Raw genomic sequence first — 204,331 nt, forward strand, 5'->3', positions numbered from 1 at the left:
GACTCATATAGAAAATATATCAAGAACTTTAGGAACTCAACAGAAAAATTCCAATTAAATGGGCAAAAAATACAGATAACACTGAAAAGAAGTATGAATGACAAGCATATGAAAAGAATGTGCACTACTCACTAGGGAAGTGTTAAATTTAGACCACAGTGAATACTACATATCTGTTGGAACAGCTAAAATGAGAAAAATAGTGGCAATACCAATACTGGCAAATACGTGAACGAACTAGATCCCACATATTGCTGCTATCATGTTAAATGGAACAATTGTTCTGGAAAATTGACAGTTTCTTCAAAAGCAGTGTAAGGGACTTCTGCTTTCCAGATTGACATATAAGAATCTTAGAAGTTCTTACTCCCCTCCTAACAACTACAACAGAAAGCTAAAAAGGTAAACATCAATTCTCCTTTGGCCCATCAGAATTGAGGTCACAGGACAAGCCACCAACCTAAAACTGGAGACAGGCAGAGAATTAATTTTCCTGGAGGAGAATCTGCCCAGAAACTACTGGTGGAGCTAGCACTAAGTAGGAGTACTCAAAGAGGAATTGACTAATTGCTGGAAACAAGCATGGCCAACTTAAGAGATAAAAACAATTGGAGGCCAATTTGGGGAGAAAGGCACAATTAACATGAGTTTTACCTTCAGGAGTCCTACCAGATTCTCACAGTGAATATCAGAGGAAAATCCTCTTATGCTTCCAGAAGTAGGGGAAAGTAACCATTTTGAAACATGACCAGATAATTTGGTTTCCCATAACAAAATCCTGGTCTTAATGGAAACTTTTGCTAAAGACTAATTACATTGGATTTCATAAGAACCTAACCAACTGGGAGAAAAGAAATACTCAACCCTGGCCCTCTTCAGCCTTCCTGTTTCACTTAAAAGGGAGCTGGGAAATAGGGAGAAAGCGTGAGAAGTGCTTGCAAAGGTGAGAGCCCAAGGGCCTAGTTTCAATTTTAAAAAACTAGTCATAGGACTGTAGAATGCTCCTTATCCCCATTATCACTGCATCACTAAATGCCTAGTCACTGGAGCTCCTTTTGCCCAGTACGTCATTTAAAATATTCAGCAAAAAGGAAAGACAACACATTTTGAACAGACAAGCATCAGACCCAGACTCAGATATGGCAGTGATATTGGAATTACCAGATTGGGAGTTTGAAACAACTATGATTAGGCTTGGGTTGTGGCTCAGTGGTAGAGTGCTCACTTTGCATGTGTGAGGCTCTGGGCCCATAAAAATAAAGTCATTGGCACCACATACAAATAAAATAAAGGTATTGTGTCCACCTACAACTGAAACAAAAATTTTTAAAAAGCCTTCAGAAATCACTATGATTAATATGCTAAGATCTCTAATGGAGAAACTATACAATGTGCAAGAACAAATTGATATTAGAGAAATAGAACTAATCAAAATTCTAAAACTATACACTGAACAAATGGAAGAATGCCTTTGAAGGGATTATCAATAGAGTGAACATGACTGAGGAAAGAGGGGAGGAGAGGAAGAGAAATAGATATTCAATGCTAATACAAATCAAAAGAAAGTTGGAATCACTGTATTAATTTCAGACAAAGCTTACTTAGGAGCAAGAAAAGGGGCATTAGTTAAAAGGGGTTCATTCTCCAAGAAGACATAATCCTTAATGTATATGTGTCTAAAAGTGAAGCTGCAAAATACATGAGGCAAAAACTGATATAACTACAAAAAGAAATAGGTAAAATAGACAATTATAGTAGATTTATATAATCTATCCAAAAATGACACGCAGCAGGCAGAAAAATCATTGACATAGATGAAATGAAGAGCACCATTAGTCAACTGGATTTAACTGACATCTATAGTGAACACCTCATATTCCCCCCCCCAAAAAAATACATATTCTCTTTAAACTCACAATGAACATTAACCACAGTAGGCAATCATAAAACACAGCTTCGAAAAATTTAAAAGACTGGAACTCCAAGTATGCCTTTAGAACACTGGAATTAAACTAGAAACCAATGAGATCGAAAGTTCCAAAATACTTGGAGATTAAACAATACTACTCTTCTAAATAGCACATAGGTAAAAGGAGAAGTCTAAAGAGAAATGTAAGATATTTTGTACAAAATGAAATTGAAAATACAACTTATCACAGTTTGGTAAGGCAAAAAGTTTCTTTGAAGGAAGTTAATAGAATGAGTACATGTGTAAGAAAAAAAAAGGAAAATTAAAATTACTGGTCTAAGTTTTTCTACCTTAGGAAAGCTAAAAAAAAAAAAAAGGCTAATTAAATTCCAAGAAACCAGGAAAAAATGGGTGAGAAGGAGGGCTAATAAAAACCAGCAGAAATCAGTACAAATGAAAACAGAAAATAATAGAAAATTTCAAGTTAACCAAAAGCTGGTTCTTTGAAAAGATAAAACTGATAAACTTTTAGCCAGACAAAGAAAAAGACAAATTACTAGTATATAATAGGGGGCCATCACTCCAGACCCCATAGACATTAAAGTGATAAAGGAATATTATGCAAAATATTATGTTTAAAATTTGATGACCTACACGAAGAGGATATATATTTCTTAAAAGACACAATATACCAAAACTTACACAGAAGGAAATAACAATCTGACTAGCCCCAAAGCTATTGAGTTGAATCAATAAGTAGTAACCTTTTAAAACACAAAGCACCGGCCCAGGTGGGTTCTCTGGTAAAGTCTACCAAACATTTAAAGAAGAAATTATGCCAATTTCTACAATCTCTTCCAGAAGATAGAAGTAGATAATTTCCTACTTCATTCTGAGGCCCCATCCTAATGGCCAAGGGAAAAAAAATATTACAAGGAAATAAAACTGTAGACAATTATCTCTCATGCATATAGATGCAAAAATACTCAACAAAATATTAAATCAAATCCCAACAATGTATAAAAATACACATCTTTCCCAAGTGAGATTTCATCCAAGTTTGCAAGACTGGTTCAACATTCAAAAACCATTATGATCTATCACTTTAGGCTCAATAAGAAAAATTATATGATCATATTAATATATGCAGAAAAAACACTTGAAGATTCCAGCACCCATTCATGAGTCAAAACTTTCAGTAAAGTAGGAATGGAGAACTGCCTCAACTTAAAGAACGTCTATCAAAAAAATCTCCAGCTAACATCCTTAATGGTGTGTAACTGAATGCTTTCCCAATAAGATCAGGAACAATGCATGAATTTTCCCTTTCACCTCTCCTGTTTAGTAAGACTATCTTTTTTTCACATGTGACATAATTGTCTATGTGAAATAGACATGTGAAAAATCCTAAAAACAACAATGACAAAAACTGGAACAAATAAGCAATTATATAATGGGTGCAGGATATAAGGTTAATATACAAGAACCAGTTGTCTTTTCTGTATACAAGCAATGAACAGTGGCAATTTGAAATTTTAAAATACAATTTGCATTAGCACACTAAAAACCTTTGGTATAAATAACAAAATACAAAATTTAGATGAGTAACCTACATACCTCTGATGAATGTAATCAAGAGAGAGCGAGGGAAATTGAGAGATGTTCCATGTTCATGGAAGACTAATATTATTAAGATTTAATTCTTCCCAGCTTGACCTATACATTCTATACAATCCCAATAAAATCCTAGCAAGTTATTTTGTGGATATCCACACATTGATATTTAAGATAGTGTATTTATTCTCCAAATAGTATTTTTCTATTTCACTGGCAGAGCAATTCAGGAGGGCATCTTGGAAGAGAGAGTGGGTCACTCATAACTTCTTATTCCCCTGTAATACACTGGCAGTATCTGCTTATTGATAGGCTTGAAGGCCCTGGAGTTCTCACTGTGCAGATCACAAAGGGTTTCAATTTGTAACCTGCAGCATTGTTCCCCAACAAGTCTTTTATTCCATCCTTAAAAACCTTGCAGCCTGGCCTTGACTTGGCCTCCTTAGGATGAAACTCTTTCAGCCATCTGTTTCCAGAATTACCAAGTTTCATCCATATTGAAGATTTGCTCTGGCAAGTAATTTTCCTTCACTATCAGCATATGTAGAGTTTACAAAGATTTTTCCACTGCCTTCATATCAGCACTTGCAGACTCACCGCTTGCTTTGACATTATGTAGTGTATAATGATGTTTGAATCATTTAAACTTCCCATAGCTAGGAGTAAATTCAACGTTGTAGTTGGTTCCAGCCTTTTCTTTGAACATTGCAAACTTTTGACTTGGCTGTGATGACTGTGATCCTGAGAGCATGCTTCTGTGTCTGGTCTTCAATACAGGTCATTAGAAGTTACTTGATATCCGTTATAATCCCTCTTCAAGTTTTTGTTACTCTCATTGCCTTCAATGAAGTCAATCCTTTAACAGCTTCTGTCTCTTTGTACTAGTTCTTCATGATTGTATGCGTGGTGAAATGGAACATGCCTGACTGGCAAGCAGTAACCATCACTGGTTTTCCCTTTCATAGTTCTTCATTCATTTACATTCATTTCATTTCATTTCCAGGTAAAATATAGTTTCTTTTTTTCTCCTCCCCCCTCCTCACCCTTCCCCCTCCCTCACTTTCCTCCTCCCCCTCCCCCCCCCCCCCGCCTCCTCCTATTGCTCTATTGCTGTACTTTTACGTGACTGGCAGTGCAGTAGGTTTACACCAGCATCACAACAAACATAAATAATGCATCGCATTATGACACTGCAATGGCTCCAGTGCCACTAGGCAATAGGATCCATTATAATTTTATGGGAACATTATATATGTAGTCTGTCATTGACTCCAGTGTTATTTTGTGGTGCATGACTATTTAGTCTAAATGTCAATATTTAAATGTTAAATTTCATTTAATGTTTAAAAATATATAAATGTATATATAAAATTTTAAGCAAAAGTGATATATTAATATCCTTTTAACTTGCCTTTTTAAATGCAGTTATAACTTTATAAGAGGCTTTCCCATCAGTGGTCTCTTGGCTTCAGAGTAGAAATGCCTCTATATAAGAAAGTATCTGCAGAAAAATTTATGTATATTGTTGTTCAACAAACATGTTATTCAGTTTATTTCTGTTTTCAACGTATTCTGTGAGACTCTTGGAGCTAACATCCTGGTTTCCAGGATACAAATGAGGAAAAGAGATCAGAGAAGGTACTGACTTGTTAAATCATCATACAGGTAGAATCTTGGCCAAAACCCAAAGTGTGGAAATACATTGGCATTTTCTTTATTTATAGCAGGACCGTCCCAATCATTCTATAGCAAAGAGTTGGGGTTAGGAGAAATCAGACTGCAACCCACCAGCCAGTGTCATAAGCAGCATCAGGCTAGGATTGGTTGTTAGCTGGGGTGTAAAGGGTAGGGGCGAGTGTTAGCACATTGTTTGATACAATGAGGCCCAAATAGCAAAGCAGTTGGGAGTTGACCTGGGTGTAGCCAAGTTCTTGCCACCTTTTGGACTTTGTTTTCTCTCTAGAATGGAAAGTGGGATCCTAGACATAGTGGTGACATTAGGCTCTCCTAAGACTAAGCCTCAGGCAGGGAATTTTTCTTTTAAGTGTTGCCTCCCATTTCTCCTCTCCCCTCTTTCTACTAAAGACAGTGGTTTCTGAGCTAACTTTACCTTTTTCCTGGTTTTTCTAAGAACTGGTGAGGAATTACTATATACATTTAAGCTGTTGACATTTTTGTCTCCAAGAGTTGTTTGCTTGTATTCTACCAGTGTTTTATGAACTCCCTGCCCTAACAGAAATTTAGCTCCAACAGAAGTATTAATAATCAATGTAAAACTTACTGAAGATTTCATAGGGAAAAGAGAGGAGACAGTTTACATTGCATCATGTAACTATTGACTCTACAAATGCCCTTACCAAATTTCTTTTTTCCACCAAGTCCATTATATGCTGTACCTCTCATGGGTACCATGTTCTCTTCTCACTTGGCCATTTCCCTATGCAGGGCTCTTGATGGGTCCTACTTTTTTTCTGTTTCTGGATCTTTACCCATTGTAACCTGTACTCTCCCATGTTCTCCTCTCTCCCACACCCTTCCCCCAAACTCATCAATAAGTTGAAAACTTTAGATTTTCTTCAGCTCCTATAAACTAGCATACTCATCCCCAGATCACCTGAAAATAAGCTTATTTCTATTACAGGGAATTACCCTATTCCATAGTGAGGAAAGTTATCTTCTACAAACCGAGTATAAATGGGACTAGTTATCTTGGGAAAATTATTTAACTACTTGATGCCTCAGTTTCCTTATGTGAAAATAGGAATAGAAGTAATAGCAACATCATAAGGTGGATATGAGTTAATTTTATAAAGTTCTTAGAACAATGACTGGCATGGAGAAAGCACTTGACAGATGTTAGCTATTGTTAATACAAAATAGGAAAGGATTATTAGTAACAAGTAGTCAAAATGTCACACTTAGCAGGCTATTCAACTTGTAGCAGTTGATCCTATGTGGAGAGCTCTATCTGAACTATCTTGAATGTCTCTTTTCTGTAAACATCAAAATTCAGTGGAAAACCAAACTGGTAAAATTGGTAAACCTGATTTGGATTTTTTTTTTTTTTTTTTTTTGAGAAAGAGCGGGAGAGAGAGAGAGAGAGCAAGCCAGGGAGAGAAAGAATCGGACTCAACCCTGTCATTTACAAACTTTGTAATATCAGATCAACTATATAACCCTTTTGAATCCTGTCTCGTCTGTGGATTTGACTTGTGTGGTTGTACATATATCAGTTCACCTAGGTATGGTGTGCATAAAACTCTGAGGAGGCAGTAAAGAAGGGACAACTAGTAATGAGAGGCTACTGCTATTAATTAGTACAATACAAATCTGCTGACAGATATTCTGATATATAGGATAATAATTGCTCATATGTATAAAAATAATTGCTTATATAGAGAGAATAATAATTGCTTCAAATAATTCAGTCGTTAAAAAATGTCTCTACTGTTTTGGACTTTAAACTGTGAGTAGCCTGTTAGAAGCATCACTAGAGCTATAGGAGAATGGGCAGGTGGTTTCTGAAATCCACTGGATGGATGATGTTTGTGTGTGCTCCTTTAGATGGAGAATGGAGACCAGGCTTTGAGAGTGTCCTTTAATATGTAATGCTCCCAACAGAAGTCATTCTCGTCTGGGAAGGCCTTGAAGTCACTGCTCCTAACCACCAGATGGCATGCTAACACCACACAATACAGTACTGTTTTTCAGCTAGAACTCTTGGGTGAAGTCCAGCTTTTACTAGGACAGTACCCCTGACAGGGAGTCTCAGAATCATGAATCTTCAGTTTTTCTCTCTGAAGACAGCTTTAGACACAGTGTAGCCAAGAAATACATGGCTGTATGAATTGCATTGGCTACTACACCCTCTTTGTGTGAAGCCTCCTCCCCAAAGAACACCTAATGCCTGCAACCCATCAGAGTCTCACAAACCCTGGTCTCCAAAAAAAGAGACCAAGGAACCACAGACTGAATGTTTTCTCTCTTATGTGAAAATGAAAAGCAAAATTTTTTAGTGACCTGAAAGTAAAAGAGGGACTATTAGGGGTTAGGAAAGAGGCCAAAGTTTGGAGAAGGTTGGGGGAGAGAGAGGGTAGGACATGATTGATGCACAGTATATGCATGTATGAAAATATCACAGCGAATCCCACTAGTTTTTACAATTAATATGTGTTAATAATAATAACTAAGTCTTTCACATCTGATGCTTTGAGGAACTACTAGTATATGTCTGAGCTGGGCTCTAATATCTTTTTTTCAGCTATTTCGTCTTCCTTTATGTTTCTTGCCCAGCTTTCTTCTGTTCCTTCTCAGCTCCCTTTTCCTTGTCCAGGTATATTGATCACAAGAAAGCAGGGCTCCTTTCCATCAGATGCCTCTAGGCAGTAAGAATCCTCCTGCTGATCCCTTGGACCACCAGCTCCAGAACCATACTGACACATGGACATGTGTATGCACGTGCATGCACACACACACACACACACACACACACACACACACACACACCAGAGAGAGAGAGAGAGCGAGAGACAGAGACAGAGAGAGAGAGAGACACCAACCAATACCTAATTGATGCATAGGAAAGTGCCATTTGGCACAGCAGTCCTGGGAGACAGCCCTGAGCCTGCCTTCAGCCTGAGTCAACAGTATGTCGCACTTGAACAGGGCATATTTACTCCCATACACAGAAGTTACTATGAGTTTAGAAAATAATGTTTCCTTTGACCTAGGGAGTCTTCTGAGCAAATCAAAATTTGGGAGATGTTGGAAGAACAAGGTAAAAAATTTGTAAAGCCTACACTGGATACTGTGTGAGAACATGTCTGACACTCACAGTTCCCAGCACTCTGCTATCATGGTCAAATCTGGCAGAGAAGAGTTGGCAAGGATTAATTAACCCAATAATATTTACTAAGTGGCTTCTGTGAGCCAAACAACAACCTCCCATCTGAAATGCAACAATGTTAAAAACAGAATAAGATCCCTACCCACACAGAAATAATATTCTTATAGATATATAGCTATATAAATAAATATATAACATGTTAGAAAGTGATCAATTTTACAGGCAAATAAGAAAGTAAAGATAATGGAAATTGGGAGTGTAAGGAGAGGGGACAGTAGGTTGCCATTTCAAATAAGGTGCTAAGGGTTGACTTTATTGAGATAATATTTGAGCAAACACCTCAAGAAAGTAAGGTAAAGAAGATAAGAAAGTGCGTATATGGAACACGTGGGCTTCAGGCATCTTTGGTACAAAGGTCCTGAGGTAGGTGTGACTGGAGGAACACAGGAGGCAAGTAGGGTTGAAGACAAGTGAGTGTGGAGAGTAACAGGAGAGAAGCAGTGAGAGGTAAAGGGAGGAGGGGAGGTGCAGATTGAAGGCTTTGGAGACCACATTAAGATTTTTGGTTTTCTCTAAAGGGAATAGTGGGACACTGGAAGGTTTTGAACAAAGCATGACATGATCTAACTTACATCATACAAGAAACTCTGGTTTCCGGGTTGAGGCTTGTTTTTTACTTGAACCAAAGGCCTCCTTAAGATGATCTTACATGTCACATTAAAGAAGTAGCTGATAAAATATGGAGGTGTGGCACAGGGCAGCCAAAAAAGTAAAGTCAGTTATGGAGTCAGCTATGGAGAGGTTTGCTTTGAATAATCCTGTGCTGAAATTCCATAAACACTTCCCAACATTCAATAAGCCTTTTTTTTGCAGGGATTGCCCATGTTTGTGCCTTAGAAAGAATGCCTACTCCAAGTATGCTTGTCCAAGGATGTTAGATAGGCCCCACTTGGTACAGTGTGGGCTTCTTTGTAATGGGCAACAAGGACCAGAAGCCCTGAAACCTCAAGGTGCCACCTTCGGCTGACTCCCACTGTTTTTCCCTAAACAGAGAAGCAGCAGCTTCAAAGCAAGTAAAGTACTTCACAGAATCATGTTGATTAAGGCAACCAGAGATTACTCTTATTAAAATCATTTACACCATTCAATGAATATTCATCTAGTATTTATCATAGCTTAGGGCCTTTCCTAAATGCTAGGAAGTCAGAGAGCAAGATTCTCTCCTGTTTTCATACTGATTACACTCTAGTTGAGGCACTGATTTATACATTAAAAATGATAATAGAATATAAATACTTTGTGATATGTGAGTCAAAGGCCCTGAGGCGGTAAGGGTTTACATTGCCTGCAGAGTAGGTAAGGCTTCATGAACCTGATTTCCCTGAACCTGCATTTTCCATGAAAACTCAGGCAATGCTGTCTCTAGAATGTAGAATAAAGTGAATGGGAGACAGTGGTAGGCAAGTCAAAGTCACATTACAAAGGGCCTTAAGTCACTTGCTGAGGAAATCAGGAAACATTGTAGGCAAAAAGAAGGAGAACTCCATCAACTTTATATCTCTTAGGTAACTTTCAGCAGTGTCACCATAGACTTGAGAATCACAATGAAGTTTGTTTTTCTTTCCCTCTGTATGTTACCTGCAGTGGATAGTGTAGAGATCAGGAATTTCTCCTCTAGAAAGTCATAGGAAGCTACTTTGTCAAGTGGAAAGACAAGAGATTAAAACAAAGGTTTCAGAGAGTCAGGGAGAAGTTGAAAGACTTCAGGAATAAAGCATGAGGGATGAGTGGGGTTTTGGCTCAGTGGCAGAGCTCTCGTCTAGCATGTGTGAGACATTCGATTCTCAGCACCGCATATAAGTAAATAAAGGCCCATTGCCAACTAAAAAAATAATTTAAAAAAACATGAGATATTACTCTATGTTCCCTGCACCTATATGACCATATCAGATCAAATAGGGTTCGATAGGTGACACTCATCCTGACAAGTTGCATATGTATCTGTTTCTTAACCTAACATTATACTTCATTTGTGTGCTTGTTAGATGCCAGATTCTTCAAGACAGGGGTCATATCCTTTCCTCTCAAGTGTTCCTAGAGCCTTCCAATGACAGCACAAAAGGAAGGGCTGCTTCGTGGTTAAATGAGTGAAAAATAAGTACCTCCAAATGACTGAAGATGACAGGCTATCTCACAGTGTAAGTATTTGCATTAACGGTTCACTGATGGCAAGACACTATCCGATTACCATTGAGCCTAATCTTTCGTAGAATGAGAAAAGTTTTTCTTTTTAATTAATTTGGAAATTTTCCTATCCCTCAAGTAGATTTTGTAAGAGGTTAGAGTACTAGTTTCAAAACACTTTTTTTCTCCTGAGCTGATTTTATCGAGTGGCTGTGCCAGGGAGCATTCTAAGAAGACAGTAGTCAAGACCCAGAATGTGGGAGGTACAGGTTTCCATATCAATTTGATAGTGATCTCGAAACAGTTTCGTGCCCCTCAACACCAATCGAGCACCTCGTCCGGAACCAGAGAGCTCACGCCCCAATTCCCCTCGGACGCAGGAGTGTGTTACGATGAATCGATTGCTTTTGCCTGGTGGAGGCGTATCAGAAGAGGACTGGGCAGCGATTGGCCCAGAAAAGGCAGTAGGCCTTTGACTTCTTTGTCCCGGAGCAAGCTTGAATGGCCGAGGTTGGGGAGGCCGCGCTGATCCTCTTAGGCAGGTGTCCAGCCAGCCGGAGATTTAGTCACGTTTGCTCCCAGGGTAATGCGTGCCTTGCGCTAGACCAAGGTCCTGCGCTACAGAGGCCCCATAAATGTGGCCGATTTGAGGAGGTGAGGGCAAAAGCAGGCTTAAGAAGCGTGGGGCAGCGACTCCGGAAGGGGCGGGGCCGCCTGCTCGGCCGGATGGGGAGGTGGGGAACCTGTGATGTGTAAGGCCAACGTCGGGGACGTTGCCTCGATGAATTTGGAGTGTTTAGATAGTTCCTTTTCTCCTCGAGGGTGAGAGACTTGTAGGAGGTTAAAGTCTCCTTTTTTCTTGTCACATCATGTCGCCTCTCTGATCGCTGGACCGAATGTAGTTCCTTAACTATACATATCAGACATCAGTGCGTCCGTTTCTTAGTTTGTGAAATGGGCTTAATTTGTATTTCACATTTGAAAGTACACATGAAGTGTTTAGCCGAGTGTCTATCAAATGGTAGAGACTCCCAAAGTGAAATGTTATTGTTTATTTGTACTTGTAGTGTATTACTGTTCATATGATCTTAGATTTTGTTCTTTGTGTGTTGTGCCTTGTTGTATACTGAGTTCCCCAAAGATAGGAACTCTGTCCCTTTGTTAATTAAGGGCATGCAGGTTGATACTGGCATAATGATGAAAAAATAAGCCTTGGAATCAGCCAGTTCTGAGTTGGACTATAGATAACTTTGTGTATTTGCTCAGTGAACTTAAGCAAGTTGTTTGCTTTTGCAATCCTCAGTTTTCTACATTTTTAATTTAGCTTTGGAACATACGCTAGGCCTTACAGTCTAAGTTAATTGTACTAACTAGGCCAAGTATAAAGGCCACTTCATTTCAAACACAAAACAGTGCTACTTTCAGAAGGGTTGTAAGCTTTATCTTAATGTGTCTTGTCAAATACACTAATTAACTTGCTGCACAACTGGAGTTAAGGTAGACAAAGTGTTCCATTCAATGCTATCAAACTCCTCAGAACTTCTTGTTAGAATGAACTCAAGTAATAAGTCTTTTCCCATGTAGGAATCTTAGGTAAAAAAAAAAAAACAGCATATTATTATACATAACATAATTACAGTGACATCTTCATGGCAGACTATTTCCTCTGGTAAATATTAGTAATCTTTATGCAATAAAGGTATATGCTAATAATTTTCTTCTTTCTTTCTCTGATAAACCTATTTGGGAAAAAATGGATTTTCTAATTGTTTCTTTCTACTCATTTCCTCAATTTCCCCTGTTAATATTATCAGAGACTCACCACTTTCTAAGTATTTGCTCATGTTCCACCTGATTGTATTATAGTATGTGCTACCAGTGTCCCTTTGGCCTACAAAAACTATTGTGCATCTATTGTTTTGCTAGCTTGCAGCTATTTCTCATTTTCGTTTATTATTTTCTTTGTCCATTAACTTGTATTTTTCAGTTCTCCATCCTAGTTGCTTGTGATTCCAACATGTCTAAAACCAAATTTGATTTCTTTGCCAAGTCCTTTATTCTTATATCTTGCAGACACCACTGCCAGAGTTCACCAAAGTCTTAATCTGTGTCTTAAATGTCTCTTTAATGCCTATTTATTTACCCCTTTGACTTAGTCATGTCATATAGCTCTACTCAGACCTTCACATTTCCTACTCAGTGGGTAGGAGTATTCTAATAGCCAGGGGCCAGAAGTGTCTTGAGGCAAATTCATGCCCATATTTAGTTCCTAGGCTGGCACCTAATCATGGTGTCTCCAAGTGGCTTAGACTCCTTATAATGTTCTGAGTTCCCAAAGGGGGCAATCTGGGAAGTAATGTCTGGAGACCGAGTTCTATATGAACCAGGCGAAAGCTTCATTTTATTTTTATTTATTTATTTAAAAATTTTTACTTGGTCTCAGAAGTAACCAAGTTCATTTCTGCTGTGTTCTTTTATAAGCAAACCGTTAAACCCAGATTTGGAAGGAAATTAAGACTCTATCTCTTAGCCTCGTGTGGTGGTGCATGCCTGTAGCCCCGGTGACTTGGGAGACTGAGGCAGGAGGATCACAAGTTTGAGGCCAGCCTCAGCAACTTAGCAAGGCCCTAAGCAACTTAATGAGACCATTTTAAAATTAAAAATAAAAAGGACTGGGGTTATAGCTACTGGTAAAGCATCCCCCTGCCCTCGTCTCTTGATGGAAGAATGGCACAGTCACCTAGCATAAGAGAAAATGGAATAGAAGATAATTTTGGCAAATGCTATCTGCCATATGTGTGCATATGTACATATATAAGGATATATTTGCATGTGTACTTGTGTGTTGTGTTTACACACAGTGTTTTTCCAAAAACCAACAGTATTTTTAAATTAGTTTGAACTTCATATCTCTGTTCTCCTGCAGGAAGCAAGGTTTTCTCATATCAATACTATTTCCTTTTCTTCTTCCCATTTTTTTATAGTAGCCTGCCTATGTGCTACACCCCAAAACAGAGACAGAGCAAACCACTGAAGGCAAAATAACTACTTTAAATACTTGTAATAGTGGGTCTGCTCAGCTCTTTACCCTAGCAAGTGACTCTTTGTAAAAAGAAAAGTAATCTGGCTTTTTAGCCTTAACTACTAATTTAGAAGAAAGAACACAGTGTGTCTCCTTCCTTTCTGTTATTTGAATGATACATGTAATATCAATTTATTGGCGTTTCTCTGGTGTCCATTAACAGATTGCCAATCCTTCATAAAAAGTACCCTGTTTCCTGAATTTCAACTAATAACTTTACCACACCTGTGTTGCTTTTTACCCTTGGAAGAACATTACTGTCACATGGTTGAATTTATACTGATAGCCAGATGAGTTTTTAAAAATATTTTTATTAGTTGTTGATGGACCTTTATTTTATTTATTTATAAGATTTTTTTTAATGTAACAAAGATTTTGGAATTGCTCTGATGGTCTCCTAGTTTAGAATGTAGGACCAGAGAGAGAAGGTGCCTCATATTCTAGTTATCCTGAGTTTGCTATAAAATAATTAAGAGAAAGTGTGAACTAAGAGTGGAATCCTGATTCTTTCCACCTCTTCCCCTACTTTCCACTGGCAACTACAACCTAAGACATACAAGTGTACCTGATTATCCCTACAGCCCCCAGTGCTTCTCAAATTCTGTGTCCTTTTGTTTTGCAGTATCTATGTACTACCTCACTATCTGTGTTTATTTTCTGTTGCTACATCAACAAGTTACCACAAACTTAGTGGTTTGAAACAACACATTCATTATTTTACATTACGGAAGTCAGAAGTTGGACGTGGGTGTTGCTGGGCTAGTCAAGGTGTTGGAATGCCTGTGCTCCTCTCTGGAGGACCTATGAGAGAATCCATTGTCTTTGCCTTTTCCAGCTTCTCCTTCATTACCTCTTGGCTCTCTTCTGTCTCCAAAGGCATCAAGGCAGGTTGAATCTTTCTCACATCACATCCTCTGCTCTCCACTTCTGTCTCCTTTTTCTACTTTTGAGGACCCTTGTGATTACCTGGGGCCCACCTAGATAGTCCAGGATAATTTTCCTAAGGTAGGTCATTAAGAACCTTGATTCCACTGTGTGTGGTGGCTTAGGCATGCAATCACAGTGGCTTGGGAGGCCCAGGCAGTAGGATAACAAGTTCAAAGCCAGCCTCAGCGATTTAGCGAAGCCCTAGAGGTAGTGAGATTCTACCTCTAAATAAAAAATAAAAATGGCCTTGGGGGTGTTGTTCAGTGGCTAAACACCCCTGGGTTTAATCCCCAGTACGAAAAACAAACAAACGAACAAAAACCTTAATTCCATCTTCAGGCTTAATTCCTTTAGGCCATGTAAAATAACATGTTTATTTTCCAGAGATATTTGTTATATTATATAGTATATGTTTAATAAATAATACATACTACATATTTTATATATTTGCATGAGTAGTATATATTATATATTTTATATTATATATATCTACTCACTAAATACATGAATAACAACGTAAAACCACCTACAAGTTACCGCTTAAACCTTATAATCTCTTCAAATTCAGTAATATCCAAAGCAATACAGATTAAAGAAATCTTCATATATATAAATATATACATGTGTGTATATAGTCGTAGATGGACAAAATACCTTTATTTTATTTTTTTATTTTTATGTGGTGCTGAGGATCGAACCCAGTGCCTCACATGTGGTAGGGAAGCACTCTACCACTGAGTTACAACCCTGGCCCAATTAATGACATTAAATAATATTATCTATAAATCATGTTGTAAAAGATTAAAGTATTTGATAATGTGTAGTGTTAATGAAAATGTGCAAAAATATGCACACTTATTCACTGTTGGTATTAATTTGATATCAATTTAATAAATATCAAAATGTGAAGACTATCCCTTTGACCTAATATTTTCACCTCTGTAAATATTGAGATATTCTTTATAATACTGTTTGTAATTTTGAAGAAAAAATAAGATAGTCTGTGCATGCCTATAAAAATAACTCGAGTATATAAATTGTGATATGTCTCTATGTTAGAAGAATACCCATTCCCTTAAAAAATGTATAAGCAGCCAGGTGTGGTGGCACACACCTATAATCCCAGCAGCTCAGAAGACCAAGGCAGGAGTATTACAGGTTTAAAGCTAAACCCCAGCAACTTACCAAGGCTGTAAGCAACCTACTGAGGCCCTGTCTCAGAATAAAAAATAAAAAGGGCTGGGAATGTGGCTCAGTGGTTATGAGTTTCTGGGTTCAATTCCTGGTACCAAAAAAAGAAAGAGAGAGAGAGAGAGGAAAAGAGAAAAGAAGAGAAGAGAAGAGAGAGAGAGAGAAAGAAAGAAAAATGTATAATCAGAAGACTTCTAGTCCTGGACAAAATGAAATATCCCCATTTCTACTTACTGTTTCCTCTTACAACTAAAAAAACCCTAGACATAATATAATAGACAAATGTAAGAAGACTCTAGAAGGTTCAAAGAAGGAGGACTGCTTAGGGACTTCATAAAATGGACTGGCCTCTGGATAATAAATATTTTATTTGCTTCTTGTTGTATGTAGATCTTTAGGTAAATATCAAAGTGTGTTTTCATAAAAGAAAAAAATTCTCAGGGACAAATGGTAAAATCAGTCATCCTCAAGCCTCTTTAGATTTACTCCTTAATTTTGGAGTTGATGGATTTGCGAACAGGTTAAAAACCTGGCTGTCAACCTAGCTGAAAAACCAGATGACAGCCTTTGGGGAATTCCAGGCTTCTGAAGAAACATTCTTATTATAAAACTATCTGTGAAATTAGATGAGAAATGTAATCATTTTAATTAATAATGCTGTGGTTCTACTTGAAAGGCATTGATAGGATGGTTGGTGGGACACTTGGCCCACATGGCAGCTATTGAAAAACTCCTTTTGTAAGGAGTAGAATTCAAATGGCTCAGCAGATAATGACAGAGCAGGAACATGGAGATTTCTGAAAAGAAAGCTATGTGGAATGGATCATGGTTTTCTTAAGCAGGGAATCTAGGGCAAGGAAAAAATAGGCCCACAGTAGAATGTCTTCCTGGATCATTTCATTTTCTTTTATCATCTGTTTATTCCTCGGACATGTTAAGATTCACTTTGTAATGAATCTAAAACCTACTTTCTAGTTCTACAGTATTTCTACTTTACACTTTTAACATTGAGAATAGATTGAATTCTTATCATCAATTCCTTCACAGAACCAGCTTTCTCCAAAATTTATTATACCCTCATCCTGCTCTCCCTTTCCTAGATTTCCTGGTTCTTCCTTACTTCCATTTCTTTTCCTTTTAGTTCTTCTGTTCAGCAGCTCAGTATTTCCACTTTATTCAGGAGCAGATTTAGCATAGATGCTTACAATCTCACTTTGGTGATATGAGCTGCTGTGTCTGGGCCTACTGCCCATGGGTATCCTTGTCTGCCCATGACCACCTGTGGAACTTGGACTACTTCTGGATTTACAGTCCCCTTAATTGACTCTTGAGCTTCCCAGATTCTGTGAGCAACTTAATGATTCCCTCTTGAAAGTAAGAAATTAGACAATAAAAACATTTATAAAGCATCTTACTGGTGTTACAGAAATGAACAAGACACAGTCCTTTCCACCTAGGGATTCATGGTAGAGCTGGAGAACTGGCAGCTGCAGAAATGACTGTAGGATTTCCACTATCAAGAGGAGACCAGGTAATGCTAATCAGACTCTGAGAAAACTAAAAAATCAGGTAAAATTGTATTAAAAATCTGCTTGAAGGCTAAAGATATAACAAGCTACAGAATAAATAATCAGATTGAAAATGTAGAAAAGAAACAGAATCCCAAGAATTGTGTGTGGGGTTTGGTATTAACCTGCCCTGAATGTGTGATCAGTTTTGGAAGGGGTAGCTGACAGTTTAAGAGACTGAGCAGCATATATGACTTTGTTGCAGATGTAAGTGGGGGCGGAGTTGAAATCCGGGGCCCACCACAAGGAGAACCTAGTAAACTATCAGGGCTTTTGATTGGAATGCCAGAGGACTGCACATTCCTTCATGTATAGTGTTGTGCCACATAATGACATTTCAGTCAGTGACCAACTACATACGTGATGGTGTTCTCATCGGATTATAATGGAGCTGAAAAGTTCCTTCCTCCTGGTGAAATCATATCTGTCAAATATGATGCAGTACACTATGCACATGTCTGTGGTGATACTAGTGTAAGCAAACCTGGCCAGTCATATAAAAGCATAGCATATGTGGTTATGTATACTACATAATACTTGATAATTAAAATAAATGGCCAAGTTACTAGCTTGTGTTTTTGCTATCCTATACTTTTTTTTTATCATTAGAGTGTACTCCTGCTTATAAAAAAATAGTTTTATATTGTTCTATGCCGACAGCGGCCTCATAGATCTTGTGTCTTCCCGGTCTTTTGTTTGTATCCAAAGGCCATGTTGAGTGGTTGACTTATGTCATCTACGTTTGTATAAGTGCACTCTGAAGCTTCCACAATGATGAAACCACCTAGTGATGCATTTCCCTGAATATGTCACATCTTTAAGGCCCACATGACTGTATTTCCTATGTATTCATTAGGTGGTTACTAAGTTTTGGGCATTGAGCTGGGTATCAGAACCACAAAAAAATCAGACACATTTCATGCCTTCAAGGAACTATCTTGTAGGTAAAAGCAGACGTATAAAGCAGTCAGTGAAATTGAACATTGTAGGGCTTTGAAAGACATTAATTAGGACATGACTTAGGGAGCCCCGAGGAGGAAGTAGTTGATTCTCCTGGGAGTTAATTTTGAAAAGGAGTACTATTGCTTTTAAAGGGTATTTAAACAGACATTCAGGAAAGGCAGCAGCATGAACTAAGCTTCAGTGACTAGCTCTTTGCTAGTCTTATGTGGTGTATTAGTAAATGGCAGACTGTAGATACAAAGTACGAAATCTATTCCTAAGATGACAACCTGGTCTGAGGGTTAGTTTGGTGGTAAAATGCAGGGCACTGCAAAATAAATTTAAAAAAAATAAACAAGGTGACAGCCTGAAGGAGATATAAAACAAATGAATATATGCTACAAAGGAGGCCTAAGTAAAAAAATCAGGATAAAAACAAAAACTCCCACACAAAGTTTATCATGGAATGACATCAAGCATGCATGACAAGGACATGAGTTTTTTCAAGGGGCGTGTGTCCACCTGTCCCATGCTTCTGAGATTGTGTGAGAAGAGACATTATTTGGCAACACGGAGTTCATTAGGAACCTTCCTGGTCATGTCAAAGAAGGATCATGAGTTCAAAATCAGCCTCAGCAATTTAATCAGACCTTAAGCAACTTAGTGAGACCCTGTGTCAGAATAAAAAATAAAAAGAGATGGGGATGTGGCTCAGTGGTTAAGCACCCCTGGGTTCAAACCCTGGTACCAAAAAAAATAAATAAATAAATAGAATTATTAAATAAATTACTATAAAGCACTTCAATATCTTAGTATACGTAAAGCACTTAGAATATCTCTTGACACAGTGATTATTAATAAGTAATTACTACTTACTTTATAATAAGTAATTATGACTATGCTAACCTGATTATTATGCATTAAACCAGATGCTGAGCTCAGCCTCTTTTCTTCTTTCTTTCCATTCAAAACAGCCCTACTCTATAGGGTGTGTGTGTCTAAAAGACTTTTACTAGGATTAGGGAAATGAAGGAGTTTTCATTTCATTTGTGCCAACAGAGTATAATTTCAGGGCATATAATTCTGTTCCTAAAAGCTCCTCAGACATTTCCAAATTGAATTTACCCTCCTCTTATTCTCCATTCATTCTCCATTTTTAATCTTTATGAATGCAAAATAATTTATCTTTTTCTTTGCCTTTAGCTCCATTAATCTATGTTCCCAGTCATGTCATATATTTGTTGTGTGACCAGAATCCCCAGCACGAACAACCTAGAGGATAAAAACTTTGTCTTGGCTCACAATTTCAGAGGTTTGGTCCATGATAAATCAACTCCACAGCTCTAGGCCCAAGGTGAGGAAAAACATCATGGTGGAAGGGTGTTGCAAAGGAAAGAAGCTCAGGACATGACAATCAGAAAGCAGGGGAGCTCCACTTACCAGGAACAAAATAACCCCAGTGTCACCAGTGACCTACTTCCTCCAGCCACACCCTACCTATAGTTAGTATCAGTGCATTAATCCACTGATTAGGTTAATGATCTCATAACCTAATGAATTCACCTCTGAACATTCTTGTATTGTTTCACACATGAACTTTTGAAGGATACTTCATATCTAAACCATAATATACTTATTTTTCAAGAAATTTCTTAAGGCTAGGTATTTGCTCCTGCATATATCACGCAGTAAATGGATAGTTTCTAATAGATCTTTTGAATTCTTGAGTATAGAAAGTGTGTTGGAAGCAATCTGATTATTTTATCATTTGAACCATCATGACTGGTTTTTATGTAAATCCACATTTTCACATCTCAGATTGCAAAAGTAATGCAAAAGACTGTGAACCCTTAAAGAGCAGAAATTGAATCTTTTATATTTTTATGTCCACAGTGGTAGCTAGCAAGTGCCTCAAAAGTTGATGGGGGCCGAATACAGTGGCACATGCCTATTATCCCAGTGGATCGGGGGGCTGAAGCAGGAGGATTTCAGGTTCAAAGCCAGCCTCAACAATGGCAAGGCACTAAGGAACTCAGTAAGATCCTGTCTCTTAAAAAAAAAAAAAATCTGATGGATTGATGGACTCAGGAGACTGAGGCAGGAGGATCACAAGTTCAAGGTCAGCCTCAGCTACTTAGTGAGACCCTAAGTAACTTAGCAAGATCCTGTCTCAAAATAAAAAGGGCTGGGAATGTGGCTCAGTGGTAAAGTGCCCCTGGGTTCATTCCCTAGTACCAAAAATATTTAAAAATTGGGTCAAATGGTGGTTCTATTCCTAGTTCTTTGAGGAATCTCCATACCACTTTCCAGAATGGTTGCACCAATTTGCAGTTCCGCCAACAATGTAAGAGTGTATCCTCACCAACATGTATTGTTACTTGTACTCTTGATAATTGCCATTCTGACTGGAGTGAGATGAAATCTCAGTATAGTTTTAATTTACATTTCTCTAATTGCTGGAGATATTGAATGGTTTTTTTTTTTATATGTTTGTTGACCATTTGTATTTCTTCTTTTGAGAAGTATCTGTTCTGTTCCTTTGCCCATTTATTGATCGGTTTATTTGTGTCTTTGATGTTAAGTTTTTTGAGTTATTCGTATATCCTGGAAATCAACACCCTATCTGAGGTACTGGTGGCAAACATTTTCTCCCATTCTGTAGACTCTCTCCTCACTCTCCTGATTGTTTCCTTTTCTATGAAAAAGCTTTTTAGTTTGATGCCATCCCATTTATTGATTTTTAAATTTTACCTCTTGCACTTTAGGAGTCTTGTTAAGGAAGTCAGTTCCTGAGCTGGCATCTTGGAGGGTTGGGCCTACATTTTCTTCTAGTAGGTGCAGGGTTTCTGGTCTAATTCCTAGGTCTTTGATCCACTTCAAGTTGACTTTTGTGCAGGGTGAGAGATAGGGGTTAAATTTCTTTCTACTACATAAGAATTTTCAGTTTTCCCAGCACCATTTGTTGAAGAGGCTGTCTCACTCCTTAGTATATATCCAAAGAACTTAAAATCGGCATACAACAGTGACACAGCCAAATCAATGTTCATAGCAGCTCAATTCACAAGATAAGCTATAGAGCCAAACTAGGTGCCCTTCAACAAATGAATGAATAAAGAAAATGTGGTGTATAGATACATCATGGAGTATTGCTCAGCCATTAAGAAGATGACTTTATGACATTTGCCAGTAAATGGATGGATCTGGAGACTATCATGCCAAGTGAAATAAGCCAGTCCCAAAAAGCCGAAGGTCAGATGTTTTTGCTGATACATAGATGTTAACCCACAATAAGGGCAGGGGGGTTGAAATTCAGTAGATTAGTCAAAGGGGAATGAAGTGAAGAGGGGAGGACAGGAAAAGGACAGACAGTGGAATGAATCTGACGTATTTTCTTGTGCACATACATGAATATACCACAGTGAATCCCACCCATTGTGTATCCACAAGAATCATGTCCTAATTAGAATAATAATTATTCCATGTTTGTATAAATCTATCAGTGGATTCTATCGTCATGAATAACTAAAAGAACCAATAAAAAAGTTGGTGGATGCTTGTAATTCATTGTCACTGTCTTTTCAGTAGGAATGAAAACCCCACCTTCTGGAAGAAGGCTTCAAACCTGGTGTTCATTTATAATTAGTGATTTTATAGATGCAGAATTTCTTCATTGTCATGATGGTAAAGCATGGGCTCAGCTGGATAATAGTGTGGCCTGAACGATATCTATTCCATTGCTTAATCCCAGAAAATTTCAGAATCACAAGTAATTCTCATTTGTTTCCCTCCACAGGACTCCATATCTAACTTCATGTTGTTATAATAATCCCTATTGACATTTGATTTCTTGTGTGTAGTAGTATATTCAATTTTGTATCATATTTAACAATTTCACTGCAGTTATTCCTCTAGTGGGTGTTCCTGGAAGAAAAAAAAAAAATGAGTGAGTGGTTTCTAAAAGGGAAAGGTGACATTCTTTTCTTGGCAGACATTTCCAAAATGGCAGATGTCCCCTTTGTTTCTGACACAATTTAAAAATACAATTTTTGTAATAATGGATCTCTTTATTTATTTAGTGCTGGGCATTGAACCCAGGGCATTGAACTTTACTACTGAGCTATCTCCTTAGCATTTTTATTTTTTATTTTGAGACAGGATCTCACTGAGTTGCATAGGGCCTGGCTGATTTGATGAGGCTGGCTTTCAACTTGGGATCCTCCTTCCTCAGGCTTGCAAGTGGCTGCTGCATCTGGCTTGGTTTTATTTTTTGATGTTTGATTCTGGTATCTTTTAAACCTCACCTTTTCTTCTTCCTCTTCTGACCCACATACAGGCAAGCTGGTAAGAAAACCCAGATGATCTCTTTTTTGGTACTAACCTGGAAATTCAAACTGTGCATGGGAACCCTGACCCTACTCCCACTTCCTAGTCACCATAAAAACCCTGAGCCAGTTTTCTTTCTGAGCTTTCTCAAGCCATTTTTTAGCCTTCTTGGGAGATATTCTGTTCTCAAAAAGCTTCATTTTGCACATAATAAATCTGTATGTGTGTGTGTGTGTGTGTGTTGTGAGAGAGTGCACATCAAAACCAAATTTTGAGATGGGGGTCTATCCTGACTCTACAGTGTCCCCAACAATTTTATTAAATATTTAATGAATACAAAGGAATGTTTGTATGTTTTAAGATAATGAAGTAGTTGTTTTAGTCTGTTCCTTCTGCTACAACAAAATACCTTAGGCTAGGTAATTTATAAACAACAAATTTATTTTGCACAGTTATGGAGTCTGGAGAGTCCAGGATTAAGTTGCTGTCCAATGAAGAAAGCTCCCTGCTTCCCAGATGGCTCTTTGTTGCTGCATTCTTACATGGTGGACAGGACAAAAGCTGTGTCTTATCACAGATGGCAGAAGAGATGGAAGGGCCAGCCAGCTCTCTAAAGTTTCTTTTTATAAGGGCATTAATCCCATTCATGAGGACAGAGCCCTTAACACTTCCCAAAACACTTTCCAAAAGGCCCTACCTCTTAATACTACCACAATGGGAATTCAACTTCAACATGTGAACTTTGAAGGGACATAAACAGGAGCAATAAGAAAGTAAGCTCAGACCTATCACCTGGACTAGGAAATAGAATGTTAAATATATTTTTGAAGTGCTTACCCTACCTAAATTAATCTTCCATCCCAGCTTGTCAAAATACTAATTTGTTCGAAGTTTTATTATTTACTTAATAATCACTCCTCATGACTTATATTTTAACCATAGATGTAAGCATTTCTAAATTCTATATTACTTTCTTTTACACGTTTATAAACTTGATATAAAATGAAATCATACTGTATATGATATTTTGGGGGGGGGGACTCTTTCTTCCCAGCATTAGATTTGAAAGTCATTCATATTGATTCATGCGGGTTCATGTAGTCATTTACTATATTGTATGTCCATTGTCCCCAAGTAATTTATAGATTCTCCTTTCAGCTGGACATTTGGGGTTTCCTTTCCTTTTGATCTTACATGTAACATCATCACAAACAACATTCTGCTACATGAGCTCTGATGAAGACCGCACACGTTCCTCCAGCGTGCGTCCAGGAGTACACTTGAGAGACCACACAGTGAGCGTAGCTAACCATCTGATCAGATAGGTGTTCAAGGAGCTGTAAAGACTTACATTCCAGTTACGTATCACACTATTTGGGTAATCAGTTTTCCCAGTATCAATTACTGAAGGATTCTTAACTCCCTGCTCCTCCATATCACCTTTGCCATAAGTCCAGTTTGCAGGTGTATGTGATCTGTTTCTGAGTTCTCTGTTCTGATCTGTTTATTAGCCTGTTTTCCTCTGTCTCTCCAAGTACAGAGCAGGCTTATGCTATAGCTTAGTTATAGGTCTTGACTCTGATAGACTAAGACTCCCAGTTTATTCTTTTTCTTTAGGGGTATCCTATCTTGACCTTTGTTCTTCTATAACAATTTTAGAACAGCTTGTTGAGCCACTTACTGAAAAGAATAATGGTTAATGTTTCATTAGGATTGGATTAAATCTAGACATCAATTTGAGAACTGCTATCTTTGCAGTATGGCGTATTCCCATGAAACGTAGCATAACTCCATACTTAGAGAAATCTTTATTAAGTATCCCAGTTTTCTCTAGGAGAGACTTGTACATTTTTTGTTCGATTTTTTTTCCTAGCTACCTGTTTTAGTCAGCTTTTTCATTGCTGTGACTAAAGGACCTGACCAGAACAATTTTAGAGGAGAAAAGTTTTTTTGAGGGCCTACAGGTTCAGAGACCTTAACACATAGAAGGCTGGCTCCATTCCTAGGGGCTCAAGGTGAGGCAGAACAGCATGGCTGAAGAGTGTGGCACAGGGAAGCAGCTCACATGATGATCAAAAAGCAGAGAGAGAGGTCTCTACTTGCCAGATACAAATATGTACACCAAAGCCACATTCTCAGTGCCCACCCGCTCCAGCCACACCCTACCCACCTTCAGTTACCATTGTGTGAATCCCTATCAGGATTCATTCACTGATTGGGTTAAAATTCTCACAACCCAGTCATTTCTCCTCTGAACCTTCTTGCAACATGAGCTTTGGTGGAGACCTCACATCCAAAACATAACACTACCTTATTCTTATATGCTATTGTAAATATAATCTTGTTTTTGAGATTTTATGTTATTAATGCACTACAGTTTTACATAATATGGGGATTTACTTTTTATGTAAACATACATACATGAAATATAATTGACTCCAATTAAGTCCCCAGTACTTTCTCTTTTTCTCCCTTCCCTTTTCCCATACCTATACTCTATTGCTCTTCCTTCTGTTTATTTACAGTTTTTTTAAATTATTGCTTTATAGATGTGTAAAGGTGAAGCTCGCTGTAGTATATTCACATGTGTTTACAGCATACATTGATCAATTTTGTCCCATCACTCCTCCTGCTCCTTCAGTCCCCTTCTGCTTCACTGGTCTCCCTTCTATTTTCCTGGGATTTCCCCAACACCCACCTTTTCTCCCCCCTTATTTTGTTCTAGCTTCTACATATGAGAAAACCTTCAACCCTTGACTTCCTGAGTCTGGGCAATTTCACTTGGTATGATGTTCTCCATTTCCACCTATTTACCAGCAAGTGTCATAATGTCATTCTTTATGACTGAGTAATATTCCACATTTTCTTTATCCATTCATCTGTTGAAGGGCACTGAGGTTGGTTCCATAACTTGTCTAATGTGCATTGCACTGCCTTAAGAGATTTTTTGAAAAGAATTAAAATAATTTAACTGAATACAACATGAGATTATTAACCAAACATTTAAGAACCAAAAAGCATGAACATTTTTTTAATGAAATGTCATGCAGGTAAAAATAACTCCAAATCAAACCTGAATGGATGAATTATCATATCAGAAAGAAGACTATCTGCTACCATTATAAAGAACCACATGAGGGGACTTTAGAACATCAGCCATGGCCCCCTTCTTCCTCCCAGGAGAAGTCTGTATTATTACCTTTAAATAAAACCTCCTTAATATGAAAAAAAAAAAAAAAGAACCACATGACTAATGTACTTTGATTATATTCACCATCATCATTACTCTCTTGCTTCCTCCTCCTTCCACTGATCCCCTTTCTCAGTGGTGATCTGTCTGTTCTTAAGTTGCGCCCCATAACAATCTCTTTGGCTAGATTTATTCTTAGGTATTTTATATTTCTTGTGACTATTGTGAATGAGATGGTTTTTCTGACTTCTTTCTCAGCAAGTTCATTCTTGGGATGTAGAAAAGCTACTGATTTTTGTATGTTGGTTTTATATCCTGCTACTTTGCTAAATTTATCATTTCTAAGAGATCTTTAGTGGACTCTTTAGGATTTTCTGGTTATCACATCATATCATCTGCAAACAGGGATACATTTACTTCCTTCTTTCCTATTTGTATCCCTTTTATTTCTTTCTCTTGCCTGATTGCTGTGGCTAACGTCTCCAGGACTATATTAAATAACAGTGGTGAGAGTGGACACCTTTGAATCATTCCTGATTTTAGAGGCTATGGGTTTGTTGTGTCTAGCCCCTAAAATGTTGACGTGTGATCCTAGTTTACCTAGTTTATTCATGGTTTCTGTCATAAAGCAATGTTGAATTTCATCAAAGGATTTTTTTCTATCTGTTGAGATGATCATGTGGTTTTTATCCCTGATTCTATGATAAAGTGATTTACGTTTATTGATTAATATATATTGACCCAACCTTGCATCCATAGAATGAAACCAACTTGATTGTGTTGTATGATATTTTTAATGTGATGTTGAATTTGATTTTCAGGTATTTTATTTAGGATTTTGCCTCTATGTTCATCAAGGATATTGGTGCTTTGTTTTCTTTTGTTTTTGATGTATCCTTATCAGGTTTTGGTGGCAGGGTTAATATTGGCCTGGTAGAAGTTTGGAAGACTTTCCTTCCTTTGTTTTGTGGAATAGTTTGAGAATCATTGGCATTAGCTGTTCTTTAAAAATCTGGCAGAATTCAGTAGTGAATCTTTCCAGTCCTGGGCTTTTTTATTTGGGAGACTTCTTATTACTCCTTTAATCTCAATGCTTGTTATTCATCTACTTAGATTTTTATTTCTTCTTGGCTCAATTTTGGTAGGCCAGAAATCTATCTATTTCTTGTAGATTTTCTAGTTTATTGGCATAGAATTTTTCAAAATATTTCCTAAATTGTCCTCTAGATTTCAGTGGTATCTGTGGTAATATCATCCCTTTTCATCTCTAATTTTATTTATTTGAATCTTATCTCTTCTTTTGATTAGGTTGGCTAAGGGCTTGTCAATTTCGTTGCTCTTTACAAAGAACCAACTTTTAGTTTCATTGATCCCTGGTTTGCTCCCCCGTATTGCATAAATAAATAAAATTTGAAAAACTTCTTTGGAATTTTAAATTGTTTCGCTGCATATGTAATTTATTATCATACCAAAAATAAAAGTCTAGTTTTCTATTTCTTGTCATTTATTGTGTTATTTTTAAACAGACACACTAGATGGACCCCTAAGGAGGTGATATTTATTCCATAGAGTTTTAATTACACTAGCCTAAAAGAATCGCTGGTTTTGATTCTATAAATAAAATCTTTAGTACTTCCAATTCCAGGCAGTTACCTTGACCCTCTCTTACTTTGTCCATTTCCTTCCAGAATCCTACTTGAATCCAGATTATACTCTGTATCTGACCTTTGCCTTTATTTCTCATTTGAGACCCAAATTTACCACTTGGATTTGAACGCAAATTTGGCTTTCGAAGTTTTTGTATATGGATATTAATATTTGCCTTTGCTCCTGTCACTGATCTTTCTGCTTTTTATTGTCACAACTGAGCACACCACCTGATCAGATCCTACACCAAGCATCCTGTTGTTTTTAGCCCCCTGACTTTTGCCGTGAAAAAGCCTGTCCCACTGAAAAAATGAAGGGAAATCAGAAAAATGATTTCTACCCATTTCACCTTATAATAATCAAAATTTGGCGTTCAGAGCACAATATATTCTAAAAATGCTTGTGTTTTACCATTAGCAATATTGGTATTAATGTTAAGGCATCTGTTACTATGTGCCAGGTATTGATCTTTTGGTATCACATTCAACAAGGTTCTCTACTACTCGATGGCTTCTTCATAGGTTTTTATTTGCACAAACTGTCCATGCTTTTAGAGTTGCAGCATGTGACAGAGCTCCACGCAGGGTGCCTGGTTCCAAGGAAACACATTTTCATCTCCAAAATAATACCATGGAGAGAGGAATGCAGTGCTCTTATTGGCCGGGCTTATGCCATGTGACAACTGCTGAGGCCAGGAAAGAGTTTAGCTTAATGCAAGTCAAAAGAAAAAAGAATTTAGCTTAGTAAGTAGAGCAGGTCATGGTGCCCTTATCAGAATACAAAGGCACAGGATAAACAAAAACAAATGTTCACTGCAACTTCTCACTGCCCTTTAGACAAAGTCCCAAGTGTTTAGTATAAAATGTGTCCTCACCCTAAAGGCCACCACTCTTTGAACTTTCTTTTCTTAGACCTTTATATGATGGATTAAATCTCCCAATGCCCTCCTCTCCTTTGCAGTGTAGACAGCCTGATCCCTGTTAACCTGGAAGAATTCCCACCTTTCCCCAGGCATGATCCCATTCCTTGGGATTTGCCATTCTCCGGCCTGCCACAGAGTTCTGGAGGCCTGGACAGCTGTGAGTGAAAAGGAGAGGCAGCTGATCCTGGGATTACTCGTGTAGCCCGAGGGGCCCTGACTGGTTTTACCAGTCTTACCACACGGGGGCAGCAGGAAGCCAGAGAGGGGAGCCACATAGGGCTTGTGAACTGGATCCCAGGATTTGACAAGACCTCTTAAGATTGATAAATAGGGGGGAGTAAAAAGGGAGAGTGAAGGAAGGGGACCGAGGTTTTCTTTTTACTTCAAAATGCATCTTTCTAAGCACAGGGGTAACTGTGATGCATAGTCATTATGTTTTACTTGAGTATATTTCCCATATCTTTACTTATTTCACAGCACAGAATTTTTTAATCACTGGATAGATTTCTCATCAAAGGATCTACTATCTCTCATCAAAACACTGCATTTGGACAATCAAGTTATTTCCAGATTTTCTATACTGTAATTATCTTACATAGAGTTTTATCTTTACCCAAAACCATAGTTATTGCTTCTGAAAAAATTGCTATAGGTGGAAATTCTGGATTAAAATCTATATTTCGTACCCATGTGTGTGTGTGTGTGTGTGTGTGTGTGTGGTGCTGGGGATTTAACCCAGGGCCTTGCACATGCTAAGCAGGTGTTCTACCATTGAGCCATATCCCTAACCCGTGAATATAAGTTTTTAAGGAGAAATATTACTAGATTCTCCAAGATGTGCAATTTTCACTCCACAAGCAACACATTAGTTGCTTATTTCTTTATCTGACTGTGCCAACACATGGTGATTTTTAACCTTTGACAATTTGACTCTTAAACTGTAATGAGGTTGAATATTTTATTCATATAATTGTCTGTTTCTTATTTCTTCTTTAAATTTTCTACTAGTAGCCTTCATCCAGAAACATTTTTTTCTGAGGCATTGGAGTTTGTGTACATAGCATCCTGCTCACCCCAGGATAGGAAAGCACTAGCAAAGAAGAATTAGTATCATTGTGTTTTTAAAAAAGTACTTCTGTTTCTTAAAGTACATTTTGTTTAAGTTGTTTTTTCTCCCCTCCTCATAATCTCCCCGGCTTTCTCTTTATTTTCCCCTTCACACAACTGCGCCTGGAAAGAGTTTGTGCAGACATTTAGGTCAGGCCCATTGAGAGTTCTCACAACAGGAAATTGAGCCCAGCACTCCATTACCACCTGACAAAGCATCCTTTTCTAACCATTCCACATTTGTGATGAACAGACTTTCACTCACTTTCCTATTCAATCTGTTTTGATGAATTTCACTTCCAATCAATTTTACTATCATTGTATCCATCATATTAAAATGGCACTTAGGAACTGAGTGAGTTAGTGAGGAGGAGAGAAATAGAAGAGTAAGCAGAAAGAACAGAAGGTAAGGTAGGAACTCTGACGCTCAGGAGAACAATGACCTGGCCTGCCTTAGGCTGAACTCTATTGTTTGGGGGATCAAACCCCAGTGTTCCATCTAGAGTGTTTAACACTAGAGTTGATTCTATTTTAATAGTCCTTCCTTTATATTCTAGTGCCCTCAGGCAACTAGTGAAAACCAAGGCCAATCTTTTTTGCAGGAATGTAACATCAACCAAGCCCCAAAGTTTCTAAGTAAAATAAACAGCTCAAGATAAACAAATTATAGGGCAGAAATAAGGCAACATGAAAACCAAAAAAAAAAAAAAAAAAAAAAAAAAAAAAAAGCAGCATCAGATACAAGACTTGAAATATTCAAACTGTCAAATATTCATATTGATAGGTTATTAAATAAATATGCTTATGTTTAAAAACATTTTTGAAAGCTTAGAATAAAGAACTTAAAGAGATCACTAAGGTTTAGAAAACAGCCAGCTAAAACTTCTAGAAATAAAAATATATATAATACTCAGACTTAAAACCTCAATGGAACAAATAAGAACAGTTGAGAGAGAATTAGTGAACTGAAAGGTCTATTCAGAGAAATTATCTAGAATGCAAATGATCTAGAATGCAATTATTTTTCATTTTCCCATAGGAAAATATCAAATGGGAAAATGAAAAATATTAAGAGACAAGGAGGTTGGAGTGACAAAGTCTAAAGACAAATTAATAAACTAAGTATACAACTTAAGAAGTTACAAAAAGAATTGCAAAGCAAACCCAAAGAAAGAACAGGGGAAATTAATAAATCCATATGAAATTTAGAAACTCATCAAAGGTAAAAATAGTTCTTCAAGAAGACAAATGAAATTGGTAACTCCAGCAAAGATTAGCAAGGGTTCAGGGAGAAAAAAACAAAACAATATGAGAAATAAGAATCATAATCACAGAGATCAGAAAACAATAAAATGAAAGCTACATTAGGAGAAATAAGTTCTAATGGTCTGATGCTCAATAGGGTGACTATAATTTACAATAATTTATTAGACATTTTATAAAGAAGTATAAGAGAGGAGTTCAAAGGCTCCCAACACAAAGAAATGGTGTTTAAGGACATGAAAGTGCTAATTACCCTGATTTGATCATTACATACTGTGTACATGTATGGGATTGTCATAGTCTGCCCTATAAATATGTACGATTATGTGTCAATTTAAAAATTTTTAAAAAACAACAAGTTTGAAAACCTGGATGAATTTAATAAACTCCTAGAAAATTTAATTTGCCCAAACTGACTGAAAATTAAACAGAAAACATAAGTAATTTTTTCAAATGATAATAAAACAACAGGTAGATAACTCCTGGTTCAGGCAAAATGATAAAAACTTGGAAGCAACCAAAGGAGAACTCAAAAAAGGCAGTAGAAAGAAAGCAAAATGGTTTGGGATCCCAGTATATGATGGCAGGGTATTTTACATGCCCTTCACCCAAGAGAAGGTGGCAACCCAGGTCCAGTGTTTCCCAACCCCCAATCTAGCAAGAGAAGGCAGCCCAGATAGGCTTATTCCCTGAGTCCCATCACACCCTCACCCCATCTGAATCAAAGACAGAAATAGCACCAGCTGAACCTGGCACCATTAACAAAAGTCCTGCTAACCATTAGTGGCAAGAAAAGCACTTTTGTTCATCTTTGGACCTGGGATCCACTTCCCTCATTAAGGAGTGGACAGGAAGCACTGACTCGCTGGACCCCACACCACAAGCATCCCATGCAAGGAAGCCCTCTGTCTGCAGAGGCCTGAGATTTTTCTCGCCCACCCAGAGACAATGAGTGGCTGGAGCCCAGCAGGTGATCAACAAGAGGGACCCCACCACACAAGCTGCACAGCCCAGGAAACTCCTTTGTTCCTGTGGAACTGAGACTCCTGTATCTCCACTGGGGGACTTGATGGCCCAACTGGAAGAAATCCATTTTGCTCCCTTTAGCAAAGACAAGTGAGAGCCCCAGTGGAAACAGTAACAAAGCCTCTGAAAACTAATCTGCCATAAAAATTGCAGCCCACAAAAGTAGTCTAAGACTTGCATGCCAGATATAAATAAGAAATGATCAAGCTTCAGGGACTCAGGGGACTGTGGAACAATACTAACATTCATAATATCAGAATCTTGGAATAACCAGGGAGAAGGTGGGAATGCAATAAATAGCCAAAAAGTCCCCAAATTTGGAGAAACACAAACCTACAAATTCAAGAAGGTGAGCAAATCCTAAACAGGAAAACAAATCCAAAGAAGTCTAACACACTACATAACTAATTTCCAGAAACTAAATTAAAAGACAAAAATCTTGAAAATAACTAGTGAGGAGTAATGCATTTCTGCAAGGGAACACTAATTTAAACGACAATAGATTTTTCACCAGTAAACATGAAGTCCAGAAGGAAGTGGCACATTTTTCAAGTAATGAAAGAAAAGAACTGTGCATGAGTTTTATATCCTGTGAAGCTATCCTTCAGTACATCCTTCAGGAGTGGAGAAAACATAAAGACAAAGGAAGAAAAACTACAAGAGTTTGTAGCCAGCAAACTTAAATACTGGCTAAAAGAAATTCTTGAAGGAAAGAATAAAAGGAATCTCAGAGCAACCACTATGAAAACTGTACAAAGAGATACATTAAAAAACACTGTAACTAAATCAACATGAAATCCTAAAGAATCTTCAAGTAACCCACCCAAAAGCAAGAAAAGAGAAACAAAGAAATGAGAACTAAAGGAACAAACAGAAGCAAACAATAAAATGGCATTAATTTAAGCGGCAATAATAATTTCTTCCAATGTAAAGGATCTAAATATTCCAATCAAAAGAGAGATAAACAGAGTGGATAAATAAGCATGACTCAACAATATGCTGTATACAAGAAACTCACTTCAAGTCAAATGAAATCGGTAGACTGAATACAAAAGAACTGAAAAAGATTTACCAAAGTTTATTAAAAAAAAAAAAGCAGAATGGCATCATTCATAGCTGACAAAGTAGATTTCAGACCAAAGAATATTACTAGAGACAAAGAGGGACATTACATGATTATAAAGAATAAATCTACTAGGAAGACATCAGTTTCCTGGGCCAGCTGTAACAAAGTTAGTACAAGCAATAGAAATTTATTGTCTCTTACTTTTGGAGACTAGAAATCTAAAACAAAGGTGTCAGCAAGGCCATACTTCCCCAGAAACCTGTAGGAAAGAGTCCTTCCTTTTTTGTTCTAGTTTCTGGTGCTTGCTAACAGATCTTGGTATTCCTTAGATTGTGGATGTGTCATTCCAGTCTTTCTCTGTCGTCACATGACTGTCTACTCCTGTGTCTGTCTGTGTCTAAAACTTCTCTTCTTTTAAGTCCATCATAATTTATAGGACCTCATCATAATCTGATTACATGTATTTCCAAATAAAGTTACTTTCACAAATTCGAGGAGTTAAGATTTCAACATACCATTTGGGTCAGGTGCGGGGACACAATTCAATCCTTAACAGAATATAAAATTATCCTAAATATGTATGTATTGGATAACAGAACTTCAAAGTATATGAAAAGAAAACTGATCTAACTGAAAGGAGAAGTACACAAACCACGATTATAGTTGGGGGCTTCAACACCTCCCCTTCAGAAGGAGATAGAACTACTAGGCAGAAAATCAACAAGAATATAGTAAACCTGATACACACACATATATATATATATGCACCTAGGGCTGTGGCACATGCCTGTAATTCCAGCGACTCAGGAGGCTGAGGCAGGAGGATGGTGAGTTCAATACCAGCCTTTGCAACACCGAGGCTAAGCAACTCAGTGAGACCCTTTCTCTATATAAAATACAAAATAGGGTTGGGGATGTGGCTCAGTGGTTGAGTGCCTCTGAGTTCAATCTCTGGTACCACCTCCCCCCTCAAAAAAGAAAATTTTATTCAAAAGGGACAGAATATAGATGTAAAAAGGAGAGGCAACTACATTTCTTTCAAAACCAAAATGGAACTTCCGCCATGACTGATCATATCATGTGCCATAGCATCAATATTAGCACATTTTAAAAAATTATAATTACACAGTATATTCTCTGACCATCTGTAATTACAGTAGGAATCAAAATAAAAACAGGAAAATCTCTAAAAATGTGAAAATTAAATAATGCACTTCTGTGAATAATCTGATTAAGGAGAAAGACTGAAGGGAGATAAAAAATACACATAGAACTAAATGAAAATACAACATCAAAATGTGCATGATGCAGTTAAAGCAGTGTAAAGAGGGAAATTTATAGTAATAAATGTTTACATTATCAATGGAGAAAAGTTGTAAATTAGTATTCTAATTTTGTATCTCAAGAAAATAGAAAAATAAAAGAAAAACACTCAAAACAACAGAAGTAATATCAGAAATCCATGAAATTGAAAATAATGGAGAAAAATCAATGTTATTTTTTGAAAAATCAACAACATTGCTAAGCCTCTAGTAATACTGATGAATAAAAAGAAGGAAGAAACAGATCACCAATTTTATAAATGAAATTGTGACGTTACTAAAGATCTTGTGCCATTAAATAGACAGAAAAAAAAAAACCTACAAACAACTTTATGGTCAAAACTTAGTAACTTAGACTAATTCTATAAAAACCATAAACTACCACAGCTCAACCAAAATAAAACAGATCATTCTTAAGTGTCATAGCAATCAGAAAATTTGAATATGTAATTAAGAAGATCCCTTGCAAAATAAATATCCAGGTTTATGTAGTCTGAAATGGGAATTCTACCAAACATTTAAAGAATAATTAACATTAGTTTAACAGTCTCTTAGAAGAGAAGGAGCACTTCATAACTCATTTTATGAGGTCATTAGTATCCTGAGACCAAAACCAAACAAAGACAACACAAAATGAGAAAAGTACAGACATGAGAAAAATTCCAAAATTTACATGCAAACATCCTTTACAAAATATTAACAAATAAATCCCACAAATGCATGAAAGTAATTATAACCATACCGCGTGGGATTTATTCCAAATACTCGAGGCTAGATCAACATTTGAAAGTAATAAATGTAATCCCCCATATCATCAGAATAAAGAACAAAATTTATGTGACCATATGAGTTGACAGGAAAAATTATGACAGACTCCAACACCAATTCATGATAAACAGCCTCAGTGAGGTAATTTTGCAGTTAGGGCCAGGCAAAGAGTAACTAGACGTGACCCCAAAAGCATGATCTCTAAAGTATCCCACTAAAATTTAAAATTTTGCTCTGCCAAAGACCATATGAAGAGTATAAGTTATAGACTGGGAGAAACTATTCACAAACCACATATCCATCAAGACCTAGTATCTAGAAGATAAAACGTACTTTCAAAACTAAAAAGAAAAAATGTCAAACCGTCCAATCAGAAAATAGGTGAAAGACACGAAAAGACATTAATTGATGAGGATAAACATATGGCAAATAAGCACATAAAAAGATGTTCAACGTTATCAGCCATCAGGGAAGTGCAAATAAAAGCCACAATAAGATACCACTATGTACCTATTAGTATAGCAAAATAAAAAAAGTAGTTACATAACAAGTACTGGCAAGGACAGAGAGAAATTGAATCATTCATGTGTTGCTGATGGAAACGTAAATGGTGAAGCTGCTCTGGTAGACAGTTTGGCTGTTTCTTTAAAAATCAAATGTGCAACTGCTATACAACTCAATAATCATACTTTTTCTCCATTGGGGAAACTGGGCAAAGTCTACATGGTATCTTTCTGTATTATTTTCTGTAGCTACTTACGAATCTATAATTAATCTCAATGAACGTTTCAGTTAAAAATTTGAATAAGTAGTTAAAAATCACCCTAAAGAGAAAATAAGCTTAGATGATTTTGTAAGATAATTACCTACCAATCAAGAAATAGATCATTCCAATCATACACAGATTCTTCCAGACATTTTTAAAGAGAAAACACTCTCAACTTATTTTAAGAGACTGGTCTAATCATGATACTTAAACCCAAGAAAGAGAATACAAGAAAGAAAATTATTGTCACTTTCAATAATGAACATGTATTTTAAAACTGTAAACAAAATATTAGCATGCTGAATTTAGCAATGAATAAAAAAGATAGTACATTTTAACTGAATTGAATTTATTCCAGTAATGCAGTGTTTTATCAACATTTGAAAATCAACTGTTATAATTCACTAATTAACAAATTAAAGAATAAAGACCATAAAATTAGGTGAGGTAAAAAACAGATGAATAAGGGTTGGAAAGAAATAAATAAAACTGTCTAATTTACAAGTGACGATTTTCTTTGTAGAAAATACAAAATATAAATTATTGGGTTAAGAGCATTTAAGAAGACAAAATTCTGTTAGATAAAAATGCACAAAATAATTGTATTTTTATATGACAGCAAGAAACAGTAAAAATAATATTTACAGGAATATAAAAATTTAGAAAAAGCCAACAAAAGGCACACAAGACCTTGACTGAGGAAATTATAAATCTTCAATGAATAAGTTATACCATGTTCATGGATTAAAAGAAGAGATATACCACGTTCATGGATTAAAAGCCAGTATTGTAAAGATACCAGTTCCCTCCCAAATTAATGTTATTATTTAATGCAATTCCTAGTAATATCCAAACAAATGTCTAGTTGACATTAAAAGATAATTCTAAAATGTCTAAAAGAGAACAAAGTCCCAAGAATAGCCAAGACACTCTTAAGAAAAAGAAAAAAAGGAAAAAAACCTAGATGTGAGGAATAGCTACCAGACTAGAAGAGTCTTTGTGCACCTCTTGTACTTAAGGGTGGGGCGGCATGTTGGTGAAGGTGTAAACAAGTAGTTGAATGGAGGAGAACAAAGGCTCACACAAACATTGAAACAGCATAGTAGGTCAATGGGAAAAGGATCATTTTTTTTTTTTTTTTTTTGATAAATGATACTGGGACAATTGATAATCTATATGGAGAAAAGGAAATGAAATTATACCCATACCTTACATTATAAGCAAAGTGAATACTTAGTGGGTGGATAAAAAACCTAAATGTCAGGGTAACTCTATAAAAGCTTTTCAAGCCAGTCTCAAGTGCCTTACTCACTCCGTGATCTTTATACTTGCTGTCCTTACATCCAGCATGGTCTGCTGTCCCCCTCTATGCTTCTCTCAATTCATACTTCAGATTTCAGCTCACCCGGTACTTCCTCAGAAAAGTCTTCTTTGATTACTCAGGCTTACTCAGATTCCTCTCCTATCAATGTCCAAAGGTCCTCCTTTTTCCCTGTTTTTAAGGCTTCGTTTGAGGTATACTTTACATGAAGTGAACAGATCTGAAGTGTGCAGATTCTCCCAGGTTGGGGCATGTGCTTTTTCTCCTTATTGCCAAGTAAAGGAGCGGCAGTGGGACTAGGTGCAAGTGTTTGTGAATTGGTCCTGGAAGGAAAAAAAGAGTCCACTTCTACAACTCAAAGCAACTTCTAATTCATAAATCATGTCACTTTCTGAACTCTATTTTCTGAGCGAGTGTGTGTGTGTGTGTGTGTGTGTGTGTGTGTGTGTATTTTTTATATGAGTTTCATTTTTGTGACCTTTTAGTATATTCTCATATGTGATTGTTTTCACCAATATTTCTCCTTCTAGATGACTTTCAAAATAACTTTATCAAGTAGCCATAAAGTCATGAAACATTCTACGACAGTGCCATACTTGTCACTGGTTGATTCAAGTTTTTCATTTGCATCTTTGGTGGCAGAAACTGCTATGTGATGTGGTTACTGGAATGTGGATTAAGTCGATGTGTGTAATTGATTCTTTAATTAACAGTGTTTTGATTGTGGTCTATAAAATCTTTCCATTCAGTGTCCTTCAATTTAAAATCTTTTGTGCTCATTTTTCCATTTGCTGCAACTGAAATGGAGATTAAAAAGAAAAAGAAAAAAAAAAACCCAGCAACTTTGGAAGTCATGTATTAAAGATGGAGAAGGCAAAAGATGGAAATAATCTGAGTGAGTCCTTGAATCCCATTTGAAAAGGAGAGCTGCCAACTGATCTGACACACTCATTTTAACTGTATGTGAGGAAGAAATAAACTTTCTTTAGGTAAAACCACTAAAATTTTGAGGCTCTTTATTATAATGTCCATTGGATTATGACTAAAGCATCCTTTAGGAGATTCTCTAGTTTTCTTCTTTATCAAAACTATGCAATTTTTAAAAGTTGGTTTTAAAAGAATACTAAAAAAACTATGCAATTTTAATTTATTTTAAATTATATGTTAATTTTAATTTATTGATTATAGTAACATAATGTGGAAAAACTACGAAATTAGGAAAAGTGAAATTACTATAATCCTTCTATTTAACAATAACCATGTTTAATATTCAATTTCTTTCTTTTCAGCTGTCCATCAATTGACCACTTAATCTCTGAGATTTGCCATATTGTGATTAAAAAATTAGTTTAAGGGAAAAAATCAATAGAGTTAAAAGACAACCTACAGAGTAGGAGAAAGTATTTGCAGAGTATTCATCTAACAAGGGATTGATATTCAGTGTGTTAGTCATCTTTCCATCACTATGACCACAATACCTGACAGGAACAACTTAGAAGAGGAAAAGTATATTTTGGGCCTACAGTTTAAAGGTCTCAGTCCATGATCAGCTGACTCCATTGCTCTGGGCCTGATGTTAGGCAGAACCTCATGGCATAAGGGTTTGGCACAGGAACACTGCTCAACTCATGGAATCCAGGAAGCAAAGAGAGCAAGAGAGGAGCTGGGACAAGATATAGTCCAAGGGCATGACCCCAGGAAATTACTCCAGTCATGTACTACCTTCCTACAGTTACTACCCAGTAATCCATTCAACTTATTAATCCATCCAATGGGTCAATTCACTGATGAGGTTGCAGACCTCATCTAAACATTTACCTCTGAACATTGCCACATTAACACACAAGATTTTGGGGGGACATTAAGGGTCCAAATCATAACATCCAGAATATATAATGAACTCAAAAAACTTAACACAAAAAACATTCTAACTAAAAATGCGCTGAATATTTGAGTAGAAATTTCTCAAAAATAATACATATGGCCAATGATTATATTTAAAAAAAGCTTAATGTCACTAATCAATAGAGAAATGGAAATCAAAAAACAATAGTGATCACCTCAGCCCAGTTAGAAAGGCTATCCTCAAAACAGCAAATGCTGGTGAGGATGTGGAGAAAGGGAAACTCTTAGACACTGCTGGTGGAAATGTAAATTAGTACAGTCATTATTGAAAAATGTATGAAGATAACTAAAAATATAACTACTATCTGATCTGGTAATCCCATTACTGGGTATATATCCAAAGGAATCGTATCAGAGATACCTGCCCTCCCATGCTTATTGCTGACTACTCATAACATCCAAGACAATGAATTAACCAAGGTGTCCAGCAACAGATGAATGGTTTAGGAAAATATCACACACACATTCATATACACACAATAAAATACTCTTTAGCCATAAAAGAATGACATCTTGCAGGGTGTGGTAACACAGTCCCGTAATCCCAGCAGCTCAGGAGGCTGAAGCAGAAGATCACAAGTTCAAAGCCAGCCTTAGCAACTTAGCAAGACCCTGTCTCTAAATAAAATATTTAGAAGGGCTGGGAATGTGACTTGATGTTTATGCACCCCTGTGTTCAATCCCTGGTACAAAAAAAGAAAAAAAAAAAAAAGACATCTTGTCATTTGCAGTAATATAGACAGCACTGGAGGTCATTCTATTAAAATGAAATAAGCCAGATGCAGAAAGACAAATACCACATGTTCTCACTCATTTGTAGAAACTAAAAAGTCAATCTCATAAATGAATGGAGCTGAATAGTGGTCACCAGAGACTGGAAAGGGAACAGGAGGAAGAAGAAAGAAGTCAGATAAGGATCACCAAACTACATGGGAATCAATCCAATAAAAGAGGTAAAGGACTTCTATAATGAAAACTACAGAAACTAAAGAATTGAAGAAGACCTTAGAAGATGGAAAGATCTCCCATGTTCTTCGATAGGTAGAATTAATATTGTCAAAATGGACATACTACCAAAAGCACTATACAGATTTAATACAGTTCCCATTAAAATTCCAATGATGTTCCTCATAGAAATAGAAAAAGCAGTCATGAAATTCATCTGGAAAATAAGAGTCCCAGAATAGCTAAGGCAATCCTTAGTGAGAAGAGCAAAGCAGGAGGCATCACAATACCAGACTTTCAATTATATGACAGAGCTACTGTAGCAAAAATAGCCTGGTATTGGCACCAAAAACAGGCATGAAGATGAATGGAATAGAATAGAAGTCACAGAGACAAACCCATATGCATACAGTTATCTGATGTTAGACAAAGGCACCGTAAGCATACGTTGGAGAAAAGGTAGCCTCTTTAACAAATGGTGCTGGGAAAATTGAAAATCCTTATGTAGTAAAATGAAATTTAACCCCTATTTCTCACCATGCACAAAAGTCACTCAGTGTGTATCAAAGACCTAGGAATTAGACCAGAAACCCTGTACCTACTAGAAGAAAATGTACTCCAACATGCCAGCTCAGGAACTGACTTCCTTAACAAGACTTCTAAAGTGCAAGAAGTAAATTTAAAAATCAATAAAATGGGATGGAGTCAAACTAAAAAGATTTTTCACAGCAAAGGGAACAATCAGAAGCATGAGGAGAGAGCCTACAGAATGGGAGAAAATCTTTGCCACTTACATCTCAGATAGGATATAATTTCCAGGATATACAAAGAACTCTAAAAGCTTAATACCAAAAACAAACAAACAAACAAAAACTAACAACCCAATCAATAAATAGGCAAAGGAACTAAATAGACACTTCCAAATGAAGAAATATGAATGGTCAACAACTATATGAAAAAAATGGTCAGTATCTCTAGCAATTAGAGAAATGCAAATTAAAAGTACCCTGAGACTTCATCTCACTCCAATCAGAATGGCAATTATCAAGAATACAAGTAACAATAAGTATTGGCAAGAATATGGGGAAAAGGGCACACTCATACATTGTTGGTGGGACTGCAAATTGATGCAACCACTCTGGAAAGCAGTATGGAGATTCCTCAAAAAGCTAGGAATGGAACCACCATTTGACCCATTTATCTCACTCCTCAGTTTATATCCAAAGGCTTTAAAAATCAGCATACTACAGTGAGGCAGCCACATCCATGTTTATAGCTATACAATTCACAATAGCTAAGCTATGGAATCAACCTAGATGCCCTTCAACAGATGAATGGATGAATAAATAGTGGAATATTACTCAGCCATAAAATGACTTTATGACATTTGCCAGGAAATGAATGGATCAGGAGACTATCATGCTAAGTGAAATAAGACAATCCCAAAAAGCTGAAGTCAAGTGTTTTCCCTGATAATGTGGAAGCTAACCCACAGTAAGGGGTGGGTGGTCAGGGGAAGAGTGGAGGTTCATTGGATTAGACATAGAGGAAGAAGGGAGGGAGGGGGATAGGAATAGGAAAGACAGTGGAAGAAACCTGACCTAACTTCCCTATGTACAAGTATGAACACACCACAGTGAATCTCACCATCGTGTGCATCCACAAAACTGGGATCCTAATTAGAATACCATATAGTCCATGCTTATACAATTATATCAAAATGGATTCTACTGTCATGCATAACTGAAAAGAACCAGTAAAAAATTAATTAAAAAGAGAAGAAAGATTAGCAGAGTAGACAAAGGGGATTGAAGGAGAGGAAGAAGGGACAGGATAGGGGAAGAACAGTGGAATGAATCTGACCGAAGTTTTTCATGTAAATACATGGAAATGCCACAATAAATCTTAACTCAGTGAATTTGAACACTTTTATAAGATGATTATAGATTATAAATTGAAGCACTACCAAAAAATACAGTTAGAGAAATTAGTTCCGGGTTTCTGTAGCACAGAGAATAACTATCGTCTTCAACAATCTGTGATACATTTCAAAATAACTAAAAGGGTAGGAAATGGCCCAACACTTAGAAATGATTAGTGGTTGAGATTTGAAGAGATAAAAAATGCGTATTACCCTGATTTGATCATTACATATTATATACAGGTATAAATCAGTTAACATTTGTTAAGTTCCCACTTTCCTATGCAGTTGAGTTGCCAAATTTAGTAAATAAAAATAGAGGATTCTCAGGTCAACTTGAACTTCAAATAATTATTGAATACTTTAAATATAGATATATATGTCTCACACTGTATTTGAGATGCACTAATATTTTAAAATTGTATCAACAATTAGCATTGTTGTTTATTTGAAATGGAAATCTAACTGGATCTCCTGAATTTTATTTGTCGACCTTATCATGAGGGGCTGAGGCGGCCTGACTCTGCCTCGGTTATTCTTCTAAGTTTCATGAGTTAGGAAACAGGTCCTGCCACATGTGGCCCAAGCCTGTAATCCCAGCTACTCAGGAGACTGAGGCAGGAGGATGGCACATTCGAGGCCAGCCTGGGCAACTTAGTGAGACCCTCTTTCAAAATAGAAAACTAAAAAGGGGAGAGGTAGCTCCGTAGTAGAGTGCCCCTGGGTTCAATTCTCAGGAACACAAAGAAAGAAGAAAAATAGGTCCAGCATGGTCTTTCCCTGCAGCCTGTCTGCCCACTCCTATCTGCCTTGCTAATGATCCTCCTGAAAAAGCCCAGCTAAACCCTTTTACGTAGCTTGTTAGAGAATCCTAGACAATAACTAAAACAGGGCTAAAAGCTCTCCCAAACTCTTAACCTGCCTCCATGTGGTTAAATGAGTTCATTCCCCTCACTGGGAGAATGCTGGGCATCTCTGTGCCCCTAAGTCCAGATTCAACTTCCCCAAGACCCTGCTGGACACTTGTGTGCTCTAGGCATCACACTAAATGCTTTATATGCACTCTCTCAGTTTATTGGCCAAAGTGACCAACCATCCTGGTTTGTCCAATACCGTCCAATTTCTGGTTCTAGGAAAATCTTCCCTACGGAAAAAAAGTCCAAGTTTTCAGTTTTCAGTGAGAATACAAAATTCATACAGTGTCCCCAAAAATAAAGGAAATAAACAATGTAGCTTTTTTTCTTTTTTCTTTTTTTTTTTTTTTTTTTTTGGTACCAGGGATTGAACTCAGGGCACTTAACCACTGAGTCACATCCCCAGCCTTTTTAAAATATTTTATTTAGAGACAGGGTCTCACTAAGCTACTCAGGCCTCTCTACGATGCTGAGGCTGGCTTTGAACTCAAGATCCTTCTGCCTCCGCCTCCCAAGTCACTGGGATTACAAGCGTGAGCCATCACACCCAGCACAACCTCGCTTTTAATGTCAGATGGACACAGCATGAATCATCCTTCACACCCCCTGTCACCGATTCCCCTGGTCCATTATTTTAGCAACCACAATGGATCATCCATTGTTGCCCTGCTCCAAGTGACACAGCTGGACGGTACTGCTTTAGAAGTGGAGAGCGGAGAAGCTACCCAGAGAAGGCAGTCCCATGGGTATGGCAGCGCTGGGTCAGCCTTCCTCCAGCACAGCAACGTGCATTTCCAGTTTACCCAGCTCCCCTTCTCCCTTTCACTTGCACCACACAAGCTTCACTCAAGGACGTCAGACGTAGTTTAAGGAGGTGGCTGCCGAGTTTCCGGAGCCTGACTAAATTCAAATCCCAGCTCTATTACTTAGTGGCTGTATAATATTGGACAAGTTACTTAACCTCTCCATGCATGGATATCTTCATTTTGTGAAACTGAGCTAAAAGTAGTAACTTTTTTTTTTGTAGGATCTTTCCGAGGATTTAAAGGAATAATTCAGGTAAGCCCTTATTACACTCCTTGGTATTTAAAAGTTTTTCGTATTATTAGAATTACTTCCTGCCACAGTTACAGTCCCTTCCATTTGCATCGCTTGCTATAAAGGAAACTCCATTCCTCCCTCCTCAGAGATATGGCCTCAGCTAGCCAGATCAGATCCCAATGACCCAGCAGCTGTGCCTTCTGCTATACTCTGTCCTAAATAATTTCACACGTGGTCATCAATCACACAACCCATGTTGAGCTAAAGCCATGGCCAGTCCAATTACTTTTATAGTCTGTATTCATAAGGGAAGATCCTGCCTATGTCTTTCCTACAGTTTTCAGCTTCTCAGGTCCAGATATCCTGTGCATAATCAATCATAAAGAAACACCAATAGCTTCACATGAACAAGAAACACTTGGCAATGTGGTCCTCTTTAAATTCTTGCAAGTGGCAAGATTCTGAAACTGAATGTTGGTTTGTACTGCATTTACTACAAGGTTAAGGCTGCCCTTCAGAAAGTTGGATCTTCCACTTTTATTGGTCACTCTAGCTATGTATCCTTCAGGACATAGTACCTGCAAGAAAGAGTACTTCAAACTGTCAGAAATATTTTTCCCCCCAAGGAAGTTTCCGGAAGTAGGCTGTTCCAGAGTTCATTGGCAACTTTGAAAAGTGATCAAGAGTCTAGATACTTTTCACCCTTCAACTCCAGCATGCTTAGCTTGCCGACTTTCCTGCATATGCTTGTTACCTCATTGTCACAAGATGGCTGCCACATTTCTAGGCCTTAGGTCTTCACACTACCTTCAAAGTTGAGAAAAGGGAAACAAAAGAAAAAACACTTTCCTGCTCATCAGGAAGAAAAAAAATTTCCCAGGTTTTCTCCTATCCCCTTGGTGGGAGCTGAATCATACAGTCATCTCTAACTATAAGGCCTAAACGTGAGTATCTGGCAAGGGGGATTAAGATTTCTACAACTGGTTTAGTCCAGTCACAATTTACGTATGCAGCCTTTTCATCTCTTCCTTTTTGGTGCCTTTTGTGGATGTTGGCTGTTGCTGTGGTCAAGGCAAAAGAAAGGGAAAATGGCTGTTAGGCAGTTAGTTAACAGAGCCTGCTGCTCATGTGATGTATCTCTTACTACCCTCTGAGCTCGAGTAAGCAATAAGGGGCAGTAAAGTTACGTGTGTGCTGTGATTAGGGCGAGTCAGTGAGTGAGTTAGGTCTACATATAGCTCCTGCTTTAGTCTTGGCCACAGAATGGAAAAGATAACAAAGACACCAAAATTGTGGGAATGTGAAAACTTTTAAAGTCTGTAAGTTGACTCGCTACAAACTCCATTAAGAAATTTGCCCTGGGCAAAAATAAGGAGGCAACTGAAGTTGTGGTTCCAATCAGGGGGAGAATAATAAATCTCTGATAGTATCTTTGCTGAAGATAGCTGCCTTATCTCTAAAGGCAAAGAATCAGTCAATTCCCTGGTTAGAAAGACCAGCTTAGTAGGTTGAAAGTCAGAATGCAAAGCAGTATGGAGATTCCTCAGAAAACCTGGAAGGGAACCACCATTTGACCCAGCTATCCCACTCCTCCGTTTATACCCAAAGGACTTAAAATCAGCAAACTACAGTATTTATAGCAGCTCAATTCACCTTAGCTAACTAAAGTAGGGAACCAACTAGATGCCCTTCAACAGATGAATGGATAAAGAAAATGTGATACACACACACACACACACACTCACACATTATGGAATTATTACTCATCTTTAAAGAAGAATGGAATCATGGCATTTGCTGGTAAATGGAGTTAGAGAACATCATGGTAAGTGAAATAAGCCAAACCCAAAAAACCAAAGGCCGAGTGTTTGATATGTGAGTGCTAATTCACAATGAGGTGGGGAGGGGACAGGGAAGAATAGTTACTTTATATTAGGTAGAGGGGAGTGAAGGGAGGGAAGGGGCGTGGGGTAGGAATGGGAGTGGAGTGAACCGGACATTATTTCCTCACGTACACGTATGACTGGGTGACCCGAGTGACCCTGCCATATGTACAATCAGAAAAATGAGAGATTGCACTCCACTTATGTATGATCTACCAGAATGTACAAATGCATTCTGTCATGTACAACAAACCAGAACAAATACAAAAATAAAAAATGTCAGAATGCCTGTGCCATGACGGAAGCCAGAATGAATTTCTAAGTGCCATTCATGGGGTTGTGTATGTTCTTCAGAGTGAATCCTGCATGGAAACAAGTCTGACTGACATCTCCATGCCAAATACAATGACTTGATCTAAAACCCAGTCCCCAGGTGTCTGCAGGCCCCTTATCCTCTTTGGCTGAGGCCTTATAAATTGGGGGGATGGCCATGGCTATAACACAGTGGTGTTTACCTCACAACATAGCCACGTGGGACAGAATGCCGGCCTTTTTTGCCAACTCCAGCCTCTCCCTGCACTCTTTCCCTTGGTGCCACTAGAGCCCAGAGGCCAGTCTATGGGATTAAAAGGTAATGTCCATAAGAAAGGGAATACTATGTGTATTATTCAGCTTTTATCACCACAGGGAAACATCTGACAGTCTACTTAGGAAGGAAAGAGTTTACTTATCTCAGGGCTCTGGAGGCTGAAAGTCCAAGGACCACAGTGCAGGCTTGGTGAAGGCTAGGCCTCATCTGTGTAGCCTTATGGCAAAGACAAACATGGCAAGACCCGTGTGGGAGTGAGGAAAAGATGACATCTAGAAAGGGGGTGGGGCGGGCTTGCCCCTTTAATAACTCCCTCAGGAGAATTCAAGGGGTCTCACTTGAGAACTACTGATCTAAGGACCTCTCCCTAGGCCCCACCTCTCAAAGATTCCACAGCTCCACCCAGTTGTGCCGCCCTGGGGACCAAACCTCCAACACATGAACCTTTGAGAGATGCAAACCATATCCAAACCACAGCTCCATATAATCCAGGGACCAAATGATATCAGGTATATGCAAAAGTATGTGTATAATTAAGTAAAATTAGAAATCTTAATAATAGGTATCTCCAGGTGGTGGTATTTGGATGATTCTTCTTTCTAATTTTCTACATGTCTAATTTCCCAACAACAAATATGCACTGGTTTAGTGATTAGTTAAAAATCATTAGGTTTTTTTTTGTTCTTCTTTTTTAAATCAGTGTCATGGAAGCAGATGCTGTTATAACAGCTGGCCTGTGCCCCATCTTGGGAAGGAGCAAACCTTTCAAGAGCTGTTTTCTTTTCATCAAGTAGTGCATTTCTCACTAGGTGAAAGGGAGAGTAATCAATAGATCAACACCAGAAGTTTCGTGATGATTTCCTCGGGGAGAGACTGCCTAGGAGCCTGAAGTCTGTTCTGTCTGGCCTGATGCTGCTCTTGGGCCTCTGGGGACTTAAGCAGATTAATCACTGTGCTCCTTAACATAATGTCCTCCAGGTTCATTGACAATCATTATGTGTCAAGCAAAAAGAAAATAAAAATTTTTTAAAAATCACCATGTCATTAGAGACTTTGCTTTTTGGGTTCTGCAAGCAAACAAGCTGCAGGTAGACAAGCAAGCCCCCATGAAGGGAAGCAGCCTTCCGTCAGGAAGAGGACCACTTAAACCAGGAGGGAGGACGTACTATCTTAAAGAAGAAGCTAGAGAAGATGAAAGCAAGTTAAGAATCTCAGGATTGCAGGCTGTCTGGCTTCACCAGCAGCTATCCCTCCCTTACCCTCACCCCACTCTCCATGGTTACTGAGGCTCCAATCAAGACGGCTGATTCTTGTACCCAGGACGGAGTCCCTCCCTGCTCCTCTGCCCCCACACCTGCTCACTCTCTTTTCTTTCAAGTCACCGCTCAAACGTCACCTCCTGTGAGAGACTTTCTGTCTTAGGGCTGCTATACCAAAAGGACCACAGACTGGTTGGCTTCAACTACAGATAATTACTCCTCATCATTCTGAAGGCTGGGAAGTCCAAAATCGAAGTGCTGGCCTATTGGGTTCCTGGTGAGGGCGCTCTTCCTGGTTTTCAGAGGATGGCCTTCTTGCTGTGTCCTCACAAGAAGAGCAGAAGAGAGGAAGCGTGGTTTCTTCATTTCCTTAATAAAGTCACCGATTCTGTCTTGGAGGCTCTGCCCGGCATCCTCATCCATACCTGATTACCTCTCAAAGGTCAAACCTAGAGGATGAGGATGAAATCTTTAATAAATTTGCCCCTGGTTGGGGGAGGGATGGGGGGGTACATATTCCACAGAAATTCCCCAACATTCCAACTAAAATGCCACCAAAACATTTCCCACCACAGCCGCTCTCTAACCCCTCACCTGGCTTATTTTCTTCATACCAATTATTTTCATCTGAAGTTTTCTGAAAATATACCCTAGTTCACTCGCCTTCTCCATTACAATGGAAACACAATGAGAACAGAAACTTTCCCGGGTGTGCTGATGTGTCCCAGCACCTGCCATGCGGCAATGTTCAGCTGGCTTTTGATAAATAATCGAGCAATCAACCCACAGATGAATGACCACCCCCCCGCCCATCTCACTGGTGAAGAGGATGTTGCTCAGGTGGATCAAGGTGGTCAGAGTGAACCTGGAATTCTGGATTCTTCCCTTTGCCTCTCTCCCTTCTGCCAAACAACATGGTCTCTCTTCACCTCACTTTTATTCTTGCCCAGTTCCTATCTTTCAGTGTGTCCTCTGGGGATTCATTCCCTTAGAGCCTCAACCTTTTCCTGAGTGTCTCTGAGGGCTGCTTTCTGAGTTCTTCATCACAACCAACCTGTGCGCTCCAGCGTGGACCTGGCCCCTGGGCCTGAGAGACAGACACTGGTGTCCGAGGGCACTTCTGTGGGCTTTATTCATGCCTAACACTTCACATGGTTCTACGGCGACTTTTTCTCCCTAAAAAAGGGAAATGCTCTCCTGCATTAAGACCTCTTATCACTGGGGATTTCTTTTTCAACAAGAAAATGCTACCAGAGACAGCCAAACTCCTCTACGCAAAGGACTGTACAGTGGAAGAAATAGCCCTGAGCTGGAACTCGCAGTCATGAGTTCTGCGCTGGACACTTCCACTAGCCACAGGCCTCTAAGTAAATCACTTAATTACCTGTGGATCCCTGTTACATCTGTCAAATTGGAGAATATCTATCTTTGGGGATCATTATTCGTTTTTAAGGAAATTCTATCTACAGATATAATTTAATAATGTGCTATATAAACTTTAGACACATGTATTTTTTGAGTAAAATTTCATGCAAGATCAGGAAGCAATTTGCCTCCTTCTGCTATATTCCGAGGACTTAAGAGTCAGAAGAGGTAATCCCAGCTTCAGAGGCTGTCGGGCAGACACTAGGCCAGCAGAGCCTTAGCACATGGAAAGGGACTCTGCTGAACTGGTTAGAGACAATCTAAGGAGATCATCTATTTCCCACTGGCACCTCACAGACATCGATGGTGGTGCGGGGTCTGTGATCCCAATGCTACTGCTTTCCCTTGCTTCTGCCACTCTTCCTCCTCAACCTAAATGAGGTCCACTGGGGTCCTGTAGAGAGAGAGGTGGCTGCCTATCTGTTCATCAGCCCAGAACCAGAATCAGAGGCCACTGCTCGAAACAGGGGCCACTTGGGACCACCAGGAGCTTGTCCAGTATCCAAAGAGAGAGGAAAAATCCAATTTCGGCCTTAGAAATTTAAATGATTTTAAGCACTTGACTTCAACAAAAAAAAAAAAAAGAGAGAAAAGAAGTAAAGAAGTAGGGAAGGGACTGATGACCCTGGGGGAAGCGCCTCCTGGAAACAATTCTTCCTCCTCTTTCCCCCCCTTTTTTTTTTTCCTACCAGGAATTGAACTCACAGGGCTGATTAACCACTGAGCCACATCCCCAGCCCTTTTTATTATTATTATTTTTTGAGACACTAAGTTGCTTAGGGACTCACTAAATTGCTAAAGTTGGCTTTGGACTTGTGATCCTCCTGCCTCAGTCTCTCAATTTTCTGGGAATTACAGGTGTGTGCCACAGTGACCAACCCTCTTCCTCTTAACTAGCAGAGACAGAAACTAAAAAAGGCAGCTGAAAGTCCAAAAGAAAAGAAAAGACCTGTCCAAAGTAGGATGGAGAGGAGAAAAATATTAAATACCAAGCAAAGATCAGGTCTAGAAAACATGCTTGCTCTAGATTTCTTACTGATTTATAGATAAAACCCTAAACACAGGGGAGAAAACTTTAATTAAATAAATTATATTTATGTATATATTTTAATATAGATTAAATAAATTATGTACATGTATGTATATATGATAGTATTAAAGTGAATTTCTATAATTTGATTCAATTAGAAATCCAAAATGTATATACTAAAGAATTTATATAACAAAAGGATTTTTAAAAGGATCCTTATAGACTTTTGTGTCTCTACAACATAGATGCACTTAATTTCAACATTTGCTAAAATGCACTCATTGACAAATTTCATGGACACAAAATGGGGCTCAAAGGATACTTACACCTAATGATCTTGCTAAATTTAAACCTTTTGCTCCTATAATCTTGAGGTGGTAACTAAATTATAAGCTAGGAAAAAGGTTTATAGGTCTCACATTAACTGTGGCCTTGCTAGAATTTTTTGTGGTCCCATTACCCATTGCTATAACCAATGGGTTAACCAAAAGTAACTCTTTAGGTTTTTACAAACTGGCTTGATAAAGTGGGATCCCAGGAGCCTCCAATTAAAATAGTTAGTATGGCTTAAAGAAAATTAAAATAGGGCCTTGAAGTATTAAAACTTATACAAAGCCTAATTAACAAAAGGGTGATCATTCCCATGCTTCTTCGTTCAACAATTTGTATTTTGCTTGTTCTCAAATCTGGATAAAAATAAAGGGCACCTCATCATGGATCACTACAACCTTCACTGTGTTCCCATTCAGTAAGGCCACCATGCCCCACACCCAACATTATTAAAATTAGTTATTCTAGCCGACAACTGGTAAACGTCTTGCTCTTATAGATTCGGCGAATATGTTCTGTTCAGTGTCAAACTCAGCAGACTCTCAGGGGCGGTGTGCCTCTACCTTTGAAGGGGACACAAGACACTATTCTCTTACGGCCTTAAAAAGAAAGAAAGAAGAAAGGGGAGAGAGACAGAGAGAGAGAGAGGAGAAAAGGAAAAGCTCTTTCATGGTGAAGCCTTTGACAGCCTCTTCCATGCCTCTTGGCATTCTGACCACTTCTGAGGGCTTTTAGTAGCCCCAGGGCATCTAGTGCAAAGAGCTGCCCTTTTCAGCCTCTTGCTCTATACAGTTATAACAACAGGTGGCTGACTGACTCCTGGGCTCTCTTGGAAGTAAAGACTCGCATGTCCCTGAGCCTGTGACCTTCCATACCCAGTTGCCCATTATTCATTGGGTCAGGAAATGACATTGACCTGGCCCACAATCTCACTGCTGGAGATGATATTGCCTCATGGCCCCCAACCAAAGACCTTGCCCTTGGAGATGACTTCACCTCTGGTGCTGAACGCAACTGCACTCACAGCAGCAGAAGTGTCCCTAAGACAGGACGGAGCCCAGTCTGGCCCTTTGGTATGTACCACCTACTGGAGGAGGGGATTTTCCCATTCTCAATCCCTTGCCAGAAGTCAGCATGCCGGAGGAGGTCGGCCCTTCACCACCTGGGGAGCCCATTGGGATTAACCAAGTGCACAGTAATAGAAGTTCATGGACTACACAAACGGCACTGCTGACCATAAGGGAGGGTGCTTAATGTGATGTTGTTGCTTTCAATCCTTTAGCCAGAATATTCTAAATAAAGGACCAGACCCCCAAAACAACACAGGGCCAAACTTCAGGCATTCATCCTAACCCTGGATGCCCTGGTCAACAAACGGTCCTTCTTCATGTTTATTATAAACTATTGGGTCATTACCTAAACCTGTCCCCTTCAACTTAAAAACACTGGGACTCTCTTGACTCATGAATGCCCAAAATATAAATCAAAATCATTCATGTCTCCACATATACTAAGGACAAAATACAAGACTTGGCTAGGACACTCCTAATTTCCTTCAGAGTTACAAATGTTCCTGGTTGTAACCAAGACACACATTTCACTTCTTAAAATACTTAATGATGGTCTCTTGAAAAAGGCATTCGATGAAACTTTCACATCTCTAATAGGCCCCAGACGATTGGTTTAATTAAAGACATAATGGTCTCTTCAAACAACTTTTTCTCAAATTCCAGTCCAGCAAACAAGCCCCTAAATAAGTTTCTGTTTTGTCCCAGGTCTTAACCTATATTTTTGTAAATTTTCCATCTTGTCCCCATCCCACAAGGACTGGAGGCCAAATCCAGGGCACATACCCTCTTGGGACTGACTAATCATAGATTGTACTATAGACCAGGCAGTTGTTCATGTGATACAGGACCCATTTAAAATTAAAAGTCCACCAGAAAAAAACAAAAAACAAAAGCCCTGTCAGATGCAGCCATACTGCATTCTGTTGACTGTTGGTCTTCCTAGTGGTTCGGGTACTTCCACTGGTTTACATCCGGAAGCCCATTGGCAGCTCAAGTGGATACCCACTTAAAAAGGCTACCCTGGTCTCACATCCCATACAAACTCAATCTAGCCAGCTGGAGATGACCTTGCCTCAGAGGACACTGGCCAAGCCAAGACTTCACCGTTGGAGATGACGTCACCTCCAGTGCTGAAGACCCTCCACTCCTTACACTAAAGCCTCCTCCCATTGATGCCCAGAGACTGCCTCTCCTAAGGTACAAAAGGGACACAAGACATTTTTTGCTTTTCTTCCTGAATTTGTCATCTGCTCTGCCCATGTTCCTGGCATATTTCTTCTCTGCTCAGATGTGCACCCCTACATTTCCATACCTCCATACCTAGAGGAAATTCTGATGCAAGGGACTACAAGTAATGGAGATTACTGCTTTCCCAAGGAGGCATCTGTCCCGTGTCCATCAACCTCTTGACACTCTTGGGACCACTTATGCCCTGATGCCTTCTCCTATTACTCTGTTCCAGCTTTCTATCCTGACGTCCTGCCGTGCATCTCTGAACATGACTGCCATGACTACTCAAACTAGAGCTGCCTTACAATTGAAGTATAATGCTGAAGCACCAAGGGCTGAACTGTAGTGAATTCTTATAATTTATGTCGCCTTGGCATCCAAGCTGGACTGTCTTCATACCAGAAGCAGGACGCAATTACACTTGACAGTTTCCGGTTTACTTCCTCCCAATTCCTCAGTGTGGTTGATCCATTTATCTGCCTTTACAACAGACTCCTGGTAACACCTGACCCTGCTGTGGGACGTGTAGACGCAACCTTCTTGCCTTAGCCCACTAACACCCCCACAGTGGACAGACTACACAAATGCTGCAGTGACCACCTCTCAGTCAGCGTGACCCCATGCAACACATCTTCTTGGTTCAAACCCATCCATTAGAACTCTTTGCCTGAAAGTCACTTGGGTGACACCCGAGACTCCAATAAAGTGAGTCCTTAAGTTCATCCCCACCTCTCTCTCACACATTCTCCATCTGCTGGTTGAGTACACTGCATTCTCTGGCCTTCTATTGGTCTCAGTAGGCACCCCTCTTCTCTCCTGGACCTATGAGTAATGAAAGGCTTCAGTTACTTTATGCATTTTGTGGCACTGCCTTTTGTGTCCCACCTGACTGGCACACCTGAAGCTAACTCTCCTCCCAGTCTGGATTGGCCTGGAGAATGCCTATCTCAGTTTATGGCCACTATCGAGAGAGACCTCAAGATTTGTTTAGAAAGAAATCACAACACAGTTCTATTAAAATCAGGCCAAGAAAAATATTATTTCTTCTATTACTCAACATTGTTTTATGAGTTTTAGTCCAAATAATAAAAAAGTAACAATCTGTGTAAATACCGGTAAATAGAAGTTTTCAGATATTTAGATTGGAGGATTGTTTTCCCAAAATGATTAAGAAATTCTGCTTTAGACCTTTTTCTTCATCCATAGAGTTGATATCACAGTATTTGCTTCTTGGAAATTTTACAAGGATAATAATAATACATGTAAGATACTTAAAATAGTGCCTGTCTCATTGATGGTCTCGCACAAATGTTAAAGATGATTGTTAAAAGAATTGGTTGAAGTGAGTGGATATGAGATAAAAATATAAAATTGATCGTTTTTCATAAACAATTAGAAACTTAAATGTCAAGGGGAGAAAATATCATTTTTAGTGAAAACCAAAACTTTTAAATACCTAGAAATAAAATTCATAAGGAGGGCAAAATACATACTTAAGCAAACCTAGAACTCTTGTAGAGACATGAAGAAAATAAGATACCTAGATGGGGTGACAATTTTCTGTAATAGAATGTTATATCATGAAAATGGCTTCCCTTCCTAAATTAGTTTTATTTATTTGATAAAATTTCATCCAGAAGCCTAGTTTGGTGTTTTTACATGGTATATAATAATTTTAAGGATCAATAGGAGAATAGCTGGGAGTAGTCAGTAAATTTTTACAAAAAGATGAAAGATAAAAAATAAATGATTTCCATTTCTAGCTATGGTTTGGAAATAACAAAAGCTTCAGAGAGAACTTGAGGGATCAAACACATGACGGACAGGAGGCACTTAGATGTGAGCTAAAAGCCTTTAGTGCTTTTCTTCTTGAGACATCTGCAGATTCACAATCTCTGGGCTACTGAAAAAGTAGGCACAATGTGTCAACTAAGAAATTGAAAAATTAAACCTGGGCGCAGTGGCATAAATCTGTAATTACAGAGCTTGGAAGGCTGAGGCAGCAGTATCCCCAGTTCAAAGCCAGGCTCAGCAACTTAGCTTGACCCTAAGAAACTTAGATCCTGTCTGTAAATAAAATATTTTAAAAAGGCTGGGGACGTGTCTCAGTGGTTAGGTGCTCCTGGGTTCAATCCCTGGTACGAAAAAAACGAAAGGAAGGAAGGAAGGAAGGAAGGAGGAAGGAAGAAATTGAGAAATTAAATAGAATTTGAAGTACTCTAATTCATGTGGAGACAATAATAACAAAAAAGGAGTTCCTGACTCAGTATGGAAGAAAGTCTTGGGACATAAGGGAAAAATAGACCAGTCCTCACTAAGTCTGGAACACAGTCTCCAATAAGTTTTAATACATATTGAATTAGAATAATTTATCTCTGTCCTAACAGTCTACTTAAGAAAAGTCCTCTCTAGAAAAGCTAACTTTATCCAAAGACTCAAATTAATTATAGAATTTTTCTCAGATAATGTTAGCATTCCATTAAAAAATTACCAGGCACTCCAGGAAACCAGAAAAATTTATATATATAATATATAAATAATAATATATAAATATTAGACTATATAAATAATATATAATATATAGAGAGAGATAAGAATGGTAAATCAAACCCCACGAAATAATGACAGCAATAATAGAATATAAGAAATAATAAGATAGGCAACAATCATACATTTCATAAAAATCATCAGAACAAAAAGTTGTTCCTTTGAATTTCTTAAAAAGATAGTTTTAAATCTTAGCAAGATTGATCAAAAAAGAAAAAAATGGCATAAATTATTCATGTAAAAATCTAAATAAAGAAAAAATATAATTCTGAAAATGCTGATTTTATAGAAATTAAGAACATTAAATGAGTCTATCATAATATTGTACCAATAAAGTTGACAGTGTACATGAAGTGAATAAATTCCTTGAAAAGTACAATCTACCATACTGAAACATGAAAAAAATAGAAAAACTGCATGTGTTTTAAGATTAATTTAAACGTCAATGTGGTAACCAGAATAATCGTTCCCTAAAGATGTCCATAACCTGATCCCTTGAACCTGTGGCTATTGTCACTTTACATGGCAAAAGACTCTGCAGAGGTGATTAGGGACCTCAAGATGGGAGATTGTCTTGGATTATCTAGGCAGGTCCACTCTACTCACGTGGGTCTTAAAAGTGGAGAACCTTTCCCACTCTGTACTCAGAAGATGTGACTAGAGAAGAATGGTCAGAGACATGCAATGTTGCTGGAGGAACGGGACCATCAGTCAAGTGCCTTTAGAAACCAAGAAAGACAAAGAAAAGGATTTGCCCTACAGCCTCCAAATTGAAACATATTCTTGCTAATACCTTGGTTTTAGCCCAGTGAGATCTGTGCTGGATTTCCAACCTACCGAACAGATCATGAATTTGTATTGTTTTAAACCACTATAGTTGTGGTAATTTGTTGCAGTCACCCCTGAAAACTAAAACTAATATAATTGATTAAATAAATCTTATCCCTACTTAAAAAATCTTTTCGTACAGCCAGGTATGTGGCTCACGTCTGTAATTCCAGCAGCTCTGGAGGCTGAGCAAGAGGATCGCCAGTTCAAACCCAGCCTCAGCAACTTACCAAGACCCTGTCTCTAAATAAAGTACAAAAGAGGGCTGGGGATGTGGCTTAGTGGTCGAGTGCCCTGAATTCAATCTCCTGTACCCACCTCCAAAATAAATCTTTTCATACAGAATCTCTAATTCCGGATTGGCTTCCTCCAGAAAATAAAGGTATGCAAATTCCTCCAGAAAATAAAGAAACATGTTTCAACTCTCTTGATAAAGCCAGAAAACCCTGACACCAAAGTCTGACAAGAACATTTTAAGAACAGAAAATTATAGACCAACCTCTATCATGAATCTGTACACAGAAATTCTTAACCAAGAACACACAAACAAAATTCAGTATATACATCAAAGGATAATACAACACAACAAACATGACTTTGTTCCAGGAATGTAAAATTTCTAACATTAGAAAATGAGTTCTCATAATGTCACTTTAACAGATTAAGAAAAAAATTCATACAATCATCTCAATGGATACAAAGAAATTGCTAATATTCAACACACAATTACAATTAAAAACAAAGAAATCTTAAGAAATTAGGAAGAGAAGGGAATTTCCTTAATCTGATAAGATATTGTACAAAGGCATAAAGCTCACTTTTTTTTTTTTGTACCAGGGATTGAACCCACAGGCGCTTAATCCCTGAACCATATCCTTAGCCCTTTTCATTTTTATTTTTGAAACAGAGTCTCACTAGCTTCCTTAGGGCCTTGCTAAATTGCAAAGACTGATTTTGAACTCCTCAGCCTCCCAAGCCACTGGGATTATAGGCATGCACCACTGCATCTGATTTACATATTTAATGAGAAGAATTGGAAGGGTTTCCACTGAGATCAAGAGAGGAACAGAGATTCCTGCTATGCCCACTTCTACTCCTTACTGTATTTGAATCCTAGCCAATGCAAAAATAAAAGATTTGAAAGGAAAAAACCTGTAAGCATAGTTATATGGGAGGGGGGGAAATCTACAAACGAACTTTCAGAATTAAAAGCAAATTTAATAATGTTACCATATACAAAATCATTATTCAAAAGTCAATTTTAGTTTTACCATAAGAAAAACAGTTTAACATAAAATTTTGTATAACCAGAACAAAAAAGGAAAAAGGACTCATTTACTTGGCATCATTCAACTCAAATACAGAAATGAGACTAAAGTAATATGTGCAAGAATTGAACATTGAAAATTTTAGGACACCACTGGGAGACATGAAAGATCTAAACAAATAGACATTCCATGTTCATGGGTCAGAAGACTTGATATTGTAAAGATTGACACTGACAATTCTCTCCAAGTTGACTATAAATGTAACACAATCTTAATTAAATTCTCAGCAGGAATTTTTGTGAAAACTGAATAAATTCTAAAATTTATGAATAATTGCAAAAGGCTAAAAATAACCAAAATACTTGTAAAGAACAAAGCAAAGCATTCATAGATATCAAGATTTTTTGTTATAATCATTAAAATAGTATGATATAGATACAAAAGTAGGAAAATAGCTGACAAAATAGAGTTCAAAATAGATATATACATATATGAACACTTGATTTATATCAAAGGTGATATTGCAGGTGAAATGATCTCATTTCAACAAATCATACCTATCTTCAATTATTTGTATATTAATATGGAAAAAGCAAAATTCCACTCCTGCTTCACATTAAATAAAAAACTCAAGTTCAGAAGATATGTACATTTAATTTAAATTTTTTTTTTTAAATAAGAATTCTAAAAGATAACGCAGAACAAATATCTTCATGACCTTGGGTAGACAAAGGAAAAGGAACTAGAAAGCACTTAGGATGAAAAAGAAAATCAGTTAAATGGATCACATTAAAAGTAAGACATCCAAAGACAATACAGAGAATGAGAAAGCAAGTAGTCACAGACCCAGATATTTGCAATGCATAGAAGACTCCTCCAGAATATGTGTAAGTCCCAACACATCAATAAGAAAAAGAGACGGTCTCACAGAAAAATGAAGCTGCGTCCAGGAACGAAGGAGGGTATCCAAAAACCAATATATGCATCAAAAAATTTCCACTTCAATAGTTATTAGGAAAATGCAAAGTAAAGTTCAATAAAGACCATTGAAATGGCTAAAATTAAGTAGACTGACATTAACAGGAATGTGACAAATAATGTTGGGGAGCAGGGACATAAGTAAGTACAAACAACAGGAAACTGTCATTACCAATTAATGATGCATATTCAAACCCTATAAACCAGCCCGGTCTATTCCTAGGTATGTAGCCCAAAGAAGTCAGTACATGCATGAACCAAAAGACATGTATACAAGTGTGCATGGCAGCATATGGCAAATAATAAAAAACTGGGAACAGTTTAAATATCAATACAGAGCAGAATTAAAATTTACAAAGTTTCAGTTAGATAGCAAGAATATGTTCTAGTGTTTTATTGCACAGCATGGTGCCTGCAGTAGATAATAATAATGTATTGCAGATCTCAAAATAGCTTACAAGGAGGAGTTTTAAATGTTATCACCGAAAAGAAATGATATAAATGTTTGCGATGACGGATATGTTAATTAACCTAATTTGATCTCTCCATAATGTATACATGTACTGAAACATCATATTATACCCTGTAAATATAAAATTATTTGCCAATTAAGAATAAAATTTTAAAAATATAAAAAAATTTTAGAAAGAATAAAATAAAATTTAAAAAATTTTCAAGTTGTGTGTTCTTTTAAGAGAAACTAGAGTAATGAAGAATAAACAATTGCTGCTATACACAAAAATATGAAAGAATCCCACAAAAATCACATGCAGAAAGAATCCAGACACAATAGTTTATGCTACATGCTTCCATTTATATAAACTTAAAAATCACATGAGACTAATGTCGGATTTTAGAAATCAGGAGAGCAGTTCCCTTTGGAAAGGAGAAAGAATGGGGAGGGGCATGAGGGAGCCCTGAGCCCTGGTAATATTTATTGTATACTAGACATTTACTTTGTGAAAAAGTCTTACACTTAGGATTTGAGCACATTTCTGTATGAAACAATTTTACGAAAAGCAAAAATAATTGACAAGAGTGTGAAGTACAATTATAACAAAGTTAAAAAATAATATAACCCATAGGAAAGAATCATGCCCCAATACACTACCCCGTTATCAACAGTGCTTATTAAACTTTTATCTCCCTGGACAGAGCTATCCAGGACTTACTTTAAGGATGAACTTGATTTTCTGCTCTTGACTCTTCTTAACTGCAGTCAGATTGCACAATTCAAGGGCTGTGGAATGCTGACCCCTTAGACTGCCTGGGCCCTGGCTTGTGCCAGTGGAGGTTGGGGTAGGCAGGTCTATTCCTTGGGAAGTGCCCAAGTTCCCACTTTTGAAGAGGTAGCAACGTGTGGAGTTCAGGGCATGATAGCAAATAATGGGGCATAACCAAGAAGCTTCATGGCCCTTTCCTACAATCCATCCCATCTGCCCTATTTGTCTCTGGAGAAAGAAGGGAGTTTGATGGCCCAAAACTACTCACCTCATAGCCAGTAAGTGAAGGAGGAGAGAGAGAGAGAGAGAGAGAGAGAGAGAGAGAGAGAGAGAGAGAGAGAGAGAGAGAGAGAGAGAGAGAGAGGAGGGTCCCACAATCCCCTTCAAGGACGTGTTCTCAATGATCTACAGAGTTTGCATTAGACACCCCCTCTTATGTTCTCAATGATCTACAGAGTTTGCATTAGACACCCCCTCTTAAAGGTTAAGGTTCTACCCACTTCCCAATAGTGCCTTCTTGGAGAGCAAGTTTTTACCACACAGACCTTTAAGGGACACTTCAGATCCAAAGTATAGCACTTACCAATAAATACATTTAAAATAGGTGTGGTCTGGGACTGTAGTTCAGTGGTAGAGTGCTTGCCAACATGTGTGAGGCCCTGCATCCAATCCCCATTACTGAAAATAAGAATGGTAAATTTTATTGCATGTAAATTATGCCTCAATAAAGTTGATCTAAAGAGAAAAAGAAAATCACCAGAAATCACACCACCCATTGCCATTGCAGTGTTTTTATACTGACAGGGCATAAAAGCGCGTGCACACACACACACACACACACACACACACACACACAATAGCACACTCCATGTTCTATTTTTTTTTCTCTTTCTCTTGATAATATATCGGAAAAACCTTTCCACGTTAATACATAGAATGCTGAATCAGCATATTTATAGTAGTAGACTACACCATTTTGCCAATGTAACATGATTTACTCCACCAGTTTTCTCTGTTGGAAAATTAAGATGTTTCTAATTTTTCACTATTAGGAACACTACCAGGAGCATCCTTATAACTAAATATTTACACTTATCCTTAATATTGCCACCAAACAAATTTCTGCCAGTAAAATTAAGGAGTTACAGGGACTCTCATGTTTTTAAAGGAATGATTTATCTTTCAAAATTGCCCTCCCATACCAGTCCGCATGCTCACCAGCCATCTCGTGGCCTTGATTATAGTTCCCCGAGTGCTGCATGGGAAGAGACACAAGGTAAATCCCACTAAGAAATACATATTGAAATTCCACAGTGTCAGGAGTTACTGAAATCTTCCTCAGTTGGTGTCTCAGTCCTAACTTAACTGAATGCAAGGCCCATAAAGTTTCAGGGGTCTGAAAGTACTGCTAACTGGCCACATCCAAGACCTACACTTGGGACAAAAGCTACCGTATAACTTGCTAACAGAACATTGAGTCAAGGAGTCAGAAAAGAACTCATTTCATCCCAAGTCCAGGTACTCTGTAGTCCTATACCCACGGTACCGCTTTGGATCAAACTTTGTTGGAAAGCAGCCCCTCTGGGGAGCCAGGGATCCTGGAAGTTGTGTAGTTTGTGGTTTCACAACTGTTGTGTGTCAGCACAGTTCCAGTTAGTTCCAGCTTCTTCCCATCCTGGTTCTGCTGCATGTGGCTTTGGGATGCTTACTTAACCTCTCTAAGCCTAACTTCCTCAACCAAAAAATGGAAACAGAAATTGTACCTATCTCATCGTCTTCAGAGGATGGCATGAGATAATAAACCAAATTTACTAACACCACCCTTGGCTCCAAGGAGGGGCTTATATTGGGTAAGTATTATTATTGTTTATTGGCTCTGTCATTCTTGTCTTCAGGCAGCAGAAACCTGCAAAAACCACTACTGGCCTTTATATTAATATCTGTCCCCACCACACTGGTGTCGATACAAAAGGCAACCCACTGTGCTCATTTTAGAGCTGCCTAATGCCACGATTAAGCTCAGGACATGAAACTCCATTCTTGGGAGAGGCCTGCCCACGCCCCCTGCCTCCAGGACCACGCCTGACAAATATAGCAGAAATTACAGGCATCTGATTTGAGACTATGTGTGTACACTTCGCCCTAGCCAAGCCCCAAACCTTACTTCTGAGGCTGCATCAAAGAATCATCTCTCCTCCAGTCTCCAGGCCCCGAGCAAGCCGCAATTTGGGAGGCAGCCCCCTCTTATTTTTAGCTTTAAAAAAAAAAAAAAAAAAAAAACCCAAAAGCCAACATACCAGCGCTCACTCAAGCGTCTCTCACAAGCTGTTGTTTGACTTGGGTTGAGAAAATGACAGGCTGAGTTCTGCACCAACAAGAAAAAAAAAAAAAAAAAAAAAAAAAAAACGGGGGGAGAAAGGAGTTTTATTTTCCCTCCACTGCTAACCTCCGTCCCCCTCAACTCCTCCCCTAGGCCTGGGTGGACCCTGCCTGGGTAATCTTCCCCTGCTATATTTAAAAACCACAGATGTGTTCGGTGGAGACTTAATTTCGGAATTGCAGGCGGCGTCTCCTGAGGACAAGGGGAAAGCCAGTGCCGCGCGCCCTCCCGCTGCCTGGAGCTCCCAACTCCCGGGAATCCAGGTCAGGACGCGCCGACGTCTTGGAAGCGCGGCTGGCCGGGAGGCGCTGGACGCCAGGCTCCAATGGTTGGATGGGTGGGCGGGGTGGGGGTTCCGTCTGCGTTCGGTATTCCGGGGCTCTCTGGACGCGAGTGCAGGCTCGATGTCCCCAGTGCTGGCCGGGAAGTGATCTGAAAGTCTCCCCTCGGCGCACCAGGCTGAATATGCGCGGCTTGTCATTCGGTGCGGCTCTCTCTCCCAGCTGATAGGGTGACGTTCGCTTTGGAGGCTTGGAGATTGGCTTTTTGATTTGGCTTCTTGCGGCAGCTTAATGGGCAAAGCTCTTGGCTCGCCCAGAAACCAGCCCCTCCGCTCGTCCCCTCTGCGCTCAGCGAGGCCGAGACGTCTCCCGCGGTGACGGCGTGAGAGGCGGAGAGCCGGCGCGCTCCAGTCCCGGGAAAGCCCCGGCGACGCGACCGAGAGCCCGAGCCGGGTCCCTCTGAGCCGCCAGGGCGCGCCGGGTTGCTTGCCTTGCAGCCCCTCCCGGCAGGGATCCCCCGCCGCCGGCGGCCGGGACTCCGGGCCTCTCCCGCGCTGGGCGACCCGCGCTCCGCGTCGGGGTTTTCCTGGTACCTTGGTTCGGCGTGGAGCGCCCCCTCCCCTGTCCCCTCGCTCTGGCCTCAGCTCCCCTCCCTCCCAGACCTCGCGCTCCAGATGCGCTGCCCTGCAGCTCCCTGACAGCTGCGAGTCCTCGAGCCCCGGCGGGCGGGCGACGGAGGTGGCGGCGGACTGACATGCCCCGGACGCGGCTGCGGCCGGCGGGCAGCCCGCGGGGGCGATGAGCCGCTGCGGCCCGTAAGGAGCCCAGCGGCGGGGGCATCGCGCATCTTCCTTACCCTGTTCACTTGCCCACTCGGCTCTAGAGGCCGAGAGGAAACGGTGAGTAATGGGGTGAGCCTCCTGCCCTTCCCCCTCAGCGGGCGACCGAGGCAGGGGAGACCGAGGCTGGGAGGCTTGGGATGTCCCCAAGAAGGTCCCTGGCCGTGAATAATGATGTTGATTAAGTTATTTCTAACGATCATTCATAGGCACTGCCTTCTTGTGGGTTGCTGCCAGTAGAAGTCCGTGTGTGGATGGTGTGTGTGTGTGTGTGTGTGTGTGTGTGTGTGTGTGTGGTGGTGGGGGTGCCCTGGAAAGTGTACGTCGTGTATGCGGTGTTGGAGAGGGAGGTCTATCAGAGTGAGTGTCTAGCGGGGTGCTGGGAGGAACGCCTGGGAATGTGTGTACGGTCAGTCGTGGGCTTGCTGGGTAGTGGCGGGTGCTCAGCTCAATGGGGAGATCGCTGTGTTGCGTGCTGCATGCATGTGTGCATGTGTGTATCGCTTGTGCCAGGGCGTGTTGTGCTCTTGGGGCCGAGTGCCCACCGGGTTTGGGGGCTAGGAGGAGAGCGCATTATTCTCTCGGCGCGCGCCCGCGTGCACACAGGCACGCACGCGCGCATCCCAACCTCGGGACTCCACCGCCGCGGGTCGGGAACTGCAGCCCCAGCGCACCCTCCCACCGCCAAAGGGGCGGGCGACAAGGAGGGGTTCTCCAGTCCTTGACTATCCAGACCGGGGTGGTCCGGGCGATCCTGGGCTGTGTGGAGAGAAACGAAGTATATAATAACTAAGCCTCCTCCCCATATTCATTTTCATATTCTCTCTCTCTCGCTCTCTCTCTCTCTCTCTCTCTCTCTCTCTCTCTCTCTCTCTCTCACACACACACACACACACACACACACACACACACACACACACACACACACACACACACACACACCAGCCACAGGCCCTCATTTAGAGGTTAGCGTGGCTCTTGCAGACCCAGGCTTACCTGCCCCGAGGACCCGAGCCACTGGGGGAGATGATGAAAGCTATTTGCTCCAGGAAAAACGCAGTTTTTCGTCTGTATTCATTGTGTTTTATTTTTAACCGTGCAGGGAGGGGGGTTAAATAAAACAAACGCCTTTAATGCAGTGCCATAAATTTACCCGCTCGCCTCTGCCCGCCTTCTCTCCCCCGTCCCTCTCTTTTTCCTTTCTCTTTTGGCGATTAAAACACAAACACGTTCTGGTTAAAGCACCAGAACGTGGTGCTAAGGTTTCCCAGGCAGAAAGATTGAAATTGAGTGCAATTTATCAGAAACGCAGGCTGCAGCTGGGAGCCAGGTGCTGAGCTCCTGGGTGGTCAAGAAACCCCTGAAGCGGGGGAGGGTGTGGGTACGTGATAGGAACACATCCGGCCTTCTGGTGCGGGCACCGAAAGGGAAGCCTCCGGGGCCTCCGGCGACCTGGTGACTTGCAGCCGCGTGTGATTAATCTTCCACAGCTGTTGTGCCCCGTCCACTTGAGCTCAGGGCTTGTTTACCTCGGGTTTTCAAATATAGCTGCTGCGCCATGCTCTTCCTGAAATAGGGGATCAGTTCGCTGTGTATGGGCGCTTGGCCTCCCGCCGGCCCTTTCTTTTGCTGGCTTTTCTAACTGCATCCAACTTTGAGAGGAAGCTGGCCTTTCGCTCCTCGCAGTTCTCCCAATAAAGATGGTTAATGTTCTGAGCTTGTGGTGACCAGATGCGGGCTCATCACCCTAGTCCTTCATTCCAATCCACAGTTTCCATATAGTCACTTTTAACACTAGTCCGCTCCCTAGTCTTTTTCTTTAAATAAATATAGATACTTGGTTGAGAAGAAGCAGATGGAACCTACAGACCTGGAATTAGTTGCGGTGGTCTTTCTATAACTTGGTGAAGATGGGAAGGCCATTCATTCAATTTCCTCTACCTGGAATGCTTACTTAAGTACTTCCCACACCCCTAATGTGCTCCTACTCACCCTCCAGCTCTCAGCTACTTATCCAAGGAAAGTTTCTATACCTTCCCTGACTAGGCCGGGTTCCCTTATTTCATACACCCATAACCTATTAATTGGAAGTAACTTAAAGATGTACATTAAATTTATTTATAATTGAGTAATGTTGGGCACAGCTCTATACAGGAAAGATGGCTGGTGTTTTTGCACATTGTATCCCCAGGGCCTACCGCTGTGCCTAACATACAGTAGACACTCAGTAAATGTTGGTTGAATTAATAAAATTGGAAAGACAAGTTACAGCTTCCTCTCTCTTTCCTGCTCCTCTGATCTCCACTTAGTTCTGCCCTCCACAGCTTCCTGGTCAGAGAAGGGAGTTGAGTGGTATCAAACTGATCCCGTTTTTAAAAAAAAAATCCCTTCTCCTGTGCGTCTCCATGGGCTGGGACCTCAAAGCATTTGCCCTGACCCCACTCTGCTCCTGTGTAAGGTAATTCCTTATATAGTTTCTGGACACAATTATTGGTATTGACCATGAGCATTGATTGTGGGTATTGTCCCCTGACCTGCATGGTCCATCCAGTCATTGCCCACAACCTGGATTTGAAGAAGGTGCCACACATCTTGACTTCTCTTCGAACCGTAAGAAGAGAGGAATAACTCTCCTTCACTCAAACCTAGTTGCTTTCAATATTTGGGGAGCTTCAGAAATACACTGGACTCCAAAAGAAAAAGCTTTCATTTATTTGTTTAGTCAGCCATTTATTCAATAAATATTCAACAGTCACCTACCTGCCAGCATGTGTTAGTTAGACGCAGAGGCAAGTAAAATAGAATGGCCCGTTCCTCGTCCACACAGATTCCAGCAGGGATAACCAACCTGTGAACGGGCAGGTGCCATATAAAGTTATTTGTCATTGGAGTTAAATCACAGGTCAGTGGAGGTGTGCAGGAAGAGTCCCCTTCCATAAGGCTTTAAAGACTTCAAGGACTTGTAGGAACAGCTGAGCCCAGAAAGGAAGGAAGGAGGTAAAAGCAGGAGGGGGAGGGTAGGGAAAGCAAGAAAGTGCTGTGAGTGAAAAAAGAAATATGCAAAGGCCTAGAGTAGAGAAGAACTTTCCCAAATGACCACAGACAGAGCAATATGTGCATGCGACTGTGTGTGTGTGTGTGTGTGTGTGTGTGTGTGTGTGTACTTGCAAGCATGGGGTTGAGTCTGGAGAAGCCATAGGTCAAACTTGAAGGGCTTTTACTCCATGCTAAGGATTTTCACATAGTTTCCAGTGGGAAGGGTCAGATTTGCATTTTAGATAGTATGCTGACATTGGCTGAAACAAGTGTAGGAGGAAAGGGAGGCAGAGGAGTAGGAGGCTGTTTTAGACCCGCATGTGGTCCTGGCAGCCTGTGAGGGAGTGGGTAGGGCATTTCTCTGTTTTAGTATGTGAACCAGAGATGCCCTTTTAGGAAGTTCCATTAATTTTCTTTAATGAGATTGGTTTATGTTTGGTTGCTCATTTGCTTTTTGAATGGGCACTCTAAACCTAACCCCGGTCAGGGCCGCTTAGGGAAAAGGAGAAAGTCTGTAGGAGGCATACTATACACTAAGCAGCAGAGCAAAGCAAACTCCTCAAGACTGGAGATGGAGAATTTCTGAGGTCTGGGAAAGACCCCAAGAAGGTGCCTGGAAGGGTAAGAAAGGTTTGGATCCATTGTTACATTCATAGAAGAATCACATGTGTATGTAAATGGATTTTAAAAAATAATATGGAGAGAGAATGAAGGAATTCCAGAATCGCATACTCAGGTAGGGTATAGAGGGTCCTATCTACTAGGAAAACACCTCTGTTTTGTCCTAGATATAGCTTGGAACAAGCCAAGTTGCATTTATCGCCTCGATATTTGGATCGACCCATAGGGCTTCCCTGGTTGTGTGCAGGAATGCTGGGTCATGTAGGGACTGGATCTGGAAGTGGGACTGGAAACTGTAATCCTGCTGTGGCTCCCATGTGCTACTTTCCAAGTCCCTCAAGAGGAGAGGATCGCAAAGTCCTAGAGAATGAAGCAGACAGTGCTGGGCTTGATCAGTACTCTTTCTTTGCACCGTGATCTTCCCACTTGATTCCTTATTCTTCTCTGTCACTAACAGAGTAGAAAATTCCTCCCCTCCTGCCCAGTGGCCAGGAGCCACCCTTGCCTTCCCAAATTGCTTCATCCTCTCTTTTCTGAAGTCTCTTGCTCCGTCAACACAGCATAGCAACGTTATTGTGTGTTCACCACTTGTCAGCTGCTCTGTTGAAAAGCGCTGCACATGGTTTTCCCCCATTCCGTCCTTACTATAGCTATATGAAGTAGTTACTCTCATTAGTACACTGCACAAAATAGCTTCCTACCATCTTCCCAACTTCAGCCTCTCCCTCCTTCAAGTCATTTTGGTCACTGCTGCAAGACTCCCCTCCTAAAACACCATCCTAAGTGTGTCAATTTCCAAAACAAAAAACTTAGAAGAACCCACCACCCCGCCACCATTTTTCCATTTCCTCGTATTCAAGGTCCTGTGGCCTGGCTCCCCACTTCATGTGCAGCCATGTGGTCCCCTGTGTAAAGTGGCCCTTTCTTCTCCTATACTTTGGTTCATAGTTTACCTGCCCCTGAGGATCACACCTGTCCTCAACATTCTATTCAATTGCCCTTCCTGTTGGAGAGGCTTCACCAAGAAATAGTCCCTCCTCCTTTGAATCTTGAGAACACAGCATTTATTTTTCATGAGTTCCTTCCTTCCTTATACTTTCTGAAATGTAGGGGTTTTGTTCTGGTTTTTCTGCATGCATCTTGCCTCCCGCTCCTGGGTCAGGCACTTCTCTCTCCCCTTCTAGGTCCCATGCGGCCTGAAACACAGTGGGTGGTCAATAAAAGTGAAGGAGTGAACAAATTAACCTGCCTTGCTCTCAAGGCAGGTGTAACAAGGTCAAGGAAGGGGATCCCTGTTATTTATCATAAAAGAAGCAAATAGTGGAGTTAAAACAAATATCAAACCAGGGACAGCCAACACGTCATAATAGCAGAAGCACGGAGCTGGTGGTAAGGTTAGGTTCTAGTTGTTATTGCTTCTAACAACCATGGGGAAGAGCTATCTTTGTCCTCTGGGCCTTGGATTCCTTATCCATTAAAAGAGTTTGGATTCGATGTGCTTGCTGGCTGTTAAGCTCCTCCCTGACCTGACAGCTTTGTATTCTTGAATTCTATTCCACAGCATATAGATGGCCTCCTGCTAAGAATACCTTAAGTGCTGTAAAACCTTCTAGCTTTAACTTGAAGCCCCAGGGTGTCTATCTTCATGCTGGTCAAGTCACAGTTCAGCTGCCAGTCAACTTGGCTATCTGATTGTCTGGGCTTCTAGTCCCTCCTGAGCTGGGTTAAGTGCTCCGATGCCCTAGATTGGCACCAGTGTCCCTGGTCACCTCCTATTCAATATTCCAGGTATTTACAGAATGGCTAGTAGTACTTTGGGTCCCCAAATGCTCCAGCCATCCCGTCTCATATAGTCCATTGATCTAGTGCAACCACTCTGCTCAATGTCCTTCCAGAGACTCTGCCCATCCCAGACCACACCACCAGACTCCCTCCCTAGTGAGACAGGAAGAACCCTCTGGAGCCTGTGCCTTTCAGCCCCTCAGAAGGAACTAACAGGGAAATCAGCTTTAAGGGGAATCCTGAGGTGTTGGGGACTAAGCACAGCTGCATCAGGGATCATCAGGGAGTCTGAGAATCCACTCCTAGCTCCCTCTTGTGAAAGGGGAGCCCAGAGCACCCCTAGAGTTGATTGTACGAGAGAACCCTCCAGCCATGTCTGATAGAGATGACTTTGACTGCTTGCCAGACTCCTTTGTTCTTCATTCGAGCAATGAAATGATTTAGTTCTGTATTTTGACATTTAAAAAATTAAGATAAATTAAATGGCATTAAAATAAATCAAGTTTCTGGAGAATGGTCTGGGGAGAATGGACATAAAGGAGGCTGATCACCAGCTTCACTCTACAGCTTAGCAGCAAGGCAGAAGGATGTCGGCTCTCTCTCCATGAGTAACCTCAAAAAATAGAGTCCAGGTGATTGTCTCTGGGAAACAAAAAAGGTCAGGAATGAAGGCTGCCCCACGTGCCCTGGGCTTCTCACTTCTCTGATCCCAGTCCTGGGGTCCGTTTAGTTGCAGAAGTCCTTGGTCCTTCCTGACTTAATACACTCCTGCAGCCCTGGTGCTTGAAGGAGGCGTCTGGCAGCCAGAGGACCAAAGTTTGGTTCTGGCTGCATACTTCACTGGCAGAGAAACCCTTGGTCATCAACAGAGCCTCAGTTTCTCTGTACGATTGCCCTCACCAGGCCATCTGTCCAGCCTGTAGCTGAATGATCATCCTTACAAGGACTCGATGAGATCAGGTGTGCGAGGAGGGCTTTGTAAACTCTTGGTGCATAGTAGTGCTTAATCCCTGTTGAACAAATGATGCAGTGTAAATGCTGATTATCACTGTGGTGTACTCTGGAGGAGGAGGCAGGTACCGATGAGAGGGCTGAGGTCAAGGAAAGAACTGTTGACAAACAGACTCAAGGCTTTTGCTCTAATACCATGTGCTTATGTTGGTTCTTCTGAATGAACAAAACTGCCTGTTCTCTGAGGTCTTTAACTATACTCACGTACTTGTCTACCCCATTGCCTGCCAGGAAGTTTGAAGTCTCCCCACATACATGCCTTTTTCCAGAATCACTTAATCTTGCAGAATAATTCATTCATTCGTTCAGCAAATACCTATTGAGCACTCAGTCTGCCAGGTTTTAGTCAAAGCTCTGAGAATGCTGCAGTGAACAGGAAGAGCAAGTTTCCTCTAGGGTGGAGTTGATTTTCCTTGGTAAACTAGCAAACAAGTAAACAAGTGCAATGATGATTTCAACAAGCAAAGAAATGAAATAAAAAATGATTTTTCATAGCACATAAAGAAAATGAAAAGTGATGTGACAGAGAATATGAGGGGGTCACCTTTAGATAAGATAAATGGCCTAAGAGCTTCTCAGAGAAGGTGGCAGCTGAGACCTGAATGAAATTAAAAAGTGACTTATGTGGATATTTAGGGTAAGGCTATTTCAAGCAGAGGAACTAATAAATGCAAAGGCCCTAAGGCAAGCTCCTGCTATGCCTCTTCTAGAAACTTCAGAGAACTTTTTTTTCTAGCTGGACAGGAGTGTGGATGAAGCCAAACAAAGTGGTAGGATGGCAGGGCACGGTGGCACCCTCCTGTAATCCCAGCAGCTGGGGAGGCTGAGGCAGAAGGATTGCGAGTTCAAAGCCAGCCTCGGCAATTTAGTGAGGCCCAAGCAACTTAGTGAGACCCTGTCTCTATATAAAATATAAAAAGGGCCGGGGATATGACTTGGTGACTAAGCACCCCTGGGTTCACTCCCCAGTACCTGCCCCCCACAAACAAAAGCAAAAAACAAAACAACAACAACAAAACAAAGAGGTAGGACATAAAGTCATCAAATGAGAAGTTAGAAGTTAGAAAGGGGTGGGAAGGGCTTTAGGAAGAGAGGAGATACAAATGGTGGCATGAGCTACCTGGTTTATATTTTAAAAAGACATTTCTGGCAGTTTTGTGGGTGTGGGGGTGTAGATTATAAGGAATGGTACTATAGAAGTAGTCTAGGCGAGAGAAATAATATTGAAACTCCAGTAGCTAGAACCGAGGGTGACACTCAATAAACTGCAGAGCACATCCAGGTAGAACCGATCTTCAGTGAACTCACGGCTCTGATGGGCACATGGTAAGTGCTCAACAAATACTTATTTTTTCCATGAATCTATGAACAGAATAGGCTTTCTTGTGGCCACTCTAGGTTTTGAGTTAACATCAACACTCTGGATATTTTAAAGGTAGTTTCTAATTTTTCCAGCTGGCTCTTTTTCGCAGAAGCAATGTGTTCCAAGGGTCCATTTCCCTTCTGCATGAAACTACATTCCTAATTTGAGACAAGAGGTGCTCCTCTCCACCCTTCCCTTGTCTTCTCAGTCAGGGTTGGTAAGGCCCCCACACTGTGGGTTCACCTTTAGATACTGACCCGGTGATCTCTTTTGTGTGCATCCAGGGTGGGGACAGACCTGCATTGTCAGTGCGTCTCCAGAGCTTATCACAGTCTGGGTTATTGAAACAGCAAATGGCCACTACTGGAGCTAGACAGAAGTGCTCTGGTGCCTCAGTTGAATTCCAGGGACTTCCTAGAGAAGGTGCCTCACCTCCTAGAGAGCGCGCCGGTCTGTCTTATTTAGCCCACAGTTTAAGAAAGTCCTCAGGCTAAGCAGGTGTGTAAGTTGCATGGCTTTGTGTTGATTTCTCCCACACTTGTTTGTTCGAGCCTTCGGATCTCTGAATCAGGAGGAACTTGGCAGGGCCCGAGGGACGGAGAAGGTGCCCCCTGTGTTTTGGTGCTTGCTAGGCCTCTTCATTCCGCTTCTGTTTTCATCTCCTGTGGGCACTGGTCTTCAGATTGGAGCGACTGACTTTTGGTAGCTCTGAACTTCACCTCTTCCTCAGCGGCCCTGCCCACACTATTCAGGGTCTTCCTTCCTCTACCCCATGTGCAAGCCTGAACCAGTCCTCCTGCCTCCAGTTGGCCCTGATTTTGTCCACCCATCCAGTTTCCACACGGCCGTCACTGTGGTTTGCCTTTCCAAAAGAAGAAATGTTGATCCTGGCCCTCCCGTGATTAAAAATTTTCAGCAGTATTGTCCCTTATTCCCTCTGAGATTGCCTCAGATTCTTTGGTCAGGCACACAGGCCTTTATCAGCAATTCCTACTCATCTTCGCTGCTCTGGTCAGGTGCCCCGTCCTGTGGCACATGGCTTCCTGAACACACGCTGCTTGTTCAGGCGTCCACACCCTCTGGCGCAGGTTCCTGCTGCACTGTTCGGGATGCGCTGGCTCCGTTCTGTGAAGTCCTGTTCATTCTTCAAGTCTTGGATCCAGTATTACCTGGTTCACGGAGCTGGTCCTGATGATCCCAGGCTGTGCTAAACCTTCCTTCCTGAAGTTCTCTTGGGACACTACATGTGCTTCCAAATCTAATACTTGTTTTGTCCTAATTATTCAGTTTTCTGTCACCATTCCCCAGTGAAATGTGTGTTCTTCAGGGCAGATTATATTTTGTTCATATTACTCAAATTCAAAAAACCTGCTCACAGCATCCCTGACAGATGGTTCTCCAACCTCCGTTTGAACACTGCCAAGGGTGGAAGAAATCACTGGATAGTATCCCTTCTATTTTTGCACATTCATTCAATCTATCCATTCATTCAATAAATATATACTGAGTCTCTACTATATGCCAGACACTCATTTAGGCACGGGGGATACAGAAATATCAGATAAAAATTCCTACCCTCTTGGAACTTATACTTATTGAGCATGTGGGGGAAAAAAAATGAGTTTAGAACAAATCAGAGTAACTGTCTCATGATAATTCAGTGAGAGTCGGCCTGGACACAAAGCTGAGTTTTAAACAAATGCATGCAGGTCTCAATGAATGAGTGAGTGACCAAAGAGACCATAAGAAAATGTGGGGAAGTTGACCTAAGTCGACATCACTGAAAGGGAAAACAACTAGGAACATATCTTGCTGAAATTGAATGAGTAGCATCACTTTCCTATGAAGATAAGAGAACTCTGTCTTTTATGTCTCTTCGGTAGCAGTATAAGTGAAGCAGGCAGCAAATTTAGGGAGAGGCAAAGGGAAAACCTGATTTTGTGGGTGAGGAATCGATGCTACTGTATTTTGCACTGTATGAAGTAAGCCAGAGTCCGGGAGAGGGGGTCATTTGTCTAGTACATAGGAAGACCTTGTGGTATTTGCTTGTGGGTCAACTCATAATTCTCCAAAAGTCCTTCTCCCAGTCCAGAAAAGTCCCTAATGGTTGGAATCCCTGAGATGCAGATGCTCAGGCTATGCTTCTTATTCTCTCTTTACCCAGGATTCTCAACCCTGGATATACCTCAGAATCAAGGATTAAGGAATTTTTAAAAACATAAATATCTTGCTGGAAGTGGTGGTACTTGCCTATAATCCCTGTGATGTGGGAGGATGAGGCAAGAGGAGTGGAAGCTCAAGGTCAGCCTCAGCCACTTAGTGACACTCTGTCTCAAAACAAAAAAATAAATAAATAAATAAAAAGGGCTGGAGATGTAGCACAGTGGTGAAGGGTCCCTGGGTTCAATCTCCAGTATCAACAAGCAAACAAACAAACAAGCCATAAATGTCTAGGCTTCACTCCCAGAGATTCTAAAACTTAGATCTAAAGTAGAATTCAGGTGATTGCAGTTTTTAAAACTCCAGAGTTATTCTGATATACAGCCCTCTCTATGTTTTTAGTTCCATCAGTCAGGGGATGACTAAGATATAGACCCATCAGCAGGAAAAACAGAACTTAAGCCGAGGAAAGCCTTCGTTCTTCCTCTTCATAGGCCTTAGCTCACTCAGTGTTTATGATGCCCCAGATGTGTCAAGGCCTTGCAGAGGTCAAAATCCTCCTTCTTCTACAAGTCTGGCAAACTTCAGAGCATCTTTGAATCATAGAATTTTTGAGACAGAAAGGAGATTAGAGTTCAAGTTCAACTTTGAACCTTATGAATAGGGTTTCAGTGAGTGTGACTAGTCATTGTTACAAAACAAAAAATTCTTCCCTACATTGAGTTGAAATCCTTCTTGGAGTTTCTGGAAGAGTGATAAAGATGGACTTGTAAACAGATAAAACCAGCATATTGTGACAAGTGCTTCCGTGGTGGTCAGAGTCTTAGAGGAATCCAAAGGAAGAAATGACTCATTCTCAAAGTACAGGAGGGGACATTGCCAGGGAAGCCTTCCTAGAAGAGGTAGAACTTTCTGGGGCCCTAGATTCCTACCCTAATCATCCACCATCCCTTTCATCCCCTGGGACTTAGAAGCTGACTTTGACATTTGACATACCAAGCTATGACCCAGCAACACCACTTGCTCAGTTGGTAGACCGCAGGTGAAATATCAATCTTGGAGCCCTCATTCTAGAACAGATAACAATATCCGTCTCATTGTGACAGCAGGAGGTATTAAATAGCAGACACAACAGCGACCAGTGCAGTGCTGGCCACAGACTAGGAACTTCAGGATGCATGTGATCACTATTTTGGTCATCCTTCTGTTAAGTCCTTGATTCACGGAAAGCATAAGGAGACTAAGCCTGCTGGTGCCCTGGTCTGTTTAGGAGGCTGCATTGCAGGGGAGGCAAAATGTGTCAGATGCATGTAATCAGAGAAGCAGGGACAGTGCAATATCACTTCGCATACCGTAAGATCCTCCACATTACAAAGCCCTCCTGCACTGAAGCCACTCACTCATGTGGTCTGAAAAAGCTCTAGAGCCACCAACTTGAGTGCTTAGAGAAGAACAAGAAAAAGGTATTAATTACTTCTCAGAGCATAATTGTAATTGATCATTCCTGTAATTACTTGTTTGCCTTCATCCCTCATCAGAAGATAAGCTCTACTTAATAAGGTTGAGGATGAGGTATAACTCATTCATGGTGGTACCCCCAATTGCTAGCATAATGTTTGGCCCAAACATGGGCAAAGAGCCATTGCTTAAGAACTGGATTTGATTCAAGAGGTTTTTGGTAAATACAGAATGTAGGCCATCCTTGACCTTTTCTAGGCCCCTACTTCCTACCACCCTCTCTTAGCTTACTTATTGAGACACAACTAGGAAGAAAGTTCTTGCTTCCTGCTTTCAGATCCAGGGCTTTATAATAGTTCGATGCTGCCTTAGAGCCACTTAGAGTCTAGAGTCTCCAAGCTTTGTGGGAAGGTCTCTACCTCCAGAAAGACTCACCCTGCTCTCCTGAGTCCTCACTTAAATGGGTCTCCAAGCCCAAGGCACATACCCAGCACAGTGGTTAACTCCATGTGTTCAGGACACAGACTGTTGGAATTCCAGTGCTTCCCTTTCTACTTGACTCTACTTGGCATCTACTTGTGATCTTGGGCTCTAATCCACCATTTGTAAAATGGGTATGATATGATCAGGCATGGTGGTGCACGCCTATAATCCCAGCTTCTTGGGAGGCTGAGGCCAGATTCCAGCCTCAGCAATTTAGCAAGACCCTGTCTCAAACTAAAAAATAAAAAGAGTCAGGGATATAGCTCAGAGGTAGAGCACTCCTTGGTTCAATCCCCATTACTGCCAAAAAAAAAAAAAAAAAAAAAAAAAAAAAGGTACGAGGATAATTCCTCCTTCCCTGGGGAGGTTCAGAACAATAATAATGCAGGAAAAACATTTAGCATCGTTACATCTTTCTTGAATCCAAGTTCAGTTGTGACAATCAAACTACCTAAGTTTCGGTAATCACATCTTTCCTATTCTTGAGAGTGTAGGGAGTTGACTCCCTGTGTGCTTCTTGGGGAGTATGCCCCGGGGAGAAGGACTCTGCCCTGGCTCTCCCCCCCGGTAGGCAGAGAAAGTACCGCAGTGTGCTTGGATCTGGCTGACATGTCAGAGCCAGCACAGCTTGGCTGCTGCACCTAAAACTTTAATGTAAATCGGCGGTGACGCCTGTGCAGGGGCCCAGATTTAGAAGCAGAGAAGGACGACTCTACCCAGGCTGGTGACAGGCCTGGAGCAGTGTTCCCATTGGAGAAAGTGGAGGGCGTAGCAGTAGGGAGAATTTCTCAGTCTGGCCTGGTGGCACTGTTTTATTAATGATCTGGAAGAGCAGAGGAACAGTGACTTTAATTAAATTTGCCAGTGATATTAAAAGATGTCAGGAGCCACTGCTGAGGACACAGACACCTTGCAGATGGTCCTGGGGGGCGTCAGGAAAATAATCTAGGAAAGAGACAAGAGGTCACGGGCTCAGTCAGGGCATCTGTTTGGCTAAGGGAGAGGAATGTGATATGGGGGCAGAGGGTTGTCCTATGCAGAATATACCCTGGGCCTCCTTATCTGCATCTGCTCTGTTTGCAGCAGGTTTCTAACTGATCTCCTGTTCCAGTCTTGTCCTCCTTATAGCCGTCCTGAGTCTTTAGTGAAATTGGTTTTTCTGAAATACAAATCGGACCATGTCATTCTCCTGTTTAAAATCCCATCATTGGCTTTTCTCTGCCCTTGAGATCAAATCCCATCCTCTCAGCCTGGCGTAGAAGACCTGCCACGGTGCAGCCTCATCTTCTGACCCCCGCCTCACACTGAGTTCCCTGTAAGCCTATGCACATGGGGGCTCTTTCGTGTCCCTGTGTCTTTGTTCCGGCTGTTCTCTTTGACTTGAATGCCCTTCCCACTTGCCTTTTTTCTTTGCTGACTAAAGCTCACTCAAGCTTGAAGACTCATTTCAGGGATCACCTCCTTCAGAACGCCTTCCCGAATCCCCGCACGAGCTCAGCCTTCTGTCTGCCTCCACTTTTTCTGGTAAAAGTGTCTCCACCCCTGCTCAATGATAGCTTTGTGGGCAAACACTGTATCTCATTTTTATTTTTACCCATGGCATCTAGGACCAGGCCTGGCAAATCACAGGCTTTTGTCAATATTTGTCAAACTGAGCTGATGAAAAGGATATTCAGGTGGGAGACGGCAGCAGGCAGCCAGGACAGCCCCAGGAAGCTTGGAGACTATGCAACCCCATCAAATGGCTAGTCTCTCCTATTGGGAGCGTGGGACAGTCACATTGCTACTAAGCCCACATCAGGCTGGAGGCTGATGGATGTTCTATAACAAAATGAGATATTTTGGGGTGATGGAGTGATCAGATCCATGTGTTTTATGTCAACTGTGTGTGAATTTGGCTCTACTACTTCCTGGTCTTATATTTTGAGTAAATGACTTAACTAAGACTCACTCTCCCAAAGTGGGAACATAGGGATAAAGATATTGATAATCTCACAGGGTCATGATGAAAATTAAAATTTGCACTGTGCACACAATAAATGCTTATGCGTGTTAATTGCTATTGTTAATATCTGTTATTTGGAGGAGACTAAAGTTGAGTCATATCCCTGAGTCTGAGTCCTGGAGAAGCTGATGAGACCCTCAGGAGTTTGTCTCAATTGGTAGGCAAGGATACACACAGAAAAAAGACCAAAGGTGCTCCTCAGAGCTGTCCGCTCCCCCTCTGACATCTCACCCAGAAGCCACTCCCTGGCAGCGCTGGAAAGTACAATGAGGATATCACAGAGCATTTTCCAAACGCCACCACAAGTATTTACTAGCCACCTTACTTCTTGCCTCGTTTTCTTTCCCTCCTTCCTTTGGTTCAGCTGTTTTCCCAGGGAACTGGCCTCTGATTCTGACCACAGGATCGCATACACCCTTATAAACACCTGTCACCACAGAGTGTCTGCCAAGTTGAGGAAGAACAAGGGCCACCATCCTTCTTCCTGCTCCTGGAGTGTAAGATAAATAGGAGTCCATGCCCCCTATTTCTCAGGACGACTCTATCACCACATGTCCTGTGTCCTTTTTCTCCAGAAGGGCAGCCTACCTCCCTCACCTGGGGGTACCCCAACCCCTTGGGCTACCACCTCCTGTCACCACATTGGCCCTTGGTGAGAGAGCTGCTCCAGTGGTGCCCTTCAGAGTCTTCTATGAAGACCTTCTGTCTCCTCCTGCAAGGGGCTTATCAGAATCCAGAGTGTCAGGGCTTGCCAGGGTCAAGGCAGGAAGCCCAGATCTTGTTTGTCCACATTTGCCCAGTGTGAATGGGTGTCGGACTCTGAGCTGGGCCTGTGTGTGGAGTCCCTGGCTCCTCACAGGTGGTGAGAGTTCACTGGATGGATGCTGAACATCTTCATCCAACTGCTCTTCCACAGCCCTCGTGACCTCCTGTCCTCTGAGTGAGGCAAAGGCAGAGGCCCCATCACATGTTGTGATGACCCCCAGGACCTGAACTAAGGAGGACTGTGATCCTCAGCACTTGGATGCCATCTGGGGAATATGAAACCAAGTTAATCCGAAGCCCTTTGGACGGAAGCCTTTATGGTTGCAGGATAAGCCCTGGTGAACTATGTCCCAAAGGGAATTTCTCTCTGACATAAGCTTTGGGAATTTATAGATGTCCAACACAGCCTTTACACTCTAGTTAGGATTTGTCTCTGAGCTCTCTCTTTATTTCCAAAGCAAATGATTCTAATTGAATCATAAAATGTCTGTAAAGAAGATGATGTCTTAGGAAGCTTCCTTGATGGCTACATTGATTAATTCCTAAGGTGTATATTTATTGAGCACCTCCTAAATACTTAGGACACTATGGTAAATCAAAGAGATGCAGCCTTATGTATTGCTCTCTTTCACAGCTTTATGAATGAGTAAGACACTGATCATCTAAATACTACAAATAAACATGTAATCCAACATTTTAAAAGTGCTGTAGAGACAAAGAGTGCAATGAAAGAAAAGGAGTTGACCATTTTTAGGGGTGAGGGAGAGTTTTGTTTTGTTTTGTTTTTTAAGAAAGTGACTTAAGCTGAGATCTTATGCATTATTAAGAGTTGAGGGTGCAAAGAAGAAACACTCAAAGATACTGAGGTGGATAGTAACAAGGGGGTAGAAACCAAGGGCACCGTTGAAATGCAGTAAGAGGCAGAGGAGGGAGAGAGAGAAGAAAGGAGGTAGTTTCTGCAAGCCTTTGCAAATCATGGCCAGGAACCTGGTCTTTCTATCAAGAGCAAGAGAAAACTGTGAAAGAACCTCAAATAAAGGAGGTATACGTATAAGTTTGGATTCTTTTTTTTTTTTTTTTTTTTTCTTGGTACTAGGGATTGAACTCAGGGGTGCTTAACCACTGAACCACATCTCTATTTTATTATATTTTATTTAGAGGCAGGGTCTTGCTGAGTAGCGTAGGGTCACACTAAGTTGCTGAGGCTGGGTTTGAACTCACAATCCTCCTGCCTCAGCCTCTCAAGTCACTGGGATTAGAGGCATGTGCCACTGTGCCTGGTGATTCTTTTTTTTTTTTTTTTTTTTTTAAAAGATTGTTGTGGTTGTATGGGGGACAGGAGAATCAAGATCTATTCTCTAGCAAGAGCTGGAATGCTGACTTCTTTTGGGAGGCTACTAGAGTAGATTCATCCCATGAGGAGGGATAGTGACTTGAGCTATAATGGTGGCCGGAGAGTTGGAGGGAGAGAGATGACAGGATTTAGTCCTAGTTGGGTAAGGAGCAGGAGGGAGAGGAAGGCTTTCATAATAACACCTGTTTTCTGGCATGTGTAACTGGGTATATGGAGGTGCTGTTTTCAGAAATGGGAAACAGTGGCCAAAGGAGCATATTTGGAAGACAAGGACTTTGAATCCCTTAAGCTGCTGCACAAATGGAAATCAGCATTTCTCTGTTACTAGAAGTATCCCTACATGAATGCAGCAGAGGGGAAAAATGAACAGGTTGCTTTATTATTTTTTAAGCTGGTGCATAGTTATTTTCATTCTTATTCTATCCTAATGAGGCAATGAGTGGAAAGACTAAGAGGAGTTTCAATTGGGTTTCTTTCTGTTCTTCAGGAAGAAACTTACACTCACCTTTTAGGGGTTTGAGGTCAGCAGATGAGGTTGCATTTCACCCCAAAATCTTTTCTCAGTTTTTTAAAGAAGACCTACTTGAGAGCCATTTGCATGTTTCATTAATAATAATTTCTACCACTGGACTCTTTCCATCTTTGGCTTGGATCTTGAATGGCTGGTTGACCTTTCCCTTCCTGTAACAGGCTGCCTTTACCTGTCCTTAAGTGTGTTATACTAGAAGGTCAAGAGCTGCTGTGAACTCTGTCTGGGCACACTTGACACCGCCTCAGTTTAGTGTAGTGCAGGTAGCATTCGCGAGTATCGACTTTCTTGGTTTCACAAGAAATCTCAGAATTATAGCTTGCCTCCAGAAGTTTTGCATTTGTGGAAGGGTTTTTTTTGTTTTGTTTTGTTTTGTTTTGTTTTTTTTACTGAAGAAGGCTCAGTTATACTCAGAGCAAGGCATTACATGTTGGAAGGCTAGCCCATGAAAATTCAGTTCAGCATTTACTCTTGCAAACCCATGTTAAGCACGATTCTTCAGTACGATGACGGCTAAGAAAAGAAGGCTGAAAACTCTAGAAGTACAAGTGGGGACAAAGATTCAGGTCATATGCACCCTATTTTAAATGGAGTCTAGATAACCAGGGAGTCAGGATTAGAAGATTACTGCTTGGGTTTCCGTCACCAGTATTCCCAGCTATTTCCAGCCATTCTTCAACTGAGTCTCCCACCAGATGGTTCTGAGGACAGAGCAGCAATTTGTGCCTCCCATTGACATGTATTTTTCCAAGTGAGAGACTGCCCCATATGTCAGTGCAATATGTCGCTGGAGGTGAAGCATCCGTTTGTGTTGGTGGGAGCCTGCCACTTGCTGCCCCCTTTTCCTCATGCCTTTTCGTGCCTCTCTGATCTTTCCTAGGTCTCTGGCCCGTCAGGAGGACCATTGGTGCTGCGGTGGAAGCCAGCCTCTAAGTCTCGTGTATGGCGTGGTTAAGGTTACAGCCTCTCACCTCTGCCTTCCTCCATTTTGGGCTAGTTACTTTTGTGCTCTTCCTGAATGGTCTTCGGGCAGAGGCTGGTGGCTCAGGAGATGTGCCCAGCACAGGGCAGAACAATGAGTCCTGTTCAGGGTCGTCGGACTGCAAGGAAGGTGTCATCCTCCCAATCTGGTATCCGGAGAACCCTTCTCTTGGGGACAAGATTGCCAGGGTCATTGTCTATTTCGTGGCCCTGATATACATGTTCCTTGGGGTGTCCATCATTGCCGATCGCTTCATGGCATCTATTGAAGTCATCACCTCCCAAGAGAGGGAAGTGACCATTAAGAAGCCCAATGGGGAGACCAGCACCACTACCATCCGGGTCTGGAATGAAACTGTCTCCAACTTGACCCTTATGGCCCTCGGTTCTTCTGCTCCTGAGATTCTCCTCTCTTTAATTGAGGTGTGTGGTCATGGGTTCATTGCTGGTGACCTGGGACCTTCTACCATCGTAGGCAGCGCAGCCTTCAACATGTTCATCATCATTGGCATCTGCGTCTACGTGATCCCTGATGGAGAGACTCGCAAGATCAAGCACCTGCGGGTCTTCTTCGTCACTGCTGCCTGGAGTATCTTTGCCTACATCTGGCTCTATATGATCCTGGCAGTCTTCTCTCCTGGTGTGGTCCAGGTTTGGGAAGGCCTCCTCACCCTCTTCTTCTTTCCAGTCTGTGTCCTTCTGGCCTGGGTGGCAGATAAACGACTGCTTTTCTATAAATACATGCACAAAAAGTACCGCACAGATAAACACCGAGGCATTATCATAGAGACCGAGGGTGACCACCCCAAGGGCATCGAAATGGATGGGAAAATGATGAATTCCCATTTCCTAGACGGGAACCTGGTGCCCCTGGAAGGGAAGGAAGTGGATGAGTCCCGCCGGGAGATGATCCGGATTCTCAAGGATCTGAAACAAAAACACCCGGAGAAGGACTTAGATCAGCTGGTGGAGATGGCCAATTACTATGCTCTTTCCCATCAACAGAAGAGCCGCGCCTTCTACCGGATCCAAGCCACCCGCATGATGACCGGTGCGGGCAACATCCTGAAGAAGCACGCAGCCGAGCAGGCCAAGAAGACCTCCAGCATGAGCGAGGTGCACTCCGACGAGCCCGAGGACTTTGTCTCCAAGGTCTTCTTTGACCCGTGTTCCTACCAGTGCTTGGAGAACTGCGGGGCTGTGCTCCTGACAGTGGTGAGGAAAGGAGGGGACATGTCCAAGACCATGTACGTGGACTACAAAACCGAGGACGGCTCTGCCAACGCAGGGGCTGACTATGAGTTCACGGAGGGCACGGTGGTTCTGAAACCGGGAGAGACCCAGAAGGAGTTCTCCGTGGGCATCATCGACGATGACATTTTTGAGGAGGATGAACACTTCTTTGTGAGGCTGAGCAATGTCCGCATAGAAGAGGAGCAGCCGGAGGAGGGGATGCCGCCAGCCATCCTCAACAGCCTTCCCTTGCCTCGGGCGGTCCTGGCGTCCCCTTGTGTGGCCACGGTTACTATCTTAGATGACGATCACGCAGGCATCTTCACTTTTGAATGCGATACCATTCATGTCAGTGAAAGTATTGGTGTTATGGAGGTCAAGGTTCTGCGGACATCAGGGGCCCGGGGCACAGTCATCGTCCCCTTTAGGACAGTAGAAGGGACAGCCAAGGGTGGTGGTGAGGACTTTGAAGACACATATGGGGAGCTGGAGTTCAAGAATGATGAAACAGTGTAAGTAGTTTTTTTTTTTTGGTTTGGTTTGGTCTTAGTTTTCCAGCCCTCCCCAGCCCTCTCTGCCATCTCTCTCTGCCCTTCTGCACCCTTCAAAACTCTTCCTTGTATTCATGTTAATGTCACACTTTGGTTTCACCACAGGTGTGCAGGAGCAGCAGACACTACTGGGACAGGTCCTGCTTCCAAATCCTCCTTCGGTTTCTCACTTTGTTTCTGGGCAAGGAAGCCTGTGATGGGATCTAAGGACACAGAAAGTTTGGTCTGTTGAAAGTCAAAATGATGGTTGATGGAGGAACGGGATGAAAGGAGTCTTGTAATATCCGACTTTAGAGAATTCCTGTGACTACGAGAGCTAGGAAACTGCTTGGGCCTCCCCTTCCTCCTCTTTTCATACAAAGGACTTAGGCGCTTTGAAGCCAGTCCTCTCCATTCTGTGGGAGCAATAGCCCAGTCAGAATATGCTCAAGGTTAGGAGGTTGAGAAACAGCGATGGCTGTTGTATTGCATAGCCAGATCTCAGGCACTTCTCCTTCAACTTGGAACTTGAGAGGTTGATTAGAACTTGGCAGTCTCTTTGAATGTCCATAGCCATTTTTATGGAGCAAGGCTGGCCGGCCCAGGTGGGATGAATCAGTATGGCTTGGGTGCTGGTGGTATCTTGGAGAAGCAGAACTCCCATGGCAGCAAATGCCTGTCTCTAGTCTCAGGTCTAAGCCCCAAATTCTGGCTATGCAGTGAAGGAGAAGCCTTGTAACACTTGTGGGAGAAAGTACATCTTCTGTGCAGTCGCCTCTTTTCAAGGTCTAGGACTCTCCTGTAGCAATCCCCTGGTTATTGCCCCACCAGTCCTTCAGAAGCCTTAGGTACTGTGCTCCCATTGCCTTGATTACCCTAAGGCCCTTTCCCAATGAACCTTCCTGACAAATTGGTCATTCTGTCCTTTTCTCAGATGGATATCTTTGAAAAAGAAAGCAGAGTGGCTTTCCCTAGGATTTTGCAGCTTTATGACTGGGTTAGACTTTCAGGGGAGGCCTAGAAGGATGGAGATGAGAACAGGAAACCTGTCTCTGAATTTTGGCTCCTGTCCACAAACAATAAGCAAGAGCAGGAGATGATGTCAAGAATAAAAGGGGAGATGTCAGGCTGCTTCAGGAACCTGTGAATTATACTTTCAGTGGGAAAGAAACCCTACAACAGTTAGAAGAGAGAGGGAAAGAGCTCATGGAAAAGGGGATCCATAAGCCCCAGGGAAAAGTGTCTGTAGAGCTGCTTCTTCCCAGGTCCAGTCTTGGGACAGTGCTCCAAAAGGGTTGAGTTCTGCTCAAAAATGAGCTGAATGACCAGGGAACTCTACCCCAGTCCTTACTTAATCTTTTCCTAATAATGTGATTTTGGGCAAATCCTTTAGTAACCCTGGAACTAAACCTTCTCCTATGCAAAGTGGGAATAAAGATACTTTCCTTGCCTGGAGGAAGGATCAGATCCTTTTGCAGTTCCTTCCAGCTTGAAGATTTTCTGAACCCTGGACACATATGCTCTGTGTAGGTCATAGTTGTATGAGCCAAAAATGGAGCAGGGGATATTGTCTCCTGAAGGGAAATAGCCATTGACAAATTGATTTATTAGAGCTCTGTTTAGTCATTTTGCTGGGAAGGATAATCATTTGTTAGCATAAGTAAAAACCTGTGCCTTCCAGAGAATACTATCCATTTATATATGCTCTGGGGAGAGTGTTCATACATATAAATGAAGCCCAGGCCCTTGCTGGGAAGACAAACTCCATGAAATTTCACACATTTATGGCAATGTTGGTATGTAAGAACTTATTGTCAAGTGTCCAATAACATCAAGACTACAAAATTTGCCCTAATTCGATAAACTCATACTTTCTCTGATTCAGTACTTATCTCCCAATGGCATGGAAGGGTAGTTTATGGGAGATCACAGGGTTAACTCCCAATTTCTTCATTCTAAAAATAATAAATTATTTACCTAGGATCTCTGGATATGACTAAACCTTCCTCCAACTTATTTATGTTTGATTGTATAATATTTTGGGGTAAATGAGTTTGTGAATATCACTTCTGGGTGACATTTGTTCCAAATGATGTCATCCTCTCATGCACAAAGTCCAGGTTTAGGGGAACAAATCTATGCTCTGATCTATTCATTTCATTATTTTAAAAAATTTCTCTGTGGTTTGATCTTTTTAGGTTTCTTGCAGCAAAATGAGTCCCAAACCGGCTAGTCACTACCCAGGAGACTTTCAAGTGTAATTTTACCACTAGAGATAATATTATGTAGCAAAAGAACCACAGGCTCTAAGTACTCTGGGTTAGAATTCTGGCTCTACTGCTGACTTAACCATGTGGTTTGGGGAAATTGTATTAACCTATGAGGTCATTTCCTCATGGGTAAAATGGGGATAATGATCTCTCTCTTGCAGGGCTATTAAAATGATTCAAGATATTATGTGCAGTGTACCTGGTACATGTATGTGCTCAGTAAACACAGGCCTTAATAGTAACATTGATGAATTAGCAATATTCTTCAGAAGACATCCTGAGGTGATCAGGTTATTTGTATCTCTGTGTGACCCTAATTAATAAGAATGCTAATCTTCTGGTTACCATGAAGAGTCCTCACCTAAACTCATAAATAGTGAGAGCCCGAAAGGACCTTAGAAGATCTTCTAGAGTTGTGTTTCTCAAATGCTAATGTGCTTATCAACCACCCAGGGATCTTGATAAAATACTGATTATAATTCAGAAGGCCTAGGGTAGGGCTTAAGATTGTGCTTTTCTAACAAGTTCCTGATACTGCTGGTTCCAATTTAGAATGAAAAGACTATAAAGCTCCTGACCAAACCATGAGACCCAGAGAAGAAAGTAGTTTTTCAAATGGCTTGCTTAATTGAGTCATGAATGCTTTCTATCCAATTCCAACTTTCAACCCCAGATTTGCAAGAACCCAGCTCTTACTAAGACCCTGCTAATTGCAACACCAATCTGGGAGCTGAAATTGAACCCTTCAGGGTACTTGTAAAGAAGCTGCGTGATACTTGGAACAACCTTGCTTTCTAACCCCTCCCTCTTTCTGAGGATTTATTTGCCTTCCAAGCTTGGTAGTATTGTAACTTTTGTCTTTATCCTGGTCTTCCAGACAGAATCAAGTTATAGGTGGGCCAATGCTCTATCAATAATACTAGATCCATCAATAGTATTGAATTCATTTGCCTGGTTAAAGGTTTTACTTCTTCAAAGTTGTTCTTGGCAGCATGATAGAACAGAAAAGAATCAACTTTGGAATCTGACAAACAGATGTAAATCCATCACTCACCAGTTGTGTTAACTTTGAACTAGGTTCACTTCACTTGCCTGATTCCCAGACTTTTTTGCTGGAATGATAGAATAATATCTATCCTGGCAGGGAGTGATAACTAAATCCTGAGCTGGGGACGTAGCTCACTGGTAGAGTGCTTGCATAGTGTACACAAGGCTCTAAAAAAAAGAAAATTAAATAGAAATATGAAAAAAATTCCCCTCGAGCACAGTGGCTCCCCATAGAAGGTGCTCAGTCATTCAACAAACACTTACTAAATGTTTGCTATGTACTGGATACATGACTTGGCACAGGGATAAATTAATGAATAAGACAAGCTAGCTCTTTATCTCTCAAGGATCTTATTCGCAGGAGAAGGGGATCCAGGTTTCTGCACCCATCTAAACATGGAAGAAGGATACAGTTGAGAGAGATTCAATAAAGGAGCATCAAGAGCTCAGCTATGTGTGTGACAGCACTGTAGAGTTAAAGGAACCTTCATTAAGGATGTAGAAGCCGTGAAGGAGGAGCAGGGGTAGGAACATGATTAACCTACACCCAGGTTACAATAAGCCCTTGACATTTGCAAGTGACACTGTTGACATCTTCACAGTCTAGATGAATCCCCACATTTGTGACTGTCATACAGTACTTCACGAAGAGTTGAGGCTTGAAAGACTACAGTCTAGGGTAACAAAGAAGAGAACTCAATAACTCGTGGAGATATGAGTTTTGCTTGCATGATAATTTCACTCATTAAGCAAGTGACTGGCTCCTATATCCCAGGCTCACAGCACGCTTCTGCAAAATAACAGATTATTGCAGCTCATGGACCTTTGGGGTCTCTGGGAATAGTTGAAGGCACAGATGTCAACTATGCAAATGCCAAGATCTACTATAATTAAATCGCATGGGCTTCCTTCAAAGAAGCAGTCAGTATTGGCTGTGCTGCACATTTTCCAACCGAATCAAGAAAAGCTGGCAGGTATCTGACCTCCCATTTGACAAATTATGAGGCTGAGATTTAGAAAGGGAAAGTGACTTGTCCAATATTACACAGCTAGATATGAGAGGAAGTTAAATTTGGAAAGGATTTTAGCATTTGCCACACACATACCCTTTACTGGTTTGGACTTTTCCATTTTATCTTTTTATTTTTTTAATATTTTTAGTTGTAAATGGACGCAATACCTTTATCTTATTTATTTATTTCATGTGGTGCTGAGGATTGAACCCAGAGCCTCACGCGTGCTAGGCGAGTGCTCTGCCACTGAGCTACAGCCCCAGTCCTCCATTTTATCTTTATTCACCGGTAAAGTGTTAATTTCAGAAAGACTTGCAATTCAGGGAAAAAAAGGAAAAATACATACTCTAGAAGAGCAAATCTAGGAGTATCATATGACTAGTATTTTAACTAAGAATAATAATACATTACAGACTTTTTAAAGTCTTTGTGTACTTTGAGACTGTTCAGGATGGAAGATACTGAGTCCACAGAATTTTTTTTTTTTTTTTTAAGTTTTAATTTTCTCTTGACTCTTCTGGCTCTGAAGGTCAAAGTTTCCTTATTCATTCACGAAGATGAAGGCCAGGGAAGCTTGAACAAAGCAAGGCAGGTGAGCCAGGACAAGCTTCCTGGTTGTCTAGCCTTTCATCAACTTTCCAGATGTGCTGGATGAGGCTTCTCTGTTGGTTACGCCCCATCAACTCCATAAGGAAGGCATCGGAGGTTGAGCTGTGGTCTCCAACTTATTCAGGATGTTGTTTCCTTATTGTTGTTGTTTCTAAAGAGAGACTAAGCTTCACTCTCAGAATCTAGTCTGAAGTCCTGGCAGAAAGCCCATAACATATAATTGATTGTTGAAGAAAGAGAGCTCCTTGATCTGCAAATTGAACAAGGTCCCCATATTTAAATTCTGCACAGCCTAGAAGCATCTGCAAGAATCAAATGTTTTGAGGATTGTGCTAAATAACTATGAAGGAAAGCACTAGGTAAATATTAGGTAAATACTAGGCATGACAGTTATCACTCATGGGAATAAAATTCTTGTGGCTACCACCTACCGGGTACCCAAATAAGAAATTAGTCATAAGTAGAGAAAAATTTGAAGTTGAAAGTGGAGTTACTTATTATGGAAAATTTTGTTTTTCTGAAAACTTAGTGATGGCTAGATATGGGCATATAATAAGATCAGTCATTGATTTGACACCATCATTCTTACCCTCCCTAGGTACAGGTAAGCATGTAGAGAAACGATTTAGCTCCTCTGCCCTTACCTAAACCCTGTGCAGTTCCCATTCAGTGGGTTGGATTCCTGAAGAACCAGTTATTTTTTAGCTAGACAGCATTCTGTAGTAGGTTCTCAGGTTGATACTTTCAAAATAAATGGCATCTTGATAGTAACTGAATACTCCAAATATGGCAGAATATGGCTATAAAGTAATTCATGGATTACAACCACATTTTAGTACTCCATTTTCCTCCAGACCTTTGGGCCTTGATTTGTTGACCTTTTGCACTTCTCCTTGTGTTTGCCACATGACCTTCACTGACCCCACCCCCATCTTCTTTTTCTGGGTGGTGGTCACTCAGAACAGGCTCTACCACCACCATAAGGGCTGACCCTGACCCCGGCTGCAGGTTCTCACATTTGTTCACTGTTTCCCTGCTGGTACCTTACTTCCTGTTCGGAAGCTATTTTCTTGCACTCGCTTTCTCTTGGAAACATTCTTTGCTGCAGCCTTTCTTTTCTACTGTGTGTCCTGCAGGGGCCACAGAGCCTCTGCTGGGGTCTCCACTCCTCTCGCGCTCAGGGCCTTCCTCCTCAAGGCCGTCAGCCACGACTACTCCTCTAATGTGATCCAATTCCCAATATTCCCTTCCGTCTTGCTGTGGTCTCCGCACTTGGGGTGCCTTCTGTCCCCTGTCTGATCTTTGCCTTCTAGTGATCAAGAAGGAGCCAGGAGAGTATTCGTTCAGGAAGCCTGTCATTTGCACGGCAAGCACCAGCTTTTCGACGGCACCAAGAAGATGGACATCTCCCAGGAAACAAGCCGTTCCTGGTGCCTCTCCTTCTCCCTCCATCATAAAGCATTTGCCTGACTCTCTGTGGACCCAGAAAGATTTAATTGCAAGGATCCAGCATAGGCTGGGACGGAGGCAGCTCTGGGGACTGCCTTCTCTCTCCAGCGCGCTCCTGCTGAGGCCACGTGGTCTCTGTCTCCTGGCATCACTGTTTTTCTCTGTGAACTCCTCCTTTATTGCTTCTAACTTGTAGGGTTGCCTCACAAACCAACTCTTCTCTTTCCATATGTGCTTTCAACTCCTATCTGGAATGTTCTTTCTAATTTTCTAGCTCATATTCTTAAGAGAGGGAATCTGAACTTTTTTCAATTTGGTCACATCAGAGGCCAGCCATGTGCTCATCCCCAGGTTGGTTGTCAAATACTTCTTCCTCCCACCCCCCCCCCCCCAGCTAATCTACATAAATGGATGACAGAAAATGCAGTCAATGTGAGAATCCCATGATAAGCTATATAAGTAGTTGTACTTACACATAGTGGTGGGCAGCGCCACTTTTGAAGGGAGTCTCACGTGACATAGGCACCTGTCACCTCTGAACCTGCACAGTGGGTAGGTTTGTAGAGCACTGGTTTTATAGTGGCCTGTGCTGGGACAGTGGGCTGGAAGAATGAGAGTCCCAGACCTACCACACACATCAGGCTGCCCACAGACTCCACAGCCAGGACTAAACTGGCCTTTGCCCAGATCAACAGTGATGCTGAGTGGCATGAATCTCAAGGCTACCAGGGTCATCTCTCCCCGCTTACCCTTTGCTGGTCTGTCCTCTCCGGGACACTAGCGTCAGCAGATAATCTGCTCTCATTTTCAGGTATGCTATTTGGGTATTGAGTCACATTCAAAACCTTTTCCTGGGTTTGGGTTTCCAGAGCAGCCTGTGTTCCAGATGAAGACAGAAAGCTTCCCTGGCTCTCATGCCTGCCAAGGACAGAGTGGTAGTTCTCCTGCAGCTTCTCTCTCTCTACCCCTCCCCTGCTAGACAGCTGGTCGTCTGGACTCAGCTGGAGCCAGCAGGCACCCCCTCTTTATCCTAGGTGCTGCAATTCGAGGCCTTTCCAGGAATTCTCTGAAGCCAGAGTACTCTTCTGTATAGTTGACACCATGTGTGGCTCTATCAGGTGTCCATATCCCAGGACCCAGGGTTCAGGTGGAAAATAAGACTTTCCTTTTGTGTCAGTTCCATTCAACAAGTAGTGGTTATCCAGGGAGCCATGTTGGAGAGGACTTGTGAGGCTGTATCTGGGCTCAGCAGGAGGAGAGACAAGAAGTTCAAATATCTGCCAACCCCAGTGCTGGGACGAGAGGGAGAAAGAACTTCAGTCAGTGGAGAAACTAGGAGATTCTATTTCATTGGATGTGTCAGTATTAAATAGATACTCTCTCACCAATCCTGGGCCAATCCTAATGCCAGAAAAAAACCTCCTTGAATCACTCCTCTCTGTATCCTACATCACACAGAAGAACCTTCTTTATTCCCTAGATTAATCCACAGGGACATAATCCCCTTTGGACACAAGAAGCAGATAATTTCCTTATCTGATTAGAATCTTCCAGAGCCCCTTCTAACCTATTGGGTTTCAAAAACTAGATCAAGATTCCCAAATCTCTCCTATCAGAGGTCATTTTCATTATCTGTCCCTTCCTGGGGAACCTGTGTTTTAGAAGATTATTAACTAGTAATTAATGATTTCCATTTTTTTCTTATACAATATAGCAAAAGATAACTAGTGTTACCATGATGAATTAATATAATTCTAATCAAAGCAGAGAGAAGTGACATCTTAATTAACCTTTGTGGACTGTTGGAAGAATATATGCTATCTATTTGGGGGGCGTCGAGAGTAGAATGAATACAGCCAAGAGCTGACTGTCAGAGAAACTAACTGATATAAAAATCTTCGACGACACTAGGCTGTAATTGTTTAAAGTTGTTATGATGAGGCTAACCCTGTAGGGAGATGAGAATGTTCTGGAGAGAATGGGCACAGTGTTGATTACCAGTGGTGTTCAAACCTTTGGGAAGGCTTACTACTATTGCTATCATTTTTCTTACCTAATAAGACTTCTAATATTCATAGGAAAACAAAGTTCTACCTGTAAAAGTCGAAGGATTTTGTCATGATGTTAGGGTTACTATCAGTATTTCATCCAGATTAGGTAACAGAGTCTAAGAAAAAGAAAATAATTGGCCCCAGAACACAGGACTCTCAAGTGTAAGTGGACATCCTCTGATTCTACCTGCACATTCTTTCTGCCATGTTACACACGTCAGCATCCGGGTGAGGTCGAGAAGCTGAAAGCAGCAGATCCCCTTTCTCTCATGCAGAAGCAGCTCAGAGTGCCTCCCACATTTCTTCCTTAATAGCAAGGGTTGGCTTCTCTCGTTTTAATTCAGGGACAACGGGGCCCAGGGAATTCAGCAAAGGTCAAATAAACTTAAAGCCCAACCCAGAAGTCTGGATTAATCACCCTTGACTGCTGGCTTAGACCCACCTTTGCCCAGGCCAGGCCCTGGAAGCTTCTTGGTGTGCCACTTCCTCACCAGGAACTGCCAACAGATGATACTGTGGCTGTTGCCTGGAGGAGAGGCTGAGGCTGGTTTAGGACCATGTGGTCAGATCCAGGGGCCTTCTTTGACGCTACGTCCATGGTGTCTGAAGGCAGCCAGGGCCAGGGATTAGAGTGGGTGATGATAATGGGGAGCAGGGGGGTCTCTGCTGCTGCCCCAGGAGAGCCTCTGCCAGCCCTCCACATCAGCGAGGCCAGAGCACCAGAAGAGTGGAGGTGGTGGGCGGGGGTGGGTGTCCACCACTCAGTGTGCAAAAGCAGCCGTGGGCTGAGCACAGTGAGAATGTCACCGTCCCTGAGGGAGAAGACCAGTGTGTCTGAGAGTTGTATGGACGGAACCAGCGACGGTTGTGGCCACACAGGGCGAACCTCCTCCTGCCTTTTGTTAGGGATGCAGTTTGATGTCGTCTTGGTGATTCGGGTACACCCCTCCTTCAGCCCATGCGGAAGTCGGGCACGGTGGCACTCACCTGTCTTCCCAGCAACTCAGGAGGCTGAGGTGGAGGATCACAAGTTTAAGGCCAGCCTGGGCAACTTAGAAAGACCCTATCTCAAAATAGAAATTAAAAAAGGAACTTGGGCTCAGCAGTTGTGTGCCCCTGGGTTCAATCACAAGTACTGCCAAAAAAAAAAAAAAAGGAGAAGGAGGAGGGATGAATGGCTACCCGACTTTGACTTGTGGGGTACACACAGATAGAAGTGGGAGGTGGCCCCAGGAGTAAATGGTCCCCACCCAGGGCACCCCAGTGCTCCTCACTGCAGTTCAGTAGAGCACCCAGTTCTACCCCCATGTCTAGTGGGATGCCTCACACACCACAGGGCTACAGTTAATGTCCCATGCATGAAGGAACAGTTAGCAAGTGACTTCCTGGCACATCCCCTGCCTAAGTACCACCTCCAGGTTGCATTAAGCCCAGGGAATCCTAAGATTCGGTCATGCCCCTCAGACATCAGGACTAGGAAGGGCCCATCATTCTCTACTCTCTGTCCCTTCCTCCTCTCCTCTCCGTTTCAGAGAGACCCACACAGCCCTCTGCACTGGCATCCCCAAGCCCCTACCCAGCCTAACCCCTGACTGGCACCAGTGCTTCAGAGGGGCTGTTCCTGTACAGCTGGGCTACCTCTGAGCCTGGGCTGCCTTTGATGCTCAGGAGACACTCTGGAATTCAATTAAGCGTTTCCTCCAGGGAGCATGTAATTATGTCCTATCTGCGCCTTGTAATGACAGCCCCCTGCCACTGCACAGGGAGCTGCCCCGCTCAGCTGCCCAGAACCTTTCCCTGGGAGGGAACTAATCTGCTTAGCCCAGATTGGACACAGTTCTGTGCGATCTGAATGCCTCTGAAATGAGTCTGCACTAGCAGAACAGGCCTGTCTTGCAGGAACCGAGTGTTCCCTCAGTCCTGCTCTGCTCTTGGCCATGAGCTCCTCTGTCCAGGGCTGTCCTTGATGCATGAGAGGCCGAGAGAGCGGGACAGTTCCACTCTCTTCTCGTGGCACATCCCCTTAGACGAGCCCTCCTGAGAGGTGGAAAGAAGAGATGGAAGACTGAAGGCTTTGCCTGTTGTTGGTTAGTTTGGGAGACAGCATTTTGCCTGGGTAGTTCCAATGCTGAGCCAGGGAGGGAGTGGGGAGGGCGCCTTCTCTGCCTTAAGCTGTGGGGAGGGTTGCCTTCATTCTCTGTGCGATTCTTTTTGCTTGATTCCTGTGCAACTTTTTGGTGCATGGGGGCGGGGGGTGCCCCAGTCTGCTCTGGACACTGCTCAGGGGTCTTCCTCTCCCCCACCACACTGGGAAGCACAGCCCGGGTATATTTGAGTCTTCCTCTTGAGAAACCCAAAGGGTTTTCTAACCATTGTCTGGGCTCTGCTTCAAATTCCAGTGTCAAACCATACCGTGTTGAATAGCGTCTGTTCGTCCCCAATTCACATCATGAGAATATCAGAATGTGGCCTTATTTGGAAGTAGGAACCTTGCATATGTAATTAGCTATGATAAAGTTACACTGGATTAGGGGACCTTAGATCCTGTGACGAACTTCCTTATGAGAATGTCATGTGAAGATGCGGGGGGGGGGGGGTCATGTGATAGCAAAGATGGAAGTGATATAGCCAAGGGACCCCAAGGATTGAATAAACAGGGGACATTGGGAGAGAGATATGGAACAGATTTTCCCTCAGAACTTCTAGAAGGAATTGCCCCTGCCAAGGCCTTGTTTCTGATTTCTAACCTTCAGACTTGAGATAATAAATTTCAGTTGTCTTAACCCCACCAAGTTTGTGATAATTTGTTGTAGCTACAGACACAAGTACACAATCCCTGCCCAACACCTCCTCCACCCTTCACTGTGTGAGTTGGGATCTCACTGCTCTGGTCACTATGGTCTGAGGGGGAGAAGAGTCTCCTGGGGGCGTTGTTGTCCCTCGGGATGCAGATCCTCAACCCTCAAGGCAGGAGGAGGCCAGAGCTCCTGGTTCCATGAGGTCTCTAATTGCAAACCTCTTCAATTCCTGTTTGCAAATAGATGAGGGTCCAAAGATTGAAATATCCACTTTCTCCAGTCCATACTCCGGTCAGTTTGGTCACTTTGTCACAGCTGCTATAATGGCCTCTGCTGCCATCATCCTGTCTCCTCAGCCCTTCTGCCTTCACAGTTATTAAACAACTGCCAGCTGTTCCTGCCCCAGCCCAGGACCTGCCTTCTCATTTCTGCTCTTCTGCCCTTCTGCACAGCTGCGCTTCGGGCTACCGAACACAACTTCCTATAGTGAAGCTCAGATCCTCCATCCTGTGAGTGGGGAGACAGAGCAAGGCCCCCCTGTCTTTTTGGAGTTCCCTGGTGCTGAGCACCTGGTCCTGAGCCTCAGGTGTTACTGCTTGTCCTGAGTCACAGATACGTTACCTCCTCTCTGCAGAGGGAAGGCAGGCCTGGCTGGGGTACAACTGAAAACGCCTTGGCGAAGCCAGGGGTAACTGAGGTCTCGGGTGGTCTCTGATGAAAGGAGGGCACTACTGGTAAGTGGGTAGGGACGCATCAGGGGTCCCGTGGTATTTTGCTTTATTTTCACAGCAAAATCACCTGTCACAGAACTGGGAAAACAACTGCATGGGTTGAAGCCCATATACACTTGGGCATTGATAGAGCAGCGTGAGCAAATGCGTGGGCCTGTTGTCAGACAGATGGAGGTGGAGTCTCGGCTCGGCTACTTACTGGTGGTAACCTAACCTTTCACTTGACTCGTCTGCACAGTGTGGCTACTAATGGTGCCTACCTCAGGTTGTGGTGACAATTGAATACAAGCATGCAATAGAAAACACCACACAGTGTCTTGTCTCAGTTACTCACTGGGGCATGATATCCTAGGTATCAGTTAAGTCACTGGTAGAATCTCAGCTGTGTCGCGGCCGTTCTGACCAGCCTGGACCAGCGATTGCTCTTGTTCCCCCATCAGTAATTGGATTCCCTTCGTATACCCAAGGTTAGCTTTTAGGAAGAGACAGATGATCTAAAGATAGAAAGTCAAAGAATATTGTCTAGAGGAGCGAATTGTCATCATCGGGGCTTTCTTTGACGATGTCAGAGAACATGACAAGCTGCTCCCTAAAGAGAGAGCAGCCCCAGGCCAGGGCACAAGGTGACCTTGAGGCTGACTCCTCTGAATCCTGATGCGGGCTTTATCTGGCTTGCTTGGGAGACGATGAGAAAGTAAGAAGGAACGCAGAGAGTGAAGGAGAACAAAAGGAAGAAGGACTAAGGAGGATGGGCAAAGCCTTTCTCCTCGCAACCATAATTACATGTGAAATCACTTGCCAGTGGGACTCTGGGGCTGGAAAAGCTACAATAATTACAGGACCGGCTCCAGAGAGCTCCTGGGCATGTCTCTGAGCAGCACACAGGCAGTGTGGAGACCTGCCTCAGTGAACCTACCTCTCAGGCCCTACGGCAGGTACCCTCCTCCTCGGAGCCCATTCATGACCACCAGGCTTCCACAGATCAAGTGTGGCTTCTGAGTGGAGTCACATGGATGGGCCTGTGTGTGCGAACCTCAGATGGAGACGCCTTGATGATCTTGATGGCCAAGTGTTCTCCAGTGAGACCCTCAGCCCTCTCATTGCTCTGTTGGCAGGGGTGGGGGCCGGCCTCCCTCTTACAACCCCCAAAGAGGAAGTTCTGTGACTGAAGAATTATCTATTTTTTTCCCCGCCTGATTCTGGTTTTCCCGATAAGGCAGGGCCATATGCCTTTCCTTTATTTTTATTTTTATTTTTTTTTTTTAGTATTTGGAGAATACTCACCCTTGTCTTCATCTTACCTAAGGAAGACAGCTTTCTGTCATCTAATGCAGTGTCAAATAATAATATTGCCATTCACTGAGTACTGACAGTGTACATGCCAGGTACTGTCTATCGCAAGGGTGTGACATTATGTATGAACCTTACACTGAGCCTGCAATGGTGACCCCTGCCAGCCCTGACCCCTCTGCCTGGGTTTCCCCTTTCAGAGCACAGTTTGTCACAACATTGAAGACTGGAAGGTGCAGGTGGGGTCTGGGTCTCCTAGGTGTTCATCTTCCCTTGCCTGCAGTCTCCTGGGTTTGGAGCGTGAATGCCGTTCCTGACATGGCTCTCCTGGCTCTGGACGCCCAGGTGTTGGGTCTGGGCATTAATAGTGGCCCCCTCATATCTCTTCCCACTAAGAAGTCCTTCCCTGCAGAACGCTTGGCTTCTGCCCTGCTACTGGCCGCTGACGTGGCCCTGGTCTAACCACTGGGTAAACCTCATTCCTGCACATACTAGTTAAGTCATATGTAATTGCTATTTTTGAACATCAAAAACATAATCACTTTGGCAATTTTGTGTGGTTTATCCAACACCAGAGCCTCAGTGTTCTATAAACTCTGCTACTCCCGAACTCCACTGGCTATTCCCTAAACCAGAGGAGGTAACATACTCGCTCGCACACATCTCCCATCTCCCAACGCTGAGCGGACCCCCACCTTTTCCACTGGACACAGTTGCTGCCACCTCCTAAGGCTGGAAACTCCCTTTGTGGCAGTCCTTGGCTATTATATCTGAATGTCTTCCATATCCCTTTCCTCAAAAGAAAACAACAACAACAACAAAAACAATTCCTTGCTGCCGTCACCATCCCATACCAACCAACAAGCAAGAAAGCAAACAAGGAACAAAATGTGGTACTACGTGGAATAAAGGGGAGGAACACCCATTTTGGAGGCAGGTGGACTTGTGTTTGCACCCTGACTCTGCCACCCTTCAGCTGCATGTTTGAGTTTTCTGTTGCTGTGTCACTAATTGCCATGAATAACACTATTTATTATCTGTCAGTGTCCATGAATCAGCAATCCAGACACAACTTAGCTGTAGTTAGGGTGTTGGGTGGGCACGTTCTCTTATCTCAATCTTGGAGGGTCCTTTTCCAGTCTCGGGTGGTTGTTAACAGAAGTAATTTCCTTGCAGATATAGAACTAATGGATTGCTTTCTTTTTTAAAACTTTTATTTATTTATTAATTTCATTTACCTTTTTGACAGTGATAAATATTTTTTAAAATTCTTTTCATACATGTATATATGTCTGTCTCAATCTACTGTCCTTCCCATCCCAACCACCCCACAACTCCCCTCACTCCCCTCTGTACAATCCAAAGTTCCTTCATTCTTCCCTACCCACCCCCCACTATAGATCAGCATCCACTTATCAGAGAAAACATTCAACCTTTGGTTTTTTGGGATTGGCTTATTTCACTTAGCATGATATTCTCCAGTTCCATCCATTTACCTACAAATGCCATAATTTCATTCTTCTTTAAGGCTGAGTAATATTCCACTGTGTATATCTACCACATTTTCTTTGTCCATTCATCTGTTGAAGGGTCTCTAGGCTGGTTCCATAGTTTTGCTATTGTGAATTGACCTGCTATAAACATTGATGTGGCTGCATCACTGTAGTATGCTGATTTTAAGTCCTTTGGGTATAAACCAAGGAGTGGGATAGCTGGGTCAAATGGCGGTTCCATTCCAAGTTTCCTTAGGAATCTCCATACTGCTTTCCAAAGTGGTTGCACCAATCTGCAGTCCCACCAACAGTGTATGAGTGTAGCTTTTTCCCTTGCTAATACTTATTATTGCTTGTATTCTTGATAATTGCCATTTTGACTGGAGTGAGATGAAATCATAGAGCAGTTTTGATTTGCATTTCTCCAATTGCAAGAGATATAATTTTTCATTATATCTCTTTGTTGATTGATTGCATTTCATTTTCTGTGATTTGTCTGTTCAGTTCCTTAACCCATTTATTGATTGGGTTATTTATTTGTTTTTTTTTTTTTTTTTTTTTGGTGTTAAGTTTTTTGAGTTCTTTATATATCTTGGAGATTAGCCCTCTATCTGAGGTGCATGTGGTAAAGATTTTTTCCCATTCTGTAGGTTCTCTCTTCAAATTATTGATTGTTTCCTTTGCCAAGAAGAATCTTTTTAGTTTGAATTCATGCCATTTATTGATTCTTAATTTTACTTACTGCACTTTGGGAGTCTTGTTAAGGAAGTCAGGTCCTAAGCCAACGTGATGAAGATTTGGTCCTACCTTTTTTTTTCTATTAGGTACAGGATGTCTGTTTTAGTCCCCAACTTTGATCCACTTTGAGTTAACTTTTGTGTAGGGTGAGAGATAGAGGTTTAATTTCATTTTGATACATATGGATTTCAAGTTTTCCCAGCACCATTTGTTGAATAGGCTTTCTTTTCTCCAATGTATGTTTTTGGCACCTTTGTCTGGTATGAAATAACTGTATTTATGTGGGTTTGTCTCTGTGTCTTCTATTTTGTAACATTGACCTACATGTCTGTCTTGGTGCCAATACCATGCTGTTTTTGTTACTATTGCTCTGTAGTATAGTTTAAGGTCTAGTAGTGTGATGCTTCCTGCTTCACTTTTCTTGCTAAGGATTGTCTTGATTATTCTGTGTCTCTTATTTTTCCAAATGAATTTTATGATTGCTTTTTCTATTTCTATGAAGAATGTCATTGGGATTTTAATGGGAATGGCATTGAATCTGAATAACACTTTTGGTAGTGTGGCCATTCTGACAGTATTAATTCTGTCATGGCTTACTTTTTCATGGCCAATAGGACAGAGAATCTCTCAGTGCTTTTAAAGGGTCCATCTGATTAGTCCAGGCCCATTTAGGATGCTTTGCCTTAAAACCAAGGCTTAAAAGTCATCTAGTAAGGGAACCTAATATCTACAAAATCCCCTCACCTTTGCCATGTTACATAATCTTGACATGTAATCATGACCATGTTTGTAAGTCTCACTCTCACCTGAAGAAGAAGATTGATTATGCAGAGCATGGGCAGGGAGGAGGTGAAAGAATCGCAGGGCCACCTTAGGATTCTGCCTCCCATGCTACAGGCAAAAGGGCTAATCACTCTGAGGTTCATTTTTCTTACCTGGATAAAAACTGGGCAATAGGACCAGCCGTCTGAGGCTATTATGAAGACTGAATGATATAATGTTGGAAAAGTCTAGCAGATAGTACTGTTAGTCTATTCTCTATTACTGTAACAAAATACCCTAAGGCAGGCTAACTATTAAGAAAAGACATTTATTTATTATGGTTTGGAAACTGAAAGTCCAGGATGAGGTAGGCTCATTGATTTAGCCACTGGCAAGGGCCTAACACTAGATGACGGTGTTGTGGCAGGGATACATGGGAGAGGGAAGGTACACATCACAAGACAGAAAGCCAGACACTGATTCAGAGGTTAGGATCAGGTTTTATTACAACTTGCTTTCAAGAAAACTTGGGGGTCCCAGGAGAACTTTCTTATTCCTTCTGAGGGCAGTTTCTCAGTGTCTTTCCAGTAAATTCCATCTCTTAAAGGTCCCACCACTGCTTACATGGCCACACTAGGAACCTAGCCACCACTGTGACCCCAGGGAGAACACAACAACCATATCTAACTCATTATGTATAACGATTCTGCATCTCTTCCATTTTTTTTTTGTTCACCTATCCTCTAGTCTCAGTGACTTTAAAACCATTTCAACTAGCCAAAATCATACCAAAAAACACAGTGATTAGTAGTTATATTCTATAAAGTTAATGTAAACACTGAATCAGTGAATAGCGAAACACTCTGGGAGAAATATATGGCTAGGTTCTTGTGAGCTTCTAGTTATAACATTTTTATCAACTGCTCAATACATCACCTTATCATATATATGTTTCTGTTTAAAGACATTCTGTTTAATATATATTGCTGATTTATTGACATTTTTACTTATGTGTAACAACACTATAACTCATGCCTGAGTGAAGTTGATCAAACACACGTATTTTCTCTTAGTGCCCATCACAGACTTTTTGCCCTTGAAAATGCTAGCTAGTCCTTTAGAACTTCAAAGATGATTTTAAATGAGAAAATCATCAACAAAAGACACAAAAATTTGAAAAGCATGCCATTAAATAGACTGAAACAAGGACACTTCCTTGCAGCAGAAAAGCTAAAACAAGAAGACAGAATATCGCCTCGACTGATGTTATGGTTTTGATCTGGTATATCTCCCAAAGGCTCATGTACTTCAAGACCTGGATTCCAAGGCAGCCACATCCCCAGGTGGGGCTTTTGGGAAGTGATTAGATCATGGGGGCTCTGACCTCATCAGTGGATTAAGTCATTGACAACTAACTGGCTATGGGAAGTGGGATACAGTTGGAGGAAGTTGGTCAATAGGGATGTGGCCTGGAAGGATTTGTTTTTATTGTCTCAGTGATTTCCTCTCCTTTTTTCTACTTCTCCATTGCCACGAACTGAGTATCTTTCCCCCACTGTTCGCTTTCTCTAACATGTTCTGCCTCACCTCAGGCCCAAAGTAATAGAACCAATCAATCATAGACTGAACCCTTTGAAACCTTGAGCCAGAACAAATCTTTCCTCTTCTAAGTTGTTCTTGTCATATATTTTGGTCACAGTAATGAAAAGATAACTAACACAGAAAATCGATATTGAAAAGTAGTGCTATTGCTGGGACTATACCTGACCATGTGGTTAAGAAGTCTTTAGAACTGATTTGCAGGAGGAATTGTAAAAGTTTGGAGATTCATGTTAGAGAAACCTTAGAATGTTGTAAGTGGAGCTTTGTGGATGATTCTGTTGTGATCTTGTAAGACCAAAATGCCGACAGGACTACAGTAAAGACTGGACTCATGAGGTTTCAGATGGGAATGAGGTCTCTTTTGGAAATTGGACTAAAGGCCATTCATGTTGCATTCTGAACTTATTTACATTTTGTCTATGCCCAGAGATTTTGTGTGACTGAATTTAAAGACAATGAACAAACTAATCTGGTGGAGGAAATTTCAAAGCAACATAGCATTCTGCCAGTGGGTATTGCTGTCAGTATTTAGCCAGGTTTACAGTGAGAATTGGGAGCAAAAAAAGCAGAGCATAAATATTTGAAAAACTTGGAGTCTGGCCCAAAAGGTGCATGTAAAATTGGAGACTAGGAAGAGGTGGTTGATGAAGAGATTAGTGCCATTAAAGAGAAACCAAGTACTTTGTATTAAGACAATAGGAAAGGTGCCTTGAGGGCATCTCAGGATTGGCCAGATCCCACCCATTGCAGGCTCAAGTGTATAAAAGTGAAAACGCATTTGAGAGAACTTTCTTTGGAAAGAGAGTACTAGGGCCATGTAGGAAGTTGTTTCCTCAGGACGTGTTTCACAATATTCAGTCATCCAGGTACTCAGGGACCACTGTGACCATGGCACAAAGAGGCCTGGCTACTGCTTCTGCTGGCGGCAGACCATGGCATCATCTGCATAGATCTGGTTTTGCAGGCATGAACAATGTAAAAGTTATGGGGTCATGGAGACTTCCACCCAGACTATAAAGAAAAGAACTGGAGGCCAGACAGTGTGTAGCAGGGTTGGAATCCTTGTGGGCATCCCCTGATAGGGTGGTATGTGAAGCTGTGAGGATAAGGACAAAGTTGCAATGGAGACCCCAGAAATTTAGAGATGCCAGGAACATGGAATGTCCACAGAGGAAAACTGCAGGCAACAAGCAGAACCAGCCCAAAAAAGAGACTGTGTAGGCTACAGGCAGTAAGGCCTTGGGGCGAGGCTACCCAAGTCCTTTGGAACCCACATCTCCCCACCACTTGCCCCAGATGCCAGACATGGAGCTACTGGACTTGTTTACTACGCTGGATTTCAGTCTTGCTTTGGTCCTATCTCTTCTTTGTATGCCTTCATTCCTCCCTCTTGAAATGTGAATGTTTACTATGGGCCATTGTGTATTGAAAGCACGTAACTTTTTTATTTTTACCGGGGATCACTACCAAAAGTTTGCCTTGAGTTTCAGAGGAGACATTAGACTTGGACCTTTGAACAATCTAGAACTATTAAGACTAAGGAGACTCTTGTAGATAGACTACATGTATATTGCATTGTGAGATAGGCATGAGCCTTTGGGAGCCAGGGGTGAAATATTATGGTTTTGATCCAAAATGTCCCCCAAAGGCTCATATACTTAAAGACTTGGTCCCCAGTGCAGTCATATCCAGAGATGAGGCTTTTGGGAAGTGGTTGGATCATAAGGGCTCCGCCCTTATCAGTGGATGAATCCATTGATAGCTGAGTGGGAGGCAGAACTGAGCTGGAAGAAGTCCGTCACTGTGGGCATGCCTTTTAAGGGTTTATCTCCTCTTGGTCCCTTCTTCCCTCTTTCTCTGCTTCGCAGCTACCATGAGCTAGGTAGCTTTCCTTTGCCACAGCGTTCCACCATGATGTTCTGTTTCAGCTGAGACCCAAAGCAATGGAACTGGCTGACCATGGACTGACTCCTCTGAAACCTTGAGCCAGAATAAATCTTTCCTCCTCTAAATTGTTCTTTTTAGGTATTCTGGTCACAGTGATGAAAAGCTAACACAATTGAACAGGTGGGGAGCTAGAGCCAGGGTAAGAAGCAAGAACCTTTGAGGAACAATCATTTCCTCAATACATTTTGCAACTCTTCTAGGTGATATTTGGAAAGGGAAACTGTCTCACCAACCAAAAGCCTCGTTTGTCGGTTATTCAGTACTAAGAGAGAAAATGTGCTGTGGAACCCTTTTAAAGACAGGGGCTCAGCACCCCCAGCTCACTGCAGACCCAGATTTCTGTCAAAGGTAATTTGGCTTGAACTTCCCAGCCATGGAGCTGTCCATGAGACAGATTCTCCACTGCCTGGAATGCCAAGACATCCTCCGCAGCCCTTGCACCCAGCAGAACGCTGACGGGCAACACACCAGCCAGCAGCTAGAGCTGTGCTGAGTGAGGTGCCTTTTTCTTCCTCTCCTCTGTCTGAGAGGAAGATTGCTACTGGCCAGGTCTGGTGGAGGCTTTGAAACTGATTCAGTGTGGACCAGAAGACATTTATCCAGTCTGTCTCCTCATATTTTGACACTTTGGGACGAGCTGTCTCTAAGCCTTCCTTCCTTCTGCTCATCCGCTTTACAACCAGCATCCCTGAGTTCCTATCTTTGAGCCTTCTCATTGGTTTCCAGTGGTATTGAAAACCAATGCCTGCCCCCACTGACCACAGATCATTTGAATTGAGCAGCCGCTGTCTGCTGGTGTGTAGAGGCTGGAGGGCCCAAAATGGGGCTGGTTTCAGCGCTGGGGACAGAGTGGAGTCAGGGGCAGGTGAGTTCATTTGTTTCTTTTGCGTGCCCCCTTCTTCCCACACACACTTTTACTGCACCAAAGGAAAACAGAAAACAGTGTTCCTGTTTGACAGCATTGCTATCTTTGGGCTCCAAGCCTGTCATCTGTGGGGAGCCCTCCTATATAATCAGTTGGCAAAACAGAGCAGAATCCTGTGCTTTGTAGCTGATACAGCAAGGAAGCATCTCTAGTGAGGGGGCTGGGAATCTATTTCCTTCCCTAAAAAAATTAAATAGCAAAGCTGATTCCATATTTAGGAATTACACTTAGGTGCAGGTGTGGGCGGTCAGGCACCAACCAAACACAGCTGGCACCACTGTCTGTTCTCTGCAGTGATGTATTGAGTTTAATAATGGAGGTATATGACATTCAGAGTCATTCAGGGACTTTGTGTAAAAATGGATATGTGAAGGACTCAGAAGTGGGTGAGGAATGCACCCCCCCCAATACTTTTTCAATTCTGAAGCCAAATAATCAAGCCTTCACAAAAAGAAAGGGAAAAAAAGTTGAAAAGGGTTTACTCTAAGAATTTCTGTGCTTCCTGTGAACCACATCTTATAATAAGCACTCTGCTTTTTCATTTCACACATAGTCAGCAAATATGATCTCTGAGTAAGTTCAGGGCATGGGGCTAAAAGGGGTGACCAAATGTCTTCATTTAACAAAGTCCAACCGAGCACCTGCTGGGGCCAGCACCATGCCTTTGCTGTCACGTAAAGATTAATGAAAGAGTGTGTCAGGCCTGAAAGCGCTTGCACTTTATCAGGAGACATCAAACGAGTGAGCCAACAAAATGACGCTGCCATGGTAGATAGAGTCCCCATGTTCTGGGAGTTGGCAGACTGGTTAAGAAGGTAAGACATAAACCTAGGAGAACAAAATAACCGCCCAAACAGTAACAGAGGAGCGCCGTGGACCACTGAAATATACAGACTGTGGTTACTGTAACAATTCATTTAAAAAGAGCTTAGGAGCTGGGAGCGATCCAAGAGACTTCCTTTTGGAAGTAGGTTAGGAGCCAAATCTTGAAGGGTGAATTACTTTTGTTTCTTACCTCTCATAAAAAGTCTTTGTGTCAAGTGGAAGTGAACGGGGAAAGGCTGTGGAACCCATGGCGGAATGGTTTTCTGGCCTCAGAATCCGATTCTTCAGCTGAATTTACTCTTCCAGCCCACTTCGTCTGGGTCCCTCCTGTGTGCCAAGCAGTCCGCCTGAGTGGGGCTATGCGGAGGAATCGGACACAGTCCCAGTCCCTGTGGGGCTCAGAGTCCAGCCGGGGAAACACACTGATAGACAGAGACAATAGGATGAGGTAAGCACTGGAGAAGAGGGCGACCATGACCCCGGGGGGACTCACAAGAGGGCAAGACAACCCTGGGGGAGGGAGAGCAAGGTGAAGCATGGGTGCAGGGGTAGGATTTGCAGATTCACCAAGGATAAGCAAGCACTAGGATTCTTGTCACCAACAATAGGCAGGCCATTGGGATGGCTCTACACAGCCCAGGGACAGTAGTAGATGGGCACCTTTTCAGAGAGAAGAGGTAAAAGGAAGTTCATCACACTGTGAGGTCAGCCAGGGAGAAGAGAGCACTGCTCCAGGAAAGGTCCCGGGTCCTGGAGACATGAGGGAATATCAGGGACAACTCTCTGGGCGAGTAATATTTCTTAAATGATAGGATTTAACATCTGGTGGTATACAGTATTTGATTTACAGTATTCAATAAGACTAGAGATTATCCCCTTGATGTCTCCTCCAACACCTCACCTTTCTTCTGAGGACCGCACGTGTTGTTGACAAGTATAAAAGGTTAGAGGAGGGATTCATGAGCTCTTTTGTCCTGTCGAAGAAGTTCATTGATCGAAGCATATGTTCACACTCCATTTATGAACTGCTGCTTCGGAGCCCCGCTTCTGCTACCATATGCAGGAACTAAGCTCTCCAGCCAGAGTTTAAATCTCCACGCTGTCATTTATTAGCTACACTTTGGCAAATCACCTCAACCATTAGCACTGGAGCACAGGGGTTAGATTATGCTTTAGAGACAAATTTCAAGGATCTGACTCTTTCATTTGCTAGCTATGTGGCTTTGGGCAATGTGTCAACCTAGCTGTGTCTTCTCTTTTGCCCACACAATATACTAGTGTCTACATATAGCTTTGCAGTAAGGTGTAAATGGGTTAAACGTGTTGCATTCACCTCAAATGCTCTCCTTGCAATGGTAAGTTCTTGATAAATGTTCATTAAAGCCAACCAGCACACAAACTTCATAGCCAGGATTAATGGAAGAAGTCCATGACAGAATGTGTTTAAAGCACCTGGCACCGTACCTAACCCAGAGTAAGTGCTCAATAAATTGGTTGTTGTTATGATCAATGTTGTCATCATCCTCTCCTTCATACTCTTCAGGTTTTTGTAGCTGCTTCACAGAGTGATGTTCTAGTAGAAGCGTTCATTGATTTATCTGAGCCTCTACTGTGTATGTGTGGCTTGATACTATCAAGCATTAGGGAGGGGTGGACTTTTTCCTGTCCTTTATTAGTGTACAGTCTAGTTGGGGAGATGTAATCAACTGGAAAGGGAGCTAACAATAATCAGAGCAATTTGCAGTCAACTCCAAGCGCTGAACATAGAAGGTTCTTCAAGATTTCACTGATGCTGTGGAAGGTCCAAGGATGAGTACACCTTGAACCAGGCCTTTAGGCAAAGGGGTGAAAGAATTAGTAATTAATGCACACCTACATCACCTACTAGACCATTAAGCAAAAGTATTATCAAATCTTCATTACACTGTGTCAGTATTATACTTCATACTGAAGTGTATGAAGAAGGGGATGGTGATAATACTGATCATAACAACTAATTTATTGAGCACTTACTCTGGGTTAGGTATGGTGCCAGGTACTTCCTCCATTTTATAGAGGAGGAAAGTAAATTTCAGACTCATAGGATCATTTGACCTGATCCTGAGGTGTGGGGTGGAGCTAAACAGCACCTGGAGTTGGTGGCCAGGGAAAATGGGGAGGCGATGTTCTATAGGAGTTAAGAGCAGGGATGACCACTCCTGTGTGGTTTTTGGCAAGTTATTTTATTTCTTTAACCCTTAGTTTCCTCATCTGTATACATATACATCTTGTGGGGCTATACGTATGCAGTGGTATTATGTATGTGTAGCTAGCTCATTAGGCAGACTGCATTCAGCAGGTATAATCCTGGGACAGGTTTATTTTTCTCTTGATTCATTGTCTCCAGAAGTTTTATGTTGAATTTCCCTCCCTCTCTAGCATGCATACCTTAAGTTTATACCTTAATGACGAATTGGGCAGGATCTGTGATTTAGTGGCAAGTTTTGTTGTTAAAAATCATTCTGCCTGCTTAGTTCAAATCACCAACCTCAAAACTTATGTGAAAGTCCCTCCTTTGATATTAACCAGGTTCAGGACTCCAGGGATTTGCAGGCAGATGAGGAACTTCCAGTGTGATCTACTGCCTGATTTCTCCTCCTCCTCCCCATACCTCCCCCTCCGTCCTTGTAGCACCAAGCGGGCATGGTCTGCCTCTGTGACACGCTACCCTTCTAGGGTGAAACTTTTAGTATGGGGGGTTAGAGAGTGGGAATAGGAGAAACAGCTGGGGTTGCTACTCGCTCTGGCTTCTACCCGCTATGGACAGCTTCACCACGGCCCTCTGTCACTGCGGACCCTCTCAGAGGGAGACAACCATACTTTCCTTAGGTCAAGTTCATTTCTCCATCCCTTCTCCCATGGGTGGTCATCTTCTTGGCCCAGCAGTTCCCTGGGCAGGCTCATAGCTTCTCCCCACCCTCTAGCCTCTATGTCCTACTCTGTGGAGCTAGGGGACTCTCTGGGTTCCTCTTTCCTACCTCTGAGATCCAGAGGTACTGGGGGTCAAGAGAGGGTCTTCGTGACTTCTCTGCAGGCACTTTACTGTCTCTCCTCACCCATCTGGCTGTACCACTCCAGCCAGGCCTCCTGCTGGGCAGGAGGCTGCAGCTATGAATCCACGTGATCTCATATGCCCCCAAAGCCTTGACCTCATACCAGCAGTCTTAGGGACTCTGCCCTTTTCAATGGCAGCAGGAAAGAGAGCATGAGAAGTACCAGCTGGGAGAGAATACCAGTCACCTTTTTAGAGGTGCCTCAATCCAATTCCTCATGCCCCCTTCACCTGATTTGTTAGCGATGAGAGGAGACATATCTCAAAACCTCTCTGCTGGTCAACAAGTCAGGCATCCCTTTTCTCTCCTCTGTTTTATAGACTGGAAAGAGGGCACTGCTGGAGTCATGGCTGGAGGTGACAGAGCCAGCTCATCTGCCTTTTGCTGAGTCCTGAGAGAGGTGTCTGTCCTCAGCTGCTGGCTGCTGTCTTAAGTCTAGGGAGACTTAAGGCCTATTTGCCTCAGCTCTGCATGCCAATTGCCCATGCTGGGAGAGCAGGAATGTTCCAACGCCCTGTTAAATATGTAATGCATATTAGCACAGTGCCTGGCACTGGGCAGGGGTTTCCTAAGTGGTAGCCAATGGTAGGCCTGCTGTATTATTTTCCTTTTTGCTTTGCCACCAAAGTGGCTAAGACCATGTGCTTGTCCCCAAATAGCAAGATAAACAGAGGACTGAGACTGTGGTCTTCTCTGCCCTGTGTCCTCATCCCACCCAGGAGTCTGGAAGGCAGTGCCTAGACATGCTCATTCCACAAATGTTTATTGAAGTCTACTTTTGTCAAGCACCATGCAGCCAGAGAGACCACATTTTCCAAACTCTCCATCAAGGCGCACGGCTAGTTAACTTGAAGTACGGAGTCCGAGGAAAGAGAAGGTTGTTATAAGTAGAGCTGCAAGTCCTCACCTTCCAGGGACTTAGAGTCAATGCAGTGAAGGCAGAAGTTTGAATTAGAATTCAAAGTATCTGATCCAGATGAGGGAACCGTGGCTGTACTATGAGCTCAGAGCAGGAAGAAACCCCTGGCTCAAAGAAGGACCCGTCACATCTAAGCTGCTTCGTAACCTGGTGGGAATCACACATAATCATTCCCTCATTCTTTCCTTCATCCAGAAAAGATGTCTTGAGCCCCTATTATGTGCAAAGCACTCTCCTGCATATTGAAGGTGCAGCCATGAACAAAAGCAGACGAAATTGCCCCCTGTGAAACTTACATGCTTATGATTGAAGCCCCTTCTCAGTGGCTGTTCTCTTTATCTGAGAAGCCACAGGCTGTTCTCCTGCAATCTCGATGCTGATAGCTCCAGAGTCATGCAGATCATTGGCATGCCGGCCACCCAATTGAGCAATTAGGGGTGTGGCCATTGGTAGTACAAACAGGGACACCCCCTTCCCTCCTGCCTTCCTGCTAAAACCAAGATCTCAGGGAAATCTCCACCTACTTCCCCTTAACGAGGAGCAACAGGAAAGGCAGCTGGAGGGACCTGAGGGAAGTGGTGGACTGAGGCCTTGTGGAAGTGAATCCTTCCCTGACAAATCTGAACCAGATTTGCCTCAAAGGATAAACCCTCCACCATTCTCCCCTAAGAAGGTGAATTCAATATCACATTTTCCCCCAGAGGGTCAAATTAGCAAGGTTTTGATGTCAAAAAACAAACAACAACAACAACAACAAAAACAAAGCCCAACCAACCAAACAAGCAAACAAAAAAATACCAGCTCCCAAAGCAGGCTGGTGGGTCGGTGGGTTGTTTTTTGGTGCAGATCATAGTATGTGCATCTAACCTTGAACAAGGGGTTGAGGCTGGAGTATATATTGAGAACTTGCCCACCACTGGGAGGGTGGTACAAAGAAGCACCTTTGTGTTTTCAGAACAGAAGTCACAGTTGTGTCTCAATACCTACTGAGCCAATAACCACAAAGCTGAGTTTTCACGAATTATGAATGAGGAGATCACTGCTCATTTTATAGATTGGCTTACCACAGGATTCCTTTTAGGTGGCCAGTTCCCTCAGTATTTTAAAAATATGATTTGGTTTACAAAAATATTGATATATAAACAAGATTTTAAAAATATGTTCTCAGAAAAAAAAAAAAAAAAAAGGTTCTCAGCCTGAACTAACAGAAAAAAGTATGTGTCTTAAGTCTTAGAGGCTGGTTTCTAATTCTCTTCCTGATTCCTACCAGGTAGGTTATCACCTGCATTGATAGTCCTTCTGTGCTTCATAGCAGGTGTTCAAATCTGTTGATGTCCTTCCTTCAGTGAAGGACATGTAGCGAGATGCGTCTCGAGTGTAGCATTCATTCCTCCATTCCTTTGCTTTCAGGTCATATGCCTTGAGTACCTTCTATGTGCTTGGAGTAAATCTAGGCTTAAGTTGAGGTTCTTTTTTAGACCTGTTTCCTGAGCTTCGTCCACCACCATAGCTTTCTCGTGACTCCATTATCTGTGCCTTCTATGTGCCATGCACTGTGAAAAATGCCAAGGGTATTTGGGGGACAAACTCTTTCCAGACAGTGACTATGAACTTGACTTAGAACAATAATCTCACCCCATACTCTTATGAAGTTTGCATTCTAGAAGAGTAAAGTAAGCAGACAGCTAAAAGCAATTACAGAATTTTAGGGTGAGGTGGGGGCTGTGAGGGAACTAAGCCCATGTAGGTATGATGGTCTGCAAAGGCCTCACCAGAGGATGGCATTTAAAGCAAAACCAAAAAGATGAGAAGATGCCAATTACACGAAGAGCTGGGAAGAGCAAAGGTCTACAGAAAAGTTCAAGTACATGCAACATCTTTGAAGGTAATGTGAGCTTAGGGTGTTCTAGAACCTGAAGAAAAGTCAGTTGACTGAGGGAGTAGGCAGAAGCCTCAGCACACAGGTTCTCAGGAGCCATGAGGATTAGTTTCTAGCATTACATAAACTTGGTGGCTTAAAGCAACAGAACTATAATGTCTCTACATTCTGAAAGCTAGACATCTGAAATCAAGGTGTTGGTAGGACCATGAACCTTCTGCAACTTCTACAGGAATCTCCCTTGCCTCTTCCAGCTTCTGGTGATTGCTGACAATCCTTGGCGCTCTGTGGCTTGCAACTGTGTGACTCCAGTCTCTATGGCCTTCTCTCTGTGGGTCTGTCTTCATGTAGCCATCTTCTTATAAGGACATCAGGTATATTGAATTAGAGGCAACCCTATTTCAGTATTACCTCATCTTAAGGATATCAGTAGCACCCCTGTTTCCAAATAAGATCACTTTCCAAGGTATTGGAGATTAGAACTTTAGCCAATGAACACGTTCAGCCCATAACACTGTGAAAGGAGCTTGAACTTTGTTCTACATGCAAGTCCTGATTGTCCTAAGCAGGTGGATGGTATGAGGTCCTGAATGTTCTAAAGGCTGCCGTGTGGGGTGGCCTTCGGGTGTCAAGGATGGAAGTTGGTGAGTCGTAAATGACTTGTGACAGGCCAGCTCAGGTGTGGGGTGGTGTTGACAGGACTAAGGCTGCAGCAGTGTGGAGTTTAGACATCTTTCATAGAAAGAAGGACAGAACATGTCTATGGATTGGATGTGGCTAGGAGGAGAAAGGACTCTGGGGCTGGTGTCTAGGCTTTCTACTTTAATCATGAGAGTAAACAAGGCGCCACTTATGTTGTTGGGGAACCTTGAAAGGGATCAGTTTGGGGCTGGGAGGGGTGTGAATGGGGAAGGAATGGAAAAATTCAGAGATGAAAATTAGAGATACTCCTTTCCTTCACCACTATCTTGCTTTAATCTGAAATGTCCTAAGTAAATTAGCATTCCTTTGTTGAAATGCTCAATCTCTTGTGCAAATACATCCTTGTGGAGGAAACGGCCACCAGAGCACCTTTTCCTGAAGCAGTCATTGCTTAGGGGATGAGACAAAGTAGCACATGGGACCTCAGAGAGAATGTGGTGAGGACAGACGGAGCAATTGGGTCTGGCAGAATGTCCTGGGTGTCGTGGTTTCTCCGTAGACTGGCTGTGACAGCTGAAGCAGGACCAACACCCAAGAGCAAGTTGCCCAAAGTGCCAGGATGAAAGGTTCAGAGGGTCACAAGTCCCCGCCACAGAGGTCAGATGGAAATGAAAGGAGGAGACTGAGGGGCACAGAACAGGTGGCGAGGAGCACAGGAAACAGAGACAGGGCTTGGAGTAAATCTAGGCTTAAGCCGAGGTTCTATTTTAGACCTGTTCCCTGAGCTTCATCCACCACCAGAGCTTTCTCTTGACTCGATTATCTGTGACACCCCACCTTCTTCTGCACTCCTGGCAAGAGCCCTCCACACCCCAGGATTTTGCTTCTACCAGACTGGGTTATCATCTCAGCATCCTCTTCAGCCTTTACCTCTATTGTCCTTTTTGCCCCCCTCTCAGGCTGACTGAATTTGGGCATTTGGGATAACTGTCAAGAGTGACATCCTGGCTTTGGTGACCTGCACAGTCTGACCCCACAGGTCTCTCCCATACCATTTGGTACGGTTAATTCCTGGATTTAGCAGAAAGATATGCTCAATATCAGCTTCCCTACAGCCTCAGTGCACCTTGTTCTGAAAGGGATGTTACCACTGAAAAGTGCGGCAGAGCATTTGCCCATGCCCTGCAGGGGCCCTGGCTCTGTTGTAATTTTCAATGGGTGACAGAGAAGGCGGAGGTGGCTGCAGGGCCTACCAGTTTTGGACAGACCACCCTAGATGTTGATCCTTTGCAAGGACACTTGTCCAGCCCGCAGAAGCATCATCTGAATCCTATTTTATTGTCTTTCTTCTCCCTGCCTCTCTCCCATCCCCAGCCAGCTTCGTTTTTCTGGCCTGAACAACGGCAAAAGGCCACTGCATTGATGGTACTACACCAAACTTGCCTTGGTTTTATCAAGGAAAAGAAAGGAAGTTCCCTTTTCCTTTGTATAACTTCAAAAAACGTCTGGTTTGTGAGACTGGAGGAGAGGGCTGGAGGGAGGGAAGGTTTCCTAATGTTTTCTTGGGGTTATTGAGTGTTAAAGCTGGCAGTAAATTAGAATCAGAAGAAAACAGCCAGCAATAAACAGAGAAGCCAAAGATGTTGCCCTGGGCAGGCAAGCAAAGAGGAGAATTGGTGACTGGCACCAAAAAAGATTTGAAGTTCTCCTTCTGTCATTCAGTGAATCCACAGATGCCCAAGGATGGGCTGTGATTTCCTGAGCTCCTGCATCCACTGGCGTAGATCACCTTCCTCAAGGCAAACAAACACTTACTTACGGAGACCAGCAAAGCAAAGAGCTAAATTTAATCTAAATTTAGATTAACCTAATCTAGAAGCCTACCCCTCTTTTAATATGCAGTAGTCAGATCATCACCTCAAAAGAGTAACCTGAAATGCAATTGGAGAATTGGACAAAGGGCTTCCTGTTTCTGCCATACATACCTTTGAGCTACTTTCGGCAGTCAGAGGCCTGCTCACTTGGCCACACAGCACACACACAGTGCTTTTCTTGTTGCTAGAAGCATGAACACCTTCATTCTGGTCTCAGCTTGGTGACAGATTGCCACAGATTCCCTGTGTGCCTGGCAAATGGGTTTCTTATTTTTTAAGCACTAACATAGCATGATTCTCAAGAATAAATTCACATAGATAGTGCAAGGGGCAGGTCCTCAAGTATTTCAGTGAAGCTTGACACATTTCCTGACTTTCCTACTTCTCTGATGAAGGGTTCTCATTTCTTGGTTTGGTTTCCTCTCTCCTGATCTACATGAACAACTCACTCAGCAAAGCAGGACAAGCTAATTCTTTTTTTATTTTTTGGAACCAGGAATTGAGCCCAGGGGCACCTAACCACTGAGCCACAAGTCTAACCCTTTTTATTCTTAAGACAGGTCTTCCCAAGTTGCTCAGGACCTCACTAAGTTGCTGAGGCTAGCCTCCAACTTGCTATCCTCCTGCCTTAGCCACCTAAGCCACTGGGATTGCAGGTGCATGCCACCACACCCGGCCCAATTCTTCCATTTTTAATTAATTTCATCCAGATACCACAGAAAGAGCCAAGGGATCCAGGCTGTAGCTGCAGCTCCGCCATGAGTTACATGTGTAAATTGTATATGTCAGCCATTCTGGACTTTAGTGTCTTCCTTGGTGAGATGAAGGGGCAGCCTGGATGATCACTAATCACTCCTCTTCCCCAGATAACTGTTTGCTCGCTAGGGACTTTCCTGTGAGTATTAATACCTGAGATGTCTCTCCTATTTAAAAGCATTCTTGACCCACCTCCACACTCTTCTCTGTGACCCTGTCCTATGTGCCCCTTGTTTCCATCTCCTCAATTGTCCTCTCACCTATTGAAACAGAGCTCCTGAACTTCCTCAGGTTACAAATAAAAACGACCCCCCCCCGCCGCCCAGCCGCATGCCAACAAGCTGAAACTGGGGTGTTCTCTGGCCAGCACAGCCTAGCTAAATCTATACATGTGTATCACCTGGCGTTTGTTTCTATACTTGTAACTGCTTCTGTGATCAGCAGAGAAAGAATCCAGCTGTTCTCCTCAGTTTGATCAAACTGCATAAAATTCATTTTTTTTCTTTCTACATTGTTTATTTCTTAAGGGGAGGGGGGGCCATGGAACAATCTGTCCAGTCAGGATCCAGGCAGGTTCTCTGGTTTGGATACAGGTATCATTACAACTTCTGAACAATTCTGTGACCCCCTACATTGATCTTCTGATGCTCCTGAACTTCACCCTGATTTTCAGACACACAGTGTCTTGCTAAACAATTATAAACTCTGTCACATTCCGTAAACTGACACATTTCCCTTCTTCAGATGCAATCTAAGAAATCATCATTTCTCCCAATGTAGTAGGAGGAATCTGGACTACTTGAATGACACAACTTGACACTATTAGGACCAGTGTCTGAATTTGTTCTGTCTTGACCTGTCTCCTTCAGCTTCATTTATTGGGCACCTCCTACATATGCCCGCAAACACTAACTTTTATTATATTAAGCTCACTGATGATGAAACAGTCTTGGCGGTTAAATGATATACCCCAGGTCATATAGATTCAGGCAAGCTGAGATTCTAGCCAACCCTGTCTTACTCCAAACATGGCAGAAGTTCCACTCTCTGCCTCTTCCTCCTACATCATTTCAGCTTCTATGCTCTCCCACCTCCTGTTCTTATCCCACTCTTCAATGTCTCTGTGTCCCCCCTCCTCAGCCCTCTGCAGTCCAGCCTCTACTCTGAGATCATCCAAGGCTTCTCTGCTGCCCTGGGTGCTGTTGCTCATCAGCCTTCCTGAAGTGTCCTACTCCCATGCACTATAGAACAGAGCCTCTCCTTAGCTCTTCTCATTCTGCATCTGTCTCTTTCACTGGTGGCTTTTTCTGCATGACTGTTGGTGTCATGGGATCCCACCTTTGGGCCCTAGATTCCTTGCTATACAGTTTTGTTCACAACTTCTGTATTGACAAGATCCAAATCTGCATCTTTACCATATGCCCAGTGCCTTCTGAATTTTTCTACCTGATTATTTCACAGGCATCTCAAACTCAGCCAGTGCAGGTCTCCTATTGATGGAACAGTCTCTTTTTTATTTGGTAGAGTATCTTTTGCATAGTCACCAAAGCTAGTAACTTGGGATTCGTGCAAGCCACCCTTTCTTTGCTCTGCTTCCAATGTTCCTCATATCCTTACTCCCAGCAAAATTTTCTCAGACATGTCCCAAATCCATTCCCTTCTTTCCACCTAGCACTACCCCGTGCCAGGCCTTCATCATCTCCATTCTTTTGTATTGCAGTAGCTTCTTAAATGGCCTCTATCTTTTGCCTATCCCCTTCAGATCCATCTTTACATGCTACCAAAGTAAACTTTGCTCCAAAGTGAACTTCAAGGAATTCAGTGGCTCCTTATCATCAACAGAATAGAACACAAGCTCTTCATCTTTGAGAACAATGTCCTCTGTGGCCTGGTCCCTCCATCCACTTTGCCAGTCTCATTATTCTTCATCTCTGCCTCACACTTGATGCTTTAGCTGCACATCACAGCCTCTGGCTTTGTCTGGCTTTTCTTGTCTCTGTGTCTTGTGCTGTTTGTTTCTTTTAATGGCCTTGAATATCTTCCTCTCTTTTTTCCCCCAGGAACTTCTACCTATCCTTCTAAATGCATCTGAAGGTCATCTCCTCTAGGAAGTCTACACACACACACACACACACACACACACACACACACACACATAACAGAGGCTGCTTTATGACTTGTTTCCTGATCTTCCCTAAAATATTTTACTTAGACCTATGTCTTCCCACTCATATGACTTCCTAACTTTCTGTTTATGTGTCTGTCATCCCTATCAGAGTATGAGGGCAGCAACCCACTCAGCCTCAATGCCTGATCCAATACCTGGAACACAGCAGGCACTAGATAAATGTTCAGAGGATAAATGAATGGGGGCACCAAGTATAGAACACAATTTCGACTTACCTATCCAGATATGGTTTTCATTTCCTCTCTCCTACCTTTATTGTCTCATCAGAATTAACCCAAACATCTGAGAAAACTTGATCATGCAGGTCTTGAGAGCCAGCCTAGAGAAGAAGAGGGCCAGAAGACACCCTTGGGCATAGGACAATAAGCCACCTGTCTTGTAGTGAATGACACTTCTGGATCTTAAGGTCTCTCAATTCAGGAATACATAAATGAGAGCCCACCAGTAGACAGCTTCTTTAAGGTGAGATTAGTCAAGGGCAAAAGATAATAATGATAGCAGATAACCTTTGTATGTGGTAGTTACTGTGTGCCAAGCACTGTTTTGAGCTTATTGTGTAGTTAATATAGTTTCTTTAATTCTCAGAACAACCCAGTGTCTAACATGTTTTCTCCTTCCCCATTTGCAGACAAGTAAACTGCGTACGGGGATTATGTAGCTTACCCAAGGAAATACACCCAGGAAGTGGTTCCCATGATGTGCGAATGTTCAGATAGCATAGAGGGCTGAGAAGACCAGTTCTCAGGTTGGATTCTCATGGGCCAATTAACCTTATCTCATTTAGGACTATATGGCAATTTGAGAACATTGACAGCAAGAGAAGGGAAGAATTGACTTTTTTGAGCACATGTTGTTTGTCAAGAACTGCCTTATGGTTTTTATTAAGATTGCCTTATTTTTCATAATAGTTTGATAGAATAGATGCTCCTATTTTACAGATAGAGAAACTGAGACTCCGAGAAGCTGGGTGAGCTGTCTGAGATTGCCTAGGAAGTAACAGGCCTGGGGTGCAGGCCTGTCTGATTGTGTTGACATTGCTCTACAGTCAGGCCTCAGGCAGGACAGTGCTAGTGCATGTGTACAGGACAGGGGACATAGTACCCAGCTCCAGCAAACACAGTTCCAAGTGCAAGCCCAAGAGAAGGTGGTTACACTGGTCAAGGTGTGCTTGCAAGTATTGTAGTAATAAACTCTGAAACATCACAGGCTTAACACAATAGTTTAATTTCTCATTCACAAGACTACAAAGCCCAATGTAGGCCATATTGTTCTCCTTCTTTATCTCATGACTACTCCACTTGGAATGGATAAACTCCAAGATCATCACAGTGTGTGTATGTGTGTGGAGAAAGAGAGAGAGAGAGAGAGAGAGAGAGAGAGAGAGAGAGAGAGAGAGAGAAAGAGGGGAGTGGGTTACATAGACTCTTAAGTGCCTCAGCTTCAAAATACTGCATTATACTTTCATATAAGTCTGTTGGCCAACACCAGTCATGACCCATCCCAACCTCAAAGGAGGCTGGGATATGTAGTGGAGGGCATGGATATTGAGTGAGTACCATCTCTGTCACCTTGGCATCTGACTTCTCGCCCGAGAGCTTCTTGTTCACATACATTACCTTCTTCAAAGATGTTGATAGTATGCTTCTTAGGTCTCTGGATGTGCCTCTAAATCTGTCCAACACAGTTCTCAGAGCTCTGTCCTTCTTTATAAAGGGGATTCTGTGTAGAGGAAAGTCTAGAAAGTTCTCAGCAGGGCAAATGGACAGTTGCCTTGTGCCCTGTGGGTCTGAGAGCTGTGAAATTCAACTCTATCCGTTTGCCCTCCCAGGAGATAAAATCCACTGCTACAGACCCCACCTAGCCATCTCCTCATTGACCAGAGGCAGGAAGAGTAGGCCTGGGTGGGGAAAGATTGAGATAGGCAGAAATGAGGATGGGGGTACCAGTGGCTCTCACTGCACTCCCACGTCAGACTCTGTGGTAGAAAGAAATCTTTTTTTTTTTTTTTTAAGGCATAGAGCCTCTTTCAAAATAATTTACAGCACACAACCAAGCCTGCTGTGCAGCATTACAATCTGTCATTAAAACTCCATCCCTCTTGCCAGAGTAAATGAGCCATTCACAGCCAGGGCGCCAAGATGGACTGTTGTTATTTTTTCTGCCTTTGTATTATGAGTATTCATGGCTCTCCTCAGACAAGCCCCTGGGGATTCCCAGAGGAGTTCTCCTGCCATCCAGGTCAGTTACCAAGCTTGAGGGTGGTTTCCTGGATACAGTTATCCCCCTTGCATGGGACTGCAGGAAGTTGACTTGGGTTCCCCCAATGTGCTGCTCATCCTGGAAATTATCATTTATACCTGCATATTGTCTCTCTCTCTCTCTCTCTTGCTCTCCCTCTCTTTCTCTTGTTTGTACTCTCTCTCAAGCATGCATGCACAAGTGTACAACATGCATGCATGAACTGGGCAAAAGAAAACCTGGGAAAGCCAGCCACTCTACCTTCCCAGTTATGAGCATCGCATCTCCATCAAGGGATGGGGACATGTCAAAGTTCACGTGAACTTCTGGTGAGTTGAGTATCCTTAAGGAAGTTTATTAAATCCTCTCTAAAATACATGTATACACTGGCTCAGTAGGACACAGGCAAATGTTTTAGGGTGTGAAGCTCTTTCCCACAAGCTTTCAGATCTCAGAATTCCAGCCCCTGGTGCTGTTCTGAGATATCTGATCCAGAGGAAGCAAAGGAGAATAAAATAAGTCAGTCAGTTAAATATTCATTGAAAGAGAGTGAGGGAGATTCCCTGGACCCAAAGGGGAAAAAATGTTGGTAACCAAGAAAAAGGTTTACCCTGAGGTCTGTGGGCCACAGTTCTATCTCATATATCTCTATATGCCACCTCTCCTCCTACACACACCAGCCTGGCAGGTACGTAGAAGGTGCTCGATCAGTAACTCTTGAATTGAGCTTTTCATGAAAGACTAGGGTTTGCCCTCAAGGAGTTTACAGTTTAATTTCACTGAAAGCACATGCCTTCCCATCTCTGCCTTCTAAAGTCTGACCTGTCTTTCAAGGCCACTGGGCCAAATTCTTTTTTCTAAATAAATCTGCTGAGTCTGTGGCAATGTCTCCCTCCTCTAGTAATTTCTAAGTTACTTGAACACCTGTCTTTCTCGCTGGCATGTGAGTTTCTTGCATTCAGGAACATATCGGATTTCTCCTTGCAGCTACCCTAGGACCTGGCATAAAATACTCCACAAATGAACTAAAACATTAATGAAGCTTACTCAACACTCTGTTTTGTGAGACACAGACCCAAAGTATTCTAAACTATAAGTAAGGATGATAATAAGAATACCCACATAGGCTCACTGATGGTACTAAGTGAGATAATGTACATAAAATTCTTCACACAGACTTCTGACTCACAGAATAGTAGATGCTAGCGTCATGGCCACCCTCTAGGGTAGGTCTTCTCAGCATTAGTTATCCCTCCTTTGCTCTTTAGGAATCCAGATCAGAATGGATTCCATACCATGTTTTCTGTGGTAGTTTCTCTGGGGGATAAATATGGTTATTCTGATTCATCCCAGGCTCTGTCCTATTCCTTGCCTCCACTCAGGCATTGAGGGTGGCCTTCCCAAGCTTAAGAAGTGTACAATCTAAGCTGGGATTGAGTGTAGAGGGGAATTATGTTTATGTCTACCCTGTACAGAAAAACGTGTCTTTCCAAGGTCAGGTCTAGGGTTAGGAGTTATGTATTGGTATTTAGGCCCAGAGCCCAAGCCGATAATGAGGCCTACCTTGACCATGCAGCCATCTCCTACATCACCAAGGTAACTACTCAGCCCATAACTACTACAGAGGCTAATTAACCTGGTGGTGACCTTGACAAGCATCAAGGCATCCTCAGCTCAGACACAATTTGTGTTTTACATAAACTTTTCAACTGGTAGGGGAGGAAAAGGTTTGTACCCACACGTATCATGGAGGTAAAAGTACAGACAGGAGAGAAGATTGATTAGGGGAGAGGAAACATGTTAAAAAAGGCCACCCGTTCCACCTTCTCTAGGTTTCTCATGGTTTTTCTTTCCCTAACATTTTATCATAGTCTTTAATAATCATCAGGCTATCAGATTAATTTTTAAAATGTTTTAAGTGTGACCACTCTGGAAGAATATGTGGACGAGAGATGCTTCACTGAAGAAGAAGTAGGGCTTTATCAAGGTAGAACGAGGGGAAGGACATTTCTGGTCAAGAAAGGAAGTACGTGGCCTATTGAGGAAGAAGTGAATAGTAAAACGTGGCAGGAACAGGGTAGAGAGAGAAAGAAGATCAGAATCTGACCAAACAGTGGAGAGCTTGGATGCTGGAGGAACTAGCTGCTAGAGGCAGTAAAGCAGACCAGAAGTTTTTGAGCAAAGGAATGGCATAAGAGATCTGTGTTTTGGAAAAGTTAGTGCGGCAACAATATGGGGGATGGATAAGTGGCAGATGGAGAGAATCCAGGAAGAAGGTCACCGATTAAGAAATTGTCATAGGCCGGGTGCAGTGGCACACGCCTATAATCCCAGTGGCTTGGGAGGCTGAGGCAGGAGGATCATGAGTTCAAACCAGCCTCAGCAACTTAGCAAGGCACTAAGCAACTCAGTGAGGCTCTGTCCCTAAATAAAATACAAAAAAGGGCTAAAGAGCTGGGGATGTGGCTCAGTGGCTAAGTGCCCCTGAGTTCAATCCCTAGTACCAAAAAAAAAAAAAGGGAAGAAAAAGAAATTGTCATAGTATTGACAGTGAAAGATGGGAATGGATTATGTCCATTGAAAGGGACAGGGAAGATAGATAAGAAGGCATTCTATGGTGAGAAATAGATCTGGAGATGGAGTGGCACTATGGAGGGAAAGTGAAAGGAAAAGATTGAAGACCCTGCCTGATTTCAATCCAGCATAACGGGATGGATGGAACTGCCCTTGAGTAGGATGGAGGATCTAAAGGTGGGTGATAAGTTAGTATTTTGGGGGTCAATGATGATTCCACTTTGGGCATTTATTTTTGAGGTAATAATGGCAATTAGAAATATACACTTGAAGTTCAATGGATGGGATACAGGGGAGAGACCCAGATCAAAAGGTCATCAAAATAGAGGTGGTATAGAAGCAATGGGGATAGATGAGATCATCCAAGGGAAGAATTAGAATCAAAAGAGAAAGCCAAAGACTAAGCTCCTGGTGTCCTTTCTCCTCAGAGTACTCTTAAATCCTGAGCACAGACCCTCAGAGTGTCCTAAAGATAACTCTACCCCATGTTTGACTGTGCATAAGTCCCCTCTCTAGAAGGGCCTAAGTTCTTCGTCTGTAACATCAGGAGTTGGACAGAGTGGGCCATGTTCTCTGAGACTATGTTTAGAGAGCGTTTAACAAACTGGCTGTTTTCAGAAGGGGCTGTTCTGAGGTGGAACTAAGCAAAGAAAGTTCAGCACAAAGAAGACACTTTCTGGTGCTGGTCTAGGTGGGCAGAACACAGCTACCTGATTTGCCCACCACATCACATCAATCACCCTCGGCTATTATAGCTCACACTCAACAGTAAGAAAAACTAACAAATCTAAGAGCTAACTGTTTGGAGATGGTCAAAGAACACTGGTATTATATCTTGGATCTAAAGTATCTCCTGAAGTCTCATGTGGTCAAGTCTCGTTCTCCAGTTTGGCACTTTGGGGAGGTGATGGAAACTTTAGGAGGCATCTTTCGGTCATTGGAGGTGTGTCCTTGAAGGGAATTGTGAGACCACATGTCTTCCTCTTTCTCTCTTTTACTCCCTGGCTATGAGGTGAGCAGTTTTGCCCTGCCATGTGCTCCTGCCATGATATGCCCTCAGAGGCCCAAAGTAATGAAACCTCTAGGACTGTGAGCCAAAACTTTTCTCTTTATAAATTGATTATGTCATCTATTTGTTACAGTAATGGAAAACTCACTAACACAACTGGTCTACAAGAGTGTCAATAAGGAATTAAGTAAGCAGTTGGGCAAGTTCAAATGTCTACCTACTCAGCACACAAGACCCAGATGTCTGATCTTTGTCAAAGCTGAATCCACCCTATCCTCTATAGATCTCATCTCTGCATCACTCCGACTCTGTTTTCAAGTGACAGAACACTTGGCTCTCAATTTTAAGTGCCTCCCACATGGTTTACTTTCTCCCACCCCCATCCCAATCTTCTGTGCCTCCTCCTAGTCTAATTTGCAAGTAAATTACTTAGGAATGAATTTGGGAGCCATTATTAGGGGAATAGAAGGCAGACATGATGGGAAGGGTAGAAGGTGATTTTGTTACTCCCTGCTGTGCTCAACTATTAGAAGACATTCTGGGAATCCTTCCCAGTGGCCAGAAATTGGCCATAGCATGAATAAACTTGGTAGTAGGTTGGGGATGATATCAACACTCAAGTCAAAGAGACCTACCTGGGAATGGAGGGAGGAACAGAGGGACCTTTTCCTTCCCTGGGTGCCACTTGAATACTCTTACTATCAGGGCCCTGTATTTAGTTCTAAACTCTGTGTGTGTGTGTGTGTGTGTGTGTGTGTTAATTTTCTTTCTTCAGTTATATTCTAAGCTCTGCAGGACAAAATTTTGCATTCCTTCATATTCTCCCCACAGCCCCTTGAATGTCCTAAGCAATAATAGGAATTCATTAAGTCTTTGATTTCAAGCAGCTCCCAATTTTTTATTATAGAGGAGCCTCAAAGGCAACAATCTAGTTTTGAAAGAATTTGGAGTCTTTTCTTAAAACACATTTCATAAATGTGAGAAAATGAAATTGCATGTTTAAGAACAAGATGGGAGGGGCTTTGTGACTTCCACCCAAGTCACACTTTTATATCATCCCTTGATTGATTGGCTGAAGAAGCAATATTTCCAATGGCTAGAGCTGGCTGGAAAAAAAAATAGGAGAAAAATAAAAGAACATATATTTCTTCTAATTCTTGGAACATCTAATAAAACTCTTTGGGTTAAACTCTGCTGGTGGAAATACTTCAAGAAAAATAATAGAATATTGCTAGAACCTACAGCACCTTAGAAATAAAGCAGAAGAACCACTTTATTTTCTAAAAGGTAAAATGGAAACCCTGTGAAATTAAGTGGTTTATTCATGATCATACAGCTGTTCCATAAAACCAGAATTTCTGAGTTTCACTGCCTTTTTCTTAGAGCAGTGTTCTCAACCTTGGAGAGATTTAAAAACTACTAGTGCCAGATCTATCCCAGACCAATTAAATCAGAACCTATGGGGCTCAGACATTAGTGCTTTTAAATAAAACAAAACTCTCTAGGGTTGAGAACTACTGCTCTATCCTATGGGGTCTCTGCTCAAAATGGGTTTAGGAAATTTTATGGAGCAATTTACAAATATTTATTAAGTACGCACTGTGTGCAAGGTGTTAAGAGGCTGTACAGAAATTAGTTTGGGGGGAAAACGTAAGGTAAGAGTCTAGGTTTCAAACTAATAAAACACAAGAAATGATAAAAGAATGGCATTTTCTTCCAGTAGTCACTCCATCCTCTTGATAATGGCAGATGTTTGTAATTTCCTCTGACCCAAATGTGGTCTTATAAATGTTTTCAACCCTAGGTTCTAGGAAGATGTTACCTTTTGATCTCTTGTACCCGCTTGCGGTTCTTGGACAGGTCCTAGATATGTGGCTGGAGTTGAATGAATGAATAGGGGAATGAGGTAGTTTAGACCTGGAAACTCTCTCAAAAGTCCATGTGTTCAAGGTTTGCTCCCCAAAGTAGTCTGTTGGGAGCTGGTGGGACCTTTAAGAGGTGGGGCCTAGTGAGAGGTCTTCAGGTCATTGGGGATATACCCTTGAAGAGGATGGTGGGACCCCAGCCCCTTCCTCTTGCTCTTTTTCACATCTTAGCCATGAGGCAATAGATTTCACTCTACCATGTGCTTCTGCCTTGATGTGTCCAGAGTAACAGGTCAGTTGATCATAGACTGAAACCTCCAAAAATGTGATCCAAAGTAAAAACTTTTCTTATTATAAGCTGATATTCTCAGGTATTGGTTACAGTAATGGAAAGCTGACTAACACAGAAAATAAGAGTTAAAGCAAGAAAGACAGGTTTGCAGGAGGACATCAAGGCAGGTCTTGTCTGCCAGGCAGTGATTTCAAATTTTATTCCAAAGGTGATCAGGAGCTACTAAAGTTTTTTGCACAAGAGACTATAAATAAGATTAACCTGGTTACTGTAAAGGACAAAGAGATCGCAGTGAGTGAGGACACTTGCATAGTTGAATCATCAGAAGGTGAGGTGACAAAAACCTGAACATGAGCAGAGAACCACAGTGGGAATGGGGACAGTCTGTGGCATTGAAAGGGAAGAATTCATAGGACTTCATGATGGATTGAGCAAAGTAGTAGAGAAGAAAGAGAGAAGTCAAATGACTTGAGATGAGAGAGTAGCAGAGATCAGAGAGAGGCCAGTGGAGTCACTAAATTTAGTGAAGAGAGAATTAGCTTGGGGTATCCAGACCGTCTATGGGGAGAAACCTGTTCTGAAGTGGCATTGGCACACCTGGGCTCAGATTCCTAGATCTACCATTTATGTCCTGACTGAAATGGAATAGGTGAGTCCTTTGATTGTCCCTCTTGCCTCATCTTTAAAACAGGGATGATGATAGCAATAGTCTTGTCATGTGATTATTTGGGGGATTCAATAAGACAAGTGTGGCAGGGCTTGGCACTCAGTGACACACCCTGTGCAATTGGTTAATTGTGGATTCTTCTGGCTCCTTCTCAGGGAGGCTTGCTGGTCCTGGGGATGAGAGCCTGGGAAGGAGGCCAGGCCTGGAGATGGAGACTTGGAAATACTTTATGTGGAAAAGACCATCAAAGTTGGGGCTGGTTAAGATCTCTTAAATAGACGTCAATAAAAAGAATGGAGACTGCTTAGATGGGATGCTGGGTAACACCACCCTTGAAAATATCTTTCCATGATAAAAGGAAAAAAAACCCACATAATCTCCTACCATCAAACACATTGTTAACATTTTATTGTATTTCTCTATCCCATGCTCTTTGTTCTTAACATAAGCCATTATTTTTAAGGAAAAGTAAGAAAAGGAGATAGTAAATAAGACTTTAAAAAAAAAAAAAACACTTTAACCATGGAGAGTGAACATTATACAATTTTAGAGAAGTGAGGATAGAAATCACAGTCTCCTACTAGTGAGAAATTTATAAAGGTCATCCAGTCTGAACTTTAATTTTTTGCTACATTTATTAAATACCCATTATGTCCCAGGCCCTGGGCTAAATGTTAACTGTGCAGTATATCATGTACTGTGCCCCACAATCCTGTGAGCTAGGTGTTATTGCTGTCCATTTTACAGATGAAGAAACTGAGACTCAGAGGTTTAGTGACCTGGCCCAGATACAGAGCCAGCAAGGGCAGAGCCGGTCAAGGCCAAGTCCAACTGACATCAGAGCACCTGCTTTTAGCTGCTGCACTATCAGAGTCCTTCCTCCTGTCCTTGACCTAGTAAAGCTGGAGCTCTTCAGCAGGGCTGGTTGGGGGACCTGGCCCCCGGCAGTGTGTCTGAGTCAGCAACAGCTGGGAGTGGGCTGAGAAATGAGTGTCTGTGAAACAGAGCAAAAGAAAAAAATGGGTCAGGAGGCAATAATCATTGCTAATCTTTATTTGAATGTGTAGTGTGGGTGCAGGGGCAATAAAGAATTCCAAAGTCACATAGAAGAGACTCTGGCTCCTTCAGACATCTTGTTGTCTGGGGAGAGGAATAGAGTGTTATCTGTGGAGATGAGGAAGCTCTCCTCTTCTGTGAATGTGAGTCCTTAGGAAAAAAAAAAAAAAAAAAAAAACTTATTCCATAATCATTTGGAACGAACCTTGGGCCATAGTCCCTTTTCCCACCAACTGGATGATACTATGAAGAAAGATGCTACAAGGCCAGACACTGTGGGGCCACTCCCAGCCCCTGCAGGAATCACAAGAGCCCACAGGAGTGCTTTCTCAGACCTTCCTACCTCTTTGGAAAGAAAGCCCTCTCCCCAGCTCTGCTCCAAGGCAGCCTCCTGCAGAGTATCCTCAGCCTTGCTGGCTGTTCCCATGGCAACAGAGTAAGGGGCTTTTTGTTTTCCTCAGAAGGTTGAATCCTTTCAACCAGAAGGTAGCTGTTGGCTCTTCCCCATAATCCACACTCCACCCCCTTGTCCTATGAATTTTAAAGTTATGCCCTTTTAAACATAAGTGGGAAAGGTACAATAAATGGAAACTGAGGTTGAAGGGCATAAGGAGGCGTTAGTCCAGAGGTACTTTGGCAACCTGGGTCCAAGCTGTGGATGTTAGTCTTGGTCAGAGACTTATTAGACTCTGTAGAGAGCATCAAGAGTCTCCCAGCTCAATAACATCCACCAAAGAAATTCAGAGGCTTCCAAAGCAAGCAATCTGGACTGCAGTGTCATAGAAGACACTCACCTGGCCTCTCCCTGGAGCACAGAGGGAGTGCTTTTCCAAAGCTCCCTTCCTTCCCAAGGCCATGACAAGATGACCGGCATAGGAATCCTGAACTTGACCTCTTCAGTAAGCGGTCTCAGATGAGCTGTTTAATATCCCTGGTCTTTAAGATTAGAGAGTATATGACAACGGGATCTCTTTAGGGTCTGAGGTGCAGTATTTTTGAGAGTTCCAAAGGGGGTAAAATGGACCTTTCTGAATTGTGACTGTGCTGCAGATTCCAGACTGTTCCAGAATGAACACCTTTCTTAAAGTCTTCTTGGTCTTGTGAAGTGGTCCTTCTCTCCTTCCTCCTCTATTTTATGTCAAGGTAAGTGAAGCCTTTAAGTGGCTGCGTAGGCAGAGAGCACTGCACAAAGACCACTTTCATCAGGCCTGACTCCAGGACAGGCAAATCCTCTCTAGATTATGAGTGTCTTGGGGTCAGAGACCACCTCTTAAAGATCTTTGAACCTCTAGCAGCCAGAATAGTGCTCAATCAATGTCTGTTGAATGAGTGAACTCTTAAAAATCCTAAGCCATTAGAGCTGAAGGATGCTTTCAGATCCTTCTGGCCCTCATTTTACAGATGAGGAAGCAAAGGCTCAAGACATTATGTGGCCTGGCCAAGGGCATGCAGCTGCCGGCAGAGGGAGGACCATGGCCCCGCTGTCACCCTTCTATAATGACTCTAATGCTTTTGCCATTCTTGCATGCAACATTACAGGAATATTCTGCCAGGGCTGAAACCATTTAGCATCTTCTTACCACTCATCAGGAAAGCTCTGTCAGCCTCTAGGGAGGACAGGGATAGTGTGGCCTCGCCTCTTTGTCCTCTACTATTAAGATAGTAGAGGTATGGAAGTCTTGAGTGTGAGCATTAGTGTAAGTGTGGATGGCCCAGATACACACCTTTCCCATCCTCGGACTGAGAAGTTGAGCCATGAGTCCTATGAGCTAGTCACTCTCGATTTTCTTTTTTGCTTTCTCAACATATGTTCTATTTTCACATTAATTGCAATTAGGTATTAGTTGGGGCATTTTATGCTCCACGAGCCTTGTGGTTTCCATGGGGAAGGAATAGACGAGGTGGAGTAAGAAGGTTTAGAATTGCCTAGTTTGAACAAATGCAAAGTGCTGTAGATGTAGAGACTGTCTATTGCCCAGACCCTGGCCCCGGGGGTGATTAGGACAAGTGAGTGGTCACTTGGAGTGTGAGAACTCACTAAAGGGATGGTGCGATCTGTATATGAAAGGTGCACTTGCAGGGAGACCTTTACTATCTAGAAATTGGCTAGCCCTGGGAGGGGCAGTCTGTCCAAGGACAGCAAGGGCCCAGATAATTGTTTAAAAAAAAGATTAATTCATGCCTGCAGGAGGCTAGTTTATGTGTAGTTAAGAGCAAAGGAAGAGAGTTGCTGGTTGGTGTGGTTACTCATGTTGCCCAGAGATCAATTCTGAGATGGAGATTTGCATGAAGGGAGGTTAGTGGCCTAGCCAAGTTCCTAAGGCTCCATACCTGTGGAGGAAGTGAAGGAAGCATGGCAGGGTGCAGGAGGAGCTGCAAGGCCACACCCGTCACACACAGGCCTCAGCCAATCCAGGTTCACAGGGACTTCAGAGCCCAGAGGGCAAAGAGTCAGATTGGTCACCAGATGTGGCCTTCCCACCCCATCTCTGGAGGAGCATGATCTTTGAGCCATCCATACAGGGAGCACCCTAAGAGAAGTGGGTCACCAACATTCAGCAGCTGGAGGAAGGACTGCAGCAATCCTGAAGGGGGAACCTGGTGGCACACCTCAGCAGGCACTAGAGTTGGGACAGAGATTCAATCTCAGAAATAGGCTGGATTCCATGCAGGGATCCCCTGGAGGACAGGCATGATTTTTATTTTTTTAAATCAAGCCATGTGTTCGAAGCCATGTGGTAAGACATCCCAATTTGCTGCTAAGAAGTCACCAAACCAAACTGGTTTCTTCATGTTGAAAATGTCTGAGGATCGCATTCAGATTTTTTCTGATAATTCTGCTCAGATAAAATTCATCTATTGGCATGCATGTGGTATAGCAGTACTGTTGCTAAAAATTCCACAAAGGGAATCCAATCCACAGCATTTTCTTTCTCATGCATTTGTTTTTAAAGGCAGAAGTTCATCTTGTGCCTCCTCTGGATCTTATATGGAAGCATCAGCTTGCTCTTTAAAATGAAGCAACAGCCCAACCAGAAAGGATGACTAGAGTTCCCCTTTAGTGAGAGGAAGACTTAGTGGCAATTACGTGTTGGAGAGCCACCAAGAAAAGTACACACCACTGCTTTCTTTGCCTTCTAGCCCCCTGAAATCACAGGCTCATGGGTGTACCTGGGAAGCAGTGGTGAAGTGGTGACGTGTCTAACTGCCTAGAAAGGCCTGGGTCAGCTGGTCTTCATGGGTACACGGCCCACTCTGTGGCTTTAGCCACCTGCCACTGTCTCTGGGAAGCTCTACACTCTGTAGAGACAAAGTTCTCAACCTGGCCTTCCTGCCAGGTTCCATATGCCTCCCCGCCCCCCACATACCCCCCACATACCCCCCACATAGTGTTTTTGGTGCTCATTATTTATTTAGTATGCACCAAATGTGTGTGGCATCTATTCCACTCCTGGTCTCTTGGAAAATGATTTTCGAGACTGGAGGAAGGTCCAGAAGGTCCAAGTGCCATGTTTATAATCCCCTAGCTGCCACTACTCAGACTATGTCAGAGTTTCAAAGTCTGTGCTCCCCTCCTCGACCTTTCAGCATGACTCACTTTTGGGGAGCCCTGTTTTCCTTTCCTGACATTATTCCTGTTGTCAAATAAATATAAGCCTGGGCATTCTTTTGGAAAACTTGGACCTGACACTGGAAGATGTCTGATATAGGCTTTGCTAAAGGAGTTGAGATGGGTCAGGGTCTGGGAAATGCTTGGCAAGTGGAAATGACCCTTGCTTCTTCCCTTCTAAACCTGGGAAAGAAGATTTTCATAGAACTCTACAATGTGAGGGCTGGAGGGCACCTAAGATCTCACCTGGTCAACCCCATAGTTTTGCAGATTCGAGGCCTAGAAAGGTTTAAGGACTGGCACACTTCACAGTTCACAGAGTTGTTAAGTAAAAAGGCCAGGAGTAAAAACTGAAGCCCACCTGACCACTAGCTGTGTGTTCAGCAAGCAGGTCACACCTGTCATTGCAGCGTTCCTTTCCAGCAGCCTTTCCCTTCTCCTGCTGTGGTGCCCAACTGCTACTCGGCCAGTCTCCCTGCTTTGTGTGTGCAGGCTCTGGAGCAATAACAGCAGCTTGTGTTTGTCAATACCTCTTGTGTGCCAGGAACTGTGCCAGATGCATCCCATGAATTAATCTATTTATTTCTTACAGTGACTTTGTAAAGGAAGAGCCATTGGTGCACCTATTTTGTAGAAGGGCAAACAGAGGCAATGGGGTTCAAACTAAAAGACACAGCACATCATCTCAGACACAGAGTTAAGTATCCTAGTGTCTGGTCCTGACTGCCACTGCCCTGCTGAGTGTTTCCTGTAAGTCACTTTATCTCATGGGGCCTCAGATTCCTCATCTGAGAACAGAAAGGGTAGGGGTATAAACAAAATGATCTTTAAGTGTTTGTAGAGCAAAGCATTTTAGAATCTGTGATCCTATATCCTTCAAATCATCTCTGTGTAGGGAATTCCTGGTTATCTCTCCATCTATCAGCTCCACCTGGGTCTGCAAAGTCTACTTCCCATTAACCCTGCCTGGTCCTGATGCACACGGAGAGGCTGAGACAAGGAGGCATTGCCTCCTGAACTCTTTGGAGCACCTCCCCCACCACCCCCAAAACACGCACACCTCTGTGCACGCGTACACTCCAACTCAGGCAAGAGGAATCTGTATGGCTGAGTTCTCAAGAGCATCTGCAGATTCCCAGCAGGACTTTGGCATTCCTCTTAGGCAGCCCAGCCCCAGCATAAACTCATTTGGGTTTTGCTTGGTATGATAATATGTTCAGTTGAGAGGTTATGTAATTGCAGAGTCGATGATGATCTCCAGGCCAATTTTGAGTCAAAGCTATTTTTAATGGAATTGCCAGAGGATGGTAGGGATGGGGGCAGGGAGAAGAGGTGTTTAGAGAGGTTTTTTGTTTGTTTGTTTGTTTTTAAGAGCCAATAAATCTCCAAAATTTTTAGCCTTTGCATTTCTGAACCTGAATTTTGGGGCAGTGGGGGAGGGGATTTGGAGAATGCCAATTAAACCATAGCACGTGTAAGGAGGAGTTAAGTTCACTTCCAGCACCTGTATTTTTGTTTTGGATGCTGTTGCATACAGTGAAAAGATGACTGGGCTGAGTCAAGGCACCTGAATCTATTCCCAGCACAGCCCAAGGCTCTCAGTGTGTCCTTGAGCAAGTTACATCCCCTAACAGTTTCCTCATCTGTAAATGAGAAGGTTGAACTAAATGAGCTTAATTTCCCTTCCAACTCTAAAATCCTAGGTGAGCCTCATATGTCGGCAGTGCTGAAGCCCAGAACCGTGAGCTACCATGTAGTGCACAAAGGTTTAGATTCCTCCTATTTAAAATTCTCCCCTCCACTCAAGACTTCTCAGTTACCTTTATTGATACAACCTTGTCTTTCCTTCTAAGTGAAAATCTAGGGCTTTATTTTACAAAGTTTCTAGGGGGATAGGTACCTATCTTTCTGGCTTATGAATGCCATCTAAAAAGGGCATGATTTGAATTATTTTCAGTACTGGAAGTTCCTGAGGCTTATTCTCAAATCTTCGGAGAAAATTCCACCAACACCTAAGCACTTCAGGAGAAATAAAAAGTCCCCTATGCCTTATGGGGTTAGGCTGCTGAATTCTGATTCGACTTTGAGTTTGCTATAACTAGACAAGATAGGCAAGCGAGTTAATGAAACGATGACAGGCCAGTGACTTAATACTTTAAAATACGTTGCTTCCTTTAGCACAGATGTGGCTCTCTGGACCCGTTTTAAGCAATCCTGACTCTGTCTGAGCATGTTGATTTAGCCTGTGGTTATAGTATAAACAATTTAGTGATTCACCTCATTTTTACTCTCCCTTTCCCTTTGGCAGGATCGTTTTCTGCATGGTGAGGGATCAACATCAAGGCAAGAATGGCTAAATAACAGCTTTTTCTGGAACACAAATGACTTTGTGAATAAAATAAGATAAAAGGAAAAAAGGGAGCGTTTTTGGCTTCGGTGCAGTTGACAGATGCCATTACGCTTCTGTGCATACCGTTCACGCAGTCTTGGTGCTGGGAGTCCAGTTCTGACACTGACCACCCTTCCAAGCCTAAGTCCCCACTAGGCACAAAGATCAGGGTACCTGTTGAATGGCATCCCATGAAAGTTCATGTCCACCCAGCACCTTGGAGTATAACCTTATTTAGAAATAAGTCTTTATACAGGTAATAAGTTAATGTGAAGTCATAGCAGAGTAGAGTAGGACCTGAATTTTGGGGGGTCCCAGGGACTGAACCCAGGTGTGCTTTACCACTGAGCTATGTCCCCAGCCCCTTTTATTATTATTATTTTTTATTTTGAGAAAAGGTCTCACCAAGTTGCTTAGGGCCTTGCTAAACTGCTAAGGCTGGCTTCAAATTTACAATCCTCCTGCCTCAGCCTCCTAAGCCACTGGGATTATATGCCACAGCATCCAGCACAGGACCTGAATTCTATTGACTAAAGTCTTTATAAGAAGAGGAAAACAGACACAGACACACACAGAGACAAAGGAGAGGTCCACATGAGGACAAAGGCAAAGATTGGAACTATGGCCGGGCTTGGTGGCACCTGCCTATAATCCTAGTTGCTCAGGAGGCTGAGGCAGGAAGACCACAAGTTCAAAGCCAGCTCCAGCAATATAGGGAGGCCCTAAGCAACTCAGTGAGACCCTGTCTCAAAATATAAAATAAAAAGGTCTGGGGCTGTGGCTCAGTGGTTAAGCACCCCTGGGGTTCAATACTGGTACCAAAAAAATAAAAAGACTGGAACAATGTGTCTACGAGCTAGGGAACACCAGGGATTGCCTGCAACCATCAGAAACCAGGAAAGGCAAGGAAGGGACTGCCTTACAACCTTCGGGAGAGCATGCACCACTGGCACCTTCGCGCCAGACTTCCGGCCTGCAGAGCTGTGAGGCCGTACACTTCTGGCAACTCTTTTATCATGGCAGACCTAGGAAACTCAAACGACTAGGGTGGAGAGGTGTCTAGGAAACACATGAGAACAAATGCAAACAGCCAGAAACCCCCAGCCTGGCCTTGTCCACTGCCCCTGCTCTTCATCCACAAGCAGGCTTTGAGACAACAGGAAGCGGATGGTTGTCTCCCCAACACATCCTCTCCCTAGTCATGGCCGTGTGGTGACCTTGCCACTCCTCCCTTGCTAATGCCCTACCCCAGCCCCTCAGTGACTGTTCCAGACCTTTCTTGCCTTTCTTAAGGCACTGAACCACCCCCCACCCGCGCTGCTTGCAATGGAGGACATGTTCTCAAACACGGGTGCCATTGCTCTCTGGTCTTACGCGGAACACCCCACACCTGCTGTGTCTGAGGGCAGCTGCGAGGCTCTTGCTTACCTGCACCTGTGGCCTAGATCCAACCCTCTCTGGCAACCTGGGGCCTGCTCTGCCTGCTCTCCTCCCCTAGCGGCTGTCTCAGTCTCTCCCCTATCCGCCTCCCTCCCCCTTCTTAGCAGGCCCCATCTCTCTTAAAACCAAACTGCAAATACATTCCTGGAACCACTACTTGACCTTCCCCTTTCCCTTCCGATTTCTCTACAGGACTGTTAATCATCTCTTCTTCCACTCCAGCAAACTCTTAGAGACAGGCTTCCGCCCTCACCCCCTACTGGGATGCTCTTTCAGAAGCCACCAGACACTTTCCAAATTGACAAGCCTCCCCATCTTCTCTCTCCTAACCTTAAAGGTGTTTCAGACATTTTACTCACAGTAAGCATCACACATAGTCTCACACCTGAACATAAAACTTTCTAGGTTTTGCAATTTGCCTTTCACACATGTATTCACAGGGGGTTATCATGGCTTCGACGATTTCTATAGCATGTATCACTGTTGACCACTCTGTTCTTTAAACTCTTGAACCTCTTGTCCCTGGTTCTCCCACCTCTCTGCTCCTTCCATCTTTCTCTGGCTCCCCTCTTCCTGACTCACTTTCTCTTCTCTCTCTACTCACCATCTATGGATCACTTCATTGCTCAGATAATTTCAGTTAACACCTGCCTGCCAATTGTTAGGGATTTTTAAATGCCTAATACCACCAGGGAGGCCCTCCCTGATCACGTTGTATCTAAACCACTGCAGTAGATCACTAACTAGTCTTAGGGCCTGAGTTTCCCTCTGAGCCAATGTCAACTTACACGATCGGAAAAAATCTCCAAAGTGCTGCTCAGAGTCTGAGTTGGAGGAATACGACTCAATTCTACCACAAAGAGGGGAAAATATTCTGTAGCAGAAGACTCAAAGCTGGCCTTCAAATCCCTCCCTGCGATGGAGGTGTCCCTCCCACCCTTCAGCAGCACCTCCTCTCCTGCTCAGATCACCTGGCATTCCTGATGACCTCAGCCTGGTTCCTCAGCCCTGTCTCCTCTCTCGCCATTGCATTGCCTGTCACAATCCAGGACGTACTTCAAAATTTATCCCACATCGTCCTTATCGTCCTTGCCGTCCTTGCCACTGTCACCTTATCTTATTTTTGAATACAGTTTCACAGTTCCCAAACTGTGTGCACATTCACTTTCACAACAGAGCCTCGCAACAACCCATACCTGGGAAGAGCAAGGATTCATTTGTCCTTTGGCAATGTAGAACCTGAGGTCAGGAAAAGTATGTGGCTAGCCAGCAAGTGACTGCCTTCAGATCCTCTGCATGGCTCTCTTGCCTCCCACCATATTCTGCCTCCCGTTGTGATTATTTCCACATTAGCCACATCCTTACCTATTGAAATTTATGATGATAAATAAGAAGAAGGTGGTTTGCTTCTGTATGATATTTGTTGGTTGACAAAATACTTTCACATGAAGCCTAATCCTCAAGATATTCATCACTTAAGAATGATTATCCCCATTTTGATATACAGGTGTGTTACTCAGGCTAAATTCCCTTGTTACAGTTAAAACAGAGCCACATCCATAGGGTGAATGCAGTATTTGTGGACTGTCACAGCAGCTTGAGAATGAGATACTTGAAAAGAATCTAAGAAGAGCAAGAATAGATTTAGTCTCCATATTATAAAACCAGTCAGTGGATATTAGAAGATGGAGTTGTGGACTTGATATAAAAGCAACTTTAGAACACTCCAGAGCAGCCTAACCCTGCAGCTATCTCAAGATGTAGTGAGTTCTGTATTTCTACTCCAGGGATGTTGTAGGGGTCATTCCTGCATTAAAAAGATGGAGGGGGAATGGCTACATAGGATATATTCTTTAACTATGCCTTGATTTTAAAGTATTTATTAAGAGGCCTTTATGAGCCAATAAATGTGTTCCATGATTAAGATGTGGCGGTAAGAAAAGCACGGTCCTTCTCCTTGAGGAATTTTCACCTTAGTGGGAAAAACTGGTTTAAATAGCAAAACACATGCAAATTATAATTTGTGAAAGTGCTGTAAGTAACGTAAAAGGGTGTTAAGATTGAGAAGGATGAAGGAAACAGACGGAGACGGCCTCTTGCCAAGGCAGCACTTGGGATTCAACCTGGACGAGTAGCAGGAGTGAGACTGGCAGTTGTTGGAGAAAGAGCAGTCCAGGCAGAGAGAACATCAGAGGCCCAAGGTAGAGAAATGCCTGGTGAAGAGACGACAGTGAAGGTCACAGTGGCAGGACAACGGCAAGGGTGGCGAGGCAGGGAGGGCGGGTAGGGAGGGCCTGAGAGAGAAGCTCAGACTTTCTTGCCAGCACAATTGGAAACATGGACAATTTAAGGTAGTTCTGCATTCTAGAATAATATTATTGCTTTTGAAAAGCTCATTTATCCAAGGATGGCAGATTCTTAAATAAACTCTTGTACACTTGGACCACACCACCATGAGCAGCAGCTGCTCTAATTCAGAGCAGGTTCTCCTGCCAAGTGCTGTGTGGACAGAGCTCTGATTCAGAAAGCCGCCATTTTTCTCTAGGAGGAAACCAGGGACAATTCAACTGGAGATGTACCTGAGTCTAAAAGGAGACAAAGCAGCAATAGAAGTCAGCTGCTGGGATAGGGGCATTGTGAGGATGAAAAGAGGAAGCGGGTGTGAGCTCTCTTCCCTAAACCACAGTTCACACTGAGTCGATTCACACGGGGGAAGCTGTGTTCACTGTCTCCTTTCAATGGCTGGAGGGAACTTGGAAGAGAATCTCAGGAGTAACTCTGGCTGCTCCTCTGGTTGTTCAGTGAGTTTGTAAGGAGACTCTACTGTGTTCCTGGCTATACAGGGCACTGAGGGCACTGGGGTGTGACAGGAAATGACATAGGCAACACCCTGGCTGTCAGGGAGCATGAATTTCAGTGGGCATGAGGGTGTGGAAAGCAAATCTTATAGGAAGTCATCATGAAGACCTCCAAAAGAAGAAAGATGAAGGACAAACCAAACATCTATCAGAGGCAGGACAGAGGAACTTTAGGACCTGCCCTGAATAATAATTGGGGACTTCTGGAAAGGAAGATAGAGAGGAAGGACAAGGGAAATTATCTGACTGGCAAAATTTATTTGCTATGATACATCATTCATTCATTCTCCTTCCCCCCCGCTACCCTCCCCACTCACATTCTTTTCTCTCCCAGCCCCCAATTTGAAAGGCTTCCAGGGAGCTGCTGCTAGAGTCATTTCTGACATAATGTACAGAAAGGAAGACTTCTGTCCTGAGTTCCTAGACTTCCCATGCTTCATCCGTATTATAGAAGGGGGCTTCAATAAAAGGCTGAGCTGTGACCCTTTGGGCTGCTGTGACTGTGTTGGGACCCCACTGGACAGTACTGGCATGAATTAATCTACTGCAGTGTCTCTCCATGTCTAGAGGTTGGTCTGTCCTGGAAACATCCCAAGGCTGTATGCTCAGGGCAAGCCAACTGTCTCCTCACTCAGAGGCTGAAATGCCTCCGGTGCCCTTGTGATAGGATCTGATGTATAGATTCGTGTCTACAAGCACACGGTGACTGCTGGCAACGCTCATTACAACCTGAATGTGAACTGTGCTATTCTGTTCAAGGATTCTGATAAAAAAAAAAAAAAAATCAGCTGCAGTAGATGTGTAAGGAACCCAATTTCACTGTGACAGACAAGCCATCTTGTTTCCCTATTCCTGTTTCACCTTTAGCCTGGGAAGCCAACAGGAAGGTCCTCACCAAATGCAGTCCCCTTCTCAGTCATCACGTGTGGTTTCTTTGGTTTGTCTGTAGATAAACCAATCAGTTGAAGGCATATTCTGTTGACATCAGAACCAGTTTGGCCCCAATCCATCTTTCCAGCCTCCACTCCCTCCTGTTCTTTGTCACCTACCTCCTCTATACTGGGGAATCCTGAACTTCACCTCTGCTCAGACAGGGTCTTTTGCTCTTTCTTCTCCACCAGAGGAGTTTTTCCTTCCTCCCTCCCTCCCTCCCTCCCTCCCTCCCTTCCTCCCTCCCTTCCTTCCTTCCTTCCTTCCTTCCTTCCTTCCTTCCTTCCTTCCTTCCTTCCTCTTTCTTTCTTTGTGTGTGTTGTCCAACTGACATTTCAGTGCCTCTGAAAATTCTTCCTGCCTCCACCAGAGAGTTCTTTCTTCCAGGCTTCCATAGATGAGGTCCTGTGCTTGGCCCTGGGGGGATACCAAGTCAAGTACTGTAGCACCTGTGACCTCAATCCTCATAATCTCCAAGGAGCATCTAAGTAGAGTTGCCCTGTGCAACTTCCAACAACAAAGATAAAAAAGAAGTATGGGGTAAAGAATTTAATCAAATCAAATTGAACCTGGGCCCAAGCTGAGATGTTTCATATGATGGAGTTCCTGATTTGCTCTAGTGATACCACAATCCCATCCTCAGATCCTTTTAGGCACCTTGGTCTCCACTATTGTTAAAAGTAATTACCATTCTCATTACCATAAGCATCAACGTGACTACCACCATCTTTACAAAATTACTAAGACAGAGTTACTCAGGCGTGAACTTTCCACACCAACATTGTATAAAGCGATTATTCATCTTATAAAGATGATTCTTTACTTTCTAAAGGCATTTTTAAATACTAAGATTTCTGTTACAGTAAAACTCGCAGGTACAATTTACAGCTATTACACATATTCTTTTTTTTTCAATGATTTTTTTATAAAATAAAATGTAAAATAACACCAGAATGTTAGCACAGAGTGCTTACAAAATAAATCACATTTAACCAGACATGAAATAAGATGCACATGATTTTAAAATGAGAACAGTGGTGGTCACTGCCCTATCCATACCATTGATAAAACTCTAAATTGATGTTTCAATTTTTTATAGTTTTAGAGTCACTATTCTTGCATAGAGTACCAACTGTTCTTATGCTCTGTTTTGGAGAGTTTCCTTCGTGTACTTAAGGTAAACTAATTTTCTTAGAAAAATTTAAACTCATATTTTTTCAACTGTCTTTACTGACAACTAAAAACTCACTCTTCTGTTACATGAATCTACCCTTTTGCCAATACTATACTGACTTGATTGCAATGTCATTTTAACAAGAAATATGAGCCCCCCACCTTTTTTCCCCTTCTTTAAAGATTACTCTAGGTCATTTGAATCTCTATATACTTTTTTTTTAAATCAGCTTGTCCATTTTTGTCTCAGAACTGGTTGTGGTTATGATTAGAAGTACACTGTTGATTAATAGGCCAGTTTGGCTAGAATTAAAATATTAATACCATGGCAGCTTTCAATCCATGAACATAAGACCCTTGCATCAGTCTAGGCCTGTTCTATTCCAACCTTTGTTCTGTGTTGTCTTACATATCATAGCCACGTGAAATACAAAATTTTATGAGTAGAAAAAAATAGCTTTTTTATGTTTACCTGCATATTTAACATTTCTACTTTTTTTTTTTTTCATTCTTTTCTATAGTCTTTCAGCCTTAGCTTTAGACCTGTTTCTATTTCGTGTCATTTCTGTTAGCATTTCTAAGGCAGGGTTTCTCTTTTTTTTTCCTATTTCACCAATTCAAAAAACATTGCATAATTTAATATTGGAGACACTTATCAAATGATTTAGAACATTCCATTGATATTAAATGAAGGAACTAAGCACAACACATATGGCTACATAGGATTGTACAACATACCATGCACAAAATGATAGACACTCTTTTGAAAGGTCATTCGTCTTGGCTTAAGTTGTGTCTCAAAAGAGCTGATGGTCTCCATATACCAGAAACAGCAGGAATGGAAAGAATCCTCGTGCATACACGTCGTCACTGAAATCTGTACAACCAGCCACTGTGTTATTGGGAACTGCCTGAAATGAATACTTCTCTGGTTCTGGATTGCCTAATATTTTATTTTCTCATCTGAATTCTAGTTTTTGTTTTCTCTCCCCAGTTCCATTATTTATTCTTCTTTTCTCCTACATCTTTTCTATGCAATATTAAACTATAGTTAAATTGTTGACGAATCTCTTGATTGGTGGGCATCTGCTCATACTATATTATAAGAATCATTAATCATCCTCCTTCACGTGAAGCTTACAGAATCCACTGTTTTTCGTGTTGTTTATAGATATTGTCTAGTGAAGGACAGCTAACAACACATTCTCTATTTTAATTTATCTTCAAATGGCTTTATTTTGCCATTGTTTTTTAAGTACATCTTTATTGGACATCAAAATCTAGGTTGGTAATTTTCCCCCTTATTCTTAAGTTCTCTTATCTTCTGGCTCTGTCACTTATGAAGAAAAATCATCCTTTATTTGTTCTTTCCCTGAATATAATGTGTTATCTTACTTTTGTTGATTTTTCTTTTAATTTGTGGTTATTGACACATTGACTATGATGGTCAAAAATGCTGTTGCTATTGTTTTATATCCATCCTACTTGATGTTCCCTGAGCATTTAGGCTCTGTAAGATTTTTTGTTGTTTGTTTGTTTTCAGCAAATCTGGGAAATTTTAAACCATTTTTTTCTCTTTTCTTTCCTATTCTCTCTCTTCTCTTCCTGGGACTCTAAGTACACATAGGTTAGGCTGCTTGATGTTCCATAGATAACTGAGGGTCTGTTCATTTTTTTTTTTTTTTTTCAAAATTTGCTCTCTCTTCTTCAGATTAAATCCTCTCTCTTGATCTCTTAAAGTTCATTATCCTTCATTATGCCACTTCCAACCATATATTAAATCCATCAAGACATGGCATTCCCATAGAGTTGTTGGTTGATTGGTTGGTGCTGGGGCTGGTGCATGATAAATGCACACTCTATTACTGAGCTCACTCCAGCCCACAAGTTTTTGATAATAGTTTAATAGTTTCCATTTTTGGCTTAGATTCTTCATCTATTCATACATTATGACTATGTTTTTCTTACAGTTCTTAAGCATATTTATAATAGGTGATTTCAAGTTCTCGTTAGTTAATTCCATTATCTGAGCCAGCTTGGGAGTCTTTTTTATTGAGTGGTCTTTGTCTTGTCCATTGGTCACATTTCTCTATTTTTTTCATATGTCTACTAATTATTTATTTTGTTTTCTAGACATTGAGAAGAAATACTGCAAACAGTATCACTTGTATCATCTTCCTTTAGAGGGTATTGAGTTTTGTTTTGAAAGTATTTAAATTCTTGGTAAAGACTTTTGTTCTTGCCCCATATACCTGGTCTTGTTCTTTGTTAGAATGAGTTTGTTTTAGTTTTAAACCCAAGCTCTTGCTTAACGATATGATCCTTACTTTTATCACACTAATTTCTATGGCCTGAAATCATCAGTTGTCTCATCACTCTGGCTGGGAGGGACCTGCAGCGTTTCCAGCCTGGCCTCTGCATTCATTCGGCTCTTGGACCTGCAGGAAGGGATCTCTGCCAGCCTTTGTACAACCTTACCTGCACTTGTGCAGCCCAGCACTCAATCCAAGAACTCCAGGGAAACTCCCGGCCCCATGCAACTTCTGGATCCTTGTTCCTTGTATAGTTTCTTCTTCTGAGTAAAACTGCCCTGAAGATTCCATTCCCCTCAATAACCCAGAGCTCTTTCTCTGCCTCCTCAGTATAGCCAAACTGCCATTCTATTTTGGCTCCTTCTTCCTGCTCCCCAATTATCTCTAGGAAGAAAGATGGGACAACGATGAAGTGATCGTGGTGTTGACTTTAGTCCTTTCTCAAAAGGATCATGATTTTTCCACTGTTTGTTGTTCAGTACCTGAGAAATAGTCTTCAAGGTTTTTTTTTGTTTTTTTTTTTTTTTTTTTCCAGTTTTAAAGTTGCTTTTTATGGAGGCCAATTCTACTACCAGTTACTCTGTTTCAAGTTCCCAAGTTCAACTTCAGTCACTCTAAAAATACAATTAAGCCATATCACTTCCTGCCCCAAAACCTCGGGTTGCTTTTCTCTGCTCTCAGGACAACTTTGGAATCCACAGCACCACCTGCAAGACCCTACAATGAAACCCTAGTTTCTATTGTACTAACTTTCGCCTCACATTCTACTTTCTGTTTATTCTCCCCTCTTTTCTTAAACCTCTATCACAAGATTTTTTTTTTCAAGATTTTTCTCTCCACCATGAAAATGCTCCATCTTCTTTTTCCTCCCTCGTTACCATTCATCCTATGTGTCAACTGAAATGTCATTTCCTGAGGATGGCCATTCCCAGCACAACCAGTCTAGGTTACACCCCCCATTATATACTCTTGTTTTACTCTGTGTTTTTCTTTCATAGCACTTACTTACATTGTAATTATATGGTTTTCATTTGATGTCTGTCAACCCCTCTAGAATACACAATCCAGAACAGAAATCCTGCTTCTGATTTATACCACATCTCCAGTATTCGTGCCTGATACCCAGTAGGTAAATGTATCTTGTTGAATAAATGATTCAGCTTCTGTCTTTTAGATCTTCTCAGTTATCATTGATGATAAACACAATACCTTACATTCATAGAGACTTTTTTTTTTTTACTTTTCAAAGAGGATTCCCTGAACAGCTCCTCTGAGCTTCACAAGCCCTATAAAAAATACTATGAATAAATATTATTAGATGAAGATTTCTAGACACAGAGTAGTCACATGATTTGCTAAAGCCCACGCTGCCAGAGGCAGAAACGTGGATAGAGCAGTCTCCAGGTGTCTTAACAGGAGTTCTTTCCAGAAGGCCCCCTGATCTCCCATTCTCTTGGGTATTTTCTACACTAACTTTGTAAGGCAAAATGTGTAAAAATTAAAATCCTCTTTTGAAGCAGGTGTTTACTTTTTCAGATTGGAATCATTTTGGCTTTTGAAGCTCTTAAAACTATCAGTGAGCGCAGAGGAAATGACAGAGGCTTACAGTCATTTTGCTCCTGTCAATTCCCAGTGAGCAGAGCATCCCCATTTCCATTCTTGGCCGTGGTGGTGGGAGTGGGGGGTGGGTGGGCGGGGGTCCTTTGTCATTCTGCTAAATTTTAAAGTTGCTTGAGTGTTTTTTGTTGCAAAAAATATACTTCAAACATTCCAATAACTTTAAAAATTTTTTTAGTTGTAAATGAACACAATACTTCATTTTTATTTATTTATTTTTTATGTGGTGCTGAGGATTGAACCCAGTGCCTCATGCGTGCTAGGTGAATACTCTATCACTGAGCCACAACCCCAACCCCCATAACTTTTTTTTTTAAGTCAATAAAGACTATGTCAAAAATTGCCATGAATCTAGAAACCCTGCAGTCATTTGTGTGCTATTATCCCTGGATAGAAGTGAATTTGCTGAGCTCAATGCCCTCCACCCAAGCTCCTCAGAACAACTGACTGAGGTTGGAACACCAGATGAAATTTTGACCATACAAAGCTGAGTGGTTGACCCTGGTTTAACCTTGACCTTATGAGGACTACCTTCTCAGCCCTCCTTTGGTTCAGCAGCTCAGCTATTTATTCCAAGGGCTGATTGAACATCGTGTTAGTGTCTCTTTGAAGTGTTTGATCTCCCTTATTTACCTAGTCATTTAAAAAGAGGGGAAAAGGTAGGCCCAAGGGGTTTTGTACTATTAAAGATTGTCTGGATTCCAACCACAAGTTCTTTGCCACTTTTCTGCTGTGCTGCGTGCTGAAGACCACGGGTAAGTCAGCACATGGTTCCTAACAAAACATTGGTCTTAGAAGCTCTTGTGCATAAGGACTTAGAGCACAATGCTGTAAAGTTGTGATTTGCATGAGCAGCATATTCTGGCTTCAGATGCTTTGCCAAGCTCATGGCAGCCCAGGGTCCCTGCACCAATGAAACATGGTAGTCTTAAAACTCTGGAATTCCAATTCCCGAATCAATCACGAGGATGCACATCTGATGTTTAGTCCAAACCAAGTGGCACAATATTTGTCATTGGAGTAATCCTTCAAAAAATCTAGATCAGGGCTTGGGATATAGCTTAGTTGGTAGAGTGCTTGCCTTGCAAGCACAAGGTCCTGGGTTCAATCCCCAGCACTGAAACAAACAAACAAACAAAAAGTTTAAAAAAAAAAAATCTAGATCATTTTCCTGCCACACTTCAAACTTACTTCCTCATCCTTCCCAATGATAATGCTACCTATCTTTCACAGAGCATCTATGTGACCAAAATGGCACTAAGCTCTTAGCTTCACTGTCCGTGAGATAGGTGCTCTTAACCCAGTTTTACAGTTGGGAAAACTGAGAATGAAAAAGATTCAGTAATTCTATCAAGTCATTTAGCTCGTCTGTGGAAGAGCTGGAATTCAATTCTGAATCGGTCTGATTTCATAGTCTTTGCTCATAACCAAGGATCAGCAACCTATTTCTGTAAAGAGGGTTAGTAAATATCTTTGTCTTTGTGGTCAACCTGCACAAAACACGTATATTCTTATTTCTTTTATAACTTTTTTTAAAAATGTAAAAACCAGTTTAGATTCACAAACCTTACAAGAACAGGCGTAGGGGCCAAGTTGGTACATAGTCTGCTGGGCCCACTCTTTACCCAGTACATACACTACTTCTTGGAATATGAAATGTCAGTGCCTTTGTAGCTAAAAATTGCAAGAAAATGGTAAGGGCCTGGGAGGGGTAGCAGGATTCCAGTAGGTGCCATCTCTGCCCTGGTGAGATAAAACCAGGCATCAGGTGACCAGTTGTGCCAAGAAAGGCTTCAGCTTTCCCTTTGAGATTCTTTCAGGAACCTCATGCCTCCAGCAACCCAGAGAAACCCAGGGCTAGAGGGAAATGACTCCTCGGGGAGTAGGAAAACTGCAGGGCAGAAGCTGTCTTTGCATCTGGCTGACCTTTCTCAACCTTTTCCCTCTGTACTTTCTTGATCATCATCAAAGCAGGAACCTTAGAGTCAGCAACTTTTTGTTTTTACACTTTAATTTTTTTCAGTTGCTAAGTGTTTGACTATTTGAGAGGCTCCACTGGTAAATATTTATCTCTAGCCTGGAAGAAGCTGCTGTTCCCCTTGCAAGTCTCACACACACAGTGTGGCTGCTGACCAGGACAACTGACTGTCTCTAGTGGGTACAGTCCACAGCTATGGGTCCAATCCCTTCCAGAAAAGTTTCTGGGCCAAGAGGCTTTCTGTGACTCCACTGCCCCATCTAGCAGCACCTCCACCTCCTCCCCACATGTTCTCCTGCCCTCTCCTCCTCCCTGGCACAGACAGTCTTCTGCCTGGCAAAGGAAATCTTGTTTCCATGGAAGCCTCATTAAATCTGCATCTTGCTCAGTTTGGGTTTGATCACGGCTGCCAGAAGTATTTTTAGCCCGTGCAGTTGCGTAATGAGATGGGAATTGGAGAGGGAGGAGGGGACTGTATGGACAGAGAGAAGATTAAAAGAGAGAGAGAGAGAGGGGTAAGAAGAGAAGGAAAATCTCAGAAAGAGAGGGTCTCACAAAAGAGTGAAGAATGGAGCACTTCTCTTGAGTAGTTTCTCCCTGACTAGCTCCTTCCTGCCGGAAGCCCGGATGCTTGCTGTGACAACTGTCCAGGTCACATGTCCGGGGAACCTCTGATCTCCCTTTCCATGAGCTCAGTCAGCTCCAGCCAGGGTGACACTTAAGCCCGGGGGTGTGACTGGTGTTGCTGCTCATGGGTTTCCCTCCCAGGGGCCAAGGAGGCAGAGCAGAGAGCTGGTGATCTGGGGACCTGCGGTGTGCAATGTCAGCACATCGTGAAGGGAAGAAAGGATAGTGGTAAGACAACAGAAGTTTAGGACCAAAAGAGAGGTTTTGCGGGTCGGGAGGGTCTATAGTGTGATTGGTGCTGGACCCCAATGCCAAGCACATTGGCTGCTGAGAGTCTGAGAACTCTTGCTTTTGCTCTTCAGCCAGACTCTGCTCTCACCCTGCCCCCCCACTACCGAGAGTTCAAGAAGCTGGCTCAGTTGTTCGCACTGGAGTTGTTGGAGTGTGTGTGTGCATGTACGCATGTACCGCACACTAAGAAAGAATACAGGTGGAGAGGATGGCTGTGCTTACTGACCTGCACCACACCCGGGTGTTGCAGGCATTCTATGCACGTAACTCATGTTCCTTTCCCTAATTCTATGGACGAGGGGACTAGGTGCTTACTGTCTCCATTGGACCCACAAGGAAACTGAGGCACAGAGAAGTTGGAGAACTTACTCAGACTCACCTAGCTACGTCATGGTGCAGCTAGGTTTGTCACCCAGGCAAGCTGATTTGAGACTCAGCAAACCTAAATCAGCAATGCCTGCTGGCCTGTCATACATTTTAGACAGCGTTCTGTGCTCAGAACCATTTATAGTAACTTTGTATTGATGAGCTGAAAGTAGTCTGCAGATGTGCTGCCGGGATTTCATTCATCCTCAAAGAGGTGGTTTTTTTAAAAAGAGGTTTTCTGAGGGCGGTTTCTAAATTCGTAAAAGTCTTTACGACGGAGGTTCTCGCGAGTTCCATTTTCTGGCTCTCCTGCACTGCTGCGCTCCCCAGACCTCTCGTGGGTTTTCGTTGCCTCCATTCTCCTGAGCCCCGCTGCCTCCCCAACCATTCTGGGGCAGCGCGCAGTTTCTCTCCTGGTCCAGCTCTAAGGTCTCTCTGCTCCTTTAATTTCCCACGTCTCTCACCATTTCCCAAAGTAAAAGGATGGAACCAAAACTCATTCATAGCCCCACCTGCCACAGCCTCTCCTCTAGATTCTGTCGGGACATGAAGATAAACGGGGGACGTGTGTTGACATGTGTTGAGTGTGAATGATGCTACCAACAGCTCCATCTCTACAATATCCCGAGGAGCTAAGTGCCATAAATGCCCCACTTGACAGGTGAGTAAACCGAGGCACAGAGTTGGAGTAACTCGCTGAAGCTCACACAGCTTGTGAGTGGTTGGAAAGCTGGGCCTGTGCTCTCTATTGCCTCCCACTTGAAAACATCTAAGGAAACATTTGAGATATGGCAGCTGCAATATTCTTGCACAATAAAGCAGAGGTCAACTGCCCTGGAGTTACACTGACCTTATTGTTCATTGTCTGGCTTGTTTTTAATCACAGCCTCAAGTCCAAGGACTTGCCTGGGTGCGGTGACAACCAGACAGTGCTAGCAACACCAACTACCATGTGATTTCGTCAGGGATGAGGCTCAGCCAAGGGCATGGCAGGAAGAGCACACATGTATTACCCTTGTCACTCTCCTGGTTCCAAGAACAGGAACCCACTAAAGGTCTCTCTGGAAAACACAAAAGTGGAGTGTATAAGATAAAAGGGTAGCTTGCAGAACTCAAAGAAGGGCTGACAGGCCTGCCTTCCTGTTTCTTTCTCTCTCTCTCTCTCTCTGTCTCTCTCTCTCTCTCTCTTTCCAGACTATCTTTCATTGCTTCACTGTGCACATTGGAAAACCTGCACCAATGACTCCTATTTATCTATGCTCATTTCAGCATTTCAGGCAACCAGCGTGTCCTTAAAACTCCACATCGTGGGGAGAAAGCTTGTGTCAGGGTTCAGCTGAAGGGCAAGGAAATGAAGTACAGATATGGCTGTGGGGTCCATTAGCAACAGGGAGGCCAGGAAGGAAGCTGTTGTCATGGTCCCCCTGACAGTTCACAAGGTCAAGTAGCCATGTCTTCTTCACAGACAAGGAAATGTGGCCCAGAGGGAACCTGGCAGGGATCCAGTCCCAGGACTTGGCATCAGTGCTGGGTCCACTGGACCTGGTATCTGATCTCTAAAGGAGGTGTGGTTTCTCTACTTTGCCACATGCAAAGAGCACTGACTAGTCAGGGAGGAGTGGGTGCCCCTGAGGAAAGTCGAGGTCCCAAGGACGAAAGCTTCTAAAGTGGAGTTCTGGAAGTTCTGGTCTTTGGAACGAGGACCCTGGGTGCTAAGAACAGCTCTGTACTAAATTTGTTGAGACCTTATGGTGCTGACATTGAGTTCACCTGGATTTGAATTTGGGTCCACAAAGTCTATGTTCTTTCTACCTTGGGACAAGTCTTCATAAACCTCCCAATGTCGCTATGAGGATGGCTGCTTTCGGATAAAATTGCAGATAAGCAATCCGAGGCTCAGAGGATGAGCAGCCAGTTCAAGGTTAGACTGGGAGCCAAGGGTGGACTCGGCGCGGTGCCTGATTCCTGAGAGTCGTGCGCTTGCCACTTGCAACACTCCTGCTTTCTGCTTCATTTCCTCGTCCGTCAGATGGGACCGATAATACCCATCTCACATGGATATTGTAGAGGAAAAAACAGATAAAAGAAGAGAAAGTGCTTTGAAAACCAGTGCAGCCCCTGCAGATGGGAATTATTTTTGTTTCTGTCACACACCGCCAGCCCCTGGGGCTTTGCTGAGCTGTTCCCAGCTCAGAGCTCTGGAGCTGCCCGTCCCCATCAGCAGCAGCAGGGAAGGTCTGTCTTCATCCTAAGCAAGGCTGACAAACTGAGTCCCACTCTTCCCCATGTCCCCATGCCGGGAGGGAGTGTAGCTCACTCTGTGTCCTCCTTTGTTGCTGAGGGAAAGCAGAACCCAGAATGTGGTCTCAGCAGGTTGGGGAGATAAGGAAATGTATTTTTCCCCAAGATTGCTTTTTAAAATACTTTCATTTGTAGATTCAAATTATGACTGTGAGTTCCTTCTAGAAATACAAGATATTTCAAATGATGAGGGCTTTTCGTCTTATAATTGAGGGATGGGAAGGGGAACTGACATTTACTCAGCTCCTACTGTATGCTGGAAAGCTAAGTGAGTGTGGGCCATTCTTGCCACGCAATGTGGGCTTTATCATTCCATTTCACCGATGGGACTCTAACCCAGCAAGAGTCCATGTGCTGGTTCCCACGGACAGGTGGTTGTGGGAGTGGCACTTGAACCCAAGTCTCCAAAGCCCCCATCTTTCTACCACGGCCTCCCACTGGAGGAGAGGCCCTGGCCTGGACATCAGAGATGTCTCTTTCCAGTCTAGCAGACTGGGAATCTGCTGGAAGAACTCTCGCCAAGAACAGCAGGCAGGAAGGAGAATCAGAGCTATAAGGGGCACCCCCAGGCAACTTGCCCATGCTAGCCCACACTGTCCAGCCAGCTGTCCTCATCAGGCTTGATACCAGGCTGGCTGTGCTCTTCAGGGACATCCTAGATATTGCATAAGCTGATGGGGGCCTGTGAAGGAGCAGCCTGTTGGGTTTCACTGGGGTTTAGCCCAGCTCTCTTAATTAGGGCAGGTACCAGGGGCGTATTTCCAGAGATGGAGCAGATAGGCAGGAGACTCAGGATCCATTCCCCTGCCCTAAAGCTGAACTGAGAGGTTTCAAAGCAGTGGCAGAGTAGGAAGTATCCAGAAGTTTTGGTTGATAGTCAAGCCAGAAGGACAGAAAAGAAAATAACTGTCAGGCTTGGGGAAGCTCACCTCAGTCCTCGACGGAAATGCACCGGGCCAGCTCTTGCAGCAGTGACCCTGCCTTAGGCATTTGTTTATCAAAGCAGATCTGTCAGCCCTACAGTGGCCTGTGTGCTTAAAGAAGGCCCTAACATGATTCCCTGAGAAAGCATTTGCCAACAACAACAAAGTGCCACCGGATGTGTGTTTCCATCCCATCATCTCCATAGCCCTGTAAGGCACAGGAGACCTTGTGACTCTCCCCACTGGGCAAGTGGTGAAAGCAGGGTCCAGAGAAGTAAACTTGCTTCCCCAGGACCACACAGCTGGTAAACAGTGTCCATCTCAGCTGTTCCATTTCCTCCACCCAATACTCTGTGAACCATGCAAATAGGAAGCCACTGGGCAACCAAATGGCCCACCATAGAGTTTGCAGGCTCCATTTGCTCTCATTTTATCTTCCAGGACTAGACCCTAAGAGACCTAATTATTCTTGGTTAGATAAGAAATAGCCAACATTTGTCAAGGATGATTGACCCAATCCAACAGAATAAACTCAGACTCTGGTGGATGGTCAGTGAGTGTGGCCCCCATACTCCCCACACAGCTCTGACGTGTGGTCCCCATGCATCTTCCACAGTATGACGTGTGTTCACTCTCACCTCAATCCTGATTCCACATTACAACAAATACCATTTGCTCTGTTTATGGAGCCACTACTGAACACCAAATACTGAGTTGACTACTGGAGGTAGGGATGTGAATAAGATGATTGACATTACCGGAGAGGATGCTTTGGTTCCAAAATGGCAAAAACTCATCTTCATTTCACTTTGGAGACAGGGGGACTCATTGACTTCCATAAGCAAAGCAGAAGAAGGAAAGCTCATGGCATGATCACAACCAGGCATTCAGATGTCTCCAGGATTCTTTATTCTCATTTTGTGCCTGCTTTTTTCTCTTAGACTCTCTCCCTCCACCAGGCTGGAGACCCAGCTATAAGGAGTCACCGGGCCCTTATTTTTAGCTTAAACACTAAAGATGGGTTGTCTCTTTTGTGCTTAGATCATCTACTTTGCAAAAGATGTAAGTTAGGTGAAAAGATGGCAGCCCCCACTGGAACCACATGGTTCAAGATAGAGGAATAAACATCCAGGTCAGAGGGAGTGGAGGAAGGTGTTTGTGGCTCAAGGTGATATATAATTCCCAGCTCCTGACTTTAAGGAGGCTGTTAGTTTAGCGGAGGAATGGCCTGGACAAGTAAGCCAACAGCTGTAATCCAGTGCCGTGAGCTCCACAACACAAGAGCTCCGGGAGTCAGGAAGAGGGGTGTTGTGTGAGTCTGGGTGTGGGTGAGGAGAGGTATCACAAAAGCATTAAGGGGAGTCTGAGGGATACTGGAACATACCCTCAGAGGTTGCCTGGGAACCATGAAGTACACAGGGAGGGAGGAAATTTCAAACAAAAATTAAAAATTGGGCTGGGGAGATAGCTCCGTTGGTAGAGTGCTTGCCTCTCAAGCACAAAGCACAAAGCCCTGGGTTCAATCCCCAGCACTGCAAAAAAAAAAAAAAAAAAAAAAAAATCAGCAAAAACACGGAAAAGTTTGAGCATCCAGGAGCAAGGCAAGTAGGTGAGCAGATGAGGGTTGATGAGGCCCTGACGTTAAAAGTCCTTGGAAAATGCCTGAGTTAGAATCTCACGCACCATGAAAGGATTTACTTAGAATAGAATCAAAGACCAACCTAAAAGACATATACAGGCTGTGAAGATGGGACAGCCGGTGACCTGGAGGAAATGTTGGCTGGAAAACTGAACGCCCATAACGTGGTGATGTTTTAGGGGCCTTTGCTTTGGGAAGGGAGGAAAGAATCTCAAATTGTGCCAGTAACTAGTGGGCTTTCCTGTATGTATAAAATGTTAATAAGCGCTGTTCTGAGGATGATAGTAAGATAGACAAAATAGATCACAGTGCTATTTGTAATTCACGGTTATTAAGTTGGCCTGTCCTTCAGGTCGCGCTTTTTATACATGACTTTGAAAAATCAAAGGTCAGTTAAGTTTGAAAAGACTATAGAAAGAGGGAGATTATGTTGCCTCAAGTTAAAAAAAAGAGCGTTAGAGATGGTGATTCAAATGATCAAAAGCACCAAGCTGCCCGCTAGGATTCAAGGGAATGAATGGTGTGCGCCTCAGAAATCAGATACGTGTGAAGCAGTATGGAATGAGATTAATACTAGGCGTTTGAAAGATTGGAACTGATATAGGATTTTCAGACTCCGGCTTCAAGAAAATGAAATGAGACCTAATAAAGGAGAGTCAGAGTCTAGGGAGTTTGAAATATTAGAGAAAGTGAAAAGCGAAGGTTTGTTGGGAAGGAAGAATGAAGAGGCAAAAAGAGTAGCCCTTGGCACACAGGAGATTTCCCCACCCCTCCCTTCCCTCCTGGTTTAAAAAAAACTGGTTTCCTTTAGCTAAAATGATTGTAAGGCAAAATTTCATTCCTTAAAAATAAGGAACTGTTTTGTGCTGACTCCCATCATAAAATCAGAGTTCTGATGCCATGAAATAAAAATCTCATAATAAAATGGGTAGAAAACTTGATACCCTGCAGAATGAAAGATGGCAGCCCACTCAATGCCATGCTGGGCTTGATTGGGCACAAGCCATGATTCTCCTGCTGGGGGCTGTGGCTACTGCCCAGCGGTTCACATTTTCATTGCAGCCGTTTTCTGCATATTTTCAGATTTGTGAAATTCCTTATCTGTCAGTAAATGATCTTTACCCCTTAGTCCAGGGTTATTAACCTGGAGTCCATGGACCTTTAGGGGTTTGATGAACCCTCTGAAATCATATACAAAATATTATGTGTGAGCATGTACATATTTCTGGTAAAAGGTACCTGAATGATCAAAGCAGCTCACAACCCCCGCCCCAAAAAGCTAAGAACTACTTCTTAGAGCAAAGGGTAAACCAGTTGTGACCAGGGCAGCTCACCCCATCGGGATGCAGTTACGCACTTCAATATCAAGTCTACTTCAGCTGTACAGATGCATCAAGGATGTATTACGGTTATTCTATAAGAATCATACATTCAGCATGTTTAGTTTATTTAGAATAAGAACCACTATGTACAGTTTCCTCCAAAACACAAAAGGTTCTGCCTTTGGTAGGAAAGAGCATTATTGGACTCACAAAGTGCCCTCGTGTTTATATTTCAACCCTGAAAGGTAATTGTGATTTCACTAAATCAAACCTTTATACCTCAATTAGGAAAATGCTGTTCAATTGGGGCTTTTAGGGGTGAAATGTAACCCTTGCAAAATGCCAGTGCAGTGTACTTTTATCTACTAACAGGCACTGAGCTTTTGAACTTGACAGGCAAGCAGCAGGACTGCACATATTATGCAATATGTTTAAAGACTCACGAACAGTCAGTTGGAATGGAGGAGAAGATACACATTAAGAACACAGAAATGTTACGGAAAATCAACTTAGAGGATAATAGGAGAGAACATAAGCAAGAATATTTCTGGTAAAACATTGATAAATCAATAGCCAGCCAATGCGTTGATCAAAGAAATTATCTTCTGGGGGAAAACAATGCGAGTCGATTGGAAAACAAGCAACATGCTGCATGAAAACAGCAAACAGGAGCCACAATGGCTTGATTGTGTGGTGAAATAATTAACAGCTGGAGTTAGCAAAATATGTCCAATAAAAGAGAAAGAGTAGTTAGAGGAAAAATCATTCCAGCAGATCTCTTCAAAATCAAAAACAATGCAGACTATACTTAATAAAAACTTATTGTATATTTCAAAATAGCAAGAAGATTTTAAATGTTCCCAACACATAGAAATGATAAATATTTGAGGAGATGGATATGCAAATCACCCTCATTTGACCATTGTGCATTATATACGTGTGGGAATATCACAGGGTACCCCATCGATATGTTCAGTTCTCATATGGAAAAACAACAATGACAAATGGAGACAATTATCTAGAAAATAAAGGGGAAAAAAATCTCATTTAGGCCTGAATTTTCTGGATAACTGATAAAACTTCCTACATATAGAAGCCTTGGTCCACTGCTTCCCTCTCTGAACATTCCACGTTGAAGAAATCCTCTACGTAGAGGATTTAAAGGTATTTTCTTTGTGTACATGTTCCGAGTATGTGCCTCCTGGCTTCTGGTTCCTCATGTCTAGTCATTCTCCAAGTTGGCATGCCCAACTTGAAAGGATCCCTTTCAGAACTGGCTCCTTCTCTTCTGAAAGTGCCCCTCTCTATCCATTGCTCCATGACCTCTTTCACTCTGTGTGAAACCTTAAATTTATCTTTTACTTTGTCATACCCACTTTTTTTCATTCAAAACATCCCTCTCTCTCTCTCTCTCTCTCTCTCTCTCTCTCTCTCTCTCTCTCTCTCTCTCTCTCTCTCTCCCTCTCTTTCACTTTGGTTTTCATTCTTTCATTTTGTGTTTATGAGTTCCTGCCACATTCTGGAACCTGTTCAAGGTGCTAGATGTAGGCTCCTCAATAGCAATTTCAACTTAGTGTGGAAAGTGTCATCACAGAGACACAGGGTGCTGTGGGGAGACCTGGGGCAGGGGTCACCCCACTCCTCTAAGGAGGTTGGAAAAATTTTCTCCAAGAAGGAGTTTGAGATCGGGACAATGTGCAGGAGCTGAGCAAGAAAAAGGAAAAGTGACAGTATTCCAGGAACAACAAAAAGAGAAAACTTCTTTACAGCATGCTAACAAGTTTGAAAGACAATGAAGAACCATCGGAAAGTCTGGAGGGAAGGGCAGGCATAAGGAGATTTGTAACTTGAACAGATGGGGAGAATGAAGTTGAGCGGACCAGGAAGATGGATTAGGAGACAGTTAACCAGAATCCAGGCCAGAGACTACCAGAGACCAGTACATGAGAGTGTTAGCAGGGAAGGAAAAGGAGGAAGTGCTTTCACAAGTCATATGCAGGTAGCAGCAGCAGAATCAGGGGCCTGACTGGAAGTGAGGTAGTACAGAGAGGGGACCAGCATGCAAGAATGAATGAATGGTGTGGTATCATCAACCAGCATGGAGCATGAAGAAGGACAGGAAGCTCTGGTGAAGAAGATGGGAAGTTCAGCCATGGGATGTTCGCATTTGATAGCCTGAAGGTGGGGCAGTTCCAGGTGGTAAGGTTCAAGGTGTGGACTTGAGAGTGGATGGCTGAGGTGGAGGTAAAGTTATTTAAAATGAAAAGATGAGGGACTGAGGGCCAAGGAGTTTTAATTAGTCATCTCGGGCACTAACGTCATCCAGGATGCTGGCAGGAGGACTGTGAGCCAGGTACAAAAGCCATCACTGTTGAGGCAAGTGACTCAGATGTCGGAAGAGTGGCAGAAAGCAGCAGGAGAAGAGTTCATTGCCTGATGGGGAAAGAGCCACTACCTGAAGACAGCAGGGAGGACAGAACTGTCCCCAGCTGACACAGCTCTGGGGGATCTGCTTCTAAATCAATCTTCAGGAGAAAACGGCAGCATCCATAGGGAATGGGTGGGCTGGAACTTCCCCAAAACGCCTACCTTGAGGAATTCTGTTCCCGAGGGACCCCTATCTGGTGGAGAGGCTTCGTTGGGTCTCAGAATGTCACCAACCAGATGAGCATCTCATTGCTTGCCCCCATAATCCTTCTCCTCTGGTCAGAGGGACCAACCCATTATCTGCTGAGTGCTCTTAGGGAAGAACACTCTTCCCTAAGCAGGCTTTCTGTCAGCCCGGCAGTCGTAACTGTCTGCCCATCAACCACCTGAACCATCCATATTCCTGATGATCAGTCCCGTCCCAGGTCTTCCAAGGACATTTTAATATCTGCCAGGTGATCATTCCTCCCACTCGCTCTGCACTTCCTGTAACACCCAGCCCTTCTCTACCCATCAAATCTATTGTGCACTTACGTTGGCTGCAGATGTTGCTCGGTGGTGGAGTGCTCACCCGCCACCCATGAGGCCCTGGGTTCCATCCCCAGCACCACACGTACAAAATAGTATTATGCACTTAAGTTGCAATCTCTTGATGGATAGAGAATCCAATTTATACTTCATCAGTTTCTAGTACATTTCCTTACGTATTTAGATGCGCCATGAATATTTAGAAGACTGGTTCGTTAATTTCCTATTTGACATGGGCTTCAAAGTTCTGTCCACGTGTATCTTTTATAAAGTAGAAATGACAGCTGGTACATGGAGCTCAAATCCCACAAAGCAAAGAGCATACAAGAGAAGGTGCTGATTTTTTTTCCCTTTTAGTTCTTGAAGCAATTGTTTTGAATTTGTTTGATTTACCTAAGAACTGAAATTGTGAATGGCAGTTCAAGTGATTTTTCTAGAAACTGGAGTTGAATATTTGATAGAGAGTAATTGCTTAAGACAGAAAGAGGGGAAGAGAGTAGCTCTCAAGATTTTTTTTTTTTTTAAATAGCACAGCAATACCCAAAAAAAGTGAAGATAAGTGAGATTGAGTGGCAAATGACTAAACCTGTTGGACACAAGCCCCTGTGGTCATTGACAGACAATGTTTATATGACTGCCAAGCCATCAATAGATAGTGTGTGTCAACAGCCAATTTCTGGGAAGTATTTTTTTTTTTTTTTTACAGTGGATTGAACTCAGGGGTACTTAACCACTGAGCCACATCCCCAGCCCTTTTTTGTATTTTATTTGAAGACAGGGTCTCATTGAGTTGCTTAGTGCCTTGCTAAGTTACTGAGGCTGGTTTTGAACTCAAGATCCTCCTGCCTCAGCCTCCAGGGCCTCTGAGATTACAGGTATACACCATGCGCCTGGCATTCTGGGAAGTTTGAGGAGATGTGGGAGTTGCCCAGCGACTCAAGAGCCTCTTTAGGAAGCCTGTGCTCCTTCTGAGTGCCTGGTCACCTTCTCCTTATTCTTCACATTAAACTCTCATTCTTTTCTCTTTTTTATGATGGTTATCCAATAACACTCTAGCCTGGACTTTGGCCCAGACATTTGGAGACGGGAATGATCCTGAAGTATTTTTCCCTTTGGTCAATTGTAGTAATTAGAAAAAATATGTTAGACCACTGGAGATTCTTGGAGAATTTGTTTCCTTGATCATGAGACCTGTGTTTTGGATAGTGGTTCCCGTGCAAAGTGACATCATCAGGGGTCGCCTGGCTGCAGTCAGTCACAGCCTTTGGAGCTGAAGCAGCTCATTTCCAGATACCTCTAACTCCCCACCCCCCAGCACCCCAGATCAGTGCTGGCAGATTTATGGGTGTCTGATTTATGGAGTTTGATCCATCTCAACAAAACATGGATATGAACACATTCGCAGAGCAAAGGGTTTGGCCCGGCTGGTAACTAAACTAACTATTTTTAGGAAACTAAAAATACTAATCCTACTGTTCTTGAGATTCCAGCAAAAGAGAACCCATCACACAGAAAGAAGAAATGCAGGTTAAAAAAAAAAAAAAAGATTTGGACCTGAAGTCAGACTAAGCTGGACTGGAATCCCAGCTTCATTTCACTTCTTTGTGCAACTTTGGATATATCACTAAATTTCCCTGATTCTCAGTTCCCTTTTCTGTAAAATAGAGGTAACCTTAGCACCTGCCTCGTAGAGAATTGTAATAAGAATTAGATGAGATTTGTTTAAAGCAATTAGCAGTGTCTGGAACACAAGGAACTGCAATAAATGCTGGTTGTGAAGAAGCCAGGGAGACTGGGAGGTTATGGTAGTGGCCACCACCTCCTTTTTTTTTCATTTTTTAATTTGTTCTGATTGGTTATACATGACAGTAGAATGCATTTTGACACATCATACATTAATGGAGTATAACTTCTCTTTCTTCTGGTTGTACATGATGTAGGTTGTACACATGCAGTCATATATGCATATAGGATATTAATGTTCCATTCATTCTACTATCCTTCCTACCCCCAGAACCCCTCCCCTCTTTTCACTCCCCTCTGGCGAATCCAAAATACCTCTATTCTTCCCTAGCCCCCAACCCTTTATTGTAAATTAGCATTGGCATCAGAGAAAACATTCAGCCTTTGGTGTTTTGGATTTAGCTAATTTCTCCAGTTCCATCCATTTACTGGCAAATGCCATAATTTCATTCTTCTTTAAGGTTGAGTAATACTCCATTGTGTACATATACCACCTTTTCTTTATCCATTGAACTCACAGCCTCGTTTTGTTTCATCAACTATTCTGTCATCTATTAACTTTGTGACCTTCAGCAAGTGACTTAACCTCCCTGGGCCTTAGTTTTATAATCTGTAAAAGAGGGGTAACAATAGTTCCTACCCTGTTGGGTTGTGGGGTCTTGATGAATTAATATATGAAAAGCATTATAATAGTTCCTGGAACATATTAAATGACATGCAAGTATTAACCATTGCTATTATTAAGTGATATGTGGCATAGGACATTTAGGAACTTTGGTCTTTGCAGGCCTTCCCAGTTTCATAAATCAGACTGAGTTTTCAGTATAAATATCTGCTCACTTCTGCCTTTCCCATTGGAATGTGAATTGCTGAAGAGCAGGAACGTGTTTTATTCATCACTGCGTAGCATAGCCTCTTATTAGGATGCCTGACATTTACTAGGGTCCATGCACAGTACTGGGCATATGGTAGAGATTCAGTCAATGTGGGTCAATGCAGGAGGGAGGTGGGTTGGGTTAAAGAGAGAAGGGCCCCAGATCTGGGCATCACACTACAGAGTAACCAGTTTGAACTACCAACAGTGCTGTCTACAAGTTGGTCAGTGTTTCACCTCATGTCAGTACCAGTAGAGTCCAGAGAGAATGTGTGGAAGGAAAGAGGACATTGTGATCTGCCAATATGTGTATTATTATTTAAATATGGTTTTTGTGTGTGTTGCTGTGTTTCATTTTAGTCTGCATGGAAATAGGATACCACCAGTCTGCTCTGCTTTCCAAGACTAGAGCTCAGGGATAAACTGTCATCAACAGGCTATGGATTTGGTCACGCAGTCACTATTTTTCAATATTTGTAATCCATGACATGTTAAGTCTTTGGTGCAAAAACAACATACCCGTCTTTTTAACTCCTTCAGCCCCTAATGCTTAGCACATACTCTGCCCAAGGAAATGCAGTAACAATTTCCAAATGGAATTGAATTTCTGAAGTCCAGAATGTCATTCACCTTTTCCTATCCCTGTCCAACTGGCTCATCTAGCCTTGTCTTTCCTTCCAATGGCCACTGTACAAACAGCACGTAAGCTTTCCCCAAGTATCTTTCTCCTCCATCATTGCACTTGACCCCTCCACCACTCAGTCTCCCATATCAAGAACTTAAGTGCCATTGTGTAAACGGAATTCTAGGAACCTGAAGATCCAGGGCTCTCCAGACCCTGAAGTCCAGTCCAGTTTTCTGAGTTGAGACAGGTCCTGCACTTCCCTCCCCAATCCCATGTCTGCCCTTCCTCGGTGAACATTCTCTGGTTCTCCATCAGGCATACAGCCATTCCAGAAGGCATTCCATTTTCTCCTGTCTTCATGCTGTGCGCCTGGACACCACGCTGCCCCAAGAGATTGCATGTTGGAGAGAGATGGAAAAGTACTTTGAAAGTGTGTGCATGTGAGGAAAATGCTAAGTACTCTGTCTGATCGCCTCAATGACAAGTTTGCTTCTTTAGAAACTTGACTAGACAGAGTGTGAGGAAAAAATGAAAAGACGAAAATGTGTTAAGCTTGGCTGAATAATGACCAGCAGGGTGAAAAGATAAGATAACCACCCACTTACAGGATTTCTATCCTCAAGCCCAGGAAGTTTGACAACAGCAAGCACTGAAACTTCTCTTAATGGAGGGCATGCTAAAAAAGCAACCACAGGGCCACTTTCAGGAAATAGAAAAGTTTACTACATAGAAGCGATGTCTAAGCCTATAGGCTATAGCCTCCATCTTGAAAAATAACCAAGATGATGTGCTCTTATTCAGGATCTTCTAATTAAAACAGATTCAGTGATTAATACCAGTGTTGTCGTCAACAAGCACGTAGCTATGAGTATACATCGAGTGATTTATGCCAAGCCATTTGCAGGAGAGTATCTCACTTAAACCTCACATCATCCCTTCATAGGTGAGAAAATAGAGGCTTGGTGTAGTGATTCCTCCCACCACCCCACCACCATAGAATGTCATCTAGCTATAAGTGGCAGAGTCATGACTCAAACATAGATGAGTCTGTCTGCAAGATCTCTGTCTCTTCTACCTTCCCTCCTACAGGGTGATACACTGGTCCATTAAAATGGACCATCTTCTTACTCTTATTTGACTACCTTCAGAATGCCTAGGTATGGGTGGGATGAGGCTTGTAGGCAGTAGGGTCTCCTTTTCTGAAGACATGGGCCTAATCTGAGCTGTGCCACTTACCTGCTGTGTGAATGTGGGCAAATTCCTTGACACCTCAGGGTCTCAATTATCACAGCCCTCAAATGGGTGTGCCCAGAGCTACATTAACACCTCTGAGCTGTTGTGAGGATAAAATGAAATAATGCCGTAAACAGAAGAGCCCAGTGCAAATACAAAGGGTTATTGACCTCCCGATTTTATTTTCCCTTTGGTTCAACTTCCTGTTCCCAGATGGAAAGCTCAATGGTTTAAGCTCACTACACTCTGACGAATGCTGGAGAACCAAACAGGTATATTATATGGCCATGTCCCTGTGGGGCTCACAGGACATTGAGCATGAGGGAGGACAGAGGTCCTGGGGAACTGGGTGCAAGTGGTAGCTGCAGACTGGAAATGAGACCAGGTTTGGAGGAAGAAGAAGGCCCCACAGGCAGAGTCCCAGGGGAAGGCTTCTGGAGGAGGTGGGATCTCAGCTCTGCCTTGGAGGCAGGGCTTACATCATAAATCCATCAAAGTCCTTAGTTGTCATAATAAAACTTGATTTAAGAAACAACTTTGAAAAATGTAATCTCCTGAGAAAGTAGGAAGAAGCAAAGGAGAAAATTGGGGGAAAATAGACTTCTTGGAGACTTCCTTCTACCACCGGGATTACCCCAAAGCATCCTAAGCAGGGTCATTTCCCCTGTCCCAAACTAGGGGGGAAAATTGAAAGAATTCAGTAGTTTAAAATTTTCATCATAGGAACTTATTGAAACGATCTACACTTATTTTATGGGTTAGTTTGGGGTAAAAGTATTCGTGAACCCTAGAATCAGATCACTGAGATCAAATTCTGGTTCTCTCACTTTCTGGCTTGGTGATGTTAGGCAAAATTATTTAACTTCTAATAGCCTCAGTGTCCTTATTCCAGTGTAGGCATGCTTATAGCAGCTTCTGGGGTTCTGGGGAGGATTAAATGACTTATTTGTGTAAAGCACAGCAATTTATTGTTTATAAGAGAGGGGATCAGCATAAGGCCTTCAGAATTTAGGGGAGCTCCAAAAATCTAGGTCCAACCCTGACTGCTGCCTTCAACAGAAATATCCAAACCTCCTTTCTTTGTGGTATGGGCCTTTCAACCCTTTGGTGAATGAGAAATCAAGCATACACCTCCCTGCACCTTTTCAGACTTTGTGCTTGGCCAGTGAATATATTTTCAGTCCAAACCTCACACTCTCTGTTAGGACTTTTCACATGATAAATACCCCTTTGATGCTCTTGAGTATGGCACCTGCCCCCCTGCAGAGCCTCCTCCCACGAATATCTGCCCCATTAGGCACAACGATGACTCCGCCAAGTCCAGGAAATGGTTGTGGCCTCCTCTGGACCCTGCTGCCTCCCCACCTAGATCAGAGTCCCAGAGGGCAGTTGGAAAGCTCTACACAACAATCCAGCCAGATCGCTTTGCAGTGCATTGTCTCTGTCTGTTATAAATGAGCCTGAGGAATCAGGTAGGAAAATAAATAGGTGATGCAATTATGTACTATCTCCAGTTTTCTGACCCAATGTTGCAAGGTTACCCCCAGTTAAATTAGTATTTATCAATATCTCCTAGTTTCTTGTACCCTAGATCTACTGTATTGAAATTTGGGCCAGTGACCTGGGAATCAGCATGCCATAGTCACCCCAGCTGTTTCTAATATGGTGCTTCAACAGCCACCCTTTGAGAAGTGGCTTAGAACTCTCTTCATGCAGGTGAGGTGGGAGGAGGAATTGTCTTAGCAGGACCCTCCACGTCAATTGCAGCAGCTCTGTTTTCATCTGCTTTGTTGGTTATATTTCACTACACACTTTCTCCACATAAATTATCTTTAGCTTTAAAAAAAAAAAAAAAAAAAAAAAAAGTTGTTTTTGGTAGCGATTGGAATACTGGAAAGAACATTGGGTTTGGAGTCCAGGTGGCCTGAGTTCAATTCTCAGCTATTTACCAGCTGTGTGACATTGGGCAAGTTGCCAACTCTGTGTCAGTTCCTCATGAAAAGATAATCCTACTTCACCAGGCTGTTCTGAGGACTTGATGAAATGATGTCTAACGGCCTCAGGAACACTGGATCATTTTACAGTGTAGGTTTTTGCCATCAACGTGGAGCCTGCCTGCCCATTCACATCCAGCAAGTATACAATTAAAGGAACGTTTTCCTTTCTGCCCTTGTGCGACTTTGGTTGTCCCTGTGAACTGAATCCATGACAAGTCTGTACCGTGGTGCAGAGATGTGACTTTCTTCCTGAGGACTCTGATCTGAACATCTTCCAAACTCCAACAAAACTAATGCCATTTTTCTACCCAAACCCATTTGCTGTCTCCTGACTTGATTGATAGAGAAGCCACTGGAGGAAGGCTCCGGGGGTAAGGCTGCATCTGGGCCAGCAGAGTGAGCCATTTTCAGAGTCCATCCTCTTTATCTCCCTTCTTCTTAAGCGCTTTTGCCAGCCAACACCTCTCCTTTCTCCTACAGCATCTCTTGATGGAATGCACAGCTAAGGATCCTTGAAGAGGACCAGTTTGCTAGAACAGTCCACAGCCAGAGCCACTGATCTCCATGGCTGAGTCCCATCCTCACTTTCCAGCTGTCCTCCCCCTTCCTGTTCCACCATCACCATAGCAACACAGTGGTGTAAAATATAAAAGAACTAAGGCATCTAAATATAGTCTGCGTCTCCACACTTCCAGCATGGAGCCTAAAACCTGTGGGGTGACAGCTAGACGCATCCAAAGGATAACTGGCCGCCAGAAGGGAGGATGAGTCAAAGGAAGGGGTCAAGGAGAGAAGGAAGGAAAGGAACAGTCATTCACCGAACCTGCTGCCTGTGCTTTCTCATTTAACCTCCACTACCACCCAATGTGGATGTTCTCCACGTTACTGCTGAAGACAAAGCCGCTCAAAGAGGTTAGGAACGCAGCCAAGTTCACACAGCTGTAAGCAACAGAGCTAAGACTTTAACTCAAGCTTCTGTTACCCCCAGAGTTTCTTTGTTCTTCCCCGCATACCCTGTAGACAGGTGCAGGGGCCATCTTTTGCTGGGAATACTGGGCTTTTTGAGCAGATCATAAAAACGATTTGTTTAGAGCTCAACTAAATTATGAGATGATACTAGACCAAATATGGATGTCCTAAACAACCCCCTGTGTGTCTCAGAGCTGAGGAGAATGAGGGTTGGTGAGGCTGCTGTTCCCAGGGTGTGCCAGGGCATTATCCTGTGCTAAAGTGGAACTTATACCTGTGCAAAAAGGTATGATTAAAAGCCCTAACCCAAAGAATGCTCGCTGTGATTTCCACTATCATTCATTCCCTCATTCATTTGAGTATTTTTATTAAGCAGCGGACACGTGCTCAATTCTGGAAATATAGAGACACATAAAGCAAATACAGCCCTCTACCCCCACAGAGCTTAGAACAGTGAAGAAGACAAATGAGAAGATGATTACACAGTTGATGGATTCCTTACAACTATGACATATCCTGTGAGTCCATACCAGAATACCACCTGCCTAGTGATATCAGTGGAATGGAAATATAGAAGCTCCTACAAACCAAAGAAACCCCTGGGTCAGTTTTCAAGGTCATGTGCATTTTCAAGGTGAATATGGATAGTGCTTGCTGCAGATCTGTTCCCCACCCTGTGTCTCCATAATATCGCAGAGTCCATCTGATAGCTGTTCAAGTGAGGCTTTGAAATCCAACAGCTAGATCCTGATGGAACCTGGCAGTTAGGAAATTTATTATGTCTTTTTCTTCCAGTCCTTGGTGTCACTGACATGAAGTTGAGCGTGTGTGCGAGGGTGATTGTGTCATGGTCATATCTGGACCGGGTGATCTGGCTGTGGCATTGGCTATTCAAGGACAGCAAGAGTAGCACTAAGAAGTGCCTGTGAATTATGCAGGAGCGTGAGGGAAGAGAGTAGGCCTTAGATTTGTGAATTTCTGTGGATCCAAAGCTTTCCAAACTACCTGCAAGGCAGCAAATATGGGGGGATGTTGTATGAATGAGTTAGAATTAGATAATATACCGTGTGCGGAACTCTTGAGCTCTTCAGAGAAAATGCTGTCTAAATACATAGTGTTCACATCAAAGATAATGATACAGTACTCTATTTATAGTGCTGTGCTACCTACCTGCCAGCTATTTCCCAGGGATGTGGGAAAGATGAATGGGCAAGATCTGGGGAAAGTGCTTTGAAATCCTTGATTAAGGGCCCTCCAGGCAGATGTAGGGTTTAAAATGTATTATATTATTGTCACTGTCGTTATTTTTTTTTATCACCTCAGAGTGTCACTGTCTTTCTTTCTCAGGTGAATGACTCTGTCTGATTGTTTCATGCCCTGAATGTCCTCAGAAAGGCAGCAGCCCCCAGGTGTGTAGTATAAGCAAACATGATTTTTAACCGAGCTGCCTGCTACCCGCAGACCCTCGCCCGTCTATAAACCCAAGTTCCTTTGAATTCCTCCAACAGGACAGGAATGTGTAAATGTCTTGCTTGAAATGAGTATTAACTGCACATCTTCTGCCCCTGGACAGAGTGGAGAGGTGGAAACGGGAGGAGGGACAGCTGTGTTCTAAAGGGAAGCAGACAATCCCACGCCCTCATTCGGCCCAGCAGAGTAAGGAGCAGAGCTCAGGAGGATTCATTAGGGGCTGAGGCAGTATGGGAAAGGACGTTGACAACTTGGAACTGGTACTACAAAATCAGATGCTGGCATCTCTGGAAAAAGAAAAGGGCATGGAGTGTGGGGGCGCTTAGGTGTCAGTAAGAGAACCGACCATTTAGTGTGTGAACTACCTTCTCCTTATCCAAGGCTGAGGAGCCCTCAAGAGTACAAATAGATCCCACTGATTCTCCCACACATACCCCCATGGAGATCAAATGGACCCTCGAAGGTCTGTCTACTTCTAGCCAATGGGATTTAGATATGCAAATGAGCTGCCTCTGCACTAAGACCTAGGAGAAAACAGTGTTGGGTACCAGGGAAGGTTGACCTTTGACAGGCACTTGGTTCACATTGGGGCAGCAGGTGTGAGGGAATGATGGGCTCCATCTCCAGACTTCCTAAGGTAGGGTAAGGCCAGTATGCAGAGTATGAAAATGAGGAATGATGTTGTGGAAGCTCAGGACCTCCCAAGGCACACCCCTTTGTCTGCAATTCATTCTCGGACCGTACCATCAAGGTGAGGAAATACCCTGCCTGGTCCCAAATCAGCACTGGTCAAACTGCCAGTATCTCAACCTCTTCTGATCCTGCCCTAGGAACCAGGGGAAGCATGATTCTTTTCTTGCTTGCTCCAGTATAATGTAAGCAGATCATCATCTAATTAAGTAACACTTACGACTGCTTGCTCTTTGCTAGTTACCATGCTATTATCCTGTTGAATCTTCTCAAAACCCCATGGGGTAAGCCTTATTATTGCACACATCTTCAGATGAGGAAACTGAGGCTCGCAGACAGCCTCATTAAATAATTTGCCAAAACTTGTAAGTACTGCCCACGGATACCTCTGATTCTAAGGCCAGTGCTCATAGCCACTGGATACGAGGGGATCATCATTTTCATAGCATCAGTCACAGGAAGGAACAATGGAGGCTGCGCTGAACCAAAGTCATTACTGAATACTTGACGTGACAGCAGAGCCAGAATTCTAGCCAAGGTGACTCCTTCCTTGCGTGTTTTGAAGGCCAGGAGAAGGAGTTTAGACTTGTTTGAGGAACAGAAAGGGAATTATTAAAGTGATTGATACAACACTCTCCACAGAGTAGCATGTGCAAAAAACAGAATCAGTGAGACCAGACAACAGCACCTCTGCAACCCTCGCAGTGTCCCTTGGTGACTCTGGAGCATGGGTTCTGTGGTCAGACAGTCCTGGTTCAGATTCTACCTGTGCCACTTACCAGTATTCACAATTCATTCATTCATTTGACAAATATATACCAGGCACTAAGTACCAGAGGCTATTCCAGGTGCTGATAAATGACACAAAAGTTTTCTGCTCTCATGGAGATTCTTGATCTGATGGAGGATCCCAACCATACATAAACAGACAAGATAAAAGTGAAATAGCATGATTTCATGGAGAATTTCTGGAACACCAATCAGATTCGGTAGACTAGGAAGTGGCATATAAACTGGAACATTTAAAAATAATCTGGTTGAGGATAGGATAGTGAAACAGACATTATTACCTCATGTACATATATGACTGTAAGACCAATGTGATCCTACAATATCAGAAAAAATGAGAAATTACACTCCATTCATGTATGATCTATCAAAATGTAAAAATGCATTCTACTGTCATGTATAACAAATTAGAGCAAATAAAAAATAAAAAATAAAAATCTGGTTATGGGAATGTCTGAAAAAGAAAATTCCCAGGGACTAGAGAGAGCTGGTGCAAAGGCCCCCGGGGCAGGAATAAGGTCAACACATTCAAGAAAATAGAAAGAAGGCAAGTATGGCTAGGGTAGAGTAAATGGAGAAAGATGGTAGAAGGTGCTAGGAAGGCAAGAAAGGTTGATCTTGGCAGGCTTGATCAGCAGTTGTCAGTCTGGGCCTGGGGCTAGTAGGGGCAGCAGCACCTGGGAACTTGGTAGAAATGCACATTCTTAGGCCCCACCCAGACAGACCTGCTGAATCAAGAACGCTGGGAATGAGACCTGGCAGTCTGTGTTCCATCAAGCCTTCCAGATGATTCTGAGTACACCAAAGTTAAATTTCAGAATTTCTCAGCTAGATTATAATTTCAATTGTATTCCAAGCACAATGGGAACCTGTCTGTGGTAGACGCAGAAGAGTAGGACGTTAGGATTTTCTTTTAAAAGTCAAAAAAGTCCTCTGGCTGCTGAAAGGAATAGATTGCAACAGAATGAGAAGAATGGATGCAGGACAGGAGGTTAGGTGGCTGCTGTCCTCCTAACCTACCTTGCCTTGAGTCCAGGCGAGTGGTGACAGTGGTTTGAGTTGGGACCAGAGGAGGGATCCCAGGAGAGATGGATCATGTGAGGAGTGGAGGGAGGCGGCTCACACGTCTGACAAAGGTGGGTGGGCAGAAGGAAAAGCATGAAGGACTGGCCGCCATTGTTCAGAAGCACACTCAAACACAGCCTCCCTCCACCATCCCCCCACTGCCCACCAGGAGGGAGCACAGTGGAGAGCTGGGCCAGGGCAGAACTGGACTCTGAGCAGAGGGCAGGTACCTCCTCTAGTGGAGAAGAGAAGAGGAGGAGCTGGGGAGGAGCTGGGGCAGCGATGAACCATAGGCTTGGGGCGGAGGCATTGGTGGTCTGACTTCCTGACAGATTTAGTTAGGGTTAGCTCTGTGGTGTGACCTGGGAGCCCTATTTATGTTGCATGCACACACACACACACACACACACACACACACACACACACACACACACTGCTGAGTGAGACCTGCAATTTCCATAAACAAGGTTTGTGGGATTTGCTCCTATCATTAGCAGTAAAAATCCCAAGACAGAAACCGGCCTCTTGTTCTCATACAAGCTCAGTGAGGGTGGGTGGCTTAGGAGAACCCCGCCAAGTAAGGAGCAGCCACAGAGCTGAAGCCCAGGTCTTTTCCGAGAGCAGCAGCGTCCCCTCCATTAGACCACAGAGCTGTTAACCGAGGCTTGGATTAGGTGAGGTGAGCGTTCCAAGTACAGATGGGGAATTGTCTCCATAAAATGTTGACAATTTGTCCATCGTGGATTTTTGGCATCAATTCTGATTTTTCAAGCGTTGCATAAAATGTCACTTAGCTTGATTGCTGAGTTTGTTGGTGCTCCCTTATCTTTTGCACATGCTCCTCCCCACCCCCACCCTGCCCTCTCACCCTCGCCCTGGCCCTGGATCTTTTACTGTCTATTCTTTGTAGCAACCTCTGTGTGGACCATCAGAACGTCAAACCTTTGAGTGTAAAGGTCACATGATTTCCATCCCCATTTACCTCCCTTGTGAAAATCCTCAGCTTCTGCTTTTAGACTCTATTTCCCAAGAAGTTTGCCTACCGTGCTCCTCACCAACAGTGGACTAGATTCTCCCATTATAGCAGAAGCTACTCCATTTCTTTAGCTGAGCTGAAATTAGGACTTCTGCCTTCTGTTCCAACTCTGTGACAGCCTGGGCCCCATTGTGTGTCATGCAAAATAATAATAATAAGTATCTGCCATTTGACTAGAAGGGAAGAGCTATGAACTGGAAGTTGCTTAGAAGACCCACAGGGGGAAACTTCTGACAACCCATTTGAAACCCAAAACTCAATGCACCTCAAGTGACTGACATGCAAGTTGTATGCAGTTCTCTCATCCAGGACCTCTCTGGGCCACCGTCTTGCACAACCCCTGGGGCAACATTCTCATTCATTTCTGTGTGCATGGAGCCCAGGGCAGTTGCTCAATACTGCAGCTCTGCTTCAGTTTGGCCCCTGCTTGGTGCAGTCAAGAAATGGCTACAGAATCAGCTGATCGTCTGTGTAGTTAAGTCTCTAATTGAAGGATTTTCTCTGTCCAGCCCAGGCACAACAATCTTTCCTGAATTGACTGCCCACTGGGATCTCTAGAAATTACCCACCAGAAATAGGAAATTTGTAAATGCCCAGGTAGACCGGGAATCAAGATGGAAAGCAGGAAGCTTTGACTGAGTTTGACTCAGGTCCTGTGGAGCCAGCTTGTTATGGTTTGGATGTGAGTTGTCCCCCAAAAGCTCAAGTGTGAGACAATGCAAGAAGGTTCAGAGGAGAAATGATTTGGGTTGTGAGAGTCTTAACCCAATCAGTGATTTAATCCCCTGATAGGGATTGATTGAAGTAGTAGGGTGTGGCTGGAGGAGGTGGGAATTGGGGCGTGGCTCTCCCTGCCTCCTGATCTTATGGGAGCTGCTTCCTCTGCCACACACTCCATCATGATGTTCAGCCTCACCTTGAGCCCTGAGGAATGGAGCTGGCCTTCTATGGACTAAGACCTCTGATACCGTGAGCCCTCAAATAAACTCTTCCTCCTCTACAATTGTGCTGCTGGGGTCCTTTAGGCACAGCAGCGAAAAAAACTACTAAAACACAGCTCCTCTCTCTTCTTATTAGAAGGTTTTTCTTGGGTCTGAAGTTTTATGTCTGAACAACACAAACTTTCTTTTCTCTGTTTGGATCAAAACCATTCTTTAAAAATGAGATCCCCAGCAGGAACAAAGCAAGACAGAGACCCAGCATCTCTAAAGTCATGAATCAGATAACCAGCCACTTGTTCTCTTCAGTGCTGGGACCTGACACACTGTTAAATAAATTATTTCCTGGCTTATTCTCACTGCCTTTCCAAGAAGGGGATTTATCAATTTCAGGACACAGCAACCATTTATTCCCAGATCAGTTGTGTTTTTTACTTCCCTTCTTGACTTAGAAGAGGGAGAGAATGGGAGCTGTCAATCTTTCTGTCCTCCCCCATCCCACACATTTAAGGTGAGCCAGAGCAAACTTGGGGCTCAAATAGGGCTGTAAATAGAAATATTGGGACCCAAATAAGGATGTACAGAAGTTGTGTACAGAGCCGAAACCTATGTAGGTTCGCAGCTATGGAAATAAGGAATTTAATTCCCCTTTGAGACTAACCAGCATGACCCCTATAGAGATTACCTTTAAGAAGGCTTGATTCTCCTTCTAAATTCTACTGAAATGTTTCTAACCCTCACTCCACCATACCCCTATTCACATATGTACACACATGACCAGAAATATGAAACATTTCCATCATGGGACAGCAAAGAGGAAGAAAAATCTCTATGGTAGCTCAAAGAGATAAGAGCACTCTTGTTCTAGCAGAGAGATCACAACAGGGCAGTGGCTGGGCACCTTCATTTCCCGTGTGTGCCCACGCGCAGACGCATGCTTTTATCTTTGCTTGGTAGCCAGAAGAAATGGTCAAGCTTAGGAGCCTCCTTTAAGTTTGTTGTATACCCAAGTCAAGACTTATTTGAACTGTCTGAGGAATGTGAATAAGTTGGTTCCCTCCATAGAGACACTGAATTTTTAAGATTTGTAATAATAATGTTTAAAATTGTATTATTTTAAAATAATGATGAGTTTAATATTGACCCCTGCTTTCTATGGAAATTCCATACAAACAAAGGGGGAAGAAAAGAGGTACACGCACACACACACACATACACACCACATTCTTTTTTCAGCACTGGGGATCAAACCCAGGTCTTCCTTTGGTGCTTACTGGAAAAGCACCAAAGGAAACATTTTCTGTGTATATGGTAACCCTTTACACACCACTAGACTGTACACTCCATGAGAGCAGGAGCTTGTCTTTGAAGAGTAATGAGAGGGTGGGAGATGAATGGACAAATAGCTGGATGGATGATTCACAGACCGTGTATCCAGTAGGCATCACTGAAGAGGAACCAAAGAAGGATAGGGGTAAGACATCTTCTTTGCCCCTGAAATGCAACTTCTTTCAAGAGGCAAAGTAATTCTACATGAAACAACCAGGAAATGCATCAGACAGTACATGATTAACTTAGCATAACAATAAGAATGTAGGAAATTCTTATTTTAATTCTTAATGGATGTGGGTTTGGTGTGCAAGAACATTCTCTGAGACCTAGGCAATACCTTGGCTCTGTGTTAGAGATGCTAGTGGATCTGAATAGTGGAGGACAGAGCAGGACATCCCAAACTCCTCAGATGCTGTGACCAAACTAAACTCATGTCACTCCCTTGAAACCATTATGTATTTTCCCACCAGCATGTTCATATCATCCCCTCTCTCTGGAAGACTTTCCACCTTCTGGCCAAACCAAACTCAACTCCACTCAGCCTTCAGCCCTGATTCATTATCCCTCACCCTGGAAAAGCTTCACTGATCTGATTCTAGGCCAAGTGCTCCCCCAGCTCTGCTGTTACCCTATCATACTTTCCACATTTTACAATTATTACTTAATTAATTATTCACCTTCCCACTACATGAAAGACTCTCTAAAGGCATAATGGATCTTTTCTTCTTGATAATTACATCCAACATGTATTAAGTGCTTAATAAATTACTTGTAGAGTGAAAGGAATAGATAGATGGGTGGTTGGATTAACCAGTGGAGGAAGGAAGGAAGAACAAACTTCCAAGGTAAGAAGAGATATGACATGTTGTAGCACAATGAGAAGAATTAAAGTATAGAGTTTATGTGGACAAATTTGAAAAAATGAACTCACAAAGATGGATGTATGGAGGGTGGATGGATGGATGGATAGATGGGTGGATGGATGGCTGAGTGAATGGATGGATGGGTGGATGGATGGGTGGGTGGATGGATGGGTGGGTGGATAGATGGATGGGTGGATGGATGGATGGGTGGATGGATGGATGGATGGGTGGATGGATGGGTGAGTAGATGGATGGGTGGATGGATGGATGAATGGATGGATGATTGGTGGATAGATGGATGGGTGGATGGATGGGTGGGTGGATGGATGGATGGATGGATGGATGGATGGATGGATGGGTGGATGGATGGATGGATGGGTGGATGGATGGATGAGTGGGTGGATGGGTGAGTAGATGGATGGGTAGATGGATGGATGAATGGATGGATGATTGGTGGATAGATGGATGGGTGGATGGATGGGTGGGTGGATGGATAAATGGATGGATGGATGGATGGATGGATGGATGGATGATTGGTGGATGGATGGGTAGGTGAATGGATGGATGGATGAATGGGTGGATGGATGGATGAATGGGTGGACAGATGGATGGATGGGTGGGTGGGTGGATGGATGGATGGATGGATGGATGGGTGGATGGATAGGTGGATTGGTGGATAAATGAATGGATGGATGATGGATGGTTGGATGGATGGATAAATGGATGGATGGATGGATGGATGACTGGTGGATGGATGGGTGGGTGAATGGATGGATGGATGGATGGGTAGGTGAATGGATGGATGGATGAATGGATGGGTGGGTGAATGGATGGATGGATGGATGGATGGATGGATGGATGGATGGGTGGATGGATGGATGGATGGGTGGGTGGATGGATAGGTGGATGGATGGATGGATCGGTGGATTGGTGGATAAATGGATGGATGGATGGATGATGGATGGATGGATGGATGGATAAATGGATGGATGGATAGATGGATGGATGACTGGTGGATGGATGGGTGGGTGAATGGATGGATGGGTGGATAGATGGATGGGTGGATGGATGGATGGGTGGATGGATGGATGGATGGGTGGATGGATGGGTGGTTGAATGGATGGATGGATGGATGGGGGTGGATGGATGAATGGATGGATGATTGGTGGATGGATTGATGGGTGGATGGATGGGTGGGTGGATGGATGGATGGATGACTGGTGGATGGGTGGGTGGGTGAATGGATGGATAGATGGATGGATGGATGGGTGAGTGGATGGATGGATGGGTGGATGGGTGGATAAATGGATGGATGGATGGATGGATGGATGGATGGATGGATGGATGGATGACTGGTGGATGGAAGGGTGGGTGGATGGATGGATGGGTGGGTGGATGGATGGATGGGTGGATGGGTGGATAAATGGATGGATGGATGGATGACTGGTGGATGGATGGGTGGGTGAATGGATGGATGGGTGGGTGGATGGATGAATGGATGGATGATTGGTGGATAGATGGGTGGGTGAATGGAAGGATGGATGGATGGATGGGTGGTTGAATGGATGGATGGATGGATGGATGGGGGGGTGGATGGATGAATGGATGGATGATTGGTGGATGGATGGGTGGGTGACTGGATGGGTGACTGGATGGATGGGTGGGTGAGGGGAGCATCAGTGTTGGGCTATCAGGGTTTGGTGGGGTGATGGCCTCTGCCCAGGTTCACAGTCAGAAACCCGGCTGGGAATGCTTAACCAGGAAGATAAAGGAGACAGAAGAAAAGAACCCAACATGAAAATGTGAGGTTTCTAGAATCTCCTTGGAAAGGCTCACAGACACATCCTCCATCATGCTACCTCAGGTCCATGAAGCTTTGCAAGTATCCACTGGCCTGGAGCAGTGAGGACAAATTTACTAGTGATAAGAGGAAACCAGGTTTACACAGCAGAGTCATTTAGAAGGAATCAGGAGGGAACAGGTCTCAGAGTCCAAAGTCCAGCCTGCGTTTAGAGATTATTTCTAGCATGGGAGGACCAAAGGTCTGGAAGCCTCCTCCTTACAGTACAACTAAGAATAGATCCACTTGTTACTGCCAGGGCAGCCTGAATTTCAGTGGGAGAACTAACTCTGGTTCCCCGGGGTGGCTGCAGCTTGGGGCTGGCACTCAGAGGTTATCCACCTGCTTGTAGGGAATAAGCTATAGGGAAATAGAGAACATATGCTAAAACCCCAGTTTCACTGCTTACTAGCTGTGTGACTCTGGGTGAGTTACTTGACCTGTCTGAACATTTTTTCTCATCTTTAAAAAGGCAGTAATAATAATTTCCATGTTGATATGGCAAAATAAGAATGAAATGAAAAAGTCATTCTCATGGAGCCAGATGCTATATAGCTATCCATCTATAATTTTTTTCCAGATTTCTTTCTTTCCATAAATGGTGAAATTTATGGGCCTTCATCCAATATGTTATTCATTCATTCGGCTGATAGATGCTGCTTCCTCTCCCTTTCACTCTGAAGAAACTCAACAGTTAAAGAGAACTAACAGCTCCCTTTGCAGCACGCTGAGGATCAGAAGCCTAATGCGATTGGATGTCCTCGATGCAAAGGAACGCTCTGCGAGACCAGCCAGCTGCTCAGAGTGTTTTTCCCAATCCCTCTGGGTTGTTGGTGGGAGCTCTCCTGGGGCTTCCTGTCCAAGAGGCACAGCCAGGTCTGAGCTGGAGACACTAATGCTTTGGTACCTCCCTCAGCAGCAGCTCACCGGGAGGCAGGTGGGGTCCTGCAGTCACTGACAACATTACTGACTTCAGGAGCAGCTGCCCGGGATATCTGTCCCCAGGACCATTTAGTCACAGCCACTGAGCTGGAAGGAGGAACTGGGATGAAGGATTCGAACATCCCCACCTGAACCAATGAGTTAGATCCTGATAGTTGGAAGGATCTTCTGCAGAGTGGACAAATGTCATCGGTTAAGTTAACCGAGTATCCAAGGTGATGATACTGACCTTCCAGCCAATAGTCCCAATAAGAATTTTTAGGCATGTCATCAAAATAGCCTTCAAAATAATTTTTGTTCCTCATGACATATTCTTCCTGCAAAAAGACAGAGTGGATTCATTTCATGAAAACCCAGGTGTGTTAGAAATTCACCATTAGTCTCTCAGAGCCCTGACTGGGGGCCTCCTACATGCCAGGCACGGCTGGGCACTGGAGCTGTAGTGACGAATAACACGCACACGTCCCCTGTCCTCACAGAGCTCACACTCAAATGGGGAGAGACGGACAGTAAACAAGTAACCAGTCAGCTAACTTGGGTTGTGACCAATGCCCTGAGGAGAATCAACAGAGTAACATAAGGGGACAGACCTGTGCGGGAGGGTGTGGCCGTGAGGTACGGTGGCCACGCAATCCCTCCCCAAAGGGGTGGTGTCTGCAAGGAGACTTAAGGGATGAGGGTGAGCCCGGATCTGATCCGAGGCAGGGGGAGCCCAGGGGCGTGCTCTGAGGGGGGCTAGGCCCAATTCGTGGAGTGGGAAGAGCGGCGTGCCTGGGACCCAGGAAGGGCAGCTGCTGAGGAATGAAGTCCGCTGGCTCCTGCAGGTCCCTCTAGGTCCTGGCTGGGGCTCTGCGCTAACTCCACCTGCAGGCGCCCACGGGACCTGGGCTGTTTTTAACTCCTGACACTGAATGTAATATGGGGAAGGAGGGAAGAAAGAAAGCAAAGGCAGGGACAGGAAACCCAGGAGGGACAGGTGCTGGTCCACGCACCTGCGGGGGTGGGGTGGGAGCAAGGCAGAGGCATGAACCAAAGAAGGAGGCCAGGGTGATGCCAGGCTCGGGCCTGAGTCCCTGGGTAGATGAGGGTGCCGTGCACCCAAGTGGGAGAGCAGATCTGGAAGGAGAGTTCAAGCGAGACCTGGCTGGTGACTCGTTAAATGCTTTTTTGACCTGGTTGTGTGAGCAGCCAGGACTTCCTGTTATTCTCTGTGGCCTCCAGGCAGAGTAACACCTTCCATCAGAACAGATGTGCCACTGTCCCTGTGAGTGATCTCAGGGGGAATCCCACAGCTGCCCCCTCCGCTCACCCCACCTTCCACCTGGAGGCTCCTCCAGCGAGCTGCAATTCCTCTCGCTGCCTGTCCTCCTTCCTCTGTCCTCCACTAAGAAGTTAATGGCGACTCCTTTTCTATAGTCTGTTCACCAAAGATTAAACCAAGCATAAATCATGCAGCGTGGGGTGACACGAGGTCTGGCCTCCCAGAGCCTGTCGCTGACGGGGCAGAGGCTGGGTTTTAAGAGAACATGAGAGGTGCTCTCTGTTACCACTCTTCACACTCCAAACCCCTCTGACATCTACCCGGATCTCTCATCCCGTTCTTTCCAACCTTTGTTGACCTGACTTCTATTTGCAGCCTGTCCCACCTGTCAAGTCACCAAAGCTTTGTTGATTGCCCCGTATTTCCTGACTTAATGGCTTGAAGGTGTTAAGATCCTCTTTGATATGACTCAAACTACCAAACTGAGGTCATTGTTACCCTTAGTAGTAATGGTTGCTATTTATTAAACAGGACACGCATCCTGCCAAGAACTTCCTGTGCATTATCTCACTTAAGAACTCTGAGACCTAGACACTGTTATTCCATTTCACACATAAGACTTGGAGAACTTTGACAAGATGCCCAAGGTTGCCCTGCTAGTGAGGGATGGTGGAGGGATCTTGACCCTGGCCTTCGGTCTCCACCTCCTGGAAGGAGGGAGGACAAAATGTTGTGGCTTTCACAGGCTGCTAGTCACGTTTTCTGTGGTGGCTCTTCGGGTTGGTCAGTGACTGGGCCTGGCAAGAGGCGAGGGCTTCGAGTCTGCTTTTGTAAGAGGTCAGCTGGCAGGGGTCAGGGTGTATTCATAATTGTTGTTACGTTCACCTGGGGAGTGCTGGACCCAGAGCTGAGTCTGCAGGGTCAGCAGTGTAGACAGCAGAGGCTCTTTAGACATCCAAACACTGCACTCCTGGTGACTTGGGAATGCTCAGGAAAGAGAAGACGACCCAAGTTCGACTGTAGATATTCCTACTTTAATAAGACTGAAGGGAGGAGCTTCCCAAGAAAGGCCAAGCCTCAGCACAGCAGACCCTGGAAGGGGAAGCACCAGGGCAGCAGGCCAGGGCTCCTGTGGGGGTCTCTGCACCGCCCACTCCGTCAGCAACATCGGACACCCTCCAGGAGAGGCCAAAATGTCTTGACTGGGGTCTGGTCCCGAAATGTCCTGTCATGAAGGAACACGTGGTGAGAGGCCCAGGCCTGCCTCTGTTTTCAAAGCAACTAGCATTTTTAAAAAAGGAGAAGAAACACAAATCAGGGGTTTTAAAGTCAGTTTGTATTTTTAAATGTTCACATTACCAAAACACCACTTTTCAACATGCAGAGCAGTGTAATTATATGAGTTACAAGAACTCCGTGGAATCTGGGGTGCCCTAGAGTTAACGGCCCCACCCATGTGTCCCTCCTGTGAGCTCTTTTGGAGACAGTCTCAGTGGTCTTTGAGGCCGGCCATGAACCAGCAGAATGTGTGACATGTGTGGAACGGCCCCCCGCCCCCTCCAGTCCCCTGTGATTGTCATGGCTCTATAGAAAGGGGAAAATATCTGGATCTTTTTAGGCCTAGTTTCCCACAGGCCATTTGTCCTCCCTTCCTGCTCTTTCTACAAAATAAATCTTTTAAATTAGTATCAGCTGATTTTAAAAGTTAAAAAAAAAAAAAAATTCTCCCTTGTTCCCAAAACAAGAGGGATAAGGAAACCAGCATTCTGGGTGGTGCTAAGGCCTGAGGCTTTGTGGATACAATAGTCCCCCCTCTTACCAATGGTTTCAGTCACCTGCCATCAACTGCAGTCCAAAAATATCAAAGGGAAAATTCCAGAAAAATAAATTTATAAGTTTTAAATGACTTTTACTATACTGTTATAATTGTTCTATTTTCTTACTAGTTCTTGTTAATCTCTTGTTGTGCCTGACTTATAAATTAAACGTTGTCATAGGGGGATGCATAGGGGGAAAAGAGATAGCATATAGAGGGTTCGGTACTGTTCGTGGATTCAGGTATCCTGTGGGGTCTTAGAACACATCTCCTGTGTATTATTCAATTGCTCACTGTTGCCCAGGGATGGTATAATCATTGTTCACCCCGTTTGTACATCAGTTAGATTATTCATCTGAGCCAGGCCTGGTGGTGCATATCTGTAATCCCAGTGGCTAGGGAGGCTAAGGCAAGAAGATCACAAGTTCGAAGTCAACCTCAGCAATTTAGTGAGACCCTGTCTCAAAATTAAAAAAATAAAAAGGGCTAGGGAAGTGGCTTAGTGGTTAGGTGCCCCTGGGTTCAATCCCTGGTACCAAAAAAGAAAAAAATATGTATTGTCTGAGATCACACAGCATAGCCACAATTAGAACCCAGAGCCTTTAGCCATCAAGCCCGAGCTCCCTCCAGTCTTTTAGTATGGTCTTACGGTGAAGCTACGCGTGAAGCACAGGAGGAACCCACTGAGGCTGGAGGGGGCCCCCTGGGCAGCCGCTCTCTTCCATGCTACTACCTCTGTGGTGTTGGGGCGGACTCGAACTTCTCTGAATCTTTTTGCTGTTGACTTCTCTTCCTGTTTTTTCTCCTGGTTGGTTCACCCCCCCACTCAGCTCCTGGCTTATGATACTTATTTTTCCATCCACAGCAAAACGATTCACATCAAGGTAATTGATGATGAGGCGTATGAGAAAAACAAGAATTACTTCATTCAGATGATGGGCCCCCGCATGGTGGATATGAGTTTTCAGAAAGGTGTAGTACCCTGTCCTCCACACTAACATTAACATTCTTCTCTCCTCTTCTCTTTCTTCTTTTCTCCAACACGTTTCTCTCCTGCTCCTTTTCTTTCTTCTGCCTATCTGTGTCACTTTCCCTGTTTCTTCTTCTCCTGCTCTCTCTTCACTTTTCCCTCTCTCTGTCCTCTCTCTGCCCCCAGCTTTCTCCTAACACCTGCCAACTTGTCACATGCTATCCAGAAGAGGGATGCTCAAGAACCAATGGCAATTTTTCCGGGATGAGGAGAGGGAGGGAGAGAGAGAGCCCACCACCCCAGCCCCAGGAATATGGCATGTGGATTCTCAGCCTCTCCTGAATGACTCAGGATACAGGAAAGAGAAAGGGCTGCCACAGAGCAGCAGGCAGGAGACAACACAAGGAAAGAGACTCAGCACAGGCTGACAAGGGCAGTTATTCTCAGGGCTGAGCAGAGAGTCCCAAGAAATTGAGATCAATGTATTTGGATCATGGTTCATTCCACTCCCGAAGCAGGCCTCAGGAACCTCTGACTTGCCACATCCCACTATCAAGGCTTAGTTCTCTCCTGGACCCTGACTGAGCTGCAAGTGCCAGTACCAGTTGAAGAGACTGCCTTACTCCACTTTCCCATTCAGAGTAGCTAGGTGTGCAGGCAGAGTTGGAAGAGTGGGAGAGAAGATTCCCATCTGCAGGGAAACTTCTCCAACAAGTCCATGGAACTTCTCAGAGTGGACAGAGCCCTTCCCCTTCAACTTAAATGACCCTGTATATCCCATGGCCTCCATTAACCAGGTCAGAAAATCCTTTCCATCTAGACCATACTATGGAGGAGGCAGCTACTAGATTTGGGGGCAATGTTCTTTGGTCAAGTCATCAATCATGTCCCTCTGGGCCAGGCTCACAGGTCTAGAGCTCCCCATTCCCATCCCATAGCAAAGTTTCTGTGGCAGAAAAACAGTCTCACATCTTATAGATAGTCCCAGGACCCCATATCTAAGGAGAAGAGAGAAATTACCCCCAAATGGCTCAACAATCAGTGAGTTTTGTCTTTGGTTCACTGAGCAAGGTATGAAATGGTGTCCAAAAATGGGCCCCAAAGGTCACCAAAGATGTACTTTTGAAACACACACATGCACACACGCACAGCAAGTCCTGTGCCCAACAAGCAACTCAGATCAATTTACTACTTTACTGGCAGCAAAGCAGGGCATGTCTTTAGAACATTAGAGGAGCTGAGGAACATAGGAACATTATCATAGGAACATTAGAGGAGCTGAGGACACATCTAAGCCGTCATTCATTCATTCTCTTTGCAATTTGAGAGCACTTAGTCCTAACCGACTGCCCCTCTCCCCAAAATAAACCCAGAAAATAACAATTCCAGCTCACTCTTGGGACCTGCTCACCACCACTGTGGTCCCACGAAGGACCAGGAGAAACCACACAGACACACCGAACCTCTCCTGGTGATGGTGAGCCTGAGCTAGCGTCAAGCCAGTCCTTGTAGGGGAATGACTTTCAAGAAACTTTGCTTCCCTGAGTGATATGCCTGTAAAAGACAACACGCCTCATTGAGATAGCCAGAGACGAATAGAAACCGCACCACTTTGTGCCTCAAACCCAAGTTAATCAGCATTTAGGAAGCCAGACGTAAGCCTAGCCCCCCATGCCATAGAGGTGTAAATATAATGGATTTCTGTATCATATCGTGGTTAACATTTATTTATTCTGGTTTCCACCCACTGGCAGAAGTCCACTCTCAGAGAAAGAATGAGAAAGACCGTAGTCTTCTGCCTCCCTTCTTTCCCCTGCTCTCTCTCTCTCTCTTCCTCATAAATACTTTCCTTTTAAATTTTTCTTTAAAAGATTCATGTGAGAAGCGGGTATGGACACAAAAAAGGGACACGAACCCTGGGTTCCACGGATGTATTTGTTATTGTGGAAGGTTCTGGGTCATCCCAGCTGGCAGGTAGTTGACCTGCTGTCTAAAAGAAATGGCACTGTGACCATGTGACACCCTGTGGAATGTGCTGCCCCACTCACCTCCTACTAACCCTTGGCAGGACCTGAAAGGACTCCTCCCCACCATCGTCCCCAATCTCCCTCCCCTATTCCTTCTTGTCCTCCTGGTTCCCTCCCTTTGCCCACCTTTCCTGGCCTCCTGGCTCCCTTTCCCACAAGAACGACTGTGATCAAGGAGACAAGAAAAGCCAAGACCATTTTTTTATATGAGAACCACACAATCCACCATAGTCCTATCTAAGGCCACCGTGGTGGGACGGGGCTGCATGTGCCAAGAGTGATGGGGAATGATTTTTAAAGGCTATGCTCCAGGTGACCGACCAACCTGCCCACCCAGTCGACACACTCTCTCTCTTGTTGTCCCTACAGGAAAACCATAAGGGTTAAAATAGTAGATGAGGAGGAATACGAAAGGCAAGAGAATTTCTTCATTGCCCTTGGTGAACCGAAATGGATGGAACGTGGAATATCAGGTGTGAGATTCTTTAAAAACAAAATGACAACAACAAACCAAAAAAGCAAGAAATTTTAAAAAACAAGAAAACAAAAAGAAAAACCTACTCTATTTTGTTCTCCCCCACCCACCTCCATTTCTTCCCTCCTCCTCCTCCTCCTTTCTCCTTTTGGCCAGTGGACTTTTTAATTCTCTTTCCCTCCTGTATTCTCGCTCTCACCCTGTTTCGGTACCATCTCTGCCTTCTTAGCCATAGTTGATCTCCAAAGTCCTCCTTTCCCGCCCTCTGGGCAGCACGGCAGCCTCGACTCCTCATTACCCCAGTGGGTCACTTCTGGGTGTTGCTACACTCATCCAGTTACCACTACCCCCTGCACCCCACCCCATACCGTAGCCCGTGGGGAGGACTCCCTGATGGGTGGGGAGGAGCAGAAAAAGAAAGGAATGTGATGTGCTGCATGCCTGTGCCCCTTCCCTGCCTTCTCACCCTGCTACCCTCACTTTCTAGCCAGGATTGAATGTGGGAGGGTTGGGGATGGGGATGGGGGTTCATGTTGCCATGATGCTTTGACAGTTTTCTGCTGCATTCCTCGACCTCTATTGAATGCTTGGCAGGCTATTCACTTGCAAGAGTGGCCCATGGGCCCCTCTGCCCTTCATGGAGGTAAGTGTGTCATCTGGCTATATTCCAGTTGGGTCAACGGTGGCATGGGGAGGTACACCAGTTGTCAGAGGTTTCTGAGCGCTCTCTGAGAGAGAGCTGGCTCCTGAGGCAATCCTACAACCTGGAATCCTGAGCTACTCTTCCTCTCCTCATCATCCCATCCACCCCATTCTACCCCTCTTCGTAGCCCAAGGTAGGGTACCTTATTCAGGCTACTTTGGGATAACATAAGCTTTAAAGAAAAAAAATGATAGACTGCAAGAGAAAAGAAGTTAAGTCCAGGTGTGAAGATTCCCCAACCAGGAGGTCCTGGAAATGACCTGACACTAAGCAGGCCCAGAGAATGGGTTTTCCTGAAGGGACTCTAAATGGTGCAGTTTCTGCTGCTGGTTTCTGAGACATAGCTATTGAAGACATAGCTAATGGATGGTTCATGCACACCTGCCTTTGCTTGGTATCTACAAGTGAGGTTATTGCCTAGATCCCTCAAATAACCCTCATCCCACACTAGAGAAGTGGCCCCCTCTTCTCCTATCCTCAGGACATGCATCTCAGCACACCTGCCAGTGGTTCATCCCTAAAAGGCTGATTATGTTGCAACCAGGGCAGATGTAAGGAAGGATTTTTCCCCTTGAAGAAAGTGACTGAAGCTATTCTCATGAAAGTGTTAGAGAAGTAGATGTGCAATGAGTAAGAGTGCTCTCGGGATATACCAAGAGGAGGATCTCCACACTCCCCTTCAGGAAAGAGATGCTGCTGGAAGTCTCATGGAGAACAGAGAAGTGAAATGCACCTGTTGCTCAAAAGGACAATCATTTTGCAAATACTTCACATTCATGTAACAAGGAGCAGCAAGAAGCCAACAGACCTAAGAGACTGGGCAACAACACTTCCAAAGATTCCTGTGTAGCTATTCTTCTCAGACCTGTCTGATTGGTCAGTTCTTTCCATCTTCTGGGGACTATCAGCAGAACTAACCAATCCTGTGCCATCCTGGTTTGGACACATCTGGTGCTATATGGGCAGAAACCTTCTGGATCTTCCATAGCTCACCTTCTTCTCAATCACCTGATAAGATGCTGCCATCGACTGATTGCCAAAGGGTGTTGGGAGAAAGTACCTCTCCTGCCATTCCACTGTATTTCAATCAATCTTCAACTTTCTGTCACCAAGGAAAGTCTCAGAAGTTGTCCAGCACCTACCCTACCTCATTCTCACCTCCCTTGTGCATTTATTCCACCTCTTCACAATTGGTTGGAATTAGCAGATAACTGAGGCCATTGAAGGATGGTGTCATCAATTTCTACAGTCCCAGTTACTTAGATGCAAGTAGAAGCAGCCCACAGAAACATAGAGGGGAGCTGGAAGGAAGGCAGAGGCTCCAGACAGGAGGAAAGAATTGATGTCCATCTATGCCTTTGTTCCAACAATAAAAAGTCTTCTTTTCTGCCTCCCCTAAAGCCTCTACCAACTACAAGACAGAAAGTGACCCAAGATAGGCCTTCTGTTCTCCAGAGACCTGACCAAATGCAAATACCTGTGACTACTCCCCATTTGAAGACACCTTTCCTTTTTATACTGTATTCTTTGTCAGTTATCAGCAAAGCTCTGGTGAAACCTAGTCCTGGGGGAGAGAATAGGTGAGAAGGCAAAGATTTTAGCAAGCTCTTTGTGGGATGTGCCCTCCTATCTTACTAGTGACCAAGATGCCAAGATGGAAGCAGACAATAAAAAATTTGTCGATTTCCCAGCCTCCTGCCCTATGGTCTAGGGGGTTAATTTTCTCCTTCTTTTATTTTTTCCAGTTCTTCTTATATATTGGCATCAGACCACCATAAAGTGAAAGGTCATAAAACCAGATTGTCTAGACTCAGAATCAAATGAAAACCAATACTGATTTGCAGAATTCCCTGCTGCTCTCAGAGTGAGAGACAGTACAGTGGAAATTGCTTTTCATTATCACTGCTATATGGGAGAGTCCTAGGCATTTAGAATGACATACTCCCTGCATGGCCAAAATGACAATTGCATTTTTTAAAATAAAGAACAGGATTTGAAATAGAAGACTCTATTCTTGGCAAACAAAACAGACTTCAGAAGCGATATTATAAACTCTGAACAATCCGGGGTTGAGAAAGAAGGAAGGATAAATAGGAAACACAGTTGGCCTGGAGTGGAGTAAGTCCTGGAGTCTAGAAACAGGTTTCTGAGAGCAGCAATGAACAGCAGCATCAGGGTTGTTGGGCCTGGACCTGAACACTGGAAGCCTCAGAAGGGGAAGGAAAACACTATCCCCTAATAACATGCAGGGGGACCCTGACAAATGCCCCAGATGCTTCCTAATTATTCTTTTCAGCTTGTCCCTGGAGTACATGAGCAGGGATAAATGACTCTGAACATGACCCTGGTGGCCAATACAGGGGAAAGTTCAGCTCTAGCTTCTCTCATCAGCAGCAAGAGGAAAGACACCCTCGAGGTATTGCATCACAAAGTTGGCCTTCCTGGATCTCACAGACCCATCTGGAGCTGTTTAATGGGAAGTCTCAGATTCCTGCAGACAATGGACAGAGAATGATGCAATTCCAGCTGACAGCAGGTCTTCTCGGTGCTCTAGGAATGAGCCTGGGTTGGAATGGACATCTGAGTGAAAACCAGGGCATTGGGACCTTTTTGGAAGAACTTCCCTGGGGTGTCCTGCTTGGGTACACTAATGTATTGGGATATTCAGCCTTCACTGGAACTCGGGGGCCAGGATGCTCTCTTTCAGGCAAACCCATGGAAGGAGCAGAATAAACAAGCTCTCTTGTTCTCTGTCTCAATGTAGTGAGGTAGGCATTGATCCATTACTTCTTTGGAATTCTAGATGGAAGATACCAGGAAGAGTAGTTTGCTATTTACATGCTGTGCAGATTCTGGGTCCACATTTCTTCAGTGGTTGTAAACATGGGATGATGGATCCCAGGCCTGAGTTGCATTCCTAGAGATTCCTAGAAAACATAAGTCACAAACCCCTTCCACCACACACACACACACACACACACACACTCATTCCACCAATCATGCTCTGCTCTAGGGATACATGGAAGAGTGTTTCCAGACTTTTATCTGGCGAGCACCAAGTAGTGAGGGTCTTTACTAAGACACCATCAAAATGAAAGTATGGTATGTCTCAAGATTTTTTGGAGAAATGTTGAAGTCTAAAAGAGTTTAGCATAAGTACTATGCTACAAATTCAGATAAATGCTATAAATTCAAAGAATATAAATTCAGAGTTTAAGGGCAACTTGTGTTGGTTATGTCTTGACTCAGTCTCCCCGTCCATCTAGGGACTTGAATTTGTCTTCTCTCTTCTATGTATAGCTTTTCAAATGACAGTCTCTCTGCTCCAGAACATATGGACTCTGATTTACCTGCCCTTTCTGGAAAAAAGAAGACCGCCACCCATAGATGCAGCATCTATGGAAAAGATGATTGAAAAAATAGATAGTCAAAAACAAACCTTTATAACACTGTTAGGTGAAGGGACTTTGATTGGCACAGGTGACACAAAATGAAAGGAGTCAACGTCTCTGATCCTAACCTCCAGGTCACAGCTATAAAGAAGACAAACCATTTCAGGAAGACACTCTGAAGGACTTACCTTTTCACTAAATCATTCTTTTAGGAGAAAGCAAAGTTCTGTCCAACATGGTAGCTGGGATGCACTTTGTGGTCATAGAAACCTATGGGCCCTGGAGAGCAGAGCACAGTCTGGTTGTAAGATTAGGAATAGAAGTCATAAAAGCAGGCACCATGGTACTCTTGCACACTACTACCTGGTGTCCTGAGCTCCCACTCAAGCCCTATGGACATACTGTTGATGAGACAGCTACTCTAGCAGGTTGCAGTCAACCTTGTTTTCATGATAACTGGATTCTCACTTCTTTTCAGAATGGATCACGAGTGACCTACTCAGTCTCTGTTCCTCCCATTTGGTTCCCCCATTCCTCCATCCCTAGCTCTCGAGGTTACAGGGAAGGCGTGGGGATAACTTTCTTAACTGCTCGGCAGCCTTTCCAGCTGCTCACACCTCTTGCCGCTGCTCCTGCTGCGCATGTCCCAAGTGCTGCTTTTTTGCATGTATTCCTCAGCTCTCACCTACTAAGCTCATTGCTTTTCTGATGCTGCCAGCAACCACAAAGTCTGGGGACACTTTCAAGATGGGACCTTAATGTTCTTTCCTTTTCTTTCTTCCTGTGTCTGGTACCCATTTGCAAACAGCGCTCCTGTTATCTCCAGGTAAGAGGTGTCTTCCCCCTCTTTCCCACTTCTTGCCAGTGCTCTTACAGTGGTTTAAGATCAATGTTCTTTGATTTACTTAATAGGAACCATAGGCCCAAGTGAACCTGGCCAGCTCTCCTAAGGAATGGGAGATTTATTTCCCCACATGAAGTAATTGTGAGGAAGTAGACAATTCCACGTGCATCATTTTTGTCAGGGGATGTGGGTAAATGCATAGCTGATCCTCTCTGGGACCAGGAAGAGAAACCTACCAAGGAAATTGTGGATCATAGACTTGTACGCCTTAATTCATCTCTATCTCAGGTAGTTGGGGGAAGAGAGAGTGAAAGTCAAACCTGGAATCTCCTAATAAGATTGCAATGAGATTTAAGAGAACACTGATCCCAGGGATCCAGGAGGAAATAATCAAAAGCAGCTGTGAGAACATAAAAGGCAATTTTTATAATTAACTTGAAATTTTACTGATCCTGGAGAGCTTCTGCCTCATCACAGTTGAGACCTAAATTACTAGAATTTTGATGCATTTGTCATTGATCTTTAAAGTGACATGTACCATGAACAACAAGAAGGGGAGTGGGCCCAGTGTTCTGGCTGGACATAGACATTTTAGAGAATTTATTCTGGAGAGATTCTCATGGAGGATCTAGATTCTGTGTAGGGTGTACTACTTCTTTGAAAGTAGGCTGATGTGAGTGGAAATCATTCACAAACATCCAACTTTATGAGCAAGTAGGAAAGCATTTTCCCATATCTGGCAATGCTATAACTCTTGAGGCAGGCAGAATGGACTCCACGAGATAGTTTCAATTTATTTTTAAAGAATGTCTTATATCTCATCCATTCTTTGAACAGAGAAAACTTTAAGGTCATTTAAGATGAAAAGTATCTTACAGAGTTAATAATCACAGTCACCTACAGGCTATACCCTGGGCTTAGGAGGAGGCCATGTACATAGTAAGGACATTTGCTTCCTTGGAACCTAAAGAACAAATGTAGGTAATACTTATACTTACCTTTTTGAGAAAAAAAAAGTTCCTTGACTTCTTGCTTCCTTCTTATAGCAACAGGACAAGGGCTTCACCCAACAGAGTATTTTTCACTCTTCTCCTGGGGGAATGATCTTGTAACATTGGGTCTTCTCCATTTCATCCATCCTCTTGCATGAGAAGATATTTAATTTGTCTGTTCCAACTCTTGCCTCTACCTGACACACATATGCATACAACAAAGATTGTGATTTAACTTGAGCTTCTTTATACTTTTAACATAATTTCACTGGAAGCTAAAATTGTGGGGGCACTTTTTCTAGATATTTCAGTCCATAAACCTTCAATTTAGAAACCCTTGATGAGACTTTGATTTCATGAGAAAACTCAAATTCTTATTTTGATTTTCCTGGGAGGACACACTGATGTGATTAAAATGTCTGGTGGCATTAGACATGGAGAGTCAATAAGTTCATCCTGAGCTACCCACCAAGCTCAGGGACCTGGGCCCAAGTGACACCCCTGCTTCATCACCCCACTTCTTTGTGAGGATACCTGCAGAGTATTCACAACCTTGTCTGGCCTGGCAAGTTCTTTGTTCTTCCAGTATTTGTCCAATCTTCCATCTTTTTTATTCATATTCATTCTCTCTCTCTCCTCCCATGTCTTTTTTTTCCCATTCCTAGAACTGAGAGTTTGTTTAGTCAGTCTGTATATCAAGATCACCTGTCATTTATTCTCTTTACTTGAAATTCTGAGGAGTCCCATCAACAAGTGATCAGACTCACTATAGTTTTTTAAATTGGAGACTTAACATTCTCTCAAGAAATTAACTTGATATGAATCAAAAGCAATGATTATTACTAAAATAGAAAAAGGCAGAAATTGCTGCCAAACCAAGATGCTAAATCAGAGTTTATATAAAGGCATGCAAATCAGTCAGTTAACAGATAAATATGGAGTGCCTCTGTGGGGTTGTAGGAGACCTAAAGATAGAGCATTGGTTATTTGTCAAAAAGACTTTTGCTGAAAGCTAGATGGAAAAACTGACTGTCACCACAGGGGTGGACAGGTCAGTAGGTAGATGAATATCATGCCAGATGGATACAGGGCTAGATTGATAGCTAGACAAGGGGTTAGACAGGTACATTTATATGTCACTGGAGAGCTCATTATATTGGTCTAAAGTTCTTGTGGCACATGTAAAAGTATGACATGGGGGGACCAGCGAGGGAGGGGTCAAATAACATTGTCACTGCTAAGACAGGCATCATGATATGGTGCCAAAATCTGAAAGAAGAGGAAAACGCTATCCATTCTTTGAAGGAATTTATATGGTTTTATCCTAAGGGCTTTTTTCCAGAATGATTTGCAGTCTGATTTCTAGGATTGCTGGCCTTGTGCATAGCTAGAACCCCAGATGCACACAGACTTATCTTCGGAATAAACTAATCAGAGAACCAGAATCAATGAATTAAATGAAGTTAGAAAGCCAGGAGGTAGTTTCTGACTTGGAAATATGTAGAAGGAGATGCATCCTTGAGAAATAATTGTTTCCAAAGATGGCCACCAACACTAGAGGGGGTTAGCACCACGGACAGCTCCCACACAGTTTTGGGATTGCTTTTTAAATTTGGTGCCAGGGACAATAGTAAAACAGCCAGTGCAGAAAGCAGAGCCTGTGCGCTCTCATACCATGTGAACAACAACAACAACAAAGAAGTTACGTAAAATACAAGGCTCTCTGTTTAGTAACCTACACTCTTGGCTTATGGTCTTTTCTGTGAATTCTTTTCATTGCATCTTCAAGAACTTGAACCTTGCCCATCCCCCTTGCTTCACCAATCCCCCAGCGAGACAGAAAAAAAGACCTTCTTGGCCTCTGACCCATCTTGTCCTTGGGATTATCCAAGGACTATCCAATTCCCCTGGGAGGTTTACTGTGTGGAATGAAAGCAATTAAGGAGCCAAATAAAAGAATTAATTGCATGTGAGAATGTGGACTTGGATGGGAAGATGTTTAAATGAGCTTTGAAAGAAACAGGCCGCCAAGAGTGATTTTCTAATCAAAGGGGAATAAAAAGATTCAATCTCTATTTCACTCTAATCCAGAAAACATGTCTTCATGGTGAAGTGGTCTTAAAATGGACTCACCAGGCGAAGCAGAAAAAATGTCCAACTGTACAACATGAGAGTGGTAAATGAGTCAAGATGCTGAGGGACGCAGAGAATGCCTGCAAAGGAAGTAAAGGAAGAACTTTGTTTTATTTTATGTTTGAAGAAGTATTTGTGTTCCAGAAGAAATATGCCTGATTTGTATAGAAGTACTGGGGATCATTCATTGGAACACCAGGACATTGGGGGAGGGAATCTTCCAAGTTTCTTATCATGAGGACAATAGTCTCTTGTACAAAATGTAGATATCTTGGAAACATCCACCCTTCTCCTTTCTAGAAGGGATGGTATCAGCGATGTTGGAAACAGATGTTGATGTGGACCAGCAGATGTTCCCTTCAGATAACTTTGCCTCCAAGAATTCTTACATGAAGTTAAACAGACACCACATTTCAAAACAGTCAAGTGTCGAGAGTTCAACTTTTCTTACTAGCTCCCCAACATCACACTGAATTACTTGGGGACTTTACTTGATGCTATTTCTCAGGTCTTTGAGTTATATTGCCCACACAGGTCTAAAAACAGGACTTCTTATCCAAGCCTACAAGAAGCCTCTCATGGTCTAATGGTCATGATTAGCACAACATAGAAAGGGGCAGTAAAAATGCACCAAGTCCCCATTCCCAAGAGCTATTTGTTTTGTACCCATTACTCATGTCTAATATGCTGAGCTTTACATTTCCAGGAAATGGAGAAGGTGCTAAAGCTAGTTTGATTTTCTTTTTTGCAGAGGTGACAGACAGGAAACTGACTATGGAAGAAGAGGAAGCCAAGAGGATAGCAGAGATGGGAAAGCCAGTATTGGGTGAACACCCCAAACTAGAGGTCATCATTGAAGAGTCCTATGAGTTCAAGGTCAGGCCATCAGTGAAGTCTAATTCAATAATAGATTAATCAGGAGGGGGGCAGAAGTCCTGGGGTTCTGCTCCAGTTTCGCCCCTGAATATGTGAAGTCAAAGTTGAACAAATCACATACCCACCCCAGGTCTCTTTTTTCCCCATTTGTAACCTGGAACAAACAGTGCTAGAAATATTGTGAGGAAAAAACAATAAAGAATATGGAATAAATGACTAGAAAGACCATAGATGTATCTTTACAATTGTTTAATTGTATTTTTTTAAACAAAGATACTAAAATTCAGTAATGTAGGGCAAGGTTTATTGACATCAGACCCTATTCTCTATTGTATCACTCTAAATATCCAATGTCAGGAGACATAAACAAAAAAACCAAAAAGGCAAGTAGAGGGTTGTCCCAGAGAATATGAACCAAGGTTGCTCCATTCATAATTTCCAGAACCCCAGAATGCAGGGCATCTTTCATTCCTTTGAAGCAGCAGGCTCCTCCTTGGTTCTGGGCACTTAACCTCATGATTCCAAGTTTTCTTTCCTTGACAGACTACAGTGGACAAACTGATCAGGAAGACAAACCTGGCCTTGGTCGTGGGGACGCACTCCTGGAGGGACCAGTTCATGGAGGCCATCACTGTCAGCGCAGGTAAGAAGAGTCTCCAAATGGCCTTTCTGGGAGAAGCAGGCAACCCATGAGAAGCAAGAACATGGCACCATCAGTGGCTCACCGGTTTCTGGGGTGGGCCCTGCATCCCATCTTCCCAGTCCTGGTCCTGGGTATTCAACTGTTTCACTGGGTCACATTGGAAGAGGATTATGGGGAACTAAAAGAGTACGATTATGTCTGGCCTCAAATCCTGGTCCTCCCACATGAACCAGAGCAAGTATCCTCTCTGCCCTCAATGTTTCCTTCCAAAAGGGAACTATCACTACATTTCTCAGAAAAGTAGAAAGGTACAAAGTCAGGTACAAAACAAGTACACCATAAATTGTCATTTCCATCATTCCTTCTTCTCATTAACTTGTTCTCCCTTTTCTATAAAATGAGGGACATTTCTGATTCAGCAAGATAGGGATCAAGATTTTTCAAAATGCTTTACATTGACTCTAACAAATCTCCACCTGGATAATTCCAAACTTCTACCTTGGCATTTACTGACAGATATCTCTGCAGTGATCCACAGCCTAGCCAGAAGTCCCAGAAGCCTACAGATGCACTAAAATGGACAGTCTCCCAACCACCCCATATTGCCTCTCAGCATCACTGAGGCCTCTTTGTACTGCTGAGCACTACTGGCCTTGTCTTTTTTCAGGAGGTTTTGTTGTCATAGCAACCCACAGGGTCACATCCCCAAGGCCCCAGAGTCAGAGCAAAAGTACAGCCAAGAAGAACGGTTTGCTGCTGCTGCTGCCCTACTTTCACGTTGATCCTTCCATTGCCCCCTCTGATGACCTGACAGTACCCCTCAAGAGACAGTAAACAGAATGTAGTCCACATAATCTACCCTTCTCCTTTTACCAATGCAGGAACCGAGGTTCAAAAACAACAGATAATGCACCCTAGTTACAGATTTTCTTTATGGCAGAGCTGGAATTAGAACCCTGATCCTGACTGCTGCTCTTTAGAAAACCAGCTTCTACCCATTATGCCAAAACTTAACCGGTTGCCCTTAACCAGGATCTGGGATGCAAGAGCATATCCTCTTCTGAGATGCTCAGTGAGCTACTCTGCTCATGTTTCCTGGCAAGGACAATGGGGGCCCATCCCTATTCTGTCCCATGGGGTATTTGGAAAATGGTAGTGGCTCTCTGGTATACCTGCATGACCTGGAATGACAGCCGTCCATCTGAGGATGGATAATGACCAAACTTACGATGCTTATCACAGCAGCCAGTCCAGATAATTCGAGAGGAGCCACACTGGCATCCAGTGAAGATGAGCACACAGCCCATTTTGTTTTCTGTGCCTAGGAAATCAGTGCAGCCCGCTCCTCCTCCTTTCCTCCTCTGCCCTGGCCTTGTCCTTCTCATGTTCTCCCACCTGTTAATCTCTTTGTCTCTTCTCTTCCCTGTTCCCTTGCTCTTTCTCCCAGTCTCACTTTATGCCCTGCATCCAAACTGACAATCAAATGACCAAATTGTTTCCCATCTCCTAGCTGTTTTCTGATGCCCACACCCTGTGTCTCACCAGAAGCCCAGACAGCTGGAGACCCCCTCTGGTCAATGAGGCCTGTAGTGTGGGAAGGACTTGGTTTTCCATGAATGAAGCTCTGATCTCACTCACTGTCCTTTCTTGGTCCTGTTTATCTTGTCTCCAGCAGGGGATGAGGATGAGGATGAATCAGGGGAGGAGAGACTGCCATCTTGCTTTGATTACGTCATGCACTTCCTGACGGTCTTCTGGAAGGTGCTGTTTGCCTGTGTGCCCCCCACAGAGTACTGCCATGGCTGGGCCTGCTTCGTTGTCTCCATCCTCATCATTGGCATGCTCACTGCCATCATTGGGGACTTGGCCTCCCACTTCGGCTGCACGATTGGTCTCAAGGATTCAGTCACAGCTGTTGTCTTCGTGGCATTTGGCACCTCCGTGCCAGGTGAGAGAGTCTTCAATGAGAATTACCTGGTTCACATGACCCCTGTGCTCTGCCTCATCTTCTGTCATCTCAGATCTGAGCTTAACAGAGCCTCTGCTCCAACAATGCACAAAATTCAATCAAAGGGATAAATGATGATATTAATAAGGAAGGATATCTTTTGAGCACTTTTGATGTGGCAGGCACTATGTATGCTTAAAAAAATCTACATTTCTGCAATGCTCACCAAAACCTTATTAAATAGGGAAAGTTATTATCCCCACATGACAGATGAAGAAACTGAGGTCTACAGAGGTTAAGCTACCTGCCTAAGTAAGTGGCCCAAATTTTTTAATCTCTACATTACATTAATAGGGCACCATCAATGTAATCCAAAGAATGTAGACACTGTTCTTCAATTTACCCCTGATAGTCTCTGAGAGACTAAAGATCAACCTGCCTAAAAATGTCACAACAGAAATACCCACAAGCATTTTTGGCCTCTTCTGTTTGTAAGGACACCTGTGAATACAAAGTGCTTCCTAGCAGGACAGGCAGAGGAAGCTTAGTGAGATTTGTCCTTTCATTTGATGAATTACATACTATTTATTTTCTTCGAAATACCCAAAGACTAACAGGAGTAGATGTCATTAATTCATTTATTAGACAACTATTTACTGAGCTCCTATTGTGCCTGATACAGTATAGTGTTAGTTGCTGGGACTGTTATAAGAGACACGACAGATGTTGTTTTAGTTAACTTTTTTTGCTGCTGTGACTAAAAGATCTGACCAGTACAATTGTAGAGGGAAAAAAGTTTATTTAGGGGCTCATGGTTTCAGAGATCTCAGTTCATAGACAGCTGGCTCCATTCCTTGGGGCTCCAGATGAGGCAGAACAACATGGCAGAAGAGTGTGGTGGAGGGAAGTGGCTGGCATGATGATCAGGAAGCAGAAGGAGACTCCACTCACCAATACAAATCTACACCCAAAGCCACGCCCCCAATGCCCACCTCCTCCAGCCACACCCCACTGGCCTCCAGTTACCATTCAGTTACTCCCATAGGGGATTAATTCGCTGATTGGGTTAAGGCTCTTGAAACGTAATCATTACCCCTCCAATTCCTCTCGCGTTGTCTCACTCATGAGATTTTGGGGGACATCTCACACACAAACCATAACAGATGTGTTTCCTTTTCCAACCCAAGTTTATAATCCAGGTAAAGGAGACTACATTCAAATGCTCTGATTAAACTCATCTCAATAAGTGCTATCAAGAGAAAGATATAAACCAGGGAGACTTGGGCTAGGCTGGGGTCAGGGATGGCTTCCAAGGGAAATCATCTGGAAGCTGAGCCTGAATGAGAAGCAGGAGTTAAGAGGTACAGAGGGATGTCTTATGCCAGGAGCTTCACACGATTTAGTTGGAGCCTCCAGGATATCCAAACCCTGAACTCTTGTCAGTTTCAACTGCCTTAGGAAGAAGCAGAGGACACCTTCCTATGCAAGGGTGAGGCTGAATCTCACTGGGCAGAAATCTGCCAGCTGGACCAAAGGAAACCTTCTCTGCACCAAGAAACCTTACCCTCCTGGAAGAGTAACTGACTCTACGTCACACTTTGGGAAAACCTCTTCCCCAAACCCACAGACGGTGGGATTACTAGTAATGCAAGAGGTTTGGCTCTCATGGAAATAAATCGAGTGATAAGGAATTAGAGCTGGGCATGATGGTGCACGCCTGTAATCCCAGCAGCTCAGAAGGGTGAGGCAAGAGGATCATAAGTTCAAAGCCAGCCTCAGCAACTTAGTAAGATCCTAGGCAACTTAGCAAGGCACTGTCTCAAAATAAAAAAATAAAATAAAAGGGCTGGGGATGTGGCTCAGTGGTTAAGCACCCCTAGGTTCAATTCTTGGCAGCAAAAAGTAAAAAGAAAGAAAGAAAAGAAGGAAGGAGGGAAGGAAGGAAGGAAGGAAGGAAGGAAGGAAGGAAGGAAGGAAGGAAGGAAGGAAGGAAGGAAGGAAGGAAGGAAGGAAGGAAGGAAGGAATTCGATACAGGCAAGGTTTAGTGTATGAAATGTCCTGTGATCACTGTTCTCCAGGCAATAAGACCTAAACCATCAGAGGAAAAGGAGCAGGTATGGGGGGAAGAACAGATGTGGGAAGAAATAACAGAGGATCAAGTGCAAGTCATGGGCAAGAAAGGGCAAGAGGTTTTCTCCAGGATATCTGAGAGGACAAATCAGCCAAGGAGGCATCTTGAGTCACTTCCAAGTCCTGGCAATTGGTCCAGAAAACAACGGACAGCATTTGGAGCATTGGGAAGATTATGCTGTGGTCCACACATCTGATTGCCTGACTTTGGCTGATGCTCTTTGGCTGAAGGTCAATGGTATGGATCTTACATGAAGGTCAAGTTTCTTGTTAACTTCCCTTGTGCCCTTGGATAGGTCCTTGGCCCCTATTTCCCTTACCTGCAAAATAAAAGTAATGGGCTAGATGTCCCTGGCGATCCTCCCTGGGCCTACAACCTGTGCCAAGATCCGAAGTCGAACATCCTCCAAGTCTTTGTGATCCATGTACTAAGAGCAAAGACAGAGCCCCATCCTCCTTGAGTCCACAGCTCACCTGCTTGTCCTTGGTGCCTGAAATTCAATGCCCACCCCTGAGCTTAGAGGCATCGCTCAGACAATTACAATCAGACATCTACTTTAAGCAGCTTCCTGGGATATCAAAGTTCTCTGGAAAGACATTCTAAAATAGCAATGAAGAAGTAATCAAAGGAGATTACTTCTCCAATAAACCCATTTGGTAACTGTCAGGACTGGGTAGCTCTTAGTAATCTTTGGGATTCTTGAAATGAGGAATAGGAAGCCCAGATCAGTAGTGGGACTTGCCCAAGGCCACACAGCCCATGAAGGGCAGAACTGGCAGTGGCCCCTTAGCTCTTGATGCCCAGTTGCCTTTGGGCATACTTGAAGAAGGGCTCCCACCAGCTCCTGTTTGTCTGTGTTCTTTTCCAGATACATTCGCCAGCAAAGCTGCGGCCCTCCAGGACGTGTACGCGGACGCCTCCATTGGCAACGTTACCGGCAGCAATGCCGTCAATGTCTTCCTGGGTATTGGCCTGGCCTGGTCCGTGGCCGCCATCTACTGGGCCCTGCAGGGACAGGAGTTCCACGTGTCCGCAGGCACGCTGGCCTTCTCCGTCACCCTTTTCACCATCTTTGCATTTGTCTGCATCAGTGTGCTCTTGTACCGGCGGCGGCCCCACCTCGGTGGGGAGCTGGGTGGCCCCCGCAGCTGCAAGCTTGCCACGACGTGGCTCTTTGTGAGCCTGTGGCTCCTCTACATACTCTTTGCCACACTGGAGGCCTACTGCTACATCAAGGGGTTCTGAGCCACAGAACAAGGCCTCCGGCAGGGTGGGCCAAGGACTTCTTCCAAGAGAAGGGCACTTTCCCAGCAGTGACCTTTCCAGGCTGAGCAGCCCTGCAGAGGCAGCATCGGGACCCGAGCCCCAGGAACTTCACCTGACCTAGGCCCTGGCAGTGCACCGAAAGGGCAAAGTCTTCATCACATAGAACGGAGGAGACACCCACTTTCCAAAGTATTTAATTAAATACAAACCAACAACAGCAACAAATCCACCTCTGTCTGCTCACTTCCACTCATGTCCCTGACCCACAGCCAAGGTCAGACCCTGTCTCCTTCTTCTATTCCACCTCCCGATTATTCCTTTGCCTCTAGTTTCTTTGGGGACAGGTTTTCTCCTGTCTATCCACAGGGATACATCACGATTCTCTCATCCAGCTGGTGAGGCGTGAATCACACCATGTGGCTGGTCTGGGGTTCTCTTTTCTTGGTAATCATTATTGTGGCTGTTTTTGTTTTTCCATCGGAATTTGCTTATTATTTTGTCTTGTCTTTTCTTTCTGAAGTTAGTGACAAAGTGTCGTGAAAGAATCCCAGGTCTCAGTCAACAGGTGGAGGCATGAATTTTCAGACACGCGCCCTCCTGCTTTCACAGGGTCACAGCTGTTTCTCGGCTCCAGGGAGGTCCTGTCCCCCATCTCCTTTTCTCTCTGAGTGGTTTGGAGGACTGGTGGAAATGAGCTCACACACCAACCTGCAGAGCTGGTGGGGCTTTATCTGCTTGCATTGAAATCAAATCAAAACCAAAAAGCAATTGTCCTCTTCCCTGTCCATGCCTTTCCGCTTCTATGTCTTTCACTGTGTCCATGTCTGTGTGTGTATCCTCCTGCAAGAAAACCCACCAAGTGGGTGATATGGAACAAAAATAGAAATCGTACATGATGACAAAGGGCAGCTGAGAAAACCCAAGGGGCACATGGCTTCTGGAACATCTCTGACTTTGTGTCTGAAGCAGGAGAGGAGAGGTGTCCAACCAATGAGATCTTTAAAGAAAAAGACACTATGTAAAATGTCAGCCTTCTGAGACACGTCAGCCACACCAGCCCCTCACTTCCTAACGTGCCGTAAGAACAGGGCTGCCTAGATTCCTTCACGGGATGTAAGTTTGAGGGTTATAAGACAGCAAGGGGCCCCGTTCACCTCTCCTGGCCCTCAAGCCACCTTTGAAAACATTTTCACAAGATAGGAACTGGAATTCCTCATTTCTCCCATGTTCCTGCTTGTTTTTTAAAACCTCATGAAGGTTTTTCCAGCCTGGGGGGTATATCTTTCCCCCTAAGAGGAGTCTTTCTCTCCATAATCTCATGGAGCCTGAGTTTATAGAAAAAGAGATTGACATGCCCTAAGGACCTTTTCCTGATAACTTTTGGAAGGACCTGGCTTTAAAAACACATACACACAAATGAACACACATACAACATCACCACAAAACTGCCCACAGATCTTAGGCTTTCTGCATTGACATAAATACATTTTCTAAAGGGGGGGATAAATTAAAAAAAAAAAAAAAACACCTGTTTAATTTTAAACACTTTTTTAAGAAAAAATAAATAAAAAAAGAAACAGTGCTCATGTCATAAGCTGTGTTGACAGTTGCCAGTGGAAATGTTGGGTTGGTTTAAAAAAAAAATAAAAGCTCTACTTATATCTCTACATATAGTTTGCTTCTCTGTGTTTCTTCATCCTGGGTTTGTTCTGAAGCAGGTGCCATTGAGGTGAGGTGAAGGTGTCATTTCCCATCACATTCAGGTGCCAAAGTGCCAGACATGGTATTTTTTAAATACAAACATTTTAGGGAAATACCAACTGTTACAACCTGGACTTTAAGAAGCTGGAGGACATAGGTAGCAAGGACTATGGAGATAGAGGGGAAGGCCCAGAGGAGAAGGATTCCAGTTAGGAAACCAGGGCTCCATCTTTGTTTCCAGGAGACATATACTCCACATTCATTCACTCACCATCCATTCAGCCAAAGGACTTTGGACGCACTCCACGCAGTGGGCTACAAAGATGTCTGACCACAAGAAACTCACAATCTAGAGGGAGAAGTAAAACTTCTTTTTAATGAAGGTCGCTTTGGTTAGAAGAAGCAGAAACCCATTAAAATAGTTCAGAGAAATGAAGGGTCAATGTGATCCTGTGGAACGCAAGGCAGGAGCACAGCCAGGCCTCAGGGGCCTGAAAGCCCTCAGGAACACAGGCAACCCACCCCCCCGAAAAACAACACGGTTCCCGTCCTCTCCCTCTGCCTCACAACGAGCTTCCTGTGTTACTTGTCTTACACACAGTCCAGCTCAGTCAACAACCCTGACGCCATTTTATGACCTCACTGCTTCACTCCCACAGCGAACTGGAACTTCCCTTTTCCTCATCTGAGCACAAATTCTCAATTAGGAGAATATAACTAATTCCCAGAAGTCCATCTCCAGAAGGGAGAAATCTTTGTAGGAGGCTGTCATGGTGGTTGGGCCTTGAGTTTCCATTCACAACATGACTGTTGTGCATTGAATTTCCATTCCCGGTCCAAATGACTCAGGTAAGGAGAGGAGGATTGGGGATCGCTGTTGCCCTTTCCAAAAGCCACAGAATGGGAAAGAGCTTATGAGGCTTGTGCACACTAAGGTACAAAGGAAAATGGCAGTTCTACGCCATGAAGACTCCAAGAGGAGTGTGCCCTCAGTGCTGTGGGGACACACTGGAAAGAAACACTAACTCAGCCTGGAGGAGCTGGGAAAGGCTTCACAGGAAATAGCGCTGAGGAAGGACATGTAGAGACTGACTCTGGTGAGAGGGCTTGGTATGGACGGACAGACATGAAAGGAACAGTGTGCTCAAAGGCACAGGACGGAACAGAATATGCTGTGGACACAGAGTGACCAGAGTTGCTGGGGGCAGAGTAAATGTAGGTTGTCCTAACTGTGGCCCGCTGCACATCTGAGAAAGTTTTAGGCCCAGCAGTGGTTATTAGTTTGTGATGAAGGCTCTTTTCTATTTTTTTTCTCTGGATTGAGAGTTTTTAGCCTTTGCCTGGATTTAAACTTCTGGCCAAAAATGGGATCGAAAAAACTGCATCAAGAACCCAAGTCCTACTATGGAAGCGATAACCTGGGGACAACAGGATCTGTAAGTAATCAGCACTGAAAAAGTGGGCAGGGAGAAGGTCTTGGTTTTTGCCCGCCACCAAGTTGAAAATGAATAAAACCTTGGAGCCAATTAAATGGTAGATGCAAAATCATGAAATCCATTTGTGCCCATCTCTTGGTTTTTTTTTTTTTTTTTTTTTTTTTTGGAGTCCTTTCTGGATTATCCAGATGCTGGGCTTTGTCAAGAGAGAAGCTGGGATAAACCACAGTGAGCAGGGAGGATGACTGAAAGGAGCAGCCCAGGAACCTGAGACTGCTCACTGAACACCGTGGATGGCGGCGCCAGTCTAGATGCCACCAGCTTCCACAGTGTCTTCAACTCTGTGGTCTCCAGTCAACCCTTCCCCTCTTCAGTCGCACTCACAGAGGACCGCTGTAGTCAATTGCTTCCAGTTTTAACATTGGGATTCTAGAATATATACAAAACCTGTGTGTGTGTGTGTGTGTGTGTGTGTGTGTGTGTGTGCGTGCACACGCGCACGCACATGTGCACAAGCACACGCACACCAAGTGCCTGACTACCTTGGTTGACACAGCAGTGCATGCAGCCCTTTGGATGCCCTTTGGATGTGTTCAGCGTGCAGAAGGCATGCCAGCCATGCACACGTGTTCATTTTCAGCACACTTTGCTGAATGAGCCACACCATCCCCACCCCTGTGCCTCACTTATTTCCAGGGCACTGTTAGCTAGTATACTAAGTCAACTCCAATATTTAGGTGGCTTAGCTAAATGAAAGTTTATTTCTCCCTCATGTGATAATCCAATGAGGATGGCTTTCCATCAGCAGGTGGCTTTCTTCCACAGGATGATTCAGGGACTTGGTTTCCTCTCATTTTGTAACTCTGCCAGCCTCTGGAGCCTTGGAGTCTTCTTCATTCAGCAGCAGATGGGAAGAAAATTAGAGACGGTGCATACACTCCTACCTTGGCTCTGAAGTAATGCTCATCACTTTTGCTCATATTCTATGAGCAAAATAATTTGTTTTAACCAACCCAAATGCCAAGGAGACTGAGAAGCATAGTCCTTAGCTGGGCAGCCACTTGCCAATGACCAAACTGTGTCATGAAAGGATGAACTGCTTATGAATGTTTGCCCCACCCACAATCACTTTGTGACTAAGGAAAGATATTTTAATATCGATGGCCAAGAGAAATCTGACCTATGTCTATGTGGTTTCCAAAAACCTTTCATAAGACAGGCACAGTGGCACAGGCCTATAATCTCAGAAGTCTGGGAAGCTGAGGCAGGAGGATCACGAGTTCAAAGTCAGCCTCAATAACTTAGAAAGGACTGAAGCTACTCGGCAAGACCCTAGCTCTCTATAAGATATAAAAAAGGACTAGGGATGTGGCTCAGTGGTTCATCGCTCCTGAGTTCAATCCCCGGGACCAAAAAAACAAAACAAAACAAAAAAATTCCTTTTCATATACGTATGTTTGCATCTGATAAGAATCACAGCAGGCAGACATTGTTCTGGTTCTATCAATGAAGTTCTGAAAGTAAGGTGACTGCCCAGGAGCACAGATAGTAGACATCAGGCACCAACAGATCCTCTGCTTCCACATTTTGCCTACAGTGCTTGCCCCACGGTGTCACGTCCCCTTCCGGTAGGCATCAGAACAGAGAATGAGAGAAATACGGAATTTTGGAATGCTGGATGTAGCCAAAGAAGCCCACAGAGAGGCAGGCAGTATCCAAGGAGGAAAAGCAGAAACCAGCCAGCAACTGGTCCCCTCGTTGTCCTATGGCCCCCTTCTCCTCTGCTTTGTCTCCATCCTCACCAAGGAACTTCCCTAAGGGCACCTGGATGGATGGATGTACCAGTAAGAGCCGAGGGCAGACGGGACATCTCACTGATAAAATGATTTGGACTGAGGAACCCAATTACTGATCATTAACGAGGGAGTGTCATCTGGCCCCTGGGAAGGATGATTCAAAACACACCTTCTTGGGAAAGTGTATTAAAAAAATACTCCTAGAAAACTGCACTGGTCTGAATGACATGTGATACTGCATTTTCAGCAGGGAACAGGGAAAGAGAATACTCATCTATAATAAAATACCTCAGACTGAATACTTTATATTTCTAAAAAAGTTTGTTTAGCTCATAGTTCTGGAGGTCCAAGTCCATGGCACTTATATCTTTTCAGACTTCAGTGAGGGACTTGGGCATCACAAGATGGCCAAGAAATGGACGGGGAAACCCAGGGTCACTTTACCACCTAGCCACATCCCCAGCCCTTTTTATTTTTTATTTTGAGATAGGGTCTCACTAAGTTGCTGAGGCTGGCTTCAAACTTTCAATCCTCCTGCCTCAGTCTCCCAAGTTGCTGGGATTACAGGCATACACCACCATGACCTGCTTAGTTTCCTTTTTTGTGTAATAAGAATGGTTAAAATCTACTCTCTTTTAGCAAATTTCATGTATATCATACATTTTAACCAGTCATCATTGCTGCACATTAGCTATCCAGAAACTATTCATCAGGTAACTACCAAGTTTGTATCCTTTAGACAATGTCTCCCCATTTCCCTCACCCCAACCCCTGATGATTATCCTTTTGTTCTCTGTTTCATGAATTTGACTTGGGTGAATTCCACATATAAGTGAGATCATGTGGCATTTGTCTTTCTGTGCCTGGCATATTTCACTTATCATGTCTTCTAGATTCATCCACAATATACAAATGGCAGGATTTCCTTCTTTTGTTATATTCCATTTACATATGTACCACCATTTATCCATTCATCTGTCAACAGATGCTTGGGCTATCTCCATATTTGGGCTATTGCAAATAATGCTTCAATGAACATGGATACATAGATATCTCTTTGGGATACCGATTTCATTTTCAAATGGATTAATCTACTGATGAGATTAGAGCTCTCATGATTCAAGCACTCTCCAAAAACCCCACCTCAGGACATTGCTGTGTTGGTGACTATTATGGTTTGGATATAAGGGGTCCTCTCAAAGCTCCTTTATTAACGAAGAAATGATTGGATTATGAGAGCTATAACCTAATCAGTCATCTTAATTTAAATGGACTAACTGGGTGGTAAACTGTAGGTAGGTGGGGCATGGCTAGAGGAGGTGGGTCACTGGGGGCACTGGAAGGGTTCATTTCCTCTGCAACCCCTTCCCCCGGCCTCTGCAGCTTCCTAGCTGTCATTAATGGAAGAGCACTCCTCCCCCATACACTTCTACCTTGGACCCACAGCAAAACAGTCAGCCCACCATGGTCTAAACCTCTGAAATTGTGAGCTCAAAATAAACTTTTCCTTCCCTAAATCATTCTGGTTGGTTATTCTGGTCACAGTGACAAAAAAAAAAAAAAAAAAAAAAAAAAAAAGATGAATAAAACATAACTTGAAATAGGCATTATTCTTAAAAATCTAGAAAGAAGTTGACTCAAGGTAAACTATTCTGGTACCTCAAAATCCTTAGATTCTGGTATCTAATCTTAGTACTTTCTGCAGTATCCCAAGTTCTTACTTCTACCTAAGTGGAAACACAGTGGGAGCTGGTTGTCACTTTGCCATCTTTATTACAACTGCACATTACATCCGTGGAATGTTTTCCACACTATGTGGTAAATATTCATTCTCTTCCTATGATCTAATTAGGTCTTCATTCAATCAATTTCTCTTTTTGCGACTGTGGAGCAGCAGTTAACATATGGTGGCCAGCAGACTTGAAGTGTTTGATCCAAACAGTGCTTTTTTTTAAAACCTGGAATAGTAGTTAATATTTTGTATAAAATCTCGATTGGGGCTTCTCTGATCATACTGAGTGGTAATAATCCTTTGAGCTGATAAGTGGTCACCCCACATACACAGGGTCTACCCTCTCAGTTCCCCAGAGTTCCTATCCAACCCATCTCTCTCATTTCAGTGACCATCCTGGCCCTGCAGGCATTTGTGTATGACACCTGGAATCAAGGCATGTAGTATTGCATTTTGGCCCTTCACATGCTGGTGCTTGCCCCCAGCAGTCTGTGGGGTTTGAATCCTAAGTCTACCATTTTTATCCATTGTGAAATTTTAAACAAGTGATCACTTCCCTGAGTCTCATTTTTCTCAATCCAAAATTTTTGCAGTGTTGCAAAAATTAAATGAATCATCGTCAAGTCAATTACCATGGTGCATAGTATGGACATACCCTAGAAGTGTTAGACTTGGAAGTTAATATTTGGAGAGATGACCAATGGTCACCAGACTTCCAAGTCAGGCCAATCCCTGGGCATAGTGAAAAAGTAAGACAGACAACTTGGTATCAAAGAAAGAGTGACCCAGAGGGGCCCAAAAGGCCAGATCAGGTCTTGCATGCTAATAAGTAAGGCAGATAATGGTCTGCAGAAACAACTTGAGGACTTCAAGAAGGAAGGGAGGCCCTGGGAGAAGTTGAGGAATCTGTCCAAGGGCATTTCACAAGTGGCAGTGAATACCTAGGTCTACTAAGATCCAAGGTAACTGCCTACCACCTTCACATGCTCCTATTGGGTATAAAATGCAATCATTATTTACAAAAGAAAATAAAGACCATAATAGTATAATCTGTCTTGGGTTTCTCAGGACTGTCACAGTTTTAGCACTGATAGTCCTGTGTCCCAGGAAATCCCCCAGTCCTGGGAAACTGGGATTGTTGGTCATGCTCAAATGCTATGGTTCTTATAGAGTTACAGAGTGGTAGACTCCATGCATCCACCTTCTGCTATGTCATGCTATCATCTTTTCCAGTGATTCCATGTCCTTTTGCTTTTAACCAACATCTAAAACTGGACAAAGTTCTTTACTTGGTGGGATCACCAAAACCTTCATGTTTCTTGACATGTTGCTCAGTTTTTCATTGGTCAGTACTTGCAAGAAAGAGTTTGAAAATATACACTAAACAAATCCCCAGGTTTCAAACACAGTCCTTCTTACTCTCATTATGTAGCAGCAACCCAATTTCCCCCCAAGTAATTAGGACAATCACCCTACCCAATTCAGTGGTCCAAAATGGCTAGGGGCAAGCTCAGCTTCTTTTTCATCAGAACCATAACTATGGTTCTTGATGGATGCATTTATCCCTTGGATATTAGGACCTACAAACCTACTAAGCCCAAGACTTAGATACAGAAATCAAAAGTTTACAAGTGGTTTATTAGATGCAATAATGATCCTATCTCATTCCCCTGGATATCAAGAGCTATGAATCCTACGTAGAGGCGACAGCACTAGATATTAACACACGTAAGTTAGAACATATACAGTAAGATAGCACAATCACAAGGTGTTATCTCCTAACTTATGCTATAATTGAGTCTGCATCAGGCCATTCCACCCTGTGTCAAACCTTCTTTGAATAATGGAAAATGTGATAAGCCCAGCACCCCTGGTTAGAGATATGTTGTGAAACATACCATGGCAATGGATAAGACATGCTGAGTCCATAAGGGGATGGTAGCAGAAACACTCTGGGCAAGAGAGGCTAATCCATACCAAGAATATGGATACTCTGTGAAAGTCAACTTCTACCCCTTCCACAATGATAGGAGTGGTCCAGTGTAATTAACCTGACACCAGGTGACTAACTGGTCTTCCTGGGAGATATTGCCTTATCGATGGCTCATCTGTTGCTTCTGCTGTTAGCACCTCATACACTCTTCAGTGGCAATAGCCCAATGGAAACTTAATGAGGAGACACCTGTGTTGTTGATCCCAAGTACAGATGCCATTCCTTGCTGATCTTATACATGAATCCATTGAACAAGTGTCATAAAGAGAGAGGCCGGGCTGGGGATACAGCTCAGTCGGTAGAGTGCTTGCCTTGCAAGCACAGGCCCTGGGTTCGATCCCCAGCACCAAAAAAAAAAAAAAAAAAAAAAAAAAAAAAAAAAAAGAGAGAGAGAGAGAGAGAGGCCAACTAATATCCATAGCATAGAGTCCATCTGATTACTGAGAACATTGACCACCAGGGTTGCTGCTCTCTGGTAGGCATTTATGTGGGACACTAACATCCTCACACTCTGCACCTCATTACACGCCTCCCTCAAATTTCCTTGTGTCTTAGTCCATTTTCTGTTGCAATAACAGAATATCATAGATTGGGTAATTTATAAAGAAAAGAAGCTCATTTGTTATAGTTGTGGAAGCTGGGAAGTCCATTCTCAAGGGTGGTGAGAGTCTTCTCACTGGTGGGGATACTCTGCAGAGACCCAAAGTGGCACAAGGCATCATATGGTGAAGCACAGGTCTCTTTCTCTTCTTCTAGAGGCTCCATTCTCCTATCTCATCTAACCCTGATTACCTCCCAAAAGCGACACTTCCAAATACCATTAATATATGACTCAGGTTAAGATTTGACATGAGTTTTGGAGAGGACAAAACCACCTGCTCAGACAGCCTTCCAGGGTCTTCTTGACCTGATTGTCCTGGGTTGTCTGAATACCTTTTCTGTTTTATAATGGAATACTGCCATCTACATCCAATTTTATAATTTTGTTGGGTAAGGCACCCAGTTCTGCATGGATAAAGTCACATGTCACTTGGTTTCACTCCTTCCTCCCTAGTGTCCTATAACTCCTAATGGGATTGAGCGCTTAATTCATGCTACAACTTGGACCTGGTCCACATCTCTATCTTCACTGGGCCTCCAGGAAAGGAGGGGCTCCTTGAGAGTTTCCCGGGAGGACTGCCAGTTCTCCATGTGTGTATTTAAAGCTTAAATTTAGTTTTCCCCATCCTTCCTGTAGGATATCAGTGTTAGGATATCAGTGTTGGTCAGCTTTCCATTGCTCTGACAAAATACCTGAGAAAAACAACTTAAGAGGAAAGATTTATTTTTGGCTCTGTTTATTTCTGGACCTGTAGTGAGGCAGAACCTCATGGCAGGAGGGTGTTGCAAAGGAAACCTGCTCACCATGTGGGGTCCAGGAAGCAAAGAGACAGAGAAGGACATGCCCCCATTGACCTGCTTTCTCCAACTAGACCCCACCTCCTAAAATTTCCACCACCTCACAATAGCACCACCAGCTGGCACATGCACTTCCAACACACCAGCTTCAGGGGACATTTAAGATCCAAACCATAGCAATCACACAAAGAATCAGTGGCTCCACAATTTTGATGACACTGTTATTGCCCCAGTGACTAATGTCAGAACCACTTGATCTCCCAACACCTTGCCCTCTGTTTTATTCATGCCACCTTCAGTGATAATTTGGACACTCACAATGCCACCATCTTCCATGATCCTCCTGGGTGTCCCTGAACAAGGAAGTAATCTTTGAACTGCTCAAATACACAACCAGCCTAAACCTTGAGTCCCATCTTACGCGTTTGTTTCCTGGGGCCACTTCCAGCAACAGTCCTGAATTGGTCAGAATACCAAGAGAAATAAGTGGAGCGTGCAGAGTAGGGATACTCCAAAGGTATGGACAGAGCTGGAAACCCAGGGCTGGCAGCAATGGAGCTGCAATTAGCCCTAGGCACAAGCTGTGGGAGTGGAGAGTTTTCAGAATTGAGAAGAGTAGGGGAGGTAGGCTACTTAGAGAAGGGCAACACCTTTCAGTAGAAAACAGCTAGCCTAAGGCAGCCTCACAGGGAAGAACCAAGGGAATAGATACCCTGGCCCTCTTCCCCCCCTTCTCCCATCTCTTGCTGAACCCCTGGTCATCCAAAGGGCACAAGAACTCCGCTGGTGCAGTACATACAAGTTGACTTCCCAGGCAATGCAGAGAGTAGGTGTGGAAAGGGGAGAATGGATCTAGAGACACAGGCAGGAGATAACCG

At 43.0% G+C, this 204,331-nt stretch overlaps 1 protein-coding gene and 2 long non-coding RNA genes across 11 annotated transcripts; 2 read left to right on the top strand and 1 right to left on the bottom strand.

Annotated features, from left to right (window-relative positions):
- Window positions 1-11,073: 11,073 nt before the first annotated feature.
- LOC306654932 lies at window positions 11,074-15,863 on the top strand. Its single transcript, XR_013762134.1, has 2 exons — window positions 11,074-11,207; window positions 14,587-15,863. It is a non-coding gene; the product is annotated as an uncharacterized lncRNA (long non-coding RNA).
- A 27,570-nt stretch (window positions 15,864-43,433) lies between these two features.
- On the bottom strand, window positions 43,434-46,562 carry LOC306654004. Its single transcript, XR_013761858.1, has 3 exons — window positions 46,109-46,562; window positions 44,465-44,517; window positions 43,434-44,288 (listed from the first exon to the last, which is right to left on the bottom strand). It is a non-coding gene; the product is annotated as an uncharacterized lncRNA (long non-coding RNA).
- A 15,396-nt stretch (window positions 46,563-61,958) lies between these two features.
- Window positions 61,959-195,064, top strand: SLC8A3 (solute carrier family 8 member A3). 9 transcript variants are annotated; one of them, XM_079127091.1, is made up of 8 exons: window positions 61,959-62,013; window positions 80,318-82,163; window positions 175,862-175,968; window positions 183,372-183,389; window positions 187,284-187,408; window positions 187,952-188,051; window positions 189,724-189,999; window positions 193,000-195,064. In XM_079127091.1, the coding sequence occupies exons 2-8, from the start codon at window positions 80,380-80,382 to the stop codon at window positions 193,374-193,376; spliced, it is 2,787 nt and encodes a 928-aa protein (XP_078983217.1). In that variant the 5' UTR covers window positions 61,959-62,013; window positions 80,318-80,379; the 3' UTR covers window positions 193,377-195,064. The 9 variants fall into 9 exon arrangements, with proteins under 9 accessions (XP_078983217.1, XP_078983218.1, XP_078983220.1 ...); XM_079127092.1 differs by lacking the exon at window positions 61,959-62,013 and adding an exon at window positions 62,142-62,234; XM_079127094.1 differs by lacking the exon at window positions 61,959-62,013 and adding an exon at window positions 62,349-62,930 and having other exon boundaries at window positions 189,727-189,999.
- The last annotated feature ends 9,267 nt before the right edge of the window (window positions 195,065-204,331 follow it).

This window comes from Sciurus vulgaris, assembly GCF_902686455.1.
Source record: "Sciurus vulgaris genome assembly, chromosome: 2".
NCBI classification, from domain to species: domain Eukaryota; kingdom Metazoa; phylum Chordata; class Mammalia; order Rodentia; family Sciuridae; genus Sciurus; species Sciurus vulgaris.

Coding starts and splice junctions, on each gene's coding strand:
- SLC8A3 (XM_079127091.1), top strand. CDS start 80,380: ATGGCGTGGTTAAGGTTACAGCCTCTCACCTCTGCCTTCCTCCATTTT. Junction 188,052..189,723: donor GGCCATCACTGTCAGCGCAG/GTAAGAAGAGTC, acceptor TCTTGTCTCCAG/CAGGGGATGAGGATGAGGAT. Junction 190,000..192,999: donor ATTTGGCACCTCCGTGCCAG/GTGAGAGAGTCT, acceptor GTTCTTTTCCAG/ATACATTCGCCAGCAAAGCT.